Source organism: Aptenodytes patagonicus, chromosome 5 (genome assembly GCF_965638725.1).
Source record: "Aptenodytes patagonicus chromosome 5, bAptPat1.pri.cur, whole genome shotgun sequence".
Classification (NCBI taxonomy): Eukaryota; Metazoa; Chordata; class Aves; order Sphenisciformes; family Spheniscidae; genus Aptenodytes; species Aptenodytes patagonicus.
This window is the reverse complement of record NC_134953.1, coordinates 75,680,494-75,951,695: the sequence shown is the minus strand read 5'-3', so window position 1 is coordinate 75,951,695 and position 271,202 is coordinate 75,680,494. Positions and strand designations below refer to the sequence as shown.

The window sequence follows — 271,202 nt, the reverse complement described above, 5'->3', positions numbered from 1 at the left end:
CTTCAGAAAAGCATTCCTAAAAGCACTTAAAACGACTAAGGAACATTTGCCCTATTTTTCAAAGGGCACGTTTATCACTGTGCACCTTTTACACTAAGATACTTTCGGGAAGACTGCCCCAGGCCTCCTGCCCAGCCTGGAGTGGCCCACCGTGCCGCAGGCCTGAGCACTAGCTCTTTTCATGTACGTTTGCATTTTGCTCTTCTGAAAATATTCCTGGATATCCAGCTTGGCAGGCGTTTCTATTTCTGTAAGGCTCATGCGGTGCAGCTGGGGACACTGAAGCTCCCTGGCAAAAGCGTGAGGCAGCCTGGAGGCTGGGCCTGGCCTCGCCTCGCCTCGCCTCACATCGCTGAGGCGCCCGCCTGGGGCACGGCGACACTGCGTGCCGTGCCGTGCCGTGCCGGGGCTTGGGAGAGCTGGTTTCCACGAAACCCTTGTGCCAGCTGGTTCCCAATATACGTTTTAATCGGGCCTCTCCTCATTTTAAAAACCTGGTAAGGCGCTAAAAAGAAATCCGCGGGGCCGGCCGCAAGGCGAGGCAGCGGGAGCCTTGGCGGGCGTCGGGCAGGGACAGCCCGCCCCGCGCTTCCCGCCCTTCGGGCAGACCGCCGCCGTGCCGCGCTGGCGGCCGTCCCGCCTCGCGCCACCTCCGGTGCCGCGGTGTCTCTCAGCCTCGCAGCTGGGCGCGGAGCCCTCCGGCATCAAGCGGCGTCGCAGAGCATGGAGCAGCTCCGTTCTCGGCACGGCCGGTGGCCGGGCCTCTCCGGGGGTCCCCCGCACGCTTCCCGCGGCCCTTAGGAGGAGCCGCGGCTGCGCCTCACCGGGGACGTGCGGCAGCTGAAAGCAACCTTGCCTCACAGGTCTGAGGAATCAAGAGATGGCAAACAAAAACTCTCAACAACCAAATGAAGTGCACATAACCTACTGCTAAGAAAGTAATTCGGGCCTTGGTGGGAAGGGAGGAAGCACCGAAGCCGGTTGCCTTTCCTCCGGCCCGCTCGGCTCCTGTCTGCTGCTCCGCGTTGCCCCGCAGCGTATGGGGACTGGCTTCTGCTGGGATGCTGCTGAAAGTCCTATCAGCTCATAAGTGTCCCCATAAAAGTCTTCCAGAAACTTGGTGTTGGCCTGAGAGACTGCTGCCGTACAAGTATGGATTGTGTGACATTCTTAGATGATAAAAAGGACCGAAAGAACAAAGATGTGGAAGGACACCAGGCAGAACAAGAGGGTGTAATAAGCAATAACGGTAATAAGTCTACTTTGGCACAGGAAAAAATCTTGAGGGAGTGTTTTTAATGGACAGCTAATTCTGCAGCTGTTTCTGGGGAAGAATATTCCAAATTATTTTCTGTGATATTCTAAATATAGAAGTTACACAGTACAAAGATGTGAAAGCAAGAAACCACCACTTTCAATGAAAGAGAAATACTGAGAATGTCGGAGCTTCTTTTTTTCATCATAGAAGAGGAAACAGTACTTCTTTTATATGGTAAAGAAGAGCTGTAGAATCATTAAAAGTACTGAAAAAGAGCACTGATTTCCAGCTCTGTTCTTCACCCAGTATGTGCATCTAGACTCATGTCCATCTGCTGCAACCGGTATTTTTACTGAAAATCTGAGATTGTAGTAAAAGCTTTTCCTTTTTAAACTCTTTTTAGAGCATTTTAAAATAGAAGAAAGCAACCTCATTTATATATTAAAAGTGATACATTTAAATAGCAAATTGTCTGGCTTGCTTAGAAATAATTAGACATCTTAGTGATTTAAGATGATTCTTCTTTTTGTTTCAGACAAATAAGTGGATTCACATCTGATTATTTCCTACTTCTGTTGGTCAAATGCACCTGAGTTACAGTTACCCCTCACTGCAAGGGTATGGAAATGTCATGCTACTTTTGATAGTAAGTCAAATATTTCTAATACTGAATTTTTAAATTTCTGTGGAGTATAAACGTGAAAGCAAATTAAAATAGCGGATGTATGAGGTATCCTGGCTGCAGTGTTCTGGAGAGCTGTGATGGGACCAACAAACTGTGAAGCTGTTTCCTGTAACACAGTGGAGCCACGTGCTCTGACTGCATACAAAAATCAGGGAGTTAAGAACATCAGGAATTATTTTAAAATACAATTATAAAATAATAAGGCAGTTTTATGACGAGAATTGATGATCCTGCTGACATCTGCCAACGTGAAGTTTGAATTCATGCACTCTATGAATGAGTTTGTGTTTCAATACTAGAGAAATCCCAGCGGTAAAGAGTAGGAACTGTTTTGTTGTAGTGGTTATACTTGATTCATAACACTATAGTGTATCTGAATTCATATTTTGGAATATGTCTAATATGTACATGCATTAATTGAATTACAACAATTCCGATGGAGAAAAAATAGGAGGGAATAGAATGGAATAAAAAGACGATTCACAATGTAAATATCTTTAACACGTGAGTAGATTTTTGTTTTCTTCAGTGTAATACTATTAGAAATGTATGGTACATAAAAGAAAGGATAAATTATTACATTTTTTAAAAATTACAGAGAAATTTAAACACTGGATTTAGGCTCCTGGGATACCAGCAGATGCCTTTTTCCCCTATAGCCGTTTATTGTACATGAAGTTGGACACCCCCCACGCCCCAACTCAAAATACCCACTTGACAGGCATCAAAGTACGATGATGGGTAAGTGCAGGACAATGAGAAAAACCCAAAACCTTAACAGGAACTGCTTCCTGTCAGTATTTTGACTTCAGTTGTTATATTTTAACTTGTGTAAATTCTGTGTATCTTAATTTCAGTTGGCAAAAAGTTACACCGGAAACTTAACACTATATTTCTGCCTGTCATTACATTTGACGATAGTTCACATTTGAAATAAAAATAAGATTCCTTTTGAGTTAGACAGTTCTGAGGGGAACGGACCCCACTGCCTCCTGTGTAAGAGCCACCTTGGCCTAACACTCATCTGGTCCAAGTCTTATGCAATGGAACGTGCTGAGCCCCTGCGCTAGGAACTGCTCAAGGGATGGTTCTGGTAGCAGTTTGTTTTGCAATGCCATTTGAGTCCGAATCTCACTTGACTTTCTCTTTTTATGAGCCTAATGTCAGAAGGCCAATTAAATAGAGCTTGGACTCGAAGAAAATAGGATTTTCTGGATTGCATATTCTTCAGAGCATTCTTCTCCCCAGTAGTTTCCCTTCCAAAAAGTGACTTTGAGGGATCCTGTGCTACCTGATGCTATGAGCTAAATTTATTTTACTACTGCCTCTGCTGTGACAGTTTCTGACATTTTGCTAGTCTTAGCTTTAAATCTGAAAAGCATTCCTTTTCCACATACCTATGTGGTGCATTTCACATACAGGTGAAGCTGCAAGAGAGAGAAAGAATAGGGCTGTGTCTGGCAGCATATCAAATAACTCCTGGGAGCAGAGCAGAGAACCTCATTTAGGCAGGAATAGAAAGATCTTGGGATTAGAACTCCCATATGATGAAGATAATGGCTTAAGCATTTGGATGAATAACTAATTTATGACAAGGCAAAATCTTTCCTCAAATTAGTGTTTCTCTGTGCTTTCCTGGGCCATATTCTGTATGTTCTAAATCAGCACCATTTTTTGATTTTGTAGGGCAGTTGCATAGGTATCTTCCTTCTCTATAGATTTTTATATGAGAACTGATTGTTGATCTTCACACACATCACCTGTCTTGTTCTCCAATGACATGATCCAAGAAAAAGTAGTTATTTCCTTTTAGAGGAGAAAAAGGAGTGAAGGTCCACTAAACGGATAGAAGAAAGTAACACTTTTTTTGCAATTTACAGAGCACAAATAAAAATTGATGGCAGCAGTCCACAAGTTCAATGAAGTACAATGACTCAGCATTTAAGTTACACGCAGGATTTATTATTTTCTGTCATACAGAAATCAACTAATAATCTTCAGCATGTAGCATGGGGAAGAAAACTTGTGGGACTATGCAATTGTACAGAGATTCTGGAAACAAAAGACCGTGTTCACAAGGAGTCATTTGGAAATACGGTTCCTTAGGCCCCAGCTAATTATCTAGGTTTGAAAAGCAAGTGCGTGAAAACATGCAAGCATTCAGTTTGAGAGCTTAACATCCCTCTTCACCTTCCCAAAGACTGAGAGGTCAAAATACTCTAGGACCATAAAGCCATGGACTACACTTAGTGACTCAAACTTTTCCCCAAATGCATCCCATTATACATACATAGGATTAATCTTGATGACTAGAACACGATAATCCAGAAAATAGAGATTGACGTTTCCTTCTCTGCCACAAAGATACAGGAGTACATTTTGTTACAGGTAGGAAATTTGACTTACAGGTGGGTCTCATGTTCATGGACATACCCTCATTTTATGAAGGTAACAGGAAGTTTTTTACACTACCTACACTGAATCTGGCATGTACATATGGTTTGTCCTATTTATACTGATCTTAAGCACGTTGATATAATTCTACTGAGAGGCAGGATGCCATGCCACACTTAGAAGAGGGTTATTTAAAAAAAAAAAAGTGAAGAACTGAAATGATTTCATTAAACACAAGTGTAAGAAAATCACACAAATGACTAAATAAGGATTGCATAAATGAGGATGCTGTAGATTTAATTAATTTGGTGAGATCAGTCTCGAAACTGGCTTATATAGTTAGAAAGTAAGTTACATGAGCCAAAATTTTTACTCAGGTTACCAGTCTTTCTGTTCAGACACTTAAAAATACCCTGATTTTTATAAATGTGGATCTGATACCACTCTCACTAATTTCAGTGGGAGCTGAGAAAAAGTCAGTCACTTCTACTTGTGTGCATAAATATAAAACCTGATGGACTAGCTGGGTAGTTGGGCTCAGTCCCCAAATTTGTACATGTGCCTCTGTTTAGGTTCACCAGAACATTCATTCACTCTAATCCAGTTAAGTGTCATCTTCTGTTAGCATACGAAAACTATTTTGACCATCAATGTCCTTGTTAAATATATCTAGTTACTGAGTTATATTCAACACCCCCCCCCCAAGATACTGAGGCTTCAGTTATTGAAGATCTGATCAGCATTCATATTTTACTGTGCAGTAGCAAAAGATCTTTTGTTGCACGTATTACAAAAAGTTAGACTTCTCAGGACTTGATTTCTCTAATGGAACAGTCTTCTGAGCTGGGAACTTCAGCAATAAATCAAGGAGAACAGGGAAGCAACTTAATGGAATTCCATTATTAATTATTTCATAGTTTAACTGTGTCCAGATGGTTCATCAGTATTAGAACCTCATTAAGTTGAGTACCATATAAAAACACAAGTTTTTATTGTGCCAGTGCCAGTTCCATTTCACTTTCTGAAAAGTGAATGTTAACCTGAAAGCCAATTGCAAATGTTTAAGTGGATTCACTCCCATGTTTGCAGAACTGTGGCCTAAACAGGTGTGAGTGCATGCATGCACGGTATAGCTTCTTCAGTTATTAGTTACCAAAGGTAAAAAAAAAAAAATAAAAAATCAAAACCAGTATTTTTCCCCAATTGATACCTACTTTTTATATAAATCACTTTTCTCTGTTACAGGTTTAGTTTCCTTAAACACATGTAGTAGTTGTTGATAGGAAGCTTGGTTTTAAATTAGCCAAAGAACAGATTTGAGCTGCAATTTTTTCCAAACTTGAACACATTAAAGCTTATTTTTAAAAAATAGCTTATATAGCTTGTGTTCAAGAGAGAGCGCTGAAAACCAGCATGGATTTTCTGCAAGAGATGAAAGCTTCTAATTATATTGGCTTTCGAATCTAAAAGCCCATTTCCATGGAATCATCTGTTGTAACAAAGCTGCTACTTCTCATTCTGTCTTTTGTCCTCAGTTCCTGTGTAGTCCCAGCAAGAATGTCATCAATCAATGTACAAGTGTTAAATCACCCAGTCATGAAATATTAACTGAATGCATACAATTATGACTCCTAAATTGCAGTCTTTCTAGCTGTAATTTATCACATCTACAATTGTACAATGTTATTAGTAGAGTAAAACTAGAAAACTATCAAATAGATGTATTGGAAAAATAGCATTTCTAGTACATGCATTTAATATAGGTAAGCCCTGAACCTGCTTCAGCTGAGGTCAACAGGAGTTTTTCCTTTGACATTAGTGGAAGCAAAATAATGACTTCTTAAACATCTTGGTTCTGAGCAACAGATGAACAACATAATAGCAGTTCTTAATTCCTTCATGCAAAGGTTTAGATTTTCTGGAGCAAAGTAGAATGAGCATGCTACTAATTATTTTCCAGATCGCAATAATATATATTCAAAGTTTTAAAATAGTCTCCTGCAATCTGTACCTAGAACAGGTGTGTTAATTTTTTTTTTTGTACGTATTCCCTAAAAGAAACTGAGATAGACAATGCTAGGGGAACAGATCCTATGGACAGTCTTTGTGTGAGAAACATGGGAAGTTCTCTTGCCTACTAGTTCCTCCAAAATAATAATAAAATTTGCAAACTCAAAAATTCAGTGTAATTTTGAAATTATTTAAAACCTTAAAAAGTGTGGAATAAGATTATTAAAGGTCTACAGTTCCATCACACATCATCCAGAACTTAAAAATATAGCAAGCAAGCCATATTTCTTGTACTTCATTACTAATCTTTTCCAGCAATACCCATAGTAGTTTTATTATAATATTTTTTATCTCAAATAACTATTTCCTGTGAGCACCATGTTCCTGTCTGCTGACTTTATTACCATTTTACATGCTATGGACCTTGATACGGCTCTAGCAACCTGATCCAACTTTGAAGTGACCCCTGCTTTTAGCAGGAGGTTGGACTAGAGACCTTTGGATGTTCCTTCAAGCCTGCGTTTTTCTGTAATTCTATGATTTTTCTGCAATTTTTCTGTAATTCTATGATTCTTCAAGTTTTTCTAAAAGAAAAATGATGAATATATGGAGTGTGCTTTCCACTACCCCTACCACAAAAGCAGATGGTTGTCTTTTCTTATGCTTTTATCTGATCACTTGTGGTAGCAGCCCAGACTGTCTGCTGATCTTATTTCATGCATACTTCTCTCTCCTGATCTTCACTTTAGGTCTCAGTCTCCTCATTTCTTTTGCTACATTATATAAATATGATATAATCTCATGCCTTTAAAAACCAAAACAAAATATATTATTAACTGATGTGCTTTTCTAACTGTTGCCTCTCTCTAAATGGTTAAGCTCAGTTTCCTTCTTGCCGTTCCGTCATACTCTACCAAACTGGCATCTGCCTGCCTTTCATTCTGAGGAAGCCAAAATCTCATTTTGATCACAGTCCTTAAGAACGTGTTCTTAACCAGCCTCAAAACTGCTATTTTATACTCGTCTGTCTTGTGGGCCATCTTCAATGAAGCCAACGGTGCTTTTTCCCTTATATCCTGTCATCCTCATTTGACTCCTGTCACCATCTTTGTTTATTTCCTTTGCTTCCCTAGTTGTTTTTTTGAGCAGATCATTTGGAAGAACCTCCACTTTCCTCAGTTTCCTGTAGTGGTCCAAGTGTTTGGGCCTCAGTTTCCTTCTCTTTTCCCTCCACAATATGTCTGTCAGTGATTTATTCCACAAATACTATTTTAGCTAGCATCTATATGTGAAAACCTGCAGAGCTGCTTCTCCAGTCCAGACTAGACTCTAATTTTCCAAAGGGTAATTATGCCTATTGACATCACCTTTTGGAGGTCTAGCCTATTTTAAACTTAATACATCCATACACTTAAAACATCCTTCCTTATTTTTCACTTTCATAACATGTCATTCAGGGTAGGCAAAACCAGGGTCATTATCTTAAACTCTGCTTTCCGAGTCCTCTCCTCTAAATTTCACTGATAGTTCACTAAATTTCTTGTTACTACCTGTAGGATACAGAAATCTTTACCCATTCACATAACGATCTCATGTAAGCTGTCAGTATCACCTGTTGACTGCAACATTGTCTTCTCAGGCTTTGACAAAGCAATTTCACTGCTCTTACTCATTCAAGATCATACTACTGCAAAGGTAAATTCTTAAACATTATTTTGACTATGCCATCTCTTTCTTTAGTTTCTTCACTGATGCCCTTTCACTGTTTCATCAGATGTACATACCTTGTCTTTACTTTAGAGGTCATTCAGGACCTCTTAATCACTATTCACTTGGAGCCCACGACACTAGCTTTGATTGTTTGTATATGAAGTCTTCAAACAAACCTTTTTCCATTCTCTCATGTTTTGGAGAAGAGGCTGATACAGTGGCAAAATCACTGTCAGGAGGCATAAGCAGGACTCCAGAGAACTCAAGTGACTGATACTATTAAACAGATAGCCACATACACCTGCTTAAAGCTTGAGCATCCTCCTGAATGAGGAGGGACTACTAAACAAGGTCAAACAGGAACAGAGTTTAGATGACACACAGGGCTGGTCAGGAACATAGACCCTTACAGCTCCCTCCTCATTACCCAGCCTCCAAATCTCACCCTCCGATTTCCCCTTCTCATAATGCATACAGAATAAAAAAATGACAATATTTAAACTGATGGTGTACTGAAACCATTGCTAATCAGCTAGACAAATATTGACACTCATTTTACCTTCCCATCCATGGTTTTTTTGTCTTTTGTCTTAACTTGGATTATAACCACTCTGTGGGAAGTCCTTCTGTTTGTTCTGTGTTTGTACAATGTCTAGCCAGGGGAATGCTGGTCTGATTAAGCCTTACAGACACTCTGGTAACGCGAATTAAAAACAATACCACTTTCCATTCCTGCTACTTCTACAGAGACTATTTGGCTGTGGGAAGCTGAATTCTATGGCTGCGTATGTACCAACTGAACAATACACCAAATCCTAATCACTGTTCTACTGCAAAACTATTAAAGGAATTGCAACAACATCACTGGGCAGTTGAAGACAGAAGCTAATTTAATTTTCATACAACTGGAAAAGTAAATGCAAAGGAAAAAAACAATTAAAAAACCCTATACATGATTGTATTTCATATGATGAACATGGAACTTCGTGTGCCGCTTTCCAGTGTTACTTTTTCAATTCAGTATTAAGTTAAAAATATGGGTAAAGCAAAAAATAGACAAAAGGGACCCTTCTTTCACTTTTCCTAATCCTTGATCATCATCTTTCCATAATTTCGTTTAACATGTGAATGCCCACTACCAGAATATCATCAGGATTTTAAAGTTGATTAAACTTTATTTTAAACAACCTTTACTTTAGTCTTTTACATAGAAATTGAGAAAACACCATTCCTCAGCCTTCTGTAAGAGCTTCTCTAGAGTTTCAGCTTTTACTATGGCTAATACTATAGTATAGTTCTTCATCCAAAAGATTACCCACTGTCAATATACCTTGTAAACTTGAAGGTGAAAAATGGGTTTTCTTGATGATTTGCACCTCTAAAGGTTCTTCTGACTCACCCAATGTGAAGACTGGGGTAAATACAGCATATTACATTTAAAATGTTTTTAATTATATCTCAGACTATTTATGCTGCTAAAAGCTAAAAGAGTAGGGGAAAGATTTTTATTATGAGACTGAACATCTTCCTTCCATGAGTTTCGAGTCCTTCATTGACATAAAGAGAAAGGAAGGCTTTCCTTTTTTTTTCCCCTGCCTTGATATTAAAGAATGAGATAAAATTCTTCCTCCGTTTAATTTGGGGAAAATAAAACATCACTTTTACTTCTGTATCAGAAGTTCAACAGAGTAGCTTTCTAAATAAACTATTTTGCCTCAGAGCTCTTTATTATGTCAAGTCCAAAGACAAGACAAGTCATAACTTCTTCAGTCATATGCTGGGGCAACTTCATATTTCCACACAACTGAGAGTTTCTGACTACAAACAAAAAAACCGAAGTTTCTAAAGAAAATTAAGATGCACTGTTGGAATTGTGCAAAAGCTTGCAAAACTGACCATATTATCAGTGGTTACAGCTAGCTTAAGTTGTGCACTTATCTTAAATAGTTTTAACAAAAAAAAAGTTAGTAGCCTTTTAACTGCCATATGGCACCCTCTTCTGAAGGCACTTCTGTTAATGACTAAGAGGAGGTAGAATACTTCCTGATTAAATTTTAAGCTGCGTGAGAGACAAGCCCTACTATTTCCATAATGCAGATACCTTAGAGGGCCTAACCTTAGCAGGGAAAAACCCCTGTATGTTTCAGGAGGAGTTCTGACTTGGTAAGAATTACAAGTAGTTTCTCACTCCCTTCCTCCCCCATCAAATCAGAAAAGACAATAAACAGTCCTATCCACACCCAAATTAATAGCCAAAAGCAGCAGAATGAGCAGTACTGAGAAGTATATCCTATTTCACTCTTAGTCAGAAGAATGGTTATGTTGACATTTAGTCTCAATATAAAAGCTACACTAGAGATATTAATGAAGATGCAAGAATCCCGTTACCCCTCCAAAAATGTAGTAGCTGTGAGAACAAACCAAATTCCTGAGAATCTTGCTATGCCTCAGACAGCATCAGAAGGTTGCAAGTGTAATGAATTGAAGCCTGAAGGTAATTCTAGTCAATGTCAGACTTCTGATGTAACACTGACCACGACTTCAGACTGAGATACACTTTTGGAGATACCAGACATACTGGTTTTTAGAACAGGGGCAGCATTCTACCAGCTCCTCTGAATTCATGCACTATGCCATTAAAAATATTTACTTAAATACGTGCATTTCCAAGAAAGAAACTGCTCTTCCTATAGCACAGACCCTCTGAAGTCTTATATTTAAAGGAAAGACAATTTGAAAAATTTATTGAAAACTTCTAAACAAAGCAAACCAAAAATACAAAAATCAAATCTGGAAGAAACAGATGAAACAAGCTGCTCATATTAATAAGGCCCAAGGCAGATTCATATTGAAACATTTTCTTTGAACATAAGTATATGTTTCCATCATTTAAAGCAGCGTTGGCACACATCACCTTTTGACACAACCATTCTGAATCTTTATTGTTGTAAAATGAAGTCACCATATAGAGAGGGGTTAAAAAAGGAGGGGAATAGCTCTACTAATTGTGCAGTCATCTTTCAATTCTTGCTCAATGAGAATATTAAATGTCAGAAAGGAAGATAAAATGGAGGGTGGAAACAAGATTTTTCTTTCATGTCATCTAATTTTTCTAACAATTCTAGAAAATACATGCTCGAAAGTTCATTTTTAGAAAAGACATACATTTAAGTCTTGAAAAATTATTGTACTTGTGATTAAATCTAGATTATAAATTAACATATTTACCTCATTATATCAGAAAGATTGCCTCAGTATCAAGAATTGCTCGTTCTTGACTGATGCAGTATTTCATTATTGTACGGAAACAACTCATCAAAAATAGATTTGGGGAATGGGTTGGAGTTCAGTTGCAAACATTTGATCACCTTAATGATGGGTTTCCAGTTCAAGAATTGTCCATTCCCCTTGAGGGGACGAACAGTCTTCAGATGAAAAGCTTGCCACTGTAATGCTTGCTGAAGAATCATCAAGCGGAGACATTAGTTCAGTCCACCTACTGAATGTGTCAACTTGTGATGTACCCTGAGGATTCGAACCATCTCGTGCCAGAAACAGTGTCTGATTGATGAGACATTGTGCTAAGTTAAGGTCTTCAGGAACAGAGTTTTTGAAACCTATATTTGAGTCCTGCTCAGATAACAATTGCCTGAGAAGAGTCCAGTCCTGTTCTGCAAACTGCTGATCTTCAAAATCGACATCTAGAACTGCTGCTTCTGAATCCATCCTCTGCTCAATTGCTTCTCCAACATCCATCTCATATATTGGAGAAAGGGTTTTTGAAGGCCGATGCTCATACATGCAGGTTTGTGCCATTGTGTCATAATCATCTATGTCTCCTGAAATAATTCACAATACTGTACAATGTAAAAATTGCAGATGATCCTCCCCTCAGGGCTGTGTAGAGCAAAATTTAACTCATTCAGGAAGGACAATCCAACCAGGTTAAAAAAAAGGGGGGGGATGGAGGGTTATACAAAATTGACAAAATTTGAGGCATTTATTTCCTATATAAAAAACAAAGTATGATTTATAAATTAAGTTAAAGCAGCAATCACCACTGGTAATTAACAATAACCTCCATAATTAAGCTTCTGATACAGAAAATGACAATGTAAATATACACTTAATGCACATGAAATTTCTCATTTACTACATAAATTAAATTTAGACCAGGAGGTGCATGGAGGGAATTAATAGAGAATGATTACTGAATGGTGACTTAAGCTATGTCAGCTTAGAAGAGAATTAAAACCAAAATTGTTTATCCACAGGCTTATTTCTACACTGCACATGCAAGGGCAGCTGCAGGCAAGGGCAAGCAAACTGAAAAAAAATAGTACAACTTTTAATGTCTTCTTGTTCTGTGGTCTGGCTGAACATAGATCATCATCAGCATTTCATTACTCTTGAATACACAATAGTTGTAATCAACACTATTGTATATTTTTGATGGCATAAACAGACTGAATTACTGGTATAAAGAAGACAAAACACAAAACTAGACAAGTATTCATCTAGCTACATGAAACAAGTTAGAACTTTTCTGTATATAAGCATTAGTTCTACGTATAATCTCTCTTTTAGGAAATAAGCTTTTACTGGTAAAATTTAGAATTTTAGACATCTCATAAGCTCTAAATCAGAGTTCAAACCCGCTCCCACTGATGTATATGGCAAATATTCAGTTATATTCAGTGGGAGAAGGATCCAAATTTGTGTATAATATATAAATAAATTACAACAATAATGCATATAGCTGTTCAGGTAAACAGTTCAGTGCGCTTTAGTTAAGATTATTACTGTAGTTATTGCACATCCCATTCAGACATACTATATGTTGTCAAGCAGACAAAACAAATACTAAGATTCCATCAAAAGCTGATGCTGTCAATGTTAGATTGGATCAAAAATAACTGAAGTACAGACAACTGCATCCAATCTTTCTTTTAGCATTACATAAAATCTCTTTTTCTTGTAGGCAAGTTTCTCATTGAACAGCAGGGTATTGACGGATATTTCAAACAGACAAGCATTCTCTACCCAAGTGAAATACTTAAAAATATTTAAATTTAATATAGTTTCAGCCAAAATTACTTCAGTTCAGTATTCAATCCCAGACAAATTGCCAAAGCTTTCCCTATTAATTTGTTTTTGAATGACTGAATGTTTCTATTTCTGTACATTACCTGGAAGTAAATCAGTATTAGCGCATTCAGTAGTTGCTGGTTGACTGTCTCTCACTTGACCTTCCTGAGTCAGTATCTGATTCTTACTGGCTTCTACAGGTTTTGCGGAGTTGCTCTTTTGCACATCAGAATTAGTTTCTCTCTGATGAAGATCCAAATGACATGGTCTTTCTTGAGATTTTGCATCATTGTCTAAGTATTTATTGCACTGGTGAAATTCACTAGCCACCTCATTCTTCATATTTACTTTCTGTTTTTCTCCTGGACACGAACTAGCTGCTGAATATACTTTCTCTGGGCAATTTTGTTCAGTCATTGAAGCACCTTGATTCTCCTTCCCTGGGATTTCAGTGCCATGAAGATGTTGGAGAGAACTTTCACTTTTATCCGATCTATTGTCTCTATCCTTACGCTGTTTGCAATCCAGGAATCCATCTTCAATTTCCAGTGAGTATCTTGAATAAAAAGTCTTTCCATGGTGCTCTTGAGAAACACTATCAAATACTTCTGAAGGAGTAAGAGAATCTATTGAATGCTGACGTGAAGTTTGAGTTTCCACTCTATCATCAGATCCCAGTTCTTCGCATTCATCTACTGAAAGTAAAACAGATCGTTTGAAATTTTTAGTTTTAGAAAACTCTTGACTTGCAGTATCATTTTCTGTTGCATCTTCAAAAGCTAAATTATCAATTCCTTGGAACTGCTGAGTAGGAACATTTGATGGAGGAAAGTTTTCTGCAACATTCTCTGCTTCAGATCTGTCATCTTCTGTTTCATCAGCAGAAGAAGAAACTTGGTCTGCTTCCTGAGTAAACTGTGCATTGCCAAAAGTAGAACTTTTGCTTTCTCTAGTATTGGTCCTTGCACTTTCTTGATGGGACCAAATTTCTGGTCTTTTTCTTGGTATTTCATCATCACTCGTTGAATTAACACGGAAGAGATCAGAACCCTCTTTTTTCATTTTCACTTCTATTCTTAGGCTGCTGTCATAAATTTTTAATTCCTCAGGTGTACTTGTGTCACTGCTGCTTCTTCCAAGAAAATCGTGGCATAACGTAGTGCTGCATTTAGAAATCCCTCTTTCATTGGATCCTTCATCATCCTGAGAGCCTCCGGCATCATAATCTTCTGATCTTGGTTTTATATCATCAGAGGATGTGGTTGCACTGCCAGTATCTGATTCAGGACTCTCTTTTGGATCTAGTGCACCAGTACTCCAGTGGTCCACGAAGGGAATTTCTGCATTTTCGTGGTTTTCTGGCATTTCTGTAGGATCTATAGGCTCTGTGTAACTAGGTGAACATTTTTCTGTTATTTGTTCTGTGGAACATTCTGAAACATCATCTAAATCTGCTGTAACTGATTTGTATTCAGTCAAGGCTGATGTATCACGCAGCTCATCAGCTGTAAGAAGTCCCTCCATATGAATCTGAGGAAATGATGTCTCATCCTCTTTATTGGTTATCGTTCTGGAAAAGCTTGGTAAAGCATCTTCACCATAATTAAGACCTGTTTCAGAGTTTAATTTCTCACTTTGTTCAGTACAGGCTTTTGTTGCTTTTGAATGTTTCACTAGTTCTCCTGAAGCAGTAGCCTTTTGATTGGTTTCCTTGGAAAAGTCTGAGTATCCATCACTGGAAGACTCTGCATGACAGTGAGATTCAGCTGTATTATCATCTTTCTCTGTATCTTCAATCTGTTTAATTCCAGTCTGATCTCCACAGATCTGTCTTGCTTCCATTTCATTTTGCAGTGAAACGTGCAGTTTAGAAAGTGTTTCTTCTGTAATTAGAGGAGGAGAAGATTCGGACTGTATTTTGTATTCCGCATTTTCAGAAGGATCTGATAATTTTTGTTTATTGGGTTGACAGGACGCCAGCAGTTTATCTTCGCTGCTACTTTCCATCACGGATTTTAAAGATTCACTTTGCTTTGCAGAATAGCATTCATTATTGTCATGAAGCTGACCTGCCACAGCACCAGCCGTGGTTTTTTCAAGTTTCTGTCCTGAACTTCTGTGCTCAGAGATGTGCACATTCTTCTGGACAACAGGGGAGTCACTCCTTGAGTGTTTTTGGGCAGAGGACTGAGATTTTAATACAGATTGCCCAGCTGTTTTTGGTTTTGGGTCTTTATTGTTCATAATCTCAGCATGCTTTGACGGAGGCAGAGTTTTAGGTGTTATTTTTGCAGTGGCTTTTGCTACAGGTGTTTGCGACTGCTTAACACTCTTCTTCTTGGCTGAAGGATGTTTTTCTGAGAATGTTGTCTGAGCCAGATGTTGTAACACATTTTTTTCTTCGTTATGTTTTGGAGACATTCCTGATTTCAGTGAATTTGGCGATTCCCCCTGAGGTCCTAAAAAACCATAAGAAAAAGACTATAAAGACTGTATATGCTAGTCAAAATATATTCACCAAATTTATGTTAGTGTTCATTTATGTTGAGAAGCAAGTTACTCAACTTTTTATGTAACTGAAGTATTTAAGGCTTGTTAAAGAATTAAGATCTCAAAACAAATACTAGACCAAAATACCATCCTGCATTTACATGCCATCTTCAAAACTAAAGCACACTTTATAGATTATACACATCAAAGAATTACTTCAACCTGTAACTGAAGTAGTCATCACAGCAGTAGCAAGCAGCAGCTATCTAACAGTGCACAGAAACACTGCACAGCAGCTTAGCACAGGAAGTGATGAGTACTGTATTCAATTTATATTGTGGAGGAAATGAAAGTAGGCAGAAAATAATTACATTAGTTATAATGTGATTAGAATACCAGAATTAATATCCCTGCTCAGTCAGAAAATACTGCAAGATCTTTAATGACCACAAATTGACAGGACCTGTGTTTTCTATATCATAATACATTTAAGATAATATAACTTGAATATTCCCCCCCCCCCCAGTAAGTGCCAAGTCCAAATGGGATTAAAAAGAGCTCCATCCTTAACACTTTGTTTCTTTATAAAGCAGGGTTTCCTCTCCATGGTCGACAATGTCATTTCCCACACTTGATTTCAACAGCTATTTATATCAAGTATTCATTTGTGGGGTAGGTCAGTATCAGTAGTGCTACCCCTAGGGGGGATCACCAAAAAAGGGGTGCATAAACTAACAGTTCATAAAGAAGTCTGCAGTCCAGATCTTTGATGCATATTATAAATGCTTGACCTACAGAATTTCTGTTGAACTCAGTCGTGGTTCCAAGTGCAGAAGTGCAGGGGATCAGCAAATAAAACTCTGCAAAGCAGATTAAAAAAGCAGAAGAAAACACCAATTGGCAGTGAAGACCATCTTTTAAGTATTTTGAAGTTGACACACATTCATTTGCATTTTACAGCTTAGGATTGTCACCAAAAGTGAAATATGGAAAATAAACAGAATTGTTCAGAAGATTTTGCCAAATGCTTGCGCTGAAGGAAAAAAAAAAAAAGACAAAGCTTTGCATAATAATGGCAGCCATTTCATTGCTGTACGAAACTTTACCTTGGTTCTTGGGAGAACTGGTAGGTGTGTTTTGAACCTTTTGCTGTGCTGCAGAATTGCTACTCACATTCCCTTTTTTCTTTAGAACAGCTTGTACATTCTGTTCATTACACCCTTTTCCAGTTGATTTTTTTGTCAGACTGCAAAGAAATTATTACATCCATTATTTCCAAGCTTAAGATCTAGCAATGTTTAATTATATTTAAAAAGCAATATGTGTTTTAATATGCACACATATACAAACATTGCAAATGCAACCTAAAAGGTATATTTTTTGAAAACAAAACCTACATGTGTGTGTATATATATGTTTTTATATATATACACATAAATGACCCATTTCAGAATTTCACAGTGCTTCAGCTGTCTTCCTGTCCAGTTTAATCTAAGCTATCCCAGAAACGTAAGTTTACAACACCTTGTGTAGTCATTAACTGTTCCAGTGTGCAGAATTCTGAATGACCTATAACAATTTTAAAATGATTAGCATGAAACAATCCAACACAAAAGCCAAACCAATCTTATCTTTACAGCCATGTTTCCAATAGCTAACTCAAATTGTTTTGCTAATAACATGCAACAGACAACCATTCTCAGATTAAAAAGAACATGTTGACTTAACAGTAAGTTTAATAGTTCACCTGAAACTTTTTTCCACAAACATACACACACACACACGTAAAGCACATACTGATTTGTAACATACCTGCTTGTTGTGACATTAGCCTCAAGCTCAGTCTTTTTTTTTTTGTTGGTGACTCCATTTGATGTCTTCACAGATGGCTTTGTTTTCACTATTGTAAAGTAAATTCAAAGTTAATTATGGGGGAAATGCATTGCATATAAGTACTGAAAAAATTCTAATATATAAAAAAAATCAACTATTGAAAACAGCATAAACTTGTAAAACTTTTACTAGTTTATATGGCTATCAGTTGATTATATAATAAGGTCAATTAAGAGGAGAAATTTAATATTCGTATCTCAAGTTAATATTCATTTACAGGGGAAGAAGGTGACTCTTATCAATCTATAGTAGATTTTTTTAAAGCTTCCCAGGCTGGTTTTCAGTGTATGACCAGCCTGGGACAAACCAGAAGGGGACTTAAAAAAAATTAAAAAAAAAAATTACCAGTCTCTTTTTTCCCTTCCTCTACCAATTTATCCTCTTTGGGTTCCTCGGTCTGTTCACTGGCAGTCTGGATATCTATGCTTGAGTTTGACTTGCTGGAAGTTCCCGCCACAGTCACTAAGGAGGGAGATTCCTTCCCTGTGGTTTTTTTCAATGGTTTTGTTTTGATCTGCGCACTTGAGGTTACTGTCAGCACTTTAGGTCTGGCACCTGCAATTTTTCCTTCGTGGTTCTTTAGTCCTTTGCCACTTCCTGAATTTTTTTGTCCACTTGCAGATGATGCCTTTTCTATATCTTGCTTGGTAAGCATGCTTTCAGCCTTCACATTTCCATTATTTTCTATTTTTGTCTTTATAACAGCTCTAGCCTTTGGTGAAGCAGCTTTTTCCCCAGGTTTTGAATCCTTAGTAATCTTGGAAACTATTTTTTTGCCATCTTTCCCCTTTACATCCTCATGCTTTGAAGCCTTATTAACAGTGTTTCTATTGGTGCTTGATGTATGTCCAGATGCTCCTAATCCATCAGATTTCATTTTATCCTGATTAGTGGAAGAATCTCCCCAGCAATCTTTCTTGCCGTGTTCTGTCCAGGAAGTATCCCTTATACCAATAGATTTGTTTAGCTAGAAAAAAAAGCATCAGGAAAAAACAAACAAACAAAAAAACCCAGAAGACATTTATAACACCAAACTATCCATAATCTTTAATTTCTGAAACACAGCTACTTTTTAAGTAGTACATGAATCCAAAGCAACAAGATTCAGCATAGAAATAATTTTTAAAAAATTATATTTTAGCTCAGATTGCTGGCTTTCAAAGATAAAAGTACCAGAAATAGAGTGCCTAGTAAATCTTATGTGAAATACTGCTCTATATAGAGGATATAGAAATAACGTAGGTAGAGTTTCACTTTAACTTTGGACAAATTACTCTCTAATATTTATTTGTATTATAGACTAGTCTGCTGAAGTAAGAAAACTTTTTTTGAGTTACATGTGCATATTTTCCAAAGAGGAATAAAGACTATGAATTATTACAAACATAAAAACAAAAATTAATTTATAATACTTCTGATGTTTTTAACCATTACCAACAGTGTATCCACCAGATAAGTGACAATATTCGTTCTCTCTCTCAGGTAAAGATACAAACTGGAACATGGAGAATTAAGTGCATTAAATGGAATCTTTGTGAAACCAGTGTCATTGCAATGTATCCAAGACTCTCAAATCATGTGAAACCCATTCTGTTTTTCTACCAAATAATAATGTAGTTTTGAGTGTGAGTCTCAGTAGAAGAGTTGTTGAGGGCACTAAAAAAATACTTTTTGAGGGCAGCGAGCGTAACAGACTCAGTGCTGTGGTGGCTTGTGATAATAGCAGAGATTCATTAGCTCAGTAGCAAACCATTTGCTCTGGGAAACAGATCAGTTTCATTACATAGCAACAGGGGAATGCGAGATTCTGAACACAAATTCCTGTCTTTTATTTGAGCTTATCTGTTTGAAAGCGTAGCAGAGCATAGGCTGAGTCCTAAGATGTTTCCAGTAATGGACATTACTGATTCTGCAGAAATAACAGTTCACCAAAAAACCACAGATTTTTCAAAAGCAAGTTCCAATAAATAATATGACAAATTAATATTCAGTTTAAAACACAATGAAAATAGTTTTGTTTGCAAGCTTCTGAGTATTTTTAATGTTTGGATATAAATGTTTACCTGAGAACTAGTGAATACAGGTTTTTTGCCAAGTCTTCGGTCATCACCCTTGTCAAATGCAGCTGTAAAAGGAACAAGCAGTTTCTTTACTATTTAGCAGGAAAAAAGGGAGACAGAAAACAATCAGCCTACTCAATTAACATCATCAGAAATCAGTTCTTTGGGTCCTGTAAATTATTCTAGGAAGGCTAATTTTGGTGACATGGTAAATGTTAAGTGGAAATACATGTATTTATGTTCAGAACAAAAAATGTGGTATCTGTAATGAGGTCACATGGCCATAAGCAAGTTGTTTAACTCTCCTGTTTCCCCATTTCCATAGTAAGACACACTTTTGTTTATCCAAGCTTAGCTCACTTAAAGCTTGCAGTGCACTGAGACCTTTGAAAGTGTACACAATTTACAAAAAGACAGACATTCAAATTTAGAGTACTAATGACTTTTAAGTGATTTACTGTAATTTATAGAATATTTATTTATACTGTTTAAAGAAGAGATTAATTACATTAAATTATATTAGTTTTCAAAAGTGGTAAAGTCAAAATATCTAAACGTACACAGTAAGATCATAGTGCCTCTTTAGATAGCATGCAGCATAATGTCATGGGAGTTATCCCTGTGATTGTCATGTGGAATTTTCAGGCAGTGAATGCTTTTTTTTTTTTTTTTTGACTGGTCTACTCTGGGAGGGAAGCATTTTTCAATAAAGCCTTTAAATCAATTGCGCTTGTAGAATACAAAAAGGATATTTATAGACACTGTACAGACCCAGAATCGATAAGGTTTAGTTTTGTTTGTATTAATGTTTCAGCTGAAAAAAGGTTTTGCAAAAAATGTATTAAAAAAATTTAAGCATTCAGTGCCTCATGTTCTGTAATGGATACAAAAAATGTATCCATTATACACACAAAAATTCTGCTGAATTCTTATTGAAGATACTAAAAATAATTTTAATATAGGTCTGTAAAAAAATCACACAAAAGGTATCCTGAAAATGGCACCCCAGGGATCTAATCCTTTTTCTAGCAATGACTCTGCACATTAATACATACCAATATATTAAGACAAAATCCATATAAACTTGTGCCTAAGAAAACGCAAGACGTTATGAATGAAAAACCCCACAATATCATCTGTCTTCTTTTGGCATTTTTCCTCCTCTATTGTAGCCTTCTAATTCTAGATAGGTTAAATCTCTAGAAGATAAACCACCACCAGAAATCTTTAAGATGAAAGCTGATTTTAAGTTATCTTAGACATATTTCACCTGAAGATTAAAATTTGTCTACCAGTATTGTGTGATCGCTTTGCCTGTAATAAAAACAGATAATTTATGCAAACATTTCAACCTGTCTGTTTACATGTAAAATGTATGCTAGCTCTGAGTTATAATTTAATCTAAAAGGAAACAAAACAATTTCTGGCAAGATGGAGTTCAGACAACTAAGGCACACCTCAGTGTTAAATAATTTTTTGCATTAAAAGCACTAGTGCAAAGTAGCCTAAACGTTATCTACAATAAGGACAAGATCATCCTAAAAATAAAACACCCCAAAACAAAAAAACCCACCCTTGTTTCTAAAGCCAGCTCCTCAGCATCTGAAGGATGTTATAATCCAGAAAGAAGTCGTAAACCTGTTTTATACAGTAGCAGTGAAATGTTATTTGACTACATCCCTAAATCATGCTTAGAAAGACCGTCACTGCATCCTTCTCTCAGCATGTAATTGTAGAATAAAATTTTCATCTATCTATAGGCGTAAACAATTTTATAACTATCATATCCTAGCTACTAATGTCTTTAACGAAAAGGACACCAAAAATGTTTATTTCTCCTTTGAATCAAAAGTAATTTGATTTTAGAGAAGTCTTCAACACATTATTTTCTTTTGTAACACCATACTGTCAAAGCTAATATTCAACCATAACCCAAACTCCATCATCAGTTCCGCACCCTCAGAATACTTGTGTACTTCAAAACAAAGAAACGTTCAGAACAAAAACTCCTTTTTGTTGGAAGTGCTGCCTGTTTAAATTTTGAGAGGTCACTATGCAGCTCCTTAGGGGCTCTCTGCAGTAGCATACACAATATCACAATACCGATCAACTGTGAAGTCAAGCTATCTGCATTTACTCACTGTGCACAAGATAAGCATTATGCAAGAGACAAGCAATATTTAGACATTATGTAGAAAACGATAAAGGATAGAAACTGAATTCAGAGAATGGATAATCTGCTTTGTGCAAGTTTAATTCATCCACAGTGCTTATCTCCTTAAAAATGAGACAGATAAGGTTTTTAATCCTACTGCAGTATTTTCAATAATTCAGAGTAGCTGTAAATAAGAATAGAATCAATCTACATGGCTTTGGTTCCTATTATATACACCCCTAAAAAGAAAAGCAGGGGAGACTTTTCACAGAAAACGACTTACTGATTTCCATGTTTGAAACTAGCTAAGCATGCTGTCATGCTTCTATTCTAAAATACCACTTCAAAACCCTAGAGCATCGCAAATTTTGCTTTAATTTGTATCTGGCTCCACAGTACCACCTACATTTTATCTACTAAACAGATTGCTAAAAAATTCTAATGCCATTTGATGCCAGACATACCTGCTTGTATTTTCTGTTGATGGTCTGGCCTCATCAGCTTCCAGCTTTCTGTGTGACGAACAGCATAAAAAGACTGAACCAGGAAGACCCAGAGCTTATCACGCAGAGCCTGGATCTTGCACGTAAAACCCTGTGTTCAAGTAACAAATCAGCAGCTGGCGAGGGGCATATTGTCATAGCAACCAGTCATTATTCCTTTCAGAATCTACTTACTCCCTAAGCTAGATCAATGATGTCATCACTTATATTTTATAATGGCCTGGTAGATGGAGATGCTGTTTTTGAAGGATTATTGCCCACCACAGTAATTTTTTACAATACTTTAAAACCAAGTCACTCCAAGGCATACTACAGCACTAGAAAACAACACATTGCTCTTTTTATCCTTTCTTTTTTTTTTTTTTAAAATGAACCCCATAATAGCTCTTTACTGTCAGCTGTGTCACAACAAGGTCAAATACTCTAGGGAAAAATAATGTATCTGATTAAATTTTCATTGCTTTTACCAAGAAGACCTACAATAGCACCAGATTGCAGTAATTCATTTTGCATTTATTTTTCATTCTTTGCTTGTAGCATCATTCTGGATTTTAATCAGTATGTCATACTCTTCATTAATTATCCCCAGCATTACAGTCAACCACGGCTTAAATATAATTATTTAGATTGTGCAGATATACACAGTATGTTACACACATGGAGACTGACACCTCCCCCCAGTCCAAAAAAAACACACACTAGGTTAAGAGGCAGTCCTTGCTTCAGAGGACAGTCTTAAGCAAATGTAGCTACGACTTTTACAAAAAGAGGGGAAAAGATACATAGAGAGAAAGAGAATAAGCTCTCTTCCCCTGTAAGTTTAAGGTAATGCAACTTTTGATAAGTTTTTTCTCATCACAACATTAAAGTGATGGTAAAGATCAACAGAGCAGTGGTGCCCATGGGACATACATTCTCAGTAACACTCAATTTTTTTATTGCCATAGATAGGGTTTATCTTTAAAAGAAAAAAGTGTTAATACCCAGTAAACAAATGCCAACATTTTCTGCACTTCCAACAGGACCTTGGATTTATGCAGATGCTTTTCTGTGTGACCCCAGTTGCAGGACTGAGCCACCTGAGCTCAAACCACATCATCTGGTTTGAACCATTACATGAAACCATACCAGAATCGTTGCTGCTACAAGCACTGCATATTGAAAAACCTACCATCTCCTTCACATTTGTGGAGTCCAACAACGTATCCACAGCTACAAGAAGCAAGCAGCTGTTTTCATTATTAATACTTTTTTCAATTGCATTAAAAATTAGTTCTAGAAGGTCAGGTTTGCTGCTCATTGCCTGTGCCTGAGGAAACAACAAAGGACAGCCATTTAAAACAAAAGAGTGTACTTCATATGCAAAAGCATTACTGAGCAGAGAGGATCTGCTATCACGCTGTGCAGGAGGTATTCCAAAGCTGAGCATCTTCCTTTGTATCCATTCCAAAACCCCACCCCTCCCCAGGCCTCTAAGCAAATCATCCTGAGGCCTCTCGCTAACCCAAATTTTAGGAACAGGCACACTGCGATGAATTTACAGCCACATGCAACTCTAGATTCAAAGACAAAATGTTTTAACATCTCTCTATTTATTTTAATTCTCTATACATATTAAAAAAATCTTTCATGGGAGAAATGAACCAGCTAGTCACCAGGACCTGCAACATTGCCACATTCTTACAACTCGCAACAAAAATCAGTAGAAGTTTGATTATGAGTATTAGCAGTATACTCATTCTTTTAAGTACATGCTGTTATTCCAGGGGTCCAAAAGCTTTTTCAAAGCTTATGTGTAGACTTATCTCTTTGCAACACAGAAACTGTCCCACTAAATTAATTGGAACTTTTGCTTAACTTCAGGCACATAACCTGAACGCGGTATCAACCCTGCGTATCGAAGTATTAACATACTTTAAAACAACACTGAAAAAAACCCCCCACCTCCCAAAAAAACTTAGCACTGCCTAATTTTTTTTTTAATTTTCCATAGACTTGTACTTCAAAGCAAAAGTTGAAACTATTTTGATTATTTAGCAGCCTGAACTATCCAAAGTGTGATATAATTCAGTTTTTTTGGAAGCATACAATAACTTGAGGGCACTTTTACCTGCAACAAAACAGAGAAGCCTTCACTTTGTACTATGTGTAGGAAGTTTGCCACAATAAATGTTATGCATTCTTCTTGCAGCCTAGATGCCAAGGCCACAGCTGCCTCTGTCCATTTCACTTGGGGAAGACTATTGATCAGTCGGTCAGTCTCCATCAAAAAGAAAGCAGCATTCTTGTGGTTCTTAAAATAAAAACAGAAATTAGCCTGTTGCCAAGTAATCACCTGAACAATTGCTGCTTGTAAAATAGCTTCTGTTCAGTTACTGAACACTTACACAAGGATCCAGTTATGTATTAATTTCCCTTCTTTAAATAAATTTGGATTTTGATAATTCTGAGCATTATACCTACCTTCGAAACTAAAGCAGAAAAAGAAAAATCTACTGCTTCTGTTTTGCCTGCTGAAGTTAGGGAGTAAGTTTTCGATAGCTTTTATTGTATTTTTTCAACTGTGTGTCATTACATACTGCAGTCCTGGACAAGGTAAGGCAAATGTTAACTGGAGAAACTGAATAGAGAAAACCCTTTTAGGTCACTGAAAGATGTAATAAATTCTTGAACAAAATGGGTAAATGAAAGTTTTAGGTGAGTGTAGATGGCCTAGCATTTGGGATACATAAATACCCAAGCATTTTCATAGTTATGAATCCTTTTGCTTTATTTAAAGGAGTCAGATATCAAATATTTGTCTTCCCAGATGGAGTTTTAACTCAACTTACCCTCTTTGTTGTCTAACGTTTCTCTAAGAAACATAACTGTTATGTTTATAGTTACATTTAAAACAAGCAAACGGATTTCCTAATATTTATTCCCCTGGTCTGTGCCTTTGATTCTTTCGTACCTGTCTAAGTAGTTGCATTGTCTCACCAGCACAGTACCCGAGGGCAACTTCTACTGGCTAACACATCACTTAAAAAGTACTTGAATTTATTGTTATCCGCATCAGAATGGATTGAAAGCTCTACTCAACATGACCTAGCAGGTCACTGATAAATTATGCAGTAAGATCAGTAACACTGGAGAAAGCAACAATTCAGATAAATATTTGACACAAAAAACCCTACTGTAAATTCAGATTGTAATCATATTTGTCCTGTGCAAAGTAGAAAGCAGGGAGGATTTTCTTCATGCCTGTTGTCCTTAAAACATAAAATCTGGCCAGCTATTGTTCAACTATATTTTCTTATTATTTTACTCATCTGTGGGCAAAACCAGTTTGCTTCTATGCATATAAAGTAAATTAAGGATTAAGTACATGCTTATGGGTTGATCTTGCTCCCACTGGACTCAATTACAAGCTTTTTGAGTTGTCCAGAATTCAGCCCCTGCTCACAAGGCAGTAAGCATTTACTCCCATTAGACACTTGAGTAAAATATAAAGTGCCTTCATTGACTTCTAATTATATCAGCACTTTGTAGGAGTGGCTCTAACCGAATTTTACTTCTCGTTATATTTTTTTCCTAACCATTCTAAAGTGGACTCCACTTTACTTATCTAAAAAAATGGTAGTTTCCTTGCATGTAGTTGAGACACCAGGGCTAAGTACCTGAACAGTGTTTTAAACTGCACTCCCATTTTAATGTTTCTGCGTTCATCATTGTGGCTTCCCAGAGATCTTCCGATCAGCAATCTCCTTTTCTTTGCACCATTCTTCATCTAAAGGGCTGCCCCACATTAACTAGCTTTTACATTTCCAAGATTGGTAAATGAAAGGATCAGTAGAGTCACACTGTTTAACTGCGTGTAACTGTTTTACAGCGGAGAACTGTAGCAGCAGAGAAAAGAGGATTGTAAAACACAGTAGCCGCTGCAAAATTAATTTTAGATGTTTTCTTCCTTCTCCCTTGAGCAACCTTAAGCATTTTTGCAGATTGTGAAAAACTCCACTGGGCATTCTACAAGTTTTTGGACTAGGTGTCTTAAGAGCTCAGAGTTAAATGATCACTCACCAGAACTGTTCTGTGGGCAGAAGAGTCTTATGCTTTAAATTTTGCAATTATAAATGCTTTCTAGGCTTCAGTCCATAAAAATACCAGTGAATACCAAAGACCCACCAACACAAGTTTTAAATCAGTAAAATAGGAACCAAAACACATTTTAGTCCAGACTGCAAAAAATCTTCCGGAGAAGCTGGGTGCATAGCTGGAGCAGTACCAAATACCACAGTGCCATGACTGTTCTGCAAATGCTGGTAGCTTAAAGATAGCTCATGTATTTCCATACAAACTGTAACCACAGCATCTTGATATATTATAATAGGCACAGAGGGGAAGGAAGGCCTGAAGCAGCTTAGGTTTACCTTTAAGCTGTCCTGATAATGTCGCACAAAGGTGCCTGGAGGGGAGCCTAGAACTGTGTCTACGTACACTCTTGTCTACACTACACACCTGAGCTAGTTTGGAGATGGGTGGTGGTGTAACTATGAACACCTGTAGATCAGAATGAACTGATCTATAATCTTGAAAACCTTACTTAAAAATTCTCAAATATTTACACAATATATGACATACAAAGCTATGTATATATTCTAGGAACAACTGAGTATACCGATCTAATATAATGGCAGAACACCTAGCATCTTAAGAGCTATAGCTACTATCTTTATTCTGTTAGAAATTATGCATTCTGGTAGAAGAACTGTTCGGTTTTTATAACTGTGGATACTCTCAAGCTTCTCTTGGTACAGTCACATAGCTCCGAAATCTCTTGTTTTTCAGGCTTTCACCAGAATATGCAGTAGCAGCTGTCACTCACAGCTGACCTGCTGGCCTCAGCACTCGATGGGGTAAGTACTCCATCAAAGAAGTCCTGAGAGAAAACAGTCCCAAGCGAAAACAGTCCCAAGCAGCCTTCACAGCTGTTTCAGCGAGGGGCAGTTCTTGGGCAGAACCATTTAAGAGTACCTCTCTTGAACTAGGGGTATGTTTGGCAGTGTGGGTAGCCATACCTGAGCTATTTAGATTGGGTAACAACAGCAACAGAGACACGGGGACAAGGACTTCAGCATGAAATGTATGAGACATCACATACTTAGCTGTCTGGTGTGTGCTAGAACCAAAATCATCCTGTGAATGTTACCTGAGCTAACTAGACTAAACTTCCTGTATGCCAATCCACATTACAGTCACATACATATACAGTCATGCTTAGCAGCAGCTGTACAGGTTTACCTTTAGCTCCTCTACCTACTCTTCATATCTCTCTTACAATTCCGTGTATTTACAGGCTAATTACTGGACCAAATTCCTGTGAACAGGTCTAGTTCAAATCAGTTACTTTTAAGTCAGCTCAGAGTAGTTTTATACAGAAACACAATTATAAAGTATTTAAATTTAGGCAGATCTAAATTGGAACAATGTAAATGTGTGCCACAAAAAATGAATGCTGAGCTTTGCGGGGACCGATTCAGTACTGTTATCTGAGAAGTAGAAGATACGTATACTATACTGTTACTTTATTTTTGAAAAGTCAGCTTGCCTGTAAACAAATGGCTTGTGATCACCGATAGCCTGTGATCACCTGAAGTCTGAAGAAAAGTACATTTTTTCCAAATTAGAATATAGGCAGAGGAAAACGTCATCACCAATGATGTATGCCACCACCTAACATAGAAATTGATACAGCAATTTGCTGTTCCTCACTATCTGAATACATAATGCTGTGCTATGATGTCACAGCAGTGTTTCATAAACTTATTTTGTATTATTATGCTGGACTTGATGTGATTATCACTAGACTGTGTGCCGTGAAGCATAACAACATCTGCACATCAAAATCTGTTTTTAAATTGTTATTTTAATGGGAACTTTTACATAATATAAGTGTACTGCAGATTTAAAATACTATATTTATTATCTCTTTAATTACATTGCACAGCTAAATAAGGAAAAAATTTGCATTGCTCTATTTTTATATAAAGCACACTATATACTACTTACCAAAGAGTTAATCAACATAACAAGACAGTTGTTCTGAAGTTCAGTAGGTAAACTGGCAAAGCTTCTCTCTGACAAACATTTTGCAAAATGTTTTCCTACCCATCTGTTGAAAAAAAGAGCCTTTCTTAGGTGAGGAAGGTGAAAAATGTTCTATCTTCACTTATCAGCATCAATGATACTTCTAAAGTATTGTGAAGAAAAAAAATGTTTAAAATGTGAACATTTTATAGGCCAAAATAAACCAAATCTTGTAAAGTAAAATAATTTCATCAGAAAGCAGAGAAATGAAAAACATAAACCATAATTTATTTTATTTTACTTACTTCATGCAAGCAGCATATAGGTTTTCCACTCCCAATGAATGAGCAATAGCCATGCATTCTAGTACAGGTTGCTGTTTTCCAGGAACAGGCTAGAGTTGTTAGCAAATTATCACAAATTATTGTACATTCTGACTTACAGAAACTGTACAGAAGTACAAAATCTTCAGTTCAAACGGAAGTACTGTTAGCTACCACAGTATTTAAGTTTGTTTGCCTTTATGCAGAATAGGGAAGTCATCTGCTTCCACACATGTCAATAAAGTAGTATTCAGCCTAGTGAGCCTAATGCATGAAAATGCTTTACTCTAAGCAGTTGTTTGTTTTTAAACTAATTTTAATTGAACAGAAATATTTTCTAAATACATGCCCATGAAATCTGATATGAAAATATAGTGTTTCCATATTCCTATTAAGAAAAATTACATATTGTATGTACATTTAATACATAATACAATGTATTAAATTATACTCCATATATATATATATATATATAATTGATCATGTGGAATACTGCTTTTCATCAGTTGTGGTTTACAAGCTTCTATAAATAGGTGGATGATACCACAGGCCTTACTCCCATCATCAGTCCCAGTGAATTTAGCAGATTTACACATAAGAATAGGGTCTGTTGAATTAAGCTAACACCTTGACCACACAGTTGTTAAGTATCTCGTCGGTATGATGTGTAAGTAATAGAATGAAAATTATTCTTACGCTTTACGGTTCAAAGTAGCATGAGAACTGACATACCTTTTGGAAAAAATTGCAGTAATCTCTTTTCAAAGTGTAGATAGCTACTTCTTTCAGCCCGTCTAGCCCATACATATCTGCAATGCCCAACATGCGACTAAAGAGAAAGCAGTAGCAACAGGAATCAAAAATCATTTTCAAACATGCATTTTGCTTACAAGACAATTTACATGCTAATTTCACCTCTTTGTTCGGTCAGAATTTACTGCAGAAATAGATTGATAACCAAGTGTGAAACTTGCCAAAGAATAATCTTCAAACAGGAACATGTATTGACCTAATAGTAATATCCCAACCACTGGGTCCAGTCTATATAAGAGTAAGCCTCAGCCGCCGGCTGAGAAACTGTTTAGAAGACTCTCAGTTTCTCTTCTTCAAGGGTAGCAAGTGAAAAAGATATTTGTGCCAGCAGAGTTTTGGCATTTTGTAGGTTTTTTCCAAGGATTACATAAAATGTTACTGATGACATCTTATCTGAGAATTATGTCCCTTCCAAATACTAAAAAGCACAGTGAGCAAATTATTAATTATTTTACATAATAATCAATACCATAGTTTTATGGTCTATATCAATTCATTACCTAAATATTGACAATTGGGACATACTATAAACAATTCCATATTTTTATTTTAGATAGATAAGCTTTGAACAACAATTTCTCACATTAAGAAATTGTAGTGTTTTAATATTTAGTAGCAGACTTCAACACCTATTATATAAATGGTTTCAGGGAATAATTCACACATTTCAGAACTTACTTCGCTAATTCAGGATTATGTATAAAACTGTGATTAAAAACTATCCCAGGAGAAAATGCCAACATTTACATTAGTTGCTATAGATCACCTTTTATGGATCTAAGACTAACTACTTAGCTTTCAAATCAGCTCAAATGATTATTTAAAAATAAATTCCAAATATTAACTATTATCTATTATCACACATTGTACATTTTATTCTGAAAACTAAAAGGAAAGTACAGGCAAACTGGGAAATTATTTTGGTATAAAACATCCTCCTGTTTTTCACTCTCCTTATATAATACTCCAAAAATGTCTGGCCCACCTTTTCCAGTAGCTGCCAAATAAACAAGATTTCTTCAACAGCTTTATTTTTGGAATTTCCTCAAGTATGTTTAGGTGTAATGATCGTTATATTTGACATCTTTGTCTTATTTATACTACATGAAGAATTTTCCTTTTGACTTTTAACTGAGAAAATACAGAACAAGCACAAGCTACAATTAAAAATAATAAAAGTTGACATATACCCAACATCAACTTTGTCTGGAAAGTCCAGAATACCTCCATATATAAAATGCAAGATGACACTCATTTCTACATGGCTTATGCTGCAAAAAAAGAAAGAAAAAAAAATACAAATAAAGACATGTCCAAAATAAAACCCAGCACATTTCTTGGCCAAAGTTAGTTAGTCAAAAGGCTGATACATCATCCAGCCGTTCTGTGAATGGAAGGTAAATGGTCTGATAAAATTAAAGCTGTTTTTAAGATTACTGCAATATAAAAAGATCTAAATGGACTATATTTTGAGTGAATTTTGCCCCTCAATAGTCTTGCTGAAACTTTGTAATACTTTAAATTTTTGAAGTTAAGTCATAAGCAGACTAATACTAGTATCTATTTACACTGATAATATGCAGAAAGGATTTTTTTTTCATCATCTCGAAGCTCTTTACTAGTAGTAAGTCAGTTGTTAAGCAACTATATATTTAAAAATTTTTATAATAATTATTTTTAATTCTTGATTTTAGGAATGTATTTAAGCTTTTCCCACAACAAAGATACATTTAATAGTTTTACTACAATGCTAAGTAGGAATGTTGCATCTCAAAATATTTAGAAAAAGTCTTTATGCCTAGATTCAGATTAAGAAATACGGAATTTCTACAGAGAGTTGTGTTTGCATCCTTGCATCGTCCCAGCACCATAACAGAGAAAGGCACAGAATGTGTATTTTAAACGGTGGACACGATCTCCTGAACAATACGTTATTCTACTTATGTACGTACGTCTCGCTGTGCAATCTTCAGAACCCGCAAGGGCTGTGTACATTAGTGTAAATGGAATACAGTCATGAAGATTGAGCTAAGACCCTTTAAAACATTAGACATGTTTAAGCAACAGACGTTGATGACTAAAAACAAAAGGGAAAAAAATAAAGGTTGCAACACACTAAGATGCAAAATCAACACAGTTGTCTCTCTATGTATTAGTACACATGATAGCCATAAAATCAGCAAGAAAGAGTTTCCCCCCAGTCTTGACAGCTGTTATCTTAGGCAGGATTTTCATTATTTCAGAATAAGCCATATGTACTTTATTTATAAGTGTTTAAAAAGACAGCATGGAAATCTGCACCAAGCAGAAAACTGAACTAGAAAAGGTAAAATGAATGGATATGATTCTTAATTACAGAAATTAAGAGACATTGGCATAAGAATATACTCATACAAAGATTAAGTACTTCTCAGGAGAAAGCCCCTACTGAAAAACAGGGATGAAAATTTCTTCGCCATATAGAAATCAATTACAGGGAGAGCAGTGTAAATACCAGAGTAATTGTTGACTATCAGCCTCTAAAACATACTATGCATAGCATAAAAGCTAAGGAATCAATTAAAAGTGTATTGTTTTATAAGGATTAGGAAGTTGTAACCAAATCAACAGATAACCTTCCTGATTTTGCAGCAATATTATTACACTGACAGAAAACTAAAATTATGAAGATATGTGAAAGTATCACTTGGCCAAGCAATTTTATATTAACACAAAGCAATTATATTTTGCAACACTGTAAGGTACACAGTTCTTCCTGAAGAAAGCTGAGTCAGCCAGTATCATGCCTGAACTAAAAAAGCTAACATGTACAAGTATCAGTGTTAGTTTGCTTTTAAAGAAATTTTAATATATTTCAATTGATTTTTCTGATACTGAAAAGAACTAACCTGGCAGTCCCCAGTTTATCTACAGTCTTACGTATTCATCCTACACTGACAGCTCTATTATTTTCAGCTCTCACACAGAAAGCCATTGCGAACAAGCACACTAGTCAAAATTGTTTTAGTGTATGATGCTGAAATATCATTATTAAACACTAATTAAGAAACATAATTGTTTGTCTTTACATCGTAAATATACTCTTATTGTACAAATAGATATGAAAACAAATTACGCTGTGCATTCATAATACTTTTCATGACATGTACAACATGAAGTGAGAGAACTGTAAAATAGACTGGGAATACTAAAACATACTCTACAAAAAAAGATTAGTACTCTTCTGCTGATAGAAGAGACTTATTCCCTGAACCATCTGACAAAATATTAACAAATACACTACACACCCTGTTTCATATTGAAGTCACAACAGTACTCAGGAAATGTATCAGGTTGAAGAAAAGTGTCAAGGCAGATTAATCTTCAGTGCTCTACACACAGCACAGTTGTTACATATTTGCAGTGATTTTAAATGGCCTACCTTTGCTCCCACACGACTTGCAAAGACAACACTTACCCTTGAAGAGTGATGTGCTCTTGAGAGCTTTCAGCCCAACTTCCACTCAGCATAGCAGCAAAGTAACTAGATCTGGCACATAAAATGGCCCTGAGAGAGGAAAAGTAAACATTATTCCACTAGATACAAATATGTATTATGAAACTCTTTGATAACATTGACTTAAATCGTTGCCCTTTATCCATTAAGGTGTCATACTGCATGCCTTTTCTTCCAGTATGTTTGGAATTTCAAAATATGCTGAAGAAAAAAACCCAAAACAGTACTGTAAATTTCTCAGTTAAAGCTTGTTTCTAGTATGACTGACATTCACACAGAGGAAATTATTATCACAAGTATTTTCCTTTTATATAATATAAAATTGCAAATTTAATTTCTTCTGGTTTAGTTACCAAATAACAGTAAATAACCTTGTTTATACAGCCCCATTTTAGCCAAATAATTATATCCTGAATCTCTTGAATTCTTTTTACACCACAAAATATGTAATTATTAAAATGAAAAGAGAAGTATAAAACTTCTCTTACTCGAAATTGGCTGGCCACCCACCAGCACATCCTGAAAGTCAAACAAACTTGATACTACCATATGATACAACAATATGATGTGTATTTCTAGCACTATTTGAGAGGAGCTATCAATTACTTCTGTTTAGACTTATTACCCTTGTATATGCCATAAAGGAGCTAATTCAGTTTACTACTACTTCCATCAAAGACAACAGAGAAACCCCAGACCAGCCTGTGCAGCTCAATATCTCCATCAGTATCACAGTCTTCAGAAAACCAGATGAGAAGACCTTTGCAACAGGAGCTTCTTAAGGTGGAAGGGCAAAAAGGAAGAGAAGACAGTGGATGAAAACTGCTTTATGATTTCAGCCTTCCAGATTTACGCCAGTTACAGTGTTAGCCTGTATATATCTTATCTGGGCTACTGCGGCCGTAGATAATACTCTCATACATACAATTTTTTCCTGACACTTACTAAACTTCCTATTATTTATAGAATTACTTTATGTCATGCATTTCCTGTGACAGAAAAAGCAAAGTGTTATATTAGGCATAAGAATCCTTTCTTTTACATGTATTTGTTGGCTCTTAAAATGTTTCAGAGCACTCTCATTTTGCGTAGGAAGAAGTAAGAAGAATGCTATTTATGGTCTCTTTTCTAGTCGTTATATATTCTGGAATCTCTCATCTCTCTTCCATCCTCCCGCTTCAGAAGTCTCAATACCTTAAATTAGGAACTTCTCACACATTCCTCCTGTGATTCATCTAGCAATAATAATAATAATGAAGCTGTTACAGAGTGTTTCTTATCTCAGTGAAAAATGTCCACACATAAATGGGTATTACATCACAACTTTGAGTATGTGAAGTTCTGAATACACAAACGATCTTGTTTTTATAAGATACAATAACACAGTATCACAGAGATATGAAATACACTATCTCCAATTTTGTCATCCTCTTCCAAATAAATTTTAGCAATGAACAGGGCTAGATCAACCGCAAGGGCATAGTTGAAGTGGATATTTCAAATACTCATTTTAAATAAGACTCAGTAGAATATGGACAAGTATGTATTATCTAAATATGCATTGATAAAATTTTAACTTCTAAAATACATGGAGATACCAAATGAATTTGAAGTAAATTTATCTGTGCTTTCCTACTGTCATGGTTTGTGCCACAAGTTTATTACTGAACAAATTGCCTAGCTCCACTCAGAGCTCTGTAAGAATACAACACAGCACTAGGAAGACATAACTTGGCAACTCTCTCAGAGCACTGCTGCTCACACTGTGAAGTCTATTGGAAGTTCATAGGCCTTCATGAGAAAGTAAGGAATTCCGAGATAAGTGGGTGGGAGAGGGTGGGGGCTTAAGCTGTCTCCTGTTTGAGACCTTCAAAAAAACCCCTTAAAATAAGTAAATCATACTGGTGCTTTCACCAAAGTTAGATTTCCCTTATTCACTCCTACTGTTCACATGATGCAGTACTAAAACAAGCAAGTCTTGTGCCTGTTTCAGAACATCCTTGTTTTGTCTATGATTTACTGCCATATTTTTTGGTGCTGGTTAGACTAGATACATTGCTCCAGGCAGTAAGTGGCCTAAATTAAAGAAGCTCTGCTGATGGAATCTTTTTGTTGACTTTCTTTTTGCATTAAAGTATTTGTTTCTCAAAGTTACGGACCTGAGAACACGTTGTCTTACAGTGTAGACCAGAAGAAAAAAACATGCCTAACTACACTACATTCTGGAAATTTAGTATATATCCTAATTCTATTATTTAAAAAAATAAAATAACCCCCTGACACACACTATTATGACATATCTTATGTAAAGATGTTTGTAATGTCAGTAATATAACCCCCCACACTGGTTTTGTGTTGAGAAAATACTAAAAATAGCGGAGGTTTTTTATAATCTCTCTCAGTTAGTTACATACTCAAAGGGAACAAAATACAGGCTGTCTAGTTTGCTATGTCAAGTGCAAACAGACTCAAATCAAAGGTACAAGGAACGGTACTGATGCTTTAATTGCTTTTCCAAGGTACAGAAGACCAAAAAGCCAAAGTTCTTAAATGGTCTCGGACTTTAGATCTAGTAAAGGCTGCTGACAATCTTTACATCTACATGACTGAAGCAATGAAAGTAAAATCAGATTCTGTACGCGCAGATTCTGAAGAGCAGAAAAAAAAAAATTACTACTCCAGAAGTTTTCTACCTGTATGGTAATTTTATTCAGCATTAATAGCTGAATAGTTTATTAATAGATTATTATTGGAGAGCTCAGATTATTTAAAAAAAGGTTAGCAAAGAAAACCTACACAGTATTTATACACAAGTGTATACTCATTATATGAGTTTACAATGGCAATCTTAGAAGTGCTAAAAACGCAATTGTTTTCACAATAGTTGCCATTAATGAGATAAATAATTTTCATTAGTGTCAAAGTATGGCCACTTTGCACGTAAGACCTAAAAACTGTAATGGTTCACAGCTAGATAACAGCATCAGCAATAACTTACTATAGATACACAGTACCAGCAGCGTTTTACACTAGAAGAACTTTGGTTGAAAAACTATAGTAAATACTTATGTACCTGTGAGCTTGAAAATCTTTGCCTTCTATGCAAATATTAATATCTGGACAACAGCACTTCTTGTAGAGCATCAGTAAGTCTTCTCCTAACACAGATGCAGCTTCTAGTTTGGAATTACCTGCAGATGGGGAGAAATAGCTATTTTCACTTTGTCCGGTGTAGTCCAGACTACTGACAGTACACAGACAACTTAAAATATTTGAAAAGAAGAACCTGACATAATGAAAATTTTTAATATTGCATATTCGAGCTAGAATTTTCCTTGAGAGGTTTTCCAGACCTTGCACTTTACTTCTCATTTTGGCTTGAGGTATCGGGAATTTGACCAATGCTTCATATATTTGATATCTATAGAAGTGCTACAGTTATTCTTTTGTAAGATTATGTAGCCAGTTCATTTTTTCTACAGAGATCTGGTACCTCTGCATTAAAGAAAAGTAGAGTCTGAAGAAGTTCAGGGTCATGTAGTGCTACAAGCTTCTGCCTGAACAGATTTGTTGCTTGATCCTATCTTACTGACACAGCTGTAGCAGCCAACACCTCTGGTGTAGATGCAGTTACACGTTTCCCTGTGTTACTTATTTCATTCACGGTTGTAGTAGGGAAGATTCTGAAAGGTTCCAAAATCCTCATAAAACAACAGTGGAACTAGTGTAATTTGCTAGAAAAGGAAAGGAATGGAGAGATTCTGCTCTGTGGAAGTCCCAGGTGGTGAGGACTCAAGTTTGCTGTGTTACAGAGAAAAGATGGGACAAAACGCTGATGAACATGCCTGACTCCCGGCTAGTCCTGTCAGATTTATTATGCTACACATTGGCTGGGAAGGGCTCCTGCCAAACTTCTGCAGCAATTCATTTTTTCAAAGTGTGAGAGAATGAGGTAGACCATAGCAAAGAATATCCATGTAAGCTGTGTTATAACAATAGCTTTAATCTTTGCCTGCATTTTTACATCTGTATAAGTCATTGGATAATTATTAAAAAAAACAACCAATAAACAAAAAATAACCAAAAGTATAATTCCAAACCTACCTGCAGTGGCTTTGTTGCTTTCTGCATCAATGACTACTTCTGGAATTTCCTCTTCAATACAAGATGAGCAAGCAACTTCTTTCTGCACAGCTCCAGTTGGAGTGTTCTGATCAACAGGTGTTCTTTTGCCATCTCCAAGACAATTTACGTTTTTTTGAGTGTTCTGAAGAGTAGCAATGTTGTTTTCTTGTATTAACTTGGGTTCCATTACTTTTTTCATCATAGCCAGCTCCTCAGCTTCTTTAAGATTTTTATCAGATGAATATACAAGCCTAGAAGATGACACTAAGTTTACTCCTGTAATTTGTAATTGATCAAAACAAATAAGAAAATCACATTTTGTCTAACAAAGTTCATGACCAGAAAACAAAAGCTGGACTGTATAGTGCTTAATAATAAAAAACCCCTTTTTAAAACTGTATCTCTGGAAAACTTATTTCTGCAATGCTTGAAAAAGCATAAGCAAGCACTACAAGTAAAATTAATATCAGGTTAAAAGGAACAAAGGTTTCTCTCCCTCACTTTGCTTTTTCAATTAAAGAAACTTTTGTCTGCTTTTTATAGCTCATCATCTATAATCATCTACTGACAAAAGCAGAAGCAAGCTGTATCAGTAATGACAGATGACTGATTTATAAATCTTAGTATAACCAAGAAAAGGCATTTAATTGTCCTTTAATATCATCAAATTTACAAATCCAAAAATATAAAAACCTTCTAACATCAAGGTTACACGTACAAAACCATAAGAATGGTAGAGATATAAATAAATGGTATTAGAGATACAAATTTTCATTTCAAAGGAAGTGCTTGAAAGCATGAAAATTTGCAGTTAAGATTACCCAAGACCTTTCACTTTGCCCATATAGTAATTCCAGCTTCCCACTTTCCCATCTGTTTCACCAGCTTATTTTTGGCTCAAGATCTGGAAAGGCTAACAAAGCCCGCAGTCTGTGACTGCAAAGATCTCGTATTTATAGAAAGATACTGCACTCCAGCAACTTAATGGAGCCTTAAAAAGTCAATGTGAACAGATAACATGCTTTATCAGTGGTTTCATACCATATAGATGAAGTTAGCAAAGTTTAACAGAAGAGCTACAGTTACTTTGGATTTAGCAGACATGTACTTGCAGATCTGCATTTAGTCACTCATTCCATAGCAAAGAGGCTTTATTGTTAATATTGGGAACATAGTAATTTGAGTATGCTATTTGAACACTGTCCTCTAAAGGGGCAGAGAAAACACACAAAGAAATCATCTTCTTTCTTAAGTCCTGTATTTAAAGGATTGAGTTAGGTAGATTTTTTTCTGTCTGTGCGATACAGGTTCTCATCAAGAAAGAATGACAAGAAACGAGCATGTAGGGAATGGGAATTTTAATATTTTATTAAATTTTTGAAAGCAAGGGCGAGGAAAATGTGTGACAGGAATAATAAAACTTCACATTGAAAGAGTAAGATTGGTGGACCCTCTTTACATGGGTTTTTAAGGTTGTTGTACCTGTATGTGCTTTCAGAACTCCTAACCTGTGAACTTGGCCTGACCATCTGTTGCTTTTCATATTTACAGTGCTTTCCAACCCAGCGTAACAATTGCATGAGGGAAAGACAAGTAATAACATGCCATATTACCAAGAACAGGACCACAGGTTGCTTGCTGGAGCAGGGAGACTTTGCCATTCTTTAGAAAATTCCAGACCAGGACTTCCACACGTTTTCCCCGTTCACTATGCTTCTCAGTACTTAACATCTGTGTTTTACAGCTCTACGGCAGTAGGACTCAAGAACAAAAATTCAGAGTAGAAACCCAATTAACCTGGAGATTTCAAAATTCCACAGAAGTATGCAGAAGTTTTGTCTTCAAGTTGCTTCTCCACGTTAGATCTTCCAAGAAATGTCACTTAAAGTCACATAGACAATGCCACTGCTGGACAAAATCCGATCATTCCCACTTTATCCCTGCATCTTCAGCAGATGCAAGCAAATACCACAATTACAGAAGTAAACTGGTAATACATACTGAATGTGAAAAACCTGCAGGAAGATCCCTAGTAAGGGTTTGTTGAAAGAAAATTGCCATTCATAACATGTTACATTAAATTTGCACCAGAACTTTACGTATTCACCTTTCTGTTGCTGCAGAGCTATTGCATATTCAACATGTAAAGACAGTACAAATTGACTTTGAGGGAGAAAGAAAATTAGCGGCAACAGATACACTGCTTTGCCATAAATTCATTATTTTAATATTCTTGCTTACTTTCTGCCCATAACTGAAAAACATATCCATAGGGAATCTGATAAGCTAGGCAACGAGGCAACAATCTCCTGGGAATCCTCAGGGTATTTTCAGATAATCTACATAAGAAACCTCAGGAATGCAATTCTATTATCACTAGGGCTGAAGTCAATAAAAATGGCACCCTTACCACAACTAGGAACTCTGTAAATAAAACAAGTAAAGTGGCATATTGTTAAACCAGAACTAAGTAACTGGTTTCTAGATCTGACAAAGTTATTCTGTTTGAAATAAGTTTTTTCCTGTAAGAATTCAAGGAACCTTGATTATTTCAGTTAATGTTTAAAATCCAGCCACAGTCTTGGATTTACTACTTCCAGAAACTCAGCAGAATATCTGTATATTAGAGTCCTGCTTAATACAGACTGTAAATTTACTGCTTTGAAAGACTCATGGAGGCATCCATTATTCTGTTTCACAGACCGCAATAATGTTTTTAGCGCATCTTTTAGAAATTTTCCTTTACCTCAGTTAAATCCCATTAGATGTTCTTCCCAGAATGGAATATTCTGCAGTTTTCTAAAATCTGTTATAGAAAACTTTGCTTGGCAACACCCTTTATTTTATAGGCTCATTTCTAAAGGCAGACTGAGGTTTTCTAGACTGTCTTCTACAGAGTATCAAATGGCACCTTCCTGCATAAATAAAAGCTAGGGAAATATTTCATCCGCAGCAAAATGCACAGCTCAGATCGTGGAGCTCAGATGTTTTAGTGATTATGTAAAACCATCTCTTTAAAAAACACAATTGCTGTAAGAAACCAGGACCCTTAATGCAGAATTATGATATGAATAGTTTTTACTGTTCCAAACCTCTCGAGTAGGCATCATTCAATGTGACAACTTAGTTTAGTAAGTTAAAGTGCAGAAGATTACAATTTAAAGTTACAAATTTCTTCTTTAAATCAGATAGAGGTATCATCAGGTCTTAGAGCTTGACCAGTTTTGAACCAAGTATTTACAAGAAAGCAGTTTTCATAGTCATCTGAAAAAATCTAAGAAGGCATAAACATGTTAGAGTTCTTCCAACATCCCTAATGACGATCAGGGAAGTACTAGTTTGTACTCACTGTGACCAAACAGCTTCCTAGAACATATAAGCACTATGGAGTTATTTTGTTTTTTATAACAACACATAGCCTACATAGATATCTCAAAATGCACTTTGAAGAAAAGCACGCACTTTGTGGGTAATTTGCAGAGTACTAAGAAAACGCTAAGTAGCCCAACCAAACTTACCTTTGTGCATCTAAAGATTTCATTCACAGTTTTGTTTATAAAGGTGTCCTGAAGTCATATGTCCTCTCATTCCAAATCACTTAGGCTAAACTATTTGGGAAGTTTCTCAGCCTTAGAGCTCTCTCTGAGGCCCACCTATTTCTATCAATTGTAGATGTATGACTCCACACAGTCTTGAAAAACCACACGTCTCATTAGAAGAACAATCATGCGATTCTGTTCTCGGAACAGCCACAAAGCCAATACTGACTAGAATCAGTAAGACATTTTTATACTCACTAAAAATATAAAAAACATTATCACAAAAAATTCTAAGATAATATTTGGGTCGAAAAAGAATTTTGAGTTACAATCCACTTCTTCGGTCCTTCAAGAGGTACATTTCCTTACTGTGGGCCACACCTACTGTCTGCGAGACTGACAAAAACCCAAACAGAAATGTTGTATGCCACTAATAACCGTGGAGACAACACAAATAAGAAGGGAAGTGAGAAAGGGCAGGTTTTATTTTAATGAAATACCACATTCGAAAGCATGATGAACCCATTTTTGTTGTAATTTCTGAGACCACCACAAGTCACTGGAGTTAACACCATCATCACCAAATTTTACTGAAAGCTGTTAGGACAGCCTCTCCTATTGTCCCTAAGTAGTTGTTAACCAAATAAATTAGGCATCCGCCTTTCAAACGCTCCCTACAGCAGCTTCCACTTGCTCAGAGAGTTCTTCACTAAGAGCCCATCTGGAGAAGAACAGTTACCTGCCATCTTCTCCTTGCCCACGTTCTCCTTAAAGTTATGCATACACGTACACACGTCATTGATGTCACTAGAGAAGTGCTTTTCAGTTCTTAGACACTCGCTGTTTACACAGACAGGATCTTGTACATGTTGTTGTGGATATGTTGTGTATATGCCCAGATTTGCAGAGCATTAGTAAAGAGATTACAAAGCAGGCCTGAACAAAAGCCATTAGTGCCAGGAGAGAGGATTTTTTTTTTTCTAGCTTGATGGTTTTTTTTTCTATCAGCTAGCAACACAGATGGGCTGTTAATGCCAAAGTCTATCAGAAAATCAGAAACTTCTCCATCATAAATACTATGGATAGCATGAAGCTGTCAGCACAATAGTCCAACACATATGAAAAGGGGAAATTCTGCTGTTTGACAGTGCATCAGTTTAATTGCCCTGAAAAAAAAGGTACTATGGTAACTTTAGAATAGAGGGACAAGTACAGATGCCCAAAACAGGATACTTACTTGGTAGTGTAGGGGATAATACAATTAATGAAAACAGACCAAAAAAAATTATGTTTTTCTGTTCTTTAGAAGTTGTACAGATGCTGTGTGTTGTTTTCAATAGGAACTTGGCATAGCACATACCAGAATTTCACGTATTAACTAGATTAGCACTGAAATATCTTCTGTACACGTGTAATACACCATATTATACACTTTTACTTAAACAAAGCTATGTGTTATCACAATTAAATGCCAAAATAAAAACAAGATCTATTCACTTTTGTTAATAAAAATAACACTGAGAACATAGGAAGTCTCTGAACCACTTCCTACCCACGATTTTAATGCACTGATGTCTTTAGCAAACCCAACTGCAGCAAATACTCTCATGCACTGCGTTTAATCTTGGTGGACTTGGAAAAATATTTCAGCAATACACCTATAGCAGTGAATCTTTGTTACTGCACGTTAGGCGTGTCATACGCACAACTTCAACCTACCTTAAGTGATTAAGATTCTTCTATTTCCCTTTAGATTTGCTAAAAGAACCGTCTGCTTGATTTTTGCAGCTAAGATGGTTATTTTACCTTAATTGGTTTCTTGAGACAAGTACTTCAGTAAATTTCTTCTTATGAGATGCAACATCAACTGCTTCGCTGTCTCACACAGATGCCGATTAAATTTTCTGACTTCTTGTGAAAGCTAAGCATTTCAGCAGCAGAAGAATCTAGCCCTTAAGCAATCACAGTCCCAGTGAAAGGTTTCTACCCATTTCTCACATAAATTGAATTCTTTTTTTTCTTGAGGCATAAATCCATGGCATTAAGATACTGTTTTCCAAAGCAAGATGTTAATATCACACACATATCGAATATACTGCGACTTGACAGTTTAGCTTCTCAACTTCCTCTGAGAAATTGAGATTAGATATAAGCATGGATCAAAAAAAAAAATCCAGTAAGAAAAAAGACAAACTCATTGTTTCTATGTATGTGGAAAGGAGATAAGGTCGCCATTGTTTGGCATGTGTTTAAAGCCTGTTTTCATCAAAAGAAACAAGTCATCATGATGAAGGCTTTCTTCCCCCAACAGGATATAGCATAAAAATCTAAACTACAAGCTGCATGTAGTATCTTACTTATTTCCCTCCCTCCCACCTTCCTTGCTTAGCAAAGTCTAATTATTCTCATTGACTAGCTTAGCTCATATTTATAACCACAACAAACTCAGACCAGAGAATATGGCTGTATGAACGAAAGCCATTAAGTTAGAAAAGCTTAGCTATTTAGAGGAGCAAATTCCTTAATCCCTTAACTTGGAAAATAAACACTTTGGTTCACAATAATTTGTTCTCAACTTTCTCAGTTTTCACTGTTCACTGGAGATAAGCCTTTACAGAGCATTTTAACTTCCACAATTCAGGATCTATCGTTTCACAAAGTTCAAGACAGTCACATCAAATTTCCCATGTTGCCCATATTTATAGGGTGGGGTTTGTTAATTCCATTTTTTTGGGGAGGGATGATTTTTTTCAGCTGTATTGCTGATTGCCTTCTGTCTTAATGCAAGGGAAAGAATAGTTGTTGAGCCATAAAATGCACCCGCAAGTGCCACAGAAAGCCCTTTTTGCAGTTAGCTTGTTTTCAAGTTACATGAATCAGTCACTCGGAGAAGATACTCCTTGCATGGTAGGTACACCACATCAGCAGGCACGAGTGATAAGAGAATAAAAGGGAAGAATCGTATCAGAGTAAACTGTATAACTCACAAAATTTCAAGAACATGGGAGGCATGCTATTCTTCTGAAATAGAGTGGTCTGCAATCATAACCCACTAGAGGGGAATGCAGAAGCCTAGATATTGAGGGTAAGATTGCCGAGGCATAAGCGTGAAGGAATGCAGTGTACATGAGCAGAAGTCACGTTTGTTTCCTCCAGAATAGCCAGTATCCAATGGGGACTATGACAATCTAGCAATCAGTAAGAATAATCTCATGCACAAGTCGTTTAAAGAAATGTTTCCCTTTTTCACTACTTTGTAATCCAATGCTATAGAACTGTAACTGGGGATTGTATTTAAAGAACAAATATTCATAAACAAGGTGTGTTGTATTTGGTGCAACTGCTTTATGAAAACCTCACATGCAAGGAAGGTCGGACAAGCTGAAAATAGAGCTAAGCCATCACCTTCTATAGTGTCAGTCTGATGGCACTTTTTTTTCCCCCTGCACACAGGAAAAATTCTGAGAGACATGAGCAACAATGAGATTGCAAGAGGTGTGACTAAGTGACAGATGAAACTGGAACAATGCTATAGGGTATCTGTTGTATTAATAGCAGTTGCTACAGCCCATAATTCATTCTACAAAGGAAAGCTGTGCATAGAGTCTACAGAAAGCAAGATGACAGTAACTTCTGTCTAGGAGTTTACCTTCAAGAATGTTTTTGTCTGCACTTAAGCGAGATGTAGCATCCTTCTACTGCCTGATACAGAACTATACAAACATAACATGGTCAAAGCCTTGGCTGGTCTACTTTGAATTTACTGCTGGTGCTGCAGATTAACCCCTGTGGCAGTAAGTGTCACAATGACAATTGTATTCCTTTGATCCGTATGTATTGCTTTTTAACTGGATCTGTCACTAGGTCCTTCTCTGTCCTTCCTTAAATCAGATCCCTGTAATACAAACACCAGGAGACAATGAGTATAATAACTAGATTTATTTCTAAAGCTGTATTTTTCCAACTGAAAAGGTAAAAGCAGTTTGCCTCTCAAAAGGCAAGATATTAATGATCTAATAATCTGTGACAGACTATTGTCCTTTAGGGATGCTAAGTTGCTCGCTTCTTGAGGCAGACTGCAGAACCCTGCTTGAGCAGTCATCTCCTGCCATCGACATACTTGCAATTGTTGACCCTTTTCTAGTTGTGTTATAAAGAGTGACAGAAGGCTATTGGAGGGCAGAGTCAATATTACATGAGCTTCATTGGGCAAAAACGTAGGGCGAATAGTGTCTACAGTATGGATGCTGCACTTCCTGGTGACCAACAGTTTCTCGCTGGTGTCCTCAGACAGTGCAAGTCTAGGGAGGGAGACAAAGCAGTGCTCAGTTACTCATCTATTTCATGCTGAGGCTATGGAAAAGGATCAGCATGAAGTTCACCATGTCCTCCATCCTGCTCAAAAACGCTCAGAAGTTTGGCAAGAGGAGCTGCACAGCCTTCAGCAACAAGTGACACGTAGCCTACATCTCTCCTGATTAAAAGAAACAGAGGCCCAGAGGAAGTACGTCTCACTGAGATGCATGCCAGATACAGCTTGTGAGAAAAAAAAAAAATCCCAAAATCCCCAAGGGAAGATGATATTTACTTGGGAAGCTAAAAGAAAAGCTGAATATAAACAGGAAAAGGAATGAGATTTTGTTATAGCTTTGATGAACTCTTCAATACTATACTAGTATTCCACTTCTATCCTACAGGGATACAGTAGACAGGTACGGAAAACCTAGAACTTTTGTAGAAGACCACAACTTTCTCTCAGAAGCTCAACTGCAGCTACAGGTCTTTGTTACAACTCAGCATGGCGATTCACGTGCTCCATGAACTAGGCTAGCTTTCAGTCAACCTCAAGCTGTAGTTTAAGGCACTGTTTTGGATTTGTGAGGATCTAATTCATTTGCATCTTAACAGTAAGAAACCACTTAGATTCAACAGCCACAGATATTAGCAGGAATCATCAGTCCAACAATGAAATTAGGCTCTTTTCAACCAAAGCTGCTTCCTTTCCTGGGTCCAAAGCAGTTCCCTGTGGTCAAACTCCAGTGCATTCTGTGACACGCATTTTCACAGAATGTGCTAGCTTAGAGGATTCAAAAGCTGAAGTATCAAACAGCACTGAAGACTAAGTTAAGAAAAACCAACCATCTTGCAAAATGCACTTCATACGTAGCTTAGAATATATGGGGAGGTTCATTTGAAGAATCTAAACTCACATTGAAAAGGTAAAAGGTTTGTAATTAGATGAGCTGTTTTGAGTTTAAAGGTGTTTTTCAATACCATGCTTTTTGGAGAACATGCAGGACTCTAGGGATCGTTACTTGCCTTCCAGCTAACACAGACAAAATTGAAAGCAAGTATCAATGAACTGTAGGCATATTAAGTGCTTACATTAGGAAAACAAAGGAATGATATAAAAGTATATAAATAATTAATTATTCCTGATCATTATTTCCCAATTTCCAAATTAAAGTAACTTGGAATTTTTAAAATTTGCGCTATCATGCTTCTGCGTGAAAATCTTCCGTACCACCACTTACATGAATGTGAAGCAAATTAATGAAATCGAAGTAATAATGGAGTTAAAAAAAATACGAGACAAAAACCATGCTGTTTTGTTTCTTATCACTTGTTTTGCTAATGCCAGACTTTAACAGTAACCTAACAAATGCCAGTTTATCAGCCAGTTCCACTACAATGATTCTGTGTTTCAGATATTACTCTCAGTTCAAAAAGTTTTCTTTCATGCTTATTATAACTATAGTGCCCTGAATACCTATTTTTAGCCATCTGCTGCCTTATTTACAAATTTAAGGAGAGAATGAGTGAAACCAATAGGGAAAGGTCAGCCTAGGTTATATTTTAGGCACTAAACTTTAAAGCTGCAAGACCTTCCCCTTCTTCTTGCCAACACTCTCAAGACCCTGCAAGTGCGTACATTTTCTAGGCACATCCTGAATTCATCTGAAATCCCAGAGTCCCTCCCGCTCTGCTCCTGTGCATGCCCCAAAGTGCCCATCGGCTCTAACATCAACCCTGTTTTATAGAAGGTAGGTGGCACCACCACAGCTTTGCTAGAGAAAAGCAAGCGCTGCCCAGTTCTTTGAAAGAAGGATTAGAGGCACTTACAGGCAAGGAGGATTGCAAGGTCTGGTGGCGGCACCAGCCAGCACCCCTGCTGCACTCACCGAAGGTTTGGAGCAGGACGAGCCAGATGTTGGATACGTGCTAATAGCTGGCAATGGGAAAACACACTGGCCCTCGCACCAGGCCCCGGGGAGCAGCCAGCCCACACGCTGCACCGATGGTGCAGCACGCCTCGCTCTGGGATCCCAGTTCGGTGGGAAAGCTGTGCTTTGGTTGGCCTAGGCCACGGATCATTAGGACTTCAGTGATGACCACACAGTTTCTAACTCGATGCATCCTAATCTAACTTGATGAAGTCCTCCTAGGTTTCCAAATCCATAACTTTTTTTTTTTAACATGACACTACAGTGCTTTTTCTTTGTTGTTTTTCATGAGGTAATCTTGCTAACAACGGTATTAGTAGGCACAGACAATTTTAAAGGATACATTCAGGATTTCTGCTGCTTTTTCTCTTGTTCTATTACAAAGCCTTTACACGCCACACAAAAACACGCTACGGTGGAGAGTATACCCACGCGCCGTCAGCAGAGGGACGGAGGCAGAAGAAGGTAAGTAAGTTACAGGAAAGTCCTCTGCAAACACTGCAGGAAGGCTGTGAAGACACCGCTTTGAATGGGAAAGCTTTAAAACAGGTGTTAACGCTGGGGAAAAAAGAAGAGGAAGGACACAGGAGAGGTAGCGCTGCGGCTGCCCACCAGCCCGAGGGGCGCGGCTGGTGCCCGCCGCTCCGTCGCCCCCGCCCGCCGCGGCCGCGCACTCACCGCAGGAAGCGCCGGAACTCCGCGGGCCCCACGCCGTCCAGCCGCAGCACCTCGCGGGGCGGCCGCCCCCCGCCCAGCCCGGCGAAGAGCCGCGGCGCCCGCGCCAGCAGCACCGCCCGGTGCGCCCGCAGCGCCGCGTCGCCCACACGGATGGTCACGTCGGAGCGCGTCCCCTCCGCCAGCAGCCTGCGGGAGCGCACCGTTACCGCCGTCTCCCCGCCCGGCCCGGCCCTCCGCCCCGCCTGGAGCCGCCCCCTGGCCCGGCTGCCGCCCCGCGCCCACCTGCCGAGGTCCTGCCGGAGCTGCTCGGCCAGCGCCTCCTTCAGCTGCTGCCGCTCCACCGCCGCCGGGCCGGGGCCCTTCGGCGCAGCGCCGCCACCGCAGCGCGCCATATGCCGGCAGCCGCTCCGCTCCGCGCCCGGCGCGGCGGGGCGGCAGGGACGCGGGGCGGGGATTGACGGACGGTCCCTTAGCGACGACGCCGAAGGGGCGGCCCGCCGTATGCACGAAAACAACCGGGGCGGCGCCTGCCTTCCCGCCAACGCCGGCCCCGCCGGCAGCCGAGGGACCGCCTCACGACAAGACGCGGGAGCCCCGCGACGCTGCCTGCGGCGCCTTCCCCGCTCCCTCTCAGGGGGCGTGGCCAGCGCTGGCCTCCGCCAATGAGGGCCAGCGCCGCTCCGCCTGGCCCCGCGGGCCCCCTGGCGGGGGGTGGTGGGCGGGCCCCTGCGGGCGGGGCGGTATCCCCCCTGTGGGGGCGGGGCCGGCAGGCGGGGCCTCCCGGCCCGCCCCCCCCCCCCCCCCCCCCTCCCGAGCTCCGGCCGCCGCAGGGAGGGAGCCCTCTGCCGGCCCCCGCCCCGCGCCGGGCGGGCCGCGCCGCCCCCGCCCCGGCCCTCGTAAAGGCCCGTCTTTCCCTGCCCCTCTCTTCCCGAAAAGCCGAGTAACGAGAGCCAACGTAAACCGACGCTGCCCCGACCGGGACAGCGGCGCCGGCCGCTTTACAAGCATTCACAATGCTTTTGATTATCGGCCGTTACACGTCCACCTGCTGCGCTTCTCACAGAGAACAGGAGCACCAGCCGGAGCTCCGGTGGGCGGCTCGCCGCGGCTGGGCCGGTGGCCAGCAGGTCCCCGCGAGCGGGTGCTCCTCAGGAAAAACCGTACTCCCCAACGACGGCTTTCTCGCTGAGAAATTAAACTGCCGCGTAGATGATAAAAGTCGCTTTACAACACCCTTCCGAGACAAGGAAGAGCCTTTCCAACCTTTCAGTTTAAGTAAAAGAAGCATGCAACCATTTCAGTCGATAAATGCTGAAAATATTGGGGGGAAAAATATCCTTGCAAGGCGGGTACCAGCCATGGGTGGAACAGGCGAGATCAATACCGTTATCACAATACTGAGGGGACTCTTCCTCGGATTTTGCGAACTGCACGAAAGGAAGGAGGTTGCCAGCCATGAGCTGATAGTTGGCTGACGGCACCCCTCGGTCCACTTTCTGGTGAGGATTACGTCGAGCGAGATGTCGGCAGGGGCTGTGCCAAGTACCTGTGCGGGAGACTGTGGCACGAGAGACGACACACACGGCAGCGTGGGACTTGTTGGGACTCCCCAGTAATTGTCAGCTGTCTTCTGCTCTTGGTGTGGACAGTTGGTTCAGGCCCACCTGGCTCCGAAGCTTCCTCTGATGGGTCCTTGTTGATCCTTGCCCGTTCCCGGGGCACCGCCCTTGCTCTGCAGGTGGAGAGGGAGCCCTTGGAATTCGTGTAGGCAGGTGACTCACCTCTTCTGGGGACCTGTGTTTTGTGCTGCTTTTTTCTTTGTAGTTAGCATCCACTTTTCTTCTCCCCTGCCATCCCATGCAAGTTAATTTACCCTCCGTTTCCATAATCACCGTGTCTCTTCCTCCTGTAAACACAGGAACTTGGCAGCAGTTCTTGGAGACAAGAACAGTAGTTGCTAACATATAATGCCAACAATGAGGCATTATTTCCAAGAAACTACAACAATCCTAGCATGAGGAAGGCTGCACAGTGGACAGACACTTCAGCTATTCAAACCCAATTCTTAGCTTCAGTAAGAAATCTCCCCGTAGGAAGTCAGATAAAGGGAGTAGTGTAAGTTGCATTTTATTAGACAGAGGTGGATTTGATACATGTTATATCTTAATTTTCCATTCTTCTTGTTCAGACATGTTGAGTGTACAGGTTTCCCATTTTTTAGTCAAGAAAGAAAAACACATCGCACAAAGCAGCTGCATTCAACAATACAACAAGATCATTATTCACTTAAAGACTAGAAATGTGCCCAGAAATTCTTCAATCATTCAGTATGCTAAAATATAGATAATAAAAAGAGTTAGTTACTGTTTAATGGTAAAATACATTAAAAAAATTCAGGTGAATCTAGAATGAAAACTCATGACTTCCTTCAGTATGGCACCACTCTATTGTTTCATTATAAATTTGTAAAAGGCACCACACATTAAAACTGTAAAGCAAGGGAGAAAACAAAATCAAGCAACTTTCCATGATTTTCTTTCTGTACAAATACATATATATCTTAAGGCAGGTGTTTTTATGTGCAAAATACAAGTATACAGGTAAAATCAACGTTGGTATCATATATTCTCATACTCACTTCTTCTTTTAGCAGTAACACTGGTGTCCAAATGTACAGTACATTGAAAACACTTTTCTCTAACAGAGCTCAAAATAGAAGGCAGGCTGGAAAGATGGCCCTGATAACAATTAGTTTTTAAATCTGAAGAGCTTTTATGTAGACCCCTTAAAACATGTACAACCAGTCATTCTCTTTTTCTTGTTGTCTCTTCCTTTAGAAAGGTCCATATCAACTTGTTCACTATGTCAGGTTGATCCTGCTGGAGCCAATGACTGGCTTCAGACAAAATAGTTAATCTGAAATGATTTTTAACATAAATCCGTGTAATTTCTGCCATCTCAACTTCCATAAACGCATCTCTTTCTCCCCATAACAGCAGGGTTGGCATGATGACTTCATGGTGCTGCAGAGGCAGGCAGCTTTAAAATAAAACACACTTAGTTAGGTCTTTTTTTTACAAAAATCACCAAAACAGATGTCAGTCAACTTAGCTTTTGAAATCAACACAGTGAATCTCATTGCAAGCTTTCTAGGTTCCAAGATATCTTCTACACTACCAAGAAAACACGCCTGTGACTCGAAGTCCTTTAACTGTTTCTAAGGATGGTAAAATTGTTAGAAGATACTTTTCCTGTAACATGTCTGTAATCAGCAGTTGATTGCAACAGAGGTCTTATTTTTGCAACATGAATGATGCTTCGGCATGGTGCACAGCTCGGGAGCCCCATGATCTCTGTAAAAGGGAATGTGGAACAACACGGCCAGAATTTTGTAGGTCAGTGGCTTTCCCTTGGTTGATGAATGCCATGGCAAGTTTCTGAACCTGCATTTTTTTACTGCAGGCAGGTTTTAATGAAATATATCGCTTTGAATCATGTTTAGACGACGGTGTTCAAGGCATCTAGCTACCCGAGTAGCCAAACTGCCTTGACAAAAATGGTTGTTTGGGAAATGGCAGGCTGCCATTTTTGGACACTATGGAAGATACCAGCTAGATTGTTTCAGACCTACTCAAAATTAAACATCATGTAGTACCAGCTAGAAACAAAAATATCTGTAGAAAAAGATATTCTATAGAACATTGATGTCTGAAATGCTGAACTGAAGTCAGTTACATTCACTCGTCTATGAAATTCATGCTAAAATTCAAAGTGCGTCAGAGTTCCCTTTACAAAGAGCTACAGTATGTTTTTGAAGGCCTTGGACTTACACACCTACATCTGTACGCAGTGAAAGAAAACTGCTCCTTAAAAATTTGCCTTTCATGGAGCCATAATCTCTTTAAAACTGCAACATTACAACCCAGAGCTCTGGCAGACTAGAAAGCGTTTGAAGATAAATACATTATAAGATATTTTACTGATACTTTAAAGAAAAGCCCTTAGAAAGTAAAACGTTAATAAAAATTATACCACCACAATGACCTATTTAAACTTTCAGTAAAAACTTATTGTTTTTTCTTAATACAATTATTTTAAATGGAATATTTTATAAATATTTCCTCACATTAAAGGTAGACATTAGGAAAGATACAGGTAGCTAGAAATGAAAGACTATTTCAACATAAATTGTATTAAGCCACCAGAATTTATTCCAGCTCATCTATTTCAGAGATGCTGAAAAATTTATCTAATTTATGCTTGAATTGCTTCATCTTAGCCACATATTGTAACAGACTAGCTTGTGACAATTCAAAACAGATTCCATCTGATCAGATACAAATCTTTATTATACTAATGTGCAAACATTATTATTTTAAACCAGTAATCTATAAAGAAGATTTTCTGAACAAACCTTTATGACAAACTTAAGTGCTAGGTTGAAACTTAGGAGTTAGTTAAGAGACTATGCTCTGTAAAAAGGGAAAGACAAAGAAGACGGCATGCGTTAGTTTAAGATAAGACAAAGAAACGGAGACTTTGAAGACATTCCTCCTCTCAACTTATAAATAATGTCAAGAAATATTAATAAAAGGTCACTTTAAATAATAATTTCATTTTGATCGATGAATTAGGAAAATTCTTAAAATGGGTTTTGTAGCAGTGGATTTAAAATCTCATTTTTCAAACAAACTGACCTAACCCACTGAACCATAGCTTATTCATAGTACCGGTTTTAAAAATTGATAATCTGATGATCTGATTCAGTGCATTTAAACTAACGTCTTTACATTTGAAATGCAGTATCCTGGATCTCTTCACTATTTATATGTGTATTTTTTCACTACTCTAGGGTTTACTATTATTCTTTTGTGGCTAAGTGCCATACAAGATTTGTAGCCTCACTTAGGAAAACTCTACTGGGCTTTTTACACACACTGCATAGATAAACAACCTGTCATTTTTCATTGCCTATGAGCTACACTATATTTCTTTTCAGTCTGGAATATGGCACATTATATCATGCCTGAAGTTTCTAGAAATCTCCTTTAACAAGGATTAATGCGCAGATTTCACATTTAGAAAGGGAAGTTCCACTCGTGAAGTTTAAGTCTTTGAAAAACAGGCTCAAACCTTCATACAGCACTGTTAGTTGACCAGCAGTTTTTCTGTAAACAAATACTGAAGTACTTAACTGCTATGAGAGAAGTGGTCCCATTTTCTAACAAAATGGCATATCAGGAGAAAGTCAAGCTTCAACTGCTTACCTATCTCTCTTAACCAAGCATGATACAAAAAGCTTTATGATTTTTATTCCAAAAGTCTTTGTATCTAAAGTATAGTGAAGGGAATGACTGCTGTGCTATTTATACAAGGATGTGTTGGTGATGGATGGAAGCAGGTGATTTCAATCGTCTCTTTGGAAATAACTTTCCAGAAAAATTAAGCTCTGAAGAATGAAACTCCAGGTGGATAGTAATGAGTTGGAAACCTTTAACACGTAGGTCACCAGTGCCAGCCCACTGGGAGTTATGGTGAATACAAGTCATTAGCATCTAAGTGCTGCTTAATGGCTTATATGAGAGGAAGTGAAAATTTCAATCCAGTTTTAATATTTAATGATTCCCATCCCATAAGGTGCGACCATCAGAATTGGTGGCAAGAACTGAATGAGCTGAAGACCAATCTTTTCCTTCCAGTCCAAAGCCTGATGCACTGTGGCTGATAGCACCTATCATAATATTCTCTGAGTTCAGTACAGGTATACTTTCACTAGAAAAATAAAGCAAACAATGCACAAACATACACGCACACACACAGAGGAATGAAGAGCTGTGAAGATACCTTCTGATTAGTAACTGATACTAGGCCTTTTTTTGAGCCTGAAAAGGCCTGAAACAATAGTTTAAACATATGCAACTCCTACATTCATCTCATCTGAATCCCATAGCAATTCAGCTATCAGCTATCACAGACATTTCACTGTTATTGTCAGAGAAGCATCTGGTTAATGTGCACACTCACTGATGCGAGGCGCTGTGGCACACCTAACGAACAAGGCTCAGGGCGCCCATGCCTCTCCAGCTCCTCATTAGCCCTACCCTGGGGGCTCCTGCAGTGCAGTCGCAGGGCCAGGGAGCCGCCGTGCAGCCGCACAGCTCCCCATTGCCCTTGGACATCCCAGCTGATGTCATCACCACTCTCTGCACAGCTTTAAATTAAGTATACTGTTACCAGCACAGCCATCTCATTTATTCCCCGTTGGTGTCTGTGCTTGGTGTTATCTTGTTTAGAAGAAAATATACCACCTCTCTACTTTCTCGTTCCAGTTTTGTCTCTTAGCCTGTACAAGACAGCACCTAGCTCAGATCCCTGTTTTCCTCCCAGTATGTCCCTGCTGACTGCTCTGCTGACAGCGACAGCATGGAAGGCACAGAAAGAGCAGTAAAGGTGGCACTAAATTTGGACCAGGGAAAATGAAAAGTTAGGCCACTTAAAAAAATCGACTGTCTGAGTTTAGGGAAGGAAAAGAATTGTAATTTTTAAAGAATATTGGGAAGCAGGTCCTGTGTCAGAGAAACATGCAGGAGATTTAGCACTGTTGAAGACTGGAGGCGGTAAGGGAAAAAAAAGAGTTCAATCCCACTCTTCTTGGTATAGTCCTTCAAGTTAGGGCTACAAGTCGTAAGCAGAGCATATGCAGAGTTCAAGACCTTCTGGTCCTGTTAAGTTTTTGGTAGATAAAAAGGGGGTGTCAGTCTCTAAGGCCAAGCCAACTCCTTCCAGGAAAGTTAAAACCACTAGAAAACTGCTGGAGAAAATAAAATAAATATTAAGCTTGCAAAAATATTTCCTATGAGGATACTATCTCTCAGTTTTAGTCTATGCATGCTCCCTGCTATACATGCTTACTGCTGCCAGCGAGTCTGATGAGACCAGTGCAGGAACAAAAAAAAAAAAAAACAAGTTAGGGTTAGTTTTGGGCTTAGTTGCAAAAAAACCCTACCCCACTTCTTAAAAAAAAAAACAAAACAGCCCAAACACAATAAAATTAAAGTCAGACATGGTTTCGTAAGCTTACAAGTGAGGGTAACTTACTTGGATGCCATATTATTAGATAAAACTACTAGATAGTAAGCTCTTCATAGAGCTTATTATTAGATAATATGAACTGTAATGCAAACAATTAATTGATGTTAATTTTGTAAGTATTATTTGGAGGTGGATTTTTGTGATTGCCACGGGTTCTGTGAATGAGGAAGGGTCTTTGCTTTATTAGATTTTGAAAGAATGATTTTCCTTATCTGCACTCTGGTTGCGTCACTGTTTTGCGTGGCTTTCTCACGCAATTCGCCCTGCATCACACTGCTTGACACTGAACGCATCTGTTACCTGTTGAGACTTTAGAAACAGATTTGCGTTTTTTCCTTCTACTTTAGCGGCAGAAGATGCAATAACATTTTTGGCCTCCAGGGGTCCCTAGAATATTTTACCTTGTTTCAGACTGTTAACACTCACCTGAAAATATTTCTGTAATGATTAATGGGTCCAGTTAACGCTCCAGGTTGTGAAAAGACATAGAGATAAGCTTCAATATCCTCTGCTGTTAATCTGCAGCCTTTCCTTCCAATTCCTGTGGCCTGGCTGGTAAATAAACTTTTCAGAACCTAAAAAAGGAAGAATAAAAAGCCACCACATAAGATAGCTAAAAAATGTGATTTCTCTGCTTCAACAGGACACATCTTTCTAAAATCTATTTATACATTGTTTAGAGTAAAATGAACGGTTTAAATGCCTTTTTAGAGAGCTATGTGTAAAGCACACGGTAAGCTTATTTCTGATACAACTTCAGAGTAATCAAGTACAGGCAAATACCAGTATTACCAAGTTACTCAGTTCTGCACCCTGACCTGCCACCTGTGACGGGCAAAGGCAAGCGCCGCAGGCACATACTTCTCTTTGGGATGGACCCCAGCAGCTGACAGGGTGGGAGGGAGAACGACTCAGGACCTCCCCAGCTTGCTGTGCCCTGTGGGCGTGCAGCACTGGGAGCTCTGCGCTGGGCTGCGTGCATGTAGGAGGATGCATGCCTGCAGCTGCTTTTTCCCTTTCTATATGCTCGTACTTATTTTTTAAGGTTACACAAGGTGTTGCCCTTGTTGGTTCCTCAGGCAGAATTAATCACCTGGCTGAATCTGATGCCCAGACACCCAGGCTGCCTGCCCTGTAGCAGGCTCTGAGAGATAAGAGGATGTCCCACTGCACGCAGGAGCTTCAGATAAGTCAGCAGGAGTTCCCCAGGCACCAAATGTGTCCCGCTGGCACGGGCACAAGTAAAACCAGCTGACTGTCTAGGTGGAGTAATGCACTGTAGTGCTGGAGGTCAAAAGTATGTACCTGAACGCCGCCCAGAAATGCAAAAGCAAGAGTTAATCTCAGAGACTCTATGTACTTATACCCTACTTTATAAAATATATAAAGCTTACGAAGAATAATCAGAAAGCTCCGTATTTTTTCCAGTAATTATAACTACACCAGAAGGGATCAACGTAGGTGGCAATTCTTCCATCACTCACAGTTAAATATATAAACAAGAGCACTCATTTTGCTCACCTTGAAATCATTTACTGTAAACATGAATTCAGGAAACCATGGCATTTGGAAAAAGAAGTAGTAACCAGATTTAATCAATTGTGATGGATGTCGTAGAATGTATTCTGAAACAAAAATGCCCATGAATTAAAAATGAAAACTGATGACAAACAAAATTACTGTTAATATTACTATTTTTTAAACTTAAAGGAATGTTTTAAAAATACTACGTTAGAGCATGCTATGTGACAAAAGATGATTATTGTTTCAGGAGTAAGTATATGATGTGGCCATTAAAACATACTTCTTTTATATGTGTTAATAGAAACAGTCAGCAAACCAGAAGCCTGCCAAGGATTAGGTGAGGGCAGTGACATTGGAGAGTTTAGTCACATGATTGAGATCTATTTGTGTAGCTAGTCCAAAGCATTTTTTTTCAGCTGTGGAATAAGGGGCATAAATACAAGTCTTTAAGTATTTCTCTCATCAAAGATGTGATGCACAGAAATCTGTAGATGATAATCCGCTCACATTCTAAAGACAGCGTCAATCCTGTTCACGAAAGTACAAAATTTTTCTAACAGTTGTCTTCTTGGCCATTTCAAGAACCGTAATCAAGATTACATAGCGTCACTTTTTAAAGACATTGGAGCATATATAACAAAAGAAAATGATATAGCCAAATTTGCATTAAGTCGTCTTTCTTTTTTTTTAAATAGCAATTTTGCGTCTCCAATGAGTTGCAAGAGCCAACACTGACATTCAAGTATCTAACTTCCTCGAAGCAACCACAGAATGTATGCAGGTACTAGGAAGTCTAGAACCTATCCTTTACAGATGCAAATTTAGGAAGGCAAAATTGCACTCCCAACACAGGAGGTAATCTCTGAAATACTAATTCTGACAGTGAATAAAAATGGGAGTTTAAAACAAAGTAAACTGAAGTGTCAGCTATCTTCTAAGCTTTCATATCTTATACATTCTTAAATTGCATCAGCCATTATATTTTTTCCTTGATGGACCATCATCATCACTGCTCACTTTACTTTTCTGCACAATTTATAAACTGTGTATTTTCATTTAATCCACAGTAGAACAAAGTTGATCCAGGGAGACTTTATCAAGCTACAGAACAGATTTTGTACTTTAACAAATGCGCAAACAAATACTAAGAAATACTACAATAAAATGTATTTGTCTTCTATACAGCCTGGCTCCTGCTCTCAGTGAAAATACTGCAAAAAGCTCCTGCTTGCTCAGGTGGTGGTGAACAGACCTTTCCTTGGGTAAGTGAGGCTTAACTACCTGGCAAAATGTTCCTTAGTATCTTAAGAAAGGTGCCCAAGAACACCGTGAGAACATGTGTGAATGGTTCTGATTCCACGGTGGTGTAAGGTCAGACTTACATTCAACTGAAATGAAAATTAAAGTTGCACTGAATATTCTTAACTATTTCTGGGGAAATGGGGTGACTTTTTAAATGGAAATAGGGTAAAAGATCAGCAATTGAAGAAATGGAAATTAGTGAGATACTACTTTCATTTTAATTACTGAATGTTGACCTAACCCCTGTGAAATGTTTTATAATTCTGGGTAGTAGACAAGCTCAAAGCCTGTCACACAACAAACTTTGCTAGCGCACCTCAATCCTTGTTTCAGCTCGCTACTAGTACATTCCTGAGCCTCTAGTAAGTAGCCTGGAAAGGCTGTCGTTCCAATTAATATTGTACAAGACACAATCACAATTGTCGCTTGTCACCTAAATCAGGATTAAATTCTAATGTCTGATTCACATTTATACAAAGGCTGTGTTATGCAGATTTAATAATGCAGCGAGGCCTTAACCTAAGTGCAATGCAATGTACACCCCTGTTCAGGGAATTTTATCCTGCCAAAGTGGTACAAAACAGACTCATGTATATGGAAATTATGTTTGTAGACCTTCAAGGATTAAGAAAAACATCAGTAAGTTTGGTTGCAAGCACTCCCACTTCCTACAATAAATTATTTCGAAAAGTCAAATACTTGATACCTTACTGCTTCATAAAACAACAGTCCAGATTGTGAGAGGCACCGAGTACTGGCAACTTCTCTACTGAACATCTAAAGGGGCAAGTAGTTGGTTCTCCTTTAGCAGCCTCAAAGCAAACACAATCTTAATGAAAATACAGATACTCTGGATTAATAAAGACCACTATAAAACTCACCTGTAAACACAGAAGGATGAGGGAAATTAACGACAATCAGCTTAGTCACCATTTCAGGGTAGCATATAGCCACTAACCAAGCGATCATTCCTCCCCAGTCATGGCCGACCAACACACACTTGTTGTATCCTACCACATAAACACAAAATTGTGCTTTTATTTCAGTGGAATTTGTATCCGTACAAATTATCACATACAATAAAATCATTACCGGGCAAAATAGGTGGTCCAGCACGTTTATTAATGTACCTACTTAATACTGCACTGCTTCCATTACTAATGGCCGGAAAAAGTAATGCACTATTATAGTTAAAAGATTAACAAATAATTAAAATCATTTAATTGGACTTCAATTACACTTTAACTATACCACCTCAATGTCAAACTAAAGTCACTCGGTATCCAAATGGCCACCCTGTTCACATCTCAGCCAGTGTAGGGTCAGATACACAATTCAACTTGCAGTCATTATAATGCACGTACATTTGTCATGTTTAGGGAGTTTGGAGTTTGAAACCGCAGACAGAAAGACCGAGCAATCTCCTGAGCCCCTCCTGAACAAAACTAATCCTTATGAATTTCTCTGAATATGGGAGCTTATCTAAGTACTGAACATCATCTTTATGCAAAAAGTGGGCGTTATACTTAATGGCCATATATATTTAGCATGTATATACACACACATAAATACACACATTTATATACTTAGTAGGCCTGTAGCTTTTCTCCATATGCTGTTCTGATGGTGATTTCTAAAGTTCTTGGCACTCGCGTACGTATTCTTCCATCGATAAAAATGGTAATTTAACAGTAATTAAAGGGGGGTGAAAAATCATGACTGCGTTTTTGAAAGCCTAACCATTCCTCCTTCAACCACTGCTGGAATACATACGATAGTGTCAGATACCATCATCCTCCTCATTGAGGATTGTAATGCTGAGCACACACACTACAAATGAAACATATAAAAGCCAAACTGTTTAGAATTCTGACATAAATTTGAACACAGCTGTCAAAGCACCTTATAACCCCTCTTGAATAGAAATCTTTTGGAGCGCTTTTGATATAATCAAGTTCTCCAAAAGAATTTAACTTAGGGTTAGAACAAACAAAGGTAACAAGCCTCAGAAATACTTTTTCCAAAAATTTTTAAATCCCTATGAAATTGAATTATGAGAGCACTTCTCAAGCATAACCATGGCATTACCATGGAGATGAACCCAACCAGCAAAGGTTGGAAAACGTAAACACAGTGTGGGGACTGCCTGCCCAATCTTTTGACAATATTCAAACATCACAAGCAAAGCAAATCCTAAATTCAAACCTTAGAACTGGAATCACTGCTTTACTATTTCTTCATGTGAAATGCAGTTAAGTTGTTTCACTATCCGTAGAGTATTCAGGGAATAAAAATGACTCAGAGAATGACAGTCTAATCCCTTGTCTCCCTATTGGTATGGAAGGGAAATACCCTTCACTAGGTGTTACAATTTATTGCCAGAACAGCTACACTTCATGCTGAACTGGAAGGGCAAATTTTGCAGACTCGCTTCAGCTCTAGACCGTTACACTGTGTTTTTGCCACAGGGAGCAATGTGTCCCTTGCTCTCCCTTCTGTTCTTCTCACTGTCGTATAAGACAGAGTGATTCAGCTCTTGAGAACTGACTACTGTGCAGGAGTAGTATTTTGAGTTTGGGTTTTGTTTTTTTTTTTTTAAATACAGCAGATGTACTGTCATCATCTTTATAAAGCCCACAATATTTATTCTATCTTGTTTGTGCAAGAAAAATGTCACCTGATTTAAATTCCTTGGTCTGCAAGTGCTATTAGACTCTAATTCAGAACATTATCCACTAAGTGCAATGGTCAGGAGTAAGCGAAGACCTTCTTAGGGAAAAAGACCAGAGGTTTGTACTGCTGGATTTCATAGCACATAGGGAAGATTTTTTTTAAACTCACGACGGAAAATCATCTTCACATATTGTTTATACTGACATACACATCATAATTAGAAAACAAACCTTTTTCATTGATAATAGTCCATAAAATATGAGTATCCTTAGATTTATATCTATACATATCTGTAATGTGTATATATTACAGAGAATGCAGTTTTAAAAACAATCAATGCTAGATCTTTATGGTTTTTTTCCCAGAAAATCAAGTCATCTATGAGCCAAGTAGTTTGTCTTCTACTAACGCACCTAGAGATTCCAAAATATCCTTTATATCTGTTATCAGGCAATCTAACTTGTAATTTTCTTTGTGAGAAGGAGCATCTGTCTCTCCATAACCTCTCAAATCCAGGGCCACCACTCGATACTCGCTTTTAAATTCCCGCAATTGATGGCGCCAAGAATACCTAACAAAGGGGAAAAAAAAGTTGGAGTTATAAGGTCAAGCAGTACGATACCACAATGCACTCAATGCTTTTGCTCCCAGATAGTTAAGGGTGAATTAGCGTGGCTCTGTTTGCAACGAGATTCTTTTTTTCTTTCTGTGGTACGCTGATGGTCCTTTGTGGCTATAGTAGTTTTGTGCTCCCTTCTTGAATTCCCCAGTAAGGAACTGCAGCTGCCAGAAAGGGGGCATGGCCAGAGCCCGGGTGTTTCAACGGTTCCTGGAGTCTGGCACGGTCCCTTTGCTGCAGAGGAAGCAGGCATAAACCAGAGCACACAGAGGACTCTTCTGTTTTATCCTTGGAGCCGTAGTATCATCAAAAAAGTAAGGTCTGAAAAGCTTTCTCTTCTCCCTGGCTTGCTCACACACACATTTTGATGGAGTAGGGAAACGTGCCTCAAGGCATGGAGTTCGGGTTGTTTTTTTTTTCCAGAAAAGGAATGTCAGATAATTCATATGCTAAATAAACCAAAGAAAGAAATACAATGAATAACAAATGAACTTGGTGAAGTTTATATGGTTTATATTATGTACACTTTCATCTGTGTCTCTATACTACCAGAATTGCTCCAGAACAATCTCTCAATGTGTTGGTACTACACAAAGTATTTCATTGCTTGTGTTTCTATGGAAAAGAGTGATAACATTACACAATTAAGAGACACACAAAATTAAGGACTCGGGCAAAGGCCTGGGCTATTCCTCATTCTGCAATAGTATGTAGTGACTAGATGTGTGTTATGAAGCAAAAATAACAAGAAAATGGTGGGTCTCATCCTGCAAGAACTACCTGCCCTTCAACTGTTATTGAAACCAAATAAATTTCAGAATAGCCAGTACCAAGACAGACATGGCCTCATCTTATACTGTAACAGAAAGATACATGAAAAACATGATCCTTCTAGGCATATATAATAATGGCTGCATCCCTCTGTGCTAAGAGCTAGCTTTTACTTCTGCTCTTGTTTCAACAGTCTCAGATAAATGATATATAACATTTGGATCATCAGCGATCGTAAGAATGATGCGCAAAATTCTACCTTAATTCAAACAGTGTCTATATCAGACCATTGGCTCTTCCACTTTAGCTTTGCCTCCAGCCTATTAAGGATTTTGAACGTAAGTAATATTACAGTAACACTCATTAATTTTAGAAATTTGTATTCATATAAACAGAACAGTTAGAACCTTTTCATTTCAGTGCCATAAAATGCAAAATACAAGACTTAGCTGAGATCTCCAGGAAGGAAATTTTTAAAGGCATTATACAATCACTTGGAAGCTGAATTTACCATGGTAACTGTTGTAGCTATCCTATATACTTCGGCAAGAAGAAACAACGAGGCCCATAAATAAATAAATAAACTATTTTTGTTTTCAGAAAATGTCTACTTGCCATCCTCATGTTCTGTTTTCACGACAGTCCATCAATCACCAAATGTCTGACCTACCAAATGGGTAGGTTCTATATTCAAAGAAATCCTTTTACCACATATGAAACGTAACTATTGGACAACTACTTTGCAAGCAGAATTTGGAAATGTTGGTGAATGCTTTCATTTTCATAAGGTTGAATAATGGAAACTATTTTGTGACTTTCTGATCACGTTATTTCTGAAAGGCAGCTTGTACAAAATTTAGCAGCTCACACACAAGTCTTATAGGTACCCAGCTGTCGCAACACATTATGCCCAATTTCAAATATTTTATTATTGTCTTTCCACAACATTGGTATTAATTTTCAAGTTCTTACACATCTAAAGCACTTAATGGCTCTGGTGCATTATATTCTTAAGTGATCTTTCATTTTCAGACAGTCTCAATCACTCACGAAGGTCAGTATTGTCTGGCTATATTTGTCCTACTTATAACCTTGAGACATTTGAAGGCAATTTGTTACAACTGTGAACTGTCACTGTGAATCATACCCGTTTGGGTTTTTTTTTTTTGCTAGCCAAATGATACAAATTTGTTGCTGCTTTAAATATCTTTTAAATTGTGATTATTTTATCTTGTGCTCTCAGAACGATCTCTGTTCTTGCATAAAAAAATCTTCACTGATTGAATTGACAAACCAACATCAGTATTGGTAGCGTGGCTATTTTATAGACTATTGGCATACAGTCTTCTTTTTAAAAAGAAGACATATAAAGTATGCTACTGGTGGTCCCAGTGACCTATATAACAGTTTCTCATTCATTCCTTTTAAATGGTCAGATAATACAATATATTAACTGTCACTTAATGCATGACTCGCCATTCTAAGCTGTGAGAATGGCTTTCTGCTTTTTGAAAATAATATACCAGATCTCAGTAGAATATGTATATAAAATGCTAACTTTTCCGTTACTATTCCCACTGTAGGGGAGATCAGCTGTAGTCTCAGCTGTCTTACTGTGTTAGAATATGCATTATGCAAGGTATGCACGTTTGCATAGAATATGCAACCCCCCTATCTAAATGTCTGTTTAATCAAAGTTTACAGTTTTAATCCTTTTAGATAGCAATTTATTATTAGAACAATCTACTTCTTTGAAAATTTATCTTAAAATAAATGACTTTCCAGCACCATCCTCAAGGCCGTTAGTATCGATAGGAAATTGCTAAGGGAAGAGAACTGACCTCTGTTTTACCTGGGTCAATTTATCATGGTATGACCTGAGTCCAGCTTGAAAGATCACAGTTCCAACAGTGGAGCCTAGCTCCACATCTGAGTTTAGAAAGGAAAAGGATCGTTTAACTTGCTGAATTACTGGCATCACCACTTCCACTACTCCCTTATTGTTTTTTCGGTGCAAGTTCTGTAAGCCATGCTTCACTAGTTAAGACTGGCAATGACAGCCCGAGCAATTTGGTTAAATCATTAGACATATGACTGCTTTTCATTGTTCTAAACAAACGTTTAGGATTGGGTTTGATTCATTATTCATCTTATGATGAACTAATAATAGAACCTTTTTCCCTGAGTACCATTCTGAAATTAGGCTGTGCAATAGCCTATAGAACTCATAGCTCGTCTTCCCCTCCCCCAGTTAAAAATTATAGTATTTTTAATAAATGCAGCAATCCATATTGCACTTAACATATAATGAATCCTCATTTTAACATCCTCTGCTATAATTCATAAGTGTAGCCATATTAGTACAAATGTTATCCAAACAGGAAATTCATTAAAAACGAGCAGTTCCTTCCCAAAGTTTGAAGAAAAGCGTACATACTTAGGGAAAAATGGATTTACAATGCAAAAAAGATGGTTGGTTTGCGTCAGCCTGCAGGAATTTTTTGTGGATGCTGCAGTTAGAAAATGTTTTAATGGTTTGTTCCCTGCTAAAACTTCATGCCGTTAGTTAGTATTCATAGATCCGTAAAATGGATCACGCTGGGGATACTTAAGCTGAGATGATCACTCTCAGGTATCTTAAGCAGCCTCTTTTATACAAGAAAAGCATGTAGGGAGTTTTACCAGAATTCTGGAAAGCCATGAAGCAGCAGCATGAGTGGTTTACCCCTTTCTCCGGCAGCCACATAGTGGAATCTTAACCCTGAATCCTAAAATGAGAGAAAAAGAAGTGAGTTTTTATTGCTGCACAGAGCTGCTATACTAGGATTTGAGAATGACTATGGTTTCAGACAATATTCTAAGAAACAACGTATGACCCCTGAAAAAAAAATACTAAATTGTCAGTTTTTGAAGCTGAAGTCTCCTGCGATTCTGGGATCAGGTATCTGCTACACCCTGGCAATGCTGAGCATCCCACCCCAGCCGCCACAGCTTCTTCCAGGGAGCACCGTCTTTAATACACGTCGGGTTACGTTGACTATGTGCCAGTTCAGCCACGAGCACGCCAACCTTTCTGAAAGAGCACCGCCTGGCACCGTGGCTAGGAAATGCAGATTATTGTCGAAGCTAGCACCTTGCTTTCACACAGACACCAATCATGTGCTTTACGGAAAGGCATTGAGACACAGTATACTTTAAATGCACTTTCAATCTTCCAGTTAGTTTGCAAGATGATGCAACTATTTAAACCCATCACACTGCATTTTGGCCCAATAAAGGGCTGCATGGATTCTTAAGAACCAAAAGCAGTCAAAATTAAGTAACTAGAAAGCAAGTGGATTTTGCTCGTTTTTACTGTTCAAGGTTTCAGTCTCGCTTCAGAAAAGAAAGCCTTAATGTTATAATCTTCTTTCTGCCCTGTCTATAGTCACTATTTCTGATGTACCTTTTAAGAAAATGGATCTTTTAAGAATTACCAGCAGGCAAGTTACTTATTGTTAGCAGTGCAGAGGCTGAATAAGCTTACACTAACTCAAGGTCAAATCCAGTAGAATTTAAATACGCTGAGATTATGACCTAGAGGGTTTACTGAATTCTGGCACAGAAGTGGATACAGACGTTGGGAAAGAGTTAGCTCACAAAATACAACACGCTCTTTAGAAGTCACGTGAAGGAAACTGCAGGAAGAAAGGTTGTGCAGCTCCTGAACAAATGTCAGAGCTTGCACTGCCTCTGCTATTTTAAAGAGGGAAGAAAAACCCCGTGCCTTTGCTGTACATCAAGAGCTTATATCATGCCAAGGATCACAAATGCATAGAAAAAGTTTTTCCTGCCAGAGATGCTTCAGATTCTCTGAGCTACCTTGGCACTGCTAAATCACTAATCAGCTACAAAACCATTAACTTACGTCTTGATTCTTGAAAGGGCTCTGAAAAGGGAACATCTGGGGTTTTTATACTCACTATGGCTATAATAGGGACTTTTTGCTCAGTTCTGCCCAAGATTACACTGGTATTTCTCCTCTGCCAATGAAATTAAAGTCCCCAGAGGTAAAAGCATCTATGCATTTCTAAGTACTTAATGATCTCTTCCTAGTAAATCTTAGGGCCATTACATCATCTTCATCATTTTCCGTATCACTCTGCCTTTGATCCTTTTATATTTAAAAAAGTAGAAGTTTCTCGGTTTCCTTCCACAGTTTCTCTTCTCAATTTAGTGAGTAGTGGGTAAGCCCTCCTCCATTCTGCTTTTTTCAGTTAGCGTCCTCTAGGGATTTACCTTCAATGTTTTAATTTTAATCTATTTATTGCTTTTAAGGACATCCCCTTTACCCATACAAATTCAATCACCACTTGTACAGCAGCAGGTTAAACGTCACATGCCCCAAACTAAGCCCATCCTCTACCTTTTTAGTTGCTCCTTTCTGTCCCCTTTTTCCTGCCCCCCAAAACAGACATAGGATGTTGCCATCTTTTCTGAAACACGCTTTTTTCTTTGCTTTCTTGAAATCTGTACAGCTCTGTAGGATACATGCGCTTGGAAAGTAACACCTTAGCCTGCTGTTACCCAACGGCAAGAGGGTTTCGTATTTCCTGAAATGAGTGATAGACTATCGTATCGACAGCAATCCGATTTTCCTCCAAATGCTCTTTTATTGCTGTCACACCCTTCACTTCCCCAGCAACCCATTCATTTACTGCTTGGTGCTATAGGAAAAAAAGAACGTGGCATTTGAGTAAAAAAGCATGCATGTGCCACCTAATGATAGGAAAAAACCCCCAAGCAAATCATGAGAAACTGGGAGGCTCAATAATTTATATTAGCACTGCTTGGCACAAAATCATTTGCACAAATCCCTCAGACCTGAGATCTTTGTGCTCATTTTATTAAAAATAACGCTTGACAAAATTTGCAGTGCATTCTTTGCTCAGCTGTAACTACAAAAGAAACCAAGCCAATGCAACTTCTTTTAGAGCATTTGGTGGAGGAGCAAGTCACAGGTAGAGATCCGAGACAAGTGTGAAAATTGGCTGGTGGCTTTAACCGCACAAACCTTAGAGACGGGACTCATCTCTTCGCTCCACGTTTTCCCTGCGCCCCTGATGCACGAAAGGAGCTCCCAGGTGCACCCGGGCAAACCGTAAATAACAGGGAGGGCACGGCAGAGGAGGGTGCGAGGAGCGAGGGGGCACGTACCCCCACGCGGGTTGCCAGAGACCCGGGGCCGACGAGCGCCTCTCCCGCCCGCCGAGTCCCCTTGCACCGCGGCCGGCCGCGCACCGCTTCCTCCCAGGGCAGCCGGGCCGGGCCCGGCCTGCGGCCCCCCAGCGAGCCCGGCCGGGCGCGGCACGGCACGGCACGGCTTCCCGCGGGCAGCGGAGGCAGGCACGTTATGTGCGCGCAGGTGTGCGAGCACGCACGGGAGAGCATGCACGGGAGGGCAGGGGTGCCATGCACGGGAGGGACGCCCGCAGGGGTGCGTGTGCGCACAGCGGGGCCCGCTCTCCCCGCCCTCGCCCTCACCTTGATCCGGACGTAGCAGTGGGTGCCCAGGGAGGGGTCGTTGAGGCAGGCGGGGGGGTTCTCCCGCACCACCCAGCGGAAGGTCTCGCCCGGCCGCCGGCCGATGCTCCAGAGCAGCCGCAGCCCGGCGATGCAGGCGCACACCCCGCAGTAGCCGTACACCAGCGCCCAGAAGAGCAGCGCCCGGGCGGCCACCATCACCCGGCGGGCGGGCGGCGGGCACGCGGCGCCGGGTCTCGCCATCGGGCCCCGCCGCCGTCCCCGCCGGCCGGGAGGGGCTCGGAGCGCCGCCGCCGCCAGGAGCCGCCCGAGCGGAGGCACCGGGAGCGGCGGCGCGCCCGCCCCGCGGCCCCCCGCGGCCCGCGCCGCCGCCGGGCACGGCGCCGCGCCGCCCGCCCCGCCCGGCTGCCGGTGTGCCCGAGCGGCGGCCTGGGCTCGCTAGGCCCCGGGCAGCGCTCGGGGGGCGAGGGCGCCGCGGCCGGGGGTGCGCCCACCGGCTCGGGCCCGGAGGGCTCTTCCCCCCAAATATTCCGTAGCGAAATAAGGAGAAACCGTCGCTGGAGCCAAGGAGCGGGGCTGGCAGCTGCGCGCTCTGACGGAACTGCCAAATCCACCGAAACTCACTCGAAATGCCACTGCGAAAAGCGCGGCTGGGGTACGAGGGACAGCCTCGCCTCCGGTGCCTGCCGGAGGTCCTCGCAGGCGAGTGCTTTGCCTACTCTGGTCACGTACTCGATGGCACTTACCTTATTTACGTGTCAAAGGAAGCGTGTAGGTACGTGGCTGTGTGGATGCACTTCAGTATCTTCCAAGGCTGTACATTCTTTCACTGCTGCTTCACTGTTACCCGGTTAAAGGTGATTTTGTAAACGTATTACAGTTTTAGTTACTACATGCTATTACTGTGACTATTTCTTAAAAAAAAGATACAAATTTTGAGCTCCAGCACCAAAACTTACAATTCTTAAAATTTAACTTACTCTAATAGAGATAATGGCTAGAAGAGGAAGTTGGATCATCATTACTAACTCTGTTCCAACGGAGTCAATTTAGTACCGAGATCTCGGCCACCCAAGGCTGACATTAAGAGCTGAACGATCTTACGCCCGTCCATTAGCTGCAAATTGCTACGTGCAGAAGGCAAGGAGTCACAGTCACATACGGGGCGACAGACGCTGGGGTAAGAAGAAAGGCTCCAGCCAGCACCTACCTTGTATTAACCTACTGATAACGCAGGGTAAAGGGTAATTTAGAATCAGAATGGTTCATGTAATCCAAAATTGTAAGAAAAAGCACAACTATATTAAGCAATTGATTTTACATGTTATAAAAGTGCAAGTTATGAAAAATAAGTTTATTAGTTCTGGGAGATAACGAAATGTGGACAGAGTAGCTGCTGACTACAAGAAAAGTAGGGTTGAGCTTGCATGTCAAATCCTGACAAGTCCTGATCCGACTCGGTGCACAGCCTGCTCACCTTCACTCCTTGATCTAAACCCCTTGCTTCTCAGACTAGAGGGTACAGGCAGGTTCGAGACTTGTAGAAGCCACGTGAGAGTCACAGCTAATAACGTAGGCCTGTGTGCAACTGCCTGCCTTTTTCTGGGGAGGGAGGATTTTGCCAAATTTTACTTGAATTTGATGAAGACCAAAATTTCTTCTTGGTCCAGCTGAGTTTGGAGGATTAGAACTTAACTTCCAAGAAATTTTTTTTTTGCCTCTGTCCAGCAGTGCAAGTAGAAGCTGGTACAAAGCCACCATGCATCTGTTAACGCTAAGATACGTAATTTAATGAGCTGTTTAAAAAAAAAACCCAAATTGGATAACCATGTATACGGACAGAATATATATCATTTTTCACTATGCATGAAACACAGCTTGTAGACAATTTTTGTCTGTAACATACCAAATGCTTTCTCCTACTTGTTCTAAATTCAGACTTACAAATATAGACACTGATGTTGAATCCTAGTCCCACTGAAGGCAGTGGCAGAGTTAATGCTGGTTTTAACCAGTTCAAAATTTTTCTTTTTTTTTAAAAAAAAAACAAATAAAACCCTTAAGCAGCAGAAAGGAACGTTATAAAGAATTGCCCATTACTGCATTTTTATGCATTTAAAAGTTTAAATAAGACACAAAACCATTACCTGAATTTACTTTTTACTACTAAAGATAACATCTTCAAGTCGCTGTAAAAAGCTGCCTAGCTTCCTCTTACCCATAACACAAAAGAAATACCAGCAACCCGCATCAGCTGACAACGCTGGATCGTGCTGTTCACGATCCCTGCTCATTGTCTCAAAGTGAGCCCTACAGACTTAAAGTCGGGAGCTTTATCAGGCTGCTGGGGAAAAAGGTGCTGGGCTGTTTAAGGCTCCTTCCTTCTCCTGGGCAAGAAGAGAAGGAACATCATCAGAAGCTGATGATTCAGTTAAGACGCTAACCTCTGCAGACTCCAGTAGGATTATATGAATCACGCCTACCAAGCCTGAGCCTTCTGTTCATGCTCAGATTACTCATGCCACCAACCCCAGGATTAGCATATAACTAATTTTTTTTAATGCATCAGACTTTGTGCTAATAACCCTTTTTGTAGGGAAGAAGACTTCACAGCTTCTCCATATCAGACCAGCTGCAGCAGGATTTTCCCTGGAGTGCACCTCAGTAAACCAGTGGCCCGGTTAGATAAGTTAGAAAGTTTGGCAGGAGCAAAGCAACCAATGTTGTTGTTTATATCACAGTAGTCATCAAATTCCTTAATAAACTAGTAATCAGAATGAACTGGTAGAAAACATCCCCAAAGAAAAATTGGAAAACCAAGGTTAGAAATCCTGGAGTTAACCACAAGCTTCCACTTACCTCTAAAGAAAGGTTGATGGAAGCCAGTGACGGGTTAGACGCAGCATTCACAAAATGACAGTAGCCATCTAGAATATAAGAAGGATCAGAGATGGAATCATCATGTGCCTTATTATAAGCAGGTATTTGGCCAAGTTATGCCGTATTTCTTGTACAGACTGCAGAGCTAATTTTTTCACAAGAACAGAACTATTTTTAGTTTATACATCGCTAACTACCGAGGTAGTTTTATGTCAAACTTCTAAACTATACAAACCTTTTGCCTGTGGAGTTTAGCTATGTCATCTTCAGATATTAAATATGGATCCAGTATCAGAGCTGGGAAGAAGATAGTGCTGGGGACCTAGCAGTTCTGAGTGGCTTTTGCACGATGAAATCGCTGCACGCCCTTCCGCACACCCTGGCTCAGTGTTTCTGGGCATCTCCACCTGCGCTACCTTAGCTGTCCTGTTTGCCAAGGAAGCAGCAGAATTCCTTTTACTGAGGAACGCTTTCTTTGTAGTCCAGGATCACGCTGTCTACATATGTGTGGCAAACCTGTTTGTACAAGGCAAATACCATCCACACATTTCCCAGCATTTTGCAGAAGAAAGCTTAGAATCTTCCGTATCTTTCATATGCATAAGAAAATTTGAGAACCCCAACAATTATTGTTTGTCTTCCTTATATTTTGATTTTCTCATTTTCTGCTCTAAATTGTTGTTCTAATGGGTGCCAAGCCAAACCAACCCCAGGGCAGATTGTCTTACGAGCTTTGACAATGTGCTTTGCCCTCCATGATGTGCCATCTGCCTGCTAATCTTTTGAAAGTTCAACTAATCCTGTGTCTCTGAGAGACAAAAGAGGACAACTTTGCACATCTCTGACTCTGTTAAATTTTTTACTATCAACTATGAGTTGGTCAGGCCAGAGGCATATTCCATTTATTAGTGACAGGAACTTTTTAAAGCTTTTAACTATCTTAACCTCCATTTACGTGTAGATACAATCTATTAGCGTAGACACAAGTATAAAAGTGACACATTAGTGCAGCTATTTTCACAAATGATCAAGGTAACTTAATGGTGTAACAGAACTTAGTACACATTTTAACTGTTAGGTAACTAACAATACTTAGTCTGTTTAAGCAGCTTTTTGTTTGCAGGCCGTATCCGCACAAGTGGTGTTCCTGCTCGCTTGAGTGCGGTGACAGCTTTGCGCAAACACGATCGTTATAGGCTTGCTACTCACTTATGTTTGGAGACCATCTCCCTTCCCTCTGAACTCAGGCTTCTGTCTGGAGGTAGGAACTGATTATCCTCTTTAACTAGCTTGTAGGTTGCAAATAAAGGGTTTATCAGATTAGCATTAGCAGCACTGATATTGTGGCTTTAAGTCATCGTGACAATAGAGTCATGGAAGCTGGAATTAGTTTTTGAAGGGGCAAGAGTACCAGTTCATACTGTTAGCAATGCACATATGGTTATATAGAATGGACAAAACAGAGAATAAATTCTTGCCCTTCCCTCCCGTCACCTGTTTCCAAAGCAAGAGATCTTGAGTTTGCACTAACCCAGTCAGAAAGTATGGCCAGATGACGGCAAGGTAGGGAGTCCTGAATGTGAACTGTAACATTTTATTGCAAGAGAAATAGCTATTAAAGATGTATAAACTATAAATGAAGGCAGGCCTAAATCACTTTTGATGTGGATGTGAAACAAGACATCCTAACAGCACCACTTTACATTACGACCCAACTTTCACCCCAAATCCCCTTCCTAGCCAAGCACTCAAATCTCCCGAACAGCGTACGCTTGAGCCTGCATCCAGACAAGGCTCATGTAAAGAGGACTTCCCTAGATGTTTCAAGGGGTGATACCCCGATCTGAGCCTTTGTCAATATGCACTGTTTCTGCTGTTGAATGAAGTACTACCATTCCAGCTATGGCAGAAGTAGAAGATGCAGAGCAGTATTTTATTGCAGAATAGGTATTTTGGAACTAGCACTAGCTCATCAGCCTGCGACCTGAAAGTCCAGGCTACCATTTTTAGGCATGCTTTAGCTGTCATTTATGAATTTAGATGCAATTTATTTCCTTTATCTGAAAATTCAGTTATTTATAGAAAGACTTGTCCGCTTAGTTTACTTAGTTGGGTGGTCAGTGGCAGACCCTCACCACAACACTGGCAGCGTTACCTTCACTTCCAACTTTGATCCAGGAACGCGACAGACCAGAGGTCTCAGCAGGGGGAGAGAGTTTTGAGGGGGAGGTTCAGCTAGATCAGTGGTCTCCAAAGTGGAGTGTGGGAAGAAAATATTTAATACAAAGGGTTTTTTTAATTACAAAACAAAATAAACAAACATAACTAAGCAAAATTAAATAAACACTATTTAAAATATTTAATTTCTATTTTTGTGTATTTTTTTTATAACGTACATAATATATTAGTACGGTAGAACATGTATATAATTTGTAAATGAATAAATATACATGTCTTGGGGGTGCATCCTTAAAATTTTTTACTGATGGGGTGCATGATGAAAAAGGTTTGGAGACCACTGAACTAGAATATCTCTAGGGGCCCCCTTCCACCCAACATTTCTGTAATACACATTGTGTTTTGGTATCAGTTCTATAAAACAATGTTTTATTAGTCCTGTACTTAATTTGAGATAGCTATATATAACCAACAAGACTGTAGGGTTTTTACACTCTAGTTTCTACTTCAGACAAGTATCGCAACATTAATAAAATCTTGCATTAATCAGAAAGCCTTTCAAACTGGAGCCAGAAGTGGGATGTTTTAGATAATTTCTTTCTGTGAAGAACCAGAGCCATTTGGCAAACATGCTTGCACCCTTATCCAAATGTTATGTTAACATAAAGTACATTAAACAGAAGATCAACATGTCTGGGCCTTAAAAGACATGCAAATATACAGGATTTGCTGTTGAAATTACAGAGTTCCAGGAAATGGTTTTTTTACGATTACAAATAACGTTACACACCCTTTAGAAATTATCACTATTATAGAGGTCTTTTGTCACAGCCCAGATCCTGTGCAAGCGTGTCATAGTAAAGTGATTGTTTTAATAGCAATCACATAATTGATAAGACCTTGCTTTAAAGTAGTTTCTATAGGTGCATATTTAGTATACTATGACTTAATACAGTCAAACACAAGAATTTGGCTATGCTCAGTATAACAGATTCTCAAGTGTTTCTGAAAAAAATTGATTTTTAAAAAATGAGGGAAAAAAAATCAAGAAGCTGATATTTTCTCATATATATACACACAACATATAAAACTAATCAAAAGAACAACTACGTTCCACTGTGTAGCAGACTAGATAACATATATTGCAAACAAGCACCAAAAAGATCTTGTGATGCTTCAAATATCCATGAACAAGGTTTTAATATCAAGCATTTTAGAGGAGCTCACGTGCTCTTTAAAGTGGTCTTAACATTTAAGCTTGTAACTAGTACATTTTCAAAGTTGTACAGTTTGTAGTAACGTTGAAGTTCTATATTAACTACAGCTTTCACTCAAGATATTCTTCAAAAGATGCCATAATATCACTCTGCAGATTCATATCAATTGTACAAGCCATCTGCAAGAAAGCAAATTAGTGTATTTTCAGAGCAGTCAGACATTAATTAATAATATGCAGGTCAAATATTTAATAAAGATTTAAGAAAAAACTACAAAGCTTCTTCCCAAAAAGTGTATGCTTCCTCTGTTATTACAGGTTTGAGTGTGCACGTTGTTGAAGTCCTCTCTGAAAAGAGCCGAACAGGATGAAAGCTTTAGTAGACCTTATCTGATTCTAGCATAATCTCACACTGCAATTCTTGCATTCCGTTGTACAATATTATGAATTTAAAAAAGTTTAAAAAAAAGTAGCAATTAAAAAACATTCGTTACCTACACCAATAAAACCAGTAAGTTAGTTTTAAAATGGCTCAGTTTTGATGCTGCAGACCAGAACAGTATGACTAGCGCTGTTGTTGACATGGAATACGTTAAAGAGGATAGACAGCTTGCAAGACTTGAGGTCTGAAGTTATTCAAAGGGCAGGGACTCCACTTTAAAATTTGATTTTACCATGCAATTATTCTAAGCTTATGGGAATAATAGGACCAAGCAGATAGTTTTTCATATTCCACCACTTGAAGACCTACTTTGAGTTCCCTTTTCTGGACTAATTCTTCAGGTAGCATAGTTCTGTTGCTTTCAATCATTCAGGCCCTAACATTTCTTATTCTCCACTAAAGTTGAAACAAAATCAGCCGGCAAGAGTCAGCAACTTACTGCTTCTCTCCTCCTGCGTTCTTGTTCCATTTTTCTAGCCAAGTTACGGTCTTGAACAAGAGCACGTTGTTGAGCTTTGGGCAGTTGTTTGCTCTTCTGCTGGTTTTGGGGCTCACAGTCTGTCACTGCGATGCCATCCGATCCTGTGCCTTCATGGCCCCTTTAAAGAAAGCAGAAGAGATCGGTATAGGATAAAAGTTGTTTCTTCTTTTTCTTCGTAACAAGCCTTTGCATCTGAAGAGAATTCTGCAAATAACTTAAATCAGCGCATAGCACTCAAACTGTGGTTATGTTTTACATGTTGATTCATAGTAATTTCCCTTCGCAAGAGGGATGTGCGCGCAATTGTTGGGCTGTAGTACGATGAGGTTTCTGTGTTCCATTTCCAATCTATATGCACACAGGATTTATATACATGTTACACAAAGCTTACGTGCACTTCCTTTGAAACAGACATACGCACTTAAATTTCTGTTACTTTCTTGGCCCGTGATGTTTTGCTTCTACCTTCTTCCTCTTCAACTAGTTATTCGAGTTAGATTTCACTAACGTCAGGCAAGCGTCTGTAATGTCTTATTCCATAGAGCTACATGAGTTACGTGCCCAGTTTCCTCCTCGTGGAAACCTGTAGTAGCTGAAGGTGCCTGGACTGTTCACGTTCTGAACAAGGAGCGTACTCTTAAGTCTCTCAAATGCTCTGTTTATTAAAATAATACACTCCAAACAAGTGACCTATTCTCATACAGCTAGTGATGGGCAGGAGCAGGAGAATTTAGGAACCGGCTCAAACTTATCTTCCACAGGGTCAAACAGACAAGAAAAAAAAAAAATCAAGACTACTGAAGAAGGAAGTACTACAGAAAGCAGAGTTTCAAAAAGGTGGCAAACAGCAATCTAAGATATTACTGCAATGCAGTAATTAGTAGGCAGTCACTTATCCCACTCAGCATAATAATAGACCTCAGACTGGGATACGTATGTGGGCACTCACTAAAACAGTGGCTGCAAACAACCAGGGAAGAATACTACAGCAGTAGCTTATTGAGTATGTTTCTCTACAGCAATGCAAAGAATTCTGCTCTCTGAAGTGGTGCACACTGGAACTCCTTTAGCTATGTTAACACCAAGTTCTTGAAGACTAGATTATCCTGTTTCCCCTTCGGATAGCAATGAGATGGGGATTTTCCTGGCTACAGACACAGGAAAGTAAGATACTGAGGACAGGCGTGAATTCTGGTCACGACTAGAAGAATTGAGTGCCCCAGGGGACCAAAGCAAAGCAAAAAAAAAAAAAAAAAAAAAAAAAAAAAAAGGAGTACCTGAGAAGTTTCTTTGACTGCGGAAAGGATACTGATTTGCAAGGGAAAAGCCACTTTGTGCATTTTGGATGTGCAATTGTGTTTAGAGTGGTACAGCTCCCCCCCTTCCTCTGACGCATGGCAATTGCCTAATCCAAACCACTTGTTCCTGAATAACTAAGCCACCCAGTACCATACTAGCAAAAAATAGAATAATATTTAAACATATGTGGTTACAAACCTCTCTCTTTCTTGAGGAAGGTTTTGCAGTTCCCTCTCAGCTTGCACCAGAGGCCTTTTTAACTCCTGCGCTTGCCCACTCCTCCTCTTTAATGCCGCTTTCCTGAACTGTTTGAAGCTCTCGGCAGATGTTTTTATCGGAGCTGGAAGCATCATCGTTTTACATAAGCTTACCCAGGAATCTATATTCTTAAATCCTGTATCCTGAAGTTATTAGAAAAAGGAAAACATGGAAGAGGCAAAAAATACTCTACAACTACTAATCATCCATCACCTGCTTAGTTCTTACATTAGCACAATGTTGTTTTGACTGGGCCTATTTGGGAATATCTACAACAAAATATCCTTACTTTAGCAGAATATTAGTGCAAATACAGCAGTCTAAGCAGACTTCAATATGTTTTCTCATCAATGTTGAGATTCTTTAGCAATATGCTAAAAATTACCAGCGTTTGTAGCTGTTCTTACCCAATCCTTTACATCCACCTCTCCATTTTTTAATTCCAGAAAACATGAATTCACAAGACTAAGCTTATGCAAGGTCCATGGACAATATTTTAATACAGAAAACATCCATCTCATTTCTCTATGTAATCTTAGATAACAATAGTTATCTAAGTATTAGGCTTGTGGGCTTTGTTTGTTTGTTTTAAATACTCGTGTTTTCTCCCCCCCCCCCATTTTCTTCGCAGCGTAAAACAGCATAAAACCAGTATTCTTAAGAAGTACTGCTTCTAGTAGAAGGTCACGTGTTTATGAAGGAAATACTGAATTAAATTCAAAAAATATGTAAGTTAGTTAATAGCTTTCTGAAAGCTAAGTGCCTGAAGAAAAATCCTAGGAATATTTTAATTCAACAGACTATATACAAACTTTTTAGGTCCAGAGGCTGACGTGATCAGTTATTTAGACTAGTAATTTTGATCTGATGTTTTCAAATAGCTGATTACCACAGAATAATTTAAATAATAGGTAAGAAAATTCCTCTGTTCCTCCATTTAAGATAGCCTATTGTATGCTAGGAAATATTTTGCTTAAATTTCATAAAAACCTTCAGATTATTTCCCAATTATAATAATGTCATCAAAAGTGTATCATCCTGTTTCAGAACAGGTTTTCCAATAGTACCCAAGGCTATATTCCACGCTACTCTTATTTTTGTTACTGGATCAGCAAGAGAAATCACACTAATAGCTTGAATACTAGAACTAGATCAAGGAACACTAATAGTTTAAATATTAAAACTAGATGAGATAAGCCATATTTTTTAATGACAATATAGATATGTTATTTTTAACTTAATCTTACATCATTTACCTTCTGAAATGATCACACCTCATAGATTTGTTTGTTTGTTTTTAGCACTAGAAATGAGATAAATCCGTATAGGTTATAACAATGCCCAAGACCTATCAGACACTAAACATTTGAATCATAAAAGATTTTCAGAGAAGATCCCAGGACAGGGAATTATCGATCCTAGTAAGTATACTCAAGCTCTTCTCCTCAAATAAGACCTGAGCAACACTTACCTTTATTGGAAGAATTTTGGATTTTGGCTCCGGCATGTTTTTACCATTAGGTTTATCATTAGGTGTAGAATGACCTGATGGAAGAATAAAAAAAAGGTTTTTCACTCATATTGATTTTATGCACTATGTTTCCTCAAATTTAAGTGACAAAAATCTAGTAATTCTAGAAATTGATTTAAGAATTTACACTGCAATTTATTATTATTATTAGGTTCAGAATGACAGAAACACTCCCAAACATTTCCTAAGCTTAAGCTGAACTGGACCACTTCTCTCCAGTTTGGGGCAGGGAAAGGAATGGTTGATCTCAACTATAGATGAGAAATTAACTCCTGGTTAATTCTAGGAGAGGTCCCAGCAGAATGCCCAAAAAGTTTGGTCAGAAAGTCTCAACACAGCACCTTGCCAGTTGCTCACCTCCTGTCCCCTCCCCACCCAGCCCTCTTCCATTTTGATTCCAGTATTATTTAAGAGTACCTCAGTCATCATGTAAATTCATTTTGCCTAAAGCTCTCCAGCCTATTTTTTTTTTTTTTAAAAAAAAAGCAAATAGGTCAGCCAGTAAGGGCTAGTCATCACATTTCCAGTAGCCTACACGATGTATGAATACTCCATGCTGTTACCTCTTTATTAGTTGTGAGGGAAGAAAACCCCCAACACTTACACAGGCAAAGCAAAAATGCTATTTTGACAATACTAACTTCAGATTAACAGTTCTGATATGCTGTGCTACTGTAGAAGGTCCATACTATTTTGTGTGAAAAACGCTTTCCTCAAGCCTTTTAAGACCTCAGAAAACTTTTTTAAATGCAGGAACAGATACGATTTCCTACAGTCATTATGGTAAGCCTGAAAATAGACTTTTGTAATACTAGGGACTGGCTAGAATACCACACAGTTAACAAAAGCCACCTATTGTAGGGTAGGGGTTGGTGTTTGTTTGTTTTGGTTTGTTTTTTTTTTTTTAAAATCTTATGTATTACTTTGTTATATTCCCTTTCTAAAGAGCTTCTTGGATGAAAATCTAGATGTACTCTGAAAAAGCCACTATTTTAGACCCAGATATAAACACCACAGATTTTATATCATTCAGCCATGATCCTCTACTGCAGTTTGAGATGTTTCAGTATTTAAGTAAATGTTTGGTAAGAAACGTAAGATAACATGTTGGTGTTTTTTGTGGTTTGTTTTTTATGCAAAGGATAGTTTTTTTGATCTTTTAATCTAAAATGCTGAAGGCAGAGTATCAAATCCCCAGCCAGTTTGTCATAAAAGGGGTTTTAAGAAAGACCTCACAGCCTCCAAAAGTCAAGACAAGAACAGTGCCTGGCCTTTACCCTATGCCCCCATGTATTGCCTCTGAGATGGTATAATTGCAACTGAGCAGGAGAGTTTTTACTATACAGTGGAATAACATAGGATGAAAGACCTCTGAAGTCTCTCAAGTACTATTGAAGAGGGTTCCAAATCCTGATATCTCCATTCTTGTGGATTCCAGGTCCAATTAAGCAAAGATCAAATTCTGTTATCAGAGACTTGTTCTCCTCCGGAGTAGAGAACTAGTGTATTAAGGTGTCCCTCTTAATACAATAGGCATCTTTCTTTCATCAATCATTTATCCTCAGACAGGCAGCTTGAATCTTCATATAAAAACTTGACAGTCTTGAGCACTGAATACTCCAAAATAAAGCAAGAGCTTCACATACCCAAAAATGTCTAACCCCATTGTTAAGATCAATTTGATCAACCTGTTATACCCACCAAGATGATCTACCTGAAGCAGACTTAAGATGAATTTACATTTATAGTCATGTCTGTCTTAAAGCTCTAGATATAACACAGGAATATGAGGCTGTGTCAAAAGTATTTGCAGCCATGGGCTTCAAAACACGCATTTTAGAGCTACTTACAGCAATGCCAGCCTTCACAGGACCTCTCATTGAGAGACACTGCTTTTTAATCTGAAGAGAGGCTTGTGGTTACCAGCTTCATAAGTTAAGCTTCTTAACAAGCCATCACTGAATTCAGCGATACACCAAGCTTGCACCCATGCCATCAGAAGCGTCACAAGTCTAAAATCAAGAACTCTTGTTTCAGAGATGCAGGTAACCTCACAGAAATGCCTGAGACAGTGGGATTCGATACAAAATTCAATGAGTTACTCTAAGCATCCAATTCCAAAAATGAGTTTCCCTGGTTTGATCTAAGTAGACGCAAATAGTACTGAGCACTCTCTACATATTCCATCAATAGATTACAGGCCCTACAACAGTTCCGGATTAGCAAAGTTTTTGTTGTTGTTTAAAAAAACAAAAGCCAAAATCCTGTATTTCCCCCCACTTCCAGTTTTCTACAGGATTTAATAGTGGAAAGGCTAAGATAACAGCACAGTTGGGGCACGTATCATCGCAGGAACAAACACCACTGTATTATGGAAGGGGGCAGGTAACTACACTCACGTAACAGTGTTAAAAGTGCTGCTATGCAACATAACGCTGAGGTTTAAGTGTACTCAAAGGCAGAGTCTCATTACTGGATAGTTCCCATACTGAACACAGGAGCTCCTCTACAACTGTCCACACAACTGTCCCTTGAAAAAGGGGAGAAGATAGAAACACTACAAATTAAATGAGGATTAGGAATAGAAAGTTAAGAGGAGTAGAGACTAAGCAGTAAACAATTAAGTATGGAAGGGAGCAAGCTTCCCCAATAGTTTTGGCTATGCTTTTTTCCTATAAATATTAAAACAGTGAGCTTGATTTATTCCTGCTTGTTTTCCCAGCCCTTTAACATATTAAGATAACACCAGGATCTTGACAGTTATAGTCATGCAGTATACAGGACAGGAATTCAAGTTTTAGGCAGCCTCAAAACTTTGTAAGTCGAGATCATTAGCTGAACCCATGTACCAGCTCCAGCTGCTACAAGCCTGAACAAAGGGGGTCAGTACGTGTATGGATAGGTGTGTTAAGACCATGAAAATACTGAACAGATCATCTTAGAGAATTAAATCTCAATTTTTAGAGTTGCTTTAATACAACTCAAGCATCCAGCATTATTCTTTAGCAACAATTAAAGAGTTCATCAGTGAGAAGGCTGTGCCTTTTAATTTCATCAAGTTTTCAGAAGCTTGTTCCCTCCCCTGTTCAAGCCTATACAGGTAGTCTAGAGAGGAAAGAATAAAGGAGGAACCAAAACAATCATGTCTGGTAGCACTAGGATGTTCAGTGTCCAGCTCAGAATTCATTAGTTTGAAATATGTATGAAGTCCGATTCATCTCTACATGGAATGCAGCTTTCAGGGAACCTGTGTTCTTGTAATAATTACAAGTTTGTTCCATGGTGAAAGCCTGTTTGACATTGCTTTACTGTCAGATCCTTGTCACCAAGAGCTGGAGATGGTAACTCAAAATACACACAAAGTGCCCTGGGAAGAGAGCTCCATGAAGCTTCAGCAGAAGACAGCGTAAAGGCCAGTGAAGTTTGACAGATTGGAGCATCGGTTCTCTCAAACTTCCCGGAAGACTGGGTTACTGATCCCTAGTACTAAATTCAGAAAGCTAAATTTCTTAAATCAAAAAATCATTTGCTTTATATATTTTAACACAGAACAAGAACCAAGCATCCATTTAACTTTTTTTTTTTAAAAAGCAGCAAATCAAGAGAGGAAAAGAAAGAGCAAGGGCAAACTGCACTCCCTCCATTATTCTGCAAACTGATTAATGTACAAGTGTTCAGCATTTTATTTCTTTAAACCAGGTTCATACACATTTTTAACTTTGCACCCCTGATATCAGTTACAGTTTTTATTATGACAATACATACTTTGTTCTTGACTTATGGATATTGAATCAGCAGTTCTCTCACTGGCCTTGTTTTGAAGTTTATTTGATTTGTCTAGATGTATTGTTTTCTCAGCTTGTTTACTCCAATCAGCACTGTCAACCTGGGAGGTTGTGTTGGATACCTAGAAGAGAAGTTAGACTTCAAAATATGTTCTGAAGTGCTAAACGTGGATTCTTATTGTACAGCAGCAGGATTAAAGATTTAGAAGCTCAGAGCGGTAAATTGTTGCAGCTCTAGCTTCTGTAAGCACCAGGAAAGAATTAGATTTCATTCATATTATGGTAGTCAAAGCAAGTTCTTACATTAACACTTTCAATTTAGAACATGAACTGCTCAGATATCCCAAGTGATGGAATGGGTGGAATATGAGGAACTGATACAAGCTCTTTAACCCTTAACATGGTACAACATACTAGAAGTTGGCTTTTACTGTTGTAAAGCCAGTTGCTCCACTCTAGCTTATGGATCAGGATGAAGCGCAGCTGTATTACTTCAGTTCAGTGGTAGTTTTTCTTTCCTCTGTGCACGGTTGTGTAGCAATCCCCTTGAACTGCTGAAGGTGTTACACAAACCTGAGTCTCTTAATATATACTACTTGCTGCCTTTGGATAGTGGACGTGAATGGGAAAAAAAGCCACTTGCCCTTTCCTTTCTTGCAGGATACGTTCTTGTGCTCATAGACTCAAGAGGTAGTTTCTATCCATTCCAGAAAATAAAAGCTATTAAAACCTGGCTAAAGCAGCTATGTTTGAAACCACGTTGAGAAAGAAAGATAGTTAAACGTCTTAAGATGGAAGAGATCATGCTGCTGCAGTAACATCAGTAACTTCCTTTGTAACACAGAGGCCCTTCTAACCAGGATACTCTCCAATAACATATTAAGACAGAAATCAACAGCAACTAAATATTTCACAGCCTCATCTATGACCTTGAAAGCCCCAGTTTCCATGGCTTGAGGAACAGGAAGAAAAAGCAACGCACTTTTCCAGGGTAGCCTCTAGAGTTTTTCAGAGTCCTACTGAGCTTATAAGATTGATATTTCTAGAAAACAGGAACATACAGTATAAGCTGCCCATCTCTTTTGTGAAACTATAGGTTTACGGGGCAGGCTTTTAACCTGTAAGCATGCAAGGGTTACTTAAGTTTAAGCTATAGCACTGAAAAGAAAAAATAAGCTTTATAGTACATTATAAACTTGATATATTGATCAAACTCTTTCCTTTTGTGTTGCAGCCAACAGGCAACGAGTTAGTGCCCTACTAAAGGATAAGAATCACTTTGTCAGTGGGGTTTTAGTTAACTTTTATTGTAAACCTTAAGTGACCTTCATTGCCTCAAATTCAAGCCTGGAATATTACATTAGATCTTATTTAAAGGAGTAAGAACATGCTTTAAAGAAGTTATTTGAAATGAATGCATTGGAGAGAAGCATGTATTCACCTCTGGAAGAACGTGTGTGCACTGGGTGACAGAAGACTGATCTGTCCTTGGAATACTCTGAGGAGTTTGCTGGTCTGGAGCATCATGCAGAGCAGATACAGCTGAGATTGTACCTGAGAAAGAAGTAGTGTATGATTTCCCCTAACATGCAAAGCGCAGCCCTACATCTCAAAATTAGGTCACTGTTTAGATCTGTGGATTAACTGGATATGAAGATATGTATCCTAGCTGCATGATTTGAGACAGTTATTTTTAATCGATTTCTCAGTTAATCAGCTACCAGCTCAAGCTGTCTTCTACCAAAAACTCAGAAGTGTCTGAAGTTATTAGACCTTTTGAAGTGAGGGAGGGAAAAGAATAACTCCTTGGATCAAGTTTCTAAGCAACTTAATATTTGGTATGCCTAGACAACAGCAATCAATTCAGAGGGCCTATGGCACCAAGCCTTAAATTCAGCTAATAGGGATTTCTGACATGAACTTGAGTGGTAGCGATGGGTTTAAGCATCTAATTCCTCCCTTAAGGTGTTTAGCGCTTTCTGTAACCCTAGGTTCATTAGGGTATCATTTTCCATCTCGTTGGAGGGAGGCATGAACACCTCCTCCTGTTTTAATACTGTTCTGCCCCACCAATCTGAAACGCCAATCCCCAGTGCTCCCACACTTTTGTTTACGTCATGCTCTTTATAATCCATACCCTGCAAGGACTTTTTCTATTGCCCACTTGATAACCTCCAAAACCCCAAGATAAGCTTATTGGGCAACACAAACATTAGTTCTGCCATCCCTTCTTTCCTCAGCAGTCAAATATAGCCCTGCTTCTATGCCATAAAGAAGTTACCTGAGGGAGACTGGGAATTTTGTTCTGATGGTTTAAGTGATCTATTCTGTAAAGGCTGAAGCCTCTGCAGTACAGTGGGAGGTGGCTGCTGCACTTCACATGATCCATGATTTTGCAAGCCACTAGTAAGAGATGAGGGCTGTGCTTGCAAAACAACATTGCAGAATGTCCTCTGTAAACACATCAGTATTCTCTAGAAAGAGATTGCAGTAGTTAATAGAGCCAAATCTTAATTTTTATAGCTATTTGATCCCCTTTCCTCACTACCACCTCATTTCCACTGTTTACAGGATTCAGTAGTCCTTGTATCATGATACTAATCTAGCATTTTCTAAGAGTTTAGATGACAAAAAACCCAACCCATGAGGTGAAGTGCACTGCCTTGGTCTGACAGATACAGAAACCCCACAAAAACAATATGTAATATGAGGATTTGAAGTATAATGTTTGTTGTTACTCAGAAAGTCAGTTAGAGGCTGTTACAACTGACCAAGCTGAAGCTTAATTCCTGTATCCTGTTTTTTCAAGTTTATTGCTGTCATTCTGTTACTGCAGAGGCTGCACTTTTTAAACAAAGAAAAGGGTGTTGCATAATTCCTCCCCTCAGTCTTTGCTTATGAAGACGCATAAGGAGCAGCTGAATAATAAATTTGCAGCCTAGTTTCCTGTATCCAGCTAAGCACTTTAAGTGAAAGCAAGTCTATTGTAAGAAGAATGAAGGCTTCGCTGTGATCTTGCTTTGAAATCCGAGGTCTCTATCTCTGGTAGCTTCAAGGGAAATTGTGAAAGGCAGCTAACCTCGACAAGAATTAACACCCACTGTATATACAAGAATAGAACAATTCAATCTTAGAGGCATTAAAAATTATTTCTAGATAAAACTGCTGTTGCTTATAATACCATAGTAATAAGTAATTATAAAGTATCCTGAAAATGACTAGTATATTGTACAATTTATTTATTTTCAGGTGTAGAAGTGAGCTTATTCATAGATCAAGGAAAAAATACTTAAGTGAGGTTTGCGCTGTTTGTAAGGTTAATTCTATACTCAAAGATCAAGTTGAAAAGGATTTTCCTTTTTTGAGGTGGGAGGGACCTATGGAGCATTCTGCCCCTATCTTCTTTTCCCTTCTCCTTCACCCGACACGGAATTACCACAATGACTGTAAGAGGTAAAAGCCTCAGGAGTTCTCCTAGTACATCAGTTTCTATACAGATGCATAAGCTACTTTTAACAAACATCAGATTTTACACCTCCATGTAAATCAGTCCTACAGAAGTAGCATTCAAGCCATATTCAATATTTCCTGATAAAGTTGTGTCATTTCCAGTACCACTGTACGTAACAAATAACTTTGTTTAGGGCAAAAATGTTATATCCATTCCAGTCAGTTTACCTTCGGCTTTTCCATAGAAGTTGGACAGTTCTGCCTGGCTCCAGTCTGTTTTGAGCAGGTTTCTGTAGCTGTAAATACAGCGAGGTGGGCAGAAGGAGGGGGATGGAAAAAAATTAAAATCAGTCATTCGCATATGTTTCATTATTCACACATACAAGATGTGAGTTGCAGTTGTACCTAGAGAGTCAAACTTCACAGTGAAAGGAACATTCTTATTTGAATACTCTGACTTCAGCTTGATGTGTTTAGAGAACTTCTCCCAGATAGAGAAAAAGACCACAAAGATTCCTGCAGGATCAAGGTCTTGGCTGCCATCAGTGATTTCACTGTTTGCTTCCTCACACTGCAAAGGGTTGAGCGTTCATCTCACCTTACCCTGTTACCTCATACAGATATCTACATTGTAGACCTCCAGTTCGGCAGATCTATTCTGTCCTAGAAAACTAAAGAGTTTCGAGTACAGAGTGAAACATCATTCTGATATCCTGATGCTGCAGCACTGTAATGTCTCTTGAACAAGCCTGAGACAGCTTAAGCACCAGGGTAGACTGTGGCTCTACAGTCAATGCTGTTGGCACTTTTGTCCCTCAGCTTCAGGACTAAGCCTTACCCACAAGGTAAGGCGCCCTTCATGCTGCAGACTAGAAGATGAAAATAAAGTCAATCACACATTCAAAAAGGAATCAAAGCCACAAAGAGTAAGCTATAGCCTAATAGTCAAGTCTCCAGGTTAGATACACAGATCTCTTGCTAGCTGATTTTGGTCCCTAAAGTTTTTCACTGATAAGTTGAGTGGATGTTGTAGTGGTGTTTTTTTTTTTTTAACTTACAAATTAGGTAGGTAAAAGACACTCATTTAATAGCACTGGAATTGAGCCTTCAACATGGAGCAAACCTACAGGGGTAACTGAAGTCCTTGGTAAGCATGTAGAACAGTAGATGCTAATTGAGACGGCACATGTTTTGCCTACACAAACACAAAAGGAAGCTTTCTGACCCGATTCAGAGTCGCTGCTATCTGAGGAGCTAGAACCACTGCTAGTACTGCTTCCAGAGTCTGAGGAGCTGCTGCTGTTGCTGCTGTCGCTCAGCCTGCTTGGTCCAATACTGGACTCAGCGTTGTTTTCAACTGCAGGAGAAAAAAGAAAGAATTTAGAACGACCTGCAGTGGAGCAGTCTTCATATACAAGACTAGGATCAACCTTGTTAGGTCTACTCTCCCATATAAGACTTCATCTTCTGCCATTTCCTTGTCCACTGTCTGTTTAGCAGAGGATTTGAGACCTTTATAGACGAGGGAGATTTACCAACAGCAAGCTAGCTGAATGAATGAAATAGCCAAGGAGAGGCTGTAGTCACACAACTTACAATCCTGAAGTAGGTTAAAACTGTGCTGTCTTAAGACACAATTCAAGCAATTTCCCCCCCTAAGTTTTCCTGCTGTTAAGAGCCTGTTTCTGTGCTTGTTGCTGCTGCCAGACTTGCATGCTGAGGTCTTTATAGCCAACTCTCCTCTTTCCCAAGCCATATGTACTCCAAAATTGTCATCTTTTGCCACCTCCCCACCATCTGACTATTTCGCATCTGCAAGGATTGATTTAACTCAGTTTGTAGGGATTTTGCAGTCAAAAAGCTTTTTCAAAGTATGTTGCTCTGATGGAAGCTTTGAAAATTAGACGCTACATGGATACCTGTTTCCCTGGACACAAATCTTTGTTAAGTGCCAGCTTAAGCTCTTCCCTGTAAACGAGCCAGATGCCACTTATAAAGATTCCCTGGCCTGCCTCCTCCCTCTCCCCACAACATATCCTTTGCAATTGATTTCAGCTCTGTTGCAAATGAATAAAAGTAAGAGTCACATTACGCTTGAGGTGCTCCTTCTTCGGGTTTAGTTGACCATTGACGTCCAGTAGTCTCTTCTCTAGCTCTTGTTTCCTCTCAGAATTCAGTTGTTCTTTTGACTTTGTTGGTTTTTTAGCTGCATGTGAAACAGAAGTTCACATTGCAGCAAAACAGAAAACAAATCTAGCTGTTTTGGTGGGGTTTTTTTTTTTGTTGTTGTTGTTTTTAAAGCATCATTTATGCTACATACCCCGCTCCTTTCTTGGTCTCTTCTTCAAACAGGTTGCCACATATTTCTCTAGTTCTCTGAGTGTTGAAGCCTTTAAAGTTTCAAAGTCTATTTCTATCTCATCAGGGTTAGAGTTCCTCAGTGAAGGTTCTCTTGACTGTATTATATGGACTACTTTCCCAAGCTTATCTCCAGGGAGTTTATTTATGTCCAAACTCAACTGTCTTTTTTCATCATAATTCATAGGTTTGGCACCATCTTCATCTTCTGACTTATGTGCCAACAAGACCTGCTGCATGGTTTTCTTTGATTGACTGCAAGAAAAAAAGTGTACTGCAGTAACAGCAGTTTAAAATAGTTTGACACCCACACAAGCCCCCCACACTTACAAGTTTAAAGACAGCTTCTTCTTAGATTTCTTCTTGTGTTTTAGATTTTTCTTCTTCTGAATCAGGCTTTTTATTTTGGCTTTTTCCTTCTTGTTACTTTTCTCCCTTTTAGCCTTCCCTTTTTTCTTTTTCAGTCTAGGTAAGTATGCTCTGGTCAAAGCCCGCAACTGCTGGTGAACAGCTTTAAGCTATCAAAAGCAAAAAAAAAAATGCTGATAATCTTAGGCAATGTAGGATGAACAATAAACTGGCCCTAAATATCATCAGAGATTTGTGGCAGCTGCGCAGATATTAATAGGATGTTTGCTTTCCAAATGAGGTTTATTTTCCAAGCATCTTACTATGTTATACATTAGTCACAGACTATGTATATAGAAGATGTAAGGCTACTTATTTTATGCAGACATTTCTAACAGCATAGGTCTTCTAGCATCCTGTGAAGAATAAAAAAAAGCAAAAATCACTGTAGGAGTAGCCAGCAGCTTCTCTTTAATTTCAAGCATTTGGGAAGTACATAAGTGCCTTATTAGGTTAGACCCCTACAACGTTACTGAATTAGGCTAGTGGGACTGGGCTTGTGCACCTTCAACCCGTAAACCCCAGATATTTTGTAATATAAAATGGCTAGTTGGGACATACTAACAGCTTCAGAGGAAGACCTAACACAAGTTTGTTTAAACTTCAAAGGAATTGGAAGGAAGATAGACAGATGATGAGAATTAGAATTCAGATGCACTGAAATACGTCACTATTTCAAAGACTGTCTTGTACACTTTTGGTTGTCCTCATGTCTATATTCATAAATTGATGATGTATATGCTACTCTGACAAATACTGAAAACTGAACTGTCCCTCATTTGACTAGCAGAACAAGTGCTAGTTTCCCCCCATAGTTCGTAGATACAGCAGCAGCAGGTTAAAGCATTATGTTCAAGCAAAAGCAAGACCCATTCCACTCTTAACCAGTGAAGCAAAGCCATGCTTCACATTAGCATGAGATTCCTTCTGTTTTACTTCATGCTGAGCTTTCTGAAGTAGAATTTAATGACTTGCTTTTGTGTGGCTCAAAAGAGACTGAGTGAAAGGACAGAGCTCTTCAACCATATGAAGGAAATGCCATTGTTAGAAGAATACGCCACTAAGCTACGTGTGGAGTATCTGGATGCTCTCATCATACCACAGCAACACATTTTCTTTTTTAGAAGTTTGAGAGTCATCTGAAGAAATGGTAGGCAAGAGTACTAGAGCAATGATTCACTATAAACAGTTTGTATTTGCTGAGGCACTATTCACTTAACATTTGGAGGTGCTTCCAAACAGGAATAGTACTAAGAAAGACAAATTACTATGAAATCTTTTAAATACTGATTCTTGGTGCTAAGCCTTAGAACAGACAATTGCAAGTGGCACTATCAGAGAGATTGTAACAGTCATGCAGATTGAGTACTAATGCTTACTTGCTCCTGAAGCTTTGCAAGGTGTGCTGTTCTCTCCTGTTCAGTGTCTTCAGATGATTTTTCTTCTGAAGAGTCATCATCACTGCTCTCACTGGAATAAGCTTCTGTCATGTCTCTTGTAGGCTGTGGCAGAGGAATACTTGCAACAGGTTCATCAGGAATTTTGGCAAAGTGCATCTCAAAAACATCCTAAAGAGTTAGGTTTGGGAACAGCAGAGAGGTCAGCATGTTTTCCAGATTTCTAAAAGCATTATGAAGTTGTTGCTTGTTTTCTAGAACTACACAGCAACATAGTAGTTTGTGACGTTAGTAGATGCTACATCAGGGCATGAGATGACGACCACAAAGGAATCTTATAGTCCTACTCTTTTTCAAGTCTGACTTAAGTGATAACTCACCTGAAGTTTTCTTGCCATAGCAACTATTTCACAGTCTGGAGAATTATGTTTGTAGCAGCTCATGAACATTAATCTAACATCCGTAGCAAATTCTTGTATATCTCTATATTCAAAATTATCCATTTTCTTCTAGAGGAAAAGAAAATTAATGCACATTTAGGGCTTAAAAGTAGAGAGCATCACCATGAACTGGCAGAAATTTGACATCCAGTATCAGGTTCAGCTTGTATCAAGACAGTAAATATTGCAAGAACCATTATGGAAAGACCTGCTTCTCATTTCAACATTGTCCCTTTAACAAAGTAAGGGAATTTCCTCTTTTAAAGAGATCTGCTAACTGTAATTGCTGTAAGGACTTTGTAGTACTAGTTTCAGCACTAGGTCAAGACAACAATGTTTGGGTGATTTTATTTGGTCATGTACTCAGTACTCGTTTCCAATTCTAAGCATGGTATTTATACAAAGCCTATTCTGTAATTGTTTGAGTCAAAGTAATTGGCTAGAAATTGGGAAATAACCTTTATATTGCGCAAGCCAGTTTTCAGGATAATTCAATAGACTATTGAAATTCAACCTGGCCCACAAAGGTAGATCTTAACTTGGCTAAATACTTCAACTCCAGACAGATGTGCCCAGTGTTCACAAAGCACTGGCCACATATCTCCATCTAGAAGGGTTCCTTTTCACAGAAAGTGTGAAAGGTGTCACGTAAATATCCAGTGTTGAGGTTCCAGGGCACTTCACCAAGGATAATGAGATTCAGAGAGAAGCCGAAGTTGACATTACAGAATTGCATTTTGTTTTATAGAGCATTAGCAACAGCATCGTGTATATAGACTGAAGGTATTTAACATGTAGCCTGCTTGGAAGTGCTTCATGGAGACGGTAATTCCCTCACTACTTATATTAGCTTGTTCAACAAATAAGTAGATTAGCCACTATGCAAATAGTCACAATGAGACTTAGAAGACTTTCTTCAGTGAGCTGTGGCTTAGTTTGCTGAAAGAGATAAGTGTATATGGTTTCTATGCCTGTTATTTCTTTCGAAGGAGAAGCAGCTTTCATGACACCTTTTCAGCTAACACTATTAAAATCCAGTCATAGAATCATTGAGGTTGGAAAAGACCTCTAAGATCATCGAGTCCAACCGTCAACCCAACACCACCATGCCCACTAAACCATGTCCCTAAGCGCCTCATCTACTCGTCTTTTAAATACCTCCAGGGATGGGGACTCCACCACTTCCCTGGGCAGCCTGTTCCAATGTTTAACCACTCTTTCAGTAAAGAAATTTTTCCTTACATCCAATCTAAACCTCCCCTGGCGCAACTTGAGGCCGTTTCCTCTCATCCTATTGCTTGTTACTTGGGAGAAGAGACCGACCCCCACCTCGCTACAACCTCCTTTCAGGTAGTTGTAGAGAGCGATGAGGTCTCCCCTCAGCCTCCTTTTCTCCAGGCTAAACAACCCCAGGTCCCTCAGCCGCTCCTCATCAGACTTGTTCTCCAGACCCCTCACCAGCCTCGTTGCCCTTTTCTGGACACGCTCCAGCACCTCAACGTCCTTCTTGTAGTGAGGGGCCCAAAACTGAACACAGTATTCGAGGTGCGGCCTCACCAGTGCCGAGTACAGGGGCACCATCACTTCCCTACTCCTGCTGGCCACACTAGTTCTGATACAGGCCAGGATGCCATTGGCCTTCTTGGCCGCCTGGGCACACTGCCGGCTCATGTTCAGTCATTACACAAGTTATTCAAGCAAGCACACAAATAGTCCAATTCCCTCTGAAATATACTTACTTTAATGGTTCCCAGGTCTGTAGGACACTTGGTGGTCCCTTGGTTCTCACCAAATGAGAAAGATGCAACATCTACGGGTTTTAAGAAAGGCCACGCATAAGCTGCATGTTTCTTTGAAAACATTTCTTTAAGTATTTCATTACAATGTTTTAGTTGTTCTGACAACTGAATCTTTTTAAGAATTTCAGGTGACTGTTGAGAATCTGGCAAGTATCTCTTCAGAAGCTTATTTGGTATCATACATTCGTTTTCACCTCTGCATGCTTTAACAGCTTTTCTTTCATTAAATGTTGCAGAAGATTCACCGCTTGCTGTGACTATTGAAGTAGTAGGAGTTGTAGTGTCAGCCTTCCTTTTCACACCTTTTTTTGCCTAGGAAGAGACAAGTTTACCGTCTAAAATACAGGTGTCCAGAACAGTCAGAGAATAGTCAGCTTTCAGACTAAGCAAAAAAAAAGTGTCAGAACTTTTACAGCTATTGAGCCAGAGCAGAATGTGGCACTTCCACACGTTTAGACTGAAAACCTGCAAGGCCTTACAAGGTCAGCACACCAAGCTCAGTCTTAGATGAAAAGGAAAGAACAGGGGGTACTGCAGGTCAGGTTGTGGTCAGTTTTTAGCCATTTGAGAAGACTCCAAGAAGCTGGTAGGTTATGAAGTTACCACAAGACGACTGCCATGGGAAGGGGGAAAATTACTGCAGTTCATCTGAAGGCCCTCAACCAGGCTTATGTACAAGGTTTATCTCTTTCTTTAGCCTGGGTGGTATTTGGTTTGGAAGCGATACAATGTGTGCTTTGTCATCAGTCTTCAGACTCTTCAGTAAAGTGTAAATATACACTGTAGGAGAGCCTGACACATGTGCCTATTCCTCATTGGAAGAGCAAAACCAAAACTAAGTCAATAGAAGAGTGTTTATTTGATGAAAATGTCAGATGTTCACGTACAATTCAGATTGCAGTTAACAAGAATTTGCTTTTGTGAGCTACAAACACCTTCCAGGCTAGTTATACAATGTTTAAACAAACGTGCTATTTTTGGGAATCAAGCATTTGATTTACATTGAAAACACGAGAAGTTATTAAATAGAAAGAGCTTTATTTTGATACTAAACCCATTATCTACACCTCAAGGAAAGAAGAGTTTCTACATCAAGGTGAAGCCTGCAGAAGTATAGTAGTACACTTCAAGAATGACCATCTCAAAGTTCACTTTGTTTCTTTGAGAACAACATTTTAAAACCACATTTATAAGAAAAGTACCACCAAGCAGTCATCCCAATTTCTGCTTAGTTTCTAGAATTAATACTGGCCCAGTTATTTAGTAGAGACCTAGAAGATTTAATAGAGATCTCTTACTATCTTCTATCACAATAGAAGTTTTGAAAAGATATTACAATAAGCATGGCTCCTATGGTTTTGCTGTTGGTGCCTGAAGCAGCAATTTCAATACCTTTCTTTCTGAAAGTTATTTGAGGAAACTTACCTTTGTTATAGGGACTGCAGTTGGCATTAAAGCAGTCAGCTGAGCTGCAGACAAAGGAGCCAGTGTAACCTGATGTACCTCTTGAGTCATCACGGGAGGCTGCTCACGGCTTTCAGCTTGTTTCTGCATTGTGCTTTGTTCATTTGAAGTCCCAGGGTTGGGCTGCTGTGTTTCTGGTTATTTTAAAACAGAAAGTTTTAAAGTTAGATCTTAAATGTTGCAGTTATTTTCGTTCATGATCAAATTGAACAGTTGTCAACAGAACCACTCTTCCACGCCCAAACTATACAAATAAATACAAACAAGAGCATTGTTACATATAGCAACATCGGTGTCCTCCTCTACTCAGCACCATTAGTACCTCAGCTAGAATATTGTACCAGGCTATGCATATTTGGCTTCAAGGAAGCTGTAGCTTAACCTCAGAGGGAAGATTAAAGAGGCATCACACTAAAACCTGTACCTTGTAAAAACGTTCTTGCCAAGAAGAGAATTGAGTTGTTTTCTACATACACATAAAGACAAGCAGCAAAGGGTGCAAACTGCATCATGAAGGTTCAAGTTTCCTAAGCATAGTTAAGACCTGCATATATTGCTTAGCAATATTACAGATATCCATCACTAATTTGAGGACAGTTTAGACCAATTCTGTATTTGATTTGGCTGGTTAGATTACTAATGTCTTTTCCAGCTCTGTGATTCTGTTTAGTTCCCATAGATTTTCACACCTATCAGTTTATATAACGCAACGCTGAGTAACACCATGACATTCTCTGAGATGGAAGTCAGTTGCCTTTTTTTTTTTTAAAAAGGGAAATAAGCTGTGTGTATAGATCTGTCTCTAAAGCCAAAGTCTGCAAGAGACAGGACAGAAATATTTCCTTGGTCATAGCACTGTGCTCTACTATCCAATTCAGAAAGAAGCGCTTAGAACATTTCAAAATTTGTACAAGCTGCATGTTTGTGTGTGCAAAGGGAATGAGGAGACTTAAGCAGCATTAATACCAGCAAGACAGTGTTACGAAAGCGTCTCAACAAATTGTTGCAATCATTTGAGAACCAAAAAGCTAACTCAGCTTCCAACACATTTCTCAACAGAAGTCTCTTCTGGGAGTCACTTCTACCTGTTCAACCAGCATATTTTGCCAAGGCAATGAATTGCTTGAGGTTTTACTCAAATAAGCTAGTAAGAGCAGGAAGCCAGCTAAGTATCCTCCTCTTCCTCCTAACCCCCTAAAAATTCTTGTGAAAGGACCAAGAAATCCACTGCTTTTCCATATCCATCTACAGATCACTGAAAGGTAGTGTTGCTCCTCAAATATACCTTGAGGAGAAAGCTAGAGAGATCTATCAAACTGCAATACTATTTTGAAGAAACATTTGTTTCAGATAGTACCAGCAACAAGAACCACCACACCACAAACAGCAGTAAAAGAAGCAAATGAAGTCATCGGGAGACCCTGGAGAGCTGTGTAGTTGCATTGCTAAATAGTAAGAACATTGTTAAGTGACCCAGAAAGAACCGAGCCAGCTAAGATCACCGCTCTACGGCTGTCAGAAGGCAAATAATTAAGAGGTATCAGGGTAAAGAAGTGCTGCAGCTCTTTCAAGACATAGCTAACATTTCCCCAACAACTGACAGCAGTACCTGAAGGCCGATTTGGAAGGCTACCGTGGAGGTCTCCAAATTAACCCATTGAAATGCACATATGATTCCAGGCACTGCATAGTCTTACTTCTATCATAAATATTTATTCTTTGGCAATGTTGAGAGCTTAGATGTAGAAATGAGCACTTTGTACAAGTGAAACAGGTTATAAGAGCAATTAAAGAGACATAGGAAGTCAGTGATGAGTAATAAATTGCAACTAATCACCTGGCCCCTTGCAATTAGGCTTCCCAATGTCACTTCAAGCACTTACTATGTAATTTCCTCATAAGTTTGAGAAGTCTTGACTGAATCATCCTTTTTGTGGGCAAGAGCACTGCATTTCACCAGAAGTTTGCCTGTGAAGCTATGCTGTTACACTACTGATGAAGTTGTTAATTCTGATTTTTACCCCCTCTTAAACACACTTCAGTAGTAGAAATTAGGAAACTTAGCTAGTACCTATAAAAAACAAATTATGGCTGCACTGAATCTGCTAAAGCCTTGTAGCAATGTTATTTGTCTGATATGTTCTGGGAAGAGTGGAGAACACCCTGACTGCTCCAAGGTTGAGTTGTGACAAGCTACAGAGGATTCCCTGTTCCCCGCTTGTGCTTGTTTAACATGTTAACAGTACAAGATATAATACAGGCCTTACCTTCTGGCTTCTTTCCTTTTCTCTTCCCTTTGTTGAGAATCACTACTCTTTCTTCTGGTGGCATTTGGGCTATTTTCTGCATAAACACTTTTTCTAGTTCTTGGGCCATAAACACAACGTCATCACCAGGCTGCAAAATATAGTCGGTAACATTGAGAGTAAAGGAGAGGCTGCAGTAACGGAGGGCTACCTTGTAAGATAAACAGTCTACAGAATCCCGCTCCAATAGATTGAAACAAGCCACCAGTACCAGAGAGGTCTAGAAGTCCTTGCCATCCCTGCCCCCCCAACTCACTTTAATACAAGTTGCTCCATTATTGAAATACTCCTTCTCCCGCTGTCCCATTGCACAGTCCTACTTGCTTTATATCCACATACTTCCCACAGCAAAGGGAAAAGGGGGCAGATCTGTAACTCCCTTACTCATTCCCGTGTTCTGAAGAAAGCTGTTGAAGCTTAAAGATAGTAAGACACAGCCAACAAACATCCAAGTGCAGGGAGATGCTCGCACTTCAAGTTAGGTTAAACTTGTTGGAGGAGTGGAGCATGGCTCAGGGTTGCTAGCCTTAAACTTGTAGAGCAGTTACACGGTGCTTGCTATTCATGAGCTCTGCAACTAAAACCCAAAGATTTTGCAGCCAGAATCCTTGTGCAGACAAGACTGTGCGCTCAGTTGTAACAGCAGGCTAGACTTCGCTTACATCCCCTCAGTCAATCCTAGCCACAAAGCTCCCTCCACCTTCCAGAGAAAATAGTTTCAAAAAATCGTGGAGACATTGACTGATTTAGTGCAGGCTCTAATAACCCTTTGCTTGTTTTAGACTTGTTCTTATTGTTCAATACCATTGGTTACTCGTGTTCCGCATACCTTGTTATATATGTAGCAGTTTAGGAACATCGTTTTAAAGTCTTCAATGCATTCCGCAGCTTTTGTGTAGTAATTGTGTTCCAGACGCTTTTTAATGGTGCTCAAGTCCATAGGTTTCTTTATAATACTGTAATAATCCTGTGGTTTTGAAAGAGGTAGTCACACAACAGATATCTTTAATATTAGGACATGACGATTCTTACACATTTAGTTATGAAAGTTAAATTGCAAGAGAGGGGAGTTGCATTATGTTGGAGGGAATACTTTATTTAAAGAAAAAAGCCCAAAACCCTTTCCTCTATAGTCACAGGTACCACAGAAGTAAGCGTTCATGAGCTCTTCACCTCGTATTTTCTCTTTCATATAACATCCACTGTTCAAAGCCCCAAAGAATATTTATGTCAATAGGATTTGGAGCTATACTGGTAGTAGTACTTATGAAAAGTATACGTACTTCTCATTTGTTACCTCAAAGCCATTTACCTGAAGTAGCACTCCAGTTTACAGAATGGGGGAAAAGAAGCCAAAGACAGACTTTGACAAAGACAAAGACTCGGTCACTGACAAAAAGAAGCCGCCAAGTTTTCACAGTTGCTGATCAAATACTTCATCCCCTGGGTTATATTGGCTCTCCTCTCAGGGTTAGACTAGTGAAGATGTGGCAATATGACTGAAAGGCAGCTGGAATGTGAACTATTGTGATTATTTTAGTAGCATGGCTAAAAGCTTGTGATTAAGAGCATGAGGCTAACTCCCTGCTGGTGCATTTAAATAATCAGAACAGGAATATCCCCACTAAGTTCACACATACATTGTAATTGTGTGAAGTTACTACTACTTCACAAGTCTTCTAAAGCTGTCCTAACAATCTGTTTCAGTGCAATAAAAAAAAAGCTAAATACATCATAGTGCAGACCATTGAATTTACCAAAACAAAAGCAAGAAAACTTCTAAATAATGCAGCTAATAATTAAATATTGTCCATTCTGCATCCTCTAACACCTGGAGGAGAGAGGCAAAGGAGGCAAATACCTTCATTGTCCTTGCCATGGAGCCAGAGGTTTGCTTGTTATTGTGCAGCGGTTGAACTAACACATACTTTTAGAAGTCAAGTGGCTGCCGTAGAAACCCAGAGAGGCAGAACTGGCCAGAGTCCAGCTGCAAATGTTGCTACAACTCTGATTGAATGACCCTTAATATTAACCTTAAGTGACAGATCCTTCCAAGAAAGAAAAAGGGTAAGAAAAGACACAGAAAGATAGTCACTTTGTGCTTTTGGACAAACTGACCAAATGAGTTTGTAATGAGAAACAGCTGCAGATAAAGGCTTTTGCCTGCTCTTCACAGAAGGAATGATTTTGTAGAATTAGTCTTGGAAATTTGAGATAACTAGATACAATTGCTTAAGCTGGGGCAGGTGGGGGGGAAGAATCAAAGGAAAATGTACCATGGTTTTATTTAACACCTTTCTACTTATCTAAGAAGAGCAGTATCTGCCAGGTCATTTGAAATACCATTGTGTGAGTAACCAATGTTTTCATTTGGCTGAAAAAGCTGGGGTGATCCAAAACTGGAGACTAAAGATACCTGAATTAAGAAAATTTGTCACAAGATATTATCATCATTCGCTTTGTTGCAATTAAATAGTAACATAAATAAAACCCACAAGGCAATACAGAACAAGAATTTAAGCATCAGGTCTTCTATTTCCTAGAAGAACGTTCTACTGCTGTGGTATGATGAGAACACCATACCTCTTTTTTTCTTCCCTATTTTTGCAGGATCATTTAATTCCTCTAGAAGCTTCAGAGCAAGATGCCAAAGTTGATGTGAAATTAAGAAGCACTACAAGTGTAATTACTTCTATGCATCAAACTGGATCCAGATTTGCCTATTTACTTTAGGGTCAATCAGATCTGCTTTCCCATCATAAAGTATTTGACACTGAAAGAGGCTGGCCGCCTCCTATTAAAAATAAAAAACTCAAAGGCAAAAACAAGTACTCATCATATGCAGTGTTAAGAAATATGGCTAAACCAGCAGGGAGGTAGAAAGAAGACAAGACAGAACACCAACATCCAGAAACTTCGAGAGGCCTGTGTAAGCATTCTTCTTATCCCTTAGAAATATTGATTTACTACAGTCTCAGATCAGAAAGCAAATGAAGAAAGATGCAGCATTTAGTATAAACCAGAGAGAAAACACAGTTTTCTTGCAGACTTGGATTAATGAAAGCAGTTCATATGCAGAAGTAGTCTTCCACAATCTGTTGCATCACAAAAAACTCTTTTAAACTAACATTAATTCACAAGTCCTGTAATACTTTAATTTATACTTTATTTTATTAATTAATACTTTAATTAATTAATACTCCAATTCAAAAATGGTTCTTACAGGAAGATTCAGTGCTGCTGCATCTACAGGCTGATGAAACGGCCAGGAAAAGTTGTGTCTCCACATGGCTTTCATGACCACCCTCTGTAAGTACTGAAGTTGGTTTGTTTGACAACCACTGTTTTTGTTATTTATATATTCTGGAGGAGGAGGGTTAATAATAATAGAACGGTGTTGGCTTGGAACAGACATCTTTAGCAAGTTTGTATATCTGCTTTTCAGAGATCTTCATTATACATCTAACCTGGGGAAAAAAAAAAGAAAAATAAGTAGTATTCAGTGAAGATAACTAGATTTAATGCTGTTTACATGTTCACTTCTGTTTGTGGAGTGTCAATACAGGCATACCTTCATGGTTTAACCAAGACACATTTGTTTTACAGTGCATAATTGGATGCGCTGGACCACCGGAGGTCAGTTCTTTAGGTTGTAAACAGCTATATTTGTAAAGGCTTACAGAGAAGGCACGTTGAGATCTGTAAGATTTCCCTAGAAATAAGCTTCCTCATCAAGGTTCATCTATCAAAGTCTAGGAATACATCCTCTGCCTCCCCCCCTCCACAAATGGGGTTCTATAGAAGAGGTTTAACCTAAGCAGCAGCTTTACAGCACGCACTGCAAGTCTCACTTAGCACACGGCAATAGTAGGCATTACCTTCCTCATGCACCTCAGCCAAGTCACCACACAGAAGTCCTACAACTGCCAAGAAAATGTTTTAGCGCAAGTGTATTTTGAAACAGTGCTTTTCAAGTTTGTGTATATTCACAACAGTATTTTCTGCCACTGTGCATCAGCTTTGTTATGTACCAGAGGACTAGAAAAGGTTCATTCCCCTCACCAAACAGTTTTGGATCATTTAAAGAATACTGCAAGGAGCAGCCATGGTAATTTGTCTTTAGCCAGTGCAGTGTTGCTGTGCTGGAGCAGAACGTGCAGGTACTTCGGAATGGCAGAAGCTGTGTTTTGGGGTGCATAACAGCAGCACTAAGCTAGGCAAGACCTTCACCAAGCACAGTTACAGAAGTTCCAGTCCTTGCCCTCCTTCTTAGCTCATCATTGAGTTACAGACACTCAGTCAAGTCTCTTTCTTCTCCCCATTAAGACAAAAAAGCGCCATATTTTCTATTCTAACGTTAGTTCCTTGGTTTACCAATGTAACGGTTTCTTTTTGTGCATTCATTCGATCAAGCATTACTTATTCCATTCTCAATTTGTCCTTCTTTCTGCTAAAAAAAGAGATCTGATAGCCTGATTTTTCATCATGGTATAAAGTATTTCACGAGTTTCAGAAAAGGTCATAATAAGCTAGATAGCTACTGTTATCAGCACACTGCTAGAATAGTATCTATGCCCCACTCTTACAACAACTCTAACATCCCATCAGACATTACATGTCACACATCTTACATTTTCATCTTTGTTCTTTATTTCAGCATTCAAAAGCATGCCTCTTCTCAAACAGCTCTTGAAGCTGAAGAGCTGTTCTGATTTCTCCCCCATGTGTTCGGTCTAGTCATTTACAGAAAGCAGATGTCTTTCATTGAACAGTACTGCCATCAAGGTAAAAGTTTTCTTTTTCCTTAAATAAGGAAAACTTATCAAACCTGAGGAGTTAATACCAGGAACAGTTCTCGTCTACGAGCCAGCATACCTACGTGGACACTACATCAGTAATAAATTTAGTACAAGATCAGATTGTTTTGAGGTCTGCAGTAAAGCAGGTATCAAAACTACTAGTATTTTTCATAATACTGATTTCACTTGAGAGGACAATTTTAATAGTTTAGGCACGAAGTTTTAGTTTCAAGTCATAAATAACAAGCTGGGTTAATTTTAAATTGGAGAATAATCATCCTCTGTCACCTGGTGTCTTCTGATGAGACCAAATCTAGCACTTACATTAAAGCAAATTTCAAAAACCCAAAGGGAACCTAGTTTTCCTGGAATAAGATATTCAACTGCCAGGGTACAGTATGTGCAAGACAGCTTGCACTCTGCAGACAGAGGAGATAGCACACTGTTAAGCACAAGGCAGACTCTAACTCTGAAGTTAGGCATTTCTCTGCTGCCTGCTTTTGCAAAGCTAGTTGTTACAGTGGTACGTACTGGAGCGTGCTGCAGTAGGGAACTTGGTCTCTTTTTTAATTCAGAAGTGACTTCACGATCTAGGTTTTTCCCCCCTGTTCCCACTATTTCCTTCCAGAGGGGCTTAGAAACACCATAACTCACAATACCTCCCCTTAAAATACTGAAGTCCCAGCTACCTCCTTACAGAAAAGTTAACAGATTTAAACTGTTAGCTATGTATCATTTTGGTCTCAGGTGCTGAGGCACTAACAATATAGCACAAAACGTGTGGCTATCAGTCTTGCAGCAACTTATTTTCTCCTAAGGAGAGGCCGGTATCTGACTAACCTGCTCTTTTTGACCACTCATTCTGTACTTTCAGTTGGAGATGCCCATAGCTACCCAGAGGGAACCCAGCCAGCTGGGGTATTGAGAACAACCTTACTGGCATCGTCCTTCCCATCGGCGCAGGACCCTGCCTGCCTCCTGGCACAAGCCAGTAGTGACAAGCTCACCAGACACCTTCTGCTGATGCGGTACCACAGTTCAGGCATCTGTATTGCTCTCCCTCTGTGCAAGCAACATCCATTTGTTTTCTAGTTTGCTGCACACGTTTAGAGTTTGCATGCCTTGGAAAATAGCAACACTTGCTTAATACGAAAAGTGAACGCAAATGTAATTTTTATTACCAAGTACACAGTCTCAGGCTTTGCATGTCCTTTATTCAGACGGAGACACACAAGCAGATAGCAGTATCCAAAACAAGAAAGGACCAGAACTTAATGGAAAGTTTTATGCTGAACTTAGACTCTGGAAGGCCAAGTAAATTCCAAATATTGAGTTGTCTTGTATACTCTAGCAAGAGGGGGAGGAAAGGAAGGAAGAGAGCACAAAGATGAAGGGAATAACAGCTGCAGAAGCTGCAATTTCCTCATCTTTTCCAGCACTACAGACATACAAAGATTTTATAACAACATGCACAAACAACTAAGTGGTATCCCTCCATTCTCTCCACCCAAATATATGTTTCATATTTGAAGGAATATACGCTCCCACCCCCAAACAACATGTAGCTGCATCCAGTCCCAAGAGCAGCTGCTTTGGATAGAAACCATTTCTATTGCTATATGGCATTTCTTGCACCAGCAATAGTTTACAATAGAAATTAAAACAAGCCAAAAAAGCTGAAAAACCTAAGTTGAACTCCATATATATTACACCTTAGATAAGAAAAGTGCATATAGTTTGCACCACCACACATCATGCTAAATGCTAACCCTTTCACCAATGTATATATCTCAGAATGGAAAAAACCGGACGCACACATGATCTGCCTCCCCTATAACTGGTCAGTATTAGAAGAACTCAAAACCGCCTCAGAACTTTTCTAAGAACCCCACAACCCAGCCAAGTCCATCATCCACTGTTTTCATCTATTAGGCCACGCTATCATTTTTCCCCTGATTCTTTCTGCCAAAAAACACATTTTGTGATATAAAGTGCAAGTTGTTTACCTTCCCCATCTGAAGCCCAGAGGCTAGGAATTGAAGACAGGATTGGAAAGACTACAGTTTGAATTTTAAAAAAATCCCATCATAAAAAGCAGATAAATAACATTTAGTACTGAAATAAGAACATAAAATAACATCTAATTTCTTAAACAGTTTATAAATTAGCACAGTAGAGTCTTGAAGGCAGCTCAAACTTGGCATCAAGAGTGCCCAAGGAAACCAGGAGATTGAAGTTTTGTGTACATAACACAGCGTCTTATGCCTAGCTTTTAAAACTTTAATTTATGCTCGGAAACTAACTTCCATGCCAACAAAAGAGCTAAGACTGCATCTTCTAAATGACAGACAACAGTTTATATTTTGGTCAATCCCTCCTTTACTAACCCCCCCCCCCCCACTTCTCCCTAGTCACGTAGCACTCTTCTCTAGCTTAAAATAAAACCCAAGTTTGTATACTGAAGCAAAAGTGTGATCAGATTCCAGCCATCTAGATCATTTGATATTTTTCAAACCACCCCTTCCCAGCCCCATGCATCCTTGAGCTGCTGGGGCAGGTCCCAAAGGTCAAGCAGTCTCAAGAGAAAAGCCTTGAGTGTTTCCTTAAGGCCCAGTTTGAAGGTTTTAGCTAACTTGATAGAAGTATGTTTTTTAGTTTAAGAGTAAAAAGCAAATAGCTCACATGAATTACATCACTGAAGAAGTCAAGGCTTTTGGCAAAGCATCACATCTTGTGATAATCAAACAATTTTTTTAAAGAAAAGATTATTTGCTATCACTGATAGCTCTCTAAAAGCAGGCATTAGCTAGCCTACTGAAAAGGTGGCTATTTCCCCTTGTTTTAGCTCAGCATTGTAGCTACCAACATAGAACCCATATATATCATCCTACTAGTCAGGAACAGCAGCTCGGAGAAATATTAGCATACCACATACAGAACAGAAGCATACAGTCTACCAGACTCTACACACTAAGAACATTTCATCCTTCAAGGCCTTTTTAACAGGTTTTGTTTAGCTGATAGTCAATTATCACATAGGAATTTTATAAACAATATTGAACACCCCCCCCCAGTTGATATATTAAGGCCACCCAGAACAGAGCACGGCCTTCTTACTCTAAGTAGCACAATCTTTTCTTTCAGAAGGACAGCTATCCCCCTACAGATACCCATAAAACAGCATTTAATTATTTTTAGGACCTCTCCTGGGATACATCAGACAAACATCAGTTGCAGAGACAAGCCGTATAAATATTAGATCCTGAGAAACCACTGACTTACAGCTACTGCCGTAACCAGCCAGCCTTACTAGCCTTGGGCAATTCAAAATTTAATTACCACCCTCAGAACAGACAAGACATCTTTTTACCTTAGTTTTAGGGAAAAACCACAACTCATTTCCTCCTCCCCACCTGAGGGGTGAAGGAAGAACAGAGCTTTAGAAGAAAGACAGAGAAGGCTTTATAATCTACTCACGCCCTCGTTTTGCTCTCTAGCACACACCTGCAACCCTAACTAAAACCTGCCCTACCAGTGGTTCTCATTGGGAAATTATCGGTATCAAATAGGAACAGCTGCTAAGGGCTAAGACACACCAGATGGTTATTTATGCCAGACCTACTCACTAGTTAGTCAATAAAACAAGGTGGAGGGACGATGCAAAAAGATGAGTAATTCTACTTAGATCAATTTTGGTTTGATTTTCTTATGTTAGCTTTACAGTCTTAAGCTTAAAGATAATAGAAATGCTTATGTTTTATCAATTATCCTGAGTCATACTGTGTTATGGCATAAGAGGGATGCATAAATAGTGTATCTGGCTAAGGGCTCTGCAGTATTCACACCTCCCTTTGCTCTCCAGTGCCATTACTTAAATTTAAAACCAAATATATTTAGTAAATGCTGCTATAGCATAGAAGTGAGGATCAGGTTGTTTCCTAATAAATTTGATTTGTTGTCATTAAAACTACAAAGACTTAGAATTTAGCTAGCTTGTTTTGAATTTTGGTTATTGACTAAACTTTTGTTTCTCTCAGTACACCTAAAAATTTCAGCCCTCGCATGCTGTAGTACAAAAATCAGATTTATATTTAATATGTTGTTTCATTCAGGGGTGTGTGTCACCTTGGGACCATAAACCTGTTTGGATTCTTATCATGCAAGTGATTAATCTGCATGCTTTTTTTCTGTCTCTCCCCCCACCCCGCCTTTTTTTTCCAGCAAGATGTCCTGTTAGTAGGCCAACTTTACTTGGACTTTGTTTTCTTGGCAAAAGCATGAAGTACTGGTATAGGATCTAAAATATCTAGGCAGATCCAGCATGTATTCTGACTTAAGCAGCCCAATCTGTTAGGAGCGTATGGATGAAGTTGTTGGGGAAAGCAGCGAACAGCTGCTTTCTCTCTACTGAGCTGGGATTAGGTAATGCAAAGTTTATTCTTTACAGGTGACAGGAAGGGGAGAGTTTTACTGAGGTGGAAACAATTCCTGTATTTGAAGCGGAGCAAGTAATAGAAACCTCACTCAATGAAGTGAAGCAAGGAAAGGGAGTGGAATCCTCTATAGGTAGGTCTCAAGGTTTGTTGAACTGAGTGATCTCAGCTGAACTGAGTGCGAGTTTTTACTATTGATGGGGTTGGCCAGTGAGATGGGAAGGGTACTGGGAAAAGAAAAGCTGTTGCCCATTAAGTGTACTTGCTTGCTGTCTTACTTTGCCTTTAACTTCTGGCTTGTGACTGCTTAATCCTCCTTTGAATCTGTTTTTGTCTTGTAAAAATTTAAGTCAGCTGGATTTCTTAGGCTATGCTGCGAATGGGGAAACGCTATGTTTGAAAATTATATGATGATCTGGATGAGGGGATTGAGTGCACCCTCAGTAAGTTTGCAGATGACACCAAGCTGGGCGGGAGTGTTGATCTGCTCGAGGGTAGGAAGGCTCTGCAGAGGGACCTGGACAGGCTGGATCGATGGGCCCAGGCCAACTGTATGAGGTTCAACAAGGCCAAGTGCCGGGTCCTGCACTTCGGCCACAACAACCCCATGCAGCGCTACAGGCTTGGGGAAGAGTGGCTGGAAAGCTGCCTGTCGGAAAAGGACCTGGGGGTGTTGGTCGACAGCCGGCTGAACATGAGCCGGCAGTGTGCCCAGGTGGCCAAGAAGGCCAATGGCATCCTGGCCTGTACCAGAAATAGTGTGGCCAGCAGGAGTAGGGAAGTGATCGTGCCCCTGTACTCGGCACTGGTGAGGCCGCACAGGCTCGAATACTGTGTTCAGTTTTGGGCCCCTCACTACAAGAAGGACGTCGAGGTGCTGGAGCGTGTCCAGAGAAGGGCAACGAGGCTGGTGAGGGGTCTGGAGAACAAGTCTGATGAGGAGCGGCTGAGGGAACTGGGGTTGTTTAGCCTGGAGAAAAGGAGGCTGAGGGGAGACCTCATCGCTCTCTACAACTACCTGAAAGGAGGTTGTAGCGAGGTGGGGGTCGGTCTCTTCTCCCAGGTAACAAGCGATAGGACGAGAGGAAATGGCCTCAAGTTGCACCAGGGGAGGTTTAGATTGGATGTAAGGAAAAATTTCTTTACTGAAAGAGTGGTTAAACATTGGAACAGGCTGCCCAGAGAAGTGGTTGAGTCCCCATCCCTGGAAGTATTTAAAAGGCGAGTAGATGAGGCGCTCAGGGACATGGTTTAGTGGGCATGGTGGTGTTGGGTCGACGGTTGGACTCGATGATCTTAGAGGTCTTTTCCAACCTCAATGATTCTATGATTCTATGATTCTATACTGGTTTGGTTTGTAATCACTTAAACAACTGAGTTTTAAAGAAATCACTACCTTTGTGTACCTGATGTTAAAATAAGCTGAAAAAGAGTGTATTACAATAATTTTTATTTAATTTAAATATAGTGTTGAAAAAAAGACTTGAAAAATATTGTAGTGTTCCTTGCTGGCTCTGCAGTCTCAGCACTTGCTACAAGTTCTGATTCTGGCCGTCTGTGACCTGTGGGCAGGTAGCTGCTAACAATACTTTCGGCAGTTCTCCCAAAGGTGGTAACTGGGTAGAGAGGAGAAGAGGACAACAGAAGAGTGGAAAGAGGGGGTCACCTTCGTGCTTTTTGTCCTCACCCGGTATCTACTATTTCCAAAATAGTCCTAGTGCCATCCACTTACGTGAGAGATTAGAATAACGTTCCTGACATGCTCCAGAAAATGAATTTTTACAAGTCTGATAGGATGGCTGAAATGGAATGGTATTCCAGTGGCAGACTTCTTGACAGTTTTCTCTTCCTGCAGTGGGTTAGACTGCATCTTTCTGAAACTAACTTATTCAGCGAAGGCTTTTAATCACTTCTATCTGGGAGACTGTAAGACAATGTACAAGGTAGTAGCCCGAGACTCCATAAACGTGGTGAGTATCATAGAAATAGATTGATGACTCTGGGTTGGGTATTATATTTGAAATGATTCATCTGTTTAGAACGTTAAAGCAAGTATCATAGATCATTCTTAAATGTCTCCAAAGGTAGAAAATATGTTGTGAGTGGGATCTGACCTACTGACCAAAGACATTTGACGGTCCTGTGGGTAGAAGGTGAATTTTTAAATGCTTGCTAAGGAGATGTGAAATAGTGAGCTATCTATTTCTTGTCATCTTTAAATAAAAAATGGTATCTTGCTACCGGGTATGTTTTTCAGTTGCTATAGATCACGTTAGCTGAGATTTGCAAGTTTTATACATTCCGGTGAAAATTTCTATGACGGATAGCCATTTATCTCTGAATCATGATGAACTCTTCCTGATTATAAACATCCACGTAAAAATTGTCTAGTGGTGATAAACAATGCCAACTGCACACTGGGTCATTATGTATTGACAACTGAGGTTCAGAAATTAAAACCAGTATTATCAGAAAGAAAATTGGGCACCCAGTTTGAGCTAACAAGGAGGGGTTTGGTTTTTTTTTAGCTGTGACTGGAAGGACCTCTTAGCTCACTGAGTTTAATCTCCTCTTGTCACCAGCAACCATGTCCTTTATCCCTCATAAAACGTTTAAGCTATGTCTTAAAGATAGCTGGATTTTCAGCCCCTATTCCTTAGCATTTGGAACCCTATAATTGTCTCATTGAGTAGCCCTTATATCTTTCATATGAGATCATATTCCAGATATAGTTTCTAGAGTTGCCATAGTATGTGCTATCCGGTAGAAATTCTCCTTTATTAAAACCTTTGCCTGCCACTGATACACCTTTACCATTTATCACTTCGAAGTGATAAATGCAATCTTGTCTTTGGAAATGGCAACGTTTCCTTATTATTATTCCTGGACCAGCAGCAAGAGGATAAGTAGAACTATAGATGTGTTGTATACGTGATGCAGCTCTAATACTGAATGTGCAGCCAATGTGAAACTGGGAAGGAAGGGTCCGTGGTTGCAGGAGAAAGGAACAGGAAGAAGGTGTCAAGGAATCAGTCTTTGTGGATAAAGGACAGTGATTCTAGTCATATCTGGATAAAATTTTCATATGAAGAGTTAGTTTGATTTAGAAGCATGAAAGTTATCATGCTTTGGCAATGTGAAACAACAGTTTATAACACTGGAGTCTTTGTGATAAGGAAGGTAATGTGTTCGGGTCAGAATTAAGTTCTTAAAAATCGATCCTATTCTTTTTAGTAACATTAAACGGAAAAAGAAAAAGGAAACAGCAAGCTGTATTTTCATGGATGTCTATACTAACAAAACCCTCTGCTCTCCCTTGCTTATAATGTAAGGTGATATAGTGGTTAAGATACCAGCAGCTATCTGTAGTCTTCCTATCTGTTGTACTTTTTCTAAAATGCTCGGGTACTTCCCTGGACGCAGTGCACCAGCGAGGGTGCTGACGTGGTCTTTCCCGTAGCAGTTCTCTGAATTGTGCCCACCTAGATCTGTCCTGAATAGGATTTCATGACGTGGTGTCCGAGCTACTGTAGTGCTACTTCCTATTATTAGTTTAAAAACAACCCTAGAGGTGCTGCTGCCCGTATTACTGCCTTTCAGCCACATTGTCTTTGTGTTTGGAATAGAACATTGAACAAAGGCAAACACGTTGCAGAATTGTACAGGCCGCGTTCTGCAAATAAGATCTTAGGGAGAAATTGGGATAAGTGAGGCAAGATCATTTATAAATCAGATTCCTGTCTCTCATTTATTTATTTATTCATTATTTCCCCTACCCCCTGCGCTTACCTTTCAGCACTTTCTAGGTTTGATCATGTATGGAGAGCACTATCCTAGACAGTAGCATTAGTTTGATGCATATGTTAATAATTCACATTGATACATGCTTACTTTGTGGTTTTGGCTGTTGCTCTGAGACTGCTGAATCAGCCTCATAACATGTGAAATGCAAACAAATTTGAAACCTTGTGAATGAACACTTTGATTTATTTTATTTTTTTACAGTTGAATGGTATTTCCCAAAAGTATTCACTTAGAGCACGTTAATTTTGTTCTCCCAGTGAGCATTTAAAGCACTGCTTCACTCTGTGAATGTTATGTGACAGCATACATAACTATGCAAGTAACAAATACTTCAAAAACCATGGGAAACAGAGTAATGGGGACTGAAGCTTCCCACCAACAAAATGTGATTGCAGAAGTCAGCTCTGCATCACAGCAAGACACAGAAATTGAAGTTGATGACTACTGCTTTAATTTATAGGCCAAATTTGGCTCTCGGATACCACTGTAAATTTGGAATAACTCTACTAACTCAACGAGTTGCCTTCAGTTTCTGTCAGGATCAATGATAGCAAAGTGTCATTGCCTGATGTTATTGATAGGATATCCCAATTTCTCCCTAAGATCTTATTTGCAGAACGCGGCCCGTACAATTCTGCAACGTGTTTGCCTTTGTTCAATGTTCTATTCCAAACAAAGACAATATTGATAGGACGAGAGGAAATGGCCTCAAGTTGCGCCAGGGGAGGTTTAGATTGGACATGAGGAAAAACTTCTTTACTGAAAGAGTGGTTAAACATTGGAACAGGCTGCCCAGGGAGGTGGTGGAGTCCCCATCCCTGGAGGTATTTAAAAGACGTGTAGATGAGGCGCTGAGGGACATGGTTTATGGGCATGGTGGTGTTGGGTCGACGGTTGGACTCGATGATCTTAGAGGTCTTTTCCAACCTTAATGATTCTGTGATTCTATTCATTTAATTCATTGTATCATTTTCCCAGTTATTTATAAAGCTACGATCATCTGAGACTCTATGGCAGGGTACCCATGAAAGGGGTACAGGCAGGTCTTTGGCATGTACAGGAAACAACAGTGAAAAAATTCATCCATCCCAGAAAGCAGCCCTGTTCCTGCTTACTGCTACCTTCCTCACCCATTAGAGTGGTCTCACTTGCTAGAGAAATCTCACACTTCATTAACTCAGCCTTCAGCTAGTGTCCAACCAAGGGACTATTGCAGAATGATCCCTGATTGGGGCCATATTATATCATCAGCTGGTGGAGCTGGCAACTACCTATTTCTCTCCCTGAAAATTAACTTCTAAACTCTTTCATTACAATTGAGTCAATTATTTCTGTCATTCAGCCAGTGAGATGCTCCCTGTACCCCTGCTGCTGGTCTCCGCCAGCCTGCGGATGAGCAGTCTCTGCCTTGCTCTCCCTTCTGGCACTTCATCTTCTCACCCGAAACAAATGTGTCCCTCCAGCTGCTTTGCTCCCACCTGGCCTTATTGTTCATTGGGTCGGTAAAGGATGTCTGCTTACTCCTTGGATCTTCTAAGATCTTTCTTTACCCATATTCCCTTCGTTAATTACCTCCTCAAAACAATTTCTGTCTGGTTAAGCCTTCACTTGTGATGGCCAGCTTGCTTCTGTGCTTCCAGAGGCTGCACCTGAATGTGCATGTGGGGGCTACTCTACTTTGAAAGGGAGGGTATCCTGTGGAAGCGCCCATTCCTCTGTACGCTGAGCATGAAAAGAAGCCCTCAGTTACTAAGACTGGTGTGCGGTCTTCCCTATATAGGACTTTAATGCATTATTCTGAAGAGTTCAAGTACACATCAGTTCTTTGTCCCATCCCATGACCTGTAGGCATAGAAAGGGAATGGAAAAAAAAAATTACAAACTCCCCTGACATGGACAAGGGGGCTCTTTTAATGGTGTGTAAAACTGGCAGAACCAAATTCTCCGCGTGCTTTTCAGAACCAAAGATCTAAATAGGTTGCCAAGGGAAAATGGGTTGTTCAGTATATTTTTGTGCTCCCCAGGATGTTGATATTCCATATCAGCACTAAATTTGTGTAAAGTTTGTGGTTATTAGAACTAATTAGGGTGTAAAGAACAGAAGAAACAAAACAGCATATTGAGTCTGAATGTCACCTTTTTCCTTTCCTTCATGGGATGCCCTCTTCGAATATGTCAGAAAGGGACCTGTTCTTTTCTAGGAGGTCCTCTAATGTTTGCCTAAAGCAACAGTACATGATAAAATCCTATGTGTTTAGTCATAAATTAGGGATCTAATTTCTGTTATGTAAAATACGTTAAATCATGTAATTTATAGTAGTTTGGACAGAATCTGTGGCAGTAATTTTCAAGTGCAGCTGTGGTGTGGCAGTGCCGCCATATGATTGACTCCAGAGAATTTGAGTGCCACTTTCACGTGTATTGAAAGGTTTGGATGCTTCCAACGCTGCCAATCTCATTGTTACGCTAAGTGAGAAACTGAGGGTGGAAAAGATGCATCCGCAGCCTTACCTGCATACTGAATTGATTTTGTTGAAGTAGTGTTCTTACACTAGTTCTAGTCCCTGAGAAAACAATCTTTTTCTGATTTAGCGATGGTTTATTTCAGCATAATTTGAATTCTTAAACCCGCTTCAATGGTGGCTTTATGCAAGCTGGGTTGACTCTACATTGCAGCTGGCTAGGAGAATGTGCATGTTATTAATTACTGTGCCTCAGCTGAGACCCAAGAACTTTTTGAACTGCTCTAACACATTTGCAAGCTATTATGTGTTCATACCCTTCATGATCTAAGCTAACCCAAAGCAGATCTGACTACAGTGAATTTCACCCTCACAGCAGAATTGCATGAAACTTATACTTTTCATGAGCTCTCATCCTTTCCAATCCCAGATCATTCGCCAGGTACCACTTGGAGATCCTTAACAAAATATCTTGCTATGTGTTTCCCGATTGTGTCCAGTGTCCTACACTGTTGCAATCTTCTACCAGTAGATGTCAGCTCAGAACTGGTGAAAGTTTATTCTGTTTGTTTCAAGGTAATTAAAATTAGTGGTTCATGTGGCTTTGGCCTTGACTTTTGGTATCAGATTGCTTGTTGAGAACATCAGAAAGCATGATGTCGCTATTCAGACATTCAACGTATGACCAGTGTGACATTTGCACACTCTGTGACATTTGTAAAGACAGAGAGAATTCAGACTGAATAAATGTGTGATCGAAAAAAGAAAGCCAGTTATTCTGTTCGTTATTAAAATTTAAGGAAAGAATTTTTCAAGATCAGACTCTAGTTCCCAGTCGACATACTTCTAGATTAAGCTAATAAGCCAGGGCAAAGGAACCGCTGTGGCGCAGAGGGAGGTAGTAATTTGTGGCAGCCTCTACGCTGCCAGAAACAGAATTACTGGAGCATTCAGGGTCGTCTCTGTCCCAATGAACTGGTTACCCCTGCGGGACAATGTGAGCAGGGAATATGCTTGGTTCTGTACTGCTCTGTCGGGATTTTTTTTTTCTTTTTTCTTTTCTTAAAATTGTAGGGCTATTTGCAGCTTGTATATGTTTCTGGAACATAATCTGAGAGGCAAAAATTTGACCATCTGTCTTTAGAGTAGCGTGGCACTGTACCTATATCCACAAGCTGGAACAGGAGGAGGTATCTTTATATCTTTCTCTATATACTGTGGAGACAGGTGCCGTAGCACCGTCTCTGCTTGCTTTACAGCATCTGCTCTCCAGGCTGACAGAAAGACTTACTACCGTGCTCTTGGGACATGTTCTAGCTTCAGTGTGTTCCTGTGTTTTGTGAGCAAGTATACACGGGATAGTCTTATGTTCAGAAATTCCTGCTTCGGGGATAGAATCGTACTATTAATATATCCCCACACTTTCCATACTGCTGTAGCTATTTCTCCTGAGGACTTCTGGAGGCCTACCCCAGAGATCTTAGTGCCTCAGCCATGGAGCTACGCCGAGTTGGTCTGTGGTACGCTGGGAGAGCTTGCTGTGCCCTGTGGGGCAGTGACTTTAGCCCACCATCATGTTTAACTGAGACTCTTCCTGTTCCGTGTGTGTCTGAGCCTTGCCTGCTTAAATCCACGTTTTAGAAATGAATTGGTTGCTCCTGCTTGCAAGGTGAGTTGTTTATGCTGTGGAGTAGATGTTTGGTGAAATCAATGGCATTCACAAATGCTTTTTGCCCTTGAAATGCAGAACGCACAGGGCATGGAGGATGAGGACGCAGGCTCAACAGGCGCGTGAATGCTGCGGTTACTGTGAATTTCTGTGAAGGGACTGGGGCTTTGGGGTGGGCTGAAGCTGTATTGTACACATCTGGGAGAACCAACAGTGGGGCATCCAGGAACTAGACCACGGGGGCTGCATAAGGAGCTTCCTCCCAACTGTCAGGACCCTGAGTGCACCGACAGGCTGGGCAGCCCCTTCCCCTCTCCCGGGAGTGGGTTTGGCTGCCTGCGTTCGAGGCCAGCCCTGGCACAGTGCAGCTGCGTAGCCTTGGATGAGACCGCTATGAAAAGAGCAGTGAGAGAAGGAGCTGCGAGGGGCCTCCTCGGGATCGCCCCCTTTTGGCTCAGGCCCTTGCCCTTGCCTGAGCTATGTGGTACTTGTGCCCGTGCCTGGCCATCTCCCTGCTAGTCCTGACCCCTGGCTGGCCTCCTGGCTTGGCCTGGGACCTGCCTCGTCGCCACAAACTTGTCTGACGATCACTGGACTGTTGGCTGGCCCTGGTTACTGTTGTCGGACCTGCTCTGCTCGCCTTGCCTGGGGGCTTTGGGATGGGGACCTTGCTGGTGAGGCTGCCATCAGCGTTGGCTCCGTGCTCACCTTCCCTGGTGGAGCAGCCAGCTCCTGCTGCTCCCTGATGCTAACCTGCTGCTACTGATGGGTGGCTATCACAGGCTGATTTATGTTATGTATATTACAAATTATGATTTATAAATACATGTATAAGTTTAATTTTAACTTACGTTGGCAGTTCACTTCTCTGTACTAGTACCATGAAGTCTGTAAAGTGATTAATGATGTGCCTCCTCAAAATTCATGAAGATAAGAAATAATAGATGATTTTCAGAGATTAGGCCTTTCAGAGATGTGTCCAATAGATGGCATACCTGCTCCCACCTGGTCCTCTAAAAAAGAGAAAACAGATGCATCAGTTCCAAGGGAACATTATTCCTTATTTTTGCAGACTGTGGCCTAGCTCAATGCACAATTGTGAATGCCAATATATTAAATTCAGGAAAGTCAAGTTGCACAGTTCCAATGTCTTTAGGAGATAAACTGCCTGTTTGCTTAAAAACTTGACTCTAGTGACATTGCTGCTTACCATGTCTTGTTACTTTTTTGGGGGGGGATTCCTCACTATTGCCATTGCTCAACAAATGGTACTTCTTCAACATCAGAGGGCCAGGCACAGTAGAACTGGCTGTAAATGTTTGACAATGGCAAGAGAGTGATTTTGTTGAGCTGAGTGAAGGTTGATGCTGGTGACAAAAATCCATTTGGATACCAGTGTAGTCAGGGCCATCAATTAGATTGGGCTAACAAGCCCTGCACCTGTAGACCCAGAGGTATTTTCATATAGGGTGTTTCCAGCCTGCTTGTTTACTGAGCTGATACGGGCAACCAGAGAGCCTCCTTTCGTTCCTGGGGCTGGATCAAGCCAGGTGGGGAGTTAAGAGACACCCTGCATACCTACATCCAAGTGACATTGGTCATTGATTGATTCTGTGACTGATCAGCTGTGCCTTGAGCAGGGGAGAGGACACTGTGCTGTAGCAAGGGGGCGAGAGTATTTGTATTGCGGCTCAGCACTCAGAGGGATCCTGTTATGTTGCTGACTCTCCGGTTTCGGGCTAGCATGTTGTCTGAACAATTTGGCACCTTCCCTGTTATATGATGCACCGTGATCCATTGGGTACTGCAAAATACAGCGTCTGAGGGGGCTCATAATAAGCTCATTTTTCTTACATTGCTCTTAACTTGGCAAAAGCAAGCGTTAAAAATTATCATAGGGAAGTATCTTGCCTTCTATGACAAGGTGACCCACTTAGTGAATGAGGGAAAGGCCCTGGATGTTGTCTACCTAGATTTTAGTAAAGCCTTTGACACTGTTTCCGTTCTTCCAGCATTATCCTGGAGAAAGTGGCTGTTCATGGCTTGGATGGGCATACTCTTTGCTGGGTTAAAAACTGGCTGGATGGCCGGGCCCAAAGAGTTGTGGTGAATGGAGTTACATCCAGTTGGCAGCCGGTCACAAGTGGTGTTCCCCAGGGCTCAGTATTGGGGCCAGTTCAGTTTAATATCTTTATCAATGATCTGGATGAGGGGATCGAGTGCACCCTCAGTCAGTTTGCAGATGACACCAAGTCGGGCGGGAGTGTTGATCTGCTCGAGGGTAGGAAGGCTCTGCAGAGGGACCTGGACAGGCTGGATCGGTGGGCCGAGGCCAACTGTATGAGGTTCAACAAGGCCAAGTGCTGGGTCCTGCACTTCGGCCACAACAACCCCATGCAGCGCTACAGGCTTGGGGAAGGGTGGCTGGAAAGCTGCCTGGCGGAAAAGGACCTGGGGGTGCTGGTCGACAGCCGGCTGAACATGAGCCGGCAGTGTGCCCAGGCGGCCAAGAAGGCCAATGGCATCCTGGCCTGTATCAGAAATAGTGTGGCCAGCAGGAGTAGGGAAGTGATCGTGCCCCTGTACTCGGCCCTGGTGAGGCCGCACAGGCTCGAATACTGTGTTCAGTTTTGGGCCCCTCACTACAAGAAGGACATTGAGATGCTGGAGTGTGTCCAGAGAAGGGCAGTGAAGCTGGTGAAGGGTCTACAGCACAAGTCTGATGAGGAGCAGCTGAGGGACCTGGGGTTGTTTAGCCTGGAGAAAAGGAGGCTGAGGGGAGACCTTATTGCTCTCTACAACTACCTGAAAGGAGGTTGTAGCGAGGTGGGGGTCGGTCTCTTCTCCCAAGTAACAAGCGATAGGACGAGACCGAGACCTCAAGGCCGAAATGGCCTCGAGTTGCGCCAGGGGAGGTTTAGATTAGATATGAGGAAAAATTTCTTTACTGAAAGAGTGGTTAAACATTGGACCAGGCTGCCCAGGGAAGTGGTTGAGTCCCCATCCCTGGAGGTATTTAAAAGGCGTGTAGATGTGGTGCTTGGGGACATGGTTTAGTGGTGGAGTTGGCAGTGCTAGGTTAACGGTTGGACTCGATGATCTTAAAGGTCTTTTCCAACCTAAACGATTCTATGATTCTGTGACATAGGATGTGAGTTTCTGGGGGGGGGTTATAATGGTTTGAACAATTTTAATCAATTTGTAATTAGATTTTACTATACAACCATCAGCCAATTTGTCATAGGCTTTATGGGATTATAGATTTAGTGAGATTTTTAAGTGTTAAGTGACCATATGTTTTACAGGCTTAATATGGCTTTAGCTTTTAGGTGATTGTGACATTTTGCAACTCTTTTAAAGCTTAGTAATCTGTTCCTTGGCTCTTCTGCGTGTGCAGAACCCATGTAGCAACATATTTTAAAAACAAACCAAATTATTAACTATTCCATTAAAGCCAAGCCATTTTAAGCCTACTAGCTGCTTGTTCGTACACAGAGAAAATAGCTCATGTGCAGTGTGAATTTAAATGATCTGTATGTTTATGTGCTCAAAACTTCTAAAATAATTACAGTGAAATTATGTGAGTCACAAATAAGATTATTGAGGGTCAGTCCCATTGGTAATGGCTATCTGAAGAACTCTTCCACTTCTTAGCCATCCCCAGACTTTAGCAGCTCCTATAACTGCTTGTATGAAGTGGCTTGAAGCTGAGCATATGGGTGCTGGTGCTTCAGAGCAGTGGCACTGATACTGAAGCTGGTAGAGAAGCTGCTATGACACTGCGTATGCAAGCTCTTGGCCCCAGACTGGTGCCTGGTTTCACAAGCACAAGGTCCTGCTCCTAAGCCTCTGTCCTTCTGCAAGGAACCTGCCCCGCCATTTCTGCCTGTGCAGCACTGCGTTCTGCATCCACTTCTGTGGAAAACTCATCCAAGGCCTGTTTGCCTTTCCTCCATCATTAAACACTCCTCCCTCCGTGCATGTCAGCAGCAGCTCTTGCTATTAGTTTCTACAGGCACGTTATGTGAAGAACAGTTTAATAATGTTAGAATTTGGCCTGGGAGAGCCTCTGTTAGCAGTGCTGGTTCTAACTTTGTTTCAGGCCAGAGAAGTCCTGGAGACTATAACAGTTTCTAAAATACCATAATGGAAAAAAGAACTAATATTTGAGGCCAGTGGGAATATTCCACCTCTCTGTGCCAAGGCGCCTGTGAAGGGAGCAGTGTATCAGCAAATGGAGAGGCTTAGTAAGTGACCAGCGCGGTCCTCGGGAGTTTGCCCTGTCCAGAAATCTGGTAGACTGTTTGTTACTGCTCTTGCTCTGATAAATAATGCTGGCCAGCATTATTTATTAAGGAGGAGAAACGATAACGCAATGCTGCACTGGGATGCAGATGCTTGCTATCGGAAGAATGGCTTCTCCCCCTTCACCCTCCTACCTCAGCTATGTTTTGCAAATAAACAAGGAACGATAAGCAGCGTGGATGTACAGCTTTATACAGCTCTGTTCTTGCAATGGTAACAGTCCTTCGCTGGTCGGAAATGTTTATCACCATATCAGTGTGGCGATATGTGACTTTTGCACGGAGTGAGGTGTTGTGTTAACTGAAACTACGGTCCATAGCGAGGTAACGAGGAACCTCACGCGGGAGGAGAGGAGAGGTCCTTGCTGAGTCCCACTCTTGCAGCTTAGGACTGTCCCAGCTTCTGCATGTCCTTGGCCGCTGCCTGTAGCTGAACAATTGATACAGGGGCAGCTTTGAAGGTGGCAAACAGACTAGTCGGGTTGAGACTGCAGGCTGTGTGCCGATAGCTCTGACCCAGCTCCGAGAGCTGGAATGGGCCGGGCAGTGTATGGAGAGGCGTGTTTCTGGGGGTGAGAGAGATGTGGCTAAATTCTGGACGCTGGTACTTGTGGACAATGAATAATGAGCAGAGAAGGGAAGAGGGTTTTGGTACAACCTTTCTTTTAACTGATGCTAAACTGAATGTTTGTTCAGTAACATGATATAATAATACTCAAATAAATGTGGAGGACTAACCCCTCCGCAGGGTGTGTGCAGAAGCTTCCCTATCTGATTCTCTGAATCCTGCACTTGGTCCTCCAGCATGGAATTGCACTGCTTTTCTTCATGGGAGGGTCAAAATATGTTAAAATAATTTTTTAAAACAAAAAATAAAATGTTGAGGCTTTGTGGAGGAGAAAGAAGCTGAAGGCAAGTTGTAGATGGGAAAACTGTCTTTTTTTTTTCTTTTTTTGAGATAGATGGCTGGCTGGAGTCTGTGTTTTAGCTTATTGTATTACAAGGGTAATACAACTTGTGAAAGACTGTGACAGCAGAGCATATTTATCTAACTTTTGTTTATTATTATCTAGTTTTCTAAATTTCTAAACCTCTGTTTCAATATATTTAGAATTCCTATTTCATTTTCACAAGACACTACGTTCTGTGTCATGCATTTGGCTGTATTGCATGTGCAAGAGTTACAAAAAAGACACTGTATGTGCATTACTGCTGTACCTTTATATTTATCTACATGCCAAGATTAATCCAAGATGCGGTAATGTTTTGCCTTAGAGCAATTGTACCAATGAACCTTAACCCTGATCTTAAGAGACTTACTCTCTGTTCCTGTGACAGTTTGTTTATTCTTCACTTCAGGGCCTCTTTTGAGCTAAAACAGCCATTAAGAGCAAATTGTTCTAGACAGCTTTTCTGCCTCCGAGTAACAAAAACTGTGCAACTTATTTTCATTTCTTCCTATACCTTTTCTAGGTGATTCCTGCAAACATAAATCCACTGTAGTATCCATCTAGCACTGGAATATTCTAAATGCGGAGAAATGATGCAGCTCATTAACAGTGTGACCTTTCAGCATTCTCTATTTGTAAAAATTGCTGCATGCAGTGGACAAATTCCACTGTACTTTGTGAATACAATGTGTACAATGTCCATGCTGGAGGGGAAAAAAATAGGTCCAGGTACTTTGTATATTTTCAGTTATTTGTGTAGGTTCTTGTGCTGTGTAAGTGGCAGATAAAATTATAGCTGTATTGTAAAAGAATGTTATGTGTTGAGGGTTTACTCCTAAGATAGATCTGAACCCCTCTAATTCAGTGGAAGGTGTAAGTGCTCTGCATTGCTTCAAGTATTTGATTAATTCAGTTAATCAACTTTAAAATTATTAAAAAGAACCAGTAATATCAAAAAGTGACTGAGACGATATCCCTATATTAAGCAGGAAATATATTTTTTTTTTACTTCATTATAAACAAATATATTATCTGTGAAAGGGTAAAAGAACAGAAATGAAAAAGGATTGTTTGCCTGGAGTACAGTGGAGATATCAAGGGAAAAATGGAGCCCACTTCCGCTGCTGTTAAAGTTAATAAGAGCTGGATCAAACCTAGGATTTCTTACAGCTCTCATGAGGCACCGTAGCTCTTGACTTCACTAATCAAGAATTAAAACTGAATAATTATTAACTATATCTTTCCGTTCACTAAAGAAGAAGTATCTCCTAGGTAGATTTAACATGGTAAAACTTGCTTAATTAAACCTTTTTTAATTAACCAAATACCTTATGTTATTTCAGGTCTGCTATACTGTTTTTTCTTATAGGAGAACTTCTGAAACAGAGACAAAGGCCAGTTTAGGAATAGAAAACTATTTATTTTAGAATTGTATCTAAAATGAAAAGAAAATCGAAGGTGAAGGTGTCAATCTTTATCAAGCTAAAATCTCAGGATGACAGTGCAAATAGGTTTATAGTAGAAAAATAAATCATTTACTGCCCTTTTAAAAACATATTTTGTTGAATTGTAGTTGCAACATAATATATGAATTGCTGGAAAGAAGATAGATTCCTCCCCCCCCCGGAGATTTTTCTTTCTTTGTTGCTGCCACAGAACAGAGAGCGCAGTTATTTCTGTAGTATGGCAAGTATTCTTCCTTTCTGTTTGCGTAATCCTAACATAACTGAGACATTGCACTGCTTAGAATGAAGAAAAAATATTATACATTTATAGATCCATACATATAATGTTTATGCAATTACTGATTTTTTTTTTTTTAATAGAAGTATTTGTGTTGTTAACTGTAACTGAGGTTTCTATCTTGTCCCCTCTATTTCTATTTATTAGAAATTATGGTCTAGGAAAATATGAAAATCTGGTTTAATGTTTCATATTGCATCTCATTAATTTTAAAGCTGCATAATTGTAAACTCTAATAATTCTGAACAAATTTATTTATAGGCAGTTGAATAGATAGATTGAGGAGCTGAAGTGGAGTCTTACAGGATACTTAAGATATTCTGTGAACGCTTTGTACTACATGCATTAATGGTAAATTTTGAGAAGTATTAAGTGTTGATGGATGTGACGAACAGAGCACGGAATGAGCTTCATTACAGCTGCAGCAGTTTGTAAATACGAGGGTTATGACAGCTTAGAGAAGCCGAAACCAAGGACTTCTTGCAGAATAAGCACCTGCTTTATCAGCTATGCTACCGAGAAAAATGAAACGCTGAGAGAAATCTCAGACTGGTTTTTCTCTTTAAAAAAAAAAAAAATTTCTGTAAAAAAAATTCTGTGCAAAATCTGCTTATGTTCAGGTAATATTGTCCTGTAGTGAGGATCTGAGGACTTAAGCAGATTTTACAACATGAAGCAATCTTGTTTTGTCTGTATGATTTTACACAGAATATGTAAATTTCACCGGTGGTGCTCAGTTAGCTGTAGTTTTCAGCGAAATTATGTAGGAACATAAATAATTCTAATATTTCATGAAATATGAATAAAGGCCTATTCGATACACTCTTTTTTTGAGGCTCGTGGGAAACCTAAATTGAATGGTGTTGCTGAAGCTCTTTTGAAGAGATATTCTTTAAAATTCTTAACATGCCATGTACTTTTTCCATTAATTTGAAATAGTTTTCAATTCTTTCAGTGTTCCCTTATGGTTAAAGATTTTGTCAAATGCCAGTCCTCAGTTGTGCAAAGTTTCCAACAAGGGCTATTGGACTTGCCCTAAAATGATTAGCCTCAGCGCTGGAAACACTTCGCTTTTCTGCATTGCTGCTTCTTTTTATTACAGAAGGAAACAATCCTCTGTAACTGTTGGGCAAAATGTTTTGCCCCTAAGTGAAATTACAGAGATATTGTAATTTTATTGTAATTACAAACGCAGAAAGCCCAGTGCTGCTGCCTGCAAGGCAATTCCCTATGTGTCCACTCGTGCAAGTGGCTTTCCCTGCATCACATCAATGTGTACTGTGAATGTAACAGGAGTGGAAAAGACGGAGTATCTGTCACGTATGTTGGTAAGACTCCTGCTGCTGCAACATCTTTCTCGCTCCAAATTACAGCAGGCTACAGCAAGATTAGTTTGGTCAAAAAAAGTGATAAAAACAGAGAAAAGCTTTCAAACTGAGAGAGGTGAAAAACTCCAATTAAGATAGTTATATACCTTAGATAAATAAGCTGTGCCATGATGCATCTAGTCTTTTAGAAAGTAATAGCAAATGTTGATAAGTTAAACAGCCGTTCCTGCTCTATCTTACAAAACACAGTGAATAAGATAGTCAAGAAACTGAAATGTTTTGCCTGCAAAATTGAAAGTGTTTTTTTTTTTTTCATACAACACCTATTTTCCTTGGGGAAATCATTATTTCAGGATACTGTTTGATATCTAGAGTTTAGTGGGATCTAGAAAAGGAGTTGACAATGGAAAAAAAAAAAAACAAACAACAAAACTAAACCCCAAGCTTACTCAGATTTGACATACTGTTAAGTAAAGAATTAAGTATTTTAGAAAAGAGATAAATTCTTATGGTACTGACTCACAGGGTCTAGAAGAAACTTTACCTGAGGCAGATGTGACCTGACTACCTCTTGCAAAACTCCTTGAAGTTGTATGAAACAGCTGTGGCCAAGGACAAAGCTCTGCACCCGCTGAACCACGGGCCTGATCCAGCACAACAGCTGTTACTCCTCCGCTCCGATGGCAGTAATTCCCCCCTGAAGTAGAATGAGGTCCTCGCAGTGCCCTGACACCTACCAGTTTTAGGGGGAATCGGCGTGTGTGCAAAGAGGGCAGTTTCCTAGGTCGTACCAGGTAAGAGAAGTCCAGCTCAACCTCCTGCATTGCACCAAGTGTTAAAAACTGCTACTGCAGTTTTGGAGACATAAATGTAGCTCGAGTACATCAGGTACGCAGGCTCTGCTGACTCCTGCGTAGCTGGTGAGGAGCAGGAGCTTCCTTTCTCGCTGCCAGGAGGCCTGTGTCCCTCCGCAGAGGCAGGGTACATCTTGCCGTAGTGACTGCTTAGGACGGGGGAAAGGGAGTACTGGGCCACCTTCTGCTGACCTCCACCACGGGGGCCTGTGAGACTCCAGGTGTGCCTTTTCTTTCCTTGTTTGCTCCCCTTTCAGCAATCCTTGGTGACAGACACAGTTGATGCTTCCAGGCACACTCTAGTGTCTTTTTGCTGGTAAAAAATGCCAATTGGCATCCTAATGAAAATCTAATTGATGCAATCAAATTGTCTCGTGTTGATCTTGAAGTGCATGTGGTGACAGATCTCTTCTGGTGACACACACTGTAAAAAAACTTACTTTCATGTGTAAAGGAAATATGTCACCTCCAATGTGCCCCTGCTTTACATCAAAGATACCCCGTTAAGAGTTTTATCTGATAATTAAGAACCAGCATGAAGATCAAATGTTGATTTTAATTTATACAAATAATTTCTATTAAACAGCTTCTATGAATGAGACTATCTGAAATTGAAACCTTGGAAGTGCTTTACAGTAAATGAGGTATTCAGCATCTTATTATTTACTGCTGAAATATGATTAATTATATATTATGCTATTTACTGTGAAAGCTGGATACACTTAAACATAAACTCTCCTAGATATATATGAGCTGCTCAACTTGGATGCTTTTTCATTCTCTTTTTGGCAGCGAATTTCATACATTCTAAGGGAAAACTCGCATCTTTTCTCATTACTGTTGCGTGTCTGAATTCAAATACCTCTCTTACAATGCTGGGTGTGATTTTACTTGCTTTATCGTTGGCATTTCCAATAGTTTGGTGGTGGTGATTTGGAACCTAAATAGTAGAGACATCCCATCTCTAAAGCAATGGCAAAATCATAAGAAAAACTGAGTGTGATACTACAAAATTAGGCCCCTTTTACCCCCTTCGCCCCTCCCTGCCCCTAGGGATGAAGTTGGCTAAGCCACAGCTAGTTTAGTTGGGAAGTTTGTTTACAGTCTTATGCAAGGGGCTTTTATTCTGCATATGTTACAAATAATAGCTTTGGACTAATAGGAAGATCCTAGAAGGTTACTCTGACATCTGTAAGTCATTATTGGAAGTTACATTCCTGGTCAAAGGATCTCTCCAACTCTCCCCTCCTCCCCTTCTCCCAGATCTCTGCTGGAAAAAAAAAGCCAGCCCCTGTATGTTTGAAGAAACTGGTTCTGATATCTCTTATAGTAGCTATGCGGATAATCCTTACGGTCAAAGTCCGATCCCTCTCCTATGTATCAACAGTGGCTTAACTACATGACAACTACTGCGATAGTAGAAAAAACCCTAACCTTTGGGAGAGCAAACTGTCTGGTGAACATACATCTAAATGCTAAAGTTCACAGGCTCTTTAATCTGAAGTGACCTGATTCAGCCACTCTTACTTGTGTCAAATAACGTGTGAATTTTCCCAATAAGCAGAGCTAACAGGACTGGGGCCTCGGCTGAGTAATGCAGTGTCCTACAAGGAACAAAATGCAGCATCCTACAAAATAGTACGTACTTCTTTCTTTGCTTGTTTTGGCCTGAGTCTCATCTTTCTTTGAGTCTTGGTCTTTGGCTAGTATTTGTTTGCTAGTACCACTAGGAGATATGAACTCATGTAAACTGAAATAGTGAGGGGTTCCAACTTGCATCTCTCCAGGCAGATGACCTCATTACGGCTTTAGTCAACATAGCTTAGACACTCAAGCAATTTCATTAACTCTGAGGGGAACAACTTATTAACTTACTGAGAAACACATCAGTAATTGGTTGAACTGGGGCTTGATGAAGATGTGCATTATGGATAAAGTTCCCTAAAAGCTTCACTGACAAAGATGGGTAAGATGATACCCTAAATCAGAGTACCAGAATAGCCCATGCACTGTTCTGGCGTGCAGAACAAACATAAGTTAATACTAAAAGTAGTAAAGTAAAACCACTTTGTAAAAATTGGTTTGGTTTTTTTTTTTGACATGTAGTATACAGAAAAGGGAGAGAGCAACGTACTTAGACATTATAATGAAAATGTTTTGTGAAATTTCTCCAATTAGCTGACAATTGTTGTTAGCTCTTTTGTCAGATCCATAAATCAGATTAAATTGATTTTTGCTAAATTTTTTAAATAGAAAGGAAAAATATTGTAAGTTTAATCTGACCAGTTTTAGTGTATGCAGAAAACATGCGTGGTAGATAAGCGTGAAAGACTTGCAGACAATTTGTATGTGCAATTGGTTTCTTCTCTTTTGATATATGCTAACATTAAAATCAAAGTTATAGCACATTTCTACATTATATAGTTGGCCAAAATATAATTTAAAAAATTACAAATAATTTTGAAAGCTTCCAAAATAATTCTTATTCTTTTGAACATGTTACAAGGACTGTAAGAAAGCAGAAAAAGGGGCAAACTAAAAAAAGATTGCTCACATTTACATAGCTAAATTAACAGTGGGCTTGTATAATGCTTTCCTTTCTAGTGTGTGATAAGCCCCGTGTGCAATATCTGTATTTGTTAGCAGATGGAAGATGGGAGCAGAGGGAGGTGTTTCTCATTTAAATGGATCTACTTTTTTTTTTTTTTTTTTTAATAATAACCAAGACATAATGTGTCCTTTTACTGTGCTTGGCTATATGTACTTTGTTGCTTAAAATTGCCCTGAGCGTATTAATGGTATAGCACAGCATTCACATAATATAATTTGTGGTGGGTGTGGGAGTGAAGACCTTGTAGTTGGGTTTGGGAATATCTACCATGGGAAATCTCTTATGAAATAACTGTTACTTCGCGCAGTGTGGTCCATTCCAAATGCTAACCATTTACTCTTCAGATATTTCTCATGAGCCTTGCAGATAAGAGATCTCTCTAGGGATTGAGTTAGCTGCGTTCAGAAAACTAAGCTCTCGCCAGAGATGGGGAAATCACCCCACCATTCTTTCAATTTGGTGCTAGAATATTAACGAGGGGAGCATTAGTCTCCGGAGCTTCCCCCCACCCTTTAACACATCAGATTCATATTAGCAATATTTATTATCTAGAAGGGTGACTCAGTGTCAGCTGTTTTCATTTTTGCTTATAGCACCCTGGAGAAAAATGTATATCTAAGTAACAATTTACATTTTCATTTCTGTATTTTATTGCAGTGGAGCTGGTCACAATACCATAGTAACAGCTGCTTTGCAGATTCACTTTTGACAGCATTTGATTCTTTGCCATAGTGGAGGTGGTTAAAAGGCTTGCTCGTGGTAAGAACGGGTAAACCTGCAATTCTGAATAATTAAGTGCTATTATTTTGTTGAAAGAACTTAAGCAGGAAACATTTATCTTTAAATAAAGAAAGCCAAATATTTACAAAAATAAGGAAAAAAATATTCACTGCGTTATTTTGCTTCAGGACTTGCTTCATGCATAATGTGTATGCATGTTAGATTCAACAGCATGTGCAATGTGTAAAGACAATTTTACAACTTCTACAGCTGTTCACCACATGTGTGGCTGCACGGGGAAAATAAGTATGAGCTAAGAATGCTCCCCAGCTTATGCCCCTATGAGAGATGTATATGGTTACAGTAAAAAATGTACATAGGCGTTGTTAATAAAATGCTAATAGTTACCAGTGACTAAGTTTTGAGTAGTACAACAAACCTGTATTTCAAAAACTACATGTAGAACAAGAAAATTCAACTAAACTGCTAAATGTGTTGGTTTGGACTCTTTTTTTTTTTACCCACGGAAATTCAACAAATACACAAAACCCAACATGGGCTTTAGTTTTACTACTTAGGATAGGAATTACTCTCAAACATTAACTGCACTTCTTGTAATTAGAAAAGAGAGCAGCCCAGTCATATGTTTTGTCTGGCTTTTGCTAACTTGACCTAACAGATGCTAACTTAGCCTTTCTGCTGGAGGGATGGTTTCATTTGTTGCCATCACACCTTTTTTAGATAAAAGGTGAAAGAAAGTATGTTGCGTCAGAGAAACCACTCTTGGTTTTGGTTAAAGAGGAAAAAAAAAAAAGTGTTCTCATACCTATGCTCAATAAGTCTGTTTTATCATGAATGTATGTGGGATTTATTATGCAGCTGTTAAGAAATTACCTGTGTAATCCCTTCTGCATTAAAGAGAATTTGCTACCTTTTATATTTCTAACACTGAAACTTTGGACCCAAACAATTCAGCTCCTTTCTCTTCAGGGATCTGAATTCCATCCCATACAATGAAATAGGACTGTGGTTGAATATTTTTACTTTGAAGAAGTAAAAGCATTTAAGAAATAAAGGTAAGCACAAGGCAGTATCTCCTTTGGTATATCTGCCTCACACATACATGTATGGATATGTAAGGTTCCAAGTGTAATGGAAGTCATTTGTGTTTTGTTTGAGAGGAGAAAGAGGACTGGAGAGAAGGATTCTACAATCCCTTCATGGACAGTCAGTGAAATTCTCCCTAGCAGAGGGCCAGTACAAAGCCTGGACACCACATGGAGTCAAAATAGGAATAAAGAAGGGCAGAGCAGTACATGAAAGCTGTTTCTCTGCATTGGCATAGACTTCAACCCTTAGAAGCAGATCTAAAAATGTTTTGTGAATTTGAATTCACTTTGAGTGTGAACATCTTAGAATAGTATCAGATGCATCTATTTGGCAGGCAGCAAGTGTTAGCGCTGTCAGTGCCCTGCAGTATCTTGTCTGTAAGTTTCTCTGGCCCATGTGGGTCCCTGTAGAGCAGTTAGATTAAAATTGTGTCCTGTGAGGTGTTTGGGATATGCCTACTTCAGCATTTTAGGTTGGATCAGGAGCGGGCTTTGGAAATGAACCTCCTGGTCATTCCCATATGTGGGGCTTTGGTTTGCAAGATGGTTTGCAGTCTCAGAGTACACAAATGGGATTCCTCCTGGGTGAGATCTTGTGACCCAGGACCTAACATGCTCCAACAACTAATGGACATGCAGTCCACACTGGAATTGGTTGGAAATAACTCCCCGTGAACTGTGTGTAGTGTCAACATCGGACCCTCAACACATATGGTTTTGTTCTGTAGACCCCTTCCTATTGTACTGTCCTAGTTGTTAATAGAGAGAGACCCACGGTCTGATCATTAACGTCTTGCTCTTTTTTAAAATGATTATGGGAACCTGTTCTTGTATCTCCTATTCCTTCTGGAGTTAATTACTGTTCATTAACAAAGTGGTTGGTCTATTTCATGGGAGAAACAGGATGAGGCAGATGGAGGCCAGCCAATGTTCTTTAGCATGAGGCCTTTCTCACCCTCATAGTGATAGTTTTGTGGCTCACACATTAGGAACAATATTCAATGTAGTTAACTATTCTGTTTCTGTTTGCCTCTTGATATCAAAATATCTTGATGTCTAAATACATAGATATCTAAGTAACATGAATAAATGTGTTCTCTTTATCTGTGAGATAACACAGAGCTCTCTGGTTTATAGATTTTTCCTGTCTGTTTACTTGGATGTATCAGTATATTTCCTACAGTAGGTAAGTGTTATCCTTCCATGTTTTAAAAAGAGTATGTTGTGTAGAAATGGTTTGCGGTTTTTTGCTTTTCTTCTCCCCCCCACCCCAGGCAATTGAATGAAACAAATGAAGTATCAAAAAGAAAATGCAAGCACATAATGTTTCTTTCTTAGTAATTTTGGTCTCTTACACCCTATGCCAGTCGAATTTTTTTAGGTACATTTTGGCTAGTTCAGAAAACCATGGCTTTTTCAGTATGAGCTTTGAAACCTCCTGTAGATCTATATTGCTATGGTAGACACCTACCATGCCAGCCTGTAAATACCTCAGATAAAAGATTTTGGTACAGATGGAACTCCCAGTCCTTGAGATAAAATTAATCCTTAAGGCAACAGCAAAATTGAAAGACCTGAATAGCAAATTTACTGGATAGATAAACTTATGATCTCCGCTAAAAGTATAGCTTGCCTTTGATTGTTTCTTTTTGTCTATGGTTTTCAACAGCATTGAGTGTAGAATTTTGTTGTCTGTCTGATAAACTTCAGATGGTTCAACAGATGCACAGCTCACACGTGGTGAGTGTGAGCAACCTGTTTTGTACAAAAGGTTCTTGGCCCCGTGATATAGCGGGGCCTGGATTGTCCCTGCTTTTAAGCAATTTCCACGTGATAACACTGGGGGCACTGGCTCTGACGAACTTAGTTTGCTGATGTCCTTCAGCTCATTATCGCCTTCATATTTAACATGGCCAGTTCTGTGGAACAAATAATTCAGCAATACGTAAAATTCTTGTTAAATTGCGCAAGGCAGGGAATGTTGGTGGGTTACAAGAAGCAGCTGTGAGAATTACCAAGGCTTGTGTTTGGGCCCTTAGTGGGGAATATTAATGAAAATACAGCTAGTTGAATATACTCTGGACTGCTTGTGAACTGGTATTTCACATTTTTTTGTCTTTGGATCTGTGCTATGATTGGTGTTGTCGGTCAGTTTGTTTCAAGGTGCTTTCAACTGCTTTCAACTTATCTGGGTGGACTTCTGTGTTGAAAGATTGTCTTTCTCCACAAGCCCCGTTCTCACCAGTGCAATCAAGAGACCCAAGAATTGGAAAGACCAATCTTTTCTCTCAAGGTTTTGTAAAGGAGCAGATAAGAGGTTGGGTTGTTTTTCTTCCTCTCTCTCTTTTCTCAAGACCTCTCCTGATCTTTTGTGTATATGCGAAGGAGAAAGAAACTTGTATTTGGCTTTTTTAATGTGCGAGTGGCAACAAAGAATGGATTTTGAGAGCAATTCACACACGTCTGCACTAAATAATTGATACTTTATGAATCGATGTATGACATGAAAGTCTTCCAGCAGCAAATTATGTGTCAAACTTAATTGTAAACCCTTCAAATATTATATGTATGCACTTGCCTTACATCTCTACTCAGGTTCAATGAAGGACAGTTAAGATTGATAGGTCACATTCCCTGGCACATGTGTTACTGTAATTCCAAGGACGATGAACTAACACGTGGGAAAACCAAACAAATATCCAACATAAGGCATTAATCAGTAGCAGTCTAAAGCAACATAAGGAATGTAACGTATTACAGATCATTTGGAGGGATGAAATTGAGATCCAACGCTTGCAAAAAGACTCTAATTCTTATACGCGTGCACAAAGGCAAAAGAATACGTCCTCTGAAATAGTTAACACTGCACACTATATGTGAAGGAAAAACTTTCACATTAATTCATAATGCTAGCTAGATCTAAACTGAAAGTCACATAGTAAAGTATAAAATTAAGCATTTTTACACATTTCTTTTGTAGTAATATTGGTAATTTCCGTTGCAAAAGAAAAATAAAGGTGTGTTCTCCAGGAGCAGTTCTGAACCTGGCATGGAGCAGCAGTGCCGAATTCCTTCCTCAAACTTTTGGAGTTCAAACAAGAAATAAATTGCAGCCTGGGCAATACGTTACTCGGTGATTCCCAGATCCAGAAATTTTGCCACAGGTTGGTATTTAAGTTCGTATAGCTAGTAGGTTTAAATGGGTGACTCCTCCTTGTGGGGGAGCAATTTTGGAAACAAACTGTATACTAAAGAGGGACTCATTTTATGGTTCCACTTTAAAATGTGATTGCCTAAATCAGCCTCCAAAAATACCATACTGTTTCACCTTATAAACGTCTCATGACTGCCTCATCCTCAAGCCCCTTTGCAAACAGACTGATAACAAAATGGTAGCTTTATTTAATAAAATAAGGACTTGCAACTCCTGTTTTTTGGTTGGTTGGGTTTTTTGTTTTGGTTTTTTTTTTGGTTGGTTGGTTTTTTTTTTTTTTTTTCATTTGGTTGGGTTTTTTTTTGTAATTTCACTGGGATTTATAGCTAGATTCTGAACATCTAGCCAATTTATTTTGGGACAGACATATAGCTTAAGCAGTATTATTTCAGGCATTTTTACTGTGCTGGATGAAATTTACTTTATGAAAGATAATGACTATGTATCTAGCTGCTTGATTTTTGGCTCTGCTTCATCTGTGAGGCAGGCTGTACTTGAATCTCCTTCCATTTCTGTGTCGTGACCCAGTGGATTGTGTCCTTGCAATCAAATCAGATTGGGAAGGGAAGAAAAAGAGAGAAACAAATCAACAAAAGATCAAAAGGGCTAAAAGAAAATATCCAAGCCACATAACTGAGACAGTGTGTTAAACTTCAATGCTCAATTACTTTGCCTTGCATTCCTTTCTTCATTTACCTTTGCTAATTGAAGTCGTTAGCTCTCTATGCAGCAGCTTTGTCTTGATGTTTTTCAGTAAAACATTTGGCATCCTGTGTGGTGATATATAAATAAAAAATAATAAAGTAATTAGGCCATTGCATACATGAGAAGATTTTAGCCTGTGATACTTACATCTTGGCTGCAAAGAATCCCACCCATAATATGGTCTTGAAACCACAAGCACGCAGTATAAAGTTCAAAACAGAATACAGCAGTTTGGGACCTGATCCTGCAAACCACATGTGCAATTTTAGTCATGTGTATAATTCCATATTTTAAGTATTAACAAGGGTGAATATGAGTTATTTAATATGTGGGCTTGAATCTGAAAGTATGTGTATGTTATTTATTAATATTTTTTTATATGACTAAGTTCTAGGTTTGTTATGATCAAACGTAAAGAGAATTGTCCAGAACTGAGGAGTTTAAAGTCACCTATTGACTTCTGCCTATTTGATTAGATTTTGGATGGGGCTTTAAACAGACAACATGCAATATGAGGAATGGGATCCAGCCAGAAAGAAGTGACTGAGCAGTGAAGGTATGCTAGTTTCACATTTTTCTTGTTTGATCTGTTGTTGATTTTCCCCTTCTCTCATACAATCTCTGTTTCTTTCCTCCCTCTTCTGGTCTGTTGTGTTTGCACTTGTGAGGTTGAGGGCCTGTAAACATCTTATCAGAAAAATGTTGGCCGGAGGGTAAGGGGCATATCAGAGTCAGTAAAAGAGGAGTGCTGGGTATAGGGGAGCTTGTGCAAGGCATGCAGGTAAGAATAGGAGGCACAAAGGGGATGGTTAGTCAGGCTGGAGGGTTTTGGTCTTTTTCCTTCCCTTTTTTTAACCTGAAATCTTTAAGAATGTGTTATTTGAATTGGATACGTAGCATCAGTTTTGAGTTCAAAACCCATGGTACCTTCCAGGATTGGGCCGTATATGACTTGTCTGTGTTTGGAATTAATCCAGATTTGCTGCTGCACTTGAAATTCATTCCCTGCCTTAATCCAAAGTAACTTTCAAGTGTAAACAAGCCTAACAGTTCAACACTAACATTTCATTACCTTTGGCAAAAGTTTTAGGTGTTCAAGGAATGCAGGATCATTCAGTAAGGAATGTAGAATTTTACCTCATTAGTTTGTATTAATGAGTTATTTCCTAAGAAGCTTTTAATGGCTTGATTTTATTAACTGAACCTTCATATTAAAGGTTGTATGGGTAGAGTCATATAACTGGAACGATGGAGTTACTGCAGCATAACAACCCATACCTAGTCAGCAACCTATGGTTAAGGCTTTTAGACTTCTCCTTTCCCTGCCTCCAGCTGCATGATGAAACACTTCAGCTTAAATCACAAAGTTAACTTTAAATAATGACGTTTTACCTCGGAGAGGGACAGAATGGCTGACCTGAGCAATAAGCGCACTCATCTGAACATACTCCTTGTGCTTGACCCCAGTTCCAAACCAGTCTTATGTACAGGATATCCTTGCAGGATGCTTATTCATCCATTCCTTTTTTTGAAATTTAGTGAATTAGGATATTTACTCTTTTCTGGACTTTCAAAACTACCAATGCTGCTTTAGCATTTCAAGAGCATGGCTGCTGGCCTGTTTTCTGGATCCAAGGTTACAGAACCTGTGTTGACTTAATGTAGAACACGATCTATAAATTTAAAAGCAAACAGTCAAATAGTTCTTAGAACAGTGTGGTCCTTCCTATCTTTGATTTTTTTTTTTTTTTAATTTTTTTTTTTAATGCTATGGTGGCTGGGACAATCTTTTAGCCTTGAAAAGATTCTAGACGCTGTATGAAGTAAGACAGAGTTTTGTGAGAATTAGCCCTTACTAATGTCTGAGAATAATTTCTGTGATCTTGAAATACTTTATGGCAAGAAAAGATTTTCATACTAAGTTGCTCATTTATGGAAGTCTCTGCTTTCAGGATCAGAACCTCCAAGTCAATTTGAGAATAAACATTTTGTAGAGCTATTGTACCCTCCATTTCTTTTGGTGGGTGAAGTACTTTTAAATAGTGCTATAAATAGGCAAGTGATCATCAAATGCCTACATCCTGCAGCAACTATTTAAAGCCCACTTCTACTTGTGGCAGTGGATTCATCATAAGTATATGTTCATTAGCAGGAAGTATATTCAGTGCTGTACCAACTACAGCACGTAGTCCCTAGCTCCATGTTTCGTCCCAAAGCCCCAGTCTAGCATCATTACAGAAGGCAGAGAGGATTCTGTGTTTCTTAAACCTGTGGAAATTACCCAGGCAATAATGTTTTTCGTACGGTAAGGTTTTGAGAACAGGTGAACTCTAATTCTGTTTTTCAACTCCGACATCTTAAAAAATGTTAGTTTATGTGAAATTTGATTTCACGAGAAGTTGAACGCTGTGGCTTTGGTTCAATAAATCAGCATTAGTTAACTATAAATAACACTGTATGATCTTCACTAGCGTCTGCTTAAGATTATGTGCTTGAAGTTACTTGTTGAACCAGTGGTAAATGTGCTAAGCTGAGCTCCTTGCTGGTTATCCAGTATGTTGGGCACTCAAGAACCTGGCTGATGCCAAGGCCGTTAGGCTCATGTAAACCCAGAGTAACATGGGATGTGTCTGTACCTTATAACAGAGCGTGATGTGAAGACCTTTGGCTTAGGGCTGATGAAGGCTGGTATATGTATGCTGCTTATTACTGTGCTTATCGCTGTACTAAAATAATATAGACTGGTATCCAAATTAATAAGCCCTGTCCTTGGGAAGGATTAGTTAGTTCAGGCTGGATGCCATTTTAATGGATTGATACTGCTTCTGGCTTGAGTGACGTGAACTCAGCTGACTCTTCAGCGCAGGTTAGAGCTTTATGACCAGAATGTGAAGTTAGTAATTGAAGCTGGCCGTTAATTTTGTGCGAGTAGTAAATGACTAATTGTTATCCACAGAAGTATCCCTACTCAATTTCATGAGCCTGTGCAAAATAAAAGCGTTGGTGCTAATGACTCAGAATTGATACTGTCTTAAAAAAAAAAAAAAAAGGAAAGGAGAAAAAAAAGAAATTAAAACTGCCAAGTGATGTTAATAGTTTTAAGTTGGTGCATAGTTTTTAAGATAAGAATTGACATTTACTTAGGCTTAATTCTGTAGCACTCTGAAAACCTCTAAACCTCTTGCAGAAGTGAACTGTCACAGCTTTCATGCCTCTTAGTGAGGATAATACATTACACTGCTGGACTGGGCCGATGTCTGCTAAGTGAAATAATCCTGCCTTGGACAAGAAGTTAATTACTAGATCAGCAAATAGTTACGAAGTAAGTAAAAATGTAAATTATGTACATAATTGTGTTCCACAGCTGCAAAGATTGAACACTACAGCTAAGATTACAGGAATTTTCCTTGGTTTTAATAGGAAATTAGGTGTTTTCTGTTTATTCTGCCATGAAATGTAAAAAAAAAAAAAAAAAAAAAAAAAAAAGAAATCGGCAAAGCCAACTGTGTATCATTATGTTCCTGGGTGAGCCGGCCCATGCACCTAATTGTACTTTTACGTGGCAATTTTTCACGTCTTCAGTCCTTGAACTTCATACACCTCAACTCTCATCTGAGTTACATATTAGTTTATAACTAAAAATCAGTGTTAAGCAGGTCTTGGAAAGTCTTAAACTTTTTCAGACAGCAGGGGAAGCAGTGTAAAGTCTTGCCCTATGGTCAAAGATGCTCAGTACCTAACAGAGTTGGCTCCAAGGACAAGAATCAGTTCTTAACCAACATCAGTGAAAATGGTGAAAATAATTTGGCTGGGGTCAGACCTGTGCACAAAAAATTTGATTTTGCCAAGACTTGTGCACGCGTTTGACTTCACACACCTGAACAGCTCTCATGGCTGCTCATTTGGGTGAACCTAATCTGTTTAATTTAATCTTTGCGGGATTGGGACCTAAATGAGTATTTAAAATAAAAATAATTGGTTTGCTTAAGTTTCAATCCCATTTTTAATCAGCGGTTTGGAATTTCAGCTAGCGGAAATATAGTAGACACACAATATGCACTGAAATACATATGTTGCATTTAGTGCTGTAGAATATTAATTTTCTTCTTTGTTGAAGGGAGTTCCCCCACCTCCACATCTCTCTTGCAAAGATTTTGCATCCTACGTATAGACTGAGAGTGATAAGAGAGGAGTGTGTCATGCTCCAACATGCGCAACTTTTCAAACACTAAAAATAAATCAAAAATTGTGTAAGTGCGCTTAGGCTGCCAACGAGCAGTCTGAACTTGTATTTTACTTGTTTCTGCAGGTTTTATAAGCCTGTTCACCAAAATATTTAACGTAGACTAAATGCTTATTATAGCAACCTTTGATTTACTTGCTAGAGGTCTCTTATATACAGATAACGTAGCAGTTTTGAGGCCTAGTCTTTGGGGGGTGCTCAGCACTTCCCAGGGCCCAGCCACTTACCGATGTACGGTACGTGCAGCGGAACTGTATGAGCAAGGCTCGTCCAAATAGGTAGAGATCAGAAGTAAGCGTAAGTGGCAATGGATTGTTCTAGGTTGCAAACTGGCGTTTCAGGAGTGGCTAAATTGTGCCTGAACTCTCTTAACACACCTCTTGGACAGATGTAGGAACTCAGCATTGAGGATTCGGGGACAAACAGCCTGATTGTTAATGAAGTCAAACAGCACTATAAAAAAATTGACACCCCCCCCACCCCAGTATGAAAGCAGATTAAACTAGTGAAATTTTCTCGAAACATTCTGAAACTCCTCTGCGTTTCTCTGTATCTCTGCATGGTCTCCATGCCTGTACAGGAGCGTTTGCTTATTTGGATAATAATAGGATTAGGGCTCAATTTTGTGATGGGAGCTTTGCTGTATCAGTGTTTGCAAAGTGTCAGCAGTGCTAAGAATTACCATGACTTTTAAGGGATATATAGGTAACGAGAGCAGTAGAGCAGCACAAACCTGTCCTTGGAGTCTTCAGAGACTGTGTCAGAAACTAATTCTCCGCTCGTACTTGCTGAAGGAGAAAATTGTTGTCGAGCTGGGCCACGGGCGGAAAGGCCTCACCCACGGTGCAGCTCCCTTAATGATTGCTCACTCCAACGTTCAACAGTCCTGACGTTGTTGAAAGCGGAGTTTTGATGAACTTAAAAGTGTATTCTGTGCTGAACAACACTTTCTGTTATTTTCTATCACGAAGTACTAAACCCCGAATGATCTGGACTACTTTGCTCGGTGTGTACAATGTCAACCGTGTGGTGTTGACTGAAACTCGTTCTGACTTTGGCTTTTAGATGGTGTTAGCGTGCTTCCCGGGGTGACGGCCCCAAGGGGACGGCCCCAGCCTTGCTGCCTCCCCCCGCTCTCTGGGGGCCGCTTGCAACGGCCGTGGTGGGAGCAGAACCGCACTCGGGAGGTCTTCAACGTCCCCCCAGGGGACTGCACCGTAGTATTACGTAGGCGCTGAGGTTATGGTTCATACCGCATCGTATATTTAGCATCTGGTCAAATTAATTGACGTGGTATGCCAACTGCTCGACGTCACTTTTTAACGCAGATAACCTACAGCTGTTGCTAATGCAGGCCAGGGGAAGGTGCCGCTGTCCGGGGTTGCCGTGCGCGGGGTCTATCGCCCCTGTGCCCCCTCGCCCCGATTCACGGCTGCGGTTGTTCGAGCCCCCCACGGCTGCCGGCACCGCGCGGGTGCCGCCGCTCCGTGTCTCTCACCGGGCCGACCTTCCCGCTCCCCCCGCGCGCGGGCCGCGCGCTCGGCGGCGGCGGGCGCGGGAGGCCGTCACGGCGCCGGCCCCGCCCCGCGCCCAATGGCGGCGCGGCGCCGCCCGCCCGCCCCGCCCCGCCCCGCCGTGTGCGCGGCGCTGCCGCGCCATGGGGTTACTCGCGGGCTGGGGGCCGGGCGGGCGGCTGCGCGCCTCCTCCTCCTCCGCCTCCTCACCGCCTCCTCCCGCGCACCGCGGGCCGGGCAGTAGTGGCCGGCGCTGGGCGGCCTCGGCGAGGGCTGCCCTCCCGTCCCCTCCCGCCCCGTCCCGTCCCGGCCGGCCGGCGCCGCGGTGCCCATGGCGTAGCCGCGCTGCTGCGCGCCTGCCCCCGCGGGACGCGGCGTGCACAGACCTGCTGCCAGGTAGGTGCGGCGGCCGCGACCCCCGCCCCGTCGGCGGGCGGCCCGGAGGCGCGGGCGCCCCGCGGGGGATGCGCCGGCCCTTGGCGCGCCCCGCGACATGTCACCCTGCGCCGGGCTGAGCGGGGGTGGCGGCGCTGGGCGCGGCGGGAGGGTCCCAAAGGGGGGGCCGCCGGCCTCCGCCGAGCTGCCGCGCTCGGGGGGGCGCGGGACCGGCGAGGGGGTGGGACGGGCAGCGGCCGCGTGTGCGGTGAGGGGCGCTGGAAGCGGCTCGGCGGTCCGGACCGTGCAGGCGTGCGGGCTCCGTGTGAGAATTGGGCGGAGAGCCGTGAGGTGGGCTTCTGGCGAGTGAAAGCTACAGGTGTCACGACGAAAATCGTTTGTGTCGGGCTGGTTGGACCGTGCTGGGCGAGTTACTCGCTGGCACCGAGTGCAGTCCTTCACGGACGCTAACACCACCCCGTGCATATCGGGGTCGTTGGACCCTTAGCGAGGCCAGCTGGGGACTTGGTAACGTGGTAGCAGAGTGTAAATTCAGCGTACGTGAGAGTAATGCAAAGGCCAGTGTCGTGTCACTTCGTTACAATCTCACTGAGGAGTTGCTGACCTGTGGGATTTACCGTTGCGTATTTTGCAGGGGATGCACTGGGGTCGATTCACTGCAGCCTGCTGAGTACATCTCTCCTAGCGATTACAATAATATGCCATGAAAGTTAGATGTAAGTTAAGTGACTTTTTCAACTTTCCCCAGTTTCAGATGCACTTGTAATTCCAAAGTTATCGTCACTGAAGTCAAACGGCCAAATGGGAGATGATACTTCTTGTCTTTTTCAAAAGAAAAGACTTCAGGTATAGCTGTGTGTGTGGTTACGCCTTTTCCACTTGCTGTGGATGTAACCAGATGTAAATCTATTTATCTCGGTTCTATGAAGCTGTCGCTGTTACAATTTAATTGCCATCGTTTATTATTTTCTTAAATGCACGATCATCAGCACAGTCCAGTTTAAACAGAAACCTCTTGATAGGGTTTTTAACCTATTAGAGAGAGACTTGGATGAACGAGTGGCATGATCTTGTTCTAAGAAAGAAATTTTCCTGGTTGGGTCTGTATTTATACCAAACTAAGTATTTACTTACTTTTTTTTTGGATGAGGCCAAACAGGCTGGTATTAGACCCCCTCTGGGGAGAAGACCCAAACTGAGAGAGCCACCTGCTTTTTGACGGCTTGTGGGACCAATTAGGTTTGGCTTACAGTGATCTGGAGCACTGTTGCTATCGTAGTCTCACACGCGGAAGACTTTAAAACTACACATGTAAATACAACTTCTTCCAAAGACAAAATCTATGTATCGCTTCTTGCCAGGAATACTTTATTTCCCTTACGGTCCACATTTTTTCCATGAATGCCAGGGACAACGTGAGTTGGTAGCCGGGTTTTAATTAGCGCTGCACAGGTGTCCTGTCAAAGCATTTCCAACAAGAGCGTTAGCAAAATGTTATGGGAGATGCTTGTTCATTTGAAGAGCTCCCGTTTAACCCGTGAAAGCTTACAGGGCTTGAATTCTAGCTGAGGAGGAGCTGCTCTTGTTAGGACACAGACCTGGGCCGACACCAACTGCTGCAGCCGGTGCTCGGCGTTCCCAGCTAGCTGGGGGAGGAAGGGAGGGACGGGTGTTGGAGGGGGGGCAGGTTGTTGGCTTCCTTCGGTGAAGAGTCCTTTACTCTGAAACTTGCTTCCCCCAATTGTTTGCTATAGTCCAACCTTGTTAAGTTTAAAGTGACACTTCAAATTTTTCTCTTCTAACACGCTTTCTCTCTCTGGGGAGGTCTTGTTCGGTCGTTGATCCTGATGCACGTTTTGTGTGTCCAGAGCCTCATCTAGTCAGAGTATGTAAGTGATATCTACCATGGATGTGATTTCTTTCAAAAAGGAAGTTTCAATTTTTGTTCTCTGGCATGCAAAACATCTTTTAATACCCCAGCATCTTGATGCCTATCTCTAGGAACAGCGTTTTGAAGTTAATTGCTAAACCAGCAGGGGGAACACAAAACTTTCTGTCAGTGAAGTCTCTCTTCCTACCGCAGTTGCAATTTGTTAAAACTTTGGGCCTATACTTTTGTTAGTATCTCTTTAGAAGATGACCCTCAATTTACTTGGGAAAAAACCCCCGCAACCATACATTCGAATAAACAACATTATTTTTGAATGCTTGTTTATTAGTTTGTTCTAGCAGGCATGTCTCCCACTCTTCTGAATGGAATTTTTGTCATATTAGCCAGAACTGAACTTGAAAAAACATTAGAGGTTTATTTAAGTGAAATCTCTCTTTGAAGATGTTTGAGATGAATTAATTAAACCCAAGAAACGATATTTTGAGTAATCCTGTAGTTTTAGATAATGAGCTAGACAAAATATTTTCATAGTAAAACTATTACTGTATCACATTTATGATTGTATATAGAAATCTTGAGAGCTAAAGTTGAGTTGCAAAAAAATTGTATTCTCACAAGAAACTATTCCTAGTATTTAGGGTTTCCATAAGAAAGGCTATTTTTAGATATTCTCTTAGGTTTTAAGAAGTCATTACTAGCTTATTTTTGCAAAGGTCAACTGACACTCCCAGCACGGATCAATAATGATTTTTCTTTTTGATTTGTATTGGCCTAACAACTGATTACATCTTTTGTGCCAGGAATACTGAATGTAAAGGCTGTTGCCAAAGGTGGTTATCTGGATTACTTGCATTGATCCATATTGCTTTCTAGTCTGTGAAGTCTGATGCAGCTAAATGGCAAATACTTAAGGTATGGGTATACAAACAGATTGCTGAATGCGAAGTGAAGATGGGAATTTGCAGCATGTCAGCTATTCCCCGGAAAGAGCCAGGGAGCGGGCTCTTACCCTGCAGTACATGTGAGAGATCTTGCTGCTTATTCTTTGGGGTTAAGCTGTCTTTCGCTGGTGGTGGGGTGAAAACATGCCTGGGAGCATTTGCCATGAAGTAGCCGATTTGCTACTTGTGAGTGATAACAATTGTGTATTCTCCTAGCCTTAGGTCTTGGAGCAAGTGGAGACAAAATCCAGTTCAACTGAAATTAACAGTCCCAGGTCAGGTTTAAAGGAAGAGGTGTAAGCTCCTCTGGTTCTGGAATGGTACTGACTGCATACCGAGGTATTAAATGAAGATGAATTTTCTTCCCGTTGTTTCAGTGACCAGGTATATGTATTCCAGTGGCCACACATTCTTCTCTAAGCGCATTATCTGACGTTGCCATATCCTGAAGGTGCAAAAAGATGCATGTTAAGTTCCATTGACGATCTCCCTCTTCCATCATTTTTGTGGAATCACAAAACTTTCTCCCCTATACGATTCTCTGAGATGCTGAAGTTCATGGTTTGTAAAGTCAAAGCGAGATTTCTGTTTTAATGTTATTTGAAAACAGCGCTAAAGCTTTGCCTAATTTGTCTTACAATTCTTTTGTTTGATTATCTCCAATAATATTCTGTTAACATTTAAGACATGAATTACCAAGTCTTGGGCAATTTATGTAGATCTCAGAAAATACTCCGTGGGATACAGATTGCAAATATCTTTGCAATCACATTACTTTTGATCTAGTTCCACAAAATATTTGTGTATTATAAATAGGCATTACTTCTGTAGCAGTAATATTTGTGGTGATTAACAGCGGTATGCTAGTTTCTAGCCACTTCATGAATAAAAGCATGTTTTGCCATAAAAATGTACTAGCAAAGAAGTAGTGCAATTGGAATTGCTTTATCCGTAACTGTGGATTCGCATTTTTATGTGCTGGCAGTCATCCAAGAGAGCAGCATTTCTTGCTCTATTACAGCGACAATTAACTCAATGGTAGCCAAAGTGCAAGAGATCTACACATCTCTGGAAATCACTGAAAGAGGGACTTTAAAGCTGCTACTTAGTATATATCCCATATTTTTTGTTTCCAGTCTGGCAAAATAGATTTTTTTGAAAGAACGTCCTTTATGACCCTGAGTATCTGAATAGTCACGTTTGTCAAGTTCAGCAGAGAACATTTTATATATTGCATTGTAAGTTGTTATACAGTTGAATTGTATATTGTCTGGCAAAATATGTTAGTTTATGATGTATTTATAATGAAATAAATTAATTTATCGAGGAAAAGGTGACAATCATTATTTCATATTCATTCTGTGAATCGTACTTTAAAATGAGCTACCTCTGTTTATTGTTAACAAATTTAATTCCATTCTGATTAGCACGTCTCTTTAATAGTCCGTCTAATTTCAATACACTAGTTGGCCAAGTTCAGATTTTTTTTTTTCTTTTCTTTTTTCTTTTTTTCTGTTGCAACGTGTTGTAAGATTTTGCCAGTCAGCTGGAAAGGCCCCTCTTTTAAATAAATTTAGTTGTGACCTTGCAAGAGACCTATTTAGATTGCAGGAGAATAGCTTATCTAGAGGTCATGGGTCTGAAACAGGTTAATTATAGAGCTAACATGTATAGATTGTTTTTCTGCACAGGAGGCAATAGGGGCTGTGATACATAAGGTAACGTTAATGATCCTGAAAAAGAATGGCAGTTCACTTATACTATGCCCTTTGCAAGCATGGGCATTTTCTGTTGGAAATCTGTAGGTTCATGGTGTGAGGCGGGGACAACAAAAAAATCCCAAAGTATCCAGTGAGCTTACTGTGTAGTATAGATCTGCTGAATACATGTGTTTCTTTGTCAAGAAGCTGGAGGTGGATTGAAGATGGATATGTCCTCTTTTGTCTTAGATTTATAGAAGTAATTTATTAGACTATAGCCGTATTCGACACAACGCGATTGAGAACGGTGGTAGTATTTTATCACCAATGCAATACTTTGTTTTTGACAATGATTTGAGTGAAGCAAAATTCTGGCTTGATTTACAAAACAGCTATTGCAGTATTTGAAAAGATGGGCCTTTTCTTCTGTTAAGGCTATTACATTAACGGACCAGTCGCTCCTCCAGTATGCGCAGCTTGTGTTACGTGATGGATTAGTTCCTCCCCTCCAGTGTTTAAAATGACCAGTGTTTCTGAATACTTGTAGTTCCAGCGATTGGGTTCACTCCAGTGATGAGGTGCAGTGATTTCCTTCTGGCATACAAGATGTGCAAATTATTTATATGAACATAGGGCTTTATTGTGGCCTTCCATCTCCCTAAACTTGTGTTCCAAGCTTTTCACAGTCTTCATGTATACATTTAATATAAAATAATGAAAGGCAGGAAATTCTATATGGTGAAAATTATATGGGAGTGTATCTACATTCTGAGTGGAACATGCCAGTGATGCATATCTTGATTGAAACAAATCCTCATCGCGGTGCTTATAAATGATAATTTTTATGAAAAAAGTTTTGCCTTGACCTGAACATGTTTCTCTGCCCAACAAATTAAATTACACTGGTTATTTGGCAGACAATTAGGGAAAGGGTAGATTACTCCTACACAAAGGGAAGCTCCTTTTGACTCATTCTTTTAACTGTGTAGCACTTTAAGGTCTTCCCTATTTGTGTGGGAGAAGTTTCCTATCTTACAGATGTGCATCTGAAAACTTAGTGGCTAACAGCTAACTCTTTTGGTAAATGTGTTTATCTTGTGTTCTTGTTTAGCAGCCTGAAGAAATAATCTATTAATCTACCTGCTTTCTAGAGTATGCCTTATTCTAGAGAGCAAAATTCAATACACATTGCTTTTTTTTTCCCCCCAAAAATGTGGTTTTGATAATGCATGCGGTTAACTTTAAAGTACCTAGTAGTTAAAATATTAACCTGTTAGTTTACATCTTGTAGTATCTTATGGCCAGTGGCAGTGGGGAGGGCTGATTTGTATCACCTCATCCAATTCCCCTGTAAAGGGAAACGCTGGTTTTCAATCCTGTTCAATTTGCTGACCACCTTCCCTCCCCCCGCCCCCGCAAAGAGGATTGCATCCTTATATAGTGAATTTATGCTTAATGTCATAGTCTTGCTTTTCATTATTACTCCTTGTGGGTTTCTCACAGTTAACCCAGAGAATTTTGGGTGTTTGTAGGCCATGGTTTCAAAACTACTTTTCTAAATGTATAGAGGTCACTTCAAGATTTTAAATCCACCAGAGATTGATTTAGCTTTTTTTCCTGGTAGGAAGGTTCCAGCTAGAATATTTCTAGATACACTTCTAAGGTTTTGCAGTTTAATCTTGAAAAGATAACACCATCAAGCATTCATTGACAGAATAATTTGCTGAAATCTTTTACCCTGAGTGGAAGAAGCCTTGCTGAGTTGTTGGTAACTTTCCGTCCTGCTGTGGCTCCTTCTCCACAAGGAGATGCCTTCCCTAGGGTTATATCTGCCTTGATAGGTACATTAGAGCTGTTATCTGTTTAGTTTAGGTGTGCAATTAGAAACTGAGCCAAGTAAAACTTAAGATAAAGGAAATGTGTGTGAGGTTGTTGGCTGTTACTGTGTTTGTGGGGAGTAAGATAGTCGAGTGCCAGGAAACCTATTCTGTTTCCAATTAAAAACCATAAAAATATAAAGTAATTAGGCCAAAGAAATTTAACTATGGGAAGGAACATTTGTAGAGATTCATTTCACACAATTTATCATCTTCTTGTTCAGCCTGAAGATTCCTATGCACTAGAAATGTTTTTGTTTCAGGGTAAGCTTTTCAGAAGCAGCAAGTCCCATTTAAAAAACATGGGCCTGGTTCCTGTTAGTTGTGGCGAGATATTACTGGTTGAGTTCATTGGGAACCTGAGTTTTATTTACATGTAGATTTGAGACTCATAGATTTCTTGGGCTGCCATGAAAACTTTAACCCAGTCTTTATGTATGTACGTTTCTACAAGGCTCTGCTTTTTTCCTCCTTCTGCTACCTGAATGTTCATGAGGGTGGCATATAATTGTGCCACTGGTATTGCCTCATTAGAGCAGCGAGATTTTTCATCCGTCTTCTAGCTAGAAGACGGAAGCAGAGCTGCCTAAAGTAGTGTTGTCTTTCTAGGTAGGTGTTATGTGGGGGCTCCTGTGGCCATGTCGAGGTCCTGTTATGACTTTTCTGCTTGTGAAAGAACAGACTAACTGCCAGTTGCACAGAAAACACGTGGGTGAAGCTGGTACTAGATTGCAGGTTGCTCGAGCCATTATAGTATAAGAACTGTACAGCATCCCAACATCTTGTTTTCTCCGCTCCCTTTAGAGATGCTCTGATGTAGGATGTCCCCGAGGGCTCTACGTTAAAGTAGAAAAGTTCGGTACTCAAGTAACATGTAGGGTGTTGGTCTTGTTAAACTCCGTCTTCAGTGCCATGTGCGCTCCCTTCTGTAGAGATTCGGTAACCTCTAGGAATTTCTGCTGTTGTCAAAAAGGAATATGTTCCAGTCTCCTTCTCGTGGAAGAGTCTTGTGTACTCCTTCCACTAAAAGACTCCCGAATGCACTTCCTTCCCTTCCACCTATTGAAACCCTCCTACATCCTGATCCTGTAAGAGGCTATTCTCTTGTTTACACTTGGTAAGCAAAGCCTTGCCCCTCAGCCTGTAAAGATTCAGCTGCATGCCTCCCTGCGTTTGGGGGAAGGGAAGTCCTGGGAACATAAAACAGAATGATTTTTATCCTCTTTCTGTAAACTGTCTGTTACTTTTGTGCTATATTGTGCAATGATTATTCAGCTGAAACTTCCACAGTGCCTGGTGTCATGACTTTATTTTTCTGATCTAAACTCACAGCAATTCAAGTCAGGTGGTTAAAAAAAAAAAAAATGTTGGGAAGCTGAAAGGAAAGTTGGTTATGAAATGATACTGAGAATAGACACCCCCATCCAAACCGGAGCTTCATGCCAGCTGTGGGCAAAATACGTACCAGGTAACAAAACCAACCTCAGTAAACCGTTACTAAAAAGGTGGAATGGTTTCACATCTTTTATGGACTCATTTGTGTGTATTTTGTGGCTTCCTGTAATTTGGCAGGCTACATTGTAATACGTTAATAAGAAAATAAATAAACAAAATGTTAAAACAAAAGTCACATGGAATAGAGGGGCACAATTGCTAAATGGCATAAAACATCTTCCCTTGGCACTTTTCCAGTTCCCATAGCCTTTAACTGTGACTTGTTGAAATGTCCCATTACAAGCACAGCAGCATGTGAACTGCAGGACATCAGAGTTACTTTTTCCCTGGGCTTTTGATATGTCAGGATTTTTAGTTTTATTACTATTCATATACTCCCTGAAAACGAAACCACTTTGTTTCTAAAACAGAATCTGTCCCCTTAATAGTTTATGAATAAGTTACTGTTTTGAGTGCTGAATGGTGGAACTTCATGTATATGCCTTGGACGTACGCATTAAAAAAAACACATACAAATTTTCAATTCCACATTAATATTTGCTAACCTTACTAGTCAGCTTTCCGACCTGTACGTGTGCAAATCACACAGAATTGACAGAGGATAAATGTCATCTAATAAAAAAGACATCTGCTAAAATGCATATTTAATAGGAGTAGGGTTATAAATAAACTCTTTCAAAAACTGTTCTGTTCCTAAGTTTATAGAACTGCTCGTGTAGTTAACCATTTGTGATTTTTTTTTTTTTTTTTCAATTGAGCTTGGGTGTACTTATTGCCTGGTTTACTTACGCATGGAATGCACGTATTCATTGCATTCGCATAGGGAACCAATATAGACAAATGGGAGAAAAACTGGTTAAATAAGTTAAATGGTTGCCATGCGTAAAACAAACAAACAAAAAGTGAAAAAGCTTTGGCTGTGAAGGCCGCCTTGGATGGCCTAGAAACTTGGGTTCACGTTGCTATGGCAAAACAACACAAAGGGACAGATCCTGCTTGCTGGCTTCGCTCAAGTATCCCCATTCGCTTCGGTGGGACTTGTGATGTGACTTAGAGGAGGAGGATTTTTGGCTGGCTTTGGTAGAGCAGTGTCGTAGAGAGCTGTGCACCCTCTGGCACCATGCGTGGAAAGAGTCCGTGTCGATAAGGAGGAGAGGAAGTGGAAGTTATTCTTCAGGCAGTAAAGGAAAAGGTTAGACAACGAGGAGGACAGAGCTAAGGCAAGGGAAGAACTTGTTTGGGAAAGGTAGGTGGTGATTAAAGAAACAGATGGTGACTATTGGGGAAAAGGCTTAAGGGAACAGAAGGAAAAGGGGACATAAGAACCCAATTCAGCAATAAATGTGGCAAATTCCTATGCTATAGAAGCCTTTACTAGGAAACAGAAACACTCCCAAATCTGTGGCTGTGGCCACCTGCAGGCATATATATTGCTGAGTTGGACTGTGCAGAGAAGCTTTGAAGAAGTAGGCAAAATATAAATGAATATATATATATATAAGAAATATAAATGACAAAGTAGGCAAAAATAAATTTACGAGGAGAAGAAAAGTGGGTAAAAATTGAAGCTAAGGAGACCACTGATCTCGAGAAGAGTAATATGTAATAGGTATTTTGCTAGAAGTACAGAACAGGCTGAGCAGAAAGGTGCTCAAATGTTCTGAAGACAAAGCTTAATCCTAGGGCTTATACTTGGTCTTTTTCATTTGTAGCTCTTCAAGCACTTCAGAGCAGAGTCCTGTCCCCTTTTTGGAGAGCGGTCAGCAGGCGTGGGGGTGGATACCTTTCTGCTGGCGGCAGAGCAGCGCAGAAGGTGATGTCTTAGTAACAAGCCATCCATAGACCACAGAGCCTTACATCCTGGTAGCTCCTGTCAGTGAGGGCTGGGAAATCCTTAGTGGAAAGGTGGTTTTTTATAAGTAAGCAGCATGCTTCTAAGTTTTGAATTCTTTGGTCATGTTGTAGTATTCAAGGTGACTTTTTAGTTCAAAGGATAGCTTTAAAAAAATCCACAAAAGACTGGAATTCTGAGGAAGACAAGTAGCAGATTTTTACAAAGAAAAAAAATTGCAGTTAATGAAAGGTAGAGAGATAACAGTAGCGTACTGAAGTGATTTGTGTTTTGTGCTTACTGCTGCTGGCTCTAACAAAGCCAGATTCTTTTAAATACCATTGAGTTAAGGAGTGTTGTTTGTCCTCTAGCTTAGATCTCATTGCTTAGAGCAATGAGATCTGTCCCTCTGTGGCTGGCCACGCTCCCAGGCCAGTCAGTGCGTCCCAGTGTCCTCCAAAAGCATCATGTTTTTCACTGGTTTCTAGCTAAGCTCTGTGCATTAAAACTCTCAGGGACATTAGAGGCTCCTACTTTAAACCAAATTAAAACCTCATACTTCCTCCTCCTCTTGTTCTCATGTACTTCAAAAATGTGTTTCCCCTCTTCCGCTCCCCCAGTCTTCTTTCAAACCTAACAAAATCCAGTAGTAGTGAGATTCTTCCTCAGGTTCCCGGCAGCACTCATTCCTGATTGCATCTGCAAAGTGATACTTCTCAACGGAACAGGCTCTTTGGTGCTTTTCAGGCCCTCACTTTTATCAGGACTAAGTGGCCTTTATGACAGCAAACTTCAGTGGAAATGACCTCAGCAGACTGTGCCTCTTAGAGTCTTCAATGGCTCTGGCTGCAGATGCCCTCTTTTGCCAGCCTTTCTTGCGGCTTGTGGTACGGTAGTGTAAAGCATTGACATGAAAACAGTTATGTTTAGTAAACCCAAAGCTCTCATGTCATGTCTTCCTCTTTGGGATTTTTTGGTTATACTTTTAATATGCCCTTTCATGACCTCAGTTACAAAAATAGCTACCCAGATATACCCCAAAGGAAAAGATGATTCTCCTGGAAATTTCTTTTGAATCTCAATTTGACTAGCAGTTGTGTTTACTTCTTGGATAAATAGTTTAGGTTTCCGATCCCTTTGCACAGCTTTCTTCTCTTATTTCAAAGGAAATGTCCCCCTATTCTGTGGACTGCCTCAACTTTTCCTAGTTTGCAGGTTTCACATATTCTTCCAGTGACAGCAGGTTTCACATTGCAGCAAAATCTGGCATGTTTTGCACCACAGCTGAATTTTTCTCACCTATTTTCTTACTCGTTTCTTTTTGATACTGTCAGATGGTCAGATAATAGCAGCTTCATAGCTGACTTCTGTCACAGGTGAGGATGATCAGGTTTTCCAAATACTGACAAATTGCCTGCTTAGTAGGTTTATTCTTAAATGAATTATTAGTAGCGTTTTCATCTGTGCTTCTTGACTTGAATTGCTGCTGTGTAGCTGGCAGTTTGGATATCATCCATCCTAAATTAATGAAACTCGCTGTCAGTTGTCACCTTTTCACATCGTCTTTCGAGGTTTGACATTTGCCCTCCTTTTTAAGTTTGTGAATGCCTATCTTCAAGCAAGTGAGCCGTTTCTTTAGAAAGCTCTTCCTAATTTTCATTTAAGTGTCCATTATTCACTCTTCAAGATCTGGCAGAATCGGAGTAGAAGCCTAGGGCTTTTTGAACGTATACTGCCTGCTCCAAGTTATACCTTGTAAATGTTACTAGTCAGTGGGTTGTGGTAGGAACCAAATAACTCTTTCATTTTTACATACAGATGGAAATGTGTATGTATTCTCTCTCCCTTTTAAATCATCTTTACTAAATCAACGTTGAATCGAAACTTGGCCCCTTAACATACTGAGGTGGTCAGCACAGAATGGGATGCTCAGCTGCTCGCAGCAGCATCGCTTTATCTCCAGTTCTTTCCCTGTGCTCCCTATTTCTGCACAATTGTGTGCCTTATAAAAATGTCACTGAAGAATGAGAGGTTTGTGGTGGTGGAAGAGTGATCTGAATAATGTCTTATGTTTTCCTATTTAGTATATTACTGAGCGTATGTGCTGTAGTTGCTCTTTTTCTGGTTTCTCTTTTGTTCGTTGTTGTCGATGAAATGGTTATACATCAGTAACTCAAGTTTCAGAATGCTTATTCATTGCCTGTTTGCACATATGACATCTTGCAGGACATTATGATGGTCTTTTATAGCTAAAGCTGGCTAGAAACCTCATGGTTTGCTGTATTTGATCATTTTTCTTTATGGCAGCATTTAAAAATTGAGGTAGCAATCAAATACTCTCACTGAGCAGATTTAGGTTTCTTTTCATCTAGAGAAATAGCAACAAATGATTCCACCTTACGTTTGACTTCCCCAATGATGTTCAATATCTGTCATAAATTCCTTATGGCTTGCCGTTTTGGCATTAAACCTGTTTGATTTGGATTTTCATGTTCAAAAACTTCTGTGTTAAAGGATTGTCCTACACTCTTGTCAACAATTTATTATTTCTGTTTAATAAAGGTTGGCCTTAATTTACCACAAAGTTCAGTATCCCTCATGGATTTGAGGGTTTAACTATATAACCTTACACTCGAGGGGGAGATGGGAGGTATCTAGGAACTCATTGAATGCTTCCAGTAGGTTCAGGATGAATAATTTTTACAAGCCTTGTGAACTGCCCAAGGAAGCAGTTATTTTCTGGGGTTTTCCTGTTTTGAGCTGTCTCCAGCATTGGGTGGGGGTGTGTGTGTGTTCATCCTTCTCCAGAACTCTTTTTTTTTTTCCTTGAAGATGAACCCATCTTCTACAAAATGTTGTAGAAGGAATCTTTAGGTAAATCATGCTTGTTTGGGGTTTTAGGGTGGACTATTGCTGCTTTATGAGGCTGTCGTGTTTGTCTTGCCATGAACGATAGAAATTCATTGCAGTGTCTTGTTACCTCAGTTGTGTTGTGTGATAGTGTTGTAGTCTCACCTAACGTTTTTTTAAATGTATTGATGTTAGCAAACAGTGGAAAGAACAGTTTGTGCCAGAGAACCCGTAAGTGATGAAACTTTCAACCTCAGTGACAGTGGTATGTTTTAAGATGGAATAAGCAAAATTATACAGAACTGATGTTGTTACATGAATGATGTATAAGTAGGTATTTGATTATTTCTTGAAACATTTTTTCTCTTAGATTAATTAATATCTATTCCTAAGTTCAGGGCCAGTTTTAAAAAGGACAGTGCATGGAAGAGAACAAAAATGGAGTTTGGGGTTTTTTTTGCGGCTAAGGCTATTTTAAACATCCCAGGATAGTTTCACAGGTTCTTCATTTTTGAGGCCAGGGTTTAGATTAGTATGACTAAGTATTTTTACAGGTAGTGACAGTCTCATGTAACAATTCTGATGGAAAAGAATCTCCAGTTTGGGATATCTAATCATACATTAATCACACATAACTTTGTGAATAGCGGATAACAAGATACCCAGATCTTGTTTACACTGTGCAAAGTGATAAGTGTACCTCTTCAGAGTCAAGAGTAAACTCCTTTTCCCCAGGAAGATGGTAGGTAGAAGATAAAGATTACTAGGTAGCATTACTAGAGTTACCATTTCTCTAGGGGTTTCCTTCATTCGCTGCTGTTATCTGACAGTGTTTCTAAGCCACTGTAAGGGAGGCAATGAGGAGGTACACAGGGGAAGGAACCAGTTACGGAATTTCAACCTAAAATATCGTGTTCCGAAAGCAAACGGGCAACAAAAGCAAACGTGGTTCTTATATGGGATGCTGAGCTTGAAAGTGAGCTGCTTGATAGTGAGCTGTTGTGGTAGATATGCAGCTCATTCCTTGCCCCGTCCATTTCTGTCCTGCAGAAGTGTGGTGTCTGGGTGCTCCCAGCAGCCTGCAGAGCCGTTCCTGGGCTCTCCTCCCACGCAGGTGGGATGTGCGGCACCACCGAGACCGGTCAGAGGCGCTGGGCAAGCTGAGCCTTGGTCCTGGCCTTGGGCACTGACAGTCCTTTCTTGGCGGGTAGCTGCAGCTCCCTCCGCACAGGGCAGTGCTGTCTCGGCAGAATAACCCGTGGAGAAATTCCACAAAGGAGTTTCTGGAGTTTTCCTCGTAGCTGCGGGAGTGCTGTCAGCAGGTATCTTGAAGTGCTGGTCTAGGTGCAGGTTTTCCTTGTGCAGACTTTTGATCCTGCACAGCATGGCGCAACGCTGTGTAACAGAGCCTAGCCCTGCTTTTGTCTGGCTTTGTATTTCATTCCATTTTAATGTCAGCAAGAACCTTTTAAATGGTATTCATCTTGTCACGGTTTAGGTTTTGGTCCTGACTCAGCGTTTTGCTATCGCTTAGCCCTGTGATGGTTGTTTGTAATAGCTTGCATTGCTTTGTGGTGAGTGTGTGGTTGCTAAGGCACCATCTGTCATCTGCTCCTGAAGGCTGGTAGTGAAGTAAAGTAGGTAAGGTTTTTATTTCATTGCATGTGATACCAACGTTCTGGTTCCTTACCTACTTGGTCCGTAGTCTCATTCTAGACATCTAGATGACTGAGAATAGATTTAAAAAAAAAAAAAAAAGTGGAAGAGAATATTGTGCCTGTAGTAAGTGTTTCCCCTCAAAAATCTGCAGCGTGCATTCTGGGGTCAGAATTTTTGACGTTTTTAATGCCTGCAGGCATTTATTTGTATAGCACACTTAAGTTGTTTTACTGACCTGGTGTATCATGTCTTGAAATCTCTTAAAATAAAGATTCTGAACAGCTTTATATTTATATTTAGCGTCAAGTGGCCTCGAAAAGTCTTCTTTGATACTGAGAAATGATGAGTTAAATTTATTGTGTTACCCATAAACCAGCTAGAGCACATGTGAAACATTTCTCCATGGTATAATAAAGGTAGCAGCAGATAAATAAACAAACAAATGTTTATATATCCCAGAGAAAGTCTGAATACTTAAAATAAACATGTCTGGGGCTATGAGTACCATTGGCAGGCTTCAGCAGGACGTAAGTATTAGTTGACAGAAAGAACTCTGGGATTTCACTTCCAAGTAGATCACAACTTGCCCAGTGGATAATATGGAAGAGCAACAGCTGCAAAGAAGTGCTGAAATACAGGGAGGAAAGGGTACTAAGCTATCACTATCTAGGGTATCTGGCAATATAAAATGCACTCCTCTAGTAGTCCTTTAAGAAAGAATTGTTTCTCTTGTTACAGGGAGACAATTCTAAATATCTAGTAACATTTCTGTAAGTTATATTTGTATTAAAATTTATTTTTACTTCTTTCTGTAGGCAATTAAAAGTCTGGAAGATTTGATTTCAAAACATACCACAAATTTCAAAGGAAGTAAATCTACATGAAGAGCTACAAAGGGAGTTGATTTGAGAAGATACAGCGTTTGCAAAAATGTCTTCAAGTTGTGCGACTTCGGTGTTTGCTTTGATGATTTTGTGCTTTGCAGCTGCAGGTAGGTGACGTTATGTAAATCATGCATTCAGTGTAACTTATTGTATATATTCAGAATTATTGATCAAAAATACTTTTTTCATCCTGGAAAAATGTAGGTCAGCTAAAGTTTATATTTGTGTCTAGGCTTTATATAAAACTGTTGTGATCATGAGTGCTGGTACGGTGATGTGAGGGACAATGCTGTTCCTCTAAGAGAGTCTTCTTGCACCTATGTTCCCTCTTAAAATCATTAAAGAACTGCAGCAGTAACTTGAATTACTTTGGTAATTTCTTTCTTTATTTTAAAAAAGGGAATTGCATGGTGCACATATATTAGAAAGGGGAAGGTTGCCACGGAAGCCTTTGGGAGTGGAAGCAGGGTGGCTCTGCCAGCGTGATGCTGAGGCTGAACTATTAGCTGTGTCGAGAGGCTGGGTTTATTACCCCCGGGTGCAGGGCTGTGCTGGTGAAGCTGCGTTTCTTCAGAACCTGAGCTAGGGTCTCTCTACAGAGCTGGGCTGAACGGGCGCACCAAGTCAGCCCACTGCTGCCTTCAAGGTGTGTAATCCGGAATTAAGTTCCGATTACTTAGTTTATAAAAAGAAATTTATGACAAAATCCCCCGAAAATAAGTATGAAAGGTACCTAATAGGTCACTGAGTCCATCCTTCCTCCCCTGTTGGGTTAAACCTCACCTCGGTCATTCCGGACAGTTGTCTAATCTGTTTTAAAGTCAACTGTCAATGGTGATGGCAAAGACCTTCTATTAACAGTTGTCAGTGTTACTGGAGGTCTCACAGGTTAGGAAGGTGCGTTGCCATTTATGGGGATTGTTCCTATCCCACATTTTGTCCTAGAAAGGGATTTTTAAAACAGTGTGTTGCAATAACTTGTGACAGCGAAAGGAAAGATCTGTAGAGTTCAAGTGCCTAGCTTATACTGTAGTTTCTTCAACTGCTGAAGTGATTCTTCTCAGTATGTTTGTTTGTCGAAGTTCTTCCCGTGGTCACAAGGGGAAGCCGCCTCTTATGTGTCCAGCTTGCATACAGCAGGGGTCGTTGGAGAAGAGGCCGAGTGGATATACAGTCAGTCAAAATGAGGTAGTGGGAAAAGTGGACACTGGACAGATGGCTTGCTTAAGTCTGAGATGGCCTCACTGTGGAAAAGATGACCAGCTTTGGAAGAGACAGGGCTGAGCAATTAAATGTGTTACAATTTGGCTTCCTTTCGTCGTCAGCATGGAAAATTATGTTGTTTCAAGCCCTCAGGCCTTGTGGGACTTTCTCTGGGGTTGACCTCCTGAAGGCATCCATCCAACATTAGTAACTTCGATTATTTAATAGTACGTGATGCTAACATTTTGCAATAGCTTCATTACAGATGAACTTTCAGCAATACAGGGCGTGTCTGAGTGTGCCTGCGGCTTGAGCTGAGGATATGAATGCTGGTCTTGGCTGAGAAGAGCGATTACTTGGAGCGAATCTGGCTCGTTATAGATGCGTAAAAATCTACTTTAAAAGAAAGTGCCAGTGTAGAAAATCAAAACTGTTTTAATTGATCACAACCACAATTGCATTTTGCTGCTGAGGAGATTGCTTGTCTAAAGAAGTCAGCTTACCTCCTAATGCCAGCTTTAATTAAAACCCACTAATTTAAAAGGGTTATCAAACGTAGTACTACTATTAGAAAGTTGTTCAGTAACCTTAGCGTGTCTGTCTCAAAGTTTATTGTGGTTTTTTTGGTTTTACTCCCCAATTCTGTGTTTTCCTCTGGCAGCTATTCTTGAAACAAACTCTTAAAAAAGTGCTGTGGCCTTGGATTTGATCAGATGCTTATTCATAAGTAGAGTCAGAATGATTTTGGCTGGAAGGGGCCTCTGGAAGTCTAGTCCAGCCCCCTGCTCAGAGCAGGGCTAGCTTCAAAGTTAGTTCTTTCTTGGAGGCTGATTCTTCCCACTATCTGCATGGGAAGAAGATAACTGAGGGGAGTAGAAAGGGTCACAGTTCGTTAGGGGGAGGTGAGGAAGCACTATCGTTGTGGTTTCTAGCTGTGCCTATCCTGTGGGTTTTGGTTTTCTTCCATGCTTTTTATTTTTGCAATAAATTCTTAATGAGAACAACTAGTTAATGTCCTTTACAGAGCATCACAAGTACGGTAAGATAAGAGCAATAAAGAACTGATGGACTCTGATGAAGGCGGGGGGAGAGAGAGATCTCAGGCAGATATAATTACAACTGAGGAAGGACAGCTCTCTGAAGGTTTAGATCGAGCTTTTGCAACATTTTAATGTTAGTAGTCACCGAGTCCTGTTAACCCAAACAATTATACCTCAAATGCAGGGAATTTGTGGCTATAGGTGAAATACGGGTGGGAGCAAGCAACGCGTTCTAGTCGTGTGCGGAAAAAGCTGTGGCAGATGCCAATGGGCCGTTGTCAGCGTGATGGCCAGGGTACCGCAGGCTTGGCTCTTCGTTGCCGGCGTACAGAACCTGCGCTTTTTCAGGCTTGAACCATTAACATACTAGTATAAATAAAACTGAGAAGTATAAATAAAACTAAGAAGTATAAGTCAAATCCGTGCGTGCCTGTGGTGAAGCCTGGGGGAGGCAGGGGGCAGCATGCCACCTCCCTAGGGTGTTGATTTTTATCTATTGAGCCTTTTTCCAGCTTACTCTTTGTTTCTGAAGTAGTGAGGCTGCTGCAGGAGAGCACACCTTTCTTTTGTTTGCCAGTTCTACACTGACACTGCTATTACTGGTCTAGGTTTTGTTGCTGACTTTCCAGTATCTTCAGCATTGCTATCTTTTCAGATATAGGTGATCTTCTAGACAGAATATTTTGTGGTTTTCTTTTTTCTTTCCATTCTTGCTTTTTAAGGTACTAATGTGTTAAGCATATCTCAGAAAACCCGTGAGTTAGATGACATGATGCACAGAGATGCATATTCAAACCTGAGCCACAAAACTGCATGTTTTTCATGCTAATAGCTTAAAGAATACACCTCACTAACTTTGCATTGAAAATGGTCTGTATGAATAGTCAAAGAATACTTGCCTATTTCTCTACCTCCTCTTACTGGCTGGATATATGTAGCTAAATGCTTATCTGAATCTGATTTACTTTTAGCTTGTACACAGGTTGCTCATAAGCTCATATTTATGCAGCTTCAATTGTACAGAAAAAGACTGCAAAGAAAACCTTGATAACTGTGAGATTTTTCTTCCCCATGGAAAGTCCAAGGCAGGATGGAGAGGAGAATTGCTGGCAAACTATCTGCCTGTCTGAAGGAATTATGTTTTTGAAGTGGGCTTAAACTAAGGTCTGGCAACCTGCAGTAGGAACTCCACACAAACACTCAGAACTGCACACGCTACAGCCTTGGATAACCTCATAAGCAAGTCTGGCTTTGTAGTCTTGGGAGCAAAAATATTCTGCACTAATGTGGCTTAAATCAAAGGCTGAAACATATTTATTTTACTTGCTGGCAAATTGGTGCAGTTGGGTGCATGATGCATGTCTTGATGAAATGTCTTAAGAGGACAGCTGAAACGCATATCTGCCCTAGACCCTGAGGGCCAAACCTTCAACAAGATAGGTTCTTCCATGAAGGAATGGGAAAATTTTTTTAACTTGAACTCCTTTTTTTCCTTTTTCTTTCCTGCCTTACTGTTCAGCTGGAAAGAAGATAGAAGGGTGATGCGGCCTGTGGATCTGCGCTGGCCAAGGGTCTCATTCCAGCCTTCTGGGGTAGATCCTCCGGTGGTGCAAATCATCAGCGCAGCCGTGGCATCTGATACCAACCAGAATTTGCCCACACAGCTATGTTCTCTTTCCCTCAACCCCCTTGACATTTGGTGTTGCCTGTGCTTGCCTTGTAGACGCCTCTCTCCTTGTGACAGAGTTTCATGGTTGTGGTCAGGCTGATGGAGAGACTGTAAGAATTGGATATATTGAAGAATTTACCCAATTTCTGTAATGCTGAGCTTACTGGCTTATCTGCTCACATTAGGTCTGTCTCTATGGTTTTCTTTCAGCAGCTCTTTATTCCCTGGTTCTCTACTGTATTGTTATCCTAGCTTTTTTTTCTTTCTTTCTACATACTTGTTCGTATAAGTAATCTTACGTTCTTCAGAGCATGTGTGCTTCGTTTTCAATAAGGCTGTTTGTAAGCTAATGTATCTTTTGGATCTGTGCCCCCCAGATATGGTGGTGATGGGTGCCATGATAATAAGCGTAACAACAGGAAGAAACAGGCCTTGTCATGACTTTTTTTTTTTTTTAAAAGAGGAACTTCCCCTGACCTTGAACACTGTGTTTCCAAAAGCAATACAGGATCCTTCAAAGTATAATAGAAAGTCCTTCCACTGGAAGGTGAAGGACGTGATCTAAAAAAAAAAAAAGAAATAATGCTGGGAGTCACTCACACAAATTTCCTTCCGTTTTAAACAGTGTTTGCTGGGTATTTCCCAGACGTAATTAAATTCTAAGTTTTATTTTTCCTCAAAATATTTGTTGCCAGAGGTGTGGGGGTTTTTGTTTGTTTAAATTGTGGTCAGAGGATGAGAACCGAGGGACAGAGGTTGGCTCTTGAATTATTAGGACTGAAGTAAAGCGCAGGCTGGTTGTAACTTTTGAATGGCTAGAGATTTCACTCTCCACCTCCCTTTTCCTTCAGTTCTTTCTCATAACCAGCCAACTTCTGCCTCCCTTGAAAAACCACCCAGTAACTCCTGTCCCTTTACGGTCTGGATAACAAGCCTTTTAGAGGACGAGATTAACCAGTGCTTGGAGCATTTAAAGACTTGCAAGCTCAGAGAAGAGTTAGAGGAGCAGAGGGCTGGTTCGTGTGCTGTGCCTCGCACGCCTTGTGTCTGTGCCGCTGCCACGCTCCGGGTCCGAAAGGCTGGGAGCCCTGCTGTAGTGGCTGTGAGGGAATGGCCGCGCTCTTAATGAGAGCCTATCATGCTCTCAGTTCAAAGAAATACTAATTAGGAACCACTGACTCGCTTTTAAAGGTGGAAATTGTTGGGTGGGTGGTTTTTTGTTTTTTTTTTTTTTTTAAAAATCCTTTCAGTATCCTGATGGTGATTTGAAGTATCTTAATGTCAGATGTTCGTCTGATAGGGAACCAAATGATGTATTCCTAACTTCATGTCAGTGAGCTTGGTGAGATAACTTTGGGAAGCCAAAAGATACATAAAAAAATTGATAGTTAATCTTCATTTCACACAAAAAGAAGTAATAACTTTCAAGCAGTAAATGATGTTTTTAAGTGAGCAATTTAAATGCAAAGACTGATCAAAACTGGGAAGCTAGACTAAATCTGTAGGTCTTCTGAATTAATGTTTCTTCAGCGCTGCCCTTTGGTGATCTATTCCTGCGTAAATTAAGTTTTTAATCTGGTCTTCCCTCTGTCTCTCAGCCAACTCAATTCAGTCAGCTCCTGTGTAATTTCTGTGTGGTTTATGCATAAACAGTATTTTTATCTTCCAGAAATTTTAAAGAACTTTTGGGTGTCAGGATACAGAGAAAGGTTATATATTTTAGAAGAGGTAATTGTATCACAGACTTGGAATGGCTTGAACTCAGCAGACTGCGTTTTTCCTGTATCAGCAAGGCTCTGAAGCTATAAACAGTTGAATTTCGGCAGAGTTCTGCACCCACGTGGAGCAGTAGGATGTGGGGTTGTGGGTCCTGATTCAGCAAAACAGCTGAGCATGTATCTAAGTGCTTTGCTGAACCAGAGCATTTATTAGTAAAAATGAAAGTCTGGTTCTTTGATTAAAACTGACTCTGGATGATGCCAAAGGAATTTAAGAAATATTAAGCCCATAATGCAGTACTTGAATTGTATAGATGCAGGCAAATGTCAGCATTACTGAGTGTCTCTGGAGGGAAGTACTCAACTGATGAAAAATAGTTTTGCGAAAAATTTTATGGCATGGAATGGTGAATGGCATTAATCCTTGTCTTTCTAAGGAAATGTATTAAGGGTTTTTTTTAAAGAGAAACTAGTCTTTAACAAGTTCTAAGCATCACATAATTATTTTATAAATACCATGCTAAAAATAATTCTTTTGTTTTCTGAAGGGAATTGGGATTTAGGATTTTGCTTGTAGATCTTTTAATATCCTTTCTCTACTGTAGGCCCTTGTTAACTCTTTCTTAGCTTCTCCATTTGTCATTTGTCTTAAAATTAGCACAAACCCTTGATCTCTTTAACTAATAAAAAAGTGAAAAGGGCGTATTTAGTTAACTAAAGATGGTATTTTTGTCTTGTCTAACGTCAAGGAGAGGTACAGAAGATTTCTGAACCCAAGGGTCTGCAGAGTGAAGTGGTAGGTACTCTGGGACATACCTAAAAAACCCTTGTCTTCTAACTAGTATGTATTTGCCATTTAATTTTTTTCCTCTTTTAATTTTGATGGGAGAATAATTTTATCTCAGCTATTGATATGTTGAACCTGCTTACCTTGTCTCTACAGAATTCTGACTTTATTTTGTGCTTGCTTGTTTCTTTTGCTGCAAAATAATATAAATTCTGTCATTTGGACTAAGCAGGGCCTGTGCAAGCATCAAACAGCACAGTTTTATCTGTTGCCACAGGAAGAATTAGGCTCCAAGGGCTGTAGCACCCCAAACCCAGCATTCCCGAATGTGATCCTAAGGTGTCTCAACAAGAAATGGAGCATCTGCTATTAGAAAAAGAGTTGTTACTTTCACATGAAAAATGTATTGAGTTTCTGCAAGTCTTTCTCAGTGGAAAAGCTTATCAAAGAAATATATTTGCATGTATCAACACTGTTGTTTCACGACTGATTATGTTATAGTATAGAGAGAATACAGGGACCAGATACATTCCTTTTCAAAGAAGAGAAATAATTTCATCCTCTGTAGCTAATGACAATAAAAGGAACTGAAGTCCCTCAGGCTGTAAGTCATAGGAGAGATGAATTTGGAGTGAAAAAAACGTATTCAGCACAAAGACTCTGTGCCATGTTTCATTACCTGAAGGCATTGAGTTGGATTCATCTTTGGTGTAAACTTGTTTTAAGTCAATGGAATTTCACCAAGGATAAATTTTTGACCCCAGGTGACAAAAGCAAAGGTTTTTAATAATTCCGTAAAGTGCAGCTGCTTCAAGCACAGTATGCTTTTCTTCGTATTTCTAAGTGTAATTTATAAAAGATGGAGTTATTGTTCCTTTATTTGGCAACTACTACACTGTGGGACTTACTAATAGGCAGTTAATAAAAAAGGGATTTTACCTGTCAGGGATGGAAAGAACTAAACCGAAACGTCGTTACTCTCATTATTGGAAGCGGTGCATAGAAGAAGCAACAAAAAAAGGAATTCAGGGTTAGGCGATGGAAACATTTGTAAGATTTGTTGCTGTTTTACCTCTTCAGCAAAAAATTTACTTTCCTCTGGAAGAGGTTTGGTGTTTTGGTGGGTGTTGGTTGTTTTGTTGTTGTTGTTGTTTTGTTTTTAATTTTTTAATGTATTTATTTTACTTAACACTTGGAGCCAAGAGTGGGTGAGGAATTGATTTTGTGGTTATCTTCAGTTCTTGTCCTCTTTTCTTTTTCTTCACTTCCTAAATGACCAAATTTGCCTTGTGTCTGGAAAGGAGGGTTGATGCAATTTATCTTGGAATAAATAGGATTTTCCTTCATATTATTAATTTCCATTTAAATGGAGCATATGTCCTACTAGAGATTCTCCTCAAGCTATTTTGATTCAAGCTACTAAGTCAAGCTGACGTTTTTTCCTTCAGAAGATTGTGCGCCTTTTATTAACGTGTAAAAAATCAGCGGGGGTAAATGGCCACTTAGCATCGCAATGTCACGGGGTTCCTTAGGCTTCAGCAACGGTATGGAAGTGAGTAAAGGCGAAAAGGTTATTTGAAAAATGTAACTGTTGCTGAAGTAGCTTAACGTAGTTCAGTTTGCACGTTTGGGGTTGCTTTAAGGAAATCTGTAGAAGATGAGAAACCTTTACAGCAGTAGCCTCACATCGTATATATTTGTGTGTGGGGTGTGTGTGTTTAGTCCAATTTTTAGGGTGATTCCTGGTTCCTCTTGGGAAACTGAAGCATAAAACCTCCGTGCGGCTCAGGGCACGGCTGGGCAGTGTGCTGCCTGCTCCGCTGTGTCTGAGGACCGCGGTGGAGTCTTCTCCTGCCCGCTGACTGACACGCGCTTTTCATACAGCCAACACGCAGCTGCCCTGTGTGACTCGATGTGCGTATGTTCGTCCTGCGTGGTGACCAAATGTAAATGCCTCTGTCTGAAGGACCCTTGGGAGAGGGTGGAGTGAGTTACGGGCCGTCAGAGCGATTCTCCCCAGCTGTGGCCTGTCCTCGGCCCTGAGCAGGGACTCCTGGAGAACAGCGCAGCGATGCCTGGGCCGACGGCTGGATCAATTCTTCCCATGGAGTCCCTGTGGCCTGATGGCCATAGGTGTATTAAATGCATAGGACTAACCTATGAGCCTCGGCTTTTGACTGAAAGATGAAAGTCTTGTATCTGGATTAGTGACTTTCTCTGTGATCTCGCCACGAGTTATTTCATCTCTCAATCTTGGTCTCTTGATAGGTAAAACAGATGCGCTCTGCCCCATGGTCTTCCATGCAGGACTGTTTGAAGGGCTAACGTAATAGCTTTAAAGTACTTGGATCACATCGGTGCTAACTGCTGTTATCTCATTAATTCTTCAAAACCTCCCCCCAGCCCTTTTTTGGAAGCATGAAAATGGCCAAGGTTTTATTTAAAGGTCTGTCAGACTTTTTGCCTGCCTTGCTTGTGTTTAGGCTAATGGATGCTGAACTGGAGCAGTTCTTTGTGATCTCGGATAAGGAACAAGGTGGTTGAAGTTTTGGCAAGTCATAAATTAGTTATGATGTCCTGAGGAGTGTCTTAACTGATGGAGTTGCTTCTCTTTTCTCTTTCTCCTCCTGCCATGCCAACCCTTATTTAAAAAAAAAAAAAAAAAAAAAAAAAAAAATTAAAAAAATCACTTTTTTTACAGGCAGTAGAACCAGCCATACTCGAAGCAAGGGGATGGGAAGTATGAGACCACTCTTACTTTGCTGTAGGCAAAAGGGTTTTCAGGTGAAATGTGACTCTTCTCTTGCATCATTAGAAGAAAACTTACAACAGCAGCTAGGACTGTGTTACCTCCCATGCATAGTTTGAGCAACATGTTAGACGTGTAATATGTGGCTTCAGTTTCTTGCATGAGGGCAGACTTCATCTTTGGAGATGATTTGTTAAACTATGTAATTTGTAAAGGTTGCCAGTTTTCTGCATTTTCTGCTTTGAAATGTTAGGTCAGTCTGGCAAAATCTCCTTTTATAGCACTAATGAATTCAAAGCAGTAATTAATTGTTCTGTGGGATATTTTCACCTTCAAGCTGAAAATGTAATGGGTATTTGAGAAAATTGGCAAGAAAACTGTTCAGAGATTACCTTGGATATTACTTGTCTCAGTTGCTTTTTGGAACTAGGCCAGTAGTAGTTGTTTTTCTTGCTGAAATAGTGCTTGTGGCACTATTCACTATTCACTGTTCGCTGCATTCGCTTTCATTCTCCCAGTGCTAATGTTTGATCTCTGTGATAACATGTATCGTCACAGATGGAAGTGAGAGCGCTAAAATATGCATCATAGGAAGGAGACTCTGAGGTTTTTTTGAAAGATTACAGTTGTCTAAACTGTAACACCTAGGCAAATGCTTCTCCGGTGTCTCTTGTTAAAAGGCCAGCAAACTGACTTTAGTAATAGTTTCTATAACAAGAAAAAAAAATCATGTAACGAAAATGCTCAGAATAAGGAATGTTTCATGCCAGTAGCAGAAAAATAAAAGCAGTCCTGAAAAAGACCCTGTTCTGTTGCTTGTGAATTCTCTTGAAATCTCTGTTCTCTTTTATTTTTTGAAATCAGCAAAGCTAGGGTTTTTTTTAAGCAATTTCATGCCCAAAGTAAAACAATGTTTAAGACTTTCTGTGGTGGTTGATTTTGAATAAAAGAATTTTAACAACTAAAGATACTTAATTCTAGGTCTCTGTTACATTTACTGGATCTCAAAAGTACATTTGCAGCAAGAAGCCTGTGAGTAAGTCAACTCTTACGAATACCAGACTGAACTTCAACTTTATTGATATGATTCAGGAGAAAAGAATTCTAATGAAACAGTTCTGAGTATTGAGCTGCTTAATGGTGTTGTTAAAATCTTCCTGTATGCAGAGAAAACCTAACCACCTAATTCTTCTGTTTGTTTCGACATCACACAAGCACTACACAAAAGTAGTCAGCAAAAAACTGTCTAAGACATTTCAAGTAAAGGTTGCTAACAAAGAACTCCTTCCCCCCCCCCCGCCCCCCCGTGTTGAGGAGTCCTAGAATGTAGTTTCCCTCTTTCTCCAGAGAAATAATAATGCACTTAAGATGGTTTTATAGGTCAAGCGTTCAAGTATCTGTCTATGATTTGACAAGATTGCTCAAAGAAAAAGTAGAGTGAAATCGGGATTTATTAGGGAGGATTTCTGAGCAATGAATCAGTGCTTTTTTGGCCTAGTGGACTGGATTAATTTAATTAGAGCAATAAACATTTTTTTGTTCTACTTGACTGAACTAATTAAGTTGATTCAGTTCTGATAGCTGTGTTGTCTCCTTGTTCCAGTTGCTTTCATTAAATTTTTGAAAGGAGCAATTCTCTGTTCCAGTAGAAGGGATATGATTTTTCTCTAGTGCTCCTCGGTGCCAGCCTGTATGCTGGCGTCCCAGTGCTCCTTGGTGGGGTCCCGTGCTGGAATACTTCTCTGGGGATTCAGTTTGCTGCTTCGCGGGCTACAAGCCCCTGCAACTGGAAAGGGTTCATGTTTAGACCGTAACTTTCTGCACGGAGTCGCTACATCTTCTGCCCCTTAATCGCATTTGAAACCAGTCAGTAGGTGTCTGATCCCAATATGGTCGTATAATATTACATCTCTAGGACAAATTTATGGCAGAAGTTTTAAAGCAGTGTAGCGAAGCTCCTTCTTCCTTAATGGAATTAATCCTAGGGTTCATGTCCTGAAGCGGTAACAATACAGTTGACCTGGTCTGAAGTCTTTTGATGTTCCTCCTCCATTTGTGATACATGGGTTTGTTTGCCTTTTCTTCCTATCCACTTGTTATGTTAGGTCCTCCGTGCTATTTTGTTAAATAGGCCACAGTTAGAGAGATTTAGTGGGGAACCTGCTGTGCGAGGGCTGTAGTGCCAATGAAGGGACTCGCGCTATTACTCGCTTTCAGTGGGACCCTGCAGTGAGCGTGATGCTCTCTGCTCCCCTCTTTCCTTGGGGGTATGTTCTTCCTCCTGTGTCGAATACCTCACTGTAACTATTGGTATCCGAGATGTGTATTAGTACGTTTCCTTAGCCTGGGTGATCTCATCACTAATGAGTCTTTGATGCCTTTGTAATGCTCCTAATATACACATAGAGCAGCTGGCACAGACTTTTTAAACAACCATCTTTGTAATCTCCTGGATAATCTCAAAGAACATTTAAATACAACAATGCAGTTACATTGGAAGTTTTTAATATAAACATATTTTCTTCATACAACGGCTTAACAATGTATTGTGGGTTATATATGGGGTCTCTCTTTGCATTTATGGTGAATGAAAACTGCAGTTGACTGTCCTAGGTGGTTAACTAAACTGTTAATGATTATATTAAGGGCAGCTAAAGAATTGGTGAATGAGAGTACACTTCAGTGCTTTATTTCTGAATATATCTGATTTTTTACTGTAGCCTTGTTATCCAGAGAAAAGGGCGTTTGTGCTCAACAAGAATTTTGTTCCATCTTTTCCAGCCAAGCTTGTGGCACTGGTACTAGGGCGGAGAGCAGTGGGACTGCTGAACTGCTCTGCCTTGTTTCTCTCTTATTATGAGCCAGGTCTGTGTTGACTTTGGGGGGGTGTGTGTGTGTGTCTGTTTATTCGGTTGTTTGTATCCCATTAGAAAATGTTGGTGCCACTCTTCCTTTGATCAGAAGGGGGTGGCTTTTTTACAGTAGGGATACGGCCAGGCTCATGCTTAAGCAAGTAACTTCCCTTGCAGTGTAATGTTAAGACTGCCTCTGCATTGTACGGCCAGTAAATTATCACGAGTCTCATGAGATGTTAGTAAAATAATGGGTATCAACTTCATTGAAGGGAATGGAATTTTAACCACTGGTCCACTGATAGGGAGAACAAGTTTCAGCCTGGCTCCTGTCTGCTTACGTGACAGCTTTTGAAGTCCTAGAAGAGCGGTTTTCCCTGCACCTTCATGATTGCTAGAGCAAATACAAGGACCCTTGAAGGTGGGTGGCAGGGGTAGTGGAGCCTCCCTTTTTTGCAGCAGCTCATGTTTGCACTAGATCAAAACTGACTTTCCTCTTACAGAAGTAGAGTATCGAAGTATTGTTCAAGTATTTTGAGTAACTTGATCTGTGGTTCACCTGGTGGCACAGTTAGACATCAACCACCAAGTAAAACGTGTCCTGTCAGAATTGGAGCGTACGGCAACAAAATGATTTGATTTACTGGCATAGCTACGCCTCCTTACCCAAAAGTACACGAAAAGCTGACAGAAATGCTTTTTTGTTCATGTAACTGGTGTAACTGTACCCGTAAGAAGGGTTTGCCAACTTAGGAGAGTTTCCAACAGTGATATACAATACATTATGGAAAGGAAATGCACCATTGTACAATGCAATGTTGAAATGCAATGAAAAAAACAACAAAAAAAATGCTTTTCCTATTAAAATCGTTAAATAAATGAGAGGCAGCAGTCCTTGTCAGGACTCTGAGCTGGAACCCTTCACACTCAGTGCATTACGCTACAGTGCTCGCAAGTGAAAGCCTGAAACATCTGAGCTTATCTAAACCCTACCAAACAATATGAAAAAAAAAACCTTCCAGTGACTTAACCGGGCCCCGTATTAGGTTCTTTGCTTGTTTTTTATTTGTATTAAAATGCCATTTATTTAATATCCAACTTTTGTCAGCTGGGAAAGACAGTCCCTAGCTCTTGTTTTTTCCCCAAAATCAAAACCTGATGTTACCCCCCAATTATGGATATGTTGAAATGGGTCATTTGAATGTTATTTTATTTTACAAAAATAATAGTAATAATTAAAAACAATATATCCAGGTATGTGAGACGCATAGCAGTGGCCACCTTGAAACTGTTATAGATTCCATCAAAACAGATTTTACTGTATGAACTGCCACCACCAAGTGCTGACTCAATGATAGCTTTTACGTGCACCTCTAATGTTTAGCAGGAAGAGATATTACTCATTTTACTTAATGCCCTTTCTGGGGGACTGTTTCAAAGCTTGCAAAGTGTGTATGAGGCCCCACAGACTGCTGACTCCACTGCAAAGTTATTTTACATCTAGTAAGTTCCAGGATATTGTGACTGTTTTCTAAATAACGCTATCCTTTACTGATCGTACTTGAAAACAAAGTTGCGCTGTTCCAAGTGTTGCCAAGTCACTTTGAAAGTCTCACTGTAAGGTTTCTCAGTGCTCACCCCGTATGTAGGGCTGGGCCATTGGTTTGTCTTTTTGTTGGAAGGGAAAAGCCACCCTGCTCACTGAGGTATCTGCTTCCAGTTAAGTCGTGTGGCAAGAAAGCTTCTGTGAGCTTACAGCATGAACATCTTCAGGCTTTTACATTTAGTTGATATTTTGTAGTTAGTTTTTACAGAACCTACCTGGAATTTTTTTTTTTTCCCCCCTGAAGTCCTGTTTGTTTGATTGTTCAAGAAGAAGCATGTAGAGTTTGTGTGTACTGGAAAAGACAATGAATCGTACTCCATCGCTGACAGTTGGGTTCCCCGTGTGAGTCCCTGCCGTCTGTAGCATCAAGGGGGCTCTTGCCTTCTTCAGGCAAGCCCTTAAATGGGAGTTGAACCCTTGCCATACAGGGAGATGGGTTTCAGCACCTGTGGGGTCTCTGCGAGGGAAGTACTTCAGATGTGCCTGTGAACATTTTATATTTTCTTGAAACCTGAATCGGCTCTGAGGTTCCCTGAGACTTTTTTCCAGGCAGCAGTGATACTAAGATACACGCTTTATAAAGGCTGTGTTAGCATTGGGCACAAATGACTTATTTCCTGAGTTAAAACTCCTTTCCCCAACTTCCCTTTAAAAAAAAAAAAAGCAAAAGTCAATAAAAGATTATTTGAGGAGAAGAGCCATTGTGATTTCATACGGAGGCCATCTCAGTTCTCCCTTTATATCTGATGCTCGCCTGGGAGTATACACTGTACTCATGTCCTGGGCTTGAATTGTTTTCAACTTATTAATAGTTTTGAAAATGCATTTAACAGTTAACTGCCAATGTGCATGCTCTTTTTGGTTACAGCTAACAAGCAGCTGGTCAGTACATTAACAAAATTTGGACTCGGTTAACTCTTGTAGAACCACATCTCTGCATTTCTTCAAATGCCCTTGTCAGAGCTATATGGGGAGAAATCCGGTAGGATAAAACCAAGGGCACATGCTTAATAAGGGAAGAAATGAGCAGAAGGAATTCAAGGAGGAGAAAATCTTCTTGTATTTTGGAAGGGAAGAAGGGGTGCAACGAGCAGGGCGTGAGTTGTTTCCTAGATAGAAAGAAGATGAGTGTGTGGTAGCATTTAGTAAGAAACTCCTTAAACAAAACTTTACCTCAAGGGAAATGGAAAGAGAGACATTAGTTAGTAATTCATTTAAAAGATCTGGCTGATATTGCAGATCGCTTTTTGAGAGATATTTCTTAAGTGAGCCATTTTACTTGTTCGTTGAGAATGATTTTGTTTTGGTGTGGGGTTTGTTTAATTTCTGGTGGAGGTCTGGAGGGCAGAGAAGAACCTCAAGGGTACTAGTTAGTAAGTGTTTTATTTTACAATTGAATCCATATTCTCTTATGGTTACTTTAGCAGCTTTGAAAATCTCATTGCTTGACTCATTCTGTCAAAATTTACATTTTAGATAGTCGAAATCATGCCTGTCCAGTGATGAGCCTTTTTCTTTCCAATGAAGAAGAGGCGCAAGTGTAGGATATATACGGCCAAATCTTTTTACATGTGGCTGCCATCTGCGCGAGCTAAATTACTCCCTATGAATCAGGCATACAATATGCGTGCTCTCTGTTCTGTATAAAGATCTGCTCCCAAGTTGTTTAGAGTCATCCTTTCTCACTCTCCATTTAGTCCTTTCTCTGGCAAATCTCCTATGGACCTCATCTGGATTCTTGCCTGATTAAGGACTAAGCACTTGACCCTGTGAGATAATAAAAAACCAGCATCCCCACAAGAATTTACAGATTTCAATGGGAGCTGAAGGCGGTATGTGCTGCTAAAGTGTTCAGCATGTATGCCGGGTTTAAGGTAATGATTTCAGGACTTGGCTGTGTTACAGTGTACGTACTTGCTGGCCCTAACTTGATTAAGCTGCAAGTATATTACCATGATTTGAATCCTCTATGGAAAGGAAAACACATGGTCTCTCTGTGGATTTTGTGGCTTATTTAGAATGAGTTTTCATTTTCTGAATGTGTATATTGAGATGTTCCTCACTAGAAAGTTCCAGTTTATTGGTACTCGTATTCTTTTGGAGCTGTTTTTCTAAAAGCAGGGATCCAAGAGCAGATTGCTTTGGGAAGTGGAGGCAATGAAATTGTAAGATCTAGGAAGGGTTGTAACTTTGACTCTTATTGCACACAGCCTTCCAAAATGATTCACCGTTTCCTTAAAAGATTCCGGTATCTCCAAGTTTTTGTTAAAAACAAAGAAACACAAAGCTAATTATCACATCCCGGAAGAAAACACATTACAGAATTAGGCCATATAATGAGATAATGAGCACAGTTGGGTAGTGACCTTCAGCTCTTTGTGTAGATAATGCCCTTTAGACTTTCTTTATTTTAACAGAGCAGACTACGCAAAACCAAGGCTTCGCATTTAAAAAAGAAAAACGGAACTCCCACAGAATCTCACAGGGGAGAAGGGGGAAAGAAGTATTGAAGTATTGAAATTCTCACACAATCCCCAAATTAGCTTTTAATTCAAAAACAGCTAAGTGTGTAATGCAGTTTAATGTGCAAGTAATTTCTCACATAAGAAAAAAATTGCTCTTTAATGTTGTAATACTGCTTATAGGTTTCTCTCTGAACTCTACTGTGCCTAGGCGTAGGGAGGGGCCTGAAACCCAATTTTAAGTTGAAAGTATAACTCTTAGAAGACAAAAATTTCTTGAGTTGAAGGCTACAGCATGGCTACAGGATGCCTACCAAGAAAAGCACATTGTCTTGAAAAGCAAACCACAAACATAGGTAGTATTTAATTAAAGCAACGTTTGTTGAAAATGTAGATATATTTGTCACCTAAAGAACTAGGTAGCTTTTTCGTGGTAAAGCTCTTTTAGTCTTTCAAGACTGGCATTTCTGTTTTCATAAAAACATTTTTTGGTGCATATATCTATCTCTTTTTTTTTTTTTTTTTCCTATAATTGGCTTCATATAAGGTTCATGGGGCTGGGTTACACTGTGATTGGACACGTGGTAGTATCTGGTCAAACAAGATAACACTTGTGTGTTAAAACACGTCACGCTTGTTATCTTCCTGCAACGTGGACTTCTGTTGTGATGACCTGGTGACACACAGTGTTTATGCAGAGGTTGCATAAATCTCTATGCCTATATACTATGCACAGTATAGCCGAGGTTGGATGCTTGTAAGGCAAGCAGAATGGATACCCTTTTGCTAAGGCCCAAGTGATGCCTGCTCCAAAGAGCTTATCATGAAAAAAGGTACGAAACAAAGACTGGCAAAGGCGTTCTTGAACATGCAGCAGGGTGTAAAAGATGATGATTATCAACCAATAAATTTGTGGTCATTTAACTTTTATTGTAGAGGCTTAAGGAAGTAAATATGGGGTTCGACTGAGAAGTGAGAAGCTGTGAAAAGAAAGAGTAGGAGGCAAAGACTGTGAAGGAAAGAATTGGAGGAAATAAAGCATAATTTCTGTTATCAAATCTGTATCGTACAGTTCATGGATGTCACTGATACATGGGGGAAAGCAGGAAGGAGGAGGCATAAGGGCTTCCCCCTCACCTGTAAATGCCCTTGGCTGGCTTCAGCTGGGGAAGTCCTCTGTGTCCCCCCAGACGGTGTGGAAAGGAGCTGGTAGGGTGCAGTGCCTGGAAGAGGAGGGACCATGTGCCTTCGTGCCCTGCTTCTCCTGGCAACTGATACAAAATAATCTTCCCAGTCCCAATTTTCCTTAAATCACTCTGAGATTTCAATTTCAGTAGAGTTCGTGAGTCTCTGTCATTCCCCGTTTATGGCTGGTGTTGTGTTTCATGGCTGGACTAGTGCGTTCAGGGGAGTGGAAGATCAGGCAGGGCATGGGGCATACACTGTACGGTGACACTCTGGCCGGGTGTTGTATGATTACATACTCCCACCGTCAGTTTCTCTTCCATTCAGTGTGTTAAACAATATGCGCTTTTTTTTTTTAAAGGAAGATGTGAATAACAGTTAAGTGGTGGTTTTTGTGTAAAGCATTCAAAGAGAACATGCTGTGTTAGGTAAATAGGGTTAATCTGAAGTCTCATTTAAAAGCCACCGAGTTATTTGCCTAAGGACAAGCTCACTTTTTCAACTGCTAAATTTCTTTTGCCCTATAAATTAGCGGTGGTAATGTTAACAGGTTATAAAAGGGGAAAATATAGCCGTGGAGTCATGTTAGTGGGAACCATTTATCTTAAGCGCTAAGCTGCTCTTTAAATGATAGTTACGTATTTAGGAAACCTACATCTGTTTTGCTGAGTCCAAGTATTTCAAAAGTCTCAGATCCTTGACTCTCTGAAAATACTCTGAAAAATATTTGTCTAGGCTTATAGATGGACCTGGCATTTCTGGTTTAGGTCATCTTGCTTCGAGATAACTTCACTGTGGTGATGGCAACGCTGAGATGTGGTGGAATGGCCTGTGGACTAGTGGAGGGGTTGGTTGGTTGTTTTTCACACTTCGGTATTAGCTTAACAGCTTGAGTTTAATATGTAACATCACTCTTTAAACAGAGCCTGTTTTCAGAGTGTGGTGTAAGCACTGAGCTTGTTAATGTTCAGGTATTGTTTCTGTTGCTTCTGGTCAGCCTTTCAAAACAGGGATTTCTTAGGCCACTTGACCTCTGTATTCCACTCATCCTGTTGAGTCAGCCTTATTAAGAGGACAAAGTTCAATTTCTTCCAGTTTTGGGAGGAAAAAACAAAGACGGTTTCTGCTTTTCATAGCTATAATCCAAAAGCAGTTGGCTTGAAGAGCAGATCTACTTATTTAATTGTCTGAATATTGACAGTTTTATAGAAGCAGCAGATGAGAAAATATATACACTTGATCTGGACAGGTATTGTGCCCAGCGAACAAACCTCCAGATGTTATTGATGAGATGATGTTTGTTTTTTTGTTTTTTGTTTTTTTTTTTTTTTTTTTTAAAAAAAGCTTTTTTATGGCTGAAGACCATAGATGCAGCTGTTTATGATTAGATGGTTTCAGAGCTGGTCTGAATCAGAGGTGCTTTTCCTCATATAGAAAGCTTTCTCCTCCTTTGAGGCAACAAACTGTGTATCAAGTCATCCTGCACAATAAAAACCAGTAATGGAAAGGGATTTGAATTTTGTCATTCAAATTCTGTGTTGATGACTCAGACTTTCTGGTTCCTGGCTCTGTGTATGGTGGGTATGACTGATCATCTCTCTGTGCTGGAGAGGCTGGTGTCTTTAATACAGGTACCTGGCAGCCGGTGGTCATCTTGGCATGACCCCAACAGCCAGTTGGGCGGAATGGATGCAGACATCGAAATACATGCAATTCCCAGAAACAACATGTTTTAAACCTACTTTGAGCTACTTTTGACCACTTGGGCCTTCATCTGTATTTAAGATTCAATCTCTGTTAAGTGTAGCTGGCCTCTTGAGTTAGATGTTGCCTGCCTGCAGCAGGCTACCCAAGGCTATCAGAAAGTAGTCTGCTCTGCTCTTTTTCACCATGTCTTTTTCTGCCTGGAAGCTTCTTCTGGACGGAATAACAGGAGTTTGGCTGTTTGTTCAGGACTTTCTGGGATCTAGGAGCTTGGTTAAAGCAACTGTTACTGGTCTGGAATTGCTTCCAGGTGTTTGGAAGTCCTGGACAACTGGCCGCAGTGCGTGGACGTACTGGATGCAGGTGCTACATTGCTGTATAGCCAGCCAGGGTCTCCCCATGGGAACGCTGAATTGGAATGAAAATCCTTCTGCTTTTGAAGGGAAGGACTGGACATTGCAGATCATAATTTTCAGGTTTTGTTGTGGTTGTTTTTTGCGTTGCTAGCTGACAAATGGTCACTGCTGTTTATATTGGAAAAAGATCAGTGAGTGCGGGGAAGACAGCATTTCACAGTGATCCAAAAAGAGTTTATCCCGAGCTCTTCTACTGCAGGGCATTTGTGTACAAGCAAGCTCTTCTGCCATGGCCGGAAGACTTTAACTTTTAACATTGACCCTTCCTATATCCTTGTAAATTTCTCCCTGGACATACTGTGATATTTTAGCAAATCACCCTGTTTGGTTAGTTATGTAGGTGAAGCTGGGTGTGGTGTGATAGTTATTTTAGGCCTTCAGATAGTACGGTGGTCTTGAAAGGTGAATGTGTAGAGAAACTGTCTGCAAAATAAGAGATGTGCAGTAGTTTTCAAATCTGTAGCATCTTGTAAACGTACGTTTTGTCCCATAAAAAGATGCTATAACAGTAACCTGGGATAATTATAAGAATCTGTAAAACAAACAGGGTTTACTCAGGATCTGTTTAATCAGAACAGTAAGTAAAACTTCCTGATCCTCGTTTTCAGCTTTTTTTTTTTTTTAATAGCGTCCCCCCCCCCCTTTCCCCCTCCCCTGAAAGCTAGAGGTAGGTCTGACTTGGACTGAGAGCTGACCTGGTGAAAGCATTTGACAGCTCCTTCAGTCTCCTTGAAAGATGATTCTGTCTGGATAAAAAGCATTAGGTTAATTCAACAAGAGTAAGTAACTTTATGGTATCTGAAGGACTGTGCCATGGGGTCCCAAATATGTAAATGAATTGAGGCTACAGTGTATCTGTTCATTAAATTATTAAAACCATTCAAACTTCAGACTTCTCCCACATCAGGTCTAATACTGCTACATCTAAGATGATCTTCACAGTGTAGCTGTAAACACAGTTTCCAGAAGCTTAACACAGAAAGTGAAGATGAGGAGGAGAGGGCTGTGCTGAAATGCGATTTGGTTACCACTTAAAAAGGAGGTAGCCCCAGTCTTGCCTTCCATCTGAGGTATTAATAGTGGGCTTACGGGAACGCTGGTTAGGGAAGCAATTTTAAGAGACCTTGTGTCATGACTGCAATGTCCTGTCATTGTAAATGGTGACTTTAGTAATGCTGAGGAAAGTAAACGAATTTGCTTCAGGAAAAGCTTTTATGTTCAAAAACAACAGTCTCCTGCGTGCTCTTCAAAAGTGGAACAAATACCTTTATATGACTTAAGTGTGATTGATTGTTCTCATTTCCACTGAATTTTTTGTCAACATATAGGTCAAATAGCTCTGGAGAATGCGTGTGCGTGTGTGTATATTTACACACGCACGTATATACATGGAACTTAGTGAGGTATGGCATGAAGCCTTTTCGGTGATCAGAGCAGTTGCTAAGCTGTGATTATTTGTGTTCTCCACCATGGAAAGATTTAGTCAAAGTGAAAAATGCACGAGGGGCTTTTGAAAGTGGTAGTTTGTGTCACTGTTGTGCTGATCATGGACTAGAAGGAAAACGTATTTGCACAGTCAGCACATTTTCTAAAATCGGCAGTACCTCTTTCTAGGAAGGTCTTTTTGCATTCAGTCTGTGGTTTCATGAGCACAATCAAGTCTGTTGGCTCCCTGCTGCCCGCAGTGGGGACAGGGGTGCAGGTTACCCCACTGCCCTTTGTGGGAGCCAGCCTAGGTGCTCCTCAAGCCTTCCTCCCTGCCATTCAGTGCACCAAAGACCGACGGAAACCTGCTTAGTCTCTTTATTGCTGGGTTAGTTTCCTGTCATGTGAGTGAGTTGAATCAGCTCCTGGGGAAGGCAGGTTTGATGAGCATCGAAATAGGCATAAGGCAGCTGGGAAGTGTCGGTGGGAAGGAGAAGAGAGGTGGAGGGAATGAGACACCCTGGTTTTGGCTGCGGTGAGATGTTGGATGATTCATCCTGTCTCGTAAACCTGCAGCATTAGGTTTCAGTGGTTTTTCATTCCTCTGCCTGTAAAATTAGCTGTGTATGTATAGGTCTGTCAGACCTGCCATCCCATGAGAGACTTGCTCGTCTGAGTCCGTCCCCATGGTCCCATGTGGATGGCGCGGCACCCCGTGTGGGTGAAGCGCAGAGCCATGCCCTAGGTGCCAGGCACAGCATTTGTCACCTGCCAGCCAGCCATCTGGTGCCTGGGGGCCTGTCCTGCACCTGTGCTGGTGCTTCCTAGCAAGCTTCAGATAACATCCAGGCACCAAGTCACAGCACCCAGCTGCTGCCTTGGCTTGGGGCTTCACCCCAGCGCACGGCCAAACTGCCGCACGTCCCCACTCGTCTGCCTGTGCCGTTCCCTGGCATAAGGGCTCCCATCTCCTGGGCACGAAGCAGTGCTGGAATTTCTGCAGAGTGAGTTTCATTTACTCTGTTGGCTGTCTTCTGACTTTTCACCTCGGAGGCAGGTCTAGCCTAATAGACTGAGTTTTTGAATCTCAAGTGCAAATTGAGAGTAGATATAAAGGAGGGACGTTGTAATTGTACAGCATGTGCAAAAACTAAATTCCCTGATTTTCACTACTAAAATTGTGTGAGGGGCATCCTTTAAGAGGATTTCTCACGTTTGGGGTTTTTTTGCGTGCTTTTGAATACACTGAGCCAAGTCCTTGCTGGTTGCTGACTTCAGGAATATTCATGGGTTTGCTGGACTACATGAGCCATCATAGCTCCAGTCAGCCAATGCTGATAGTGCTCAGATGGCTTAAAAATGATGACTATGGGGATTAGCTCACATGGGTAAAGCCTATAACCATGATAACTTAAAGGCAGTTTGAATCTCTGCTGTGATGACGCTTCTGTTTTAACCAGAAAATGCAGCTGCCAGTTTCGGTAGGCCTTGTTGCTTTTTTATTTTTGCACTTATTTGCCTGTCTTGAGGGCAAAAGTCGTTTTGTAGCTGACCTGCTCACGCAGCAGGGAATTGAATATTTGGTAATAAGTATTTTAAATAATGTTTTAAAGATCCTAGCATGTGGACTTTAGAAAACTCTCTTTTGTCTTGTTCTACAAGATGTCATTTGACACGTTTATAAAACACAGGCAGATGCCTGTGGGTCTGTATTAACATATTATATAAGCTTATTATTTAGCTTAAGATAATCAGGTCTATATGGGATTTATAGTATAATGTATATCTTTTCCAAGGAGCTTGAAAACTAACAAAGGATTTTTTTATTATTTTAAACAAAAATGTCACCATGGGAGAGATTTTTGAGGAATAATTGGCATATATGGAAATAGTGAAGATAAATGCTTCTAAAAGCCTAAATTAGGTCAGCTGCTCACCTTACTTTAGAATGTGTCTGCATGTATTTTCTTTGCTCCCCAAATTTTTCCTGTATTTTTGGATTTTTGGTGTACTATTACTTTAAATGAAATCAAGGGGAAATTTTGAGCCAGAATAAAGAGTGACTTTGGGTGATCATTTTGTGTTTAAATAAAAAGCAGGGGGAAAGGTACTCAGGTAAAAAATTTTCAAGTTACATTATTGAAAAACTAGATGGCAGGTGGGATGCGCCGTATTTGGGCTGTCCATGGCCTGCTAGACATTGTGCTAATTTCTGTCCCTTTGCTTAACACCAAATGTGCCTAGAGCTCTCCAAATATTTTATCTGTGCTTACTTGGTGAAACTTTTTTTTTTATTGTTGGTGCTTACTGAAGGCTGTTCTGATTGACTTCTGTTCACAATGACTCAGAAGTGTGGGGGTTTTTTGTCTTCTGCAGCAATATCTAGGTGCGTAGTCAACCCTCAGAATTTTGCAAGGACCACCATGCACCTTATCCATCAGACTTTTTAACTGAATTTCCCATAAAGAAAATATGGTTACACAGACCACTTATGAGCAGCTGAGCCATCAGTGACCTGTGGACCACAGTTCTAGGACCACTGCTCTGTTATGTTTGTAGTCCTTGTTGGAGATTCAGCTGTGGCTTGAGCTATCTCCAGAACCAGCCCGGTCCAGCAAACTTGTCTTGAGGTACCTTGATGAACTTGGAAAAACGTTTGCCAGCATTTAGCTTTATGGCTTTCAAATAGGGGAGTGTGGACGCTGTTCCCCTGTCCAAGGGGATGCCGTCCTTGAGTTCAGGACAGAGCAAGGACTTTATAAGCATTCCTCAGCACTGGGGCCGACCTGGTGTTTCTCCTCTCCTTTAGGCACAGAACCTTGAACAATTTTGGGCACAGGGTCCTTCCCGGTTAAAAAGAAACCAGATAATAAAATTCACAAGTCTGAAGAGAAAACCTGTAGCAGGGCATATTCCAGAATTTATTTCCTTGCTGATGCTACAACAGAGGCTGAACAGAGTTGGTTAACTGCATGGGGGCTGGGAAAGAGTACAGTAGTTTTTGCCTTTTTTTTTTCTTTCGTTTTTTTTTTTTTTTTTTTTTTCATTTTTCAAGACAAGACTGAAACTTTAAGTGTTTTGAGGAGAGAAGATTTATTTTGCTTAAGCACTTGACATGGATCAGTTTTCAAGGTTTGTGCAGTGAGACATTTAGTGATAGTGAACTCATCCTTAAAGGGTCAGTTACAGGAATTCAGCCTTCAATTGAACTTGTAATCTTGTTATTTTTAATTAGGAAAGGGCTGGTACTCTGTCAGTTATGGAGCCGTCTTCCCCCAAGACTGTTTCCTTCCCTTTGGCTTTTGCTGCTTCTGAGGTCCACTGCATTTGATGGGTCTGAGGCAAGTAGTTGCCAACTGCCGCAGCTGGAAGCCTGAGTAACAGGGCAACATTTCTTCATTTTATGAAGGGACCTGTCCAGTGATGAGCATTTTCAATCCGTTTGCAGCTGAGGAGGTGGGAAAGGCAGCCCCAGCGCGTCCCGGTCTGGCTGGCAGCATGCGAATTGCATGTTTCAAAGCCGCCGCTCTTGTTCCGACTCCACGGCCAGCGGCGTGTTTATCAGATCTTCCTGACATTCAGCACTGAGCAAATGTTCCCTTTTTTAGTATAAAGTGATGTTCCTGACGTGCTAGCTGAGATTAGGGAGGGGAAAGCTTATAAAGTTTCATACTCGAGTGAAGCACCTATACGTCAGCACAGAAGGGCTTCTGACAGGCAAAACTAAGGGGGGGGGGGGGGGAAACAAACCCCAAACCAAAAAGCCCTCTCCATCTGCTTTTCACTGAACGCCTGGTGTTGTGAGCAGGGTCCGCATGCTTCAGTACTGGCCAAAGATTAGAGGCGGTGACTGCTAGCGTGTTCTTCAGATGGGTTAGACACGAATGACAAGTCTCCCATGTGCCCCCGGGGGTAGTGGCAAACTTAAAGCAGAAGAAGATTGCACGGAAGTTGCTGTTGAGCTGAAAGCTGCACCGTCTGGTACTCTGCATCTCTGTGGCTGTCAAAAAGAAGATTATCTTTGAAAGGAAATCACCTCTCTCTCTTTCTCTCCAGATGTGCATGCATCCATATGCACCAACATCCAGCACTCATTATTTCCTCTCTGAAGACCAAAAAATGACCTGCCAATAATCCAATTGACAGATAAAAGCAAGGCATCTTATTGAAAGAAGAGCCCTTTGTATGTAGGTGTAGTGAATGACAAGTGCTGGTGAAGCTGAGCGGACTGCGTAGGAACCGTTTAATGGAATAATACGGGTTGGATAGAAAAGAAAACAAATTACATGGAAGTTTAGGAGAGTTGTGGAAAGGAGCTCATAGAGGGGGAAAAAAGGCACAGACAGAGCCCCTGTGTGTTCAATGTGTCTATGTATGTGAAGAAAAGGAAGCAATTTGGGCCCAAATAAAAGAAATTAAATAAAAAGGAAAACTTTGGCTATGCCAAAAGCTTATTTTGGAGCTTGGATGACCTATCAAAAATGATGCTAATGTTATGAATTAAAGGAAAATCTGTTAATGGTTTGTAGAAGTCTGTAATACTGTAATCATTTAGAAATGTTTGTTGAGTGTCTAATAGTTTCAGTAACAACAATTATAAAATTTTCTAAATTGGAAGAGTAGCTATCAACTCTCTGCTTGGTACGCACCCTGAATCAGTTAACATGAGGCACCTTTCATCTCTCCTGATCTCCTTGAGGTTGCTCTTGAGGTAGCCATCAGATAAGACTTTGGATATAAACTCTTTTCACTGCATGGTAGTGCCCCTTGGACAGCCAATATAGCACCATGTATTTTTGGGTGAAAGATGGCTGCGTATGTCGCTCCAAATGGAAGTCGGTGGGGATCAAGCATGTGACAGCTACTTGTGTTTCTGAAAAACTGCCATAGGATTTTTTTTTCAATTTTTAAATCATTCTGAACTAAACTTTAAGACGGGAAAAAAAACCCAACAACAACCACCCACCAACGACAAAATCCACCTAAACCAAAAATCCTACCCCTGCCCCCAATCTAGTGAATATGTTCTATAATCTTACTATTGCTGTGTATTTTGGGACCTTTATCTATACCTATTGATGCTGCCTGAGATGGGATACCAGCGCTTCCTGTGTTGGTTTGAAAATCATTAGAACTTGTATCAGCACTTTCAATAGTACCCATGAGTATACAAAGAACTAAAGTATACATTTACGATTTAAATAGGTAACATTTTGCTGAGAGAGACTCAGAAGACTTGTTTTCTTAGGTAAGCATAGGCTGCTGAGGTCTGATCTATGTTCACACGTGTGTTTTGTGCATGCTCTTTGATGATGCATGAATTCCTGTGTGGCTGATCGTGAAAGTAAGTATGGTTCTCTCTCTTCGCCTCCTGAAACTGATTTTATGAAGAATGGAATTTCCTTCTCTGTCATCTTTAAGTTACTCATTTTCAGGAATACGCTAACAGCAGTAGTGTGGGTAGGATGGTTTGAGGAGTTTCAATACTGATTTATTAAAAATACAATGGTTTTGAAACCTGTTTTAGTTATTTTTGCTCTAAGCAGGCATTTAATTTTATAGGCTTTTTTTTTTCCCCTTTTGGCCCCGATACAGAGCTCTCATGTAAACCAAGCAGAATGCTTCCTGTCGTTGTCGGATAAAAGTGCACTTCCATTCATTGTTTCCATGCAACTTCCTATCCTTTCTGTGGTAAAGAGGGATAAATCTGAGACAATTTATGGGCTACCTCTGGGGAAAAGAGACTTTCACAACAAAAAGTTTGAATGTTGTTTGGAATAATGAACAAGGAATGTTAGAAATAGTTCGTGTTTGTTCATTTCTTCCTCTTTATACAATCACGGTGCTGAAGACAACTTCATCCATTAACAGCGATGAAAACTGAATGCTACATTTGGTTCTTCTATTAAGGCTGTTAAGGCACAATGATTACTTGCATTTGAGGTACTGCTTGTTATCTGAAATAATTCTGTATCTTTTACAGTCTTGATACAAATTTGCGATGGAAGTCAGGCATTTCTGAAATACAGCCGTGTCTCGGGGGGAAGCCCTCAGTCTGAGTAATGCTGGCCACTGTTTAAAAAAGGATAGGCGCTCCATGGGACCCGAGATTTATGCAAGAGGATCATCTACATTTTGAATTTTAGACCAATTGCTGGCAACTTGTCTGTTTTCTACTACTTGAGGATAACAACGGGAAAAACTCGGCAACACTTTCTGAAACATTGGTTTCAGTTCTTTGGCGTGGAAAACAGAAGTTGTGCTTTCTGGGTTTATTTAAATGAAAGTCAACACATTCATGCTGTTCTGTTTATACAGATTAAAAAGATGCTCTTATGTTAGTGGAGTGTTTTCCAAATACTCGCTTGGGAGAAGGGATGGGGAGAGAGAGAGAGCGCGAGCATGTATGGATGAGTGTGCACGTTTAAGCATGGAAAAATACTAGAGGAGAGTTCCTGTAAGCAGCATTTTGCTGCAAACCTCAAGAGAAGGTAGGGCTCTGACAGTACTTCTGGTCAGAAAGAAGTACAGCAGAGGTTACATAAAATGTAGCTCTGTGGTACAGTACATCTGCTTTGAAAGACTTCTTTGTTTTCCAGGTACAGATGTTTGTTTTCGAAGATTATGCCTCATGCGTAGCAACGTCTTAAAATTGTGCTCAGCGGATGTTAAACCAAACAGCTTTTTCATTCATTGCCTTTTCTGTTTAATTAGCTTAATAGGTGTATAAACAAGACAGATGGAGTTTCTTTTGTTAAACAAGATACTGACTGATTGACATTGCCTAGCTTTGCCTTGCTTGCTCAGGTATCGAAATGAGTTTTGCTGTATAATGAAGGAATTTGACTTTGTCATTCACATTTTTTCATAAAACGGAGTTTAAGTATAATTTGTCATTTCTAAGTAGCAGTACTTTGCTACAGAAGTTGAGTTTTATTTGATGGTTAACTTTTCCAATTGAACTTGCATCATTTTTACATCCTGGTAAGGACAAAACATCAATAGAAGCTTATTTTTAAGAAAGTGGAAGAAAGCATTTCTGCTTTCAAAATGTAATTTGAATTTTTTCCCACATGGAAAAAAATGCGAGATCTGTGCAGGCAACACTCGAGGTTAGATCATCTCTGCTAAACAGATGAGATAAACCTCGTGCTTTTACCAGTGGCTCGGAGCGGTGGGAGTGGATATTTTGCAACGCATCCTCCAGAGAGGAATAAAAGATTATTTTGCTTAGAAGGAGAAACCAGCATCAGGAGTTTGTACCAAACATAACAACAACCCAAAAAAGGTATGGGGCGTGTCATCTGTAGGTCTGAATCATTCCCAGTGGGCAGGCAGAAGATGCTAGATAGACTTTACTATGCATAACAGAAATGTCTAGAAAGACTGCAGAAAATAGGGGATCAAAATACATTGCAGATTAAGTGTAATCTAATATATTGAAACATCAGAATAGTTTGGCCCATACGTGGAAGAAGTCTGGGCAGAGTTGATGATAATGGAATGGGAATTAATTGGGGGTTGATAGTTGGGGATCGAGAGCACGTTGAGCAAGGGCCTGATTGCACGGAGCATTAACCGTAGAAACCCGTGTAAAAGTGAAGTATGTAGGTTAATGCGTAGTTCTGGAGGATAGGGGTTTTTTTTCCTTGGAGAAAGGGGGAAGGAGCAGGGATGGTGTCGTGAAGTGTTGTTGCTGAAGATTAGTGGGCTTTGAGCACTGGAATGGGGAACCTCTGCTGTGTTTTTGCATAAGCACATGTTTTTGGTTAGTACAGCTTGTATGTTTTAACTCCTTCTACAACCAAATCTTGCCATCTGTACTGAATATTTCTTGAGGATATATTTTTCTTCTTCTCAGTTTAGGTTTTATAGCTCACTATTAGCTATATAGCTTACTATTTCAAGTAGATATATGTGGAGTCTGAGATTTTGGGTGTTCTGTTTGTTTTTTCAAAATAGCCAAAATCAGTCCCTGTCCGTGAATCTTTTCCCCTGTAATTTTAAACCTCTCCCCCTTGCCCCTATGGTAATTCAGTCAGAAGTAGTTTCACCGTGAAAAATACGTTCTTGCTGACAAGAAGCCTGTGCTAGATGTGGCGATAAAAGAACTCCCTGAAAAGTAAGGATATGAAGGGAAACTTACCCAGCCCCGTGTACAACAGCTGTGCTGTGTTTGTGTTTTCAGTACAAGGCTTCTATCTCCTTTTTTTCATATGCCCCCACTTGATTTTCTGTGCATATTGTTTCCTCATGGACTTTTTTGCTCCTTCTGTCCATTTCTGCTGAAGCCCTAGGACGCGTTCAAAGGCTTTCATGGACATTTACTCAATTTCAGTCCTGCTTTGGTTGCAGTTCGCAAGTGGTCTGCTGTTCCTTCTGCGAAAGTAGAATCTGCTCTAAATTCATTGGTACCGGCCAGTGGTTATGGTGCAGTGATTGAACAAACTCTCATCAGAGTTATTCAACAAATGTGGAAAATGTGAGCTTTTAAGAAGTTTTAAAATACTTTTCCTGGGGAATTCCTAGTTTATGTAAACAGTCTTATTGGAGGGAGATATCTGCTGCATTTCAACGCAGTCCATAGTTGCACGAGGAAAGGCTTGTAAGACCTAATATGTAGTAGCAATAGTAAAATAAATACATAAGTAAGTGTTGGGATGTATTATAAAAATGCCAAACTTTTTTTTTTCTGGTATCAGGTAAACACGTAAAAATGATAAGGAGGAGAGAATATCCAAATTAGAATGAAATTTATTTAATACTGTAAGCTTATTTCTTTTTTCTCATTCCCCAGCCCTCTAAAATAGCAAAGCTTTTATTGCAATATTGAGCATGTCCTATTGTAACTGCTAGTTTTTTGAAACTTAAGGTTAAATTACTAGGTGCACAGTGTAAATAAAAACTAACTACAAAACCCCATCCCACACTTTAAAATTTATTTCTTTTTTGCTTTTTTTGTCAGAACAAATCTACAACCTTTGTTACTCCCATGCATTTCTGACTATGTACTAAAGCAGAAAAGTGATAGAAACACATCAAAATTTTGTTTCTCATTGAATTTCTTCCTCCTCCTCCTTACCAAAATCATGGCAGATTAGCGGCAGTATCACTCTGTGTTACGTGTGCTGTGTTTCGTCAGAGTTGGAACTGGTGCCATGAGCTGTATAGAACAAGAAAACCAGAATGCTCTCCTCCCCTCCCCAGCCAAACAATCTGGAAGGCGCAAAAATAAATCAGCAGTAGATTTATACAAATATAAAATGCTTTGGACAGTAATCTTCTACTTTAGTCTTCCTGCTGGCTAGTATGAAGGTCCAATGTACAAATCTTCCTTTCGGTATCTTGCTTCTCTCTCCTGCATCTTTCTTATGGTGGTCACACTTATTCAGAGAGGAAAATCGCGTAATCCAGGAAGAGCCTTGGACAGTCCAGCTCCTTGTTGTTGGTGATGGTGGTGGAAATGCTTCTCCTTTTCCCATGAGGAGAAACGCTGCAGTCTCCTCTGTGCCGCTGCCTCTCATCACAAAGCGGCTGTGATATTTCCTACCATCTCATCTTGTCTTTTCCATCTCTGAGGACTTAAGGCTGCTTGCCAGAACTGACTGATCCTGAGCGGCGATGTCTTACTCAAGTGCTTGCTTCGGAGTATGAAGCTGTTTTTTCATGGTCATCTGTAGTAAAAGCTGCTCTTGGTATTAATGGTGGAGGTTGTCCATTACCCTCTGCACCATTTGAATCACCAGGAATTTGACTTCCCAGGTGGTCTTCTATGAAGGGGTGCGCAGGAAGGAATTTAGTAGTTGTTGTTACAGAGCCACCCATACTAAATAAGTAGTAATGACTTATATTTTCTCTTTGAGTGACAGGCATCACTTCTCTCTGTAGATTCTTATTTCCCTCAATCCTTGAGTATAATTTTTTGGTATAAATGCTGCCCTCAGTCAGAAACCTTTTATGAGAAGAAGGTTGTGTAGGTGGTAACAATTACTCCATGTGGAACAGTGGCCCTTCGCCCATGCACTTGTATCTTTAGAAATGAGTGGTGAAGGTTATAGGAAGAAGTTATTACTAAGTCTGCTCAAGTGCTCCATAGTGAATCTTCAGCTTTTCAGTTCAAGAGAAAATGGCTTCCCCTCCTCTTGTTTTTATAGAACCCTGTTGTCATTCAAAAGTAGGTTTGAGGATCCTGTCTCTTTTCTTCCTTCTTGTTCCAGTCATCATTGTCACTAGCTGATGTAAAAAAATGCCCTTAAATTAACCTTCTCCAAAAGAACTTTTGTGAAAGTCTGTCATTTGGGCATACTGAAATCTCTGCTTGGATAGTTAGCCTCCTCTAAGACTTGCTTTTCAGCATATAAAGCGATGAATTCTAGCAGGATCCGCAGTAATTTATATTACTTTGTACCTGACAGCACAGAGATCCCTGGTGTTCCTCAACTCTGGATTTTGAATTTTTTGTCTTTATGTATAATTACTAGATTTGTGTCATTCCCTCATTCAAAAATCAATTAGAATAAACCTGTCGTTCTTCTAAGGAGTGTTACATCCCATTGGTGTGGCTTGTATCCTCTGGCGTGGCGTATGGGAACCATGCTAACGTGCCGTGGAGCCCCCAGCACAGATTCACACAATTTGCAGGAGCTGGTCACAATTTTCAGCTGACAACACTGTAGAAATCTCCATGAAAATACAACAAAGTATAGTAGCCTTTACCATTTGAATAAAATCCATCACAGTTATGAGCTGGTCTTGGGTTGTTGTATTATCCCCTTTAGTGTCTTACTCCCATTTCTGCTACTTTCTTACAGCAGAACACATGTTACTCATTAGTAGCATGGATGATATGGGAAACAAGAACGTTGAAATTGTTTTGAATATGTTCCAGATGTTAGTATCAAACAAGGTTGGGTCTGCATTAAGATTTCCTTTAAAATATTCTTATTAATTGGAAGTGGAAAATAATTCAATACTAAACGATTCTCTAGAATTCTAAATTCACTAAACATTTGCCATCGTAAAACATATACGTAATAAGTGGTTCTTATAAAACTGCCTAACCCACTTTCCGTCTTCAAAGGGCTTTGCAGGCATTAAGCAACTAAAATTTGATTGTGGTAAGAGCCAGGATTTGCTAACAAGGTTAAATGGATACACAGTCCAAAGTTAAACAAAAGCCCCACGATGGCTGTGTGTGTGCACTTACCTTCTCAGCAGAGAAGGGACTAAAGGCTCGTAGCTGCACTAGGAGGTATAACCTGCAAGATACTTTTGACTCTTTAAGTGCCAGTTTGATGGGGATGAGATGCAAGAGTTATCTGTATGTGTTTGGAGCCGACGAGGCAATCTTGGTACGTGAATTGGAACTTGGCCCTTAAGCAGCGATGATACTGAATTTTGGCAAGATGTTGGTGTCGTTGATGCAGGTGAGGTTGGCAGGAACGGGATGTGGGGCTGGAGTGGGAAGCTGGCAGAGCCCGATCCTGGTGTTTGTGCATGGCAGAGCAGCAGAACAGTAAATCCCAGGCAAGGTGAGGCTGTGGTTTCACGTTGGCTTTCAAATATACAAGCAGGAGGTGCGGAGGTGATAAACAATCAGATTAGTAGTGTCATAGAAAGGGCTTTCTGTTTCTTTTTTCAGAGTGGTAAATATGCACTTTGTATGATTTAAACTAACTAGGGGAAGTAACTAGCTTTCCAGTCAGAGGAAGGTAGGCAGGAGGGGTCTGTGAGGGAGCCAAGAAGAGCCAGAGCAGCTAATTTGGAAAGAGGAGAGCTCTTGCTGCTCCCACTGGAGTGACAGTGTCTCAAAGTGGCACCTACTTGCCTTCGACTGGGCCAGATCTGCAGGTGCAGTAGGTACTGCTGGAGAGAAACGCTGTTAGTGAATGTTTAGTGAATAGCTTAGGTGGTGCTGGATGTGTGCAGCATAAGAATAGACTAAAATACAGCATAAATGGAGAGAAGGTGGCAGAAAGAACTGTCTTGTGTCATGTACAGGCTGAGCATCAGTGGACTTTGTGATCTAGAAATAAGTTTTCCTTTCGCTTGGCGCTAGCTCCAGGCATGCAAGCATATGCTGGGCATGGCACAACACCCAGTTTAGTGGTTGGGCAAATATGCGAATTTCAGTGCATAAAGATTGCTGTTTGGTACTGCCAGCACATTTAAGAGAAATAACATTCATGTGAGAATCTTGAGTTCCTAGGAAGGGTAGTACGGGCCCAGGACATAGCTACACAAACACCTGTGTGAAACTCGGCAGAAATGCGACATCTGGAATCATAGAATCATGGAATCATTGAGGTTGGAAAAGACCTCTAAGATCATCGAGTCCAACCATCAACCCAACACCACCACCCACTAAGCCATGTCCCTAAGCGCCTCATCTACTCGTCTTTTAAATACCTCCAGGGATGGGGACTCCACCACTTCCCTGGGCAGCCTGTTCCAATGTTTAACCACTCTTTCAGTAAAGAAATTTTTCCTTACATCCAATCTAAACCTCCCCTGGCGCAACTTGAGGCCATTTCCTCTCGTCCTATCGCTAGTAACCCCTCTGTTACTTACCCCTCCGTCATTCCTTGTATGTGGGCAATCTTACCGCGTGTGTGGCCCGAGCGCAGTGGAGCCAGCCTCCAGGAGATACTCTGATCTTCAGTACCAATTTCAAGGCCTCTATCTCAGTTGCTCATGAGGCTGGTCTGAAAGCAACTCTACCAAATGCGATAACTCCCCCAAAACGTCGGTTTCTTACACCGAGCGGCTCAGAGCCGCTCTGTGCACCCCTTCCTTCAAAATAGGGCTGAGAGAAGCGGCGTGCCCCAGGCTGGCCGGGCGCGAGCCAGCGCGCGTCTGGGCGCCACGCAGCTGTACGGGTGTAAGAGCGGGCCCACGCCAGTAAGCCCTGCTTAAGGTGCCCTGCTTAAGACTGGTACAGCCGCGCGGGCTCGCGGCCAGCAGGGTGACGGGGTTTCTGCAGGAGATCTGGCCCGCGTCCAGCCGGGACAGAGCGCAGGCAGAGCAGGCATGCCTCGGTCTGCCCTTCGCTGTGCAGATAAGCTCAGCTGCGCACGGTTATCCAGGATGTGAACTTCTGCTCTCTCCGGGAGTATTTCCATCTTGCACGTCGAGCAGAACAGAGGGCCTTGAAAGAAGGGCTTTCTTAATGCGCGCTTGAGGTGCCGGCGAGGGAGGCAGTTACAGGCAGCCTGAACGTACCAGTCACTATCTTCTTCATGTGGATGAGTCCTTGTAGGAAGTGGGGGGAAAATCCAGATGTCTTCTCCTCTAATGTGGCAAATTTGTACAGAATAAAGACCAGATGAAGGCTGGAGGAGAAGATTGGTAGATGCACTTCATGGAAATAGGTGTTTACAAGGGAATCCATCTGCTGAGAGGGAGGTATTTGCTCTTTCTCCTGAACCTTTGCTAAGGAAAGCACACGTTTTTGTCAGCGTCTCCATTTCTGTCTTGTTCCGAGTCTTACACCTTGTTCTTCGTGTGTGTGTTATGATAGAAGCATCTTAACAAATGTCAACTCCATTCTGGTCTGCAAGAAAAAAATTCAATGACCAAGCACTCCTTGGTTCTCAGTTTGTTCCCCAGCCCAAGAAACGCTTGTGGAGTTTAGAAATGCTTTTTGTGCAGGTTGTATAACGCGATCTGCTGCAGGACTTGCACATCAGTGGCTGGGCTAATTGATTAGTACGTTCTCTGATCTGCACTTGTACATCAGGAAAATGAGACCTCTCTGCTGGTTGTGTTATTGTTACAAATTCTAAATATTTCTTCAAATGTTACAAGGGGCAACTTTTTCATTGTTTTTTTCTTTTTTTTTTTGGTAATTGAGTATCATTGCTTGGACTGGTCCCAATTTGTAGGCGTATTCTTAAAAAGGAATTAAAAAAACTCAAATAAACCTCAAACCCTCCAAGCTGGTGGTCAGTGGTACTACCAAGCTCCTCATCTAGAGAGCAGAAAGTTTGTTTATCCTCTGTACCCCAAGCACAGGCATGCATAATTTATGTCTTGAGCATTGCCTCTAACAAATACTCCTGTCTGTGGGAGCTGGCAGGATACGTACTATGCATGGTGGGTTTCAGGAACGGCCCCTTTGGCAGGACAAGGCACGCATGGCCCGAGGCACTGCGAAAATCTCCCTGTGCTCAAGGGCTTTTGCTTTTTCCAGATAAAGTCTGTTGTAAGATGGACTCTCTGACGTCTAAACAGCCAGCTGCTAACTGTATCTTGAATGAACCAGCAAAGTGTAGGTCAGTGCTAATACAATTAAACATGTGTGTACACCAAAGTCAAATGATCTCTAGTGCTGCAATAGCTGGATGTAGACTTCACAAAACCAGACAGAGCTCTGCCATTTGGTCAGTTGAGGATTTTCTTTCATTTTGAACTTTTTTCAAAAGACTCATTTTACTTCAATTGCAGATGTACGCTATCTGGAAAAAAAACCCTCATGCTTCTAGCTTATATTTCTCTTTTATGCCTTGCAGCCTCTGAACTGGCTGGTTCATGTGAGTCTAATTCTTATCTGAGTGACTTTGGTGCAAATTAGGGGTTAAGTCAATTAACGTTCTCCTGTGACCTTCTGAATCCAAAACATACTGTATCTGTTACTGTCAGGGGTGGGTTTGAGCCGTTTTGGAAAAGCAGGGCTGCTTTTCATAAATATTTGTCTTGCTTTAGTTTCCTGAGATATAGTTTGAATGTAAACTGCTCCCTATGTTTCAGCTTTTGTGCTATCTTGCTGTATCACATCACACTGTCTCACGTACTATATAAGAGTATGGCACTACATCATGCTGTGGTGATTATTTGAAAGGGCGTACACTCTGTTTTGGACTAGATATCTGTTATCAGTGTAGATAATTGCTGTCAGACACAAAATAGACTCGGTAAACAAACATTTCATTTTATCATGTGACAGATGCCTGCTGTTTTGTACAATGTATTTGAACGACGTTCACTATAAATCAACACTGCTTCAAAAGCAACAAACCCAACTCACCCAAATCCTTCCTGATGTAATTAGTTTATCCTAGAGATTAACTTTTCATTGTTATATATACATGATTGCATTTTTCAATGTTTGGAGATAACAATGTTTGACATAAACAAATAATTCACATCTAAGATGAACCAATTCCTCCTACCACTATCACTGCTTTGTTTTTTCTCCTTTGGGTTTTTTTGGGGCTTTTTTTCCTCTTTTATCCTTGGTTTCCTCCCTGGTAAAGACAAGACTACCTCCAGTTTTGGAATTCGTGCTTTAAATTTAGACTTTAACAGAGAAATGAACCAACGAGTTAGCATATTCAGGAGAACTTAAAAGGGCAATGGAAATAAATGTCTTCATTTTGTGGATAATGAACATGAAGCCTCTGCTTGTGTTCCCGTGGGTTTTGTGACCAAAAGGATGATGGCTATTTGACAGGTGTAATCTGTGTATTGCTTTCTTCTCCAAATGATGTGCATCTGTGTCTTCCTCTGCAGGTCCTGTGCCTAGGAGTGAATGTGTCTTATCGCCTGTTAACAATTCGCACCCAGTCCATGCCTTATTGGAGAGTTTTACAGTCTTATCTGGCTGTGCAAGCCGAGGCACAACAGGCCTGCCGCAAGAGGTGCACGTCCTCAATCTTAGAAATCCTGAGGAGGGTCTTGGCCATCATGAAAGAGAGGTAAAGGGGAAATTAGTTTTTGTCCAGATCCCTGGCTACAAGTGTGTCTGCAGATGGGATTTTTCTATGTTAATTTGCTGAATAAAGTTATTTCTGAATGGCAACCAGAAAGACTACAAAGAAGCATGCGCAATTTGTGTGGATACTGTCCACCTATGCTTTGCCTGTCATATGAGTAAACCGCTTCCATACCCAGCCACTCTCTCCATCACCTTTCACGACCATGAAGTATACTTAAAAAAGGTGACGGGGTGGGCAAAGGAAATAAGAAACAGATTTAGATCTACAAGAGGCCTTTACAGAATTGGCTGTCTTCAAAAGCAGATCATTTACCTAAATATGTTGTAAATTAACATGAATACCTTTGGATCCCTGCCATGACCACTATAAACAAATATTTAAGTTCAGATTCTTTTACCCCTGTAATACATCCTTAATGCTTCACTGAGGGGGGACTGCCGTACAGAAAGCAAGCGTTGCTGACTATGGTAGTACTTAAGTACAGTCCAATTACTTATTTATGTACATTGCACTCGGAGGGACTGGCAAGAACTTCAGTTGCTCTGAAAGCAACAGCGCAAGAAGAAAAGATTTGATGTTAAGTTGTGCAGTACTGTTGTTTACTCTCAAAACACATCAAAACAGAGTGCCGAAGTGAAAACACTGTATGCCATGACAGCTGAGCTTCTTAGTTCATCTTCTTACACACAAATCCTTAGTACTGCGTCCTGTGAGAGCAACGTGCGTGTACACAATTAGCAGAATTTGTAATGAGAGAACAAAGATGATGATCTAGCAGGCGGAAGCTTAGAAAAAGAGGGTCTAAATCTGTGCTGAAAGAACTTTTAAGTGGAGCCTTTTGTAGTGATTTAAATAAAGGCAGATACTCTTGGCCATAATCAAAGTCTTTCCACTGACTTCAATAGCAGCCTTGTTGGGTCTGTGGTTTGTTCGGCTCAATATGTATTGTATGCATCCATGAAACTTCAGCTGTTGTGTTCATTTTCAGTATATACACTCTCTGAAAAGTCTACTGTATGATGAAAAAGTTATTTACTATTTTTTCAGTAGGCATCTCGTTGGCTGCCCTTAATCAAAAATGTCAGGTCTTCTTCAGTTCAACTGTCACGAAATGAATAGAAAAATTACCTTTTTTTGGGGGGGGGAGGGGGGAGGCTGAGAATGAGGAACAGAGATTTTTATATTTGTTTTGTTTTGGTGGGTTTTTTTGGTTTTGTTTTTTTGGTTTTTTTTTAAGCCTTTCTTAGTTTGCCAGGCACTGGGTTATCGGCCTGATGAGTGCACTGTGAATGCCTGAAAAAAGTGTAGGTACAATCAGTTCTCTGGGCATGAAAACCAAACTGTAGTTGGAATCTGTTCTCCTTTTTTTTTGTTTTGGTAACATAGTTTCTTATGAAAACTAAACAGCCTTATGGGATTCTGCTACGTATTTATCAGTGCTTCTCCCATCACCCAGGAACCTTTAAATCCACTGGCAAGTCATAGACAGATTTGTTATGAGGGGTAGATCTCACAAGGTAATCACAAATTTTGTTGAAAACGGGCAGAAGAGTGCCCTCGCTGTGGGGACATGGTATAGCGGGAACTTGTAACTTCTTAGTTACTAAAGGGTGCCCGGAGATGGGATGAAGCAAGCTACAGCTGGAGCTTGTACCTCCCGAGAGACCGGAATGAATCAACTGCAAAGCACGCATTTGCATAAAACCAAATTTCCCTCTGGTTCGATGCTCCTAGCGCTCCTTGCCTCACAGTGCCGTTTCTGCAGTTGTGCGCAGACACGGTGTGAGCTGGAGTCACGCACGCACGAGGTTCCAGGCTGTGCCGCTACTGTCTAATCACCTTGACAGAACGAGAGAAGATTTAAATATTTGGCTTTGAATAAAAATAGTTGCTGTCTAGCAGAAAGAGGCTGCTTGTGCCTCCTCTCATGTGCTTACGGTAAGAAAGCAGTTTGCGCCAAGCTGGTTTTTTTTGTGCACTTCTGCGGTATACCGAAGTGTAGGGCACAGAATGTATTTCACAATTTGTAGCCCTCAGCCTCCTTCTCCCGCCTCCCAACCAGTTTCCAGGCACAGCCCTTAGAGATGGCTGCTCTGAAAATGCACAGGAAGCTGGAGCCAAGGCTTGCTGGCGACAGCGTCGAGCAGAAGAGTGTAAACAACTTGGAAAGATCGGATTTTACTTATAGGATCAGACTCGGAAAACAAAGCAGAGCAAATGTTATCTTTTCCATTATTGTAAAAACCAACTCCAAGTGGCCTTTTGTCTTAAAGTAGAATGTACCCATCACCTCAAGTTAAATTAGTTTGATTTACCAGCTGAGGTATTTCCTGTTGCCTGCAAATGCTGATAGCGAAGGTAGAGATCTGTTTGTCATACAGTATTTCCAGTATACTCTGGAAATAAAAACAGTATTTTTGTTTGACAGTACATTAGTTAGATTCAGCAGCATCGAAAGCATGTTTAAAATAAATCACGCATTTGTTCAGAGGTTGGCTGAAGTTCTGATAACGTGGAATGCAAGATCTGAAAATCTTTAAGTGAAGGCTTGCTTTGGGGGAGGAGGTCGGGGTTTGTTTTGTTTTTAACCTGCCCTGTGCTAGATGCTGCTAAATTACACATTCCTTACTTGCTGGGAGGAGTGTAAACTTCCCCTAGCAAATTCCTTGGAGGGCTCATGCATTAAACATACTTGTGGAGTTATCCTGGTTCTCATAAATATGCAACATACATGTATGCATTAATTTAACTCGCTTTGATGCTTGTGTAGAATATACAGACAACAAGCGTTCGCAAATTTAAACATGGGAGGGGTGGCTGATGCGGGGGGAGGGCACGGCAGGGGCATGTGTTCCTCCTGTAACGTGCAGGCTTTTCTGTAAAGATCAGTAAGGTTTGGGGGCTTTTTCTTCCCTGTAAACTGAAAAAAAAATAGGTGGACGGGAAATGTATGGGATTATGTATTCTGAAGAAACTTTGCAAAACTAAATCAGTAATTTAGCACTGTCATGTTAAGGCTGAAATCTGGTAAATACAAGGTCGTATTGTGAAATGCTGTAATCGTATCTGTGATCTTCAAGGAATTTGTTTGTATTTTACTTTGTTAATCCCTGTTGGGTTGATATCTCAATTTGTTGAGACTGTGAAGACATTTTCTTCAAGTAAGAACCCCAAAAGTTCCAATCTTTCTCAAGTATTTCTTAGAAATGTCTTTTATCACAATTCATATTGGCCGTGCTTTATCATAGGAAATAGAATACGGGTGCATGTAATAGCCACAAGTGTTTATATTGAACTTGGCATGAAAAATGCAAGCCCTTTTTTGTTTGTTTTATTTGATCAAATATTCCTGGGGAAGTGAGTGCATGCGTGCATTTCTGTACTGATCTGGGTCTCAGCTGAAAGCCAGGAACTACTGAACTCTTCCAGTAGCCTTCTCTTCAACTTTGGGTGTCTTCACTGCTTCAGTTTCCGAGTTTTTAGAAAGGAGGTAGTTGCTTTCTCATGGAGCTGCTTGTTCTGTTATGAGAAAGAATTGTTGTTTGCGGAGGCATTTGGAAATTCTGGAGATTTGCACCAGAAAAATGTGTATCGAAAAACGTAAAAATTATTTTAAGATGAAAATCACTCCTTGGGTAGATTATCAAGTCGTAAATTAATGGAGGATTCTTTTATTATACCTGTCAGTTGAATTTCCCTGAGCTGCTTCAGGCACGCAGCCACAGTTGAAATAGCTAAAGGGGGAGCAGGGGCATATAAGATTAATCTCGTGTGAATACTTAGGATTGAATACATGTGAATACATGGAATCAGAGTTCCTGGCAATGGATTCACTATTGTTTTCGTTGACATCCTCATCCTCAATAGCTTTAAGATGTTATGCCTGATACAGATGTTTAACATGTGTTATGTGAAATGAAGGCAGGAAAATCAAGGACTCATCTTTATTTTTATAATTTTGAGTAGCGCCACTGAGGCTGTAATAATTCGACAGACTTTTTCCCCACTGTTTAATCAGTGTTACTTGGCAACAATTTCATAATAAAAAAATGTTTTCCTTTGAGAGCAAACCTGATATTAAAATGCCTGTTAGTTCCTGTGGAGCAGGCTAATTTTAATAGCCAGATACTTAGTAGTGATGTATCTCAGGTTCCTGAGCTGACCCCCTTAAAAGTCATAAAATGATGGGCAAAATTATTTAAGTCCAATATTGAAGTACTTTCTGAAGAGATCCTGTAAGTTGTAAAAATGGGACAGGAAAAGACTCTGAAACAGTCACCTGATAATGTATTTCTACATCCCTGTCTTTGCAGTGCATCCTGAATTCAGGATAATTCTTCTGCATCACAATGGTTTTGTATTTTAGGACTATGAAGATCTGGACAATGAGGGTGATGAAAACCTGGTTCATTTTGCCTATTTTTCTACATACTTACTGTATTTCCCGGTGTGTCCATTTTAACAGCCTTACCCAAGGCTAGGTCAGGGAAAAATGTTTTGTTTTATGCTCAGGCATCCAGAGATCTGGGGACAGCCTTGAGATTCAGCTGTGATAAAGGGGCCACTTTCTGGGTGCGGTTTAAACGTGCTGATCTGCTGCACCGGAGCCATGGTCAGAGGGGGCCTGGAGGTCTTGTGCCGACAGCAGGCAAGAAGGGAATTCAAGGTTTGTTATTTGACAGCTGGAGTTAGTGAGTTTTTTGTTACCTGGTCGTTTGTTTGATTCCATTTTGTTTGTGTCTTCCTCTAAAAGTGCATTTGTTAAAATAAGTTTCCATTTAGTGCCAGTCAAATGTCCACTTAGGTTGTTTTCTGAGACTTCAGGATCTCAGATATAGTGAAAATAAGGTCAGCTCCTTTTTCCACTGTGGTTTTTAGGGCTGAGCTCTCAGTGTCAGCTTGACCAGCTGCTCTAAAACTGACAAGACAGGCTAGTTTGAATTTTGAAGCACCCTGCAGCATGGGCTTAATAATCCAAATTAGATAATTGGATTATTATTTTAGTATGAGTTTAGGACTGCATGGGATAAGAGGCTCAAGAATAAAGAGTTTGTTACTTCTGTGAGATTAAACTTTTGAGTAAGACTGCAGTCTTCACTACCATTAATATTGGATCTGTGCACTGCCGGACCACTTGGCCATACAAATTCGATGTTTCTGGTGAGCTGACCAGAATATGTGGTGCAGAATTTAGGCTGGGAAATAAAGGACATGTTGCTTGTTTGCCAGGCTGCATTGCATCTGCCCTCTGCTCGTTTACCGTGGTACGGTGGGAAGCCTACGCTGCTGCACGTGGGTATGTTTGGTACTTCTGGTAGGCCAAAGGCCTTCGTTTTGAAGAAAAATAGTTGCTGCTCTAGAAAAAGCTTTCAAAGATAAAACAAAGCACCCTGTCTGTGCCTCTGCCAAGGTGTAGACCGGTGCTCAACACTGCAAGGGTATTTTGCTGGTTTTGCCTCTCCACTTTCTGAACACCTTTGCTTGGCAGAAGTAATGGATATCTAACTATGGCAGCAGACTTACAAGTGGCAATGCAAGTATACGCAGGGTTTTTGAACCAGGGGTGGCGTGAACTACCTGCAGTGAGATGGCTTGAGAGGAGCGGTGCTGTGGCTGTGTTGCTGCCCAGTCTGTCTGGGGATGAAGAAGAGGAGATGGAAGTAGTGGAGATGCTTAATCTTTCTGGAGATGGAGAAGTCTGAGTTGAGACTTCAGATAAGAGGAGTGGTAACTTGGTGGCAAAGGATCTTGTTCCAAATGTGAGAAGGTAAACCCTAAAGCCTACAATGTGGGAGAGGTTTGGTCAAAGTCTGGGCTGAGCTTATCCAGCTTCATGAGTCAACGAATGAGAGGGTGTCTTTCAGGAAAGATTGTCTTTGTCACTTGGAATCTGACACCCTAAGTCCCGTAGCCAGCCAGTTCAGTATTGGGAGCTGACAGACCAGAGTAGTTTGGGAAACAACTTTTGCCATTTGGGAAGGTGTTTGACTTTACAGTTTTGGTGTGACACATACGCTACACTTTGCTCACACAGGCTTCCCCAGCTGTCAGGGTTTCAGTGGGGCTGTAGATCTTTCCTGGTCTTACGTTACCAAGAAACGGTATTTACTTTTGTACTACACATTTTTGTGGGCCACTGTGGACATTTTAAGATACCGTCTCTAGATCTGGGTAGGTGCGTAATACTCAAGTTTTCCACAACTCTTGTTTGGCTTCAACCTCACATATGCAGGGCAGCTCTCTTGTTATGCTGAGCCCATCAAGATCAAGAGGATCACTTTCACCCTGTTACTGTTTGTTCCTTGATGATTTTTGGCTTACAAGGTCATGCGCAGACAACGTTACCAGTCCAACCAGGACCTGCAGAGTGGCAGTGGAAAATGAGTTTGGCCACCTGCAGACCTCTCTGTCAGGCTTAAGGTTGACTGCTGCTTTTTATCACAATCTTCTTTCACGGTGCTTTGCATACTACTTGTAAGAGTGAGAGAAAGGGCCCACATCAGAAGATCGAGAACGGGAAGCCCAGATGAACTACTGCTTCCACCAGTGCTCCGTGCCAGTGAGGTCTCAGAGTCAAGTTGTGAATGACGCTGTGGCAGACGTACTCCAGGAACACCCTGTATTTGTTGCTTGGAAAGCAGCAGTCCCTCATCACATGCATCTCTTGATCCTGGGTATTTTCCAAAGCTTGCCCACAGCCTGTGGTAGCTCCACTGGCTCACCAGGGTGGTTTCACAGGCTGCTGTTACTCCCTTCCCCACAGCCCTGTCCAGGCTGCCGGACCACTGGACTGATTCAGAAGTGAAGCACACAATAGACCTTATAAAGCCTTAAAGATACTGACAGCATGCTCCACAGAAATTGTAATCGTTCAATGTCTTTCTCAGATGATGCCATGTCTACTGAAAGCTGCAACTCCCATGTAGCTAATACACTAAAATCATAGAATCATAGAATAGTTTGGGATGGAAGGGACCTCTAAATGTCATCTCGTCCAACCCCCCTGCCGTGGGCAGGGACATCTTCAACTGGATCAGGTTGCTCAGAGCCCCGTCCAGCCTGACCTGGAATGTTTCCAGAGATGGGGCATCCACCACCTCTCTGGGCAACCTGTGCCAGCGCTTCACCACCCTCAGCATAAAAAATTTCTTCCTTATATCTAGTCTAAATCTACCCCCCTTGAGTTTAAAGCCGTTCCCCCTTGTCCGGTCGCAACAGGATGACAGTCGCAGCGACAGGATGACAGTCGCAGCAAAATGACACTGATGTCTTCATTGCCTTGACTGATTGATGGACACTGCATTGCCATGTCTTTAAAAAACAAACCAACAGCCATCCCAGCCTCCATTTCTTAAAGAGCCCTCACAACCCTCTTCCCCCTCTTCTCTTCGTTAGCGCTTTGAAGCATCTGCGCTTGGATAAAATCCAGCCTTTTTTAATGTGGCTTTTTCATCTTGCTTGCTCTGGACTGCAGTCTTTGTGGGTTGTTTTCAGCCAGCTCAGGATTTGCTGGTCATTGGATTTGGCAATCGTTTCAAGTTCTGCCCACCAGAACTGCCAGAGGAAGTCATGTGTCGGCCAGAGGAGCCTGTTTGTGCAGAGCCTGCTGTCCTGCAGGAGCGTGGCTTGATGCGTGTCTACCCTTAAAGAGGCAGCAGTGACTCCTCATGACTTGGAAAGTGCTGTAAAAACCCTCAGTATTTTCCGTTTTTAGAAACGGGACTGTTTGCTGTGCCCAGAAAGTGAGACCTGCTCTCAGTTTCAGAGAGCTGCGTGGAGCGGTGTCTGAAGCCATGCCAAGGCCCACCACAGAAGGCTAAAGGGTTCAAAAGGAAAAATGTCAGAATGACTTTTCTGATCACTCAAATCTTTCGGTTTTGCTGACTGCTATTTAAAATGACCGGTTGGAAGCTAAAAATTGGAATCTCTTGTTTTCCTCTGCTGCAAGCGCCCGCAGGTACTGATGTGCTGTTGCAGGATTGTAGAGAGAAATGGGGCTGCTGCTGCTGTCTTTACTAGATGGACTCGTTCCTCCTTCTCCATCTCTCACGTGTGTGTAAGCACGCTGCGCACATGCGCTCACACATTCTTTCAGGCAGATGCATGTGTTTTGATTTTGATCATAAACTGTGATTCACATTCTTGGTCTCCAGTTCCCTCCTCAAAGCTTCTATCTGACATGCCTTGGAGTATTTATAAATTACTGCTTTGTCTACAGTTACTTTCCCCAAGAAAAGATAATTAAGGAAGTGATGACATTTCCAGGAGTCTGTTTATATCACAAGCTTGATGGGCGGGTTCCAATCTAGCTTTGGGCTTGTACGTGTGTGTGTGTGTGTGTAGGAGATGTTGGAGCAACGCTTGTCATGAGTGGTTGTGTTTATGTTGTTCACTGGAGTGTCTGTTTGAACCAAAAGCTGGAATTAATGAAATCGTTCTCCTCCAACCTCCCAGCATCGGGGAAAATTTCCAACGTAAATTGTGTGGAGCTTGCTGTGCCTGACAGCCATGCTCCTGTATCAGCTGAAAAAGTAAAACCTTGCAGTGGGAATATATGAGAAGAGGAACAAACGTTTTAATTGTGGGTTTTTTTTTTTTAATGTGGATCATGCTTTTGATAACACTTATCATATACTCAAGTTTGTGTTTCTCTAGAAGAGTCTCTTATTTTCCCTGTGAAACATAAACAGAGTACTTCTACAGCAGTAAAACTTGTTATTTAAAGGAGAAGATGCGAAAATAGCACCACCGTGAGGTACAAACATCTGAAACTTAAATTGCTTGTAAAAGTTTGAAGGAATTATAAGTAATTTATAGCTGATAGTGTCTCTTTAACAATTGCCATGGCAATTTATAATACAGAAATATTTTTATTATGATTGGAGCTCATGCCGTATGTGATAAACATGACGGTGGCAGTAGTTAGTATCTCTAGATGAGAGGTAATATTTGGTGATGACCCAAATCTCATCAGGGAGGGAAAAGTATTAAAATCTGTTACCTTTCCGGAGACAACCGGCATTCTCTAACCCTGATGACTGGTTGAAGTCTGGCTTACTCTTCTGTCATCACCCAAGGAAGCAGAGTCCTCATTTCTTCCGCAGGGACACGATCTGCTAGTGCATGTGAATACGTAAGTGAAGTTTTGAGGCCTGTTGGGAAGTGTGACTATGTATGACATTAGTTTTGCAGAGAAGCGCAGCGGCACTTGCTTTGTAGATATCTTTTCAAAATAGACCATTGGAACATGCCTTCTTTCCTCCACTAATTGGGTTTCGAGTGATAATTGCAGTGAGGCAAGTTGGGCACTGAAAATGCACCTGAAGCTACATGGAAAAATATTGCATGCAAGGAGCAGCAGTCCGTTCTTGCACTGTTAGCTGGAAAGCAAGCCAGTATTTTCTTCAGTAAATCTGTTTTCAAACAAGAATTAGCAAGACAGTGCAGATAAGAAGTGCATGGAATGGCATCGTTGTGCAAGAAAATACTTGCATGACAGCCTCAGTAATGTCTTCTGGAGGATTTTATCAGTTTTCATGGCTTTGATTCTGCAAGTGTATACAGATGTGAGTAGTCTTACTTATGTGGATAGGCCTGATTAAATAGAAAATTTGATTCCTTAGGGGTTTGGCGTGTTTGGTTTTTTTCCATATAGTCAGTATCATAAATTCATTCTTTGAAATATTGCCGAAATACTGTTTTGTTTGTATGGAGAGTAAAAGTTCTGATTATTTTTTGAAGTTTGAAAATAGAAGAAATTTGGGAAAAATGAAGACCTGCCCCAGAGGAGCAGAGAGACAATGTATTGGTTATAGTTACTTTTAATCTTCTGAAAGCAGTTTCCTTTCTATTTAATTTCTAATACCGTTTGTGAGCATATGTATTACAGACACACGCTTGCACCAACTCTTACTCAGGCTGGTGGGTTACTGACAATAAACAAAGCTGTTTCCTAAATCTGGTGCTGCTGCTTAGGTTTTCAGGTTTTTTATGACTCATGCACACACGCTGTTCTTCACCCTGGCTTGGAAAGCAAGAATTTAGTTTTACATGTCCAATAAAAATGTGAACTCCACATTTTAGACTTCCCTGTGTGACTGTGCCTCTCTAAAAGACACCTGTAGAACGATGTTTCTTTTTTCTAGTCATCTGGATCTATGTGTGGTCTGGCTGCAAAACCTTTCAGGAGCAAATTGTTTCATATGTGGGGGCTTTCAAATGGCATAACCCTTTGTCCTGCAGTCTTTCCATCAGCTATTTCATGTTTGCTTGTAATCTTTTCTTGCTTTGTGAAGCCTCATTGTCTCAGCCCTTTCCCCTTCCGCACCTGCAGCTTTTGAAGCAGTGGAAAGTAGGGTGTTCATCTGTTCAGGATTTACCCTGAGATTTGGAAATTCTGAATCCAGATTCCAGTTTTGCCATGATGTTCTTTTGACACCGTGTGCTATGTTACATCTGCATGGTGTTTTGCAGTTGAGATGAACTATGAACTTGCTGTGTCTACCGTCAGAGCCTGGTAGAGATGAGATAGTGCTAACGCTGATCTCTGAACCAATGGTTAGTATCATCCTAATGATATGTGGTATGGTATGACTAATGAGGCCTGTTGAGAGGCAAGATGTATCAGTACTGTAATGGTACATTAATGCAGCTATGCAATTTCTGGTTGGGTGGCTAGCACCTATCTAACTTGTTGAAAATATAGGCAGTGGAAACTTGTGTTTACGTGGAAAAGCCTGTGTAGATTTGCTCAGGATGCCTGAAATGCATTTAAGGAAAATGGTCCTGGCAGAAGTTTGTCATCTGTCTTTTATCTGTCAGTTTAAGAAGCATTTTCTTTGGGAGAGGAGCCGCTTTTTAGTATGTACTCATATATCCTCCAACATAGTAGCGATCCCTTCCTCCCTCTCCCCGCTTTTGTTTTTTCAGGGCATGGGGCACTATGTTACACAACTATCTGGTAATAGTTTAGGGATGGGAGAAGGGAAGAGGGGTATAAAATTAAACTTACTCTGCAGCCCAGCTGATTCACCAAAGAAAAGCTTAGATCTGCAATATATGTACAAGTGCAGACTAGAATATTGTCTGGGAAAATGTTTCCTACCAACTCTCCTTAGTTGGTAGGAGACAACTAAGTCTCCTACCTCAGTTGTTGAAGTAAAACTTAGTCTGACATGATACCATTTTGTGAATAGGCCACTTAACAACAGTAGGGGAGATGCGGTACTTGCGCCTTACAGGAATGGATCCTGTGCCCTTAAACAGATCTAAAACCAACAAGAAATTTTCCCACAAAATGTATAAAAGGAGGACTTTCCCCTTAGGATTCGTTATACGGCATGTGAACAGTATTGACATCTACTGATTTATGCAAAGTTGAGCGAAACGTCGTGTTTTTAGGTCTCAAGCGCTGGGAAGACTGACTGCTTTGTGGAAGGGCAGATGGCACAAATGGTTTCACTTAATCTTTGGGAGGCTGAGCGTCTAGTTCGGGTCACAGGAGGAATGGGCGAAGTGGTCCCAGCCTTGCACTGCTGGGCACGGGCTTTCCATTGCACGAACCGTGGAGCCTCGCGGGGCTGGTCGCTGTGGCAGCCCTTGCTCTGCGGGCGCCCAAAGCGGTGATAGCGTGTGAAGATTAGATTTGGTTGGCAGAGCTGAGCAGAGGTGCCTGTGCAGGGACTGTCTGCTTTCTTTGCTGCAGCCAGAAGTTTTTGAAAAATCTTCTTATTTTTCAGGAGAACTCTGGTTCTCTCAACTAATCTAGTTGCATGAGATAACACTGAAGACAAAAACCAGATTGAAATATATATGCACAGGGAAAGCTGGATCTTGTATTATTCAGGTAAACGAAGTTCAAATAGGCAGTTTACATGCGTGTATGATCTCTACGTAAAATTTATCAGTAAACTCTTTGGGTTATACTTTTAAGATCATTGTCACAGAAGTAGCTCTATCGGTGTAAGTATGACTTATGCTAATACAGTTATTACCCTTTGTGTTCTGAAATAGCTCTCCTTATATAAAGCCTCAAGTTTTTTCACTTTTATTATTCTCACACTGTGAAAGTAATACCACTTTCTAGTGCAAATAGGACTTCAATAACTGTCCTGCCTGTTTGCCAAGTTATTTGTATCAGGAATATCTTTGGTCCTAATTTTTTGATTACCTAGGTATTTGCATAAATGATTAGCATCTAACATAATGTGATCAGATTTGGCAGCTCCAGCTTAAAATAACAACTTTGGAACAGTAGAAATTAACTGGCTACATTTTTGTCTGAAGATAAATTATGTGACTGAGCTGTGGGCAGAAACGGTCCAACATTTTCATGAAGTTAGTTAGAAGCACTGTTTTGTAACGTCTTCTTGTGTCAGAACTTGCTGACGCCGTGCGAGCTGTGGTGCTTTCTGAACAGGCACTTCAGTCACTGCGTTTCCAGTAAAAACTTACCAGCACGGTTGCCTACTCTTACACTTTTGAGGAGAAAGTATCAGTGGTGCAGTAAAACATCAGTTATGAACCAGATACAAATGACAGTGCTGCCAGGTACTGAGCAGTATGTTTAGTGCCATACAGCATGCCACCGTACTATACTGTACTCATCTTACACATGATGTATTTGATAATGTTATAGTGCTAAATTTTACTTGTAATTTGCTTTTTTAGTCCGTTGTCTGGAGCAGCTGAATTACGTATCCATATGAGGAGCTGTAAACATGCTGTAATTCCATCCTGTTGCGCAGATCCTCAGCTTGGTCATTTAATATTTAGGGCTAGAAGGGTACCAGAACTTAGACTGGAGGGAGAACTACAGATAATATTTGAATATGCTGCAAGCCCTTAGGCTTTTGTTCTAACGGACTCTCTTTCATCAGGCTGTCGGATACAACTACCCTGTCAGTGGATGGGCAGGTCAGTTTTCAAGCTGGTTCTGAGGGTAAACCTTAGATCTTCATTACAGAGGGTATGTCCATTTGAGTACATTGCTTTGCTCTGAGCGTACCAGGTGCCAAATGCAGGGGTGATGCTCCATCCTCACTGAAGGCGAAGGGAGCTTTGCTTAGTTCTCCCCTTGAACACACGCGTTGGGGCTGCCATTTCTCCTCTGAATCATTAATAATGCATCTTCATGTTAAAGCGGCCTTCTGGGAACATCGTGCATACTTCAAAATAGTTGGATGTTGGCACGCGCATGTGGTGCAGGACTCAAATGTCTTGATTTGTAAGCTCTTTGGGGAGGGAACTATCTGTGTCTAGCACAGCGCACCCTGACCTTTAGCCCCTGATGCAGAACAAATAGGAAAAAAAAAAGGGGGGGATATTTCAAACACCTTTCGGTCAAACGTTTCCAACAGTACTTCTTAATGAAGAGTGTGCAATGGGCTGTAGATCATAGTTGGGTAGTCCTTACAAACCTTTCTGTTCTCTTGCCTTCTTTTCGGTGAAGCCCAGTTTTCCAGTCTGGGTGGTGGATCATAAGGGTCAGCAGATTGTGCAATAGTATTCTTTTTTTATAAGGTAACATATGGGACCACATCAGTCTCTGGCTTAATGCCAGTGGCGTCAGTGGCATTATGCCAGGGGCGAATCTTTCCCATGATTTTCACAGTTGAGCTATAACTGCTGTTTAGTTAATCTGATTCTCTCTGTAGAGTGTGGGTGAGAAGGTCCAGGCAATGCCAATCCATTTGCAACCATATATTTAGGATAAAATAAGCAAAAGGTTGATTTTTAGAATTAGTTTAGCGTGTTACCTGAGCCTTGGAAATAAATTTCAGTCCTCCACACACCTGGGAAATGCTACCACAGCCACCAGGCACTCAGACCTCTTCCCTGAAGACTGAGTGAAAGAAAGAAAAGGGCTTTCCCTCCCCACGTGTGCCTCATGCATCGCAGCCCCCCTGCTCTCTCCCGCAAGGGCCTTGCCCTGCCCCAGCAGCATCCTTTAGCGCTGGCCTGGCAGAGAGAAGAAAGCGTGGTGCGTCTCTGGCGAGGGCTGTGAGGGTGGCATAGCTTCGAGTTCTGCAGGAGAAGAAGTAACTGTGTGTGGGTATGAGTGCTTGTTTTTAATGGCATTGCAATTTTCCTGGAGATATTTATTTCTCTGATGCTGTTCTGAAGATCTTCTGTCTCATTGCTGGGGTGAGTTTTCAAAAAAATAGGTGCTTGCCATGTACAAATAAAAGTGTCTGCGTTGGAGAACCTTCCCAGAAGGGAAGTGGTGGGGTCTCACATGCTTATAGGAACTTGCTTATATAATCATTTGATTTAAGAATGCAAATATGTAAACCTTTGAGCAAAATTACCTTCAAGCAGTAACACCATGTGAAGATATTTTGCGTTTCTTGGAAAAAATCAACAAACTCTCTCTCGGAAAACTGTTGGCTTCCGAAAGCGGGACATTGCAATCTACTATAGCTGGCTTGGTATCAAATCTGTAACACAATATTCAATGTACATAGCAAAAATATGAGGGGGGGGAAGTGTTCCATTTTGAATTCACAGTCCCTGCCTAAAGAATACACTTTTTCTTTACTTTCATCTTAAAAAGAAGAAAATTGGCCTGGAGACCCTTCCCAAAGCAATTGATAAACACTTTTGAAAAGCGGTGCAGTACTAGATCCCACCACTTGAGGTGGATTCATGCATTAATCCTTGACTGAATTCTTTTATAGCCAATGTATCGACATTATATTTTTCAAGTGAATTTCAGTAGAAATTCTAAACCTCTTATGTTGGATAATATACACTAATGAAGTGTAAAGATAAGTTTCCTCATATTAGTTTCTTTGTTGCAAATACCAGAATAATTTATGTCCTGTAAATATTAACAAAAAGAGTGAAAACACTTATAGAGGGCAGTGATAGGTATAAATTTTCAAATTTTTGTTTGAAATTTTGCCTGCTTCGTACTCATTAACTTAATCTTTGCAGCTGAGTAATGAGTTATGATGTGATAAATCCATCTTTAGTGCATCACTTGTAAGTCAGAAAATGTGTTTATATGACCTGAGAGTTAAAATTCATTTTTCTCTTCTCTCTTAGAGAACAGCTGTCCTAGCCTGGGCAGTGTAATTCAGTACAACGCAGCATATTTTGTCCCGGTTTATGAGCACAAATTCGTAATGGCTGTTTTGGAAAATGTGCTATGAATTTATCTAAAGGCCTTCACACTGGAATAGTTAATTCAACTTTACAAATCCTTGGCACTTGACTTTCATCTTTTTAGAACAAAACACAGAGTCTGCGATTTGATGCCTTGAAGTCAGCAAAACAAAATGGTACTTTAACAGCAGTGTTTACTTTGATCAGTTTTCAGCATTTGTGCCCTTGCCTTTCACGTAGTACAAATTGCTTTACCAGAGTAACGGGGCAGGAGCCCGTAGACTGTTTTTGTAGTTGGTTTCTGTGGTGATACTCAGCCTTCCATGAAACTGTGATCGCCAGGGACAGAGAAGCCTCTGCAACCGCCTTAACCTTGCTGCTGCTAGAGACCTTAAAGGAACTCTTTGCAGGCTGCGCAGGCAGTAGTGCCCCGCGTGAATATGTGCAAATGTAGCTGGCTAAGTAATGCCAGCATAAGTTTGATAGACATGGCACCTATGAAATGCGGTATCTTTTTAAAGTCTTTATTTTATTTTATTTTTTTACGGGTTTTATAACATATATTGAAAAATGCATTCTAGGAAAAATGACAGAACTTTGGTGTGGTTCATGTCCTAGTTGCAGTTATATGCTTTGTTGTCGGTATGCTTTTTAAAAATGAATTTGTAGGTTTTGTTGTAAGATTTTTAGAATAGCTTTAATCTTTAATTTTCACCTATGACCAAGCTGTCGTATTCCTCACAAGTTAGTCATGTATTATTTGGAGGAGTGTGTGCCAAAGGAGGCCGCGAAGGGCAGACGTGAGTCTGGAAGAGGAGCTTGCTCTGACAAACAGCTGCTGAAGCCGAGTCTCGCCGAGAGGACCATTGCTGAGACACATGTCCAGAAGGTCTGGCCTAACTGTTGATTGCACAATGAAAATGCTGGCCACGCAACAGCTCAGTGATCAAATGAGCCCTTCACTGGGAACGAGGGATGTGTTGGACCACATTGACTTATTTTCCTGTACTGTTGTTACGCTGCTGTCTGCTTGGTTAATGGGCTGTCCCTTAATATGTTTTAAAAATAACATGGGCAGAGCAATAGCAGCTGCTTGTTAAATGGACTAGGTGACCTAAAAGTGCTTTAGTCCATTTAATGATTCTGGTTTAGTTTTCTTTTGGTATTGTTTGACCAAACTGCTCATAGAGCTGTCTGAGATGCAGAAGACTTTGGCTGAGGTAACATGTTCCTGAGAAGTACAAAATGTGTGTGTTTTATAAGTTTGAACCTGTAAGAATGGATGGAGAATGTCTCTTTTTAGATACCTCATATTAGAAAAAAAAAAGCTTATATGGGAGTTTCAGAAAAATAATGAATTTTACCACAGAGTTCAGTGAGTTCAGAATTTCACACCATGTCTTCATATCTAGCTGTACAGTGCTGAACACGTGTAGGACTGGTTTCTGACGGGGTTTCTGGGCAATGCTTCACATAAATATTTAATAATATGGATTCTGCCAGTGAAAATACAAAAAGAAAAGGAAATTTTCTAGTTAGCTCTTCCGCTATTAATTAGAAACATTCTGTTTGGTGGTTTGAAGTGATCCAGTACCTTTCTATTAATTTGTGGAGTGTTTAGAAGGTGCTATGAACCGTCTAGACATTTGAGAAAGGATGTGCCTTGAAGAGCTCACGAGCTAAGACGAGACAGAAGGGCGGCTGGAGGAAGGGGAGCATCACTTAGGATTCAGCCGATATAAGGTTTAACTAGAGCCGCAGTGGGGGCACTGTAGCAGGAATTACTTTTTGGTGAGAGATATTGCTGTAGAGAGCAGGGATGAGGACCTTCCACTGCAGTGCTGTGGATGGAAGCAGCCATGCCAGAAGCTAGTGGAGTGGCAAGAAGGTGGGAGCATGGATATGACAGCAGAAAGCTTAACAAGGCAGAGCTAGAGAGCGTGACAGTGTCACGGTGGAGGTGCTGGTACAGCTGAAGCTTGGAACTTGTGCTTGTGTCAATGTCATAAGCTCGTAGCACCTTAGAGTCCTGTTAAGCCTTTCAATCTCTAAAGCAGGAGTGGAAGAGGCGTTTGGGTACCTCTGTTGCATAGTCAAAGTCCAGGCTCTTACCTGGATGCCACAGTTCAAACCACTACCTTCCACACAGAAACAGCTCTGACATCGCTGGTGAGGTGTTTTGACCATGGCTACCTTACTTGGGCTGAAAATACTGCGTGATAGCAAGGTAAAATCCATATGTTTGGCAGCTAGTTTGCTGGCAAAAAGTTCTTGAATGCTAGTAACTCCCCAGCAGTTTGCTTGAAAATCTTTCCAAGGACCAGGAAAAAGTCTCCCATAATAGATACCACTGCTGTGTATCATCAAGCGCAGACGATGATGGGGCAATCATAAATATTAGGGGGGGATGTAGTTACACTATGAGGAGACTTAATTTTGTACGACTCCCGAGTGGGAACGGTCACATGCAGGCTAGGCTACCCAGCTGCTCCTCAGCAGAATAGCTCTGAAGCAAAAGTGAATTACGAAAAATATGATGACCAGGATGGTCCTGAGCAGTTATTGAGCAGCGCTGTGGGTTTGGTTTTTTTTCAGTCTGGAAAACTGAGCTGGTGCTGAGGACTCCGTTATGCCAAGAAGTATAGTGACAGGGAATATATATGCCAAGGAATATAGTGACAGAGGCTGCTGCAGAAGCATGGTCACGTTAACTATATTCTTTCTCAAGCTTAGGGCTAGGAATATGAATTCCACATTATGTGTTTTGTTGCCGTCTTATTCATGAGCAAACTGAGCAGTGCAGTAATGCAAAATTACATTGATTCCGAAAATTTTCACAGGAACACTTAATTTACTTATGAAAAATTAATTGATTTTGTCTTAAAGTCCTGTAGCTTTTCTTAAGGATCAGTCTGCACTTTTCAGGCACAAATGTAGGAAAATTCCATTATGTGATATAACTTATCCTGCAATTCCAGCCAAAGGCATGGATAGATATATCACCACTTCTGAATACGGCTCAAACTTTGTTGATTATTTCCATACATATATGGAAATAATCGTATATGTGTATATTATCTACATATTTAATTTCCAAAGCCTAAAGGAATAGCAACTATGAAGTCTGATAGTAGATCCAGTTGCAGAGAGTCTCTGATTTTCTCACTAAGGTAGTATGATTGCTCTGTATGCCCTCTCATGTGACCAAACCAACAGGCAGAAATCTTCGTGAAGTCTAAAACATCTGTCTTGTCTGATAGATGTTGGCTTTGAATAAACTCGTCTGAGATCAGTTGAAACAGAGATACTTCTCGATTTCCTTATTACCCAAAGGACTTGGCCTAGCTATTTTTGAGATGAAGTTTTCAGTGTGTTATATTTCTTGTATCACTTCTGGTTTTAATAAATACCAGAGGTTTTAAATAGCGAAAAATTTTAAAATTACTAATAGGAGCCTCTTCTTTGCATTGGCTTGACATTCTAATAAAAACACAACCAGGGTGCAAACCCAAGCTGAGTGTCCCTGTTGGCCAGCGTGAGAGGATTGTTACTGTTTTCCTATTCTTGGTTATTTAAGTACATAAAGCAGTATTATAGCTCATTTAATCAATATTTATATTAGTCTTTACTTCCTTTGGGATCAGAAGAAACCAGTTATCATTGGGTGTGAAAATGTGGCTATGGATGCATATGATAAGAGTGAACGTGTTTAATATTTACTCCATTTAGTGTAGTAGAATTTCTCTGACACTTTGAAGTTTAGAGAGTTTAAAATTGAATGCACTTTATGCCATTTGGAGCTGAAAAAATATCAGAATAAAATCTGAACTCTCATTTGCCGGGTCAGGACTGCGAAAGATACAACTGGGCTACTTTGGTAAACTTAGATTACGGTATTTTTATTGCTTTGTAAGAAAACATAACCCCAGAACAAGGTAATTATATTTAATAGTTTAAACAGCTTATTACTAATTAGCTGTGATTACAGCTGAAAAACCACAAGAGTTAATGAAAGCTTTTTAATAGCCGTGAATTTAATAGCAGTTCTAAACACCTTTTTCTTTCCACTTTTGCCTCTCCGTTTCTAGACAGAACAACAAAGTGGGAGCCTTGTAAAACAAATAATTTTATCTTCTCTCTTATTTTCAGCTAACAGAATTATTTTGGCTCTATAGCCTGATACTGTAAAGCAGGTTTTATAGCTAAGATCGTGACTGTTTGGCATTTGAAGTTTCTGTCATCCTGTTAGCATTCAGAGCGCTAACACCCTGCGGTTTCCTCAAAGGAGGTATTTTATTCTTTTGAGGCAGAAAACGGAGAGAAACGCGGTCCCTAGAAGATGTGGTGGTCTGTGGTACCTAATGTTTTCTTTTGGAAATGCATAAATACAACTAGGGCTCCTGCCGGGAGAGGCCAAGCGGTGAGAAAGGTGGCTGCCTTTGGGTGGAAGGTGGCGGTGCCCAGCCCTCCTGCAGGCAGAGCTGGCGCTGCCCCCGGCTGCTGAAGGGAAGAGGTGCTCGTTTTTTAAAGCAGTTTTGGTTTTAGTACAAATACGGAATTACTCTTTTAATAGCAGTTCAGTTTTAGTCAAGCATAACAAAGATGAAGATAACGGGTGTCCTCGGTGCCCCCAGAGGTGTGCTTATGGGGTTTGACATCTGTTTCGCTGTGGGGACCGGAGACACGTTCATTCAGTGGGTTTTAGAATTCTGCATGTAATCCTCTGCGTACTGATTGGCGGGGCAAGTAACACAGCCGGTTGTTTGCCAGCTTCTCCCAAGTTCTTAGGCAGCAGAAAAAGGTGTCTCTGCTGTCCTCCAGGTGTCTGTCAGACCCGAGACCTAGCTTTGACTTTCACTTTGCAGTGATGGTGCACCTTCTGCTTTGGGTGGGAGAAAAAAATAAAGAAAAAAGAAAAAAAAACCAAGAAAAATAGCTTTTTCTTTTGGAAAGATTTTCAACAGTAATGGGTACTTAATATTCAGTTTGGTCTCTAGCTTTCATCTCGTTAGTTTGCCAGATTAATCTGCCTTTACTTTAATGGTAAACTAACTGATGCTTACCACTATATAAGAATAATGCAATAAACTATATGTGGTGGCTTCCATGTCTCAGATTTCCTTTCAAATTCTCTAGCAGGAGACAAAATTGATTCTGAATTACCCGTGTGCTCATTTCTGTCTGCCACCACTCAAATGAGTGGTTGTGGTCATGTTTGCTCCCTCTATACCTTTTCTAGAAGGAGCTGTGATTCTCTGTCAGGGAACCCACCTGCCACCCACTGTTGCGAGACATCAGCTTGCCTGCTTAGTCTGCGTGATAGATCATCTCTCGATTGCACACTAAAGCTTTTTTCCTATAAAGCAGGATGAACTATCAAGCCAAATGCTGACTGCTTAAGAAGCTTATTAGATACTGCAAAAGATACTATGACTTCAATTACAAGTTGTTACATGCTAAAAACCTGACAGGCTGTTCTCTGTCATGCGTTTGGTTAGAGTTTTGCCCCCCGTCGGCCCCTTTCTAGAAGGGCAGCACTGGGATACGAGGAGCTGGGCAGGAGGGGCTTCCAGCAACCACAAACTGGTCGCTTAAAAATCACCTCTAACAGGTTGCCTCACTTCTGTGATGTCCACTTTCCTGGGATCATTTTCCCCAGGTATCCTTTTAGTCCCTGAAGGCAGGCGTTCTCTTTCCCTAGTGTATGTTAAAATTTCTGTTGGAATTCCTTCCGTAAACTAGCGTAGTGCTTGCTTGTGTTTCTGGATTTGTTCCTCCTGTTTCTTGTTTGTGCAATTTTATTTGTTTTGCAGGTTAGATTTATGCCCTGATGGCATCAGCAGATGAGGTTTGTACTCTAAGCCAGCTTTGTAGGTTACCATCTAGAAAACAGAAATCAGGGTTTGCTTTGCAATTCTTTTTATCTCCTTGTTCTCCCAACTCTCAGCTTAGTGGTTTGACCTTTTGCATAAGCTATTTTTCATCAGCATTTGCCAAGGTTTTCTTAAACACTTTAGCAGTGCTTTGCAAGCATAGAGCACAAATGTTAACTATTTCATTCTTTATATTATCTGTGCTCTGTTGACTGAGTTTTTTTGGAAGTAGATTAGTCTGTAATCTTAGGTCAGGAGGTCTGAATGCTGGAAGCCATAATATATATAAAAATGACCTTTGATTCATTGTTTCAAATTCCACTTTTGTTTTGAAACTTAGAAGGGAGTATTCATGTATTTCTGTGTTTCTCTGTAGGTCACGTTACATTTGAATCCAATTTCATCAGTGCATATTCACCAGAAGCCTCTGGTGTTTCTTCTCAACTCTCCTTTGCCTCTGGTCTGGAAGCTAAAAACAGAAAGACTGGCACCTGGAATCCGAAGAGTTTTCTTTGTAAGTATACACGCTCCTCTGGCCTGCTCTGTATCATAGCTACTTGTCGCACAAGACATAGAGTTAATGGCATTCATTTGCAAAGTTTTTAAACATACGTTAAAAAAACCAAGTTAACAGGAGGTCAAGTTTCAGTGTAGGGCTCTGGGGAACAGTTAGGTGGCAGGGCAAAGCAGTTTGGAAAAAGTGCCCAATTACTTGTTATGTGAATTCAAGGAAAAGAAACCAAAATTGCTTTTTCAGAATCTGCATATCGTGTAGTTATTAACACTAGCAGCCATTCCAGTTCAAAAAGCTGTGAGGGTATAACAGATTGCCAGTCCTGATTAGAAGTTTAATAGGACCACAATGCAAAAAAACCTCAAAGCAATGGGAAATGCTATGGGTGGACTCTAGTTGTGTGGTCTGTGACCAAAACAAAAATCTGTATGTATTGAGCTCAATATGTACAATTATGGTTTATGTCTCTGATGGAGCTTGGTCTATTGAAATGACCGAGCTAAGCCCAGAATGAAGTCATTTTTATTTCTCAGAAAGACTGGAGCACTGCTTATAATGTAGGATCCAAATATTACCTAGTATTTGTAAATCATGTCCTTACAGTTTGCCAGGACATTTGAGTTTGCTATTTGTAGTGAAACAGACAAGTTGTTTGGATTAAATTTTTAATGCGTGACATCACGTCTAATCATGAGTCGTCTGTATTAAAGTTGCAGCTTTTACTATATTCAACTCTAATTGCAGAACTAAACTTGATTATTTTTAGCTGTATCCTTATAGGGTTTAATTTTGCTCCTCTAGCACAGCTGACAGTGGTAGGCAAGACTGCTTCTGCAGTACCAGATGGGAACTTAATCCTGTCCCTGTGCATCAGCAGGAGGGGAAGATGGACAGTGCTGCAGCATTAGTGCACTGGGAAGGAACACTGCTCTCTCAGTTGACCTGATACGGTGGTGACACCGTTAAGTGCACCAAGAGTCCTATCACTTGCTGGACACCAAAAGTTTTCTAGGATTGTTTTTCTTTTTCGTGTCATCAGGGTACAAGAGTAGGAGTACCTTTGATATTTTGAACTTTGAAGGACTCCATGCTGTTTCCAGTGCAATGTGTTACTGACTGGTGCAAAGAACATGGGCTTGTTTGTAGTCTAAGATATTCACAATCTCAGGTTTTCTCATTACTGTGTTAGAGACTCTTAACTGTTGTCGTCTTGTTGACCGTTCCTGGTATATGTCCTTACTGCAACCAGTAGAGTTCAGGTCTGCTCAGAAAGTGACTGAGGAACAAGATGATGAACAGCAGTATGATAAGATTCCTCACTCCTCTCCTGGCCAAAAGTAACAGCACCTTTCGTCAGTTAATCGAGTCTTGGACCTAACTTCAGTTTAGTCTTGATCTCCTCCTACAGTCACATCATCACTCCCATTCCATATCAGCTAGTTTGTGTTCAGCTATCTCTTCCTCCTCCTCCAGGCTTTTCCCTCTCCCCTCGCCTTGCCTCTGGGAGCGAAAAGGTGCTCTGCTGAGAGCTATCCATTTCTACTCAGCAGACTGTGCTGGTGTTCAGACTGTGATCGTGCTGGGCTTGCTTGGTTTGGCTCAGCGGGGCTTCAGCAGGCTGCATTAAGGCATAGGAACAATAGAAATGTGCCTAAGGCCTCGGCTGCCAAAACTGTGCGATTAGCTAAGTGTTTGCTTCAGAAAACTGTTTCAAGCTCTCCTGGTTACAAAAACAGGCTTGAAAACGTGAGCAGCAGCGCTCGCAATTTGCGCCAGACGAGAAGTCGTCTGACCTCAGGAAGTGCCACGGTAAACCTGGCCACTGGTGCTGCAGGAAGGGGTGGGCTGAGTCTCAGGTGGGGCAGGAGAACCTGGTAGACACAACAGGTTCAGTTCTCCGTTGGTGGGACTCAAATACCTCCTCTCAGTACTCCAGCCTCTCTTAGGCTTTGCTGGTCACAGTAAGGGCTGAAAATTGTGGTGCCGCACGCCACCCTTCCAGCACGCGCTTGCGGCGCTGGGGTAACACTGCTCCCCATAAGCTGTGCAGGTACGAGAGCGCGCCTTTCCATTGCAAGGAGTGAATTAGCTCTCAGCGTTGACATATCCCTAATCATGTTTAAACATCTGAATAGCTCTCCATAACAATTTTGGATCTCTTCAAGTGCCATATAATTTATGTGTTCTTCCTTCTACCACGTTAAGGTTTCTATTTTTCTTTTCTGTAAAGAGCTTCAAGAATGAGATTGCAGAACAGAAAACAGCAGGGTACCAATCCACTGTTACTTCTCCCAGTTTAGTCCCTGCAGTCCCTCTCACTCCAGAACTTCATTCTCTGTGTTCTCTCTCTAAGGCAGTATTTTTGCAGCAAACATAAGCTGACTTCAGTCTCTTATCAGGGGCTCATCAGCCTTCCCACTTTTCATGTACCAGTTTCTCAGTAGCTAGTGCGGCTTGGGATGATAGGCCGTGAGGTTACAGGCTGAACAACTTAAATTGTGGTGATCATCCATTGCTTTTCCACAGTTCCACTCTGCTCACAAGGACAAATGCATTGTTTTCCCAAAAGCTTTCTGAAAAAAGAGCACAGAACCACGCAGCACAGAAAACGTGGGAAGTCCCGAGTAAGACCTAGCAGCACCTGTGGGCGAGCGCAATATGCCAAAAAGAAATCGAGGGGCTCTAGTTTTGCAGCAGAGCTGTTTGCCTGCGTTGGGCCGTGCCAGGTTGCAATCCCTGGGCCAGCCTCTGGCCTAGAGGAGCCTGTCCCTTTGCAGAATCAAGAGTTCTTGTTTCAGGTGAGTCGTGGGGCAGATGGACATACTGCTTTTACTCTAGTAGCGGAGAGGCTCCCTGCCTCGTTGCCAGAGCCCTCAGTAAGTTTTAGAGAATTGGAGCTGCGATTTACACTCCTAGACTCAAGGGAGCTGAGTGCAGAGCTCGCTTCTTTGGCCCTTGTTTGAAAATACTTGGCTTATCCGTGTACTTCTGCAGCTCTGTCTTACTCATTCTCCTTAAATGTATAGCCAAGCCAGAAAACAGAATATTTTGAATCATAAAAGATTTCAAATTTAAAAAAACCTTTTTTAATGCCCATGAATTCTATGCTCAAAACAGAAATCTGTGTCACGCATACCATAGGAGTGTCATAACTATTGTGTCTGTCTCTATGGAAGCCTTGGGCAGGATAATCATTGACTTTCCAGCTTCTCCTTCCGACTTTTCATATAATACATTCATTCACAATTTTATTAATATACTGTATGTAAAGTATGAATTGCACTGTTTCATCAATTGATCCCTAGTTAGAAAGCTAAGTAGTGTAAAGAAGTTTAAATGGCAGCTTCTGGGACTTACTGCTGATAAAGACAACACCCTTAGAGCCGGGTCAAAGTTTGTAGTTAAAGGATCATGTAACTGTTAGTGAAGTCCTAGCTGTTTATTTCTTTTTATTACTAGCTATTATTTTTTCCCTGTAAAGGATCATAATAAAGTTCTTAAACTGTTGCAGGGAAGTGTGTTGGAATAAATAAATAAATAAAAATTACAAATTCATTGTATTAGAAGATCCAAGATTATTTCTAAGAAAGAAGATAACTCCAGGATATGAGCAGATAATGAATCAGAGCGCTCTGTAAAGTGCAGTTAGTACCATTGTACAGGTGGAGAAACTAAGGCACACGGAGCTTAAATGATGTTTATGTTGGAGCAGAGGGTAGAGTCAGGGTTCTCAGTGTCTTCATTAGGAAGATGGCCTGCTACCATCGCTCTGTGAATTCATTGTTTGAGTTTCCACTAAAGCTAACCCGCCCCAGATTGCTTTATTTAAAGGAAAGGATGAAAAGATTTAAAGCTTGTGTCAGCACATATCCAAAAGACCAGGAAAATACAGTACTATTGAGTTGGACTGGAGTTTAAGTTCTTATCATATAGTTCAAGCTTGGATTTTTGCCTTGGGCCTGGTCCTTCATTAGGCACAAGTTTAAAATGAATGGGGGAGAAAATCAGCCTTTGGATGTATGGTTATAGTATAGAGGGAAGCACAAAGTACCTTCCTGATAAACATTTTTAAGTATAAAAATGTAAATTTGGTGTATACATGTGGTTTTGCACTAATTTTTCTCATGTGATGCACATAGCTTCACTTAGCACAGTGACTTGTCACACGCTTTATCTTCATGGAGGCAGCTCTCAGTTTCACTTTCACAAAATGTCTACTGGTGGCTAAACCTCACAGCGGAATAAATTATCATTAAAATTAAATAGCATGCCCCAACCAAACCAAAGGTTGTGTTCTGTTAACATCAGGCTTTTTTTAAGGTCACGTTTGGAAGACTTTTTTCCAAACTCATGGCAGTGAATGGAAGCATAATGATGCTTACGTGAGCGACAGTACTTTGGAGAAAGCCATTCGAGACGGGGTACAGGTCCTAAAGGGAGTTGTTCTTACCGGTCTGTTGCCTTATTGTGTTGCCATTTTGCTTCTTGGGGCATCTTTTCCCATCTATAAACCAGAGAGAATAGTGAATAGTGAATTCACTAGTGACACTAGTGAAGTCCTAAGAAAAAATTTTGGCATCTTGATAAAAACCCGATACAAATTTCTGTGTGTTAGAGAAAAGTGAATATATGGTGACTACATAGTGTGGTGTTAACAATACATTTGGCATAGACAGGGTTATTTTCAGACTCTGCATGAGTTATATATAGCTTGATGGGTTAAGTAGGTGGTGCTGGGAAAATTATTGTGATTTTCGTAAAGTAAGTATTGAGTTTATTCTCATTGTGTTAAAAATAAATATACCTCAGTATCATGGCATTTCAATCCAAAAATACCTGAAATGGGTTAGTGCATGAACTCTGCCTGACCTAAGTAGTTGAAAATCACCGCTTTGATTACTGGTGTATCTAGTCATATTAGTCTGATTGGATATTTTTACATGTCACAACACAAACTGTTGTATTGGGAACGGGCGTTTTCTGCTCAAGTGTTCCTGGGCTGGACCGTCAGCCCCCTCATCACTCAGAAGAGCAGTGCATAGGTGGGAAGGTCTGCTCAGCTCAGCAAGGGGAATGCTTAGCATCTGTGCTAAATATTTTTTTTTTTTTCCCCAGCAGGAAATAAATGCCAAAATTATATCCTAAAGGGGGAGTGGGAGAGGAAGTCAGAGGACATCTTCACTGGTGATTAGGCTGGTTAGGTTATGACAGATCGTAATTTTACATAAGCTAGGCAACACCTGTAGAAAGTGCTTTTACCTGTGATCTTGTTGCAGGTCAGTCTTGCAGAAAAACCTTACCAGACCTCGCCCACCACCCCACTTCTAAGTTTTCATATAACAAAATAATTTCCTCCCTTTCCATCAAGTCATCATTTCTCTCCTTCCCTAAAAGCAGTTTATTGCGAACATGTCTTGGCAGAAAACCAGAAGTTTTATGAAACTGCCCAGAAAAAGGGTTTTATAGGTGCTACTCAGCAAGTGAATTTTTTCTTTAGATTTGGTAGCTTTCTCAATTGCTTTTCTAGCCTAGGAATGTCTTTACTGGGCAAGTGAAAGTAGTGAGAATTAAATCAATGAAAGAAGGGACCCAATCCTTTGTGATTTCCTGGCAGAAATCACTGTTAGAATAGATCCAAAAACCCCTTAAATATCTACGTATGTGATTTTATATAATACTTAAATTAAGATGTGATGCTTCAGCTCTTTCTCTGGGTTAGTTATTCAGGTGATTGAATGAGTAAGAGTTATGGATGAGAAAGCACTTATGCAAGCAAATAACCTTACTTAGAAGAACCCCTTTAACAGGACTGAATGTGTGTTAAGTTAGTAAAATGGAGGAAGCAACAGCAGTAATGATAAATACAAAACCAGATCACATGCTCTTGGCTTGAGATTTGAAAAGAAAAAAGAAAAGCTTTAAAGAGGAATAAATGATAGAATGAAGAGTTTAATTATTAGTCATTTCTGTATTTCTAAGAAGAAAAAAGCCATGTTCTTATTACTTCAGCCAATAGCTGGTTTATTCCTTTCACTTCATGAAAATATGGTTCACATATTTTGGGTCTCTGCCACCAAACCACAGGCTGCTCTATGGTTTGCACTAGATTTTGGATGACTGACAAAACTCACTGAAAAACAAGTGCTATTTGTTTTCCTGTGCCTAGTATTTAACGGGAAATCAGGAGGCTAAATTTCCAATCACTGGTTAAACAGACCCAGATGTGAACAGAGTGCTCTGCTAGGAGAAGAGTGAGAAGGGATAGGAAATGCATGACTAGTGATAAATTTGGTATAAATAGTGACCTTTCACTATTCAACGTAAAAGCAGTAGATTTTCAGTGTTGTGTAACAGTGTGAAGAGGAATTTAAAAGGATGTTTACATTTCTATAGAATCCTGGGTTTGTTTTTTTTTCTAAATCTTCATCGTTCTACTCAGGAGCTGGAAATAATCCTGTAGTTGCCCTTTTCCACTTGGCAGAGTTCGTATTCCCCCTTCCCCTCCCCACACCATTTCCTTGCCTTTTGAAAGAATGTGAAAATAACATTAAGTGTCTAATTAAAAGCAGTGTTTAGTAAACAGTAACTCTTTTTATGCTTTTCACAATAGTAAATTTCCCTGGAGACTTTGTCTTGTGGCCTGATTCAACCCCCTGCAAAATCTTGCTTTTCTAAAGTCTATATAACTGGTTTACTCCCAGAAATATCAGGGGGACCTCAGGCTACCTGTGGTGGTTGTTCTTACGTTCTTGGCAGTAGAGTGGAAGGATTTTGTCAGAAGTACGGATGGCAGAAAATGACAGGGTGGTAAATACATGTTTGAAAGTGATGTGTTGTCTGCATTCAGTAAAAGGAGTTTAAGAGTACAGCAACCCTAGGAAGGCATCTTTAAATATCTAGGTTTTTTTTTTTTTTTCATTCAAAGCTTGCTTCATGAAGGCGTTACGGAAAAGAAGTGATATTTTTTGCTTAGGGAGCAAGATATAGTACATGAAGCAAATATGCAGTGTGTAGTAAAAAAAAAAGTCTATATGTGGTAGTGTGATGTCCCAAAATAGGGAAATTTTATGATATATAGGTGTCCTCTGCTTTTACTGTAAGCACTTTGGTTTGGGCAGGAATATTTCAAAAGTACCAACTTGCCAGTAAATTTCAGAGGAAGCAAAGCGGATCAACGTGCCTTAGTTTCTCCTTTCATGGGATGTTCAAGTCGTGCGCTTTTTTGGAGCCTGGTTTGCTAAGAGTATCACATAGTTCATACTAGATCTTCTCATGTTCCAGGTGATTTAAGCCATCTTTCAAAACTCAGGCTTTATTGCTCGGTGTTTCTTTCAGCTTCAAGAGCAGGCTGCCTTCATGGGTCACTGCTCCAACCAAAACTTTGTGTTGAGAGCGTGGATGGACCAGGTCTGGATGCTGCTGCCTCTTGGATCTGATGCTGGTCTTCCTCGTTGCTGCCGCTGACTGATCCTGAGTGCTCCTCCTTCTCACGGTCCCTCTAGGAGCCCAGACCCATCACTTACAGAGCAAAGGAGGCTGATAGTTAGGAAGACTTGGGCTTTAAGTTAAACCAGGCTGCAAGAATAAGGAAAGAAACAGCATTCTGGCATTTAGTGGTTGAGGTGTGTTCCCAGACCCATCTTGCAGGAGGCTGAAGGGCCTGGAATAGGCGCCTGCGATGGTCTTTTCCCTTCTGTATGGTCATGGCTCCTTCCTTTCTTTGCTTGCTTCAGTAAACGCGGGGGGGGGGGGGGGGGGGGGTGTTAGCTAGTGGAAGTTTACAGAAGCAGGCAGCGGATTTTGGCAGACTATTGGTGTTAGTGACGTGGAGATAATAAATCACAACAGGTTGTGTTACTGAGTCATTGATTCCAGTGGAAACTATAGCTGCAGTTGCATAGATATGCTTTAATTCTCCCCTTCTCTTCTTCCACTAAATTGAATCTAACTTGAAACAGAATCCCTGGAAAAGCTTCTGCTACCTTATTTTGTTCAGATCAAACGAGTGTTACATAGAGTCTATTAAGATGTTGTTAGATTAATGTGAGATGAATGGACCTGTGTGCGATTAATAAACCCCTGCTGAGCCCTAAACTTTGGGAACAGATTTCCCCTTCACACGGATTTTTTTTGTTTCCTTTTTATCCTTCTAGTAACTGTTCCATGGGGGTTTTGAAAGTTGCACTTGCTTTGACACAGTTTCAGCTTTGATGGAAAATCCCAGGATCTTCTTTGTAGACACATAAAGATGTGCAAGAGTCTGATCCCGTGAGGTTCTGCTTTCATCCCGAGAAAGCGTTGAGCAGCCTTAATTCTTATCCAGATCTTTGGTGGTTGGTGAGCTGAGCATCTCCTAGGCAGTAGAATTAAAATCTAAAACATAATTAAGGTAATGCTGCTGCTTTTACATGTTTGTTTTCAAAAATGTGAAAACTGGAAGTGGAATTTTGTGATGACTGTAAGTGGTCTTGAGAACACTAAACTGAAAATGAAAAATTTTACTGCTGCCTGAAAGCATCGCACCTCTGTGGCTGGTAAGGACTGTGCAAAGCTGATAGATGATTCACAGCTGTCGCATGTCATTTCAAAAGCAGCGTGTTTCTTAGTCACTTGCCAAAGAGAATCGTTCTCTTGGTGATTACTGTATATATTTTTGAGTTTCTGAATACCTGATATTTCTCCATCCATGGCTTTACTTTTCCTCTGGAAGGGGACCAAAACACATCAAAGTACATTATCAAAAAACACCAGCTGAGTCTGAACCCCATGTGGGCTGCTCTGAAAGTTGGTTCAAGTTTTTGAGTTTTATTCTGAGCAGATTTACTCCTCTCCTACACGTTCTGCCACAGGTCTGATACTGTATAGCTCAGATAAAAATATGAAGGATGCTGCTTTTCTTCTGGTAGTATATTTGCCCCAGTCTTGGCTTTATGGGTGGCTTTGTTGGTCACTTGTGCTGGAGGGGCCTTGGTGGGTAGTGGTGTAGCTGTTGCTGTGAGGGGAGGGGTTGGTTCATGCTGTGTGGCTGTGGACACTTAACTTTGTATTCTGAGTCATCTCCTAAGGGTGCCTACCTCTCTCTCAAGGCTAAATTATGAACTTGCTTCCTACTTGGGAGTTCTGAATTATAACTATGTTAAATACTTGAAACGTCATAAAGCAAACAAAGTAAATATCCCTCCCGATCAGATTCAAAGAAAAAAAAAAAAGGCAATAAACATTTAAAAGGAGAGAAGGAAAGAAGTAAAATAAGAAACAGAAGATGCTATTTTGAGTGTGTGCAGTGTTCACGCTCATCAGTGTATTTATTTGAGATGACTCAGGGTTGGTTCTGAGAGTTGTTCCTTCTGGGGAATAGTAACTTATGCCATTTGGCACTTCTGCCGGGTAGTTGATGTCTTGATCTACCGTGGCAGCCTTGCAAGGGCAGTTTTTGTAAGACTTGGAAAGTTTTCTTAAGGGACATATAAAGGCTTTTTTTTTCCAGCATGAGGGGTATATGATTCCTTGCCTCTGTACAGTGCAAAGAAAATTACAGTCCCTATTTCCCCCAATGGTCAGCAGGGTAGTATTGTGTGTAATCAAAATATGTTCCTAAACACGTTTTGTTCTTCGATAGATCACTCAGGTTTTGGTAGCAAATTTTCAAAATACTGTACTTGATCCTCGTTTCCTCTGACTGCAGAAGAGCCCTTTGAACTGCGGTCCTTGCTGTGGTTAGTGGCCGTGGCCTAGTATCTTTTGGTCTTGCAAACTGATTTTCCACATCAGGCTTGGAAGTTCCCTCATTTAGCCTCAGAAATGTGATAGGGCATGTAGGTGAACTCAGCAGCAGAGGCTGTTTCTGGTGCAGTCACTTCTAATGTCCTCACAACAACAGGAAGAAATAGAGCTGGGGCACTTTTTCCACTCTGCAACCTCTGAAAGCAACCACTGAAGGAGATGAAGTCAGGAGATAAAAGTGTATGTGGCAGCAGTTTCTTAATCACCCAGTCAGCTGTGTAATGAGCGCTCAGATAAAAATTGTTAATATATTCCCAAATATTTAAAACATTCTTTGGTTTTAATGCTCTGGCTTATCCTAAGTACGTTAGAGGGAGCTGCTTTTGGTTTGTTCTTAAGAGTAAGTAGTTAATGTTCAAGGCAGGTGTTGAAACAGTGATGGTTGCCTTTTTTGGAAGAGTCTGTTGAATTCTTTCCAGAAAAAATAACGTGCTTGGCTCACTTAACCTTGCCTTAGGTCCGTGTAGTAAAAATCCCAACATTGGCAGGCACAGCAGAACTCTGCACGCCTTTCTAAAACCTGGTAGTGGAACCAGCATTTCAAATAGACTTTAGATGTGATCAAAAAATAAATGATGATAAGCTTCATGTTTATTTAAAGATGTTTACTGTGTGATCATCTAGTGAGGGTGCTTGTGCCAGACTTTTTGGTTGCTCTGCTTTCTGTCTGTCGGTTCCTCCCTAGTAGGACTCAGTAACTTTGGGGTTCATTGATAGGATCTGTCTCGCAGGAAGACGTTTGTCATGCCACAGGATGATGCAGAAGGTTTTCAAGTTTTAATTAGTAATAAATGGAAAACCACGTGTATTCTGAGGAAGAAGCTGTTGTGTTAGCAGACATGTAAATATCTCAAATGTCAAATGAAAAATACAGCAAAACCACACTATTGCAAGCTAATGCATTTCTTTGGTCAGTATTTACAAGGAATAATATTTTCTCTCATGCTTTCCTCAAATGTCTTAAAAGGTTACACTGATATTTCTTTACTCTGATACCATAAAAAATACCAGAAACATTGTGAAATAGTGTAAATGAAAAGCAATTACTGTATTTATTGGATAAACTGTAGTATTTTTGAGGTAGTTAAGGAGGTTTGTTCCCGAGAGCGGAATGCTAGCATCTGTTCAGTATCCCTGCAAAACAATAACGGGTTAAGTCCTTAAATGCTGCAATTTTTACACACAGGAGATTTTTTCTAGTTAGGCCAGGGCTCTACAAAGATGTCCCACATGTCTCAGATATAAAAGGCAGCATTGCTAAGAGGTGCTCTGTATGTGATCCCTGCATGACCTGTCTTGTGCTGTGTCAGTGTCTTCCTATGAGGCTGTGCACGCTATAAAATTTAATGTGTTAGGAGCATTGTAGAGATGCCCCATAAAACCAATCCATGTTGTAGCTGCTTCTAAGTGGTGGAAGTACAAAGTGAATGCTATTTGCTAAGTACATTTTAAAGATAACTGTGTTGCTCTCTTTTCCTAGTACTGTAGATTTGGGGGCAGGGGATTTTCTCTAATGGCAGAGTTCGCTTTCTTATTTGAGAACTATGAGAGCATTGAGAGAATATGGTATATTCTGTGTTACACTGAATAAAGACTTTTCATTTAAGGGAAATGTTTTATGGTAGTCGTATGAAAAACAACAAATAAGGAAGACCATTCAGAATGAAACAGGTGTTAGTTTAAACTTTGAAAACTATTCTGGCAAAAGGATTCCTAAGCTGTTTTTTGTGACAGGTCTGGTCAAATTGAACTCTGAATCTTAGAGGAGAGTATGTGATACGTGCATAATAAATGCTAATGTAATAGCTGAAGGCACAGGGAAGAACTTTGAAATTCTTTCTGTGTGCCAAAGGGTGTGATTTATGTGTCTACTTTGACAAATATTTGTAGGTGCTAAACAAACTGATACATAACATCCTGAAATAGTGCTGGGAACAATAGCTCTGGGGAAGGTAGTAGTTGGTTGCTGTTAGTTAATTTCTGTAATTGGAACCTGCTCTGTTCAATAATTGCTATTGATGTCTCTTGTTGTTTAAAAGGTTAGAGAGAGATTTGTGACCGTTATCCCGCTATAACGTGTAAATAGTACTCAGGACAGGTTAGAAATTGTTATGATATATTTTTCACCCTTCCAATCATCATCATTAGTAGTTTTGGATTTTCAGTTGGAGAAAAAAAAATATACTTTTGTTCCACCAAAGAAATCTGGGTTAGTAGAAAGACAGGGAAGGGGAAGGGGGAGGAGAGCAGCAGAGTGACTCAGACTTCTTCCTGGGCTGCTCTGGGGACAGCACAAGAAAATGGTACTTCTTTCCTGAAGCCTTGTCTACTGCAGCAGTCTGGAAGCAGGGGCCGTGTGTTACATCTGGGCAAGCACTGCTTACACACTACTGCAGGGAATATATCCAAAGAAAACTTCACTGATGCATTCAAACCTGAAAGCTTATTCGTCTTGCTGTGCTTTCTCACTCAAGCACCTGTTATTCTTGACTTAATGTTTTAGATCTTAGTGAAAGTGTGCATGGAAGGACCAGCCCGGGCAGGGCATGCAGGCCCCGGTCCGCAAGCACCTTGAAGGAAGAGACAGTGAAGTGTATGGATGGGTGGTGGCTCCTGAGGTTGGGCAGATGAAGGAATGCTCTTCGTTCACCACTTGCTATAGGGAGCTCTTGTGAGCTGACAAATGTTCTGGAAGTGTTGGCCACATCCCTCTGCAGGGACAGGAGAGCCAAAAGGTTGCTGTTGGGATGCAGTAAATCTGGAATGACTTGTTTATCTCTCAAGACCGACGCAAGTTGAAGCAGGTCCCAGTCTGAAAGAGAGTCTGACCCTGTGCCCTCTTCTTTTCTTGAATGATGCTATTGCCACTCCAATGAAGTTGTATTTGAAAATCTTAGGCTTTCCCACAGGACCCGTTACACTTCTACTTACTGTTTTCCCATTTTGACTATTTTAAACAACGTTTTAGTTTTTCCAGTCAAAACCTGAGTTAATGTTAACCTATTTATAAGGATTTTTCTAAAGATAACTCATCTGCTTTATGTGTTAGACTAAAGCATTTCCTCGCTTCCTGTAAATAAAGCAACAGTAAATATCTTCCCTTTCTCTTAGCCTTTCTCTTTCCTTACTCTGTGTTTCTCTGTTGGCCCTTATCTGTCACTGAGCTTGGACTCATGTTCTTTCTGATTTGGGAGTTACTTCAGTGGTTCCCAGTTTTATTCAGCTTCGCATCCTTCTCTCCCTTCAGTTCCTCAGACCATCTTCTTCTTAACTCTCTCCTGTCTTAGTTTTCCTCTTGTCTTCCAGCCCTCCCCTCGCCCCCACAGTTCAGCTCCCCTTGCAGCACTGTCGTACCACTTCTGCAGCAGTACGACTTCGGAGAGTGGCTCAGAGCCCTCCGTTAGGCAGCTGCCACGTGCACCCCAGCCGGGCTGATGGATGCTTCATTCTTTAAAAACATCTCTGAAAAAGGAATCATTATGCAGATGTTAAAACACGTGAAGTTTAGGCATTGTTGGAAATAAGCCGTAATCACCTTCAGTGAATACATTTGGATGTGACAGATTACATTGCTTAAACATGCTACCTGTCTGTGCGGATAAATGCACCACATTAAAAATACGTTTTTGTTCCCATCAGGTGTCTTTAGGTTCCGTTGTTCAGTTTGAGAAGGGAAATTTCTCCTTGTCAGCAGAAACGGAAGAAAAGCTTTTTCCTGAGAAAAATGAACATCTGCTACAGTGGGCCCAGAAGGAATATGGAGCAGTAACATCCTTCACTGAACTCAAAATATCAAGAAACATCTATATTAAAGTTGGAGAAGGTAAAACAAAGCAAATCCAACAGAATTGATAGGCACTTCTAGCTGGTGAGAATAAGTCTTGCTGTAGTATTATTTCACATTTTTTATTTTAATCTTTAAACATACCTCTCATTTTCCAAGAGATGTGATATGAAAGGGGAAGGCAGAGAAATAAGAGCAAGACTAAAGACCAGACCTTGGATTTAGGCAACTTTTAATGGATTCTGGTGCCATAATTTTATGCTCATAAATGTGGGTGCAATTGGCCAGAATCTTACAGGAGTCAAAGCTTATTAGAAGTTTATTAAAAGGAATAAACTACTCATGCTGATTGTTTGGGTGTCGTCATTTAAAGGACTGAAGCAGAGAACCTGAGGTAGGGGGTAATTTCTAGAAAGACCCGAGTTATATTTTTTTTTCAGTATTTGCTTGTATAAGGATCCAGACTACTTCGGGCAAAGAATTACTGCTTTCCTCACCAAGATAAGTTGCCTCAGTCTGATGTCCTTGTGTATTTTCATCCCAAGGAGCAAGATTTCCTGTCCCTGTGAGCCGCGTGCCAAATTCATCAGGTGGCCCAGGGCAGGGGGAGAGGACTCCAGCTCCTCAGGGATTTCACAGGCCCATATTAGGGTAGGGTTTGGGCTGTAGCTCTGTAGCTGAGCAGCGTTGGAACAACTTAACAGTATGAGCCTCTGCAGCACCTTCTGGCTCATGCTTTCCCTCAGCTGGCTGCTGGTCACATAGCGTGTCTTCTGCAGGGGAGTTCCACCTGAGCTCGTCATAAACCGTGGATAACACGGGAGCCACAGCTCTTCTCTTCACTACGTTCTTGGAGCAAGGCAGTCGGTTCAGGAGGGTTTATGCCCTACTTATCTCTATTCAAGTTCATTTTCTGGAAAATACATAGTTAGGAAAAGGAGCTTTGCAGGGAGAGCAGACTTTCCTCTATTGTGCAGGATGATTGGGGGTGAAATTTTCTTTTTCGCAGGTACGGGATGTTTTAAGCTGCCAGTATTCTTCACCTAATGGCCTGCAATTCACTGGTTTCTTTGTTCTCTGAAGATGTCATCCAAGTTCAGGCTAAAGCAAACATCCAGGTTTAGGCTAAACCAAAAGCAGCAAGAATAAAGGCTGGTAAAAGTGAACTGAAACTGATTTGCGTTGCAGGTAGTGGTCCAGATATTTTGAAACTAATTGCCTCTCAAGAAGTTCAGTGATGGGAAAAGTAGAAATCAATAGAACATTTTATCAACATCCACTGAGTACTGGTGGGCTCAGCATTTACTAGCACCAGCAGCCTAATTTAGTAGTACGTAGCAATATTGCTATTACTTAGCAATATTTCTAGAGAAACTCCTGCATAGCTGAACTAGTTGGCTACAAAATAAAACCCCAAAAACCTTCTGTGGAGAAAACATTCTTTCCTAACCACCTGTATCTGATCATTTGATTTCCTAAAGCATGAGGCTTGCCCCCCAAAATTGGAACATGCCTGTGTTGGTTTTATCCAAATCCTGCCAAACTTGTACAGGATTCCCCTTCGTGATTTTTGTTCTACTTGGCAGCAGTCTTGGATTTTAATGCCAGAAAATCATTCAGAAATATATTTATTAGCTTATTAAAGTGCTCTTGGAACGTATACAGGGGAGTAGTGGTCTCTGCGTTGCAGAGATGAACATTTAATTAGATATGTCAAAAAACAGATAAAGTTTTGTTTGTTGATTTGCACGTCTCCAGTCAAACTAAGCAGCTAAATAGGAGAGCTTTGCATCATCTTTAGAATGTGTTAAAACACAATTTAATTAAGAGTAAGTATGCAAAATGGAACTTGGCAGGCAACCAAAATAGACAGTTTCTGAGAAGGCTCCTACAAACTAGCTCAGCTGTAACCATATTTGATTTTGATTTAAATTCTTGGCAGAAGAATGAATATGCGTGTATGTGTGGGGGTTATGCATGTGTTCAGGGGTGGAGAGAGGGTCAGTTCTTGAACTGCGGCAGTCGTGCGAGGAGTTCTGTGGAAACCACGTGGGACGTGGACCTGGTTTGCTTCTCTGCAGAGTGAACGATGGAATCACTGGATTCCACAAACCACAACGTACGCTGATGGACATTTCGGGCTTTTCATACAAAACTCACGCTCCTCGAGTGCTTTAGTCAGGTACCCTCAGCTGCCAGTCTGTGAATCACAGCTAGTATTACTCATAATCTATAGGTGGTCATATGAAGTACTCCCTTGCTACATGACCGATACAGAATTTAATGGCAGCATTCATGTAGTTGTCTACATTTCAGCTTCACTCAAGTTAGAAAAATCTGAAACTGGAAGATGTAATATTTTAGAAGTTGAGGCCGTAGCTGGATACAGCAAACAGAAAATGCAAGCCAGCGGACAAAAAGATCTGAAGAAGGGTGATCTTTCGTAGAATAAAACTGCTTCTGATGCCATGGGCCTCTGAAATCACTTGAAGCTGCAAATGAAAGGCAGCTGAGCGAGCTAGCAAACTGGGTGAGGGCCAAGTGCATCTGAATCCTGTCGATTCGAAAGAGTGACTGATCAAATACTGCAGGGATGGTGAGCACAGTGAGAACTTAAAGGGGCCAGAATGAGGGTTTGGAGGAAGGGGGCACAAGAAGTGGGGTTCTCGTTCTTGCTTTGATTTGTGTAGTGAAGGAGATGGCAAAGTGATTGCCGTGATAATCGCTGTCAGATTCTAGAAAGCGGGACCACTCATGGTGAAAGTGATCTCAGTACATGTTTTCAGCAGAAGTCAGTTTAATTCCTCATGCTTCAATAATATACGATTGTACAAGTCAGGAAGACTTAACCAGTTAGCTAAATGTTACCTAATGCATCCAGTGCCGCCAGTGTAAATCCAGGGCAGATGTGCTAGCCTGGACGGAGCCTAATTTCAACACATTTCGTAGCTAAATAAGAAAAAATAATAGTCAACCATAACAATAACTAGGCTGGAAAATGTATAGTCTGTTTACAGATAGTAGCACTGTGCTTCTGTCCTGGCAGAAGCTGAAGCTTCAGTCCCGACTCTGAATTTGTAGCCTGTGCACACTAGTGCATGTATCCTGCACACTGGACTTGGTTTAAAACTCGTAGGTGATTGCGTTGTGTCAGGCTTTTGCTGTGTGTCCTGCTGGGGGGTGAGTACCACTGAGAGTTTCCACCCTCCCTCCAGAGACTGCTGCAGCCCCTTCCCTGCTCGCATTTATACCCTGCCATTAAATGTCAGTCGAGGTTCTGATCTCCGTCGTGCTAAGGGCTAGTAAATTGCAAAAAACCACATGAAAAAACCCCACCATCAGAGTGGCTGAGGGAAATCCCAAATGCCTCGCTTATCCCCAGCTCACACTTTGAAAGGCAAGCTCTGCTTGGATGGGATTTTTATTGCTGAATCAAACTGCTGCTGCCCGGGGCGCCTGTCTTGGAGGGTGACACCTGATTAACAGCGACCATCTTCACAAAAACCTCCTCGTGATTTTAAGCTGGGATACTCAACTTTTACCCAATTTAGCCAAGAACCTGCAGATGACACCTAATTTGTGCAGAATAGAGCAGACGGTGTCTGTCCTCCTCTGGGAAATGGAGGTGCTGCCCACAGAAACTACAGATCCCAGTGTGCAGCCCTCCATCTTCATCCGAGCAGCCTGGCACATGCCGGAGGGGAAGGCGGCTGCCAGCCGCTGCGCACAGTTCCACCGCGTGCCTTCTGGCGAGCGGGGCCCCACGACACCCGGGCGCACTGGCCAGAGACCCTCCGCTGAGGGTATTACAGGCGAATCTCACGTCTGATTCCATATTGGGAGTCTGTGGAGATTAGAGAGGCACAGGGTCCATAAATTGACCGTTTGCTGGCTGGTTTAGTATGGTTTTTAATTGACTGCAGGCACCTGCAGTCCCTTTGCAAAGTAAGTAGACAGCCCTGAAACTAAAAAAGAAAAGAAGTGTAATGAGCAAAGAAAGATGAAATGGATCCCCTTTTCTTTTCTGTTCCAGCCCAGATCTCGGTAACTGGCACAGACAAGAGTAAATACATTTTGGTGAAGGGGGGAAGTAAATGTGTACGTCAAGTAGCCAGTGACAGAGTTAAAATTTGCTGCAGAGGAAAAGCGTGCTATCGAGCGGAGGCCCAGGCTGGGGAGCCTCCGCGCTGGTGGCGGCGAGAGCAGCGGCTCTTGAGAGCTCCAGAGACGTTTAATGGAAGTGCCAGGAGCAGGAACCAAGTTCTTTGCAATGGCAAACGATAGCACGTATGGTAATTATCCACAAACTACTCGGAGGCTGTTATTTTATGGCTTGAATTGTGTTGTACGGCAGCTGAGAAGCAAATACCTAGTATCTCCGTCTGCGTGTGTATGTATATATAAATTCAAGCTCAGTGTAGGCCATTTGGGATCATTTTCCATTGTCTGCTGTTGTGGGAGGAGCTGGCAGAACTGCAGCTGCATTCAAGGCTAGTCTGGCAGGGCACATACCAGATGTTAGAGGAGTCCTTTGCTTGGGCAGTATGAATAGTTACAGCCTCATACAGCTTTCATAGACTGCAGGGAAGACAGCAAGGTTAATATTCAAAGACTACTTTGTGTAAGATCAGGAGAAGAAACTCCCCTAATTGTTTCCGCAGCGGCCAGGGTCACGGGAGTCTCTGGTCTCCCTGCAAAGTTGTGTACCACACACAAATGCGCTTCAAGGGTGACATTTCAGCTCTTATTTAGGGAGCAAATGCTAACAGTGGTCTCAGCTCAGCTTGTAAGACTTTGTCCACAGTTGTGCATGCATAATCCATTATATTTGATTTTTTTTTTTTCTTTTTTCTATCTTGCTACTGATCTTAATAGGAAAGCCTTCTTTGTAAAGCAAAGGTCAAAGAGCCAGCCATTTGGAATTATATTCTTACAGGACTTTGTGTCTTTGAACATGATACTTAGTCCTTCTGTGTATTGTGACAATTCATATGTAACACTATCTCAGAAATACAAAGTATCCCCCTTATTTTTCAATGGAGATACTGCTTCTTGGGGTACAGCAGTCTAGGCTGTGCATGGGAACTTCATACCGACTGACTATTTTTTATGTTTTGCATTGTACACTAGTTAATGCTCGTGATCAGCAGACAGTTAAAACCAAAAGAGAGATTAAATATCTACTCTAGAATTTCTTAATTTCAGTTATGGATATTATGGTCAGACTTCCTTAATATCAACAACTGATTTCATCCTTTTCTTGCTATATTCAATTTTCCATGCGCAAGAGAACTGCAGTATTTCTAGACAGCACTGACTCTGACTACACAATATATAGGAAAATATGTTGGGTAAGGAAATGGAAAATACTTTCTGTGATCTTTTAAATAGGGTAAGTTTATAATAACAAGAATAAAACATTTTCTAAAGGGAGAAGGAATTGATCACAAAAGCTTTCTATGAGTTAATTTCAAAAGAAAGAAATCTTTTTTTAAAGGTGTGAGGAACAAATTAAATGTATTTTATTCATTTTGAAAAATGCTCGCATATTTTGCTTCAGTATTGATTTCAGATTTCTCTTTGTAGGGATTTTCTTTCATTAAGTATTTAAGTCCGTAAATAGAAACTGTTCAGTTTAGAAGTATATATTTTACATCAGAGGTGTGCTGTGTTACTCCAACAGTGATCTCCCTTTCACTATTATGTTGATTTGTCATAAGTGCTTATGATAGATAATAGATATACCTTTTAGCCTAAAGACCTATGTCGTAGAATATAGTGCCACACTGAAGTAGACGCGGTACATGCATGCATGTAAGCTGATATCTGTGTGTAAAGGTGCATATATTTTCTTTTTTTTTCCCCTCCAGATCAAGTTTTTCCTCCCTCGTGCAACATAGAAAAGAATTTTCTCTCTTTAAATTACCTTGCGGGATACCTACAACCAAAAACAGCAGAGGGGTGCCTTATGCCTAACTTAGTCCAAGAAAGAGAGGTTCATATCATTGAACTAATCACTCCAAATTCCAATCCATACAGGTAAAGTATCGTCTAAATAGACGAAATCTGTTTGAAATCACAGCTAAAGATTTCACCTGTCTATTGAAAAATCAAATGGAAGTAGCCATTTCATCCTTACAAGAAGAGCTTGGACCTTAGTACTTTGCCTTAAATAGAAATTAGTTCTTCACTATGTAAAGATTTTGGATTCTGCTTCGCGATCCCAGGATTTTTCTGGACAAGACTGCAAAGCACAGTTTTTATGGGCTGTATCCTGCCCCCTTTCTTGCTCAATCAATCAAATTTTTCCAAGAATAAGGTGAATAAGGGAATATAAATAAGGGCAGCATCTGACAGGGTTTAAGATGGGACCACTGTATGAGGAGGTGAGAGAGAGAGGTTAAAAGTAATCTTGACCTGTCACAGGTAGGGATGACTGGCAGCAAGGCCTAGGGCAGTGGCTCCCAAACAGTGGTCCAGAAGTCCTGGTAACTGTCTGCGGTCCACGGTAGTTGTTCCACAGATGGCCTGCAGAATCATAACAGTATTTTCTGTCAAGTTTACAGTTGAGTTTAAGGAATAGTTTTATAATTGCAAGAAATATTAAGGGTTGACAGTAGTCCACTGACCAAAAACATTTGTAACTAGTGGTTAGGGAAAATTACTTAACTCTCTGTACGTGTTATGAGGATTATCTAAATTGTCAAAGGTACTGTAAACTTGGGAGGTAAGACATTTAAAACATTCATCCTTTGCTGGTCTTTCCTAGGTCTTAGTGGGAGCACATGGATGGGGTTTGCTTCAGATAGTCATAGCTGGAAAAGCTCTTCGTAAGTGCTTTCTTCATATGGCTGCTAGAACGGAAATTTGCTATGGAACTTAGATGGTTTTCCCTTTGCAAGAAGAAAAGTACAATTTCATCAGGGATATGGTAGAATTAAAATCCTGTCTGCGTACTGCAGACACTGGATATGCAGCATTGTCCAGTTGTGTTCCTCATGCAGTTGCATTTGAGCACATCCCATCCCTAAGGAGGAAATAAATCACACAGGGAGATAGCGGTGGGAGGAGGGGTCTTTTGCAAGAAGGGCAGTTATCTCATTGCAACATGGCGAACCCAGAGCCTGGGAATATTCCTGCCTAGCAACCTTGGGAGAGTAAGAAAGTGCTGAGATGCAGTGGAAGTAGAGTAGGTAAGCCCAAATGATCTGCCTCTGTGTGGCGGGAGTTGCAGCCCCATCCTGAACAGAGCTGTTCTTTAGCATCAACATCATTAAGTCCCTTTCAGTGTCATGCAGTGACAGCCCTGTCTCCGAGCCCTCTGGGCTTTTGGCTTTGGCTGATAGTACGACAGGAATTTGTTTTTCAGATGATAACACTGCAAAATGTTTAAATGTTTTGTTATTAAAAGTAAAAAAAGTAGTAAGTTAAATTCCTCTTGCTTCATTCTTAGTTTTACGTATTATCCACAGCTATCTTTACAAAGTTTATATCCACAAAGAAACATACAGAAGCTGAGCTGGGCGTGTGTAAAACTTCAGGAGGTGAAACGAAGGTCCCAAGATACACTAAGTCTCAGTGCAGAATATTAGTTGAAACCTGTTACTTGGGGATGAGCACATTCTTATGACATATGGCCCCATAAGATGATCTGGAAGTAAAGGTTTTTCTGTTGAATTAATATTTTGCACGACGAGATGTTATTGATGGGTACAAACCCATTTGCTCTACTTATTTTACTGAGGTCTTGAAAATCTGGATAGTGTTCATCTATTTTCCAGCAAGCAGTAGGCTGGACATCTGCTTTTCTTTTCTTTTTAAAGTAAGTATATATCCAGAAGTACTGGAAACTGAATACAACGGCTTAATTCCTCAACACACGCAAGATCCTAAGCGAAGTAATTTCCACAATTTAACTGCCTAGGCAGAGACACTCCCCAATATAGTATTTGTGCATTTTTTTGGTATTAACCTGCTTAATTTGTCTTTTGCTTCTTTTAAGGTATTATTTTGAGCTTTAATACAGTTACAGCCAGAGGAAACTGAAACAGCTATATTTAGGCACTGTCACAGTGAAATAAGAAAACAATATTTACTTTATAAAGCAAACTGCTAGTCTTATAACTAACCTGCTCTAAATAATAGCTGAAATGAGTAGCACGCTTCTTGTAAACAAGAGACAAAAATATTATTTGTCTAAAAAGTATTTGTTTCTATTGTTATGCAAAATCATTTAAGCATATGTGGAATAACAATCTGTTTTGCACATGTTGTGTTGCCTGGGATAATCTCCAGCATTTTAATCAGCTGGCCAGACAGTGGAAACATGATGGATTGGAAGAAGGTTGATAGCTGAAAATTTCTGGCATTCTGGTCTAACTTTCTCTCTATTTTCCACATACAGTGCTTTCCAGGTGGATATAATCGTTGACATTAAACCATCTCAACCAGGCGCCAGGCTTGTCAGAGACGTCGTACTTATTCTCAAGTGCAAAAAGTCTGTCAATTGGGTTATCAAGTCACATGATGTCCAGGGAAAGCTGGAAGTGATTGTAAGTTAAGGCACCTTTATTTTTTGAGAGATACCATACTGCTACGGTATAGAATCCATTTAAAGGTGATATAGTGCTAGACCATATTGATTTCTGAATGTTTTCTCTCTTAGCTGCTCTTTTTTTTTTTAATTATTACTGCATTTCAAGGAGTAAATACAGAAACTATATGGGTTTTTTTCTCCTTTACTCTTAATATTAAACTGACCAGCACATCACAGAAGCCAGGTGGTTAGCGCAAGGATTTAGGGTCTATGTCTTTTCAACTTCTGTTGAAGTACCCTAAACACCGAGTTGGGTGTTCGTCTACCTTTTTGCTGTGACTTTGGCGAGTGGATCTACGGGTTCACCTCAGAAGTTGGAAAGATGACTGTGAGTGCAGAATGGATAACCCTAGATATGCAGCACACGCCCACGTCCTTTCAGAGGTGGAAACTTTTTTACTCCTTCCACTTGTGGTTGTAGTAGTCCCTAGCCCTCTTCCCTGCCAGCGCTTCTGCGGCCAGCAAGGGTTTGGTCAAATTGACCTCACCTCTCTGCGACCGCAAATAATAAGTTTTTAAAAAATTAAAACCAGGATCTCTAAAGCTAAACTTCTGAAACTATACTTACGCATAATTGGAGGTTCTGATTCAGAATGATTTTTGGTACAGGCTTTGTGGCTCAACACCATTTTTACTAAGGAAATGTGTTTTCCCTTAATCTGAAATAAATAAATAAATAAAATTGGACTGATCTTGCAGCCTATAAATGTGTGGCCTATTTCTGTCTTCAGTGATCAGTTAGGAGTGCATTGTACAGTTGAGCTGAATGTTTGCTCAGGACCACTCAGCGGCCTCCTGATTAACAGTTTTGCAGTAACTTAGATATATTTTCAAACTCCAGCTATCTGTATTTATAAGAATTTAACTTTGCTTAGTAGCTTTCTCCTTTTAACATGTGCGAGGGCAATTCTGACAGGATCCAAAGGCTGCTTGATCTAAATCTTCTAAGGCGACAGATTGGTAAGCAGGATTTCATGCTAGATTTGGAGAGTGAGGGATTTAAAAGGAAATAAATTACAGTGGTGCTCGGAAAATTGAATGGAAAAATTATCTAGGGTGGATGATGAAATTCCCTTTTGATCCCTGACGCATCTTTAGTTTATGGACAGGAAAGGATGTTCTGGTCCCTCTGTAGGTCCTAAATAATCAGCCCTTAAAGAGAAAGGGTAAGGTTAGTTGCCCAGGATTGTAAGCAGAAGGGCAAAAAACAATGCTTGACTTGGAAGTTTCATTCTGGGTTATTACATGAAGTTCACCACTGTATATTTAGGCCTATATGGGTCTACTTTCACAGGATAAGTTGTGCATTAGTTCACTTCATGCTTGGAGATAGCCAAAGTACCATATTTCATATCCACGAAGCTACCTCTTTATGGATGATGAATTTTCAGGGAGAGGAATTCTAGAGGATTTTAAAATGTCTAAAGTGCTGCACTTGAGTATAGAAAAGCAAGGCTGCTATTATTTTAAAGTTCTTCTTTATTAATTATTGAAAGTATAAGTAAAAAGTATAAGTGAAAATCATTTCTGTAACAAGTGGCAGAAGGTAACGTTTTATTTAGATTAACAAAAAGAGAAAGTAATAACATATGGAAATGTCAGTATATAAAAGACTTTGTATATTTATGTTAGGATTTGTGAGTAGCTGTTTGCTGTACTGCTTCATTTATATAGATGCTTCCTTTTCTGAATGTGTGTTTGGTCTCCTTTATTTAGAGGGGGGGGTGGGAGGGAACTGGACACCCCCATGTCATTAAAAAGCCTGTACGTCCGGTATTTAGGATCTGTTCGTATCTATTAAGCTGAAGGCCTTTCCAAGCCCAAATTTAGACAATGCATAAAAACATTACTAAACAATTAGGTAATGTTTCACAATGTTCTTTTTATTAGTTGAATCAGTTCCATGCGCTTCAATTTTCCTAACTTCTTGCCCTCGGTACGAATCAGAATTGTCTTGAGGGGATTGGCAAACCAAGAGGGAAAGGTTAGTGCTAAGCTGCCTCAAACCCAGGACTGTGAGTTATTAAGGTCTAAGTTCATAGACAAAAAATGAAAAAGACGTTTTAGGTCATCTAGCTCATCTCCCAGCTTGCTGTGTTTCTTGAAACTCTGAAAGAGGATCGGCACAAAACCAAGTAAAATGGGAATAGTTTAGGTAAAGTAATTGCACATCATACCCGTGCAGTGCTTTCCTCCCGGGCTGTGTTTAGCTCCTGTTTGCAGTCTGTCCTTACGTCAGCCCCCGTGCAGTGCTTGTGCGTTTCTGTGCTTGTGGACTTTCGGCCGCTCACATTGTTTCCTTTGGCTTCGGTGTCCTTTTCCAAACCTGTAGGTTGCACAGTGGACAGAGACGTGAAATTGCAGAAAGGTTTGATAAGTTCTATTAGCTTCCATTTATCTCAAAGAGAACAAGCGTGTTGAGGGGCAAAGAGCGAGAGAGGTGAAATGCGTAGAGCAAACCTGTGAAGGTTTCAAAAGCTTGGAGGGACTGTTCTTTACATGAGAACAACTGCTCGCCGGTTTCTGAAATGGTCTCTCTCTATTCCGAGTAGGTTAGTAGGTGACTCTGCCTGGTTTCATACGCTGCGTGTGAAGGTGTTGGCAGGGCAGGCAAGTCAAGTGTGTCTATTCCTGCAAGCCATTGTGCTCGGTTTTATTTCACTGAGGCAATGCAGGACTGAACATTTGCAGGCTCAGCGTGGAGTGGAGAGGTATAAACAAGCCCTGGAAACGGTCAGGTGCCAGCTAGGACAGTAAAATTCTGAGATAATATTTGTTCAGCTGTCTCCTCATGACAAAAAAAGAAAAGGAAAGCAGAGAGAGAGATCCAGTAAAGTTGGGGTAGCGTAATAATTCCAACCGGTCAAAGCTGTGTGGTTATATGAATGTGTGATAAATCATGGCCAGATTTGTATCTGTTGAAGAATAAAAGATTATTTGATCCAAAACAGTAATAAGGCACTAAAATTAGGATACCTATTGCTTCCTTTTTGTTTCTTATCTTCAGTGGCCTTTGCTAGTCATTGATAACTGTACTGGTAACAGTATCCTCAAACCAGACACTCTGCAACTAAAATTCCCTTTAACTTCAACTGTGAAGCTGTGAGTGTTTTAAAGGGTGCAGAACTGGGTCATTAGGAAGAAATGAGGGAGGGAGCTAAAGGTAAACTATGCCATTCCGTCAGGACGCTCTGAGCTTTAGTCACTCCTTGGTTCAAAAGCTCCATTTCTGAGGTCAGGTACAGAAGTGCAACCGAGCTCTGCGACGCTGGGTAGCAGGGCCATATGACCACCACCTAAAAGCGATCTGGGCGAAAGAGATCAGTGCAGTCAATCTTTTGACGTTTAGAGTGAGAGAGGATTAAGATTTGTTCACGTTGAGGGGCACCAGTGGGGATTTAAAAAAAAAAAAAAAATGCAGCCTGTATGACGGAGAAGGTAATCAGGCATGGAAATGAAAGTGTGTGTTGTAGAGCATTCCATGGTATCATCTGCATATAGAAAGTGCAATTCAATCACATTGCAGGAATCGTTGAAAAGTGGGTCGTCGTGCCTTTCCTGCTGCGAGCATGTTCAGCTTCTTCTGTAGTCATTGATGTGATTGTTATAGTGATAATAGTAATGTTGTGACTGTAAAAATAAATATATATGTATTTAGCTTTGTGTGAATACATGTTTAAGTTTAAGATGCCAAGCAAGTAAAAGCAAGTTAAAGTGTGATACGAGTGAATATTTTCTAACTGCCCCTCTAACAGCTAGAGATGCTTGTTATATTCCTTTGACTTGGCCATTTGGACAAGAAAATTTGAAATTTTGCAAAATGTTTACAGTAAAGCGAAAGCTGTGTGACTCATCTGTATTCCATGGCCAACTTTGATGAGCTATTATTTGTAATTATTTAATAATAAAACTAAGAAGTCGGCACGTGTATTTATGAGTTTGCTGTATCAATGTATTTGTCTAAAACTTACGTTGTTAATTAAATTTTAGATTTTATTTATGTGCAGAAAGTACATGTTGTCTTTTAAGTAGTTTGGCCTTGCATAAATGCACATGCTCTCACTTATCGCTCTATTAAGCATTTAATTCAGTCCTGTTTAACATACTCAACATTTGGCAGGAGGCACACAACATTTCTAGTATGAAGCTCATTGAGAGGCACAGACTGTCCTCGGTGCCAGCTGACTTTAAAGCATTAGCTGGTATCAGCTCTACTTCGTGAGCGTGCTGTGTTTTGCCTTTTTCAGTAATGCTCATTTGAACAAAGGTTTTCCCATACGTAGCTGAAGTAACGCTCTAATCAAAGAAATGAAGGGGACGTTTGAAAAAATCAGTTGTCATCTTGAGTTCACCTCATCTTCGAAGTCATTTCAACTCAGTTTTGAAGAAAACACAGCATTATACAAATGGCTGTAAATACGTCTTTGTCTCGTTTAGGGATTAACAGTTTCCGACCACCTTGATTTATTGTACTCCAGGCAGGGGGTGGGAGGGAGGGGGGGCTTTTCTCCATGTGTGCAGCAGTTCTGTGCCTAAGGTGGCAGTGTTTGGTTTATTTCCCAGGTGTTCTCAGTTTGCTGTTACTTAACAGAGTAAAATAGATTAAAAAGCATGTTTGATCAGTGTCACTATTCCATTTTAAGTATCCTTAAATGGTAAATCATGAACCAAGTTTTAAATGGTAAAACATGAACCAAGTTTTTCTTTGTTTGCAGACATCAAATAGTATTGGTTTTGGAAAGGAAACAGAACGATCCATGACTATGAGTAAATCGGTAATACCTGATATTCCCTCATCGCATGAGAGCTTGATTAAGTGGGCTTATGAGCATAACTATAGTCCAGTTACTTCCTACACAAAAGCCCCTGTTGCTAACAGATTTCATCTGCAACTTGAAGATACAGGTAAGCTTGAAGAGGGACTTTTAGCATATAAAAAAAAAATATCTTGTATTTCCAGGGATACGATGATTTGAAAGGTGCTTTCTCAGTTTTGAAGCTTAATTGTTGGGGGTTGCTCTTTCACTGCTCATCATCAAGAATGCTGGTAATATCTATGAACGCTGGTTAAAAAAAAATCTGTGGCTTTTTGATTAGAAAAGTCCAGGCAAATTGTGTTATTTCCTGATATGTTGGTGGAATTACATGGTTATAGTTTATTCAACTCACAAGCTGTTATAGCTGACCATGCTCAGTGTTCACTGGAATGGACCAGCAACTGGATATCTTGTTGGTTAAAAAGTGCAGCTTTGATTCCCCCCCCCCCCCCCCCCCCCCCCCCCCCAAAAGTATGAGCATAGTGTTTCCTTGAGACAACTAAATGAACATTTAAATTGTTTAGGGACAAAACTGGCTTACCGGAAAAGTCTGAGTGAACAGAATAAATACAACCATTAAAAAAAATTTAGTTATTTGGCCGAAATCATTGCTGATGTAAAGATATCCGGGTCCATTGAAGCTAGTGGAGTGGCATCTGCTTTTTCACTAATTCTGAATTTCAACCACTAAAAATGTTGTTTAGCTGTTTTGATAAAGCTTATGTTCACATGAATTTTATCAGTTGCACTCTCATGGGTTACAGATAATTACCTGCTTGGGCCAAACGTTGAGATTTCTGTCCTGAGCAGTTGCGTGTATAAGCCAGGAGATAGTTAGTGTTCTCATTTACTCAATGTAAAGTTAACTCTCGTGTAACTTCACTCTGGTTATGCAAGTAGTTCCACAACAGTGGAGTGACTGAATTTGTGATGGGGCAGGTAATGGAAGAATTTCACCCCATGATTTGCACTTGGGCTATTTCAGCAGCACTAAAATAGCGTACTTGCTGAATGTGATGTTTCTTTTACCTCTGTGGTTGCCTTTTGCAGAAAATAGGCCCACTCCTTAAAGCTTATTTTCAACTCCTAGTGAGATTTCTAGCAGGGACTAAATATACCAAGATTAGACGCCTCAGTAACAACTACACCCTTAGTGGAGGAATTGTGGCTAGTTACCTGAAAAGTACAAAGATGCTGCTTTGGATGTCCTTAAAGAGCTTCCTTTCTGGATAATTTTTTTTTTCTGTATGAAAATGATTAGTTCTGAATACTTTTAGAAAAAATATTGAATAACCTAATGTTCTTTTTTTTTTCCCCCCCCTTCTTTTTTTCTTTTCAGAAGAGATGAATGATGAAGAAGACCATTCCCTTCCTCCGGAGCTGACAGAATTGCTGGGTGCCAACCCACTCCCTGCCCCAAAGAATCCTGCATTAAGTGATGGCCTGACTTTTCCTTTTCACATTAACAGAGGAAGACATGACACAGTGGGAGAAGGAATCTTCCCGTCCAGGGGTTCAGTGGATACGTTAATAAATCATGACTTTGAGCATTCCCTCTCGAAACATAAAGAACCGGAAGAGCTTCAGGGCAGTGCTCATGTAGCCCTGTCAATAAAGTGTGATGACAAAGTCATGACAGTAGCTGTAGAAAAAGACTCTCTGCAGGTTGGTGTGATCTCTTATTCTCAAATTTGGGCAGGCTTTTTTGCGCAGACCATTTTATTTCATAGAACCATAGAATCATTTAGGTTGGAAAAGACCTTTAAGATCACTGCGTCCAACTGTTAACCTAGCACTGCCAAGTCCACCGCTAAACCGTGTATGTCCCTAAGCACCACATCTACATGTCTTTTAAATACCTCCAGGGATGGCGACTCAGCCACTTCCCTGGACAGCCTGTTCCAGTGCTTGACAACCCTTTCGGTGAAGAAATTTCTCCTATTTGTATTTTGACTGAAAAAATAAACATTCTAAGATCTACAGCCATCATCACCCAACCCTCCAAAAAATAGTTTGGTGAGGAAACTACTGTAGGTATTCTTTGCCATAACTCAGGGTCATGTTTCCTCTTCCCAACAATCCGGTAGTTTGTAGAGGGATTTCTGATTAAAGCTTTGCAGGGTTGGTTCTGTCAAAAGATTACCGTACTCAGACATCAGTCTGAGTTTTTAATCTCCAAAATACAAAGAAGCTGCTTTCGATAGCTGTGTGAGACCTGAATAGATACGTCTTTACCATCTACCAGCTGACAGGTTGCTTGTGTCCGTTTGCATTGTGGAAAAGAGCCTGATACAGACAGCATTTTTAGCTCATTTCAGACCAGAGTCAGCATTATTAATCAGCAGATTAATAATGAACCTGTTGTTTTCTTTGTTCCATGTTACATTTATTCCCTGCGTGCCATGTGTAACAGCATTTTGAGAGTGACCTTCCCTGGGTGTCAGTACAATGAACTTCACTTCCTCCTATCAGCAGTCATGAACAGTATTCTGCGCTGCACTTGAAGCAAGAGCCTAACACAATTGTGTTTCAGCCACTTACAAAGTGCCTTTGTTTCAGGCTAGCGGCTACACAAGGACAGAACTCTCGCTGCTGGATCACTCTTGCAAAGCCGGGATGAATGGCACCCATTTCATTTTGGAGTCTTCGCTGAACAAATGCGGGACTCGGACAGCATATATCTTGAACAAGATTGTTTATTTTAATTCTGTGAGTATTTTACAAAGAGGAGCTGCCTTCTGCACGGCACATCATAGTGGTACAAGGAAGCCATTGTAGTTAGCTTTAGTCTTAGCAAAAAGGAGGCATCGTGATCTTTTCCTGTCTAGCTCAAACCTCGTTGCAGCTACAGTCCCTGTATTCAAGGAGGTATGAGGGCTGCACATTCAGTGTGCTCCTGTGGTCGTATAGTATCCTAAAGGAAAGAGGAGGAGTTGGAGTTAAGTACTTTTACAAAACTGCATGGCTGCCCTTTGGGGACCATCTGTACCGGTCTCAGAGAAGTTGCACCAGCTTTCCCTCTGCAGCTTTGATGTACCCATACATAAGCAGTACTACGTAGCTGTAAGGAGGAATAGGAATGAAGTTTTGTGATTGCACAAAGCAATACCATTTAATTCATATGCTGAATTATTTTAAGTGAAACTTTTTCTTCCAAAATTGTGTGTGAAAAAGGCTTTCAAAATGTGAGGAAAAGACATTATCTGTGCATGCTTCTCTCTTATAATTTGGATTAATATTTGCTATCAGTTGATGTACGTGATGAAGGGACTCTGAATACTTGCATATGAGTGATGATGCTAAGGAGAAGACTGGCTCAGCTTATGAGCTTGAGTACAGTGCAGCTAATCTGGTTTGGAAAGTAATGACACGTTTCTCTTGCTGAGCTTTCCAGTACATAGAAGTAACCTTGGCAAATGATGGAAAGCCTGTGGTCCAAGCCAAACACAGCTAAGGCAATCTGATCTGACCTTGCCTGGTTAAAACCGTTCTATACTGGCAAGTCTGTAGCACCTAACTTTAGAAACAGTCCCAAACCAAGACTGTGGATAGAAACATCTCCAAACTACAGAATAGCACGCGTCTGGAGCTAAATACTGTCATTGTCCCTATATTCTATTATGGTCCAAACTAAAATGGGTATTTGCCTCCTCTTCCCTCCTTTCTCCATCGTGTCTTTTAATAGTCTTGGCTACTCACTTAAACTTAGAATCATGCATGGTATCTTTCAGAATTTGGGAGCATTCCTTCTAAAAAATAAACACCATGCAGTGGAGTCTCAAAGGGTGTATATGTCACTATGCAACAGCAGTTGCTCTGTGTCCAAGAAAACAAAGATGAAGTCCTGGAAGGGAGGGGACTAGCTGAGGAGCCGCAGGGCATACAGAAGCAGAGTGCAGAACACTGGAAAACAAAACCAGGAATTTTCAGGTGAAGAAATGGAGAGGTGTGCAAAGGAGGAAATAAAAAAGGAGGGGGAATTCAGTAGAATGTCAGAGAAAAACAAAGGGAAAAATTAAGAAAGGGGCATCATGGTTTTGGGTGTACATCTCTGGAAAAAAAAATGCAAATGACAGAAGAGAAAATCCTGTAATGACCCTAACACTTTCAGTGATTTTCCGTGAGTGCATTAAGGAAAACTGTAAGTTGCAAAAAATCACTTTAGAAAGCCATTTCTTTTTTCAATGTTGATTATAGAAATACCAGAAATAGAATGGAAATGCTAGGGTGCTCATTCAGACACCGGCACCCAGACTAGTGTCTTTGCTGGCTCTGAATTCTGGAAACAAACTAAGGGGCGTTCTCTAAATATAACCTACGTATCTTACGTGCTCAGCACAAGGCTGTTTAAGACGCGCTTTCACCGTCTGCTTAGCTGGTGCACTTCTTTTGGCCTTTGCATTGTTCTGAAGAGAGAAGAAAATAATAACCATGAAGAGAGAGTGCTCAGTTATCACCTAATGCGTTTGCAATACCTTTTGTGCAGATTGTCATTCAGCTGTCATCACCAGCTGAAAGCAGCGGCTTTGATGATGACGACATGGAATCAGGTGATAATGGATTTCCAGGGGATGCTGACGAGGGAGATGTTGCTTTCTCAAGCTGGCGTGAAATAGCGGTATGTTACTCTCGGATTTGCACCTGACAGTAGAGAAATGCCTATTGTAATAGGCACTTCACATAAATTACATTAATTGTATAGCAATTAATTTGTCTTTTAACACATTTCGTCTCACTTGTATTTCTTGTGACCCTGTTGAAGATTTGCACTAAGTAGACGGAACGTGGGTGGGCCTGTATTGTACACTCCAAATTTGTCCTTATCCAGCTACCGCTCCTGACTCAGGATGTATTTGTGTTGGTTTTTTCATTTCAGTTTAATTGCACGCTGCACCAGCCAGAGGATGACAGAGGCATGTTCTGGCCTCCTGAACCACACATCACCAATGTGACCTTCAACATGGAGCTGTACAAAACAGATCTGTTCCTTGCTCCCTCCCAAGGACTCTTCTCTGTTGCTGAGAATGGGCCAATATATGTAGAGGTAACAAACTGAAAAAGGCTTTCAAACTAACGGAAACATTTTGCAAGGCCATGCATCTGAGCCAAATCTGTTCTTGTCAGTTGAAAGGTCTCGTTGTGCAGTTGCTTTAGGCAGACAGGTAGGTACTTTGGTGGCTGCAGAGAACAGAAACCGTGGGGTAAGAAGCAGGACAATGTTTTGGGTCAAAACCAAAGGATTCCTGCAAAATGGATGAATTTACCTACAAGGTAAATTGGTCATTCTTGCGCAATCTGCTTTTCTATGCAGAACTTAAAGGTGGTCTCTGAGCTCCTGCTCTGAACTGGCATTTCCCGATGAAGACTTCAGAGTTCATTTTATTGGGTAGTATGGCTGACCCTCATCTGAAAGATGTAGACGTGCAAAAAATGGTTGCAAGTGTCTGTCTTCCATATGCTAGCGTTCTCGGGTTACAAAGTTAATACAGATTCTGATCTCTCTCCGATGCACTTACAAACACCAGTTACAATCCTTTTGAATGCTATCATACAAGAGATCTAACAGCTTTAGATAAATAAGAACAGCAAAGTCAACAGCCAGGTACCCTTGACTTCAGGCGCGTTTTGGACCTGGTAATATTGCCATGTGTTGCTAAGTTGCTTATGAAATCTGGGGAATGTCAAACCAATACAGTCAGAATTTCTAAAGATAGTCATGTGAACAGAATTTTGCATTTTTTCAAATAACAGTAGGCATTAATAAATACAACATTGGCAATGAAGTAGCATCACCAGTTTATATATGAGTAAATCAAGGAGCGGTGAGCTATGGGCTTATAAGACTGGGAAAATGAGTATATTGACGGAAGCAGTGCCGTGCCATGTTTCTCTTGCCCAAGTTAGTTCCTCTTTGGGAGCCCGCGTTGCACATGATAAGCATAGTGGCCCGTTTGACATTGGTGCAGTTTTCATTGTTTCACTGTGTTGTGTCTCTTCCTCGTTCTCTACCCAGTGAAAAGTACTTAAGACAGTTGAAGCAAAAAGAAAGTATGTCACGCTCGGTTAAGAATATGTTTATAAAAGACATTATTTTTTCATTTGGATAAAACCGGCTGCTTCCTTCAGCGATCTGGGATGAATCCCCCTGGCTCCGAGCCCTCTGGATTTGTCTGGTTCTGGAGCTGTTTATTCAGACAGATGTTCTGATTTCTTCATCACCTGTCCTGGCAGAAGCCTTTTTTTTCTGTTTCTCCTTCTTGCACAGTGGAAAATCTGTATCAGTTTTGAACTTCTGTGACTCCATTTTTAGCTGACGCTTTTTTTTTCCATTTTTGTTTCTGTCTTGCTTTTGTTATTAACAAATGTATTTTGGTTTTTTGGTCAATAAATTGCTTAGGTCATAATCTGTAAAACTATATATCTCCCTTCTCCTTCTCTGCTGAAAATGTTTTTTGTATTTGAATCTTTTGGCATTTTTTACCTTGTCCTCTACTGTCATTTTCTTACCATATTTTGGTCTCACCTTCCTCCTGTAGTTCTCTTCTTTCCTTGAGATATCATTTATCCTTTTATTTACCTGATGGTGTTTCATGATACTGTAGTATGCCTGTCCACCTTGCCATAATCTCTTTTTTAACTAGTTTACACTATCAGCTTGTTTACCTGTCAGTATCTGCAGCTTGACTTTCATTCATCAGTCTTTATTTCTCTTCTTTTTAGAAGATGGTCTTTCTTGCTTAGATGCTTCAGCACATCCCTTCGTCTCTAATTTGATTGCTGCTGACATAAGGGAGAGAAAAAATGAGAAATGCCTTTATTCACTGCACAACTCGTAGCATCCAAACATTTCTGTATAGACCACAGGAAAATTTGGCAGGCTCTTCCTTAAATATACATGCAGCACATACGATTAAGTACACATTTAAGGCACGTTTTTTCTAAGAAGGAGATTATTTCTTGTGGAACTGTTTTCATCAGGCAGTGTTAATGGTTAGGCACAACACTTCTGTTGTTTATTAAGAGCAACATGCTTCATTTGTTACAAATTCCATTTAATTTTTTTTCCTAATCATTGTGTAGCATTTGTTGTCTGCATTCCAGTCCAGCTGAACAACATCAGTGCCCTGGAAGTTTGCAGTCTTAATTATTTTTCATAAAAGAATCTGAATTTCAGACTTACAATAAACTAAAAGGATCATTTCACAAGAAATTACGGCTTTTTAGGAGGCTCCCCTGCCCCCAGTCCAGGAATGCCACCCACACGTCAGACCATGACCTCCTCTCTGCCTCTGCATTCCTCTCCTGGCTGGGGGTGGGTTTTCTGTTGTGTTTGTTGCCTTTTTTTTTTTTTTTTTTCTTTTTCTTTTTCATTAAAGTTTCAAACAGATACAAAGACGTGGAATTAGTAATTGACTTCCGGACAGCTCCATTGCAGTCTGTGTCTCTGAGGGAAGCAGTGCCATCTCAGGTGGCAGCTGCAGTCATTAATTACGCGTCTGATCTGGACTGGTTTTTTCATCTGCTTTCGGAAAGATAAGGGATCGCTGTATTTATGCACGGTTATGCTATTAAACAGCTGCTGGTTTTGAAACCACAGATTTTCTGTCTCTCGGCTTGACAGTCCACCCTTAACATTTAGCATTCAAAATAGTTCAGATTGGAAGTGGCGCTGGAAAACTGCTTAAAAATTGTTGAAAATGTTAATGAAATGTGAACTAAAAATGTCGTTTCTGAGATCCTACCCTCTCTTTCTTTTTAATGCAGGTGTCTGTGACTAAAGCTGACAGATCCTTGGGCTTTGCCATTCAAACATGCTTTGTTTCCCCGTTTTCAAATCCAGATAGAATGTCTGACTACACCATTATAGAAAACATTTGTCCTAAAGATGAATCTGTTAAATTCTACAGCATTGAGAAGGTGAACTTTCCGATACCACATGCACAGAAGGACAAAAAAAGATTTAGCTTTGTGTTTAAACCAATGTTCAACATCTCGCTGCTCTTTCTGCACTGCGAGTTGACTTTGTGTACAAATAAAGACAAAGATACTCAAGGACTGCCAAAGGTCAGTAAATTCTTAAAGTCTAAACTTCTGATTTAGGTGAGAATAAGATTTTGGGTTTTTATCTGAACTTTGAAGTGAATAAACGGTTTTCTATGGAATTGATGTAATGAACGTGATATCTCTAGGCTCAAGATTTTAATAGATAAGAGTTGTGATGCCATGCATTTTGACTGCATAATTTACAGTTGCTGTTTAAATTTCATTAGGTGGTTATGTGGTTCAGAGTTATCTTTGTTATCCATATCGCATCCGTATCCAAAGCACAAACAATGTTAGCTTTAATTTCCAAAGACATGCATAATATCAGTAATGTTGCAATCTGATTGTTTCAAAAGAGAATTGCCAAATCTTGCTTTATAACTAATGGAAATGGCTGTAAATTAGTTGTTAAAGAATGTGTTCTAAGGATTTGGAATTTATTTTTACTTTGGGGTTTATGCACATCCCCCTTAAAATGTAGTCTTTAAAAATGATTTGTCATTGTTGATCAACAGATGTGTTGGTGGCTACAGTTTTGGCTACCAGATTTTTAAAAAACATATGTACTAAAAATAATTACTACCATTTAAGTTCAATAGTAACACTCTCATAAAGGTTAGAGGATCCTTAATGAAGGCGAAGCTTACGTCCTGAAGCACAGCTAAGAATTACCTTTGCCAGTATGCTACACGGGGGTTGTTTGCAGGTTCTCCTCTTTTTTTGGTAAATAATACAGGATAAAACGGATAATGAGGCAACTGTGCAGCTGGAACAGCTGTCTTGGCAGACAGGTGACTCTCTGACCTCACACACTGTTTTTTCCACCCACAGTGCATTCCTCCTGATGAAGCTTGCACCTCTCTCAATGTGGATATGATCTTGGCCATGATGCACAACAAGAAAACCTTCACCAAGCCCCTTGTTGTAATAACACATGAAGGAAAACCAGAAGGTATGAAAATGAGCTTAAACTGTTTAATTTATTTTTAATAAATATGTTTGTTATGTATATGTTAATAAAACTGTTTATTTTTACATACATTATATTGTGTAACATACAGCCGCTTGAAATGAGGGAGTACTCCAAGTATGTGGCATTGTATAATCTTGTGGTGATCCTGTATTTGTAAGATGTTATTTGTTTAGACATTTCCCTGGCAGCAATCATCGTGGCAGTTCATTGCTGTTTTTTAACCGTCTTTATTGATCTCCGGACATGTTGTTTTGCCAGGGTTTGAGAAACGAATACTGTACTACACAACAATATGTGTTTCATAAGTATGAATATAGCAGTAGTGCTTCCAGCAACTTCTTGTTGCCCAGAGAACAAAGGCAGTGCTCTGCTCCCTGCTGTATTGTTTCTTTATTGTGCTTGTAAATATATATTTAGGAACAACAACAATGGAATTACAAAGTATTGAGGACGCTAAAGCCTCATAAGTTTGTAAAGCAAAGTGGTGGCCACCAGAGAGAGACTTCTTAGACTGTTAAACTATTAAGAGCAAAAGATGAGACGCACAAAGGTATTTTAGCTCCACTTTGGTGGGGCTTGTTTGATTATGTAATCTTTATGGAAAAAACCACGAGTGTGGCTAGTAACTGGTTGAAGGAGGTGGAAAGGGTGAAGAGCATTATGAGAATATACTCTAGCTTAAGAATATGCCCTGTGAGTGATGGGAAATAAGAGCTGTTTCCACAGTTTCATTTAATTTGAAAGTTTTTCTTAGTGAATCCCTCTGACAACAGCATCAGTCATGTTTTGATGCATTCGTAGAAGAAAATACATGTGCGTTATCTTTTCTTTTTGTATCAGCACGGCAGTTTAATCAGAAGCTTCAGTGGCTTCACGTGCACATCAAAATCTTCCAGTTGTGTCCAAAGGCTGTTTGACTTTTGGAATGCTTTTTGGGGAGTGTCAAAGGATGGGGATCAGAAGTCCTTTAACCTCCATTGTACAGTGCGTGCTTTTTAGCTGCAAACAATTTAAAGTACTGTACAACATTGCTAAGGGACATAAGCAACAACTGTTTCTGTTTAACTCTGCAAGTCAGCTCATGTTTAGGTTTTGTTACAAATTTGTTAATGCAGATCAAATCCACTATGAACTAAAGGCAAGTATTTGATCTGTCAATGTGGTAAAATTAAAACTGTGCTTTGGGCCTGATTCTGCGCTTTTTCTTTTTGCAGAGCTCTCATTTTTTTTCAGTGGTTTTTCTGTTGGGAATAAGTAAATCCTGCAACTGAAGTTCAGCTTTCAATAAACAGACTCATACTCTGAGCTCTCTTGCCCTTCTGATGTGTGGAGCATTGTGCGCAGCTCCCGTCTCGGGCTCTACTCAGAATGTTGTCTTTGTCAGAGGCACAAGGTCTTAGTGTGCAAAGATGAGCTAAATTTATAAAGATTACTTACAAGACAACAGCATGATAGAGTGTTTTGTTGCATTGTGGGTGATTTAGTCTAATTGTGGGATGCTTGGTGGAAATCTCCCCAGCATATCATAGCTTTCAGACATAATACAAAGTGGCACATTAACAACATAGCTTTGTTGGGATGCAGTTCTTCTGCAGTGAATCAAGCAACCCTTTTTAAAAGCCAAATGCCATTGTTGGCCAAGACGTGAACCTAAGATTGGGAGAAGAAATTGTATCATGTTACTGAACAGGAGAATTTACATCTCAGAGGTGGTGTTCTTCATTTTCTTTCACGTGAACGGGCCAGCTTTCATTGTTGTAAACCATATTATGTGAGTTACTGCCATTGGATCTGCTCTCCAAGCCAAATGTAGAAGTTGCGTGCTTGGCGTTTCAAATGACCAGAACAAACTGGTCATTGCAAAGGTGTCACCTTTTTTTCGTCAGACATAAGCTTATGACCGTCACTGACCATAATAGAAATCATAACTGTATATCTAAATGAGAATAACTCTTCCTCCCTTCCTAGTTTTGTTAGTTATTTACAAGCTCTGTTGCTTACGTTATTGCAGTAGATCCCGATGGAAGTGTCTAAAACCTCACTTCATGTCACGTTCTTTTCCTTTGCATTCTGGCATTTCACATACACGTTCCCCCCCCCACTTCAATGAAAGGCATATGGATAGCCATTTAAATCATAGAATCATAGAATCATTGAGGTTGGAAAAGACCTCTAAGATCATCGAGTCCATGCGTTCTTCTGTTGAAATAATCTACCACTGTCATTGTTCAGATTCTTGCTAAGTGTGGAAACTTTAGGTTATTATTTCTACAGCAAAAGGAGACAGGTCATAGAAAGGGGGTCAAGTGAGCAGCTAACAAGCACCTCTATCCTACAAAGGTATAGAAAATCATGATCGTTTCTAAAGGCTGGCTGACAATGTTTTAAATTAGATGCTTTTCCTGGACCTAAGGATTCCCACTACTTCTGTGTTGCTCTGAGCAACCCACAGTAAAATACATGTAAGGACTGGATCACTGGGGAGAATTGATAATGGGCCGCACAGCCTATCGTTAATTAGCAGACCTCATATTCTCCGTAGAGAGGCCAATGACAGAATGAGCATGGAAAATTCATTCTCCCCTCAGCTCAGAAAGCGTTTTCTTGGCACTTGGGACATGCTAGTGGAGTGTTTGGACAATCTGATAGCGCCCTTACCCATGTTTGTACTGCTCAATGCTCCTTGGTTTCAGTCCAGCCCTCCTCACAAATCTTACATTCAGTTACGCTTTTGCCGTTATGTGCGCTTCACGACTTTCCAGCTTATTTGTGCCTGCACGCACACCCCCCCATGTTCTCACCTGTTTCCTACTACTGTTCCACCTGTTTCCTGTCATCCTGCCAAGAGTGATCTGGAAGAGATACTCATCTGTTAGAACAAGCGACAGGAATGCAGTTTAAGAATAAAATGCTTTTTTGGATATTGTAGGCGCACATGTCTCGGAGCCTGATGATCTTATAGGATATTGCTGGCAGTTTAGTGCTGCCGTTTGGGTTTTAGAAGTTAGAAGCATAGTCTTGGTTTAAGAATACTTTAAATAAAATAAATATATTTATTTTCAGTATTTGTGAGCCGCTATGTTTACATAGCAATTAAACTTTTTTTTTTTAGTTGCTAAATATACAAAAACAAGTATTGGGACACCGTCTTACCAAATCCTTTTATAGCTGTTGCACTGAACACACTCAGATAGGCCAGAATTTAAATGAGATCCCTAGGTTACTGGGCAATCCAGAAGCAAACTGCAGCTAACCAAACAGGTCCTTGGGTCTGAAGCCAGAATCTCTGGCTCTTCTGCTTGAGGTGGCATTCTTGGAGTAAGATAAGAGAAGCTAGTTAAGCAAAAGAAGGGAAAATTCTTCTTTTTTTAACATACGTTTACTTGTCTCTTTCTGTTACGTGCTGATAATGATGATGATATTTGATATTCTTGCCAAGAATAATAGCTTTGATATAATAGCTATGATCTTTTATTTCCTATATATAATTAAAAAACAAAACAAAACCAAAAAAATCACTCAACTTCCAAGACAGAATACCAAGTAGGACTCAGGAAAATGCGTGAATCAACACATATTCATGCAATTTGGACAAAGCAGTGTGTATCATGCCATAATACTGACTTTTCTTTAGAAGTGATAGCCGGTGTTTGATTTTAAATTTTTTTTTTTTTTTTTTGGTGATTTAGCATGCTGGTATCTCATGTTTGTGGTTAGTGAGTAGTCAGATGAATGTAATCACCTTAAAATAGCCTTTGCAATCTGTGCTCTTTTAAGAGCTCCACATAGGGATAACCAGAGTTACTGCGGGTCAGACCTGATGACATCTGGGTGGGAAAGGTTGCAGTGTACTTGCCAGCAAAATATATGATGCATGAACTATACTGTAGATATGTTCCCCCGAGGAATGATCAGTATACGACTAGAATTTTTCTGAGCTGAGCAAGATTATTGAATTCAGGCTGGTTTTCCTTAAATTCCTGGTTTGTAAAAATTACAATTACTGTCTTTCTGTCAGATCCTGAAGGTTGCTTGCATAGTTCGTAGGCTGTATGTGGAACTCCGTCTGATTAATGTTTTGTGGGTTTGTTTTGTGTTTTTTTTTTAAATTAGATCCTTCCCTTCCAAAGCCAAACGTGAGACAGCCACGTAAGTAACTCTTAAACCAATCTCTTTTAAGCCTTAAACTTTTGTCTAGAAAGTATTAGATCAATGAAGAAAATTATCTTCAAGCTTTCTGAGTGTGTGTGGGGTGTGTGAGTTAAATTCTGGGACAGAACAGAATTCTGACTGTATTGCTGATGGAGAGATTCCCATCAGCGTTTAGAGAGAAGGGCTGCGACCTTTTGTGTACGTGAAAATCAAATTTGGGAAAACACCACTGAGAGTCTCAGCCTTAGCGAGCTCATTTGCTGATGTGCGTGTGTTATTTCCCCCCTTCTCTGCTGAGGCCACTGCTTCCCAATACCAGGGTTTCAGCAGCAATGCCGTCTTACGGAGCTCCTGCGTCCTACTCCAAGCCTCACTCCTACCCTGCGCTGCAGCTGGCCACATCCCCAGTTACTCTGGCAGCAGCACTTATAGGTCATGCTGTAGATGAGATCACTGACTTGATACGGATTAATTTCTTTGGTTTTTTCTGTTGTCTTGGCGTAGTGAATTAACCAGGGTCAATTACTGACCCGGGAAGGGAAGAAAAGGAGAGAAGCAGCACTATAAGACGATAATAAACAGGAAGGTGAAGATGATTTGTAGCCAAAAACAAGAATGAATGGAGAAAAGGGAAGAGTAGAAGAGGAAGTGCAAAGGTTTTTTCCTCTGCTCCTGTCCCTATGTCTTTGGGACTAAATTTGCTCAAATTAGCAAGGGGAGGGAGAAATTACGCTCCTGCCACTTCAGCCTCCATGTGACTTTCTCCTCTCCACTAAGTTTTCTCCTAAGAGGAGAGGACACTGTCTGGTGCCCTGTGGAAAAAACGGTTGAGTTTAGGAGAGTCTTTTCTGTTTGCATTTAAAACGACCAGATGTGGCCAAAGGAATCGGAAATAGTCTCACAGAAGAAATGGGAGAAAAACCTTCTAAGCCACTATCTGTCAGTTGCTGCATGTGCAAACTTGGTTGCAGGCACCCAGAAATGGGTCCTGAAGGCCCTTGCCAACCGGAACTGCTGGAGAAGACATTTGTCAAAAGGGGAAAAGGGGAATGGCCCTGAGGATCTCAGGAGCTGCTGGGCTGGGGGATGTCCATAGGGACGCCTGCTGGCTGCAGGAATGTGTAAAGTGAGGGTGTTGGTTGGAGAACTGAAATTCCACTGAAGGATACTACTGAGAAGATCCAGTCAGCTCATTTCCTGGCCAGCTTAGTCAGTAAAACGTTGCTCACTGGCCTAAGTCATTTTGTGCACTGGGAGACATTAAAAATACTGAAACCAGAAATCAATTTTGTAAGAAGAAATGTCCCCAAATGATTGCTAAAAGAGTGATTATTATTTTTTGAAGTATTTCTAGTCACCAAAAAGAAAAACACAAAAGCCAAAAGTTTCTCTGTTTGGATGGTTAACACTGGGGGGCAATACATCCAGGAACCAGATGCTGTTACCCTTGAAACGGTACTGCGAAAGGGCCTCTCCCCTAGAAAGTGATTTGCATATGTGTGTGGTTCTATTTTTGTGTTCTGGAATTAATTTCAGTTATTGAAAGCATTGCCAAATGTGAAAAACAATTGTTTCTATTTATGTTTTCGCTGACTTTTTGCTGGCATCTCCTCCCTCTTAACAGCAGTTCCGTTCTCCACCTAGATTTCAGACTGAACTTGCAGGAGATGCAGGGGAAAGTTTGCTTGAATGTTAAGGCATTTAAATGACTTTTGCCAGAAATCTCAGCCTTTTTAAAACACATTTTTAAGATAAATGGATATTTAATTGAAAGCAAGTTATTAACAGCCAACTGAAAATGCTTAATTTTTGCAACGTTTTCCAGATTTGGGTGTGCTGAGCTGGGGTTTTGCTGTGTGATGTGGAACAGTTGGTTGGACTGAAGCCAGTCCCTGAAAGCATCATTTTTATTTCCTTGATGCAAATCTGCTAGTCTGTTCCTTAAAACGGTGCTTAAATAACTATGAATTTTTTTAAAAACTTTTCCATGAAAAGCGTAAGGGTGAATTTTTGTAAAACCGTATTTGCCACTGAAAATAAAAAGTCCTCATTATGTGTGTTTACCTTTGTAGCTGTGTTCTACGGTCTGGACACGCTGACTGTCGTGGGCATTGCCTTTGCGGCATTTGTAATTGGAGCCCTGCTAACAGGAGCACTCTGGTTTATCTACTCTCGCACAGGTAAGTATGAGGGCTCTCACAGACCTCGGCGCAGATCGTGCTGCAGGGACTGCGGTGTGGTCTGAACTCTTGCAAGGTGGGAGGAAAGGGGAGGGGGGCCAGCGATGGCTATCCCGGACTCTTTTTCTTGCGCTCTGTTCTTACTAGGGTGTTTTCCAGCAGCTCCTCCCGTGAGCCTGTTGGTGCGTATCAGCAGATTGATACCCGCCCTTCCCTAAAGGGAGGTGTTGTGCATTATGAACATGATATAAAATTTGCTAAAATAATTTTAAACGCAAATCTTGAAAATTCATCTGGGACATGAGTAAAACTGAATGTTCCTGGCTTGTGCATTATCGTTAGCAGCATCTCTGTATTTCAAATTTAGTTAACATGTCAGTTAATGGATCCCTTTTGGTTCCCACACTCCTTTTTTAAAAATTTTTTGCAGTTACTAAATTAGGCTGATGTGACTGGGAATGTGATGTGATCAGTACGAGGAGTGGGCCAAATGGCTAAGAGAATGCTTTATTTACATAGACACATTCTGAATACAACTAGACTTGAAAATGTTTCTTGGGCCTTGATTACGTAGAATTTTTGCCCCAATTATTTATTCCTCCATTCTTCAACTGTTGGTAGAAGTCGTGTGTAATCTCACTTAATTGTGTCCAACCAAATAACCAGGAATGTGCCTGAATTGGTGCAGCCTTTATGCACAGATAATTTTTCAGTATCTCCTCAGAATTTTTTTCCATACTAAACTAAGTTAGCAGAAATACAACACTGTATTGGAAGAAGAGGGAGTTTTGGGAGCTTTCTCCTGCATGCAATCTGCAAGGCGGTACAGACAAAGACCGGACACTGACGGGGCCTTGATTTGCAGCATCTGACCTTGGCTGCTTGTGGATTACGGGGTATCTCAGGATCCCTACAGCGTGCTGGACTCCCAGCTACTTCCACTTTTGACCTCGCAAGACCCTGCCAAGATCTCTGGGAGGTGGGGAGAATGTGAGGTCAATTACTCCAAACCTGTGCAGCTCTGCAGCACTGGAATTCTCCCGTAGCCCACTGCAGGGTTTTTTCGGCATCTAAAACCTCATGGAAGCTATTTAGGAGTGAGAATCCGGCCCTGTCGGGTCAGAGCTTCTGTAAATATTATGACCCAGGAGCTTATGTTAATTTGGAAAAAAAAACTGTGGGTTTTTTTCCAGTTGGCAGTACAACAACTTTGTATAAGCAGTTTAATACTTCTCAATGTATCAGCTGTGTATGAAGCTTGTTTGGAATTGAGGCAAATGTGGAAAATCTAAAGGCTGTGATAATACGTATAAATAGTATAATTCTGCCTCATATACTCCTGAAACATTGTGGAAGAAAAGTAAGTGCAGTTTCAATGAGTAAATGTGTAGGTTAAGAAGGTAATTTCCCAGTAGGTAGCCTTTATTAACAAAAAATTAAAACAATTGTTAAATTAATATCGTTGGCCCTGCATTTGTGGAAGTTCAATCTCTGTTCGTATACAGAACCATCTATAGACACACGTGTATCAGTAGTAAAGGAACACTGGGAAGCCGACATGATAAATCCTTCAGCAACAATAGGACTTGGACCAATCCCATTAAAAGAATTATATTAACAAAGTGCATCAGTCACGGTGACCATGTACAAGTAGTGGAGAGGGCAGCTGCTCTGGCTCTGTGTTTGAGAGATGAAAATAAGTGGAGAAAAAGGCCAGACAAAAAGTAATAAATGAGAAGAAAAAAAAGGAAGGGGACGTTGTAACTCATCAGATAGAGAATCACAGAAACGATAAAAAATACCTAGGAAGTTATCTGGTTCAGATTTTCCAAGGATTGTGAAAGTGAACCTATGTTCCTGTGCACATAATTTTTCTGTGCATAATACCTTGTATCTACAAAGCACAGCTTGCAGCAGAGTACAGTGAAGGCTCTGGCAGGGACAGTCTCTGAGAGGATGACTGCTGTGGCAGAGAAGATAATCCAGCTGCAGAGGGAACATTTTAGAGCTGGCTGCAGACTTTTATTAAAATAAGGAGGGGAAAAAAAAGATAATCTAAATTTCATCTACAGAGCGGCTGTCTTTTGCCATTAGAGAATTCACGTGTTGCTGAATTGTGTTCTGAAATCTCATCTTTTGTTGCAAGTAGCACTGGGTTTCTAACGCATGGTTTAGACCAAAGGTTGGAAGATTCATTCTCAAAGGTTGGAGTTCATTCTCAAACTGTGTTTTGGTGATACTCAGAGCATGGACAAAAGCTACTGCTGGTGAAGAATGGCAACTTGGGATGTGTGAAGTAAGGTATTTTTGTTGCTTAGTGCTTTACGCAATACAGCAAAAGGCCACTTTTTTGCCAGTAGTAGTAAGGTTTGCCAATATAGTTTTATCAGTGTGTCTCTACTGGCAGACTCATTCTAGCATGGAGAAAACTTTACATGAATGAGCTCTTTTGTTCATCTTGATAGGCAGTTAATATTAAAACCTCAAACAATTGATAGCAGAAAAGAACTACAAAATAAGTAGGATTTCATCTCCAAATATTGAACAAGGATTGTTGTGTTGGGTTTTTTCATGTAGGGCTTTTGCTGATTTTAGTAATGAAAAAATCAGGGATTTCTCCCAACGCATCGAAATTGTGCTTTTAAATACTCTAGATTCTCCGAAACAATTCAACGTGGAGTACAGATGTCCTAGGATACGCAGGTAGTAGAGGAAGAGAGGGAGGAAGCTAGGATTATGGCAACGGAGGAGGAATTTTACCCAACTTTTTTGCAAAAGGACTCCATTCTTTTGATCCTTTTTCCAGTCAGTTAAAGGACGTGAAAGGTGGCTGAAAGCTTTCCACAGCGGTGTTGGTTCTGCCCGGAGAGGACCCAGGAACAAAGGGAAAGTAGCAGAGATTTGCCACAATTAACCCAATTTACCTGGGAGTCTTACGAAGAAGCAAAAATTTTGTGGCGTACATGGATGCAGAAACCCTTCAAAATTTAACCATGTAAATATCTGCCAATGTAATATCTGCCTTAATAGGGATAATTGACTATGTTCAGGAAGGGACATGCACAAGTCTGATTAGTTAATGAGGCTGCTGAACCAAGTAAAGTGAATGCTGTGTTACAGAGAGTATCAGTTGCTTCATGCTCTTAGAAAGCATGCTTTCCTTCTCCAGGCAGTGTTGCAAGTTAACGGGATAAAATGTTCCAAAATCTGAGAAGTTAAAAGCGTCCCTCCTCCCCCACTTCTCCCCTTTTTATGGGATCTGATTTAAAATAAACTGACATAGCAACCAATTATATTTGGCAAATGGAGATAGAAAAGCAAACATTCAGACTTCCTGGACAGGGAGTACAACTGGCAGCTTTCCTAAGTGTGAATAATAAAGTGCATGTTGTCGCATTCAGATGGGTAAAAGCTTGTTTACTGTCAATAGATGAGACATGTCCATTGGGAGCAGTTCTGGTTCAGTAACATGAGATACATGAAGCTGTTTACATGAAAAAGACAGATGGGGAATGCCTCTTCAGTGATAATTTACATTTCTTTACATCCTTTTCATGAATATTCTTTAAAAATACTTCGCTACAGATTAGCTAGGTGTTGAGGAAATAAAATGCAGGAAAAATCAGCCGGTCCAAATGTAGCTGCTAGACTGTGTTCATAACGTCACTGTGACTTGGATTTTTTTCTTCCTTGAGGACATTGAGAATTTATTATTGTTCAATGAGTGATCGTGGTATATCAGAGCTGCTGATCGTGCTCTAGAAATGAGGTGCTGCAGAGGCAATGGAATTACAGCGGAGGGAAGGGGGCTCCCATCCCAAACCGTGGGGAAGGTGCCTCCTAAGATGCTTTCCAGAGGAGCCGGGAGGAGTAGAGCGAGCTGTTGGGCTCGCGCGGGGACTCCAGCACTGTGTTTGCCACTTTGCCGTAAAGAAAAACATGTGTTTTAGCTTCTAAATGAATTTCTGGTTAAACGCATACAGATTGTATTGACATGCCGAGGCTGACGCAAAGCTGCGTGCAATCGTGTGGTTTGTAAAATGGGTGACAGCGGAGCTGCAAGGAGAGCCGGTGGGAGGGCGCGGGGGCCGGGGGCCCCGCTGGGGGAGCAGAGCGGCCGCCGCTGCCGTGCACGGCCGTAGCGGCTTCTCCTCATGCTGCCGGGGGTGGGGGTCCGCCGGCTTGCTGTTTTCTGGTGTTTGTGTTCGCTTGTTTTGTTTTAATGAAAGGGAGTTTGCTTATCACTGCCTTTATAAATATATCCTGTACTACAAAAGGAAGGAAGACTCGTACACAAACAACTGGAGGAGAAGGGAGCAAGTCGGGAGGGGAAAACATCCAAACAAGGCTTATGAAAGCTTTTACAGCACGATGACACAGACATTGATTTGATACAGTTTATTCTGATGGGTTTCCAATGCAAGTTAGAGCTGAAACTCGGTTTATTTGCAAGATGACTGGGGGTGGCTTCTGACCCGCTGCATGTAGGCAGAAATCCGCCGCTTATGGACGAGCTGTGTAGTTATTTCTTACACTGGGAAAAACAGAATCAAAATCTGCTCACAAAAGTAAATGCTGGACTTAGTGCTGAATTCAAGAGTGCAATCCTGACACTCTTAAACATTTCATTGGCCTCCTGGGCGATGTGGTTTAGTGGCTTAGTTTGTTGTTTTTCTGTCCAGCCCCGTCCCTTCTTTCCTCCCCATTCCTAAACCAGTGGGGTGTAAGGCAAGAGCTGCGCGTTGTAGGGCCTGACGTGCGCTTACAGCTGTGGCGCAAGCTAGCAGCGAACCCGCTGGTTTCCATTACAAAGAGCACTTGCAGCCTCTGCTGTGAGAAACCCTCAGACCTCCCCTATTTGTAGCAGACCTCTGAATACCGAGCAGCCTGCGGAAGGACATTTTCTGGCCCGAGACACAAAGCGTTAAAGGCTCACTTCCTCCGCAGCCGCATTCCCGAGGAGCTCCGGGGCTCTGGCAGCTGGGCAGCAGCACACACGGGGCACGGGGATGTGCCAGAGCAGCTCCTGCGGGAGGAAGCTGGCTCGTCCCGGCTCTGTAACCCTCTGGATGCAGGCTGTGCCTCCGGCCTTCAACCCGTCACCGAGGCGATCGCTGGGGAACGGGAGCTCTACCAAATCCTGAGCAGGGAAGAAAAATTGGCCCCAGCAGACCTGGCCCAGGGTGTCAGGTTTTGGGTAACCTAGGGCAACGTGAGCAGATCGTCTGTGTCCCTATAAGCTAATGAGGCAGATGTACCAGCCTTTGATTTTTTTTTTTTCCCAGTCGTTCCTGCCCGTGATCCGGCAAAACATTTCCGTCTTGCTGCTTTGCTGGGAAAGCAGGCGTGCTGGTGCTGGCTGCCACGGTTGGTCTGCAGCTCAAGCAGCAGCAGTCTGTCCTTGTTACCGTGCTGAGATCACAGGTTCACATCCTGAGAGATGAGCTCAAGGGAGGGGGCAGCTGCAGTGCATGTTATATAAACTTAGTCTTGCCATCTGTTTTGAAGAGACTATTTTGTAATATTACTAAGGTTGCGGATTTGAGCGCTGTAACTTAAAAAATGCCACAGTTACGGTTTCCTACATGGTCTCAACATGATCTTTTGGGCATTCACATAATGACGCAATTTTTACTTCCATGCTAGTCAAGAGCTGGATTTTTTCCGTAGGATCCCAGCCACAGGTGCAGAAGGGGTGTGAGGAGAACAGACAAAAATCTAGGTTTTATCAGGAGCCATAAATCTGGCTTTAACTCCTGAGTGCTTGATTTGGCAATCCAAATGACAAAGGGCTTTTAATTTATCATCAGTAAACAATTAACAAGAAATGGTGAGTCTTGTTCTCACTACTGGTTGTAAGTGCTACACATACTGTGGTAGCTGCAGGGGAACTTCCTGCATGTTATATTTGGAGTAAGTCAGTCAAGCTTGCAGGGTAGCCTGTTGTTTTTCTACGTGAAGAATACTGGCCATGTCTCAGGATATGTGGTATCCAGCTGACTGAAGAACATTGTCTTCAGCTCCGCTTTTAGTAAATATGCTGCTCTATAAACCAGCATTTAAACTAAAGCCTACATTTTACTCACCTTTTTCCATGAAACAGCAAAGCTATAAAGTGGTCTGAGTCACGTAGCGGGACCCATGTGAGTGACGGCTGACAACAGAAGATGGACAGTGTCTGTCTTGGCGGTTTCCGTCAGCTGCTTTTAAAATGCTTAAGAAAACAGCAGCATTATTTTCCCCATGTGCATAGCAATGCTAAGGTGCCAAAGTCTAGTAACATTTTCAACAGTACTCTGTCTGAGGTCTGTCACCCAAGACAGTCGTTGCATGGAAATACAGACCACCAGAAGAGGAGGACTGGGAAGGAAGGGATTGTTGCTTTCTGTGACAACTAACATTTTCAATTTCCCTTCTCCCAACGTCCCCTTTTTCTCTCCCCTTTCCCTCAGGGGAAACAGCGGGAAGACAGCAGGTCCCTACGTCCCCACCAGCCTCCGAGAACAGCAGTGCAGCGCACAGCATTGGCAGCACGCAGAGCACCCCCTGTTCCAGCAGCAGTGCAACCTAACTCCCGGGGGGGCAACACAGATTGAGGAGCAACATAGGAGTGCAGAGGTTCAAAGGACTGTGTGTGGACGTGAGCTTTTTAAAGTTAAAAGGATTGGTTTGGTTGCTTTTGAAAAAAATGAGGAGGGATTTTTCTACAGGAAAAAAAAAAAAAAAAGACTTGATTTTCTTTTGGGGAAGCCACTCTGTGTGTGTGTGTGTATACGTGCACACAATGCATGGGTAAACACAGCCTGTTGGATCTTCTATAGCATGTTGTGCTACATGTGACAAAGCTACTAATTTTGCAGTACTGCAACCTGTTCTAGGGGTCCGCGGGCCCTCAATGTGAAATCTATGCCAGTTTGGAAAAATGCTGCTTTGTCTATACGACTTTTTTCTTTCCCTAAACCTTCTCATTGACACAAGGTATTCATTAAGGGAATTCAACAAGATAAGCAGAACAAAGATGGTCTTAGGTCAAAGGATTTCTATTTGTCTAAGCAAGAAAGCCTCAAGGTCAGATCTCTTTGGTTAATAACTTTTTATTACTTCAGCTATGTTTAGCCACTTTTGAGTAACCTTTGTTTTGTTAAGCTTACAGCTACAGCATCTCATTTGCTTTCCTGTTGTTTTTGCAGCTTCAGGTTTGTTCCAGGTATTTTTGTTTTAATATGCATTGATTTGCTAATTGGAGAAGAGCGCACTCTAACATTCCCTTTCTTATTCTCTGGGCCAAAGCTCTTTACTAAGAGATTTTTTTTAATCTACTATACCAAATACAGGCACACACAAAAGGTAAGACAAATAATGTTCTTGTGCACTAACATAGATATGTGTGTACCTTTAATGGCAATGTCTTTATGCAAATAGATGTATACCTAAGTATACAGAGCCTAACTTACCACGTTAACAATTGGGAAATTAGCTCAGTGTTCCTTCCATACATAAAATACATAATGCATATATATATATATATAAATAAAAACCCAACTGTCTCTTCAGTTTATAATAGGTAGATAGAGGAGATAAAAAAAGGTGATTCGGTTCTAATCCTTTAGCTAGCCCAAATTCCCTTTGAAATAAGAGCTGGTTTTGAGGGCACAAAGAATGTACAGTAGAGCCTACTGTTTGTGCAGAATACTGCCTATCAAAATGAAGCTATTCTCTTAAGATAGTTGTGCAGTTGTTTGTGTCAACCTGTTGTATGAACATTGCAATTGGATAGTCCCAAAGTAGCGTCAGAATATGGAAATGGCAGAAAGGTACTAATTGTCACAGTATTTTTTTTAGTGTCATTGCCATATCTTGACCTTCAAATCGATGCCAAATGAAAAGAAAAAAGACACTTTTAATGTGTAATTGTTTGACTGTTATGTTGCCACTTTGTAATTGTAATGCGTTCTACTGATCCTTCTCCTTTGAGGAAAAATGAGCATTGTTTTCCTCTAAAGATGAGATGAGTAACTTTCATTAATTTTAGTGAAGGTTACCTGTGTTCTGCAAGAGGGGAAGGGAATTCATTACACTAGAGTGATAGTCTGCCCTGAAGTCTGAGCTGCAGATTTCTTTTGCTGATTCTACACTCGTGCCTTGCTGATGCCAGGATGGTCAAAGTGCAAGGTATGCAATAGATGTAAGTGCCCAGGATCAGGTGGAATATTACTCACTTTAAGTCAAATCTGTGCCTAATCCTGCAAACGTTTATGCGTATGAGTAACTACACGCCTCGTCCTTGCTAGTTACAAGCACATGCTCAACTCTACACATTATGGCTATTCTTAGAGTCCATGGAGGTAGTTGGTGCATAGTTACACGTACGGAAAGTGTTTTCTGTTACCGGGCCAATGTGTAGTCCTGGTAACATCGGCAGGATTGTCACGTAAGCGTAGTTATCCCCATGTGTAAGGGTATGCAGGATTGGCTCTGTTACGAGGTGTTGGGAGGATGAATGTGCTACCTGTGTGGTTGAAAAGAAAGCGCTTTGCCTAACCTTCAGCAGAATGTATTGTATAAGCATATTCTATGTGTAAAGTCTTTAAAGATGTCTTCAAAGAAGACTAGAGTCTTTAAGTTCAATCATAGCTATATTTTACTACATTAAATTTCTGTATAAAGATATATTTAAATGTTTTAGATAAATGTAAGTTACTCTATATGAAATGTTTAATTTCAATTACTGTGAAATTTACATATTTTGTAAATTCTTTTCCCTGTTTTAACCCTTTCCTTCCTCAGATATTTTATTAAGTAGTTTCTCATAGGAAGTATTAGATTTCGTTGTTGGGATGGACAGGTTGAAAACTTTTCTGTAAAATAGGTAATTGTATATTTTTGAGAGAAACATGCTGCATTATCAATGTCTTTTATCAAAAATTTACTCTAATTTTAAAATAATTTACAGATTTATATTTACCGTTGGATAAACCAAAAATATATAAAGATCAAAGATGCGATTCGTTGACTTCTATTTGAAATACAGTTTAAATTAATTAACTGAACTTGGTGTACTCAGCTATTTAATTCAGAAATTTTAATCAATCTGAATTAATTGTCTATTGGAGGTTACCAAAACTACGTGTAACTACTTACCAGATGGAACAGCCATTTCTGCTTCAATAAAGAGAGAGAGAGAGAGAACCACACCTGGGCATTCCCAGTGAATAGCTTTATTACAAAAATGTACAGTACTTTCCAGCAGGTGTTAAGCTGCCTGCAGTTCAGCGTACCGATACACCGATAAGCTCTACTTTTATAGCAGCCATTCGTCTCTCCTGCAAGTTTCTGTCTGTGGCGTGGCAAGCTCCTGAGCGCGTAACGGCGAAGCCGCTGGTTCCCGCCTCTGTCAAACCTGGTCTCACCGCGCTGGACTTCACGTGGCAGATACCCACGAGGTGTGGAAGGCCAGCGAGATGCCCCGGTCCCAGCGGAGGGCTTTAAAGCAGGGCTTCGGAGGGACGGGCTCAGTGGTAAATTTCAGCGTGATGGAATCGACTGCGAAGGAACTTCTTATGTAAGAACGGGAGGATCGGGCTTGAAAGGGACACCTTCTGTCTGTAAAAGCTATTAGTAACATGCTTAAAGTCCAAAGTAGACTGCTCGTTGTGTCATGCGTCGTCTAATCACTAACTCTAACCTTTTACAGCATTTGGTTTTAGACATTACCATATTCATGTTTCAAGAAGTCAGATCTTTCTGTGTTAGGCTATATTTGTAGCATTTTCCGCATGGAAATGGATTTTGCAAAATGTCTGTAGATGTTGATGATTGTAACCTTCCCCCCGCCCTTTTCTAACCATTTCTCTCCTATATGTACCGTTCTTTCTGTTACGTATATCTACCTCATGCTTCACAAGAAGACTGTACTGTTGGTTGTGCTGACAGCCATTCGTGTGAGGTGACTGTTCTGCCCTGTTGTTGTTTGTCATTCATGGGGATGTTCATAGCGTTATCGGATCTTCACTGCCATGTTCCTACCAGTTCCAAACACAATATTCTCACCTTCAAATAAATAAGTACATTTCTTTAAGATCCAAATGCCAGATGTTTTTTTAAATCAAAGAATGGGAGACATTTACTTGCTAATACCTGTGGCCAGTCTGAACACCCCATTTGTATTTCATACTGCGTTCAGTATTTCAGAGACTTGTGGAAATGCATAGTTGTACAGTTTTTATAACCACAGTGTCATGTCATCTTAGTCTCTTGTGCATAATAAAGTATATATCATTTATTAATAATTGATGCCGTGATTCGTTTATTTGAAGTTGTACAGAGCCAACAGCGGTAGATCAAGTTCTGTCTCACTGCCATGTCCTCATCTCCCGTAAACTTCAGTGGGAATTGTGTGTGTTAAGGCAGGATTTGATTTTGTGTGACCACCTTGATTTTCTCCTTTCTGTGTTACCCATTGGCTTTGGTTGGCTTCTCAGTATCATGGCTTCTTGCAGAAACCAGTAGATATATTTGGTTAAATGCTGCCATTCTTCACTCTAATTCGAAGTCCAAAGCTCTGATCCTGCAGGCGTTTAGTTGTTGCGTGTCGAGACACAGCCTCGGTCCCATCCTGCACAAAGCCTGGCTCGAGCACAGTCAAGCCTAAGGGTCTGCTGTTAGTCCTCTGGCTGAAGCAGCAGAGCCCCCTTGGGCTGTTGTACCCTTGACACTGGAGACACGTGAGCACGGCTGAGATGTGTTTTCATTACTGAAGGGTCTTCCTGTGCTAGAGCAGATAGCTTGGCCGTGTATCAGCGGGGCAAGGATTTGGGTGTTTACTATCCTGCTTATTGCTTTGTTTCCTGTATTTCATGTGCAAAATATTATTTATGGGCACTCTGGGGGAGCCAGCCTCAGCGGTATTTCCCTGGGTTATTCAAAGATTGTGGTTATTAACTCACAAAACGGAGCTCCCTAAGAAAGGGATCTAAAATGTTTAATGATCACTTTTAAACATCGAGATTCCTTCAGCACAGAAAAGGCTATTAATTAGAAGTAAGCTTACACGTTGCCTGTGACTTACAGCTCACAGAGGTGCAATAGATTTACTGCTTCACAACAACCATATTTCAGTTTCTGCATGAAGACAATTTTTTTTCCTTTGGAAATGAGCTCTGTAGAGCTGACTCTCAGCGTAAACATACTGGAACTGATCTCGTGATCAGTCTCTCATATGAGGAATTAATTTTAAAATGCAATTATTAGCCAACAAATTGTGATATATTTGCATGAGTATTTTCAGACACTAAGAAGTAAAGAGTCTTACTATATTACAGAGTAAGCATCAATGTTGTGCGTGTTTGTTCCCGCCAGGCAGTCGTGAGTGAAGCAAACATTTTGGAGAGTCAAAAAATACCAAGTGCCAGTTTCAGGAAAAACACAATCCAGATCTCTTCTATTTTAGGCAGAATTAAATTAATCACAGTGTTCCCTTCAAGACAATATGAAAGGAAAAGGAGCCAATATTCTGGTACATTTTCACAGCTGTCACTTTGTAATTGTAAAGCAGATATTTATGAGGCTGGAGGTCCGTTTGCAGCTTGGTTTTTGTACTGTATTCCCAGATCTCCAGCCCTAGAGCTGGCCTTGCGAACTTGCGTGCGTTTACACTGTTTGAATTCTTTACATGAGAAAGATCAAATTACATCACTTCACCTACCCGAAGAAGGTTGCAGCTTAAATTACAGTTTTAGAGAGTCTCATTTGCTAGAAGCCTTCAGGGACTCACTGCAACACGTCCGGAAGATGATGTGCAGCGAGGTGGCTCCAGGCCTGCTGTGCAGCCAGCCTTGCCTGCCTGGCTGGCATTTGGTTCTGTGCCGTCCTGCGGTTTTACTGGGTTTAGGAAAAGCGTAAAGAGAAGTTGGTTTACAGATAGTTGAGGAAGAAAAGCAGCGCAAAAGTTGTTACTCTTGCACTTTTTTAAAATGACAAATCTTTTTCCATCTAATTATTTTGGCATGTGTATCTGAAGAATTGCTTAAAAAATACCTGGGTGGAGTCTCTTTTTCGTTCTGCTGTTACTTACTGCTGCTTGTAAACTGCCAGCTCTAGTAAAGAAAGAACATACTGTACTGACAAAAAACTTAAATCAGTATTTTAAAAATCAGAATATTAGTGTTAAGCAGGAAAAGCTGGTGGTATTTAAAGACGCTTTAAGTGGCTCAGCAAACTCACTCTCTGTTTTGTCAGCCATATAATTTTTTTATGGTATGCCTGCTAAAATCAAAGTGCGATACCTGCGAGTGACTGTGGTGTTCCCAATGCTCTAAGCATTTACCTTCCAGATTTGCTTTGCAAATGGGGTGAAAGGATTCAGAAGTTCTCAGTCTGTCCTTTAATGCAAGCAGGCATATCCCATGGGGTCGTAAGAGCTTGGGATGAAGGGAAAGCCTTTGCTCTACGCAGTATTTTTATTAGTCCGTGGTCCTAAAAGTCATTAGTAACGTTAGCTGTTAAGAATGGAAAATAAAATAAACAGGAAGATTTAAGAGGATCCTACACGCAGGGCATTTGCAGCAGGAATATTTAGGTTTTCACAAAATTACTGAGTACCAAAACACGTCACAGAAAATTTAAATCACTGAAAGGAAGCTATAAAGTAGCATGAAGGAAGCGGTTAGAAAGTGTCTGGAAATGGGAGGCTGAAGACTCATGCCACGCTTAGGCCTGAAGGGAGCCGGAGCTGGCGGGCTTCCAGGGCCGCCACGCACCGGCTGCGGCGGTGACCTGCCCCCGGCGCGTGGAGGGCGTTCGGGGTGGGACGTTACCTGTCACCGGGAACTCACGCTTCCAAAGTGTTAGGCATCAGCAAACCGAGCAGGATTATTAGTGACAAGACTTGTGATACTAACTTTGGGGTACGTCTGTCCTTGTGATACGCCCTTTATTAACAGACTTTTTCAGACAAAAGCTTTTTGTGTAAGCTAAGCAGCTCTCTCCGGCTTTTGTTCAGGAAGAAGGGCCATGAAACACAAAAGGCTCCGGTTAGGAGCCACTAAACCAAATGACAAACCGCAGCGCTGGCGCTTGGGACGGCCAGATGGCACGTGTTCGCGTTGCGAGGAGGACAGGTAAAGCGCTAGTCCTGCCTTCTGGGGAACTCCTCCGCTGCTAAAAACCGTGCTTAGGAGTTTGAAATTAAAATCTCTGTCGTGAACGAAAGCAAACGTTTGCCCTTCCCTGTCCAGCTCACGCAGGAGCAGGGGGGCAGGCGGGCGGAGAGGCAGCCCCGCTGCGGGTCAGGGTGAGACCTGTGGCTTCTCAGGTGGGCTCAAAATGGCAGCGTGGGGCTCGGCACCGTCCCAAGAGGGTTTTGGGGTGGAGCTCGGACAAAGCGAGAGGGTAGGCGGCTGTCAGCACGGGGGTGCCGGGGGGACGGCTGGGGGTGCACAGCAGCGCTCAGCGATGGCTCCTCTGGGGAAGCAGTTGTTCAGGGGTAGATCTGAAAGAGGACAGCCATGACAGTCCGTGTATGCCCAGTGGGAGCGTGTGAGGTGAAAGGCAGAGCTGTTGTGAACGTTTTTTGGCAAAATTAAATACTGCTGTTGCTGAAAGATGCACGTGGGTGTTGCTGGGGAGGGAGGGTGGCTCACACTTTCAGCCCAGTAGTTAAATTACCATCTAACTGAACCACCACCACGTGGGGAGCGATGAGGGCCCCTGTGTCCTGTGGGACGACGGACGGCTCTGAACAGCGTCTCTGCGTGCAGGTGGCACCTGCGCGGTCTGGGGCTCTGGTCACAAAATGGAACTGCCCTCACTCTTGTTTTAAGTGGAAAAAGACCCAAAGGTGGGGTTTGGATCCCAGTGCTCTGACAAAATGTTTCAAACCCTCCCTTAGAGCCACAAAACATTCTTGTCAGGCAGCTCCAGTGCACAGGGCAGCACAGAAAAAGCACACCACTGCAAGTGCCAGATGATGAAGGGTGCTGAAGATGTGGAAGACGGTCAGTAGAGAGAGACAGGAGCAGGTATAGGATGACAAACACCTACATAAAGAAGAAGGTTAGGCTGTATTTTTATTTTACATAGACTTAAGCTGGCGATGCCCTCAGTCTGATGATGTGGGAAGGCAATGTTAGTAATTAAGGATGGAAAAAGGAGGGAATCCACGATGAGGTTATTGTCAAGTTGTTTGACAGAGAAAGTTGGAGCAATGCTGTGATTACGAGTATTGTTAGCATGAGAAGCAGAGAGTGCTGGTTTTGTCCAGGGAGGGTTGAGGGATGATTACACTGGAAAGCGTGTACCCCGCTGACACGCTTTGTACCATTACAAAGCCAGAGTAAGTACACCCATGTTTTTACTGGCAGTGCTTAGTTAATTTTTCTGTGACTTCCCTCAAATGTGTGTCCCTGAAGTGAGTCATGTTTTATTAGATGTTAGACAACAAGGGTCTGTCATAAACCACGAGGCTTTTGCCAGGCCGGCTGCCTGGCCCTTCTCCTGTCCCCGCGGGGTGTGGAACGCACAGGCTGATCCGCTCTGCAGACAAGGAGTGATTTCTCCTGCTTGGGTTGTGCCCGTCACCTGCATCATGGGATAACCTACCAAGGAGGCCATAGTTACATCGGGAGCTTCAGAAATCTGGCTCTGGCAAGGCGCTGTGTTCGGTTAATTTTGTTTTCTGGTTTAATGGTAGGAGTGGGGTTATGCCAAGCTAATTCCAGAAGATTTCTCCGTTGCTTGCTTTTGTAAACTTTCATTTATGGCATTGCTCTTTCATGCAAAAGAAAAAAATGAAAAGCTTAAAAATTTACATCATAGGCTAAGAATACAAGATGTTGAAAGTCAGACCTCGTACTTCTAGAGTGCATACTTCTTGGTCAATGTCTGGTTAAACAACTGTGAACCAAGAACAAATTTGCTATTCTCTCTTTTAGAAGCTGTAAGAAATCTTAATTACTGTGTTTGAGTAATGACAAGTAGTATGGTTACATGGACCCCAGCTACATTTCTATAGCTTTCCTGCGCTTTTATTAAGCAAAGACAAAACTGTGATACCAAAAAGCTAGGTAGTCATGCATTTATGTTTTTAAATATAAATGCACACGCATATACAAGCATACATCATTCCACCTAGTAGCAGGAGAACTCAAGAAGGGGCAGTGCCAATGCGTATGTTAGAGGACAAATGCACGTGGATATGAATAGTGCAGAAAGCATCTAGAGTATGCAAGCCAGTCCTCCTGCGAACAAGCGTTCTACATCTGGAAGATATGACTCAGTTGTGCTCTCTTTCAAAATCTCAAAGGTCTGGAGTCTCTTTGCTTAGTTCAGGCAGTTAGGGGAGCCATCAGCCTATGCTTCCTATGTGGCCACTGGAGGCAGGCAGTCCCCGAGGCTAACTCAGCACGCCTTGCCCGTCTCGTCTATGGGCACTGGCGAGATCCTAGAGCAATTCCGTTCCTAACTGAGCACCTGCAGCTGACCAGGATGAATCTGGATGTCCATCTTCTCTAGACGGTGTTGCTCAGGTTGGGGAGCAGTTCTTACAAAAATCATGTAGTTGAATGGGAATGAACTGATAAATTCTCAGACCTTAGGTCTGCTGGTGGTGCCAGTGTAGAAATACAATGGTGTAGATTTATTTTGACACAATCAATGAAGGTAACAGTTACATGAAAGGAGGCTAGAGGAGATCAGGGTCACTGCCATGCAGGTATGCAGCTTCTGTCTCTAGGTGGGATAACTCAAGTGTTGCCTCCTGCTTACAAAGCTTTAAGAAGATTTCTCACTGCATTGAAAGAAACCAATGTGTGTAAAACTGGAGGCACTTGCCAGCATCCAGGCTCAGTGCCACATTCGAAGAAAAAAAGAGTTTGTTGTTATTCAGAGTCCATATTTAATTTTTAGAGCAAACTAAGGGCCAGATTCTCAGCTGGTATAAACCTGCTCCTTTGACTTCAGTCAAATTGTGCCTGTTTACACCAGCAGAGCATCTCTCAAGTGCATAAGCTGTTCTTTAGCACTGAAGAACAGAACTATAATTTGGCAAGCAGCCCGTTTGAACAGCTGCCGGTGTACTTCAGATCCAAAGATGATTCCCTGAACCCCAGCTCTTCCCTCCTTCTTTAGACTTTTATTGAAAACAGGACCTATTCCCTAGTCTCTCAAGTCATACTTCTTGCAACTCTAATTCAGCACACTACCACTTTCTCCAAACATCTGAGTTGCGCTCTGCAGCTGTAAAGCCTTTTTCCTCAACTCCAGTCACCATTAAAAGCTCTTATTTCCAACTGAAGTTCTGACAACTGAGGTGCTGGTCCTTCTGTTTGCATTTAAGTCAAGAAGGCTCACATTTCAGATCAGCCAGTGCAAAATGCTGTACTCTTTTCTTAAAAATATATGTGTTCTGAGCAGGGTATGCAAGGTAGCAATGCACTGGAGCTTTTCTGGCTTCAATGAATTGTGTAGGTTTTACTATAAAAACCCCCAAAGAAGCAGATGTTCTGGGCAGCGCACATGCAAACATATGAATAATGTGTTAATTAGTCACAGAGACACTCTACAGCAAAGCCCACAGGCTCTATCTGACACTGCAAAGCCCTTGGTGGTTCTGTACCTGATCACAGCACACAGAGGACGACACTTGAGATCTCTTCACTCAGGGAGGCGTTGTGGGCTTGCCCAGCCAAGTACACCACGATATATTTGACATGTTGTCTTTCTGGGGCAATGTCACCCTCGAAAATGGAGAGAAATGCTGCCGATGTGCAGAGCACTGGGCTGTGTTTCCCAGGTGGTGTCACTTCTGAACTTGTGAAGCCAAACGGCTTCCAGCCTGCCGATGGGCTCGCTCCTGACAAGGGTGACAGCCGTCAATGGGCCACTGCTGCTCTTGTGTCTCTTTTCTAAGCAACACTTGGTTAGGCTTCCAAGGAAAACGCTAGCATTAGTCATACATGAATCAGCTGTAACTATCCCACCCATATAAACCCTATTCACATTGCCTGTTTCCAGATGTTTTTAACTGGCAACTGCTTTAAAGCGTGTTCACGCTCTGGCCGGGACTGGGCTAGTTAGCGCTGCATGTGATGAAGCCCACTTACCAGTGAGGCTTAAAAACTGTTTCATTGATCCAAGTTTTCAGGAGGGTTTCTTTCTCTTTTCCCCTTGAGCTCATTGCCATTCCTGCATCGAGTGCTCTCCGTTCACACCGCTGAGCATGCTTTTGGGACAAAGCAACCACATCTCTAGCTCGACACTTTTGCCTTTGTCTTCTGGAAGTGAGTTTGTAAGTTAGGTGACCTCACGGGAGACAAAGAAGTAGCATGCGGCGTTTGAGCTCTTTAGTATGAAATATTTCCAGAAAACAGTCTGCAAACAACATATAGACCGCAACTTCATTCAGTTGAATGCATTCAGGGCTCATGAAATGCCTTGGAATAGCAACAAAACAGTAAAATCACACACTGCTCTTAGACAAGTAGTAAGAAGGAAGAAAAAAAAAAAAACCCAAACTATATGGGCTAAGTATGTCAGTTGTGTTGAACTCTTTGGGGAAGATTTTAAGTTTACGGAAAGAAATTACTGTCTGGTTCTGTAAATACAGACAAGTGAAGCTGTTGCACAGTGCTAAAATGATTTTTTAAGGAATCAGAGTAGTTCTTTTATCGGTCATCAAATGGAAGGAAACCACTTTTCATGTATCATGGGCTATGCTTTCAATATACTCTGTGGTTCATCGTCCAGGACTAAGATATTGCGAGGATGTTCTGTGAACTTCTCATCTTTCCTAGGACTGACTGCCATAGAATTACACACTACGTGACCCCTGACAAAAGGCATATACAACGTGATTCAAACTGAGACTTGACCAAGTCTTTCATGGGAAATCTTGCATTTTCCCTGAAACGGCTTTATTTTCCTGAGGACTTCTAGTGCTAGAATTAAGCCTATTTTAAACTGCTTTACTGAATTACATCACACAACTTGATGCCTCTGTCTGTGAACTCAGACATGTACTGGCAGCCAGCTGAGGAAATTTCGCACCTTTGTTTTATTCTTCTAAAGGACTTGATAACTTCACGTGGATGTCATTGGGATAGTAAAAACATGCTCACGTTGCCCACTTCTTTTTTCTTGAGGAAGATTGGTTGATCAAAGCTAGCACAGAAATCTTGCAAAAACATCAGTTCTTACTCTCCATAACACAGTCATAAGAAACTTTCACTGGTGATGCTAATTAAGAAAAACATTTTCTCCATGGCAGTGGTTTTTCTTTGATGTTCCTATGGCCAATGCAAACAGGCAAATGCCAGAGAGCTGAAACTGTATTGCCTACTAGCGTGTCAGTATTATCTAGTATTGCAGGTCTGTTTCCCAGTCAAGGCACGTTGGGTTTTGTGTATAAATTGTTGGAGCCCTAGTGGGAATTTCCCACGTAAATCTCTCTCCTGTCGATCAGTTGAACAATTGGCTCTTTACTGTTACTCTCTGTTTTACGTATCTTCCTCCTCTCACAGTTTGAGTTTGGTTTGCAATAAAAGCTGCTCGGGCTTATTTCCTTTCTTTTTAAATCCTAATGATGACAAATAAGACTTAGCAGCCTATTTCTTGTTAGTTGTTGTTATTCCTGAATACTCCAGGTGCTGCAATGCAGTGGAATTACCTTTAGAATAAAAGGTTCACACATTGTAAATTAGACACAGAAAATATCTATTAGGCCACCTTGCCTGCATGTCTGAGACATCTGGAGTTTTGATGCAGATTTTATAGCAGAGAAATAGTGCTGATTTCTGTGACACAACTCCTGATTATTACCTGAGTGAGTCAGGTCGTGGTATCCAGACGCAGGAAACTCAGAGCAGATCTTGATAGGTCTAAATCCAGGGATTTGGGGACAGTTTGTTATACTGCCTGATATTTATACAATCTACTTTAAGCCCTTTGGGGGCAGCTCTTATCTGCTCTGTTTCATTTAGGCATCGGTTGTCAAGAATGGCGTTCCCTGGCCAAAATGCCATTCAGGAAAGATAACCTTGTGCTTCCTATGGAGCGATGTAAAGCACTCCGCGGGCACGGCTCAGTGGAGAACCCAGCTCTGCCAGTAACCCTGCCAAGGCATTTAACTTTTCTCTGCCTCACTTTTCTTTCACATGAGGCTTTCACATCCACTTTAGTGCATTAAAGGTGATGCGCGTCTGAGAGCTGACATTCGGGGGGGGGGGGGAGTGTCTCTGTTCTACTTTAACTACTTCAGAAGTCTGCAGTAAAATGTGAAAGGTTAAAACACTTTGCTGTTAAGTGTTTTCTAACTTTTCTTGCTGAAAGGCACATTTTGCCAGGTGCAAAAAAATGTAGTCCTTCACTATATTTTTAAAGCATTACAACAGGAAATTTTCCCTAAAATTTTAAAGTATGGATTTCTTGTTCCTATTGTTAATTTGTTTTCCCCGTGCTATCTGCAAAGGTAAAACAGTGAAATACTCAGTACTGTTTCCTACTGCAAATAACACCATGAATTAGAAATAAATGAGGCAATTTTATCACTAACAACAGGTAAGTCCATGAAGAAGTGAAACTTGGAAGCTGTTATTTTAGGGGCACAATCCCTTTATTGACAAAGCTGACTTTTTTTGTTTTTAAATACTGTTCACTTGTAAATACATAAGCTACATTAAAGGATAGTATATAGGATGTAAGAGGCTATTCTTCCTCTTTTCTGCTCCCGGTTATCATCTGGTGTGTTTACAGCACGGTGCATCTGTTACGACACGCAGAATTTGTGGAAGAGTGAATCTGCACAAGTGTTAAATGTCAGGCTGTAAACTAAACACTTCCAGGAACGGGAGGCATCAGGAAGGGATTCATGTGGTGAGGAAACATTGTTGTCCAGGGTAAACTTGAAACAACCGCGTTTTGTTGACTCCATATTTCAAAACTAATTGCATGTTCTGAGATTCCTTTGGCTCTGAGTGATGAATGCCATGCCCTATATTATTTAATAAGCTTTTCACTCTTGTGTAGAAGAACATTCCGTAGATGATGGACGTAGAAAATATCCCAGCTTAATAAAGTTGATTTGTAGGTCAAGAGAATTAGTCTAATAATCATCATAGATGATTAAAGGATGTTGAAACGTGCTGGATCCCATACTTCCACCGAGGTTAGTTTATTTTAAAATTCCTCATGCTGAAAGG

The 271,202-nt window shown here is 40.5% G+C and overlaps 4 protein-coding genes across 9 annotated transcripts; 1 reads left to right on the top strand and 3 right to left on the bottom strand.

The window, feature by feature from the left end:
• Positions 1-10,784: 10,784 nt before the first annotated feature.
• On the bottom strand, positions 10,785-47,566 carry BTBD8 (BTB domain containing 8). Its single transcript, XM_076337716.1, has 17 exons — positions 47,514-47,566; positions 37,052-37,323; positions 36,021-36,138; positions 32,909-32,998; positions 30,642-30,722; positions 29,371-29,467; positions 28,621-28,709; positions 28,298-28,400; positions 24,357-24,539; positions 23,418-23,555; positions 22,208-22,337; positions 19,592-19,653; positions 17,874-18,495; positions 17,448-17,535; positions 16,742-16,881; positions 13,247-15,604; positions 10,785-11,896 (listed from the first exon to the last, which is right to left on the bottom strand). The coding sequence occupies exons 2-17, from the start codon at positions 37,272-37,274 to the stop codon at positions 11,427-11,429; spliced, it is 4,992 nt and encodes a 1,663-aa protein (XP_076193831.1). The 5' UTR covers positions 37,275-37,323; positions 47,514-47,566; the 3' UTR covers positions 10,785-11,426.
• Positions 47,567-49,624: 2,058 nt separating this feature from the next.
• On the bottom strand, positions 49,625-67,260 carry EPHX4 (epoxide hydrolase 4). The gene is made up of 7 exons (XM_076337715.1): positions 67,018-67,260; positions 64,177-64,262; positions 60,518-60,675; positions 58,313-58,441; positions 56,127-56,230; positions 55,032-55,180; positions 49,625-50,552 (listed from the first exon to the last, which is right to left on the bottom strand). Exons 1-7 carry the CDS (start codon positions 67,258-67,260, stop codon positions 50,318-50,320), a joined length of 1,104 nt encoding a protein of 367 aa, XP_076193830.1. The 3' UTR covers positions 49,625-50,317.
• Positions 67,261-73,333: 6,073 nt separating this feature from the next.
• On the bottom strand, positions 73,334-98,124 carry BRDT (bromodomain testis associated). Its single transcript, XM_076337717.1, has 19 exons — positions 97,933-98,124; positions 95,539-95,676; positions 94,671-94,800; positions 92,365-92,537; positions 90,880-91,251; positions 89,081-89,209; positions 88,683-88,871; positions 87,226-87,413; positions 86,858-87,150; positions 86,630-86,743; positions 85,763-85,894; positions 84,766-84,833; positions 83,369-83,540; positions 82,529-82,641; positions 81,068-81,209; positions 77,243-77,316; positions 75,712-75,914; positions 74,173-74,332; positions 73,334-73,471 (listed from the first exon to the last, which is right to left on the bottom strand). Exons 1-19 carry the CDS (start codon positions 98,122-98,124, stop codon positions 73,403-73,405), a joined length of 3,051 nt encoding a protein of 1,016 aa, XP_076193832.1. The 3' UTR covers positions 73,334-73,402.
• TGFBR3 (transforming growth factor beta receptor 3) lies at positions 97,998-261,299 on the top strand. Of its 6 annotated transcripts, none has more exons than XM_076337720.1 (17): positions 97,998-98,018; positions 150,587-150,762; positions 186,982-187,166; positions 208,545-208,682; positions 222,105-222,288; positions 228,120-228,288; positions 230,654-230,801; positions 235,561-235,750; positions 237,002-237,327; positions 238,222-238,371; positions 240,149-240,280; positions 240,539-240,706; positions 243,427-243,726; positions 244,537-244,657; positions 248,792-248,827; positions 250,903-251,010; positions 257,463-261,299. In XM_076337720.1, exons 2-17 carry the CDS (start codon positions 150,702-150,704, stop codon positions 257,579-257,581), a joined length of 2,535 nt encoding a protein of 844 aa, XP_076193835.1. In that variant the 5' UTR covers positions 97,998-98,018; positions 150,587-150,701; the 3' UTR covers positions 257,582-261,299. The 6 variants fall into 6 exon arrangements, with proteins under 6 accessions (XP_076193835.1, XP_076193837.1, XP_076193838.1 ...); XM_076337722.1 differs by lacking the exon at positions 97,998-98,018 and adding an exon at positions 135,361-135,567 and having other exon boundaries at positions 237,005-237,327; XM_076337723.1 differs by lacking the exon at positions 97,998-98,018 and adding an exon at positions 135,361-135,567 and having other exon boundaries at positions 257,472-261,299.
• Positions 261,300-271,202: the final 9,903 nt, after the last annotated feature.

Coding starts and splice junctions, on each gene's coding strand:
- BTBD8 (XM_076337716.1), bottom strand. CDS start 37,274: ATGATGAAAAAAGTAATGGAACCCAAGTTAATACAAGAAAACAACATT. Junction 22,338..23,417: donor CCACAAATGTGAAGGAGATG/GTAGGTTTTTCA, acceptor ACTTGAACACAG/GGTTTTACGTGCAAGATCCA. Junction 16,882..17,447: donor GCTAATGTCACAACAAGCAG/GTATGTTACAAA, acceptor ATTTCTTTGCAG/TCTGACAAAAAAATCAACTG.
- EPHX4 (XM_076337715.1), bottom strand. CDS start 67,260: ATGGCGAGACCCGGCGCCGCGTGCCCGCCGCCCGCCCGCCGGGTGATG. Junction 56,231..58,312: donor TCATCCTTCTGTGTTTACAG/GTGAGTTTTATA, acceptor TTTTTGTTTCAG/AATACATTCTACGACATCCA. Junction 55,181..56,126: donor TTACAGTAAATGATTTCAAG/GTGAGCAAAATG, acceptor TTCCTTTTTTAG/GTTCTGAAAAGTTTATTTAC.
- BRDT (XM_076337717.1), bottom strand. CDS start 98,124: ATGTCTGTTCCAAGCCAACACCGTTCTATTATTATTAACCCTCCTCCT. Junction 92,538..94,670: donor AAAAGGAAAGAAGCCAGAAG/GTAAGGCCTGTA, acceptor TAAAATAACCAG/AAACACAGCAGCCCAACCCT. Junction 88,872..89,080: donor CTATGGCAAGAAAACTTCAG/GTGAGTTATCAC, acceptor CTAACTCTTTAG/GATGTTTTTGAGATGCACTT.
- TGFBR3 (XM_076337720.1), top strand. CDS start 150,702: ATGTCTTCAAGTTGTGCGACTTCGGTGTTTGCTTTGATGATTTTGTGC. Junction 228,289..230,653: donor CCAAATTCCAATCCATACAG/GTAAAGTATCGT, acceptor TTCCACATACAG/TGCTTTCCAGGTGGATATAA. Junction 230,802..235,560: donor AGGGAAAGCTGGAAGTGATT/GTAAGTTAAGGC, acceptor CTTTGTTTGCAG/ACATCAAATAGTATTGGTTT.